General features: G+C 39.2%; 2 protein-coding genes and 1 pseudogene across 2 annotated transcripts; 1 reads left to right on the top strand and 2 right to left on the bottom strand.

The window, feature by feature from the left end:
* Positions 1 to 36,936: 36,936 nt before the first annotated feature.
* On the bottom strand, positions 36,937 to 156,470 carry Dpy19l2 (dpy-19 like 2). Its single transcript, XM_051197168.1, has 22 exons — positions 155,963 to 156,470; positions 151,479 to 151,503; positions 149,472 to 149,559; positions 147,903 to 148,040; positions 122,074 to 122,194; positions 119,837 to 119,930; positions 109,623 to 109,680; positions 100,858 to 100,949; positions 98,703 to 98,802; positions 87,407 to 87,484; positions 86,375 to 86,461; positions 85,298 to 85,357; positions 80,233 to 80,313; positions 72,930 to 73,031; positions 69,684 to 69,755; positions 66,538 to 66,584; positions 49,262 to 49,286; positions 47,125 to 47,244; positions 45,964 to 46,138; positions 44,054 to 44,153; positions 42,239 to 42,364; positions 36,937 to 37,129 (listed from the first exon to the last, which is right to left on the bottom strand). Exons 1-22 carry the CDS (start codon positions 156,342 to 156,344, stop codon positions 36,979 to 36,981), a joined length of 2,322 nt encoding a protein of 773 aa, XP_051053125.1. The 5' UTR covers positions 156,345 to 156,470; the 3' UTR covers positions 36,937 to 36,978.
* On the top strand, positions 156,370 to 158,269 carry LOC127231338 (40S ribosomal protein S2-like; annotated as a pseudogene).
* An 18,579-nt stretch (positions 158,270 to 176,848) lies between these two features.
* On the bottom strand, positions 176,849 to 225,020 carry Tbx20 (T-box transcription factor 20). Its single transcript, XM_051196803.1, has 8 exons — positions 224,544 to 225,020; positions 221,553 to 221,802; positions 220,561 to 220,725; positions 216,741 to 216,849; positions 210,958 to 211,116; positions 202,293 to 202,369; positions 180,106 to 180,215; positions 176,849 to 177,243 (listed from the first exon to the last, which is right to left on the bottom strand). The coding sequence occupies exons 1-8, from the start codon at positions 224,668 to 224,670 to the stop codon at positions 176,903 to 176,905; spliced, it is 1,338 nt and encodes a 445-aa protein (XP_051052760.1). The 5' UTR covers positions 224,671 to 225,020; the 3' UTR covers positions 176,849 to 176,902.
* Positions 225,021 to 288,358: the final 63,338 nt, after the last annotated feature.

The raw sequence follows: 288,358 nt of genomic DNA on the forward strand, positions 1-288,358 counted from the left end.
TTGCTTGATTTGGGGGCTGATGATTTTAACAGGCACTGTGGTATATACTTGCCATCCTAACACTTTGCGGTGAGGTGAAGCAAAAGAATCCCAAGTTTGAAGCCCACTTATGCTACACAGCAATACCTTGTCAAAAAAAAAAAAGGGGGGGGGCAAAGTGCTCATTCTAGAACCAGGTCAAAGTACCTGCTCTGCTGATTCCTAGCATTACTCTCCTATCCTTCACTTTTTGAATTTCAGTTTCCCCATCTTGTAATAAGGAGAACAAATATATCTACTGTCAAGTTTGGCCGGTTTGCAAAACTTAAAGAAAAAAGAAGAAAGGAAGGAAGAAGAAAGAAAGCATAATTTTTAACCATTACATCCACTGAAGTTGTTGCTCTGTGAGGGTTCAATTGTTCTGAGTATTCTGAGCACTGGGTAATGACAAGGAAGAGGATGTGTTGCCCTGCCAGAGGCTTGAGCTGACAGTCCAGGATACTCTAAGGCTGCCCTAGATTTCAGTGGCCCTCAACTCCTTGGGTGTTGGTCTTCTTAGGTCTGAGCCCATTAGGTCCCTCACTGAATGGTTCCATGCTTCTCACGGGAGCTTTGCAAGATGATGTCCATTTCATGAATTATTAAACCTAAACAATAACAAAGCAAAACAAAAAACCAGGCTACTCTGGTTGCCCTAGCCCCCAAAGGGAGAATGTTCCACATAGGGAAGGTGATAGAACTGATCATGAAGATATGCCAGATTTTATTTAATTTTATCAAATACAGAAGAGCCAGAAAACAGTTTGTTCATCTCAGTAGCCTTAAACCAGTGCCTTCCACAAAGTGGTGGATATAACCACTCTCCCAAAAAATGACAAACTGAAAGCTATTTTATTAATTAAAAAACAGTAAGTGCATGATCCCGTGAATCTATTCCAGGTTACAATGAATTCAGAATCAGTATTAGTGTTGTAGTTCTTTACTTCCTTTCTATGCTTTAATGATATACCAGGAAGATAATACTACTCTGAGACAAGCAGCCAGGAACCAGAAAGAATTACTACTCAAGAAAGGATCCGAGTCTGATGCCTGAGAGAAAACAATCCCTATCTCGCTATAAAAGTGGACTTTCCTCCATTAAAATAAAAGCTTTGTATTGAAAACACTGTGTAACTATAGGGGTAGTGATAGGATATACAAAGATGAAGTAAATATGGAAAGAAGATTAAAAGTATAAAACCCTAAAGCAAGTCAAGCCATGCAGAGAAGTAAAGCTCAGGAATATTTAAGTGTAGATATCAGGGACACATCAACTGGATAATGAGGGAAGGGGGATAGTGGGATCAAGGCAAGGCTGAGCTGGGAACTGGCCTCTGTTGTATCATTTAAAGTCTCCTGTTTGGATCTTCCAAATGCTCCCTTTGAGCTTCCCTTTGCTCTCCTCCTCATAGGCACCAGACAAATGTGGAATCTCTGGCATTTATTTTTTACTTTTTTGAGCCACATCATTTGGCCTCTATTTTACAGAAGTGCCCTAAAGTTAGTTCCAGATTCTAGTGGTTTCCTGGCTCAACAGCTACTTCCACCAAGACAGGAACCAGAATAATACTGGCACTTCTCTGAACCCTAACTGGGTGCAAAAAGGTTCATCTGTGTAGCATCTGGCTTTCAGCAAAGCTCCAGCATTAACCTGCCATTGTATTTGTTTTAATTTATTCTCTCAAAGTGGGGAGAAAAATGTTGCTAGTTTACTACATTTCATATATTTTATCTTGTACCTTTCTTATATCTGACCTTGTAATTTAAACTATTCATGTTCCCATGAGTGTTCCCTGGAGAGTTCATTATTATTAGGCTTAGTTACAGTGTGTAGTCAATCACTCTGTTGCAGAGGAACATGACTGTTAAGCTAAAGTGTAATTCCAATTATTGAGGGCTTACTGAACCCCAAGTGCCTTAGCACATATTATAAACATTAAAAATTCATATGCCCAATCTCTATCCCAGAAAAGCCTAAGGTTAAATTGGTGAGGCAAAATAAGATAGAACAAAATATACTCACACAACAAATTGTATTATTTAGAACATAAAGACTAAATTCAAAATTCAAAAGAAGACATGATGGCTGACATGATGTAGGAGATTTTGGAAGGAAGTGAAATTTAGCCTGGGCATATATATGTTTTGTGTCATTAGAAAGGAATGTGAAAAAATTGAAATAATCTGAGATATGCATATTTCTTTTTTAATTAATTTTTATTTAAATTAAAAACTGTCCATTTTACATACCAATCCCAATATCCTCTCCCTCCCACCCTCCTATTCCCCCTCCACTGACCATACCCCCCATTTACTCCCCAGGTAGGGTGAGGTCTTCCATAGGGAATCATCAAAATCTGTCACATCATTTAGGGGAGGGCCTAGGCCCTCCCCCTGTGTATCTAGGCTGAGAGAGTGTCCCTCCATAGGGGATGGGCTCCCAAAGTCCATTTGTGTACTAGGAATAAATACTGATTCTACTGCCAGAGTCCCCACCGACTGCCCAGGCCCCCAACTGACACCCACGTTCACGGGGCCTGGTTTGGTCCTATGCTGGTTCCCCGGCTGACAGACTGGGGTATCGTGGATTAATAAGGATTGGGGAAAAACAGATAGGCTAAGTAGATGTGTATTCAGGGAGAAATAACTTACAACAGAGACAGATGAACACCAGAAGATCCCTGGTCCCAAGGATGCCTCCAGATGCTCTCTACCCAGCAAGCAAGAGAGAGCGCTCCAGGCCCCTCCCCAGACCTAGTTCCCCCAGGTCACATCAGCCCCTGTCCCCACCACCAATGGGCATGGTCAGTGCAACAGGTGTGGATAGAGTGAATATCTCACTACACTGGGGACCTGACTTGCTCAGGTCAGCTGTTTGTGTGGGTTTCCCCAGCATGGGAGATATGCATATTGCTGAAGTCCTTCATCCATACTTAGCAGATGGCATGTTTTAATATGACCATTTGAAATCCTGTTTGGGATGAAGGAAGGGACTGAGTGAGTTATGTTATGAATGGGTATGAAATACTTAGAATGCACAGCCCATGGTATGGATTTCAGTGTTCCCAGACCTGCCTGGATCAGATAACATCCAGAGTCCTGTGACTCATCCATACTGATGGTGGTCTTGGGACTAATGAAAGACAAGAGTCCACCTCTATGTTCTTTGTACCAGGACTTGCAAGCATCTAGCATGCCTCTGTGAACTCCTTGCCAGAATCCCAAGCCTTCCTCTCACTTGATCACAGGAACATTAGGACAAATTCTCTAAAAATTTGTGGTCAGTCTCCTACCACCAGTGCCCAGGTCTGTATTGGACTGCATCCTTGTCTCCCCAAGGGTCACAAGTTAAAGGCCTGATTTCCCAACTTATGATGGGATAGACGTCTTAGGAAGTAGGGGCATGTCTGAAGAGGACATTGGCATACCTCCCCTGTCACCTCTGCTTCCTTGCTCTCATGAAGTGAGCTGCTTTGCTCCATCATGTGCTTTTTGATGTTCAGCCTCGCCATAGGCACAGAACAGTCCAACCAGTAACCATGCACTAACACCTCTGAAAGTGTGAACCAAAATAAAACCTTCCTGCTTTGTTTGTATCAGATAGTTATGCAACAACAGAAAGCTAAACAATACAAATGAAGTCCAGAAATGGGGCATTCATATGGCCTGCATTGAGCATAAAGTTCATAATGCTTTGAATCAGGTTTGTGGAAGGAGCTTGGGAAAGCTTGGAAAAGTGCTGTAAATATTAACATGTGATTCTGATGGGGGCCCAGAAGACCAGGAACCTGGTAGAGATGCAGATGAGAAAGCCTGTGATGATCAAGTTTCAGAGGGAGAGTGAGTATAGAGAATGGAGCTAACTGTCGAGTTTGTGATACTCTGGCAATGAGCTGCTTGTCTATATTCTGCCTGTGCCCTAAGACTTTGAAAAATGATTAGTGTAAAGTAATGGTGAAGGAAAATTTAAGGCACCACAGCATGCAGACACTGGCATGAATATTGCTGACTAAGTCTAGCCAGATTTACAGTAAAAATCATGAACAAAATATGTTTGAAAAACATAATTTGAAAAAGATGACTGCTTGTTAAGTTCTCATTACTGAAGATATTAACACCATTGAAAGGAAGCCAAGCATTTTACACTGAGAGAAGAGAAGTATGTTTGAGGGCATCTCAGAAATCAGCAAGTTCCACCTGCCCAGGATTAAAGTACACATGCATAAACCTTTTGCTTTGAGAAGGGCATTGGTCCCCAAGCACTTGCTTTTGTACATTCAGCCATCTGAGCATTTGGAAGCTGTGGCCCAGGTAAGCCAGTTGTACTGATTTTCGAGCTTACTGAATGTGTATTGTGGAGCCATAGAGACTCAGATACAGAGTTTTTAATAACCAGGGAAACCTAGAAGTGTGTAGCAGGGTCAGGGTAGGCAACCTGGGAGAAGGTAATCTATGAAACTGAGTGAATCCACAGCTGTGACACACAGTTCAGGGTAACAGAGGTGTATGGAACACAGGCCATGGAACTGGGAAATGGCTCGATGTGTGAAGCACCTGCTGCCAAAGAATGAGGACTGGAGTTTGATTCCTCAGCACTCATATAAAAAACAAACATGTATGCAAAAAAAAAGTGAACTTCAGATTCAATGAGAGATCATGACTCAAGTTAACCCAGAAGACACTAAGAATAATAAATTGATGTCATTATGAATCTACTAAACTTACACAGGAAATAATTTAGTTAAAGAAGCAATCCCTCTTTCTCTTATCTGGAAGAGTGTAATTCTGTCAGGCAGACAGGACAAGTACAAGGAACATCTGTCTGGCAAAGCATCCCTGGTCTGTCTGGTGATAACTATGACAACATTTTACATTATTAATCTCCCCATTATCCAAATAACAAAACCTTGGAAACTGTCTCTTTGAAACAAGTTTAATTACTGAAAATTATAACCTGGGGCTATGAAACTATATGAGCTAATGAGGATTTCTGTCCTGTTCTGGTTTGCTTTTGCATTAACCAGAACAAGTTGTGTATAATCGATACCAAATGGAATAAAGGGAAGATGCATAAAAGGGAACACTTGGCATCCTCCTCTAACCTCTTTATATACACAAGCACACCCCAACATACACAATCTCTTTGATATGGATACTAGACATGGCACTACAGACTATGATGTTTCCCTGTTGGGGGTTGGTTCTGTGTTATTCTATTCCTCCTCTCTGTGATAGGAGTCTCCCCAGTGACATTGTACATTGGAAATATGTAACTTATTTTTAAAAATTTACAGTTGTCCACAGCTAAGAATTTGTCTTACATCTCAAAGGAGACTTTGGGTTGGATGATGGGGGGATGTTCTTCTGTATGTATGTTTCTCTTATTGGTTGATAAATAAAACACTAATTGTCCAGTAGCCAGGCAGAAAGCATAGGCAGAGCTACCAGACCAGGAGAAGGAGAGGGAGACAGAGAGAGGACACCATGCTGCCAAAGGCGTAGCATGCCAGATTACACTTAATCCATAACCTGGTGGTAATACACAGATTAATAGAAATGGGTTAATAATTAAGACAGAGCTAGTCAATAAGAAGCCTGAGCCATCGGCCAAACATTTTATACTTAATATAAGTCTTTGTGTGTTTATTTGGGGCAAAGTGTCTGTGGGACCAGGTGGGACAGAAACCTCCATCTTCAGTTGGATTTTGAGCAATCCTGGAATTTCAAGACTTTGGTAACTCTTGGAGAAGGCTGCATGTATTTTGCACTGAGAGATGGACAGGAAGTTTAGAGGGTCAGGTATGTAATGTAATTTGAATCGGAAATTTCCCCATAAATCAACTGTGTTAAAGGCATAGTCCCTGCTAGGGACATTATTGGGAGGAAGTAAACTCTTTAGAAGGTTGGGCTGGTTATAGAAAATAGGTAATTAGGAGCAAAATAAGTCAAAGGTTGTCTCCAAATGACCATGAAAAGAGACAGTGGAACCCCTACCCCTTCCTTGGCCTGTTCCTTTTCTGCTTCTACCATGATGTTCTAATGCATCTTTAAGCAGCTGAGCCAAAAACCCATGGGCTGAAATTATGAGCTCAAATAAAGTTTCTTCTTCTTCTCCTCCTTCTCCTCCTCTTCCACCTTTGTCTCCTTCCTCTTCTTCTTCTCATTCTTTCTTCTTCTCCTCCTCCTTTTCTACATCCTCCTTTTTTTTGACATGGTTTCTTTGTGTAGCCCTGGATGTCCTAGAACTCACTATGTAGACCAAGCTGGCCGCAGACCCACAGGAATCCTCCTGCCTCCGCCTGCTGAGTGCTGACATTAAAGGCACAAGCCACCCCATCTGGTAAGTTCTCTTCTTTTAAGTTATCTCAGGTATCTTGTCACACCAATACAAAGTTGTACTAAGAAAAGTGCCTGGGAGCTTCACACAAGTATGTCCCTCTGTTTCCCTTACTCACCTTGCATCATTCTCCCCAAGATTCAATCTGACCCAACACACTCAACTCTTATCCATGATCTCCCCCTGAAATCTATGCTTGGCTCACACATTCCACCACTGTACTTTCCCAGAACTCCTTTCTTCATCCTGAAAAGCCTCTTTGAACCCCTTATCTGCAGTACTTGCCCTGTGTTCTCCACTCATCACTCACTGTAGCAAACCCTAACCCCATCCTCACAGATCCTGAAAAACAGTTCCTTCCATTTCCTTCTCCAGGGATCTGAAAACCTAACCCATCTCATCTGCCCAGTTTTATGCTCTCATCATGTACCTTTTAACCACCCCAATCTGCCTTTGTATCATACAATCCAAGTTATCCAATCCAGTGATTCCCATTATCTTTTACTCTGAATCAATGGCAGGCCCACCATTGCAACTCTGGCAGAATCCTACCTTTCTCCCCTGCTCACTCATATGGAAAGATTTCCCTGTTCAGCCCTGAGATTTGCACCCATGCTGCTAAGGAATGCTAGGGAAGTGCCATGACTTAGAAGGTAAGAACCCCCATGTTTTCTTAGTCGTCTGACCAACTAAACCCTAACAGCTATCTTTTACATTCTTCTGACCCCATTCTCCATTGCAGGTGAAGAGAATCCCACTAATATCTTATGCCTGCATATGTCACCAATCCTCTCATTCCTGGAAGATGACCTCTTGTCCTCCTCCATGCCACTAGACATTTTAGAAGGAACTGTCATATCTTTCCTCAGAATCACCCCTGGTTTCCTTCTTTTTGATAAATAGAGGAGCCCTCCTCTATCTATCTAACCACTCTTCTAGTTGGTGGCCTACAATATCCAACTATCTTGGAGTCTCGCTCCATCAACAAGATGCTTGGTTCACTCTTGATTCTTCTGAGGTCAAATGTCTCCTATCTTTAGTAGCACCTTCCTTCAAAACAGTACCCCAAGGTTACTCTCTTCTTCTCCCTGCATCCATAGATAATCTCAGCAGAGCTCCTTATACCTGCTGTCTCTGTGGCCTTATCTTCCTCCCAGGCTCACAGAACCCTGGCATTTGCATTTAGTGTTCTATAGCCCTTTTTCTGCCCAGGCTATAACAACCTCCACACTATCAGCTTCTTAGGATGACAAAGTCATCTTCTGCCCTGGAATCTGACCACACCCTTCCCATGGTCTTCTCCTCCATGGTGTCTGATCACTCCTTTCCCATAGTTCTCTTCTCCATGATGTCTGATCACTCACTTCTGTGGTCTCTCTGAACCACCATCTCAGGTTTTGTGATCTCTTTCTCTGATTTTTTCACTTATCCTTTGAAAGTACCTCTTGTTTACAAGTATTAACATTCTCCAGAATTTCAAAGCTGCCTTTTTTATTTTTACTCCATTTCTTCCAAGAAATATTCTGACTTTGTAGTAAATACATGTGCTGGCAGTGAAGAGTGCAGCAGAGGACAGCTGTTTGCATTATGGCAACCAGGTCATGGGAGAAAGAGGAACTAATTAGATCTCTATCCCATGGGATCATGCTAAAACCCACTCAGAATATGTGTTTCCCCATCAGTTAATCTTTCTTTAAATGCCTTCACTTAGAGGTATATCTCCATTTCCCACATGATCCTAAGTCTATTCAAGTCCACAATGAAGATGAACCATCACATTCTTCACTACACATATCCAAGCCTGTGTCCCAGTTTCCCTCCCTGACATTCAGACCCATATACACTCAGGTCCACTAAGTACTTCTACTGGAATTTGTCCTGATACTTCAAATACCCAAGTCTCAGTGTGTTTTCTCTACTCTCCTTATCTCAGCAAATAACCATTGATGGGAGATGTCATTCTGTAAATATGGAAAGAATGACGCCCAAATTCCCAAATATTGTGTATATATGTTTGTTTATAAATGTTTATTTCAAAACAGCTGGACAAAACAGCCCTACAGACTACAGCTAGGATATCTGACTCTTCTTCGAATCCCCCAAGACAGCACCCCTTACTAGCAGGAAGTAGTTTGGAAAGAACAACGCCCAAATTCCCAAATTGTGTATAAATGTTTGTTTTCATTTAATTGGACTCTGTTATATAAAATTAAATAAAAAAATTATAAATAAAAAAATAAATGTTTGTGTATAAATGTTGGTTATAAATGGTTAATGACCACAACCAATCTTTTTAAAGGTAAAAAGGGATTATGGTATAGATATGAATACTTTGCCTTGGAATGGATTTTCATATGATACAATTTAAGTTCAATTTTGTGATATGTATATTTCTCCTCTTGTTTAGGTATTGTGTTTATATAGCCCATTTAAAAATGTATAACTTAGTACAGATTATAGATCGTTACCTATAAAGTCAAAACTTATAGTTAAGTTACTTAGGATTTCTAGATATGCAGAGATGTATTTGAGACAAATAAGCATTCTTCAAACCTTTCAAAGCCATGACTCTGCCCTGCTGTCCTAGCTCCACCTTCCCTGTTGGGGCAGCTATCACGCCCTAGAGAAGGCTTGCAATGCTCCTGGTCCCAACACCCCCCTCAAGTCTCAGCCTCTTCCAGGAAGCCTTCCAGTGTGACTTGGGTACGTCGGGGCCAGGCCTCCCTGGCATCTGTGAGCCCTTTTCAGGAAGGTCCATTTCTTGGAAGGTCCATTTCTTCCCAGCCTGCCACTGACTCAAGGTGGAGATGGTACTGTCCCCAATCCACAGATGCCAACACAGGAGGCACCCTCTGCCCAGGGCCACCCAGCAACTAAAAAGAGGAGAGGGTAGCTCCATGGGCCAAGTGCTGTGACAAGTGGGCTCAGAACAGAAACTCTCTCTGCTTCTTTATTTGTCTGCTTGTCCTAAACCTGGGGTACCCAGGACCCAGATATGCATCCTTATCAAACAGCCTGGGCACTACTAGTGAGCTTTCCCAGCCCCGTGGGCACAGCTAACATGACTCAAGTTGGGTAGCCCCATAGCCCTGTGGTGGCAGCCAGGCACTGGGGACCCTAGCTGAGGCTGAAACCTCAGCATTTAAATGGTTTAGGGTTTTTCTTAACAGGTGCAACTGCTCCTGGCAATACCACCTGCATCAGAAAGGAAGATGGATCTTGAAGAAACTCGTTACGGAGTTTACTTTCAATATGGCAAGATTAGCCATTTAAACAAGATACTGCTCTTATCTGGACTGTTTGACTTTATGCTGTATAAACTGAACATGCAGGACCCACAGGACTGCTGATACAAGATAAACAGTGTTACAGGGTTCCTGCTTCATGGAAGAGTCTGCCAGACAGTCTGCAGGGCACAGAGAAAAGTGACTGACAAACTGTCAATAAGAAGACAGTTTAAACCTTCCTGCTTTGCTGAAGAGTCACACTATGGCCTATGGGCTGAAGATGGAACATTACAGAAGAATTTTGTGTGATTGGCCAGGCAAGTTGTCTCTGTCATTTCTAGAGTATGTATTATCCTTCTGTGGTCTTTGAGAGAGTTGAAGACAAATAGTTATCATTATAGTTTTCCTTAGTTAGGATTAAAGATAAGTTACATAGACTTTAGACACACAAAGATAGGATAGATGATGGAATATTTCTTCAAATCTTGCTAAATGTTAATGAACTAAATATTGTTAACTGTGATTCTTACTTGATAAGTGTTGTTTTATATATTTTGCTTTGTTAAGGTTAAAACCCTTCTTTTTATTTAGACAGAAAAGAGGAGATGATGGGAGATGTCATTCTGTAAATATGTTTCTCATACTGGTTAATGAATAAAGCACTGTTGGTCAATTGGAAAGCAAGATAGGCAGGACTAGGAGACAAGGAGGAGAGAGGAAGTAGTAGGGAGGAGTCAGCATGTAGAGACTGGAGAACAGAGGTCCGGGCCCACTCTCTGGTAAGATGAGACCACTTGGAAATACTTAGACTGATAGAAATGGGTTAATAATTAAGACAGAGCTGGCCGATAAGAAACAAGTAACTGGCCACAGCATTATGTCAAACACAGAGTCTCTGTGTGTTAATTGGGGCTGGTGCCGCGGTGAGTCCAGGCCAGCAAGGAAAACCTACTCTCAACAAACCACTCCCTCAATCAGGAAGTCATTCTTCCCTCTTCTCATTCCTCAAACCGGATCAATCCATAATTGGGACATTCTATGATTCATCAATGCCTTCAACAGCACCTAAATCAGTCCCTGAATCTTCTCTGACTGCCCATCAACTTTCCACAGCATGATTCCTAACAAGCAAGTTACTTCCTGGGCAGGGAGTATACAGTCATACTCCCTCGTGTCTTTTTGTTGTAATATGCTCACTTACCACAGGCTGATAGCAACACAGCTAGCCAATCGTGGACTGTAACCACTCGAACCTTAAGCCAAAATGAACCTTCTGTCTTATTAAGTTGGTTGTGTCCACATTTGCTGTAACAGAAACTTATCAGTGTGTATTTGTGGTGTGAGCAAATCAGGTCTTTCTTGGCAGCACTCTAACACAGATTTTGGGTGAGTACCCTACAGGCTGATGAAAACCCACCCACTCAAAGAGTGATCATTTACTTCAAAATGGTCGTTGTTTTTAAATAATCTTGCAGATGCATTTAAAAACTAAAAGTTAGTTGTCTTACTAAACAAGTATTCTTTTCACCTAGGGTTGTGCCGGACATCTTGTTTCTCTGTCAGGGACGGCAGGGGATGCCTCACTTCCACCTCCAGCTCCCAACGCAGCACACAGTGCTAAGTGGGGGGAACACTTTACCTGCCAAGAAGTTCCGTGTTGCCACTCTCTAGGCTTTTTAGCTTAGCCAGCAGGCAAGGGAAGAAGAGCAGGGAAGAGAACTTGTCTTTTCAGAAGAGAACTCACCAGCATCAGCTCTACCCACTGATTCCTGCATCTGGCCTGTGGCCATCATGCACTGAGGAATCAATATTACTTCAAAAGAGCCGAGTGCAAAGTTCAGTGGCATTATGTACTGCTGGCCTTGACCTTGCGTGTGGAGCAGTGAAAACCATAGGACGTTCCCAGCATCACTGTGAAGGAATACTCTGCCTGAGCTCTGAGCTCTGAGCAGACTTGACAGCCCATGGAGACTCTGTTGCCACTGCTGTGCCTTCATATGAGACTTCAAACACAGGATATGTACAGTACAATAAACAAAATAAGCAGTTTCCACTAAGCACATGTCCCCAGATTCTATCCTTGGTCCTATAACTGCACATGCTATGGACTTCCACCCAGGCTTCAAGATTGAGCGGGGATGATGGTGGGATGGCGAGGGATGGACACAGCAACTTGATGGCACTTACAGGGCAGTGCCCTTTCTGACTCTGAACATTACTTGTTTAAAGTGTGAACGTCAGAGAAAATCAAACTGAGCCTCTGAACTCCCTCGATTAGATAACATAAAGAGCCCATGTTGTGTCTTGCTTGATGCAACAGAGTTTACTCACAGCTGGATCTAAAACAGTTTTGTGGGCAAGCTGACACAGACTGATCTATGGTTCCTTTGACAGGTTATTGCAGCCATGAAAGTCACACAGACAGGTGTTTGTTGCCTTTCCTCTCTCCCACGATAAAATAAAAACAACTAGGGCTTTAAGAAGTTATCTGCAGGCACACACAATCCTTTAAGTAATAGCTTCAAAGTTTAATATACAGAATTATTTTCTTCATGGGAATTAGATGTGCATGGAGAGACTTACCTGAGTATCCAATATAACAGGAGACCAGCCCTCAAGAGCAGCCCAAATGTAGTTGGAATTTTCTTTGGGCCAGCTCCCAAATAAAGATACAGAGATTTATTATTAATTATGAATACTCAGCTTTAGCTTAGGCTTATCCCACTAGCTTCTTTAACTTAATCTGTTTCTCTTCACATATGTTTTTCTTGAGGCTTTTTACCTTTCCTTCATTCTGTATGTCCTACTTTTCTACTTCCTCTGTGTCTAGTTGGTTGGCCCCTGCCATCTCCCCTGGCATCCCTTTTTATTTTTCCCTCCAGCCTAAATGCCTCCTTCTATTTACCCTCCCTACCCAGAAGATTTACATAGTCAAACAAATATTATGCAACATAAATAAATGTAACACATCTTTATATAGTTAGACAAATATTATGCAGCATAAACAAATACAACACATCTTTGCATAGTTAAATATTCCACAACACTCAGACAATTAGAGCAGAGCCACACATTTTTGAGAAGTCCATCCCAGCTGTACAGTAAAGGCAGGGAAGTGATGATAGCAGCACTAAGCTACCCCACAGTTGAGAGGCAATGTCTGAAAAGTCAGTCAGCCTCATCATATTACCATAAGTGCCTGACTATTTCAGTGACTGTTTGCTAACTGCCTGTATTCGCTAAGTCCCTGACTGCATAGGATTGTTGAAAGATTACAATGAGATGTAAGCAGGGCAGCGCAGGTAGAGGAGACAATGTGAATGGGCAGAGGAGCAGGCCGTTTGGAACTACAGCAGAGGTGATGCTGCTCTTTGCAGTCTCTCAGAACTGGGTACAGGGCCTCAAAGAAGACGTCTGGAGTCTCATGGCACCCGCTGAGCCCAAGCTGCTTCCTCACAGGCTGCTCCTACTATAGGGCTCCACCTTTACCTAGCTTGGTCTTCCAAATTACAGTTTCATGCTAAAGACTAAAATAATAATAGTAGTAATATTAAGTTATTATGTTCATTCACAATAATATGAATTATTAATATCTTTATTAACAACAACGAGAAAAAGGTTTAGGAAGTTTGCTTTAGATGCAGATTATTTGTCCATGTCCCTAGGAGTCTGAGGTGGAACCTTGCTGTGTGTTTCTATCCAGGATGCTACATGTTGTGGTTTCTGATCACAGGTTGCAACTAAACACATCTTTCAATGTCTCATTTACAGAAAAAAAAAATCAGTTTTGAGTGTTGGAGGCCACACTTCCAAATAAGTATTTTCCCCTTTTGTTTTCTATTTTTTGAGTACAAATGTTTTTTTCTTCAACTAATATTTAGTAATTAAAATGCTTCTTGGGGATACACAAACACATAGTCTTTCTAGAAACTGTGGAAAAAGCAATAGAGAGAAAATTCCATGTAGTTTATCTTTCACCTTTCTTGAAGCCCTATTTCAAGGGAGTGGCCATGAATACCTATACAAGTTCTTTAGTCATTTAAGATGGACCTCAAAATCAGGTTTTGACAATATCACCAAGGAAATAAAGCAGGTAACAATAGAACAGCTGTTTTCATTTTCACATTTAGAAACCTATGTACTAGAATATTCCAAAGGTGGAAGAACACCGGAGGTTACCCAACTCTTCTTGAAACAGGGAGTGGGTAAAATGGGTACCCATAGCATCTCCATGGACATTTGTGGTTTGGATGTGAAATATCTCATGGGCTCACATTGGGACACTTGTTCCTCAGGTTGTTGTGTTCCTTGGGAAGGTGCCTTAAGGGGAGGAGCTTTCCTAGAGGAAGTGTGTCACTGGGGAAGGGCTTTGATGGTTTATACACCGCCCCACTTCCTGTTCACCCTATGCTTCCAGGGTGTGGTTACAATGTGATCATTCACCTTCCTGACACCATGTCTTTCCTCGCTGCTGTTATTTCATACCATCCATGATAAATTGTGTCCTGCTAGAAATATAAGTCAAAATAAACCCATTCTTCTTAAGGTTTTTAATCAAAGCAATAGAAAAGCAACTAAGACAGTGGCCATTTTCTATCTTCAAAGCTCTGGAACACGTAAGTTACCTGAGAAGCTTTAAAGGCAGCTGAGACTTAGCCCTCACTCCAGGACCTTGAGAACTTCCTCCAGTGACTCTACCAAATGAGCAGACTGAGACCTACAGCATTGGGGTCAGAACACACGGCTTCTTCTCAGATGGCATGTTGAAATATGGAAGAGGCTGGCATATATCTGAGAGGAACATGGGAACATGTCTCAGCACTGGTCCTCATTTGGGCCCCTCTTGTCTTTCACACATCTTGGGGCAGGGGTTATCATGGCAACTATCTCCTTTCCATTTGAACCTCTTATGGAATATTCCCAGCACGTGGGCCAGGTCATTCACCCACCAAGCCATGTGCTTATAGCACTTGTTAGAAAGTGCTCTGCTGGCCTTAGCTGGGCTGTAGCTTTAACAACCTGAGCTCATTGCAAGCCCCACCCATACAGCAACAGGCCAGAAACAGGAAGAGCTGAAAGTGATGGGAGTGGAGGCAGAAAAGAAGCAAGACATGCCAGTGGAGAGAAGCTTCAGGTATTTTGGATAAAAGCTCTTTGCAGGAGCCCAGAATGTTTTAGGAGGCAGCCCGCCAAGTGACATGGTGAGTTCTCAGTATCCCCAAAACAAAGCACCCCAGGCTTAAGAAGCCCACCTGTTCATATGCAGTGTGTCTCAAAGCAGTAAATATGTGTTTGTTCTCCACATCCAAAGAGAGACAGACTGATCACACAGCAGGACAAATGGAAGGTCACAGACATGCTGCCATCCCCAGTATTATAGAGAAGGAGCACAGAGACACTGAGTAACTCATTCGAAGTTACACAGCTAGTCATGAGTGGACTCAGGTCTCTGTAACCATGCCCTTGATACTACTATCCTTGCTCTTGAGGTGTAGTATTCATAAACACTAGGCACTGTGCTCCATGGTTTCCCCTAAAAAATTCAGAATTGCTTGTCTGAAACTGTGGCCATCACTACGATCAAAGGCTTTCACAGTATGTTCAGAGCAACAGAGTGTGGCATTTTACAGGGATTAACCTGACTCCCCTCTAATTTATATATTTATAAATAAACCCTTTGCAGACTGACAAACTATTGTTAGTAACAAATGGCTTTTTCCTTTGCTGACAGCCCATTGCAACACTCCAGTGTGTTGTGACACTACCATGCCTAGGAACCCACTGGCTTGAAAAATAAACCTGAGTGGGGAGATATTTATATAACCAAGTTGGAAAGTTGGAATGTGCACAGAACAAGACATCGGCAGTGCATGTCAGTTTCCTGACTTAGAGCCTTCCTGGAAATAGAAAAAAGAAAAGAAGGAGAAGGAGAAGGAGAAGGAGAAGGAGAAGGAGAAGGAGAAGGAGAAGGAGAAGGAGAAGGAGAAGGAGAAGAAGAAGAAGAAGAAGAAGAAGAAGAAGAAGAAGAAGAAGAAGAAGAAGAAGAAAAAGAAGAAGAAGAAGAAGAAGAAGGTTGTTGTTGGTGGTAAAGCGAAGGCCTGTGGTGCTGATATGGAGATTGGAACTGGGGATGGGGGTGGTGCTGGGATTGGGATGCCTGCAGAGATAAGCTTCTGGACATCAGTGGGTGTGAGGAGGGGAGCAGACATCAGGGCAGAAGGCCAAGGTTTATTGTTGCCAAGGATTTCAATGCTCCCTCACTGAGAATGTCCTCTGAAAGTTCACAGGATCCACCATGAGAGAAGAAATCTGGGCTTCTCCAAGGACCTGTGGGTGCTTCCTGAGGCATTTGGTCCTCGCTGGGCCAGGCTAGTTTGTGACTTTGGTGGAGTCACTCAATGCTACTCTGAGGGGAGGAAGCACACACTTCTTGCATTCCTATCCAGCTCGGAAAATTGGCAAAGCTTTGGTAAAAATGAAGCCACAATGGAGTTAGATTCCCTCTGGAAAGGGTGAAAACTGATGCTCCATTCTCATGGCTTCTTTTCTCTCGCCTTCAATTTTCCTCCAGAAATCCACCCCCAAATTACTTTCTTTTTCATTTCAAATGAATAGGATGTCAGTGGAGCCCCTGTGTGTCTCTGGTCTGCTGATACTTGGTGATACACTGCTTGTGTTCAACCCATGTAAGCATTATTTAGATGAAAACCAATTGATCTACATAATGGCTGTGTAGATATGAAGGCTTCAATATTCCCCATATTCCTATACATCCCCTTCCCCCCAGTACATTCCTACATAGAATGCATTTGAGGATATTTCACTGAAAAGAAAAAATTATATGGGAGTTTATTTGCAAACAGTAATATGGGTCCTTTGGTGAGATTTCAAATCATCACAATGGACTTAAGACAAACCTTGCCTCCTGGATTAATTTGCAAGGTCTTATTAGTTTGGAAATGAAATGCTAAAAAAAGAAACAAACAAAACAACAACAAAATCCCTTTGATTTGTAACTTTTGGGCTTACTAGGGACTGGTATGTGAACTTGATGTTGAGGATACAACAAAACCTGGTTCTGCCTTCAAGTCTAGCATAGCAACAAATTATGTAAGGCAGCTCCCACCTCAACTCCTAAGCCTGTGAAAATGGACACTACTATTGTACTGGGTGAACATTTAGTGGGGGCACACATAGAGATCCGATTTAGAAAAGGACCCTGGTGGGACAGGAGTGTCCCCTGAGGAGGGGGATGCAGCACAGCAGCACAGGGAGAAAGAGGAATGGGAGAGAAGAGGGAGGAGCAGGGGGAGGCTAGAGAGTATGTGAATCAGGAAATACCACTTGCCACTAGTCTTTGGGTCTAGGCCCTTCCCAAAGTCCAGCTACATCCCCAACTCCAATACTTGAGCACATTATAGTTTTCTAAGTGGCCTTATACTATGGCTGTCATTTTAGTGCTTCTAAACCAAAGTTAGTGAAATAAACTGCATGACAATTAAAATAATTTTAGAACAAAATTTGACCTGTCATATACAAATATAATTGTTTTTGATAATTAGGTCAAAGGGAAATTACTACTGCTCTTAACTACCTTCCTTCCTGATGACTCCATTTGTCGGCACTTGCTTTCCACTGAGACTTGACTTTAAGTTTAAGCAAAACTAGGTGGCAATATTTCTGTCTCATTCAAAATGAGTAATATTATTATGTTTTGGTTGATTATTCGATAGAACTCTGTGTATGAAAACTCCGTGGCTTTCAGGCTTAGAACAGTCAGGCAGAACGCCATCTGAGACTTAGTCTTCCGTGTCTTCGGTTTGGGCTGTATGCCAGTGTTCACCAAGTGAGTCCATCTGCCTCAACCATCCCCACCTTCCACGAAACTCTATCACAAGTTATTATTTGCATTGAACACAGGAAGAAACTGGCGCCCATTGAATTTACCAAGCAACCTATATACCCTTTAATTCTGAGGTTTGTAGTCCCTTTCCTGGACGCCAGGCAGCATTTCCCCCTGTCCCCAGGAATGTCTGATAAAGTGATATGGCGACCAGGAAGCAGGGCGCCAAGAGCAGCTAATCACAAAAGAAACTGACATCTGAAACAAGCACTTATGGACTCAAGTCGTCATATGCTAGAAGGTCCCCAGGGAGGAACCCCACTGCGGTACAGAGAGGTGCTAGGGACCCTCTGTACCAGCCAGAAGTGTAGGTCTTCCCAGCCTAGGCTCTGGCTATTGCAAATGGGAAGGTTCCCAAGAGAATCCTAGCTCTAGACAGCCATCGACAAAAGCACCAAACTCTCCTGGCTCAGTGTGGCCGACTTCCAAGGTGGTTAAGATAATAAACGCCTGCTTGCTGTTGTTTCAAGCCTCGAAACTCATTCTCTGTGCTGCAGGCTGTGAGAAAGTGACTTCCAGGATTACTTGAGAATCAATTCATCCATCCACTCACTGCAGAATTAACCAGATGACTTCTGAGCCTTGGGAAGTAGATGAGGTTAAGGTATTATACAAACTTTCTGCAAGACCATGTCTCCCCACCCCCCCAATGGCTTCTGGAAGCAGCTTCTTCCCACCAGAGCCATGCATAATGGTCTCTAGGAACAGGCTCCAGGACTGTGGCTTTTCCTGGAATCTTGCTGTGTGCAGGTGGCTCTGGCTTCTTTGAGAGGTGGCGCTGATCCCACTGTCTGTCTGCCTTGATTTCTTTGCCAGCTAGTCTCTCATAACTTGATAGTCTGTTCTGAATTGAGCACACCTGCCTACAGTGTTGATTCTGATAAATTACACCTCATCCCTGGACTCACATTTGACTTAATCTATGGGGAAATGTGTGTTCTAGGTACGTGTTGATGGTTTGGTCTAGCTTATTTCAAGATTCTAAATCGTCTCCTACTTCCTCAGCTTTTTCCAAGGCCACTTGCAAGGCTGTGCTCCAAGGGGACGCTCCACACAGAATCCGGTTGAATGGCTCCCCCTGGTGGGGACACTCTGCTCAATGTCTATTAGAAGCTCTGGTTCAGATACATGCAATATATTTTCATTTAGCATCCACAAATGAGGTAAATCAATAAGTATGTATTATTGAAGCTATAAAATGTAATTTTCATAGTTTTTCCCCAAGAATTCTATGACCAGTTAGGATGATCACTGCCAAATTTCTATTTGTTTTCTGGGTTTGTTTTATTCTAGATTTTCTTGTACAGTAGAGAAGTAGAAGAAGAATAGGGAGAAGAGAATGGGGAAGGGGAGGAGGAGAAAGGTGATAAAGGAGAGGGAGAGGGGAGGAGAAGGTAGAAGAGGAGGAAGAGGAAGCAGGGGAAGCTTCCCAGATGGTAAACCTAGGTTATTATTTTGCTTATGCTCTAAAACAAATTCAGTTGCAGGATACAGTGGTGAAGCTAGCAGAGATGTGTGCAGAGTATATTTGGCTGAATCATCTTTTACAGGACACCAATTTACTGAGATGCTTGTAAGTGTTTTACAAGGAAAGACTATCATTTCAGCATGCTTAAGGCTCTGCAAAGTCTGAGGGCAAAAGCAAATGCTTCAAAAACCTTGTTTGGCTTTGCTTAGCCCCTTGCCCTAATTTTATTTAAATATGAGTGTTTCAGCACTCCTGGAGTAGTGTGGGGAAATCCTCTGAGGGAGGAAGTGGTGAAGTGCTGGGTGAGTCTCCATGGGCTTCCTGGTTTGATAGGAATCTGTAGTGGAGTAATAGCATCTTTGCCCAACTGGAAAGCCATGGTCCTATTGAGTAGGAAAGCAGTCTTCGTTACCCTCCTGTGAGACTCACCAGTTTCTCTAAGAGTCCTAGCTACTCTGAGGATGTCAATGCTGGCCATCCCTGGAGTGTCACAATGGAGCATCAGCCCAGAATAAGTATTGGATCAACCACAGCCTAGTTCATGCCAAATACTACTGTAACCAAGTGAGGACCTTATCCTCAGCAGAACTCTCTGTTAGTCCCAACAGCAATATATTATGCTAGTTAGTTTTTGTCAAGTTAATAGAAACAGAAGCATCTGAGAAGAGGGAACCTGAATTAAGAAATTACTCCATCAGATTGGCCCATGGCCACCTCTGTGAGAACATTTATTATTATTATTATTATTATTATTATTAAAGATGGATGTGGGAGGGTCCAGCTCACTGTGGACAGTGCTGCCCTTGGACACTGGGCAATGCAACCCTTGGACAACTATAAGAAAGAAAGCCAAGTAAGCCATGGAGAGCAAGTCGGTAAACAGTTTTCTCTGTGCTCTCTGCTTTTCCTGCCTTGTGCTCCTGCCCTGAATTCCACAGATGATGGGCCTGGAAGTGTAAGCTAAAATAAACTCTGTCTTCTTCAAGTTGCTTCGGTTTTGGCATTTATCACAATGATAGAAGGCAAAATAGGACAAATATGAAGTAGTTCTGGGAAAATCTGACCCTCCTAGAATGTGTTTATTAATCCCACAGATGCTTCATTTGTAATTTGTGAAAGAAATGTACCTATTTCATAGGTTTGTAATGAATCAGACAGTCAGCTTAAAACCCCTACAAGTGAGAACTAAACTGCTTTAGTATGCATGTGCCCCCCCACCACCAGCTCTACTCTTTCATCTTTTTCTTGATAAAGGCTCTCACTCTGTAACCACATGCTCTCCTGTGACTTACTATGTAGCCCTCATTATGTAGGCCTCAAACTCAAAAGCCCCCAGCCTTAGCCCCCTAGCTGTAAGTACTTTCATCAACACATATGACATGAATTTAAAAAATTTAAATTTACATATAATGATCTTCACTTATTTCTAGGTACAAACAACTTTCACAAATCCACACGATTGTGTAGAGAACTTCCCAGTGTTCTTACTGCCCTGTTTACAATAGCTCTTGCTCTTTGAATGCCTGTCACCACTGACATGCTCTTCCCGTAATTTTGCCTTTCCCAAGATTCCTTGCTAATGGACTCACTGCAAACACCTATTGAGCCTTTGTAAATGAAGCATAATGAGTTTGGTGTGTGTTGCACATATGAACAATTTTTTTGTTCTCTGGCTGGATTTCTTATTCATTGTTCATTCACTAGTCAAAGTACATCTCAGTTGTTTGCAGTTTTAGCGAATTACAGGCAAGCTGCTGAATTCCCTTTGCATGGTGGTCTGTGCCATCAGAGGTTTTCATTTTGTTGGGATGAATACCTTAAAGTGAGATGACTGGGCCATATAGAAGGAGCATGTTGGACTCTACAGTATACTGATGAACTCCTTTCCCAAGTACTGAGGTGGCTGAGTTCTCATTGCCATTTTATAGTGTTATATTTTTATCTAAACCTTAGCGTTCATAATTTGGATTTTGAATAAGTTGGATTGGAACTGTATTGCCCTAATGACTAAAGTGGCTAACTATATGGGTAACTGTATTTTCATGAGCTTGTTTGCTATCTGCATATACATACCTGCATATATGTACCTTCAAAAATATGGTGGTTGAAGTAACTGTTTAAATTTATCACATGCCTTAGAATCTTATTGTTTCCATTTTGTTATATTTTAGAGTCCTTTATATATTCTGGCTGCAAGTCTTTTGGTATCTGCATATTCTAACAATGTTTTTGTAGTAATCTGGCTTGTCTATGCATTCTTTTGGCATTACTTTTGTTGGGAAAATTCTCAACTTCTGATTAATTCCAATTTAGGAATCTCACATGAGTGCATTGGGTTTGGGGTGATAAATAAGGATCGCTTTAGCCAATGATATGATGTAATAATTTTCCTTATATGTTTGCTTCTGAACCTTAGTAGCCTTAGACTTTAACCATATGATTGATTCATCTTGACTCAAGTTGTTGAAATCCTCCTGTCTCCACTAAATCTCATTGGTTGCAGAGACTAGTTACCTCTCACTAGTCTGTGAATGAAATATGTTTCTCTTTTTATTTAGGCTTTCTTTGAGATTTATTACTGTTGTTATTATTACTATTTCTATCATTGTTATGAGGCAGAGTTTTATGAAGTTTCAGCTGGCCTCAAACCTATGATACAATAGAGAATGCCCTTGAACTTTCCTAATTCTCCTGCTGCCACCTCCACCCCATCCTCTTATCAAGTCCTGGAACTACATGTATTACTATAGCCCAATTGAGTCTTTTAACAACAGGGCTTACAGTTTTAGCATCCAGGCCATTTGCTGGTACTATTATATATAGCACACCACAAGTTCCAATATTAAATTTTGTTTTGGTAATATATGGAAATAAAACTAATTTTATATATTGACATTCCAGTCAATTGTAATTTTTTAGCATTAGAACATTTTGTTAGATTTTGTGGAATTTTCTATGTAGTTATGTTGACTGAGAAACGAGATTGAGGGACCACAAGAAAGCCTCAGCACTTAAAAGCACTTGTTGGTTTTCCAGAGGACTTGAGTTTGATTGCCAGTGGCTCACATCTAACTATAACTCCAGTTCTAGGGAATCACATGTCCTCTTCCCACCTCTGCAGGCATGTGCACACACTTGACCCACAACATGCACAGATACATAGGCATATAGAACATTTTTTTAAAGAGGGTTGTTTCTTGTCTTCTGGTCTGTTTTTCTTTTCTTTTTCTTTCCTTATCACACTGGCCAGACGTTTCAATACAATGTTGTGTTAAGATGAGGGGAATAAATAACCTTGATCAGTTTTGCATTTTAAAAATGAAGTGTTTAGGGATAAACCGAGGACTGGGAAGTGAGTGCGATTGGGTTTCATGATGTGAAATCCCCAAATAACCAATAAAAATTATGTTGAAAAAACAATAAAGTGTTAGTTTTTTTATATTAAATATCAACTATTCACCACTTCTCTATAAGTTAATACAGTTCCCTTTATTAATGTTTTCTAGCTGGGCATTGGTGGCACACACCTTAATCCCAGCACTCAGGAGGAAAAGGCAGGCAGATCTCTGTGAGTTTGAGACCAGCCTGGTCTATAAGAGCTAGTTCCAGGACAGTCTCCAAAGCCACAGAAAAATCCTGTCTCCAAAATAAAAAAAAAATCCCTTTATTAACATTTTCTAAGAATTTTAAAAACATAAACAGATAAGAACATTTTCAAATATTACAAATAGAATCATTAGAATCATTTTTCTCCCATTTCATCACTAATATGATGAAGTACACTATCTGATTAATGTTGATTGAATTCTGAATTTCTTAAATGAACTATTAATTCATGGAGAATTAGACCCTTAAGTTTTTTTGCTTCTGTGCTTTTCCTCTATGTTCATGAAAATATTGGCATGATCTGCAGTTTGGGTTGTGAATATTCATCTTCCAAGGGCCTATTTGTTAAAGAGTTACTCCATAGCCTATGGTCCTATTAAGAGCAGAGGGAGACAGGGCCTAGTGAAAGAAAGTGAATTCATTACAGGTACCATCTTGAACAGGATTTAGAAGTCTGGCTCTCTTCTTCTGTCTCCCTTCTCTGATTTTGAGATCCATGAAGTACACAACCTTCTCATATCACATGTTCTGTCCTTGGTGTACTAAATGTACTGTCACAGGCACAAAACACCAGGGGTAAATGACCACCAACTGAAAACTCTGAAACTATTAGCCAGCATAAATCTTCCCCCTTTTACTCTATAAGAATACTTCATTACAGTAGCAGGATGCTAGCACAGTGTAGTTTAGTATCTGTGGAATTACGGGCTCATAAAGTGGATGAGTAGTATTTCCTTTTATAATTTCTAAGAAAAGCTTATAGAAGTATTATTTATTGGGACAAATGCCTGAGATAAGCTGAGTAAGGGGACACAGGAACATTATTTTTTGCTCACTCTCTAGTTTTATTTCTTGTGCCACAAAGTGAGTTTCTCTGAAGCATGCTCCCACAGTGTATGCCAGCATGTCACACCACAATGGGGTCAACACAGCCTGACTCTGGAAAGACAAACTAAACTCCCTTCTTTGTAAGTTATCATGAGTACCCCATGCTGCAGGGTTAAGCTAGACTCCTTTTTCTTAGAGGCATTTGAAAATAGTATCTGGCACATAGAAGGGCTGTGATAATACGTTTTATTAAATGTTTTCCTTGTTTACAAATTGGCTGGCAGATTCTTCGGCTTTAGAAACAACATTTTTCATGTTACATTAAATATATGTAATAAAATCATACCATTCATCTCCAAGAACTATCCCAAAGTCACAGACTTCCCCTACATGAGAGAGATCAATTAACCCTTTAGTAACATAATCATTATAGAGCTGGCAACAGTTCTCTGACTGAGTTTGTTCTTCACAGGCAAGTGAAAGGAGGTTTAGAGACATCTTTTTACTGAGGGTAAAGTCCTAAACCACCATGAAGATAAAATGGGAAATCAGGTCCTTCTGTGACAGTGTTGCTGTCAGTTTTCATAGTTGAACAGTAGCTAGCCCAAACCTCAACTTCCCCTTTGCATTAAGCCATCCCCCAAGAATGGGCTTGCTGACTCTCTGGGTCTCTGACTGCATTAATTATCAAATACATGACTGAGCTATGTCTCACAGATTTCACTCTCTATCTTGTGTCATTTTCATTCCATGGTAAGGTCATAGCCTTAAAAATGCTCTTTGGTTCCAAACACCAAGGCATTTTCAGTCAGGTGGTATGTGAACGAAGATAAAACCATTTCATCTTATTTTCTAAGGCTTAACCAGGGGAACACTGTAAAATATATCTAAAGGGGTTCAGACAACCCTCCCCAGAGACTGATGCTGCACTCACAGTATTTCCAAGAGCAGCAGATGGCCCCAAGGCCTCACATGAACCTCACATTAAGGCAAAAGTGCTTCAGACAGGATTGATCCTTCTTTCAGATGACATGTGACATCCACTAAGTGGGCACAAGTAACCACTTATACAGGACTTCTTTCAGAGGCATACATGGACTTCTGAGCATTAGCTGATCCTAGATCCAGGATTCCCAAAAGAGTGAAGGAAGCTTCACTCTCTCACCCTTCCCAGTGATTTGGTGTTTGTAAGCTCAAGGGATACTTCCTGTTATTATCCCCAATCAGTTTTGTTAACATTTTCTCTGGCTTCCTTTTCCTTCTCCACCCTGGGGAGCCCTGGCCATTGGCTTCCTAGTTTAGGCCTCTGGTCTACACCAAGCCTGGAAAGGCTGGATTAAGATGCGTGTGATCTGCTAGGGAAAAAACTTTTGAAACAATTCTTGAGCTGTGTTTTGGGGCCCCAAACTTAAACTACAAGCTTTCTGTCCTATGTTTCCTTCAAGGAGTACAAGGGCCTTCCCCTTAGTAGTCTGTCCTCCATGCCCCTACTCCCCCAACCTGGCTGCAAACATAAAATGACAAGTCATGGGTCCCCTACTTTCTAGATGTCCCTTAAGGTAAATGGCTTCTACTTAGAGTTTTGGTTACATTGGTATATCAGATGGAGTAAAAATGAATTTTAAACCTTTCCCCTAAGAAAGGCCATCAACACCTCTGAAACCTGATTTTCTCATTTGTAAAACACCTGTATTAAGATGGTATAAATAAATTACATAAGAAGCCTATCGATCAGTGGGTCTATAAAGGGTGACTCTATAATTATTTTAATAACATCTGCCTGATGCCCTTTGTGATTGTTCACTGGTTCCCAATGCTCTTCAGACATTTTCTGATCATGACTGAATCAGCCCTTGACCCAGTTCTCATCTAGACACTGTATACTTCCAGCTGGATGATGGACCATTTCAGTGACTTTCTCTGCCATCTTCATTCTTCTATTATCAGAAATCTTTAGTGTCAGAACAAAGTCAAAAGGATGGTGCATGTGAACAATCCTTGGGGAACTGTGGGAGGGGCTACTGGGAAAAAAGGCAGAGGGCCTTTTACCTCAAGTGCATTTTGTTCCCTTGATTATTCTTAGATGTGATTTCATGTCTCCTGTGTTAAACATGTATGTTTAATTTACAAGAAATGTTGATTCCTGCTGGATGTGAGAACATAGCTATAGAACCCAATGTGGTCAGTGTACCCTGAATCTGGACATGGCCCTTCTGCCTTGTTTTCATGCTTTCCCAGATATAATCTATAGTGTGTGCCAGGCAATTGTGTTTAAACTGGTCTGTTCTGAGAAAGTTCTGGGGAAAGGCTGTTCTGTTAATATTAATATGGGCTCACTTATTAGGAACATGTTTAGCTGCTGCAGAATAACACAACTGATTTTTAAAAAGAAGTTCAGTCATGTGTGTTACTATTTTTAGAACATATTAAACATGTGCCAAAAGCCTTATAGTTTGAGCCATATTCTCCTACCATACTCATATTTGAACCCTGACCCCCATCAGATCAATTGTTTTGAGCTAAGGCCTCTAAAGTGACAAAGTTAAATGAGCTCATTTCAGGTAGGGCAATTCAATGAGACTGATTGTCTTTACATGAAAAGCTGCTTAGGATCCAGACCAAGGAAAGCCCATGTGAAGATGTGGAGAGGACAGCTACTGGCTTCCTGTCTGTCACCTCCATCATTTAGAAGTCTCCATCGTAACTTTATTATGGTAGCCCCAATCGATGGAATATAATGGACTTTACACAATAGTGGCTTCTCTGCATCTGTCATCATCCCCTCTCTGGAATTGGTCTCTATGGGTCTAAAGTAAAGCAAAAGGACCTACTATGAGCCAGGCCTTTGCTGATTACTCCCAGTGATAAAAGAGCATCTACAACGTTACTGTGAAATGTATTACTGTGCCTAATGTGTGCAACATAGCTTTAGTATTACTGTGCCTAATGTGTGCAACATAGCTTTAGTTGATTGATATTTTTGCCTTTAATTTTGTTTTTAAACCTATTTCTGAAATTAGGAAAAAAAAATGCCAGTACCAACGGGTCACAAAGCAGTCATAGGCCTTTTAGAGCCATGGGCCTTTAGAGCTCTAGAGTTGCCATGGCAGGCAGAGCAGCTGCAGGGGAGATGCTCAGCAAGGAGGAGCTGGGTTCAATAGCCATCAATGCAGGAGTGCAAGGTGCACAATTAACACTTCCTTTGCATTTAAAGCCCCACTGATCTCTCTTTCTACTGCTTAGTTCTGGTTCTTCAGGGAAGCCTCACAGGGTATCTATTTTACATACAAATTCATTCTGTAAGTAAGTAACTGAGAAAATGAAAATCAAAACTGGGCTTAGGCTTCCAGATTGTTTTGTAAATGCACCCTGGCCCCTATGGAAGCCAGAGGGAGTGAAAGGCATGTTAAAACGCTGAAGATCCTGGAATGGGTCTTTTCTAGTGAGAAGAGAAAACAAGTCTTCTCTGGTAAGAAGCCAAAATTGTTGAGGCTTGTGGTGATTGTTGGAAAGCTGTAGGCAAACTTAGTCTAGTCAATATAAACATATTTTAAAAACTTAAAGCCTTGTGATGCCATTATACTATAGCAATGTGCTGGTCTGCAGTATCAGCTATCCACACACAAACTTATAAGGTATCCACTTCTTGGTTAGAGCATGACTTTTAAAAATTAAATACATAAGCTAACCCTTATTAAAAAAAGTGGCACAGTTGTAATGCTCCACCAGGTGGCATAAGATTATTGATTAAAAACTCCCCAGGGAATAAGAGTTCCAGGGTGAAGGATGGAACCCTGCTCATCAGCGGCTGCTTTACTGGACTCTTCACACACTCAGTTCCCAGACTCAGTAGCACCACCACCACCAAACACTTCTTTGGACCAATGACTGCAAACAGCTTGCTGGGCCCTTACCTTATCCTCTATGCCTTGCATATATTATCTAGATTTTTCTTCAAAACACCATTTTGAAGTAGATATCTTTAGCATTCCAATTTTACAGATGATGAAATTTTTAGTATTAAATAATTTGCCAAGTTAGAGCAGGAATTCAGATTCAGTCTCAACCCCAAAATAATACTGAGGCTTAGATAGCAGAGCCCCCAGCCCAGCACTGGAGTTCAGAATTGAGAAAGTTTCCTTGTTTTAAGGATAATTCAACTATACTATAGGAATAGAAAACAGTGAGGGGGGAAATCCCTAAAAGGTCATCAACCATGATGACCTTTGAAACATTCCTGCATTTTAATTCCTTATTTTACACATTATTTTTTCATGAAATACTGATTTCTTACACTGTGACATGACTTCCTGGATGGGAAAACAGAAACAAATGCCCAGAATTACATATTTAAATAGTTTGTAGTTCAATGAGAACTCAAAGGCAACCAGACAATATTTTCTTAATTGAGACAAGCCATACAAACTTCTGAAGAGATAGTTCTATAGTCAGGCTCACTTGCTCTGATCCCAGCACCCATATGGTAGTTCACATCCATCCATAATGCCAGTTCCTCAGCATTCAAAGCTCCTTCTCACCTCCACAGGTAGCACAAATGTGCATGGTACACAGACATACATGCATGCAAAACACATGTAAAATAAAATGAATAATTATATATTTTTTAAAGGTTAGCTTTGCTTTTTCAAAAAGCCATGCAAAGTAGTGTATTTTATTTTTTCATATATATTTTGTCCTTATTGATTTTCTTCCTCGTTTTGATTAGCTATCCCATCTCCCACTTGCTAATCCCTGCCCAATTATCTCCCTTCTACTGCAATCATGTTTCAGGTGTTCTACCCTCCCCTCACCTCCCTGCAGCAAATCTTTCTTCCTCTTATGGTCCTCTTCTAATTTCATGACCTGTCCTGTCCCTCGCATACACTATACACATGTACTATGTAGGATCTAGGTTCTGCTTAGAGAGAAGCAGTCTGCTTTTCTGAACCTGGCTCATCTCACCTCAACACAGTAATTTCCAGTTCCATCCATTTTCCTGCAAAGTCGGTGGTTCATCTTCCTGCACAGCTGAATAAGATTCTGTAGTTTTCCAGACTACATTTTCTCTGCTGATTTATTCTATGTGGGTTCAGTTTCTTAGCCACAGAAATAAAGCAGCAGTAGACATGGGTGGTCAAGCATCTCTAAGATAGGGCTTACAGTGCTTAGCATGAATACCAGGGAGTATGGCTGGACACACAATAGTTCTAGTTTCAGTTTGTTGATCTATAGTTACATTGTTTTCCTATGTGGCTATACCAGCTAAGGTTCTCACTAGCAGCAGGGGCGGGGGTAGGCTATGGGGGGTGGGGGTGGATGGGATCCAGTAAGGAAACTGTGGAAAGGACCTGGTTTGGGGTGGCGGGGGAGAAGAACCAGGGATGTTTCTAGCCACTACAATCACATGGACTGAGAAAGCATAGTTCAGGTTTTGAGTTCCTGTAGTTCTTTACAGTATTTTCCATGTAACTCCATGACAAATGTTGTACGACTCACAGCCATAAGATGGTGCTAATGAGACATAAGATAATTTTTTGTGTTACAAATTCCTTTGGAGAAGGGTATCTCCTACTTATTTTTAAGGGAATAAAACTAGTTTTTATAATGTAGTAAATAATTCAAATACAGAGAATAAGCTACAGCTATCATTTGGATTATAATTTTTTTCACAATATATAAAAAGAGTGCAGCCAATGTTTATTTAAATATATCTGGAGTTGGCTAATTTCAACACCAACATTTAACTTTCCATAGACATGCTTATTATGCTCTGTGCACCTCAAGAACTCAAAACATTGTCCAGGAAGGTATGGTGGGCATCTCATATGTGTAAGGGCTTCCCCCACCCCCAACAGGGGTACAGAGAAATAATTCTTCCAGACAATGTAGCAGCAAGGGTGTGAAATACATAAGTGTCTGATGGGCATCATGTCTGGGATGTCAGAGAAATTCATGGAAGACTGGGGTAGGTGATGGTAAGGTCAACCTGGGAAGGGATGACTGCTGTTAAAACAGAGCAGGAGGAAGTGTTGGATGGTGAGAAGCTTCAAGCTGTCAATAAACACATATATCATATTTTCCTTATCCATCCTTCTGTTGATGAACACCAAACTTGATCCATGACAGCTATTTTGAAGAGTGATGCAATAAATATTTGATGTGCAAATATCTCTGTGACATGCTGATTTAAACATCTTCATTAAATACCCAGGAGTCAAATGGTTGAGTCACATAACATATCTAGTTTTAGTTTTCTGAGGACCCTCCACAGCAGTGCTTACAGTGGCGCATACGATCACATCCCACCAGAAGTTCATGAGAGTTCCCTTTGGTCTACACCCTCCTCACTGGTTTCTGACTTGGTTGAGATGGAATCTCAGTGTAGTGTACATTTGCATTTCCCTAAGGGCTCATAAAAATGAACATATTTTTACATTTATTAGTCATTTTTCTTTTTTTCTTTACATTCCTTTTCTGTTTTCCAAGACAAGGTTTCTCTGCATAGCTTTAGAGCCTGTCCTGGAATTTATTCTGTAGACCAAGCTTGGCTCCTTCGTGCTAGGATTAAAGGTAAGCATCGACACTACTACCTGGATTTTATTGGCCATTTTTATTTCATCTTTTAAGAAAGATTGGGTTCATTGCTGTTGGGAATGAAAACTTGTGCAGAAACTTTGTGGCAGTTTCTTAGAAAATTGGGATTCAATCTACCTCAAGACCCTGAAATACCCAAAGGATGTACAATCATACCACAAGGACACTTGCTCAACTATGTTCATATCAGCATTATTTGTAATAGTCAGAACCTGTAAACAACCTAAATGCCCCTCAACCAAAAAATGGATAAAGAAAATCTGGTACATTTACACAATGGGGTATTACTCAGTGGGAAACAAACAAAAACCTAAAAAAGCAATGACAGCTTGAAATTTGCAGGCAAATGGATGGAACTAGGAAAAAAAATCCTGAATGAGGTAACCCAGAAAGACAAGTAAGGTATGTTCTTACTCATAAGTGGGGTATCAGACATAAAGCAGAGGATAACCAGATAATCCACAACTCCAGAGAAACTAGGTAAAAAGAAGGAACCTAACAGGGGCAAGCTCCAAGAAGGGAAACTAGGTAAGATATCCTGGGTAAACTGGGAGGGGAAGTAGAAGGGAAGGAATGGAGGGTAGGAATATTAAGGATTGAGAAAGTTGAGTTAGGGGAGGGACTGAAGGGAGAACAATGAAAGAGATATCTTGATAGAGGGAGCTATCGTGGGGATAGGAAGAAACCTGGTACTAGGAAAATTCTCAGAAATCCACAAGGATGACCCCAGCTAAGACTTCTAGCAATAGTGGAGAGGGTGCTTGAACTGGCCTTCCCCTATAATCAGATTAGTGACTACCCTAATTGCCATCATGGGACCAACATCTAGTAACTCATGGAAACAGATGTAGTGACCCACACTCAAGCACTGAGCTGAGTTCAGTTGAAGAGAGGGAGAAGGGATCATATGAACAAGGGGGGGGGGGTCAAGATCATGATGAGAAAACCCACAGAGACAGCTGGCCTGAGCTAGTGGGGACTCATGGACTGGACTGACAGCTGGAGTCTGCATGGGACCTAACTAGGCTCCCTGAATGTGGGTGACAGTAATGTGGCTGGATCTGTTGGGGGAGGGGAACCTGGCAGTGGGGTCAGAACTTATCCAGGGTGTATGAACTGGTTTTTTGGAGCCCATTTCCTACGGTAGGATGACTTGCTAAGCCTTGATGGGGGGGTGGGGGTGAGGTGGCTTGGTCCTGCCTCAACTTGGTGTGCCAGATTTTGTTGACTCCTCAAGGGAGGCTTTACCCCCCTCTGAAGAATGGATAGGGATAGGAAGGACAGAAGTGGGGGGGCAGTGTAGGAGGAAGGGAATGGAGGGGGAACTTGAGTTAATATGTAAAATGAAAAAATAAAAACACACACACAAAGAAAGATTGGATTCATTTTATTAGATCATTTCCTGAATTCTTGTTTAGTTGTTTTGTTTTGTCTTGTTTTTAATCTTATGCACTCTTATGCCCACTTGATTGCTTCCTTTACAGTATGGAGACTTTCCAATATCATGAAGTTTCATTTGTCAAATGTTAGCATGATTTCTTTAAAACTAGAATCTTTTTTAAAAATTCTTCTCTCATATGTTATATCCCAGTATAGTTTTTCCTCCCTCCCCTAGTCCTTTCCCACCATCTCCCCTCTCCCCCAGATCCACTCCTCCTTTATCTTTGGAAAAAGGCAGGCCTCCAGAGATACCAACCAAAATGGCATATCAAGTTGCAATAAGTCTAGGAACCTGTGCACATTTTAAGGCTGGAGGAGGCAACCCAGTAGGCGTGGAACCTATACAAAGAACTACAGGCAATTGAGAAAAGCTGGGAATAGGAGAGGTGGTCTTTCCCAGGGAAGAGCACACCAACTGGTTGTCCAGTACCAATAGGTCAGCCCTGAAAACATACAAGGCTAACATTATACAGACAGAGCAGGTTATATTTAGGAATATATATGCATATACATTTATTACTGCAATACAATTGATGAAAAATAGGCCATTAATTTGAAGGAGAACAAGGGAGGGGTGTGTGATAGTATTTGGAGGGAGGAAAGGGAAGAGAGAAATGTTACAATTATAATCTAAATTCTTTTTAAATGCATTAGAGAAAGACAGCCTCATTGACAAACAGTGCTGGGAAACTGGATATTTACATGTAGAAGGACGAAACTAGATCTGTATCTTACACCTTCCACAGAAGTCCACTCTAGATAGATCAAAAACATTAAAGTAATACTGGAAACTCTGAAACTGATGAAGGAAATAGGGAAACCACTTCAAAATATAAGCATAATAATGGTTTTGAATAATATTCTGGTTTTTGAGCTTAGCATAATCATCATCAGAGATGCTTCATCCAGCAATGGATAGGAGCAGATGCAGAGACGCATAGTCATTAGGAAGAGCTCAGGGAAATTCTGAGGAAGAGGGGGAGGAAGGATTATAAGGAGCCAGAGGGGTGGGGACATTAAGAGAATGTGGTCCACAGAATCAAGTAAGCAGGACTCATAGGGGCTTACAGAAACTGAAGCAGCAATTAAGGAGTTCACATAGATCTGGCCTAGGTCTTCCGCATACAAGTTATGGTTGTGTTCTTGTGGATCTCCAAAGAATGGGAATGAGCTGTGTCTATGACTCTTTTACCATCTCTTGAGATACCTTTTCTCCTATGGGGCTGCCTCATCCAGCATTGATATGAGGGTTCATGCCTAGTTTTATTGCATCTCCTTATGCCATACTTGATTGATATCACTGTGCAGCCTGCTTTTTTCTAAAGGAAAACAATAGGAATGGATCTGTGGCAAAGTATAGGCACTGTGAATAGTGGCAGAAAAGGAGCCTGTGGTTCGGATGCATTGTATGAGATATTAAAAGAATAAGCTCTTATTCTCATTTATTTTTGTTTTGTTTTGTTTGTCACTGTTTCATTAATTTCTACTCTTGCTGTTGACTTGATTTGGATTTGAGTTGTTCTTGGTTTTCCAAATTTTGAATGGCATCGTTGTCATTTATCTGTGCTTTTATTCTATTTTTAAAAATATTTTTTCTTATTTTACATATTGATCCAAGTTCCCTCTCCCTCTCATCCTCCCATGCCCCCTACAAACACCCCTATCCCACCCCCATCCATTCTCCAGAGAGGAGAGGACTTCCATGAGAGAACATCAAAGTCTGTCAAATCATTTGGGGTAGCTCTAGGCCCTCCCCCATGTCTCTAGGCTAAGGGAGTATCCCTCTATGGGGAATAGGCTCTGGAAATCCATTCCTGTACTAGGGATACATCCTGGTTCCATTGTAGAAGGTACCATAGACTCCCCAGGACCCCTAACTGAGACCCACATTCAGGGGGTCTGGGTCAGTCTTATGCTGGCTTCCCAGCTATCAATCTGGGATCCATGAGCTCCCCCTTGTTCAGATCAGTTATTTCTGTGGGTTTCTCCAACCTAGTCTTGACCCCTTTGCTAATTGCTTCTCCTTCTCTGTAACTGGATTCCAGGAGATTGGCTCAGTGTTTAGCTGTGGGTGCTGCTTCTGCTTCCATCCTCTACTAGACAAAGGCTCTAAGGATGGCATATGAGGCAGTCATCAGTCCTATTATTAGCGAAGGGCATTTAAGCCATCCTCTCCACTATTGCTTGGATTGTTAATTGGGGGTTCATCCTTGTAAGTCTCAGAACATTTCCCTACTGTGAAATTTCTCTTTAAACATATAATGGACCCCTCTTTTATGGTATTTCTTTTCCTGTTCTTTTTCTATTCTTCCCAGTTTTCCTCAGTTTTTCTGCTCCTTCATGTTCTCCTCTCCCCTCCTCTTCTCCTCTTCTCTTTCTCTTAACTCTTTCTTTTAACTCCCCCTCCACCTGCTCCCAATTTGCTCAGGAGATCTTGTCCCTTTCCTCGCCTGTGAGGGCCCATGTATGTCCTTCTTGTTTCCTAGCTTTTCCGGTGGTGTGGGTTGTAGGCTGGTAATCCTTTGCTCTGTGTCTAAAATCCATATATGAGTGAGTATATGCCACGTTCCTCTAGATTACCTCACTCGGGATGGCTTCTTCTAGTTCCATCCATTTGCCTGAGAATTTCAAGATTCCACCCCCTCCTCCCCGCACTGAGTAGTACTCCATTGTGTAGATGTACCACATTTTCTTTATCCATTCTTCAATTGAGAGTCATCTAGATTGCTTCCAGGTTCTGGCTATTACAAATAATACTGCTATGGATATAGTTGAGCAGATGTCCTTGTTGAATAAACGTGCATCTTTGGGTATATGCCTATGAGTGGAATTGCTGGATCTTGTAGTGGACTGATTCCCATTTTCCTGAGTAACTGTAATACTGATTTCCAAAGTGGCTGTACAAGTTTGTACTCCCACCAGCAGTGGAGGAGTGTTCCCCTTTCTCCACATCCTCTCCAGCATAAGTTGCCATTGGTGTTTTTTATTTTAGCCATTCTGACAGGAGTAAGATGGTATCTCAAAGTTGTTTTGATTTGCATTTCCCTGGTGATTAAGGATGTTGAGAACTTTCTTAAGTTTCTTTTAGCCATTTTAGATTCCTCTATCAAGAATTCTCTATTCAGTTCTGTACCCCACTTTTTAATTGGATTATTTGTGTTTTGGTGACTAGCTTCTTGAGTTCTCTGTATATTATGGAAATCATCCTTCTTTCAGATATGTTGTTGGTGAAGATCTTTTCCCATTGTGTGGGCTACCATTTTGTCTTGTCAATGGTGTCCTTTGCCTTACAGAAACTTGTCAGTTCCAGGAGGCCTCATTTATTGTTGATCTTAGTGTCTGTGCTACTAGTGTTATGTTCAGGAAGCAGTCTCTTGAACCAATTCATTCAGGATACCTCTGAGTTTCTCTTCTAAGAGGTTCGGTGTGGTTTGATTTATGTTGAAGTCTTTGATCCATTTTGACTTAAGTTATGTGCATGGTGACAGATATAGATCTATCTGCAGTCTTTTAAACACCAGCATCCATTTGTGCCAGCACCATTTTTGGAGATGTTTTCTTTTTTCCATTGTATAACTTTAGCTTCTTTGTCAAAACTCAGGTGTTCAAAGGTGTGTGGATTAATATCAGGGTTTTCAATTCAATTCCATTGGTCTACCTGTCTATTTTTATGTCAATACCAAGCTGTTTTCAGGATTATAGCTCTATAATAGAGCTTGAAGTCAGGAATGGTGATGCCTCCTCAAGTTTCTTTATTGCACAGGGTTGTTTAGGCTATCCTGGGTCTTTTGTTTTTCCATATGAAGTTGAGTATTGCCCTTTCAAGAATTGAATGAATGGTTGGTGATAGAGCAAGTATGAAAAAACCAGAAGTCAAACTCAGTTCTATGCTATTTCAGACCCCACACTTTCTTTACATTGCCTCCCAGTGAAACCAGGAAAAATGATTGTAATGGCTAAAGAAGACTACTGCCAGTATAAACACAGCTAATATACCCAGCAACCTATAATTTCAGGACTCTTTTAAATTTCAAATGTATGTTTCAGAAAGAATGAAAAAAAAAAGAAAACAGAGTCTTTGAGGACCTTAAAAATGATTTAATAAGCATTGCACAGGAAAATAACAAAATTCATAGGAAAATATGCATATGGAACAATTTATTGTTTAACATAGCTTGTATCATTTTTGTTGAATTTTGTAATTACTTTAAAATATCCCCATGGTGACATTATCCTTAACATATTACTTTAATGAATGTTATATCTTTTATCTTCTTTGCTCCACACAGCAGAAGAAATTACTTGAAAAATGTTAAAATCAACACAATACAGCATTCTTTCTCAGCTATTTTGTGTCCAACATTAAAATATTTTCCAACTTTTATGGTAATTTTATATATAATTGTTTACCTATTACAAGTAAACTAATCTGTGAAATTGACTCATCTCTTCTTGTTGCCCAAAAATATAAGGAAAATATAAGTATAAAAACTCCAAGATGCTTAATTTGTAGCAGATACATATTCAAACACCTAGCATGTTTAAAACTTATCATGAAAAGAAAGAGGGTTGCTCTTTGCATGTACCCACTCTACTTCCAAGATAATTGTCATTTTAAAATCATTTATGACAGATAGCGTTCACTGGGAGATTAAAATTTATAAAACAATGCCATCTTCATCATAAACTAAAACCAAATGAGGACTGAGATGTATGTATTACGAAAGATGGTGGCTTGAAACACAGACTATACTCAGCATGTCAGGGACCACAGAAATGGGAAGGCCATTGCTTTATTCCCAATCTAGGACCTGAAAACCTCATTTGATAAATTTAGCTGGATTTTCTATACTGATGCCTAGTCCAAAATTTGATTTGGTTCCATAGTAATTTTTGTTTTGCCTGCTATTAAAAGAAAACAACAGGATTCTAATGACAGATTAAGAACTATTGGGCTTGGTTTGGTAATTTATCAGCGGCCAAAATTTATCTGGTTGAGTTAATAATCTTCATGACATTCAAATCATTACAAACCAAAGAGCTTAGAAACACTTGGACTGGAAATGATTTTTAAAGGTTCTTAAAAACTATCAAATCTCTCTCTTCAGGACTAGCCAGTAATCTCAAGGCTTGTGAGAAGAAGCCACTCCCACCATCAGGTTCCTCAGAGTCTTCTACATGGCTCAGAGGGTCTGGACTGACCCATAAGTACTAGGGAACCTGAAGCAACACACCTAGCTAGGTCAAAAAGGAATTACTTATCCTTGGTTTCTTAAATTATATTGTTATTTTGCATACATGTTCCCTCAAAACTCTAAAATGAATGTTTATTGATGAGGTCTGAGATGATTAAATAACTTATGATGTAAGCCTTACAGGCTGACTGTCGATGTAAACAAAGAAGTCATTTATCGTTAATACCAGACAACCTTAGGTAATCGTATCTTCTTGTAAGTGTCTCTTAGTAAAGCTTGTGATATTTTTGCTGTTGTTGGAAGACCGGAGTGTCCTTTTCTGACATTCATCTTTACACCACAGATGATGGGCAGCCTTGTTCTCAGTTAATCTTCAGGACTCTATACATACTATTCTGAAATACTGTAGTGAAATAAGGCTTGGCATTCTTGAGCAGGACACTACAGAGGGGAGGATTAGCTGCATTGGAAGGGTCTTCCACATCCCAGATTTCAAGCATACTGCAACCAGGTCTGAAAGATAAGTGGCATAGATAAATAGACATAATAAATAAATTAGCATTTCAAATTAAGAAGTAGCTTCTAAATTTCCAGAGGCTAATTGATTTAACTACTTAAAATCTTAAAACCATAATTTCACAAACCATTAAGTAAAAGAAAATGAAGCATGACACATTTTCAACCCCAGTCAACATGTGCTGACAATAAATGCAAAATATGGAGTAAGAAATTTATTTCTTAAATAGTTTACCTACAAAATGAAATATAATTATATTTGTGGACCACTATTCTAGTCCAGTCATAAAACTTGTTGTTGAGAAATTAAAGGAGAGCTAATTACATTCCTTATTCCTTAGGAGATTCATATTGTTATTTTTAACATAAAGTGCCCTGAGTTAGTAGACAGACATAACCAGGCAGAGAAAGAGCTAGGTTGCTTTCTTTAACCTTTTTTTTAGGAGGGTGGTATATTTAGTGGGACTGTAGGGTGGAGTGATATGTGTAATTTGTGACTTGATAAGCAACTTCAATATTATCTTCTAAAGTGACTGTACTGTTTTCCATGTCTACAAACAATGTATATGATTTCAAATTGCTCTATATTTGCATAAACATATGGGATGACCAAGCTTTATAATTTCAGTCATTTTAGTATTGTTATGGGTCATTCAAAATACCTTCTTTGGTACAATGTCTTAACTAAATTTGCCAAAATTTGTGTTGTTCCTTATTGTTGAAGTATGAGAAGTTTTTATTTCCTATCAGATGCTCTAGACTAAATATACAATTATCAATAATTACTCAATATACATCACATAGACGCTACAATCTGACAGCTTTTAATACACTTATGTACCCAGGGAGCATAGCTTTCTCTCCACAGCTTATGCATGCTCTTTGTAGTTCCATTCTTCTGTTCCACTGATGCCTTTCAAAACATAACTGTACATCACTTTTTGTCACTGGGGATTTGTATTTTCTGGAATTTTTGCCTTCTTTGTATTTTTGTCTGTCTTGTTTTCTTAAATGTAATTATTATCCATATTGTATGTGTCGAGAGTTCACTTTCCTCTATTGATGAGTGTTATTATATTGTCTAAGTAATCCAGTAGTATTTAGTAATTAATTCACCTGTTAATAGATATTTGAATTATTTCTAGGTTGTACCTACTAAAAACGCTGATATGAATAATTGCATGCAATTATAAGAATAGATGGGTGCTTTTCCTAAGTCCACTTTATTCATGTGTGTGTGTGTGTGTTTCAGTCCTTGTGGAGACCTGAGGAGGGCATCATACCCCTGCACCTGGAGTTACAATTGATTATAAGCTTTCTGACAAGGGTGCTGGGAACTGAACTCTGCTCAACTTCAAGAACAGAATGTCCTCTTAACTACTGAGCCCTGCACCTGGAGTTACAATTGATTATAAGCTTTCTGACAAGGGTGCTGGGAACTGAACTCTGCTCAACTTCAAGAACAGAATGTCCTCTTAACTACTGAGCCATCTCTTCAACTCCAATAAATTCGTTCACAGAGCAGGTGTTGGGTTTCTCACAAGACTAGAAGATTCTGTCATGAAGTGGTTGTACCATATTGTCTTCATGCAACTGATATATGAGAGTAATAGGTATGCCTCCGTGTCAGCAACACTTAGATATTCAGTTTCTCTTTCAACTCTAAGCATTGTATTAGGTGGTTTGGTTTAAGGGTATCTCCTTGTGGGCTTAATGTACACTTTGTTACGTGGATAGCAACATCAAGCATCTTTCCACATAATTCTTGGCCATTCATACATTTCCTTGTTGACATATCCAAGTATTTTGCTCATTTGTATTGTTTTCTTATTACATTTTAAGAGTTCTTTCTATATCTGGATAAAGCACTTTATTAGTCACATGATTCAAAAATGTTTCCCAACTGTGACTTATCCTTTGTTGGTATTATTTATATTATATTACTTCTATTATTTATCTTCTATTATTATCCTGCTTATAAAAAGTTTATACTTTTAAGGATATTACATTTACTAGTGCAGTCTTGTGTCATGCTTATCATATTTGATTTAAGGAATCCACCTTGAGGTCCCGATTATTTTCTTTCATTTTTTATTTTTTCCAGAAGTTTTATATTTTTGGATTTACAGTTAAGTTTATGATCTGTTTGAATTGCAAACATATATACCATCGTAGTGCTTCCAAAGAGTTTTACTGTAAGTGGGTACTTCATTTTACTAAATTCCTTTTCTGTGTTTATTGAGATGATCATGGAGATTTGCCTTTTAATTTACTTACATTATGAATTTAAGTCATTGCATTCGTGAGATAAACCCACTTGTCCCTTGAAAATATAGTCGAGATCAACTCACTGTTAATTACTTGAGATGATAAGCTCATGCATACTGTCATGATGACTTCTATGCCTCCTTATATAAAGTCATATACTTCTTTCCAAACAGACTCTGACATGCTGTACTAATTTTCAATTAATTCAAACATTTTAAAATTTCTCTTGTGATTTTATAGTTGACTTTCAATTGTACTGTCCAAATTATAATTATTTAGACATTTTCCAGATATATTTCTTGTTACTAATTTCTAATTTTATTCCATGTTATCAAGGAATGTAATTCCAACTGTTTTAAATACATACATTTTATATATTAATGTCTTTATTTCCATTTATTCTTTTTGTACTATTATTTCCATGAATACTACTCAAAATATGTTCATGTCTTTTTCTATTTCACATAATTTTAAAATATTCTCATATACAAACAATACAGTGATTAACAAGTGCAAATTCTCAGTACATGGTTGTGTTTCCTGCATCTAAGCCTGTAGTGAGATATTCACTTTGTATGCACATGTGGCACAGACCACGCCCATTGGGGGTGGAGACTGGGGCTGACGTTACCTGGGGGAACTAATCTGAGGAAGGGGCACCAGGAGCTCTGTTGCTTGCAGCACGGGGACAGGAGACACATCCGGAGACATCCTTGGGACCAGGAACCTGCTGGTGCTCATCTGTCTATGTTGTAAGTTATTTCTCCCTGAATAAACATCTATTTGGCCTATCTCTTTCTCCTGATCTTTAATAAACCTCAATATAAGCCACCACTGGGGATCATTTCTCCACAATGTAGAGAACTCCAGGCCTTTTTGAAGTGGAGGTTTGCTTGCAAGATGCCACTTAAACTCCATTGATCTGAGCACTGTCAGTTGGCCCTCATGTACAGACAGAATTTCACTGAATAATAGAATTCTTTACTTCTTTATTCACTCGTTTGCTCATTCCAGCATGAAATAAGGAGGCTCTTCCTGATGAGAATTCAAATGTTCATCATGGTGTGCTTCTCTCCTCAAGACAGTCCCCCAGACCTTCCCTGTTTGGTTTCAGTGTTCCTTGCTCTGATATTCTTTTGGTTTGCCCTATATGCTGAACTTTGTAATGAATCTCTTTATCAGTCAATGGCTTTCCCAGACCTCAGAAACTTTGACATTACTTCAGCTTCAGATGTTAATTTTTATCACTTGCTTCTCATTCTCCCTGGACCTGAGCTCTGTCCCAGCTGCTCCCCTCGTGTTCAGTTACTTGGTTATGTTGTTCAGGTCTCAGCAATAGCTTCTTAAATCTTTTTAGATAAATTCTGTTCATCTTAGTTGCTTTTTGTTGATATACTTCAAATTCCAAGCTTTTTTTCTTATATCAAATAAAATTAGCTGTTTAGCACTTTTACCTCTAGAGTTCCCAACAGATGTATTTTTAAGATTTGTTGAAACATTTGTATCTTTCCACTAACTGACAGCATATTCTACTGTAATTCATGCCCTCTTGTTTGTTTGTTTGTTTTTGAGACAGAATTTCTCTGTGTAGTCTTGGCTATCTTGGAACTTACTTCTCACACCAGGTTGGCCCAAGCAGGACTTTGCTTATGGCAGGCAAGTGCTGAACCCTGGAATGGTATTCCCAGACCCAATTTTATTAATCCTTTGATTAGGAAAGATGGTCTCTCTAGATGCTGAATCAGATACTTTGAATGAGTTTCTGATAACTTCCTATTTTCATAGAATTTTGGCCCATTTTCTCTGTGAGTGTTTGACGATGATAAGTTTGGATTGAAAAGTGGACAATATAGATAATATGTTCTAATGATACCAGAAAATATTTTGATCTTTTGATGAATGGGATTGTTATTACAAGCAATGTACTACCTGGGATATGTTGATATCTCTTGTCAGAAATCTAAATAATAACCTCAAGAACACATTGCTTTCTCAATTTTCAAGATACAAATAAAAAATATATAATGCTTTTATTTATGATGTCATCTTCACTTACAAGAAAATTTTAAGCTTTATACATCCAATATAATTGAGTAACAGTAGCAGATAAATATACTTCACTTACAATTTAGTTATCAAATAAAATAATTGCAAAAATTTGAAAAATTCTAGAATATATATTTACAATATATATTTTAACTTGACTAAAGAATTACATGATGAATACCTGTGCTAAAACATCTTACTTCCTTTAAAAGGTCACATGAAAATTGAGGTATTAAAATGTAGTTTTAATACATATTATGAGAAGATAGTATAATTTAACTTCTCTAGATGAACTAATTTTTACCCTATGCAATGCTTATTGTAATTTTTAAAAATTGGCTCAAGAGAGAAAGACGCCATGTGACAGTTCAAGTGGAGAGTTTTTTATTAAGGGAAAAGAATCATAAAACAGGGATGGTCTCTGGGAAAGGGGTAATGGGAGAGAGGAAAGAGAGGCAGAGAGAGACAGGGAGGAACAGACAGAGAGAGAGGGAGAGAAGGAATGAGAGTGGGTGGGAGGTGGGCAGGGTCCTTTTAAAAGGGAACATAAAGATAAGCACAGGTGGTGCTCTTAGTGGCAGCAGCTGAGAGTGTAGCTTGTCAGAATTCTAAAGGCAGGCCAGTATAAATGCCTAAATACTAACAATGGTAATATTTTAATGGGATATATCTAAAATACGAAGCATTAAAGAATCAAGACTTCTCTACGTAGAAGCATTTTATCACTACATAATAACATGGAGTGATATTTGCTTCACAAAATACCATATTATGTGTAATATTTATACTCACTTTGTTCTCACAACACACCATGCTTCTTCTAGAACATAATAATTCACATGTAATTCTAACAATTTATCTCTCACTTCTGCTGCAGATTTTCGACTATATGCAGAATAAACTATTTTTGTTCGAGCCCTTTAAATTTAAAAACAACAATTACATATTTTTAAACAAACGATAATAGATTAAAGAAATCTTGCTCGCAAATTGAAATCATAACACTCAGTGATGGATATGTATGATAACAAACTAAGCAATTACTTTGAGATACTGGTTTTCACACAAATATTTATATTTTAATGTGCTGCATCTTAAAGCAGTTAGAAGTTTGTTATATCTAAGCTAATTTAAAGTTGCACTGGGTGGCAGGTTGATAGCTTAGGTTGTAAACTTCACTTCATATAACCCACGAAAGAGCCTGTTAATGGAATATAGTCACCAAGAAACTGAGGCTTGTGGCAATATGGATTTCAGTAGATAATTTCCCCTCTAGAAAATAAGCAAAAGATGGAATACTGCCAAGAGAGTATTTGGCAGTTGGCATCCAGGACACTACCACAGATAGGAAAAGCACTGTCTAAAATTTTGAAATGTGTAGATGTTCATTCAAATATGGCACAATAGGAGTTTTGGCCATAAGTTAAAGTTTTTACAAAGTCCTGAGGAAAGTCAGTGCCATTTGGGATGTTGTTTCTTCTAGCAGTATGCCAAAAATTAAAACTATTTCTTTAACAAATAACAGACTAATCAAAATAAGTTTTAAATCCATACCTGCTACACTGGGATTAAAACCTGAATTCAGGTGCCCTACACTCAAAGCCAGGAACACCATCTCATTTCACAGGGAGATTCCAGAAACTCACTGGCCAGCCTAGCTGAACTCTTTGCTCACTAGACCTTGTCTCAAGAGTAAGATGGAAAGTGATCAGGAAAGACATCCAATGCTGACCTCTGTTCCCAAGAACACTCTGTGTGTGTGTGTGTGTGTGTGTGCTTGCTGTCTGTCTTTGTATGTATGTGTCTGTTTTGTTTGTCTGTCTGTTTCTGTCTCTCTGATGTGTATATCCTTGTCTTTTTTTGTCTGTCTCTATCACACATATAAACTCCATACATGATGAGAACCACTTTTTAGTGCATGCGTGTGTGTGTGTGTGTGTGTGTGTGTGTGTGTGTGTGTGTGTGTGCATGCCTGGAGACCAGAGGTCAATGTTAGATTATTTTTTTTTGTTATTCTTTGAGACAGGGTCTTTCACTGAGGTAGGGTTCAATTAGGCTGGCCAGGAAGTTTCTGAGGTCTGCCTATGCTTGGGTCATAGATAGGAACTGATGTTGGCTCTGGGTGCAGAGTACATGACTTCAGGACTCCATCCCAGTGCAGCAGGCATTTTGCTAACTAAGGCATCTCCCTAGCCTTGCAACATTTTTTGCTCATGCTTGATTCAGATTTGAGGTCCTATTATTGAACCTACTTCAGAAGAAAGATATATAGAAATTGCTAAAAAAAAAATTTTATTTGTTTCAGACAAGTTTCCACTCTTAATTCAGGTTGGCCTGAGATTCACTATGTAGGCAAGGTCCGCCTTGAACTCACATCGATTCTAATGTTCAGTTTCCCAAGTACTGGGATTACAGGTGTGCCTTCCACACCCAGCTTCATTCTACATCCTTACAAGTCCAGAGATGAATATAAAAATGCTTATGTGAATATGTGCATGTGAGTATGTGCATATGAACATTTGTATGTAAACAAACACATTTTCCCTTTTCTAAGGGCCAGTAGCAATTAATGGCAATTCTATCTATTGGATGCAGGCAACTACACACCTCAAGTCTGCATCCTCATAATGTGGGTGGTTCACAATTGGATGCAGTGTAGATAGCTTGATGCTCGCCATCGTAGGCATAGCACCTGCAAAGACAGCATCTGGGAAACAAGATGACATTTCTTAGTAAAACTTTTCAAAGAAAATAGAGAGTTCAATGTGCCCCTAAAATTGTAATTCAAATTAGGAAAGATGAAAGATCCTTTTACAATGGCTAATGTTGTAGATGTTTTACTTATTTAATATATATTCTTTGTCTTCTGTAATATTGAACCTACACTTTACTGGTGCTAAAAGCCATACACAATACCTTTACATTTTATTTGATGTTTGTTTATTTATGTGGTTGCTTATGTGCATATGTGCATGTATGCACACCTGAGGGGACAGAAGACAACAGTTGGGAATGAGTTTTCTCCTATCAAATGAAGTCTGGGAATCTAACCCAGATCCTAGAGTTGGTAGCAAGTACCTTTACCCCCTGAGCCTTCCCATGGACCCATGCATGATATTTGTATAAAAACTCAGTGGCTTGTTTTATAGGACAACTCAATTCTGTGTTTTTCTTATTGTGTAAATAAAGCAAATCTAAGTGATTTCCAAGGACTGTACAGTTGAAACATTTCTAAGCACACCCTTAACTGCCTCACCGAAGCTTCCTGCTATGTTTTAAGGACCAGTACTTCAAGCAGAAAACTAGACAGAAGGAAAACTGTCCTGTAGTATCAAGAACTATGTAAAAGGCCAATGTCATAGAACATTTTTTAAATGATTTTATTGTTGTTGTGAATTATAGTTGTGTGGATTTGTTAGAAGAAAATACTGTACTTCAGTATTTCAATATTAATAATATGGAGACTGCAGAGACAGCTCAGTGGTTAAGAACACTAAGTTAACTTCTCTTGCAGATAACCCAGGTTTAGTTCTCAGCACCCACATAGAGAGAGACTCACAACATCTGTAACTCTAGTTCCAAGGCACTGGATTCCTATTCTGACATCTGCAGGCATCTGTATGAATGTGGTGCACATAATACAGGCATAAATGCATATACATAAAGTAAAACAATGTTTTTAATATTAATTGTTAAGTTCACTAGTTAATATCTTATTGTTTCTCCAACTCTTCAAATCATTCATTACTTACTGGTATGAGTTTTTGAAAGTAGAACTTGGACATAATATTACATCAAAGTCAATTATTCAGCTTTCCCTCTTAAGACTAAAAACTTGTTTCTTGACATTTTAATACAGTAAATGTTTATATATCTGTTAAGATCATTTTATTTATAAAAATTGGTCAGAAGTACATGGTATTTTATTTAGGTCTACTGAAATAACCAGTTTTCCCAAATATAACTAAGTGCTCTAAATACAACTTCAAGAAAATGTGTCAATAAATACTGAGGGCCTAGGACAGTGAGGAGTGTCAATTTTATCTTTTGGTGATGGAGTGGCATACTGGAACTTACAGCATCATAAGAAAGTATTATGGCTAGATCTAGGGAAATATTACAATCCAAACTGATGCATAATATCTGTTGAATGTGCGTTTCTTTGAGACCATTGTAAAGTGAGGCAACTAGATGGGCAGTGGAAGCCCATGCCTTTAATCCCCATGCTCAGGGAGGCAAAGGCAGGTAGCTCCATGTGAGTTTGAGGTAAGGCTGGTATATAGAGTAAGTTCCAGGACAGCCAGAGCTACACCGAGAAACCCTGTCTAAAAAAAAGTTAATTTAACTACCGCAATCCAGGATTGTGCACACATGTGCACACACTTCTCTCTCCTCTCCTCTCTCTCTCTCTCTCTCTCATACACAAATGCATATATGTATATATACATAGACAGAATGCTTAACTATATGTGACAAACACATGTGTGTGCTTTGTATGTATATGTATAACAGCTCACCTGGCCTGGTGTTGTATCTGATCCAGTGTATGAGCTCTTCCTGAGGCAGGTTAGTAAACTCTCCCATGATGCTCCATTGGTTATGGAGGTTTGCGCAACCTTGTATTGACATCATTGTCAGAATACCGAAGACAACATTCTCAAAATGAACTCTGCAAAAAAGCCAGCCAAAGAGCTGAAATAAAAAAACCATTTATTTATATTTCTTATACGAAGAGTACTATTGGATCACAAGTACATTCTCACCTCCCTATTGGAAGAAAAGTGGATTACTCTTTATCTCAGCACATAGACACATATGCTCATCTGTTGCTTACAAACAGCCAACACGCTGGAGTAACCAGAACAGGTCATAAATACTTTCACTAGGATTAGGCAACTATACCTTGAAACATGCTAGACTGAAATCTTTTAAAATTTGGCTGATTTTTATGAGGACTTGAATAACCAAAGGGAACCCCACTATCATTGACATATTTCTTTCAGGAAGAAGGCTGCTAAACTGTCAGAACTGAGTAAGGTGCTTTCAGAAGTACTGGGTATCTGTCTAATTCCTGCAGCTGTCTGTCTAGCTAGTTCATTTATCTGTAGCTATAGAAGAGAGATCTTGAGGAATTTTCTCATCCAAGCAGGGCCACTCTGGATCTCCTCAGCAATGGAAATGTGTTGAAAAGGGCGTTAATGGGCCCGAAGCACCTGCAAAGGCTTAAATGCTCAAAGACTCTGTTAGGCTAACAGAGGGAGATGAAATACCCAGTTGCTCACCACTGAAACATTATTCACAGTCTTTCAATATTTTTCAAAAAAAATGTTGCTGACAATGGATGTCAACTGACATTTACAGTCATTGAACATTGTTAACTCAAAGTACTCAATGCTTTCATATTTTGGATTACTCAGCAAAGTCATGACAGATCCATGGCAATTACTTTAGTTGTTATAATAGCAGTCACTCAAGAATGGGTGGATCAGCTGGGTGATTGTTGTGAACACCTTTAATACCAGCACTCAGTAGGCAGAGGCAGGCAAATCTCTTGAGTTCTAGGCCAGCCTTGTCTACAGAGCGAGTTCCAGGACAGCCTCCAATGCTACAGAGAAACCCTGTCTCAAAAAACCAAACCAAATCAAACCAACCAAGCCAAAAGAGAATGGGTTGCTTACCCGTCGGGAGCAGATCAAGGAAGCCATAATACACATGTGGGGTGTCAAAAACAGCTTCAACCGCATGATTAAAATGGCAAGAGCTGCGAATGCCAGCAACTGCAAGGTGTGAAAAATCAACTGCAAAACACAAAGTAGTGACCTTTTCACTTTATGCATTTTTATAATAACAGAGAAAAATAAAGTGTCTTACATTTTTTTATACAGGAGAGCAGAGATTTCCCAGTATGGCAGTAAGCCTATTAATATACACATTCATCCATTCAACTAAGATTTACTAATACAATAACCTGTGCCAGGAACTGTTCTGAGTGCTTCAAATGGAACACATTGCAAATCTGCCCTCATGAAGCTCACACCTTAATGCATTTTCTTAGAAAGGGGCACTAGTACATAAATAAGTTGCAATCAATTAGATAGTGACAAGAACAATGGACAAGAACATGGAGGAGAAGAAAGAACCAAGCAGCAAAGAATGTGTGAAAGGCTACAGTGAAGACACTTCACCCTAAGGAGTATCAACACAGTGGGCCTCAAATCTGAGGGTTCCTCATGGGAAAGGTTTCAAATAAAACTTTTCTAATTGAGACATTCATACAATATAACCATTATTAAAAATGTGCAGTGGATGTGGTAATAATCAAAGTAAATAGCAGTTAAAAATTTACATCCCAATTCACCAGTACTCAACTCAATTACACATATGTGGTGTAATGAGTATTATTCTGTCCCACCAGCTAGCTCCCAAGTAACAACACAAAGACCTCTTATTAACTATGAAAGCTTGGCCTTTAGCTTAGGTTTGTCTCAACTAGTGCTTGTAACTTAATTAACCAATTTATATTAATCTACATTCTGCCATGTGACATTCCCTCTCTTCCACCTTGTACCTCCTGTTTCCTCTCCATGTCTCCTGTCTTCTCTTGTTCACCTAGCTTCCTCCTCTTCTGCCTTTCTCTCCCCAGAAATTCTGCCTATACCTCCTGTTTAGCCATTGGGTGTTCAGCTTTTTATTACATTAATCACAGCAATACATTTCAACACAGTGTACTAATATCCCACAACAATGTGGTAATTTCATTTATCAAAAGGCAAATAGTCAACTTGTACATTAGAATGAAATGAAACAAATAATGAAATAGTAAAATAACCAATTTCTATAATTCCAAGATCCTAAAGAATGGCCAATTACTTTGACTTACACAATCCTTTTAGAACTTTACTGAGTGAATGATCAAACACATTGGAGGAAATTTTAACAGCTCCAATAGGAAAAAAAACTTTGCGACAAATATAGAAGAATAAATAACAGACATGTGGCCATGAAAAGATTATTTAATGAAATGTAGAAGGCTTTCAGATGATACATGAAGGACTCCCTAACAGGTCTGAGCATCTGAACATGACAAACAAGGTGCAGACAGGTTTTGTCTTTTACCCTTCTCCCCTTACTAGACTGAGATTACATCCTAAAGTTAGCCACCATGAAATATTCTTAAGATAAAACACTAAGCACCAACCATCAAAATTCACTGGCTATCATATTCAATCAGGACTTTATCCACTCACCATAGCATAGACTCCTCCCCTTTTCTCCTTAAAAACTACTCCAGCAAAAAACACCTACTGCTGCTGCTGCTTGCTGTCTGCCTCTGCCAGACCCAGGGGCAGCCCTTACGCTTGCTTGGCCTTCCGGGATAATAAATCTTTGTGCTGAGAATTTGGTACTTAAGTGTGTCCTGTACTGACTCCAGGGGGCCACTCTCTTTTATAATACAAACTTGTATATGCACAGAATAATATTCTGTAAAATAAATGATAAATAAAATGAAAACCCATGAATCTATACTACAGAGTGTAAAGAGGATGATATAGAAACACACACACACAAATACACACACACACAATTAATAGATTACTTCTGGTAATATTCTGAATCTTCTGAGTTGACTTTCAAATCCTTATTACTATTCAATTGTGAGATCAGACTGAAAAAGAAGTCCCACAGTAAATGATTACCCCTGCCCCAAATTCAAGGGGCACTGATATGCATCGACAGGAAGGCTACAGCTATGTTGACTGTCCTGTCTTCAAATAGGATTTAATATGTAAGTCTACCAAGAATGAGAGCTTTTACCTCACCATTTTCAAGGAGTTGTTTCCTGGAAGAAAAGAAAAAAAATATCTATTTACTAAATATCATTACAACATCATCACATAAGTATAAAATCATTTATTTTGTCTTTGGATCTTAGTTCTTCCTACACTATGCAAAGTACAAAATTTAAAACACTATCTATGCTAATAAAATTACAGAGTTTTAAAGGTGTGATTTATGAACATCTTTTCCCAGTCTGTGGGCCGCCGTTTGGTCTTGTCCACTGTGTCCTTTGCCTTACAGAAGCTTCTAAGTTTGGTCTCAGTGTCTGTACCCCTGGAGTTATGTTCAGGAAGCGGTCTCCTATAACAATTTGTTCAAGGGTACCCCTACTTCCTCTTCTAAGAGGTTCAATGTGGCTGAATTGATGTTGAGGTCTTTGATCCATTTGGACATGAGTTTTGTGCATGGTGACAGACATGGGTCTATCTGCAGTCTTCTACACACCCTCATCCAATTGTGCCAGCACAATTTATTGAAGATGCTGTCTTTGCCCCATTGTATAATTTTAGCTGTTTTGTCGAAAATCAGGTGTTCATAGGTATGTGGGTTAATATCAGGATTTTCAATTTGATTCCATTGGTTTACCTGTCTATTTTTATGCCAATACCAGACTGTTTTCAGATATCTCTCTAGTAGAGCTTAAAGTCAGGAATGGTGATGCCTCCTGAAGTTCTTTTATTGTATAGGGTTGTTTTGGCTTTCCTGGGTCTTTTTTTCCATATAAAATTGATTATTATCCCTTCAAGGTCAGTGAAGAATTGTGGTGGGATTTTAATAGGGATTGCATTGAATCTGTAAATTGCTTTTGGCAAGATTGCCATTTTTACTATGTTTCTCCTACCTATCCAAGAACGTGGAAGATCTTTCCATTTTCTGGTATCTTCTTTAATTTCTTTCTTTAGAGCCAATCCTATATCCGACAAAGGGCTGATCTCCAGAATATACAAAGAACTCAAGAAACTAGTCAACAAAACACCAAATAACCCTATTAAAAAATGGGGTACAGAACTGAAGAAAGAATTCTCAATACAAGAAATAAAAAAGGCTGAAAAACACTTAAGAAAGTGCTCCACATCCTTAGCTATCAGGGAAATGCAAAGCAAAGCAACTGAGATTCCATCTTACTCCTGCCAGAATGGCTAAAATTAGGAACACCAATGATGACTCATGCTGGAGAGGATGTGGAGAAAGGTGAACACTCCTCCATTGCTGGTGGGAGTGCAAACTTGTACAGCCATTTTGGAGATCAGTATGGCGGTTCCTCAGGAAAATGGGAATTAGTTTACCACAGGACCCGGCAATCCCCCTTAGACATATACCCAAATGATCCACATCCATGCAACAAAGACATCTGTTCAACTATGTTCATAGCAGCACTATTAGTAATAGCAAGAAACTGGAAGCAACCTAGATGCCCCTCAATTGAAGAATGGATAATGAAGAGGTGGCACATCTACACAATGGAATACTACACTACAGAAAAAAATAATGGTATCTTAAAATTCGCAGGCAAGTGGATGGCACTTGAAGAAACCATCCTGAATGAGGTAACCCAGTCACAAAAAGAGGAACATAGTATGTACTCACTCATATATGGATTTTAGACCTAGATCAAAGGATCACCAGCTTATAATTCACACCACCAGAGGAACTAGGATACAAGGGTATTCTGGGAGATTCATGTAAGGTCCCTCACAGAACCAGGAAGGGACAAGTCCTCCAGAGCACAGTGGAAGTGGGGGGGGCAGCAAATGGAGAGAGAAGTAGGAGAAAGTAAGGGAGAGGAAAGGAAAACACGTGCAACCAGGAAGATTGAGCCAGGTTAGGAATAGAAGACAGGAAAGAGAGAGAGAGAGAGAGAGAGAGAGAGAGAGAGAGAGAGAGAGAGAGAGAGCATAAAAGAGGGAACCAATATTGGTTTGAAGATAAAATTGAACACAAAGAAAGGTCTAGAGAACTACAAGACTGCGGCCAACTAACAATTTGAGCTTCCGTGGAAAGGCTACCATAAATGTCCTTCCAGGAGAGTGAGATCAACAACTAACTTATCCATGGAGCCCTCATCTAATGCCTGTTGGAAACAGGAGCAAACACCCATGTATAAACACTGAGTCGAACTAGAACCCAGATGCAGATGGAGAGGACAAGACCAGGTGGCAGAAACACATAGAGACAGCTTACCTGAGCAAGGAGGAGCTAACGTGCCCCCAGACTGATAGCTGGGAAGCCAGCATGGGACTGACTCAGGCCCCCCTGAATATGCTGAATATGAGTCTCAGCCAGAAGGACTGAGCAGTCTAAGGGACCTCAGACAGTGGAGCCAGGATGTACCCCTGGTGCACAAAAGGACTTTGCGAACACATCCCCCCATGGAGGGATAACTGCCTTAATCTAGAGACAGGAGAGAAGCCATAGTCCCTAATTCACATGACCTGTCAGATCTACATGACCCCAACTGGATGGCATTCCCCTACATATGGAATTGGGGTGGAGGGATGGGAGGGGAGGGTGGTTAGGGTGCATGGGAGAGGGTAGAGAGGATAAAAGGGAGGGAGGGAAAGGGAACTGGGATCGACATGTAAAATAATAAATTAAATTAAAAAAATGCCCTGACTCAAAAATTTAAGTTCAAGGACAAATTACTGGGGAAAAGGATTTCTATTTTTGTTTCTACAGAAAACAAAAAGCTGTGGATTCCTTCCAGACTAATGTGGTTTGATCAAGCCAGACTGCCTGAAACAGAGTACCAGGTGATCTTACATTCAAAACAGCTGGACAAAGCAGCCTTACAGACTATGGCTAGGATTTCTGCATCTTCTTAGAATCCCCCATGACAGCGCCCCTTACCAGCAGGAAGTAGTTCGTTTTCATTTAAATGGATAGCCAGGATTTCTGCATCTTCTTAGAATCCCCCATGACAGCGCCCCTTACCACCAGGAAGTAGTTTGGAAAGAATGATGCTCAAATTCCCAAATACTGTCTATAAATGTTCGTTTTCATTTAAATGGACTTGATTATAAAAAATAAAAAGGTGTGATTTATGATAATTCTACAAATGGTGTATAAAAAGGCTTATCTTTGATTAAGTTAGAATATCTTTAACTGATCCCTGGAGACTGTACATCTGGAACAAGATACTTCTGTTTAAATATTTAAGCTATAAATTATACATACAGTGCTTTCAATTATTATTGTTGAGTTGTTTCAGTTTTTTACAATTATAAATGACATAAATATTTTATGTGTAACTTGGTAAATATCTCTAAGGCATATAAATACTTTACTTCTTGAAAAGCATTTTCAATTTACTGAATATCAACAGGAACATATAGTGTTCTAAATACTGCACAGTGAATATACTTTTACTAGTAAAGAAGTAATTTGATGTTGGTAGAATTTATAGTAATCTGATTCAAATATGAAAATGTCCATCTTATTCCTTATTTGTAAAGACTGCTTTACAAATGACCTTACAGGACGAGACATTCTCAGAGAAAGATCTTAGAATGTAATTTGAGGGCATTTGCAAGTTTTAATGTGGCTACAGAAGGTCTGTTAGAAAATAGAAAAGGAATCAAATTACTTTGATCCCTTGTAGCTCTTTCCCACCTATGTTGCCAGGGAATGGAGGCATCCTAGGATCCAAACTCTTCTAATCACAACAGAATCCTGCAGTTAGCAAAGAACCTTCCTCTGTCTCCTGAGTCCTGGGATTAAAATTGTGTGCCACAATTGCCCAGCTTCTATGGCTATAGCTGGCTTTGCATTATGGTCCTCAGGCAAGCTTTATTAAATCATAAACAATATATGACCATGATTCCCTTTTTGTCTAATACAAAAGGGAAGGCTACAACTAACAAAAGAAAAACTATGTGGAGTAAGTATATACAATATATACAGGCAATAAGTACATCAACAATGTCTAGTCCATTTGCTTTTGACAAATTCAGAGAATATATTCTATTATCTATCCTATCTTGGTGAGTCCAAAATCTTGTTCCTAATTTAACTTTTTATTCTAGTTTTCATTATCAAATTTTGTTTTAATGTCTCTCAATCTTTTATACTTTGCACCTCTTTAGTTTCTTTTCTGAGTCTTATAAACATGGAAAACTATACTATCTAGTCTTCACCTCACTCACAGACCTAAGAAGGAAATATTAGCTGAGTATGCAGAAAGTGGAAGCAAGTAACTTTCAAAAGCTGTGAGAAATGACAAAACTGGCTGGCTGCCTTGACAATCACTCAAGTTTCCTCTGAAACATGGGGCCATCTGTCTTCAACCTATAGGCCTAGCATAACTGACAGATTTTTCTGTGAAGCAGGATTTTTGAGGGACTGTCCCACATTGTCTTGGCAAGGTTAGGCAGTCACTTTCTTTTGGGACCTGCTTGTCCAATTTGGACAGCACACCATCAGTAATCAAGGCAAGGGCTGTTTCTTGGCCAGTGGCTAACTTTTCTAACTTTTGCCACAAAGAAAGTAAACTCCATGTGCAGTTTCTTCAATGCCCATCATCTTCTCTGAAGTAGATTGGTGCTGCCAGGAGCAGACATGTCTCACCTATCTTATTAAAGAACCTATCTTATTAAAACATCTTAAATGCCATATTCTGTAGATCCCTGAAGTGTTTCTGTTTGACCTTTAAACATACCCAATATGACTGCAAGTTTGATTGTAATAGGTGATTAATTACTAACCTGCATTTTCTTTTTAACCTATATAGTTGGTAATAATAACTTTCAAGGAGTAGAAATTTGCATTACATTATTAAATGGGCTATATATGTGCCATGCCTTGAAAAAGATTAGAAATATATATACAGCATGTTTTAACAAATTAATCTCAAATTTGTGTCAATATACAAAATTTGTATATGATATATAAAAATCCAAACCAATGTAAAGTATTAAAACTAGTAGTTGCTTTTTAATAGTAGATTCAATAATCTACCTTTTATCTTACCATTATCTACATCCTTCCTTTTTTGTTTTCACAGTAGATTCAATAATCTACCCTTTTATCCTATCACATCTATAACTCCTCTTTTTTGATTATTATCAATAGAAACTTGTAACTAATCCCCTTAAACAATGACAAAAAATATATAACCAAATGAAAGATCAAAACCACCCACCCCATCTCTTGGGAATGGAGGCATCATATTCTTAAAGTCACTTCCTGATATCTGGGGGTTATGGCATTTTTAGGGGATCCTGAGAACTTTGGCTTAATTGTCAAATTCTGGGAGAGATAGCTGTATCATTTTTGTTCAGTCTCTGCATAATGGGAAAGTGCAGGACTTGTCCCAAGTCCTGGAAAAAGTAGTCTGTGAGGCTATATCATCTCTGCTAGCAGTATTTGTGAGGCTGAATCATCTCAGCAAGTCATCTTTAAATTGTTTTAAACAGTTTGTAGTCCATAACTGATCTTTTAGTTGGTATATTTTTCAGTTTAATGGTGTTATCACAATTCTGGTGGAATTGTTGTTGTGGGGACTCATCCTCCTTTTGAAGAAACTTTGAAGGTCACTGTTTAGCATGATCATGATTGAATGCAGAAAACTTGTAGAAACTCAAACCCAAAATCATGTACAGGAAGGTAGAGTAAATCTTATAAATGCTGAGATGATCTACCTCAAGAAAAGCTTCAAACAAAACCAAAAGATTATGAGATTAGTAACAATACAATAGTCTTTAAATATTTCTTTTTCTTCTGCTCTATTTCACCTGGCTCTTCTGACATGAGACAGAGATTTTGGATTTTACTTTAACAAGAATTCTTGGGTTTAGAGAAGGAGAGAGCCACAATCCAAATCCAGCTTTAATCTTTAACTGGACTACAAAAAGACCATTTCTCTCTCTCTCTCTCTCTCTCTCTCTCTCTATATATATATATATATATATATATATATATATATATATATACACACATACATACATGTGGGAATATTTATCAAATTTTATACCATTGTAAATGCAATATGCCAACAGGCCAATTTATTCCTTTTCTTTTGTTTTGTATCTTTTTTGTTTGTTTTTTGAGACAGGGTTTCTCTGTGGCTTTGGAGGCTGTCCTGGAATAAGCTCTTGTAGACTAGGCTGTTCTTGAACTCATAGAGATCTACCTGCCTCTGCCTCCTGAGTGCTTAGATTAAAGGTGTGTGCCACTACCACCTGGAAAATATCAACTTGTCAGAAGTGGGATCTTGGGAATTTTTTTTTCTGGATTATTTCATTCATCCAGTGGTCTTCAGATTCCTTAGCTGGATGCATTTATTCTCCTGAAAAGAAAAAAAAATTAAGACCTCCCCAACCCTAATTTTGGGGAAGTTCCCTTTTGGCAAGTTATATCTGATAAAATGAAAAGCATTTATTTAGTTTTACAGGTTAGTTTAGATTAAATGGCCATACTGCTTGATGAACTGTAATCTCTTCTAATTTAGAGGTGTCACTTGCTCAAATCAGATCTCTACCAATTTTGATGGTCTCTATAGATTTTCTTCTTCCATGGAAACAAAAGCAAAATCTCTTACCACATTGTAACATGTGTCCTGGTTTCCATTCTGTGGTCAACACATCTTTGAAGTATACTGGCTGATTTAATTCCATAGGTTTTTTTTTTCTTTCTATTATCCAGTATTTCTCTGCATATTTTGTTCCTTTCTCATCAGCATTTTAAAAATTCAACGTTAATAAAGCAGTATGCAATCTATTTCTGGGGGTCGTTATCATCCCTTTCTGTTTATTTAGCAACTCCTTTAGAGTTCAATGTGATGTTTCTGTAATTGCCTGCCCTGTATGATTGTGTGCTATACCTGTAATATGCTTTATATTACAATAAGAAAAAAAACTGTGTCATTTTCTTTGCTGGAGCACTGTCTGTCTTTATTTATACAGGTACACCCATGATGGCCCTAACTTCCAGCAAATGTGTGATTACTGAATCAACCTTTTTCAAACTCAAAGCATTTGCCCACTGAAAACCTGAATAGTTAACAATGGTGTGGTGTATATATTTTAATTTTCCAAATGCTACAAGATGGAACACATCCATCTTCCAGATTTTACCTTTTGAGTACCCTTTGGGTTAATTCTGGCAGATAATGGAGTTTGATTGTATAAAGAACAAGTAGAGTATTTCCTTATAATTTCCTTGGCTTGTTGCCATGTAATGAAATGTCTTTTTTTTTTTAAATGTTTCCTATCTGCATGGTGTTTTTTTGTTGTTGTTTTTGTTTTTTGTTGTTGTTGTTGGTGGTGGTGGTGGTTGTGTGTGTGTGTATGTGTGTGTATGTGTGTGTGTGTGTGTGTGTGTGTGTGTGTGTGTATGTGTGAAATTCTGAAGCCTTTAGGACATTTTCTATGAATAGTTGATCAATTTCATCATTACCTAGTGCTAGAGGGCCTGGCAGATCAGTTCAGGAGTACACATGTGCTTTATATATATGGGGTGATTCCTATTTCTGATTATGTCTTGTAACTAAGTAAATAAAAAGGTCAATTTTGTAGCATCTGATATATATTTAGTGGTTTTAATATGGAAACAACTCTGTATATTATGGATCAGTAACTATACTGAGAGGTTCTGTATAATCTATTAACACCATGAAAATAGTATATAATTATGACTTTTAGACAGACTTATAAGGACTTAGATCCACTTTACTTAAAATTTCTGATTTGTAACATGCCTTTCCTGATTTATTTGCAACAGTATAGAATTTAGGGGCTCTAGTTATTGGTGTTTCCTATCCAATGTGAGAAAGAATCCAGTTAGTTCTCTTCGTAAGTTGAATTTTCTTGTTTGGGGGATAATTGTTGTTAATCTCTCCACCAAAATTACTATGAATCTTTTTTTGCTAGGTTTCACTTTCTACCCATAATTTGTCAATTAAATTATTAGTAAAAGGTACTGTAATTTCTGCTGGATTTATTCTCACTAGTTAACAAAGTCTCAATTTCCCTTTTAGAAACAATGCAGAGATCTTTTCCAAATAAATTTTTAATTTTTTAATGTAGCTTATGTGGTAAAAGCAGATGCATATCTTCCCCTTGCATTAAAGTTCCTATAGGGGAGTTCCTAGATGATCATATGACTAGAAAGCAGCTTTAGGTCCACATTATCCATACGTGCAATCTGTAATTTCTCTTTCAACAAAGCCAACTTTCTCTCAGATTCATCTGTTAATTCACTGGGACTAAAGTTCTTATTTTGTTTAAATTAATTAGATGATCATGTTTTATCCCAATAATGTGGCATAGATGGGAAATGTTGGTTAGCAATCGTTGAGTCTGCAATCCATCTCTTCTAATTTGTACCTTTTAGGGTTTAATTATTTTTAAGCCTTTTTATAGCTTAAGTAACTAAATGAATCTCCTTTTTGTATTCCTTTCATGAGCAATTTGTAATTCCCCCAAAAGGCAAAATATTCTTTACTTCTTCAAACATTCTTTCTAAAGTATCTACATTTGAATCAGATAATAAATGTCATCTATGTAATGGTAAACTATAGTGAAGAAATGGCTTATGTATAATTTCCAATGGCTGCCATACAAAATATTAGCACAGGGTGGGGCTATTTAACATTCCCTGTGGGAGAATCTTCCATTGATATCTCTTAACAGGCTGAGAATTATTGTAAATAGGCACTGGGAAGGCAAAGTTTTCTGTCTTTTTCTTGTAAAGGTATACTGAAGAAACAATTTTTTAAATCAATTACTATGAGAGGCCATCCTTTAAGCAATGAAGAAGGCAAAGAAATTCCAGACTGCAGAGAGCCCATTGGCTAAATCACCTTATTAACATTATATTTGTTATCATTCTCCATTTTCCAGATTTCTTTTTAGCAACAAATACAGGAGAATTCCAAGGGTTGGTTGATTCCTCAATATGCTGAGCATTTAGTTGTTTATGTACCAGTTCTTCTAAAGCCTATAGCTGTAGAAGACAAACCATACAGGTTTGTCTGTCAACCATTGTATAAAGTATGTTAGTCTTTTGAAGATCAGCAGCATTGTGCCCTGTTCTTGTACAACCTAATGTTCAGTGATTGCTCTTCATAATACCTTCTTATTTTTTTTCCAGAATCATATGTTAATTTATGGTTTGTTCCTAAGATCAGATGAATATTTATCTTAGTATTCCATTGCTGTAACAAACTTTGTCCCCACAAATTCACTACAATGTTAGCAACATGGCTTTAATTTTCTCTGTCTTTCTGACTCTATATATTTGACCCATCTTGCACTCTGCTTTACCAACTGATAAAATACCAATTATAGAAGTTGAGCATTTACCTCCTGAAGAGGCCAGTTTGGGTACCAAGATTCCAGCAAAAGAATTTTTACTTCCACACCTGTGTTTAACATACCTTCAATGACAGTAATTTTTACTTTCAATTTTGGTCTCTGCTCATTTACAGAAGTTTTCCAATATACTCGCTTTATGGTTTTTCCTAAAAAAATTGTTCTCTCTTTTATAGCTCTTCTATCATCCAGAGCAGTATGGTTTCTTAAAACAGGTACTAGGTTCCTTAATTGCTCTAGGAAGGAGTTTCCATAGTGACAGGAAAGGACTGAGCCAAATTTGGCATGTTAGAGGCCCCTCAATGAGTTTCCCAATGACGAAATATTGCCTTGAATGTGTCTTTTATTTACATTCATTAGTCAAATGTCTGCCATTTCCACACACCTCATGCATAATCTGGAAGAGAGGGGTGTTCTGTTTGGAAGTATTATTTCTAGCCGGGTGTTGGTGAACATGCCTTTAATCTCAGCACTCGGTAGGCAGAGTTAGACAAATCTCTATGAGTTCGAGGCCAGCCTGGTCTACAAAGCTAGTTCCAGGACAGCTCCAAAACAATACAAAGAAACTCTTTCTGAAAAACAAAACAAAACAAACAAACAAACAAACAAAAAACAAAAAGAAAGAAAGAAAGAAAGAAAGAAAAGTACTGTTTCTAGGAATGCCCTTTTATAATCTCTTTTAAGGTGATCTAGTCTAACACAATTAAAATGATTGATACATAGATTGAAATCACATCTCCCAACCATACATTATCATGGTCATGAGATTCAATATTAATTGTGTCTCAAATCCATTCCTTCAAAAGTGCTGACCTTGTCTTTAAGGGCCTAATTATTCTTTTTTATTGAGAATTTGCATTTTCAAAAGCCATATATTCAATTGTTACTTTTCTAGCTTCTGAATCTTGATTTCATTCTACTTATTGATGTCAGTCTTTGTAAGAAATCTGTGAAGGCTTCCTTTGGGCCCTGTATAACTTGTAAATGATTCAATTTTCTTTCCTACTTCTCCAATTCTGATGCAAGCATTCAAAGCTGCTGTATGACATGAAGCCAAGGGTGTGGTTATCATGTAGAGATTGTTTCTCCAAAGTAGCATATTACTTCCTTCTCCAAGAATTTGATTGTAGTGGGATATTCACTTTATCTCCTTCTGTGGCACTGACCACGCCCATTGGTGGGTGGAGACAGGGGCGGAAGTGACCTGTGGAAGGAGGTCTGAGGAGGAGCCAGAGGATGCTCTCTTGCTAGCTGGATGCGGAGAGGAGAGCAACCAGTGGAACTTGCTGGTGTTCATCTATCTAGGCTGTAAGTTATTTCTCCCCAAATAAACATCTATTCAGCTTATTTGTTTATCCTGATCCTTATTTAACTGCAATATCTGGTGTCAGAAGTGGGATCAGGATTTTCATGGGACCTGGGTTTCACCTAGGTGGCAGACGCCATTCCCCAACGGGCAGGGTCCCTTGCCACACCAGGTGGACTCACCACAGCTTTGGGACATCTGCCTCTGCCCTACAACTCCTTTGCCTCCACAGCAGGCCTGAGAAGGCACTCACTGCTTCTCATTTTATGCCCATTTCCCCACTTTGCATTCCCGCAGAGCCCTTTAGCGCCCGCCCTGCTTGTGCATTTCCCGAGGTTAGCGCTGCAGTTCCACCAATTCCACAAGACTCCTTTTACTCATTTGTCTAATAAAATTTAGCTTGCCATAGTTTGTTAAGAGCTATTCTACTGGGACCGGGATCACAAGGATCGTCTGCTGCCAGACACTATTTGACGATACACATCCAGGCATAACTACCACAAGCTAAGATCTAAAATTAAAAGCATCAAAGTTCCAGGACAACAGAATTGTCCTGTCCTAAGGTAATTGTAACATCCTTTGCAATTTAAGCTGACATAATATCTGAGATCAATTGTTCCATACCTATGACAGATAATTTTACAATGCAGGACTTTAGGAATTATTTTACTTCATATATAGAAGGAATTTTAGCAGAAGAAAATTATGACTGGGCCAATATGTACATTTATTTGGTAATAGCATTGGGTTTCATCATTAACATACTATTCTTAAAGAAATAGTTTGAGATTACAAACCATAGGAGACTTAGTAACAAGGATTCGAATCACTGAAAATGATAGAATTCAAAACATTGAATGTTTAGGGAAAAAGGTTCAGAATATTGAAGATGGCATTGGAGAGCTGACAGATAGAATACAAAACATGGAACATAAAAATGACCAAGTAGAAAACAGAATTTGTTCCATGTCTGATGCCTCAATAACCAGAACAGAAACAATGCAATGCATTAACATGTTAGCAGAAACAGCTCGTTCCTGGTCGGAGGAAGCTACTAATAAGTTTAAAAAAAACTGGAACATCAGATAGAAAGACTAGATGATAGAATCTCTTCCATGTCTGAGGATAATGGCAAGCTCACAGATAGAACATTGTTTCTGGAAGGCAGTTTACATGCCATTCAGATAATATCTAAGGATGAGAATATTAAAAACATGGAATCATTCTTAGTTGAAGAAAGTAAGAAACTGACTGATGCAATGAAGTCTCTACAAAGTTATATGATTCAAGAAGTTCAGACACTCAAAGAAACAATGGTGAATAGATTTCAGGCTTTAGAAGACCTTCAGTCTGATACATCAGAAGAAGAACTACAGGTAACAGGGCATGAAAAAGACTTAAATATTTCCACAACATTTAGGGTCAGCGGAGCTTTCCCTGTATCTATTAATGAAAAACCAGCAACGAAAAAACACCCAAAAGGTATCATTGCATATCAGCGGGAACCAGTATGTATGAAAGATTTAAAAAGTATAAAGGAAGTAGTAGTCTCTTATGGCATGCACTCACCATATGTGAAACAATTAGTAGAATCATGGGCAAGAAATAACAAGGTAACCCCTAAGGATTGGGATCAATTAATATCAGCTGTCCTTGAAAACACCTCTTAATTAGAATGGAGGGCTTTATGGAGAAAGGAAGCAAAAGCTCTTGAACTTCAGGGCTGAAGAAAGGTTATAAAGCTCCCCAAGATAAAAATCTTGGTGAGGGTCTTCATGCTGACCCAGAAACCCAAGCTGCCTTGATGATGAACATATCTTGTCTCTATGCAGTACAGCAGCTCTGAATGCTTGGGATAAGGTTCATGAATTATGGGAGAGGATAGAATCCTACCAAGATAAGGCAAGGGCCTAGAGAACACTTTAGTGTGTTTCTAGAAAGATTATCTAGGGTAGTACAATTAGAGGTAGCAGACATAGATTCCAGGCGAATACTCATAGAATCTTTAGCTTACGAGAATGTGAATCCTCAATGCAAACAGGTGCTTTGGCCTTTAAAAATGCGATCAGCACCCTTGGATGAATGGATCCTATATACAGGCGACATTGAGTATAATGACAATAAGACTAAAGCAAGGGGAGAAGAAGCCATATCTAAAGGTCTGAGAAGACATCAAGGTAACAGAGGTCTTAACTATGGTGACATAGAAGCTTGGGGAGGAGAAGCCATCTCCACAGGTTTGAAGAGATATCAACATGTCAGATGTTATAACTGTGGTAAGATAGAACATCTAAAAAGAAATTGTAGGCAAAGCTTCCCTAGAAATAACACTCCCAGGAATGAATCGAACAGAAGGCCTCAGCCTCCTGGGTTATGTAGAAGGTGTGGCAAAGGCAGACACTGGACAAATGAGTGTAGATCGACCAGAGGCTAGCAAGGAAACCCTTTACCATCGGGAAACTCCTTGGGGGGCCTCTCAAAGGCCCCCACGTCACAGGTGATCCGAACATTCCCAGTCATAGTGGAAGACAAACTCCCACAGGACAATTAGAAAATTATGTGCCTATTATAAAAACACATACCGCTCTGTATGACAAACTAGTGATGGAAGTTGAATCAAACATGACAGAAGGAAATAAAAAAACGTATATTTTGGCAAACCTCTATAAATAGTCAAAGGCCTAGATTGATAGTTAAGATGAATAACAGACTGTTTGACGGGATACTTGACACAGGGGCAGATGTAACTATCATAACTAATAAATCTTGGCCTCGAAGATGGCCCCTGCATGAGGTAAATGTTCAATTCTTAGGGATTGGAACCCTGTCTCAGGTAAAACAGAGCACGAGATGGATTGAATGTATAAGGCCAGAAGGTCAGAGAGGAATGTTGAGACCATATGTGGCTGATGTAGTGATAAATTTATGGGGTCATGATCTATTACAGCAATGGAATACACAGATTAACATTCCTCCAATATTAGATAAGAACCATAAACGACCTCATGATTGTGTAAAAAAAATATTATAAAGTACTATACAAGACAAATACCAAATATCCAGGCTGTACAAAAACAGAATACAAGTGCTGAACAAACAGAGGAACCAAAAGCCCTACCTTTAAAATGGCTAACAGAGGAACCTGTCTGGGTAGGACAATGGCCTATGACCTCTGAGAAGTTAGAAGCTTTAGAAAGCCTGGTTCAGGAACAGCTAAATGCTGGACATATCGAGGAATCAACCAGCCCTTGGAATTCTCCTGTATTTGTTATCAAAAAGAAATCTGGTAAATGGAGAATGCTTACAGACCTGAGAGCCATCAATAAAGTTATCCAGCCAATGGGCTCTCTACAGCCTGGAATGCCCTTGCCTTCTTTGATACCTAAAGAATGGCCTATTATAGTTATTGATTTAAAGGATTGCTTCTTCACTATACCTTTACAAGAACAAGATAAAGAGAAATTTGCCTTCACGGTACCTAATTACAATAATTCTCAACCGGTGAAGAGATATCAATGGAAGGTTTTGCCACAGGGAATGCTAAATAGCCCCACTCTATGCCAATATTTTGTGCAAAAACCTCTAGAAATAATTCGTAAACAGTTTCCACAATCCATAATCTATCATTACATGGATGTTATATTGTTAGCTGACTCTAAAGGAGAAATATTAGAAAAAAATGTTTGAGAAAGTAAAGGAAGTTTTACCTCGCTGGGGATTACAAATTGCACCTGAAAAAATACAAAAAGGAGAGTCTATCAACTACTTAGGATATAAAATAGGTCTACAGAAAATTAGACCACAAAAAGTACAGATCAGGAGAGATCGCTACCAGACTCTTAATGTTCTTCAAAAATTACTTGGAGAGATTTCTCAATTGCAAACCATTATTACAGTAGAAGGGCATGATTTGAAAAACTTGAAAATGGCCCTAAAAGGAGACAAGGACTTGAATAGTCCACAAATAGTATCAGTTGAAGCTGAAAAGGAATTAGAATGGGTAGAAAGAGGATACTAGAAGCACATGTGGACCATGTGGATCCAAACCTAGACTGTATTCTGGTTATATTACCATCTAGAGAATATCCTTCAGGGATTTTGATGCAGAGAGAAGATATCATATTAAAATGGATATTCCTAACACAAACAGAATAAAAAACTGAAAACATATATAGAAAAGATCTCTGACTTGATTATAAAAGATAAATTATGACTTCAGAGTTAGGTTTAGGGTTAGGTAACCATGTGTGAAAATCCTCTGATGCTGTAAGACAGTGATTTCACACTTTTCGGGTGAGATGAGACTGAATGTGAATGCCATGAAAAAAATTCACTTCTCTCCAATGGAGTTACACTGGGGATCCAAACCAATCTTAAGTCCCATGCTTATCAGTAGATAGACAACACAAAACAAACTCAGTAGCATCTTTGGAGGTTCTTTATCTCATAATGTTTTGTCAAGATACTTTTTCTTAACCTTACAGTGCTTTGTGTATATATTATGGCTCCCAGTGTATATGAATGTGTGTGACTCTTCATCCATATGTATTTGTTGTGCTCTTTATTTAGTTATTTTTTCTGTTTGTTTATTTTGTCCTATTATGGTTTGTTTGTGTCTTTTCATTTTATCTTACATTAACATTACAATTATTTAAATACATGTTTGTTTTCTAAGTAGAGTTATGGATTTCTAAGTAATAGTAGGGATTTGGATGGGAGAGTATGGAAAGGATCTCATAGGAATTGGGGGAGTGGGAACTAATCAGAATATATGAAAACAATCTATTTTCAAGAAGCAAAAAACGAGGGTAAGAAGTATTGATTGCCTTGAGTCTCAGATAAGACTTGGACTTCAGAATTTTATATCATGTTCAAATTATTAAAGACAATGAGCACCTGAAGATTGACAAATGTACTTTGTATAATGTGATGGTCATGAGCCAAGGGGAACAAGAGACAGAAGGTTATGTCTTAAAACAGCTTTGTTTGAGGGGGTGAAGTTGATAAATAATGGAATTCTGATGATTAATTCAGATAGAAATCTTGACACTATTTAAAGTCACAATGGAAACAAACAAATCTTTGGAATGTCTATGAAAGATGATCTAGATTGGGTTAATTAAAGTTGGAAAACACCTCCTAAATGTGGGGAGCACCAAAACATGGCTGAAGCCTGAAGTAATTAAAAGGAGAAAACAGGAAGAGAACACGCATCACTGCTCTGCTTTCTGAGTGTGCAGTGTTCCACTGCCTGCTCCTATGGCCATCATGGACACTGTTCCCTGGGAAATTAGGATAAAATAAACTCTCCCTTCCTTATGTTATTTTTGTTGTAGTATTTTGTCACAACAATGAGACGAGTGACTAATACAGTGATCTCTGTGTACAACAGGAAAATATCTGAGAAAGTTTAAACAGTTTTCATTTTGAAATATATAATACTTTTAACCACCAAACGAACACAGACTACTGGAAAGTTTTATATAGTTATGACTATAAAGACATTTCAAAATTCACTTATAAATTATTATGAACCCATGCCCTGCTTCAAATTATATGGCATGAATACTATATGTAAAATTATCTGAGAAGAAATAAATCACTAAGAAGAAATATAATAAACAGACCTTGAAAAAGATATAAAACTTCACTTTCAGCTATGTAGTTGATAAAGACCCCCTTATTCTGAATTACTGCCTTCTACCCATTTGCCCCCACAAGTCTTCCCTTTTTCACATTTCATCTCTTTGAAAATGTCTCAGGACACTTGTCACATCCCTATCAGCTATGATTCATACAGTGAAATGTTTCCCATCCCTTCAGGCATTTATTATGGAAGGAATTATCAAGGATATTTATTTAGAATATTATGACACAGTTCTCCATCTTTCATCTGGTCTGCACAAAACAGACTGTGCTTTTTAGCACCCTGTTTTGGAAATGATTGCAGCAAATTCACTCAGGATCTTATATTAGCTTCTCTGGCAACCATATAAATCTGACAATAAGGCTAGACAAGACACTCAGAACTGTTGGCACCACTTTTCTGTCAATAAACTACTCCTAAAATAAAAAACATTAAATAAAATTTAGTGATATAACTACTAAAACAAAACATAGTTTGACGTAACATTTCTTCAGGAGGTATTTTTCTCAACTATGTGTGATAAGAGTTATATTACATTACATAGACCCCAGTCTATTCCTTGATTCAAGAAATTTTACTGGAACCACTAAAAAATATGATACAATAAATATTTTAAAAATACATTTGGTAAATCATTTTGTACTTAATAAATATCTATAAATATAACAATTATTTCTTTTCTGAAAATTAAAAATTATGATGGCTCAAATAAATCAGACTATTTCTGTTTATGAACTTTAAACTCTAATGATATATATGAAAATTAAGTGTTTAAAATGAGCTATTTCAAAATATAAATATCTCTAAAGCAATTTTGAATATATAGTCTAACTCCATAAGAATAACATTTTTTAAAAGAAAAACTAAATTTACTTATTTCCTTTTTTATTCATAATGTTGAAGAAAACAATAGTTTAAAATTATTAATATTTTAGTAAGTTAATTAATAATGATTATGGTATAATTTCTAAAACAACTATGAAAGAATTACCTTAGATAAGTGTTTGTACACAAGACACATAAGATATCACGAACAACCTGTAAATAGAATCAATCAATGAGACTTCTCTATGATGTACTGAAACTCTGGCTCATTGTTATAAATCACCCACACCACAAAGAAGCTTCTTTTCCTTTTGCCTTTTTAGATATAAATGTCTCCCTGGCCTACCTTGGCCTGGAGCTTGTGATAGGCTTGTGCCTTGGGCTCCTGAGATTACATGTATTATCATGAAAATAATCTTTTGTAATAGTTTACTCCCAGCTTTAAATTGTATTTTTAAGATAACAACTTTCTGGTGTATTCAGTAGGAGTGGTAGAGTAAATCTTATGTCTATTTCAGCTCACTAAGGTGCTTAGCTTTTCCAATGTAAAGAGCTACTTACTGGTACTGAAACTATATTTTAGCTGAACAGGGGAAGGAGGCAAATTATCTAAAAGGAGGGAGCCTCTACCATGCACTTTACAAAATTTTAGCCTCCACATCCATTTTCCTCTTGTTCTTCTTCTTCCCCACTCATCTGTATTCCTGTTTCACTCAGGCTCAAGGTAATTATGAAGTAAGTTATTGATTCATCTTCTTTCTTAACTGTTCTTCAATACAAGGTAGCTGCTGTAAGAGGATTATTAGTTCTCACAAGAAGGTACCAGATGATGGAGAGGGAAGCAGGTAAAGGAAAGGTGAAAGGGAATGCATAAGCTAAGCTGGATCACAAAGGGTCTACTACACAAACCAAAACAATCCATGGATGCTTATGAGTTTGTAATTCATAGAATTGTAGCTTATAATCCAAGTGAACATGTAAATATATGTAGTTGAATAGTTAATTGAGCTTTAAATGAAATAAAACTTTAGTATAAAAATGTTAATTTCATATATATATATATATATGTGCGTGTGTGTGTGTGTGTGTGTGTGTGTGTAAAACTGCTTTTGAAAGATTTCATTGTAATCAAAGGTGGAGCTTCATGTTCTCTTATATATTTTTTGATTGCAAGTAGGTGGTGGGGATTATAGCGTAGGTCCAACACCAGCATCATCTCAAGTTACCTTTGGTTCAATTTACACTTTCAAGTTAAAGCTAACTTGAAAAGGAGTTTGTTTTTCTTCTCAAATTCTCTTGCTTATATTTGTGCAAATTTAGAAGACAGCATCCTGGTATCTGTCTGAGAAACTCTTAAATTCTGTATGATTTTAGACTTCTTTCATTTAAGTAAGTAAGTGATATGCACATACATTTAAAATTCTCAATCTAATTTTTTTTTCTGTGAGCTTGATTTAATCGTTTTAAATGTGCACCACTTAAGGAATGACACAAGGAAGTTTGATTTACAAATCAATTGGGGTATGCTAATGAAATCAAACAGCAAATGGAACCAATTTGGTTTGCTACTTTGCAATGCCACTGACTATTGTTACTGGTTGAAACTGCTAGACTGTATAATGCCTTTTGGAAAAATCCAGGCTTAATTGTTTAATATTGATTATGTTTCTTGGAATTTAATTAATTTATTTCTTCTTACCCTCTATGCATTTCAGAGTTTACCTCATCAAAACCAGTAACCAAGTTTTCTAACCATCTGTTTTATAGAGAATTACTTTTAAATGCTTCTCAGATCTATGAAAAATGATGTCTGCTTTATATGGTAGAGAATGTGGCAAAGATTACATGTTGTTAATTATATAACTCTGGAGTACTCTATGAATCTTTTCAATTATAAATACATTAAAAAGTTAAAGGAATATTAAAATTAATATAAGTAAGAGCCAATTAAGAAATTTTCTTTAAAGAATAAACTCTATATTGACAAGTAAAAATAATGTGAAAATCTAAATGAACTTCTGCTATACCCATACAGTGAAAAATAAGCCATACAGGGCAAAGAAAGAATGAAATGTTGACAAGGATACAAAAATAGTGGAGCTTTAGTGGCTACAGGTGTGTGTGTGTGTGTGTGTGTTCATGTACACATCAGTTTAAGCTGTACAGTGTTTGGATGATAATAAAATATTTGAGAGTACCTGTGTTTGATTTAAAAACAAACAAACAAAAAACAGTACATCTAATTATCCTTTGCTATACTGGATAGCTCTTTACTCAACAGTTATTTCATGCCTTAGCCCCTAAGCTTAAGTTGAGCCTGATGAGAATGCCATGGTCTTCTTTGATGGAATACAAACAGGCACTGTAAAATATCTCCGCTTTGAGCTTGGGTGGGCTTGATGCCATCTAGCCCATTCCTCTTCTTCATCCTGACTGCCCCAAGTGGAAAGGAGCCAAGTCATGTAAAAACACAGAGGTGTAGACTTGGAGAGTAGTGACTTTTCTTATTCAAATGACTACTCATGTTCTGTGCTGAAATAAGGGGACAAGAAATGGAGCACAGGAACTACATGGAGAAGACATGCAATTTTTAGCTTTAAGTATAAAAAACTCAACTGGATCACAGCTGGGATTAAGTGAGGAATCCTATTAGGTTCTGCTGAATAGGACAAAATAACCACAGGTTGAATTAAGACACTACTAAGAATATAAAAAAAGATAGCTACAAATTTCTAAAAAGTAACCATAATAATTTTTGTAATTAAATACTTAAACTGTGAAAATACGCTAGCAAAATTTTAAAGATAGTTTTTGTTTATTTTTTTAACATGGTAGAGTCTTCTGATATAAAAAATATTTTTACTTTTGTTTGTTGTTTTAGTGACTGTGCAAATTTCTCCTATGCACAACTACTCAAAAAAGGTGAAATCTTCTTTATGTTTTACATTCATCACTCTACTTTTCACTCATGGCACATGACATTTTTATTCTTTAGCTACTTGTGCATGTTTCACACCCCATGCCTGGGATTTTATGGGAGTGTCCATGGTTTTCTTGTCCATCATATCTTCAAGTATACACAATTCTTTATATATAGTCAGTGATTGGTAATATCACCTTCGAAATGATAATGAAGTATCTTTAATAATGTGATTTTAAAGTATACTACCGAAACAGACAAGAATGAAAATATTTAGACTTATAAAAAAAATTCAGCCTTAAAGTAAGAAGGAAGGATTTTGATGAGCAATTAGCATTAATCTATTATAGTCCTTATCTTGAAACCACAAAAAATAATAAATCTTCACATACCTTTTTAAAGATAAAATAAGTAATAAATACAACAAGTGGAAGCAATAATGTCTTTGTGTATCTCAATGGAGTCTGAAATAAACCAAATGATTCAAAATGTTAATTATAAAATTTTACTTTGAAGCAGTAAATATGTCAAATTGAGTGTCATAATGATATTTACTAAGGATTAAATTTCCTTGTCTTTAACAAAATAAGTTTATCAATTTCTACAGTCTTATGTAAGACTAAAATTATTAAAGTGGTTATAAAAAAGCATCCAATGATGACAACAGCCTAGAAGTTGCTCTATGACTAGGATAAGGGGTCAGCTTTAGAAAAAATAGGCTCTACTCCAAAGACAGAGAGGAACTTCAGAAATTCACAAAGGTAGTGAAAGATCGGCTGAAAAGTGCTGAGAAGATTGTTATTGTATGTGATGAATAAGAATTGTCCCCGTAGATTCATTTGAATGATTCATCATCAGGAGGTGACATTATTTAAAAGGATTAGTAGATGTTTGTTAGAGAAAGTGTGTCACTAGGGGGTGGGCTTTGAGAATTCAAAAGCCCAAGCCAGGTCCCAGGGTATCTCTCTCTTCCTGCTGTCTGTGGATCTAGAGGTAGAAGGCTCAGCTAGCTCTCCAGCATCATGTCTGTCTGCCTGCCACCATGCTCCCTACCATACTTACCATCTTGACAATATGGACTAAACCTCTGTAACTGTAAGCAAGCCCCAATTAAATGCTTTCTTATATAAGAATTTGAGGTGGTGGTCTTGGTGTCTTTTCATAGCAATAGAACACTGACTAACACAATGTACCAAAAATTAACTTCAACTTTGTGGCTACCTGGTAGGAAAAGGGGAAGAAAAATCCCCATCCAAAAGGAAAGCCAGCTGGCCTGTCTTTAGGAAAATGACTGGAAGTCCTACCCCCCTAGAAAAGCCTCCAGCCCTCACAAGATTCAAATATTAGACTTGAAGCTTTGAAATTACTAGGAGGAAACATAGATAGACATTTTAATTCATCAGCATAGGCAAGAGCTTTCTGAAAAGGATTCCAGTAGCAAAGGAAATAATCCCAAGAATTAACAGATGGGCATACAAAATTTAAAAGCTTCTCCATAACAGAGGTAACAATTGCCAGAGCAGGCAGTAGTTTAGTATCAAATTATATCAAGAACTTCAAAAAAAATCCAGCCAATAAATGAACGGATAAGATGAATATTTCTCCAAAAGAAGAAGTGGAAATGACAATGAATATTTGAAAAGGGGGCTTATAGTTACATTCTTGGCCATCTTACACCAATCAGAATGCTTATCATCAAGGAAAGATGCTGACAAAGGTACAGACAAAGAGAAACCTGGTGGTGGGATGTAAATCGTAGCAACCACTTTAGACACTAACATAGATATTTCTCAAATACCTAAAAGTAGAACTACCAAATGACCAGTACATCACATCTGTGGCACACCCAAAGAACCCTGAATCATACTTTCATAGAGATATAAGCACATCCATGCCTATTGTTCTGCTGTTTACAAGAAAGGTAATAACACTAGGTTTCTATCAACAGATGAATGGATAAAAGTAATGTTACATACATACAAAGTGGAATTTTATTCAGTACTAAAGAAAAATATCATGCATTTGCATGCAAATGAATGATGTGGGAAATAATTTCTCTAGTGAAGTATTGGTGTGTGTGTGTTTTGTGTTAGTCATTAAAGAAGAAAAAGGGGGCTATGGTAGGGAAGAAATGTATTTTGTTGGAGAAGGGGAAGATTTAATGGAATATATGTGTCATGAAAGTAGAGAAACTTAGAACTTTCCAGAGGAAGGGGCCAGTAACATTGGTCTAGGGACCATGGTGTAGAGCAGTGGGTGAGGAAATGAATAAAAAATAATGAATAAGAAAATGTATTAGGAACTGTGTGTGTGTGTGTGTGTGTGTGTGTGTGTGTGTGTGTGTGTGTGTAGAGAGAGAGAGAGAGAGAGACAGAGAGAGATTATATATAATTTTAAAGTCTATGATTAAACCCATTATTTTCTCTTAATTTGAAGATTAACTAAAAAAAATAATAGGCAAAAAATACTCATAAAAACTACAAACCTAAATTGGGTTATGTCTACATTGTCCTTTCTGATGATATTTTTCTATATATGAATAACACTAGGTTTCACATGTCCCTTAATAAGTCTAGGTCCCACAGTCTCATTTTCTATACTTGAAAAGTTCTATTATTTTTCATTACTGTTTCTTGAGCTAAGAAAAAAGTTCACCAGAGTAACAACAGAAAGTATAGAGAGTACACAAGTGTCACCTGGCAGACAGTTCTCCAGAGCACTGATATGAACTCACTTGCCATGTTACTAGTTATATCTACTTGTAATATATGCAAGAAAAAGTCTTTGTTTCCTCTCTTAAGTCTTACTGTGATCTGCCTAATTGGTTGCCAAAAATAGTTTCTGAATTCATAGGTAAGAAATAATTAGATTGCATTATTATATTAACTAAGAATTCAAAGGTATTAGGCAAGGACAGAATCAAAGACAACATTTTTATAGTTTAACAAGAAAAATTAAGCCTCAAATTGAGGAATTACACAGGATTGGGGGTTCAAGCACCCACTGGAGCCAATGTGCTTAGTGTTCTCCCATTGTAAATGAAAGAATTATGTTATATGGTTACTGTCCCTCCTAGTCTATAATCTCACAGCAACACACTTTAACGCATATACACTTAAGCCTTTCAAAAGGTGAATGGCATAACATTCTATAATTTACATTGCATTTGTTCATTAAGATTCACTTGTAGTTTGCCTATCTAGGCAATAACCTGTTACAAGTTTTTATAATATTTAGGGCAATAATGCAGTAAGACTGACTTTCTTAGAAAAAACAAAAACAAAAACAACAACAACAACAACAAAAATAATTTCATTTTCCTAACTGGTCTCTTAGTTGCCCCAAGTAATCAAAGGAATTTTTTTTTGTAATAACAGTGGTTACTTTGATTAAACATTTTACCTTAGTTATCTGATTTAACTATCACCTAGCCATCATATACAGTTCTTTCAGATCCATGCTATTAGCAATTGATTTTACAGGTGAAATTGGTGATATAAAGCATATGGCTATGAAACACTACAGGAAAATAGAATAAGCTGGGCATTTCCAAGTACAAAGTTTGTTTGTTTTTGTTTTTTTTTTTCAAATTAAATGGAAAACTATCAAAGAACAAAATCATAGAGAAACATCCATACCGCTTGTTCCATGAAGTCAAATTCAGGAGCACAGGTATATATTAAGGTATCAAAATCTGTATACCTTAAGATTCTGGCTGCTATAAGGTCACTCAGGCGAATCTGGAAAAAATAAAGCAAAGTGAAGGAAAATTACAAAACTGTAGCCAGTAAAGAATAAATGACATTGCCAAATTATAACAGAATAGATGAATCCAGGAATGCAGAGGTGTGCCTTAGAATCAAAAGGCAAGTGTAGAGAACTGAGTATATTCAGTGATGAGTTATCAAGATTACTTAAAATAAGTAAGAATAATTAGTGTGCTGGTTAATTCTTGTCAACTTGGCACAAACTGGAGTCTTTGAGAGAGAAAGAAGCACAATTGAGGAATAGGTCCTATCCGATTGTCCTGTGGGCATGTCTAGGGCACAAAATCAATGACAGGTATAGCAGGGTCCAGCCTACCAAGGATAGTGTGAACCCTGGGACTTTGTATTGGAGAAGAAAGTAAGATGAGGAAGCTATGCATCACAAACCAGTGTGAAGTGTCCCTCCTTGGTCTCTGCCTCAATTACTCCCTCCAGGTTTCTTACTGAGCTTCTGCCCTGAATTTCCTCAGTTATGGAATGTGACATGGAAACTAGATTAACTTTTTACTCCCCAAGTTGTTTTGGTTAATGTTTTCTAAAAGCAACAGAAACAGTGGCATGAACATCAATGGCATAAACAATCACTTTCTAATTGGAATTAAGTTCTATTCCATAAGATACAACTGGCACAATTATCAGTTCAACAACATATGGCTAGATAATTCATAGACCATATAGGTGACCCTATTATTATTACACTGCCAAGTGAGCATAGTATTAAACTTACTCCTTGTGGCTTAAGGTTATACATACAGATCAAGACATTTTCAACCCTCAACTGAGATATTTCTATTTGCAGTAAATAATAATTGACACAGATACCCACACTATACAAGAGGCAGAGAATACATTGCAGAATACTCAAAGATTCCCAAAGGATTAGGGATCAAAGTGTAATAGCCAGAAGAAGTTGATGACTATAGACAGCTGCACATATGGACCCACAGCAGATGTGACATAATATACAAACCTTGTGCAAGCCAATGTCTGACTAAATCCCAGCACAGACAAGAAAATTAATTACATAATCCCATTCCTGGCCAAGGTGTGATTTGAAACTCTTAGCTTCAGGGAGGCAGAGATACAAATTTTCTTTTTTCCTTTATTATGTTTTGAGGGGACAAGGTTGAGACAGGGTTCTCTGTGTAGCTTTGGCTGTCTGGAATTCTGTAGACTTGGCTGGGCTTGAACTCATTGAAGTCATCTGCCCCTTCTGCCTGAGAGCTGGGATTAAAGACATTTACCACCATAACCCAGGTTTGTTAGTTTTCTTTAGAACTGTACTGGTGTCCAAATATTGAGCAAGAATTTCCACATAAAATCTGAGAAACTTCTTTTTTTTTTTTACTTTTCCTTTTTTTCCTTTTTTATTATTTTTTTTGTTTTGCATGTCGATCCCAGTTCCCTCTCCCTCTCTCACTCTCTCCCTCTCTCCCTCCCTCAGCCCCTCCCTCTTACCCTCTCTACCCCACCACATGCACCCTGACCACCCTCCCCTTCCATCCCCCACCCCAATTCCACATGTAGGACAATGCCATCCAGGTGGGGTCATGTAAATCTCAAGTCATCTGAAGTAGGGACTAGGACTTCTCAACTGTCTCTAGGTTAAGGCAGTATCCCTCCATGGGGAATGTGTCCCCAAGGTCCTTTTGTGCACCAGGAATATATCCTGGTTCCACTCTCTGAGGTCCCTTAGACTGCTCAGTCCTTCTGGCTGAGATCCATATTCAGGGGGGCCTGAGTCAGTCCCACGCTGGCTTCCCAGCTATCAGTCTGGGGGGCTGTTAACTCGTCCTTGTTCATATCTGTCTCTATGAGTTTCTTCAACCTGGTCGTATCCTCTCTCTCTGCATCTGGATTCCAGTTTGACTCAGTGTTTAGGTATGGGTGTTGGCTTCTCTTTCCAACAGGTACTAGATGAGGGCTCCATGATGGTGGATAAGTTAGTTGTTGATCTCACTACCCGGGAAGAGCATTTATGGTAGCCTTTCCACGGTTGCTCAAATTGTTAATTGGCAGAAGTCTTGTAGGTCTCTATACCTTTCTTTAGGTTCAGCTTTCTCTTCAAGCCAATAATGGCTCCCTCTTTTATGTTAATTCTCTCTCTCTCTCTTTCTCTCTCTCTCTCACTCTTTCCCCCCCCTCTCATGACTTCTATTCCTACCCTGACTCAATCTTCCTAGTTGCACGTGCCTTCCTCTACTCTCCTTCTCTTTCTCCTACTTCTCTCTCCATTCACTGCCCCCCCACTACCCATGTGCTCTGGGGGACTTGTCCCTTCCCCTTCTGTGAGGGAACTTATATGAATCTCTTAGAATATACTTTGTATCCTAGTTCCTCTGGTGGTGTGAATTATAGGCTGGTGATCCTTTGTCCTATGTCTAAAATCCATATATAAGTGAGTACATACCATGTTCCTCTTTTTGTGACTGGGTTACCTCATTCAGGATGGTTTCTTCAAGTGCCATAAACCTGCCTGCGAATTTTGTGGCATGGATGTGGATCATTTGGGTGTATGCCTAAGAGGAGGATTGCCTGGGCCTGTGGTAAACTCATTCCCATTTTCCTGAGGAACCGCCATACTGATCTCCAAAATGGCTGTACAAGTTTGCACTCCCACCAGCAGCGGAGGATTGTTCCCCTTTCTTCACATCCTCTCCAGCATGAGTTGTCATTGGTGTTTCTAAATTTAGCCATTCTGGCAGGAGTAAGATGGTTTCTCAATGTTGTTTTGATTTGCATTTCCCTGATAGCTAAGGATGTGGAGCACTTTCTTAAGTGTCTTTCAGCCTTTTTTATTTCCTCTATTGAGAATTCTTTCTTTAGTTCTCTACTCCATTTTTTAATAGGGTTATTTGGTGTTTTGTGAACTAGTTTCTTGAGATCTTTGTATATTTTGGAGATCAGCCCTAAGACAAACTAAGAAAGAAAACTACAGACCAATATCCCTAATGAACATCGATGCAAAAATACTCAATAAAATGCTGGCAAACCGAATCCAAGAATACATCAGAGAAATCATCCACCATAACCAAGTAGGCTTCATCCCTGGTTTGCAGGGATGGTTTAACATACGAAAATCTATCAACTTGATCCACCATATAAATAAACTGAAAAAGAAAAACCATATGATCATTTCCCTAGATGCTGAAAAAGCCTTCGACAACATTCAACACCCTTTCATGATAAAGGTCTTGGAGAGATAAAGGATAACAGCAACATACCTAAACATAATAAGAGCAATAAACAGTAAACCAACAGCCAACATCAAACTGAATGGAGAGAAGCTTAAGGCGATTCCTCTAAAATCAGGAACAAGACAAGGCTGCCCTCTCTCTCCATATCTCTTCAATATTGTAATTGAAGTTCTAGCTAAAGCTATAAGATAGCAAAAGGAGATCAAGGGGATTGAAATTGGAAAGGAAGAAGTCAAATTATCTCTATTTGCAGATGATATGAAAGTTTACATATGTATTTTCAGTAAAAGGAAACCAGACATCAATAGAAACATATGGCACAGTTGATCTAGCATCCAGAACAGCTTCAAGGCTGCTGACTGAGATGATCCAGCCTCACAAATTACTCCAACCAATACTTAACCATTTTTCTGAATTTTCTCTGAGTCCCCCCAAGATGCCAATGACCCTCAAACAACAGGAAGTATTCTAGAGAATGACACCCACATTTCCAAAAGGTAAATTGTGGATGTTTGTTATAATTTCAGGTGGTTACCAGTCGATATTGGTCCTGGTCAGGAAAAAAATGTACAAAAGAAACTAGGTTGAAGGATCTTGTTCTTAAAAGAAAAGGGGGTAAATATAGAAATTATAGGATAAAAGGGTAGGATATTGAATCTAATCTTAAACTAAAAATAAACAACTACTAATCTTAAATATTTTACATTGGTAGGTGTTTTGGTTTATTGATACAAATTTAAAGTATTTTTGCTATATTATATGTACATTTCTACTCTTGTTTAGGGTATTGTGCTTATGTATCTCACTAAAATGTAATGTATAATTAAGAAATTCAAGTCTTGTCTGAGGAAAACCAGTGAGTTTAGCCTTTTGTAAAGTGTTACATCATGACCATCTACAGACATACACCACTTAGTCTCTCTCCTGGAAAAAGGTCAGCTCAATAGAAGTTTAATAGGAGTTAAAGAACCACATGCATGCATGGCTTCAAAAGATTGTCTATAATTTTTAAAATTCTTTTAGCCCACATGTCCAGAAATAGGAATGATTAAAACTATATTCAGTCAAAAAAAGAAAGAAATACAGATTAATAGTCATCTATAAGTAAGACTTATAGTCATGTTAGGTATATTTTCAAGGTTATACACAGGTATATTTATATAGATATAAGGTCTTCAAACACTTCAAAGACCTACTGAATGTGGCATTTAAAGTGTTTTAATAATATAAGGCTTTTCTTGATAGTGAGACATGGTCTGTTCCTGGCGGCATCATTTACTTTAAAAGAAGACAATGGGCATCAAAGAACCATCACATGGAGTTTTCTGTATTTAAGGAAAAAGATAGCCATTTGGGAAAAGACATTGCCCTTGCCTCAATTATTGACAGCATACTATCCAAACTGGACCAGCAGGATGCAAATTATTGTGACTGCCAAACTTTGCCAAAACAAAAGTAGGACAGTCCTTAAAAATTCCCTGATTCCCAGAAAATTCTGTCAGATATACTTGTTGGGCTGTATGCCAAAGACAGATGCTCTCAAGTTACAGAAGAACCTAGGGTGACTATCCAGGCAGCCAGATGTCCTTGTCATTATGTGACACTTCAGTCTTCTGGGATATTCCTTGGAGTTAAAGACTAAATAACTAAACTTAAAGTTTCCTTTAGTTGTGATAAAAAGGTAAATTAGATATGAAACTTTAGACTCATGAAAATAAGATATATTAACTAATATAGCCTCTAATTTTGCCAAATATTAGCTATTGTAACTATAGTTCTTAATAACTGTTTTTGTTATATGCAATTTATATGTTAAAATTAAAACCTTCATTTTTAATTAGACAAAAAGGGGGAAATGCTATGGCATAATCCTTTTGTACCCTGTAAAGATTTGTCACTTTGATTGGTTTAATAAAACTCTGACTGGCCAGTAGATAGACAAGAAGTACAGGCAGGACAGCCAGACACAGAGGACTCTGGGAAAAAGTCAGGGGAGAGGCCAGCAGACACAGAGGAAGCAGGATGTGTATGAAATGAGAAAAAAGCAATGAGTCATGTGGTAGAACTTAGGTAAGAAATATGGGTTAATTTAAGTTGTAAAAGATGGTTAGTACAAGCCTGAGCTTGTTATAGGCTGAGGATTTGTAATTATTATAAGCCTTGGTGTGTTTATTTGGAAGCTACTGGCTGGGCAGAAACTTTTGCCTACACTGTATCTTTTAGAAATTTGCTCAAGCTCCAGTGGAAGACCATATATCTAAGACTAATTAGACAGCATAAACTAATATTGAAGGGTGTAAAAATAAAGGACACAAAACTGTGTGGGTAGGGATGGGGAGTGGATCTGGGAAGAGTGGAGGTGGGCAGGTGAAACTTGAAATTCTCAAAGAAGTAATACAAAAATACAAGGATGATAAGAAGTGGGAGGAAGTCTGGAAACAAATTAGTACCAAAACCAATGTTTGCCTAGAATAAACTAGTTCACATTTATAATCCTGTATTTTGTGAGAAAAAACACTTTCAGTTCACTTTTCATTATATACTACAAATCATAAATATTTCTAGCTCTCACAGTTTTCATAAAGCATCACGTACTGGCTGTGTTTGCTACTTAATATTTTCAGACAACCATTAAACATGAGAACCCTTCTCAGGAATCACAACTATACGTAATATTTTGACTGAGTTACCATCAACCAAACCCAGTTTGTAACCTTTGCTTTCTACCACTCAAGACAATTATTTTTCCACTGTGAGATATATGACATGTAAAACATTAATTCAAATTATCTGAGAGGCACAGAAACAATTTTAACAACTCTGATGATTGTCACTGTTTACACTAACTCAAAGAGTCCTCTTATTGACCAATACTGATAATTTTTTTAGTTACCATTTTTTTTTAAAATTGTTCTGGCAACTAATAGTAGTTTGATAAAAATACTAAAATTTCACATTAGTCATTTGGGACTATCGCAACACCATTAATTATGAATTATAATCAGGTAATTTATTATTGGGATGTTTCTTTTTATATCTACTGTGGTTGGGTGAGAATTTGAGTAAGAGTACGAAATAAAATTGCCAACCAACCAAGTGGATAACTAATGTAGAAAATCTAAATAAAGTTAAATAAAAAAATATACCTTACTAAATAAAAATGTTAAAGAAAACTGGTATCACACATTGCAAGATAGAAACAACAAATATACCTGAGAATCCATGTTTACCATATCAGTAAAAGTGCAAAATAGGGTTTACATGTAAAAATTCTTTTATGTGAATGTAAACCATTTTCTTGGAGATTCCTACCACCTGACCTTTTATAGGAGCAGCACTATAATAAGTTGCCAAAGGTATTGTGATTCTGTACTTGATGGTTCCCTACTGGACAATATTATATAAAGAAAATATCTTGTTTATATATGCTTATTTCTTAATAGAAAGTGCTAAAAATCAAATGTGTATCCATGCATTAGTTTCCTTTCCTTAAACTAGTTAGCAACTTGGGAGTTAGGCCTTGGAAAGGAACTTTCATTAATATATTTGCTTTAAGCAAATAAATACCAAATTAGAGATAAGAAATCCACATATATTTTCTAGAAGATAAAAAGACAAATAGCTATTAACATGTTTTTACACAAAAAGAATAGTCTTAAATACTAAAAATTAATTTTAGCCTCTAAAATTAAATTAGTAAAACTCTTTTGGAAAAAATTCAAGTTCTTTATTTCAAAGATAAATTGACACTGATCATATATTAGCATCATTAACAAGGGAAAATTATTAAGCAAATATGTGTCTTCAGCTGAAATATTACAAATGACTACTGAGCAAATTCTTAGTTTTGTCTCTAGGAAACTGAGCCAGCATCTACTGACACATTTATGACTACCCTTCAGATAACAGGCTATTTCAAACTCTCACCCATTGGTGTATCTTTTGAGATTTTAATGTTTTAAGGAGAAAGTACTTACATGGTCTGAAACCCCACAGATTTTAGATGTCAAGAATTTCAAAATAATTGTTCCACTCCACCAAGCACAACCTTGGATTAGCTAGAAAATAAATAGAATTTGACTTTTAAAAATAACATATAATTCAGTTAAAATATTCAGTGATACCCACCAGGAGCAGAACAAAACTAAATCATGTGAGATGAACTACTATGCTATGCAGAGTGAACAGAAAGAAAAGGAAAGCTGATTTACAGTTCTTTGTATTGGCAAGGAATTAAATTTGATGATACTGCCATGCTGTTATAAAGTGCCTAAAAGTACCAGGGCATTACATATTCTAAATATAAATGCAATTATAAAGAACAAAAAATAAAAATAACTTCCTTTTAATCTCTTGGAAGACAGAGACAGTTTGTCCTAAACATTACTCTCAGCTAAAGCCAAGGTTGAAGGAGTGGGTTGAGAAATATGGTAAGATCCCAAGTTTGGACAGGAGGGTAGCTACAGTGTGTCTCTTGGACATGACAGGGATAGAACTACTTCATTCAAGAATTCACACAGCTGGGGCTGCCTGCTAGTGACCTGAACAAATCAAGGTAGTCTACATGTTAATATGATTGGGAAATCAATTCACAAACCCCAGTCCTAGTCGAGGAACGAGGAAGATAGTTGATGGTTTCCATTGAAAGGTGAGTCAATTTTCATTAAGAGTATAGCCCCTAGGATATCAATAAAACTTCATTGGAGGGCCACACATGCTGGAGTGTGTGAGCAGTAGATATTGGGTTCTACAGGTAATCAAAAAGATAAAAAAGTGAACCTTGAGTTGAAGGGTAGGGAGATGCAGGTGAATATGGAAGGGGTTAGTGGGAGAAGTGTAGTTAGTATGATCAAAATGTATAAAATTCTCAAAAATTAATAAAAATATTTTATTAAATATTTCCCACTACTATTGTGTGAATATGAGTCTTCCTTTAGGAAAGGAAAATTTTCTTACATCTAAACTATGAGAGCTAGGAGCCACAAACGGGAAAGAACAGGTGTATTTGTCTTTCTCAGTCTGTGGTGCCTCACTCAGTACATGTTCTGGTTCCATCCATTTATCTAAAAATGTCATTTCCTTCTCATTTACAGCTAAATGGTATTCTGTAGTATAGAGGTATCACATTTTCATTCCTACGTGTTAGTTGAAATATATTTAGGCTTGTTCCATTTCCTAGCTATTGTGATTAAAATAGCAATGAACATGGATGAGCAAGCATCTGTAGAGTAGGAAGTCAAGTTTTTTGGACATATGCCAAAGAGTGAAGAGCTGCATAATATGGAAGATGCATTTCTAGCATTTGGAGAAGTCTCCTCCTTGATTTTTGCTAGTGGCTGGGCTGGTTTACTATCGCACAGTGAATTAGGGTTTCCCTTTCCTCACATCCTCATTAACCTTTGTTGGTACAATTTTCTAGATCTCAGCCATTCTCCCTGGGGTAAGTTGAAATCTCTGAGTAATTTGAATTAATATTCCCATGATTTAAGGATGATGAACACATTGGAGGATTTTTTTAGCCTTTTATTTCTTCATTTTGGGAACCTTTTGTTTAGATCCATAGACCGCATTCTTCTAGTTGGGTCCTTTATTTATATAGACTCTTCATTATTTGAGTGGAATCAAGCTGGAACCAGCCTGGAAGCCTCCTCAGTGAGGACTAGTTTTACAATACTAGACATAGTTTAATCAATCAAAGAATGTTAAATCTAAAACATTTCTGACACAAAACATGCAGAAAAACAGTGACACTATGAAAAGAGAAAACTTAGGAATAATGGGAATAGGAGAAGAATCCTAGCTCAAAAACCCAGAGAACATATTTAACAAAATGATAGAAGAAAATTTTCTCAACCTAAAGAAGGATATGTCTATAAGGTTACAAGAATATTATAGAAAACCAAATCGATTGGATCAGAAAAGAAAGTTCCTCCAATATATAATAATCAAAACACTAAACATATAGAACAAAGAAAGAATATTAAAAGTAGCATGGGAAAAAATACCAACTAAAATATAAAGGGAGATCTAATAGAATCACACCTGACTTCTCAATGGCCCTAAAATCCATAAAGGTCTAAACTGATAGTAAGTTGGACCCAGAAAGACAAATGTTACATCTTTTCTCTTTATTGTGGATGGTATCTTTGAATCTTCAGATATTTGTGTTTCACTTGGAATACCCATTGAGGTTTGGAAATTAGTGAGGAACCAAATTTGGGGATGGTACTTTGAAGAGAGGAGAGATAGGATGAGGTGGTATAAAGTGCTAATAGGGGGATTCAACATATAGGACTGAGAGAGCAGAATTCCAGACCCTCTCTCCAGTAAGATAAGACCATGTGGAAATACTTAGATTGATAGAAATGGGTTAATATTTAAGACAGAGCTAGCCAATAAGAAATGCTAGTAACAGGCCAACAACTTTATATCTAATGCATCATCTCTGTGCGTTATTTTGGGACTGGCGTGGCTGTGGGATCAGGCTGGTGGGAAAGTGCTCGTAACATTTCCCTTCTAGGCAACATGCTATTTCTTTCTACCTAATATAAAGATTTCTTTCTTTACTTTTCATTTTCTAAAATTTTGTTATAATGTATCTTGGCTTGAGTTTCATTGGATTTATCTTCATCAGGATTTACATTTTGACAGACGGATTGAGGTTTCAGTCATTGCTTTTCAAGTATTTGTTAGCCTGCCTGTTTTTGGTCTATTTAAAAAATTTTATATATATATATATATATATATATATATATATATATATATATATACATACATACAGATCTCTGAGGTACTGTCATGTTTCCAGTATGTTCTTAATTTAGATCAAGCTGTTTCTCTTGCTCCATTTTCAGTGATGCTTTTACTTACTATCATTCATCCACCAGATTTTAAATTTACAATTACTGTGTCTTTCGATAATATAATTCTGAAGTTCTTTTTCCTAAAAGTTTCTATTTCCTGAGATGTTATAATTTATTTGTTTCTAACAAATATGTTTACTGAAGCATTTTTATGATGGCTATTTTAAAATCTTCATCAAATAATCCTAGTGCCCATTGTTCAAACTCCCTCTCCACTCTCCCTCCATTTTTATAGTGTGCTGTAATTACTACAATACATTTCAGTTAATGTTTGTGAAACAAATGCCAGTGGGAAAGAGTACACTGTATTTTTTCTGTGTCTGACTTCTTTCATTATGTATAATGCCCTCCAGCTTTGTGCATTTTCTATATATCATAAGGTATCATTCTTATTTACGGCTGACAAATTGCATAGTGCATAAGCACACCACATTTCCTTTGTCTATTCATCCACCAATAAGCACCCAATTGATCCCATGTCTTAGTTATTGAGATACTGAACCATAAACATAGACTGTCCCTCTGATATACTGACATCATTTTCTTTGGCTGTAAACCCAGAGTGGCATTCTAGCCAGAGTAAATTCGAGTGGTACACAACACCAAGGCGTGACTATAGTTTATGATTACAGGTATGCAAAGGCTGTAAACACAAAGTAATGATGGAGAGGTGGGAGTCAACCTAATGGTCCTAGCAATGGTATACAGGAACTTAAATACCACATTTTATACCACAAATACGTGAAATTATTACAAGTTAATACATTTTATTAACAGTTAATGAGTTGGAAAAGTTAACTACTCTAATCTACACTGTAAACATGTTTCAAATGATCACATTGTATCATATAAATCTGCACAATTAAAATAAAGAGAAATACAAACTCCAATAGATACCACCACCCTATTCATTTCAATGCTGACATTTGCTGATCACCTTTTCTAATTCAAGCCATTACTTTTCTCTTTCTTGCTATGATTGGTGGTAGCTATTGCACCAGGCACATTGGGAATCATGTAATAGAGATTGTGAAACCTATAATAATACTCCATTTCAACCTATATAGTCCCTGACCTTTTCATATGCTCTTGTTACAATAGCAATTCAGTTTTCAGAATATCTGCAGAGCTATTGTTGTCAGTTTAGTCCACTTGGTGCCTCTTGTGGTTTCATCTCAGTCCCCAGTCATGCTGTCCATTGGGAGAGAATGCCCCCACCAGTCCTCTTGCCATTAAGTGGGGGATGGCAGATACCAGGTCTAGGGAGCAGAGAACTCATTCTTTACAGGTAGGTGCTTTTGTTTGGATCTTAAATGTTCCCCAAAGCTCATGTGCTGAAGGCAGAGAGTTCTTAGTGCAGCAGGGTTCAGAAATAAAGCTTCTGGGAGGTGACTGGATCATAAGAGCTCTGACCTAACCAATATTAATCCATTTGTCAATATCTAGATTAACAGTTTGAGAGTGGGACTTTGTCATGAAAGATCCCAACTTTCTGGCTGCCATAAGGTGAGCAACTTTGACTATCTACAAGCTCACAGCCACAGTGCTCTATATCACTGCTGCCCAGAAACGACAGACCAAATGGCCACAGAGTGGCCCCTTTGACACATGGGGCAAATACACCTTTTCTCCTTAAAGGTGATTTTCTTGAGTATTTTTTGCCACAATTGTGGAATATGGCTAATATAGCTGTCTTCATATAACCTTTCTTGATGGCCTCCATGGCTGCCCATTGAGGCTAAAAAGGAATAGTTGATGCCAGATCCTCAGAGTGGAGCATGTCCCTGGCTTAACTTTTGGGGTTTCTCTCCAAACCTCTGTCTCCTAGTTATTGAGAAGATTCCTGTTCAATATCTGCCCGTGGAAAAATCTAAAAGAATAAATTTTATGGGCAATTTAGCAGAATCTTCTTAGTGCCCACAGACATGGTTCTACTTACTGTTCACAAGTCAAAATGATACTTTTCTGAAACTAAGACTATTGCATATTTAAAGTGTCATGCTATCAACTACTTGGTGGACAAATCATTCTCCATTTTCACTATGTGGTACAGGAATGCCTCTAAAAGAACCTAGACACTCATTATATTTGTTTTTCTTTATTTAATGAAATCTACTTCCTCACTCAGTTTAAGAAATAAGATTGATTAGAAAAAACTGTTAAAAACATTAACTCTTACCCAAAACTGTAGTTCAGTGGATCCCAATCTTTGAATTTTATTCTTCTTTTGCATTATTACCTAGAAGACATGTCATCAAAAAGTGAGAGAAATACAATTAACATTTATATTATGCAATCACTTCCTCCCATATCAACTATATCTGCAATCTCTACCTTCATTATGGACTTTTCAAATTGTGGACAAGAGAAACTTCCTTGAATTTAAAAGCAGTTGCCTTGTGTACTGAGATGTTGCCTCTTGAATCACATTTCTACCTCAGTGAATTATGTGGTTTATTCTCTGCAAGATAACTCCTGTGGAATGAAGGTGGGGTGTGGAGAATACTGAGAAAGTCTGGCACCATGTTGAGAAAGTCAACTGCACACTGCACTCAGCCAGTTTTTATAATATTGAACATATAACCTTGTCTCTGTTTCTGCATTATCAAGTAATCAAGGGACAACCTTACACACCATGTAGGCCTTGTATTTCCCTCTATTTCTTATGCTTATGTTTTTCTCATAAAAAATGTAGCCAAATCCTGTTTATTTTAATGCTTTTTATGAATGGACTCTTTCAGGAAAGATTGACTATTACTAATTTTCCACGCTGGTTTGAGTGGGTGGGGTGACACACTAGCTGACTTGTGGGCAGGATAGCCATACTAGGAGATATCATCAGGGGTCTGGTGTTATAATTTTTGAAGATCAACCTATGCTGGCTTGAAGCCCTCTTGAAAACAACATATATATATATATATATATATATATATATATATATATATGTATATATATATTCATATATATACATAATCTTATATTTACAATTATGGTTCAATAAATCCATTTAATTAATTTTAATCATATTTCTGATATGCATAAGCTAGAATTAAGTATGAAATTAAGTAGAAGTAAGAAATGAAATACTAAAAATAATAAAGCAAAAATGGTCTTTCCCAGGTTCAGTGCACTAAATGGTTCTTTGGGGATAGCCCTTGAGTTTAATGTCTTTGCTTCCTACATCCATCCTGTTTCACATCCCCCCCTTTCCCTCAAAACCTATGCAACTTTTTGCATAAAACCTTCTGCAACTTACCCATGTTACTATCAAACATGAGGAATAATAAGAACTTAAGTACATTGGATTCCCAAACATCAAAATGAAACATAGGATAACAGAACCCTGAGAAATGGAAACAAAAGTGATTCACAGTCATTACATGTAGTCATATTTGCAGGCAGGTTAGATAATTATATCCTTAGCATTTTTGTTAGTGTATATTCACTATAAATGATATATTTATTATGACATTTTCACATAAGTAGACAATATAATTTGATCATACCACAAAAGTCATTAATTTTAGTATTGATGGGTTTATCTAAAAGACTGAATTTCAAGCTACTGTTATGACCTAAATATTAAAATTCAAGATCATAAATTACGTATAGCAGAATTTAAATTCTTTTCCATGTGCTACTGTGGTTTCTATAGTTTGAATAATAGACAGAATAAGACAATGATAAATATGTTTCCATTAATGTTTCATTGCATCATTTTGTAATTTTTATTATCATTTTAGATTAAAGGAACTGAGATAAAAATGTACAGAGGCATAAAATTTCAGATGCAAAATTTCACATTTGCATAGTGTTAAAAATCTCAGGTGTAAAAGGGTTTTTAAAATTTATAACAATATTAATATTTAAAAATAAAGACTAAAGAGGACTCATGTTCAGTTCCCAGTTACCACATGACAGCTCACAACCGTCTGTAAGACAATTCCAGGGGATCTGATGCCCTCTTCTTTGCTTTGCTCTGTGGGCACTGAATACATGCAATGCATATAATGCATGAACAAACATTCATACATGTAAAACAAGAACAAACACATCTTTAAAAAACATAAAATCTTTAGAGAGGACAGTCCATCTTTTGTAGGGTTGCCAGTAAAAGCACAGCACAACACAGAGCCTAGTATGCACATTCCCACTGAAAGGAAACCTCCAGATATCTTCAAAATCATGCACCTGAAATACTAACAGAAGTACCCCATAAAACATAAATGGCTATGCTTTATAAACTGAGATATGCTAATACTAGACTTAGAAATATTGAAAATGTTACCATGTTGATATAAATGATCTTCTGAAATTTGCTTGGCTCAATGTATCCCACAACATACATAGGAAATAATGATGCTATCTGAAAATATAAAAAACAAAAAGTGAAAAAAAATTGTAGAAAACAAACAGTTCATTATTCATAGAAAAAGCAAATACTCTCTGCTAAAGAGGCCTCAGTTGGAGAGTGCCATGCCCCAGCTAGATCTGCCTATAGGAGCAGAAGCATCCTGAGTCCCAAGCCTAGTTTTTGACCCCCATCATCTTTGATCCCCATTGCAAGGCCTCTGCTAGAGGTGAGTCTGGGACCAATTCAGGTGGAATCCCACCCACACCCTTCCCTGGGAACTCCCTGGATTGGCCCAGGATCTCCCCCTGTGTCCTGTACCCATCAAGAGCATTCCCAGTGCACTGACACACCTACCCACCCTGAACAAGAGCCTGTCCTCCCCCTACCCTGTGTCCTATGCTGCCCACTGCCCCATCTGTCTGGTTGAGCACTGGGACAGAGGGTGTAGCCAACAATCCTGCCACCTTCGGGGAACTTCCTGGAGCTGTTCTGAGAACACTAGACCTGCCTACCCATATGGGGCCACCAGGAATCCCTACCTGCCTGGTCTCTGACACCCACCACTGGTCCTCTACTGGAGTTCCTCACCCCTCCTAGATATCCGACTATCCCCTCGTGGCCATCCTGAGCCCCTGTGGGCTGGATACTTGACCCCATCACTGGGCCTCTGCTAAAGAGGCCTCAGCTGGAGAGTGCCCGGCCCAGACTAGATCTGCCTATAGGCCTACACAGAACATCCTGAGTCCCAACCTTCAGGATCTTTGACCCCCATCACCAGTCTTCTGCTGGAGACTGATCTTTGACCCCTATTGCCAGGCCACTGCCTGAGGAGAGACCTCCTAGAGAACTTGGACCACTGAGCTACAGACATCAAAACTCTGAGCCACCTAAGCCCACCTGGCGGGTACCAGATATATATATATATATATATATATATATATATATATATATATATAGATATAGATATATAGATAGATAGAGAGAGAGAGAGAGAGAGCTCAGTACACCTAATGGAAAAAGCAAAGGGAAGACGGCAATACAAGAAAACACCTAACGATAGAAAGACAAAAATGACACCACCAGAATCTAGGGACTTTACACCAGCTAGAACTGAAGACCCTAAAGCAGATGAAGCAGAAGAGAATGACTTAAAAATTATCATCACAAAAATGATAGAGGCCCTCATAAATGATGTGAGAAAAATCCCATAAAAAATGGAAGAAAAGACAAACAAAAAAAATGGAAGAAACAATTAAACAGGGGAAGGAAATGTTTCAAGACTTGAAAACTGAAATAGAGAAAATAAAGGAAACACAAACTGAAGGAATGCAGGACATAGAAAAACTAACTGGACAAATGATCAGGAATTACAGACGCAAGCATAACCAACAGAATATAAGAGATGGAAGAGACAATCTCAGGCATTGAAGATAAACTAGAGGAAGTACATTCATCAACCAAAGAAAATCGTAACCCAACAAATCCATTACACAAAACATCCAGGAAATGTGGGACACCGTGAAAAGGCCAAACCTAAGAATAATAGGCACAGAGAAAGCGAAAGAAGCCCAGCTCAAAGGTGCAGAAAACATATTCAACAAAATCATTGAGGAAAATTTTCCCATCTGAAGAAGGACATGCCCTTGAAAGTAAAAGAAGCATACCGAACACCAAATAGGCTGGACCAAAGGAAAAATACCCCTCGACATATAATAATCAAAACACCTAACATACAGAATAAAGAAAGAATATTAAGAGCAGCAAAGGAGAAAGGACAGGTAACATATGAAGGCAGACCTATTAAAATTACACCTGTCTTCTCCATGGAAACTCTCAAGGCCAGAAGGTCCTGGATAGATGTTCTACAAGTACTAAGAGTCCACGGATGCCAGCCCAGGCTATTATACTCAGCAAAACTCTCAATCACTATAGACAGAGAAAACGAGATACTTAACGACAAAACCAGATTTTCACAATATGTATCTACAAACCCAGTCCTACAGAAAGTTCTGGAAGGAAATCTCCAACCCAAGGAAGTTAACTAAACTCACAAAGACATAGGCAACAGATAATCTCACTTCACCAGAACCCAAGGGTAAAGCAGGAAAAATATACTCATATACTGCCAAGAACAAATCTAAAACAAAGAAGTATTAACAATCAATGGTTCTTACTCAACCTCACATTAACGGTCTTAACTCACCTATAAAAAGACATAGGGTTATCCTATGTGGCTATCCTAATATCTAACAAGTTAGACTTCAAACCAAAATTAATCAAAAGAGACGAAGATGGTCATTTCATATTCATTGCAGGAGAAATCCATCAACACAAAGTCTCAATTCTGAAAAATCTATGCCCCAAATACAAAGGCACCCACATTCGTAAAAGAAATGCTACTAAATCTCAAAGCTCACATAAATGTCACACACTTATAGTGGGAGACTTCAACACACCACTCTCACCACTACACAGGACCATCAGTCAGAAACTTAACAAAGAAATAAAAGAACTAATAAAAGTTATGTCTCAATTGGGTTTAATAGACATCTATGGAATATTCCATCCAAACACAAAAGAATATAACTTCTCTGCTCCACATGGAACCTTATCTAAAATCGACCACATACTAGGCGACATAACAAACCTCAACAGATACAAGAGAATTGGAATAGTCCCCTGTATCTTATCAGACCACTATGCTTTAAAATTGGAATTCAACAACACAATTTGCAGACAACCCTACAACTTCATGGAAACTGAACAATGCGCAATTGCACCATACCTGGGTCAAGGAAAAAAGAAAGAAAGAAATTAAACTTCCTAAAATTCAACGAGAATGAGGACAAAACATACTTGAACTTATGGGACACCTTGAAATCAGTGCTATGAGGGAAGTTCATTGCACTAAGTGTCCATATGAAGAAACAGAGCATAATAACATTAGAGAAATAACAGCACAACTGAAAGCCTTAGAACAAAAATAATCAAACTCATCCCAGAGGGGTAGACGCCAGGAAATAATCAATTAGAAGGCTGAAATCAACAAATAGAAACCAGTAAAACAATACAAAAAAAATCAAGACACAAAGAGTTGTTTTTTCGAGAAAATCAAAGAGTTGGTTTTTCAAGAAAATCATCAAGATAGACAAATCTTTATCCAAACTAACCAAAAAGTAGAGAGAGAACATGCAAATTAACAAAATCAGAAACAGAAAGGGGAAGATAACAACAGACACAGAGGAAATCCAGACAATTTTCAGGTCATAATGTGAAAACATGTACCTCACAAAATTTGAAAATTCAAAGGAAACGAACAAATTTCTGGATAACTGTCACTTACCAAAACTAAAACAAGAAAAGACAAACAACTTAAATAGATCTATAACCCCTAACAAAATACAAACAGTCATGAAAAGCATTCAAAAATAAATAAATAAAAAGCCCAGGTCCAAATGGTTTCAATGCACATTTCTACCAGAAATTTAAGGAAAAGCTAATGCCAATATTCCAAATTGTTCCACACAATGGAAACAGAAGGTTCATTAACAAACTCTTTTTACAAAGCCAAATCACCTTGGTACACAAGACACACAAGACACAACTAAGAAAGAAAACTACAGATCAATATCCTTTATGAACATTGATGCAAAAATATTAAAAAAAAATACTGGCAAAGCGAATCCAAGAATACATCAGAGAAATCATCCACCATAACCAAGTAGGCTTCATCCCTTGGTTGCAGGTATGGCCTAACAAGCAAAAATCTATCCACGTAATCCACCAAATAAATAAACTGAAAAAGACAAACCACATGATCATCTCCCTAGATGCTGAAAAAGCCTTCAACAAAATTCAACACCATTTCATGAGAAAGGTCTTGGAGAGATCAGGGATAACAGAAATATACCTAAACACAATAAGAGCAATATACAGCAAACCAACAGCCAACATCAAACTGAATGGAGAGAAGCTTAAGTCAATTCCTCTAAAATCAGGAACAAGACAAATCTACAAAGAACTCAACAAACTAGTCAACAAAACACCAAATAACCCTATTTAAAAAATGGGGTACAGAACTGAAGAGAGAATTCTCAATAGAGCAAATTAAAAAGGCTGAAAGACACTTAAGAAAGTGCTCAACATCCTTAGCTATCAGGGAAATGCAAATCAAAACAACTTTGAAATACCAACTTACTCCAGCCAGAATGGCTAAAATTAGAAACAGGACTCATCCTGGAGAGGATGTGGAGAAAGGGGAACACTCCTCCGCTGCTGATGGGAGTGCAAACATGTACAGCCATTTTGGAGATCAGTATGGCGGTTCCTCAGGAAAATGGGAATTAGTTTGCCACAGGATCTGGCAATCACCCTCTTCGGAATATACCCAAATGATCCACATCCATGCAACAAAGACATGTGCTCATCCATGCTCATAGCAGCATTATTTGTAATAGCAAGAACCTGGAAGCCCCCGGATGCCCCTTAACTGAAAAATGGATACAGAAGATGGGGCACATTTATACAATGGAATACTACTCTGCGGAAAAAAAAAAAAACAATGGAATCTTGAAAGTCACAGTCAAGTGGATAGACCTTGAAGAAACCATCCTGAATTAGGTAACCCAGTCACAAAAAATAGGAACATGGTTTGTAATCACTCACTCATTTATGGATGTTAGAACTAGAGCAAAGGATCAGCCTCTAATTCACACCACCAGAGGAACTAGGATACAAGGTGGATTCAATGAGAATCATATATGGTCCCTCACAGAAGGGTGATGGGACAATTTCTCCAGAGCACATGGGGAGGGGAGGCAGTGAGTGGAGAGGGAACCAGGAGAATGAGAAGGGAGGAGAGCAAAGCATGTGGGAATAGGAAGATTGAGTCAGGGGATGAATAGAAGACAGGAGGGGGGTGGGAATATAAAAGAGGGAGCCATTATAGGATTGAAGGTAAAAATGAATCTAAAGAAATGTCTAGAGACCTATAAGACTGACTCCAACTAACAATTTGAGCAACTATGGAAAGGCTACCATAAATGCCCTTCCCAGATAGTGAGATCAACAACTAACTTATCCTCCATCATGGAGCCCTCATCTAGTACCTGTTGGAAACAGAAGCAAACACCCACAACTAAACACTGAGTCGAACTAGAATCCAGGTGCTGAGAGAGAGGACAAGACCAGGCTGCAGAAACACATAGAGACAGCTGACCTGAACAAGGAGGAGCTAATGGGCCCCCAGACTGATAGCTGGGAATCCAGCATGGGACTGACTCAGACCCCCTGAACATGGGTCTCAGCTAGAAGGCCTGAGCAATAAAAAGGACTTCAGACAGTGGAACCAGGATGTATTCCTGGTGCACAAAAGGACTTTGTGGACACATCCCCCATGGAGGGATACTCCCTTAACTAGAGACAGGAGAGAAGTCCTAGTCGTTACTTCAAATGACTTGACAGTTTTAGATGACCCCTCCTGGATGGCATTGCCCTACATGTGAAGTGTGGGCAATGGGAGGGGAGGGTGGTTGGGATGCATGTGAGGGGGAAGAGAGGGAAAGAAGGAGAGAGGGTGGGAAGTATGAAGGGAACTGGGATCCATATGTAAAATAAAAATAAAAAGTAAAAGAAAAAGAAAAGAAAAATAAAAAGCAAATACAAGGGAAAAGTTGTATTTCTGATGGTAGGAGCAAAATGATTTGATTCAACTTTCCAGCCTAGAATCATTAGTAGCAGGGGAAACATACAAAAGTACAGGCATATATGAGTGCATGGTATTTGTGGACTTTAATTATTATTATTACTATTCTTATTAGCAATTCAATTAATAACTAAGAGGATAAATTCCTTGAAATAATGGGAATCTCTCCCTCTCACCATGATATTTGAGTTATTTTAGTAATTGCAGTTCCAATAATGGCTGAAGCAACTGCTTGTGTGACAGGTAAAGAAAATAACAGGCTAAGCAGGCAGACTGTGAGAGGGGCACACCAAGACATAGATAAATCCTACTTTCCCAGGCTTTGGTATGAGGCCTAAAATGTCCAACTCTAGGAATGAGCCAGAAAGAAAGAAGCTGTCAGAGAGAACAAAACCCATTTTTGGATCATCTAATTCAGTGAGAGTAACTCAACATTGTTTGTACTTTTGCCTGTTGGAAACAAACTCATTTTTCTCTGAAAATCATCATCAACTTAGCCTTATGCTAATCCTAAATCACACATCAAAACCAATCAGGCATGGGAATTGAAAAGTCATTATAACAAAGACTCCTGAAATATATCTATTAAAAAATCTCCTATACCACAGATCAGAAAACGTTATATGAAAGTCCAGATGTGCTCAGTGTGTCACAATTTCCCCATTGTACCTTTTCCTACCTATTTTACAAATAGTTGTACATATTATGTATAAATATGCAGATGTAAATCTGTATCTATCTTTCATTGTATATAAATACAGATAGACAGATAGGCAGATAGATACACAGACAGACAGACAGACAGATAGATAGAATGTTCTTATCTTTCAGGACTATCAAAAACATACCTGTCATCATCAAACATAAATTATGTTCGATACTCTCTCAGACATGATAGGTAGGGCTAAAAATTTGAAGTAACAACTAAAAGTCATAAGAAAGGAACCAAACTTAAACTTTACAAGTAAATATTATAGTAATTAGTATTAGGAATCTAATAGAGGGTCTGGAAAGATACATCAGTGGTTAAGAGAACTTGATATTTTTTTCCAGAAGTTTGAAGTTCAGTTCCCAGCACCCATATCTGATGGCTCACAACTTTCTGTAACTGTTTTCAAGGGTTCAAGTGAAATAAGTAAATCCTTTAAAGAATACCCTAATTGCTAAGTTTTAAAGCAGGATAAGTAAGGAAGAGGTGTGCTGGAAGATGGGTTAGACTAAAACATCCTGAGGAAAGCAAAAAATTACAAACCCTGGAAAATATATGGAGAAAAGTACAGCAGAGTTAGAGCACCTGGTACATAACCCATTGTATGACACTGGCATTTCAGGAGGAGGGGAAGAAGAAGGGTGGAGGCTATTTTGAAGAGAAGTGCTACTAAGAACTTCTCAAAATTTAGAGGTAAAAACAAACAGTGGTTCATGAACACTACAAACCAGTAAAGTGAATAAAAAGGGGACCGTTTTCAGGGTAGTTGGTTGTGGAAACAGTAGAGAGGGATAGAACAGCTGGTATATGGCCTCTCAAAGAGGTTAGAAAACACAAATTGTTCAGGTAAGAAAACCTCAATTGTGCATTTTCCCATCACCAAAACTCAGAGGCCTGCCTCAGGAGATACCTAGTTCTGCAGTGGGTGTATGGTCGATGCTGAGCCTCTTTTACTACTCGGCAGCTATCTGACACAGCAAGCATGCTATGAGGCAGAATGTTACTCACACAGGCAAGCACTCTGTTCAGTTCTATCTGTGCAAGGAATACCCAACACCTTTGCTCTGATGACATTGTTTTGTCTTCAAGGAGGCATATCTGAGTTCTTTATGTCCACCAAGGGTCTTTTTGAGTTTCCTCAGAAGCACTGGGACAGGAAACACAATTTTCCAGATGGAAACTTCAGATGTTTCTCTTCTGTGGAAACTCGTATAGAGGTCAAGAAAGCACCTTCATGACAAAGTAACAGCCCAGGAGCTAATGAGATGTACAATTGTGTAGATGAAGAGTCCACCATGGTTCAGAATTGTCAAATGCAAAAGCATCCATGAGGCAAATTGCAATTATAAGTGTTTCATTACTTCCAAGAAGATGGCAGAGTAGAGAATACCTTTCTGAGATGGTGAAAGATAAGAAACATACACAAAACAGACTGCCCCAAATTGAGGATGAGCTTCAGAAATTCATGCACGTGCGCGCAAACACACACACACACACTCACACACACACACACACACACACACACACACACACACACACACACACACACTCACACACACACACACACACACACACACACAGAGGGGGGGAAGGAATGGGGAGGCAGAATTAATGAGCTAGGAAGTACTGTGTGACAGCAGCCCCACCAAACCAGGCAAGTTCCAGTCCTGGGGCGGAGTCCTTCCAAGGAGGAAGAAGAGTGAGTGGCATAGGGCTCTGAGCCAGCCACCTCATGCAAACTCCCAAAGCACTCAAACACCACACAGTTTCAGGGACCCAGCCTGTATTTCTGGGAACCCAAATTAGAGTCTAAACTGTTTTCAGGAGGTGTAAAACTGGGAGATTTGCAATACCCATAAGGCCTCTTCCCCACCATGGTGCAGAGAGCAGGTGACCTGTCAAGGTGCTCCCAGAGAAGATAGAGCTGGGCAGAAGCTGAACTCAACCAAGGGAATTCAGAAGCAAAGAAGGATGGAGCCACTGCTCCAGAGAAAGGACTAGAGAACTGGCCCTACCTGGTGTCATACATCCAGTAAACACACCTTTGCTAGTGCCCCATGGAGCAGGAGAGTCTTTGAAAGCATGGGGTGTACTCGGCAGGGTGAGGACCCTGTTGCTGAATCTGGGCAAGGGAAGCAGAGCTCAAACCACACAGACTGTGGAGACACAGAGGCTCCCTACCCTAGCCACAACAGAAAAGATCATGGTATCCTCACCAATAGAACTAAGATAAGCTCCCCTAAAGCATCATCTAAGATCACTAATTTCAGTTTATTTCTATTTGTGTGTGTATTTTATTTTCTGTTATATACATATAATACCTTGTTCAAATTATTTATTTCGGTTTTTTGAGACAGGGTTTCTCTGTGGTTTTGGAGGCTATCCTGGAACTTGCTCTTGCAGACCAGGCTGGTCTCGAACTCACAGAGATTTGCCTGCCTCTGCTTCCTGAGTGCTGGGATTAAGGCATGTGCTACCACGGCCCAGCACTTGTTCAAATTTTTAAAACATTTTAATTAAACATATTTTCTCTTAGTATGTACAGTTACATATTTTGAGTGTTCAATTGGCATGTTCTCACTTGTATATTATTTGAAGACGCGCTTAGTCCTGTCTTTTGCTCTAAACCTAATCCACAAAATTCTATATTGATTTTCACAAGTTTACCACATACTTCCCCCTTCATTCCTACTCTCTTTCCCTTTGCCCCATGCCCTGATTCACTTCTATTCACTGATTACTTATACTACATTTTCCACAAACAGGATCATAAGTAAACACTTAAAATTTTATCAAGGAAAGAGAGATGCTGAAAATATAATAATAATAATAATAATAATAATAATAATAATAACAACAACCATTCAACAATATTAGCAATAAAGAAGACTAAGCAGAAAGATATTTAAGGACAGATGACAAGGTCAAGATGATGAAATAAACATGAGCAAAACCACCAAGAAGTCTAGGGTACACTCAAGAGACACAAATAAGAAATCAGCGGGTAGAAGGAACTGAGATAAAACCAAAAATCATGAACACCCTATTCAATGAAATTATAATTGAGAATGTCCAAAAGTCATCGAAACTTGGGAAGTGTTTGGAACCTCAAATAATATTACTGAGAAGAACATCTCCACAACAGCAAATTGAAAAGAAACAATTGTTAGGGAAGAGTTTCATAGACAAAACACCCATACATATAAAAATAAATTAAAAAATGAAAATACATGAATAAACCTTAGAGCTAGTTACAATGTAAGTCAAATAGAATTAATAGATATTTCTATAACATTCTACCCATCAGATAGGAAATAGACACTCTTTTTAGATTCTGTCTAAAACTGACCACATTTTAAGCCACAAAACAAGTCTTAATAAATAAAATAGTTCTCTGCTTCCTCTCAGACCCTAATGGTATAAAACTATTAGTTAATAGAAAGAATTACCTCAAAAGTACACAAATAATTGGAAATGTAACAATACATTTTTTAAAAATGAATGCCCATTGAAGAAACCAGGGAAGAAACCTAGATTCCCAGAATCAAATGAGTGTACCACCTACCAGAACCTCTGGGACAGTTGTGACAACTAGAGAAGTTTGAAGTTAAAAATGCTCACAATAAAACAAAATTCAGAGGTGGGATGTGAAATAGCTCAGCTGATAAAAATATCTGTGGTGCCTCAGCATAAAAGCCATGTTTATCAGCATGCTGAAAGGGGCAGATAGGCAGACCACTTAAGCACATTGACCATAGTAAGCTCCAGGATGAGAAAACATATCATCTCAAAATATACAGGGGAGGGACACTCAGTGTTGAGCACTAGATACACATGTAACATACACTGTCACACATATGCACAGAGACAAATAAGCGGAATCATACAATATGTAATTATATACTTCAATGCTTTAACAGAGAGTCACCAAACTCAAATGCCACACATACAAGTCATTTATATTATACTATTTGACCTGGATACACAATGACTGTAGAATGATCTGTGTTACACATAAGTCTAATAAGAACTAATAACCCTTTAACAATTCTTTAAACACGCTCTTCTTATTGAACTGAAGTCATAATTCATGTCCCATTTCTGGGACAGAGCATCACTGCTGGTGGTAAGAACTTAAGTGGGTCTTCTTATTGTAATAGATCTTCATCACATTGTCTTTTTACTCTGCTTCACAGGTTTAATTTTTTTATGTTAATTAAGTATTTCAGGAAAAAGAATATGGCTTCAACTGACATAAGCAAGATCTTGATAAAAGCTTGGGAAATGGCCAGGTGATGGTGGCACACATCTTTAATCCCTGCACTTGGGAGGCAGAGGCAGATGGCTCTCTATGAGTTTGAGACCAGCCTGGTCTACAGAGTGAGTTCCATCCAGGACAGCCAGGGCTACACAGAGAAAACTGTCTCAGAGAACTAAAAGAGAGAGGCGGTGAGGGGAGAAAGGAAAGGGAAGAGAAGAAAAGGAAGGAAAAGAAAATCTTGAGCTACAGTTCCTGGTAAAGTTTTGCTCCTCAAACAAAAGAGACAAAATACAAACATTTATAAAGTCTTTATGATCATCCCTTAATTTGATAGTCCTTGAAAGCATACATGAAATCAGTTAGGTGTGGTGGTTGCCTCTAATACCCCTGCACTTGAGAAGTGAAGGTAGGAATATCACAAGTTCATGGCCTACTTGGTTGGCAGAGTGAATTTGAGGCTGACCTCAAAAACAAAATGAAGCAATCATTTTGCAAGCCTCTAGTGGAACAATCATGCACATATATATTCAGCTTGAATTGGTTTAAACCAGCTTACCTGTGTAAAAAGTATAAACTGAGCAAACTGCCAAGGAAGCATAAAAGCGACATTGGAGAAACAAAGCGCCATGTAGTGTTTTTTGTCAACGGTGGAGGTCCTTGATGGAGAGAAGAAACACCAGTAAGTTCTGAGGTAAAGATGGCCAGTAACTCAGAAACAAAGGAGTCCTTGTTAAACATAAAAACCTAACTGATCTCCTTACCTTTTATATAATACAACAAAATATAATTTTGAAAATCAACTTATTAAAATTACTTAAAATGCTTGAACAATAAAATGCGTAAATAAAACAAAAACACATTTATAAAGAGTATTGTACCAATTTTTTCAGTAAATTAAATTATTTAAATGCAGCTTTAGTTCCTTATAAAAACATGTCTGTCATTCAATTTTAATCCACCAGACAAAGCTCAGGACCTGACACTGATCCTGAGCTCGTCAGGGTGTCCCTCAGTACACAGAGAAGTCCTTCCCACACCTGCTCACTCACGTGATTCAGAAAACAGTGAGGAGGACACACACTGCCAATGAGTGAACCAACACTTTAAAACAGCAAAGCCAAGAACAGCCCAACTGGGGTAGTTGGAGTTCGGATTGTGTATTATGCAACAGTATGACTTTGGAAACCAATACTTTTCACCAAACAAAGTGTAGCGTCTCTTAAAGTATGAAAAAGTTAATGTAGACATCTATTCAAAGGACAAACCAGCTCTGTGGTTGCAGCTTCACGTTTTGCACAACCTGGGGTGTGAGGGATCCTTATTTTCAAGCCCCATGTCCCAAGCAAAGCACAGAGACCACCTAAGCATTTGATATTCTTGTATTTATTCAGACAAAATTGACTTGAGTTAAATAAGAGTCCATGCTTTCAAGGTCCTTTACCTTAAAATGTCCTGACTAGCACATTTCACTGTGTGACTCTCCCTACCCACCAATTAGTTAGCTAATATTATTTCAAATGAACAAACATCATCTCTATAATATTTCTAAGTATACAATTTAATGAATAATCATTGAAACATGTACTGGGAACAGATTCCCAAAGTCATTTTGAACCCACAGTTGCTGACACACCAGGAGACAGCCTGTTCTCAAGATCTGCAGGCAGCTCAGGTGCACATGTCACCTTTATTTAGTTGCCAGCAAATGTGTGCCTTAATTGTTTTCTTAGGTGTGTGCTAAGTATTCCATGGTCAAATATTTGAATATTGCATAATTTTTACTTCTCTGGGTGCTTTTAAATACATGGTGTACAATTTTAGAAAGAAAACGGGAGAGAAGGGAGAAGGGAGTAAGGATTTCCATAAAAGTTAGAACCTGCCAGAGCCAAGTAAACTATGGTTAGTCCCTGTGAGTTTAGAAGACATAAATCTGATCTCATTCAGTGACAAATGAATTCTGTGAAATGTATGCATATAACAAAGTTATTTATAGTATTCTACTCTTTTTATTTCTTGGACTTCCTACATTTCTAAAAAGCTCAAAACTTAATTCACACAAGAGTATGTCCAAGACAATTAATTTGAAATTAGCTTAACTATTAGAAACATCATTCAGAAATTGGGAATACAAAATTTACAACTTCTCAAATCCATTTACAAATGGAGCCCCTTTCATGGCACTATGTTAATCTTTCAAAGTCTCAGTTTGGGAAAAAAGGAGCTGGAGTATGTTAGCTTTGAAAAAGTACCTGCTTATTTCACCAAAAAAAAAAAAAAAAAAAAAAAAAAAAAAAAACCTTTTGAATAGGACTGGACACATACACATGGCATTTATAGAGGACCAAGAGTCAATTCTCAGCACTCACATGGTGACTCACAGCCATCTGCAGCTCTATTTCCAGAGGATCTGACACACTTTTGGCCTCCGTAGGCATTGGGAATATACAAAGTGAATGTACACATGTGTGGGAAAAATTCTTATTCACACAAAAGAAACCTAAATAAATCTTTCTTTTAAACCTAGAACCTGCAGGCTAACATTTTCAATGTTAAAAATATTGTAAGTTTATGTTGTGATTATCTTATTAATTAATTCATTTTTTAAAATGTTGTAAAACATAGCTTAAATTTGATAATTATGACTTAGATTAAAGCAAAATTTAAAAAACGTAATTTATTTAGCTTTTTTTTTTTTTTATCAATGAAATTACCTGAGGATAGTAGTTAAAACATACATCTGAAGTACAAGGAATGGATAGGAAAAACTTTCCCGGAGAGGTGGTGTCCACATCACACGGGTGGCCTGAAACAAAAAAACACAGTTTGCATTATTTTACATTAAAATGTTACTCACTTAAACTCAGGGATTGCCTTACTTAAGGAGTTTTAATACTAGGCTCATTAGATCCTATTTCTCACTATCTGGGATAGCTTCTAGTTCTCTGACATTCTCATGGTCATTAAAGAATGCACTATTCTGAACACAGGAGACCTGCCTATCCACGTGGGACCACCCGTAATTTCCACCTGCTTGGTCTCTGAACCCCACCTCCTGTCCTCTACTAGAGTCCTGGGCCCCTCCCAGAGATCCACCTATCTCTGCAGGACCACTCTGAGTTGCTGCCTGCAGGATCCTTGACCCTCATCCAGAGCTTCTGCTAAAGAGACCTCAGCTGGAGAGTACTAGACCCAGTCTATTTGCCTATAGGCACAAGGAACATCTTTGACCCCCATCGCCAGTCTTTTGCTGGAGCCTGATCACTGATCCCCATCCCGGGCCCCTGCCTTTGGAGAGACCTCCTAGAGAACTTGGACCACCCAGAGCTACAGACATCAAACTTTGGATCCACATAAGCCCACCGGGGAAGTACCATAGACAGAGGGGGAGACCCCACCAACACCTACTGGAAGAAGCTATGGAAAAATGGCAATAAAAGACAACACCTAACAACATAAAGACAAGCATGACACACCCAGAATCTAGGGAATCTACACCAACTGCCCCGGAACACAACAGCAAAGCAGAGGAAGCAGAAGGGAATGACTTAAAAATTACCCTCATAAAAATGATAGAGGCTATCAAAGAAGATGTGAAAAAAAAATCCCTTAAAGAAATGGTAGAAAAAAAACAAACAAAAAAGTAGAAGAAATGAACAAATTTCTTAAGGAAAGTAAAGAAAGTACAGAAAGCCAAGAAAAAACAAATAAGCAGGTGAAGGAAAAGGTTCAAGACTTGAAAACTGAAATAGAGAAAATAAAGGCAACACAAACCAAAGGAATGCTAGAAATAGAAAAACTGGGGAAAAGATCAGGAACTACAGACACAAGTATAACCAAAAGAATTCAAGAGATGGAAGAGAGAATCTCAGGTGCAGAAGATGAACTAGAGGAAATAGATTCATAGAACAATGAAAATCATAAATCCAACAAATCCTTAACACAAAACATCTGGAAAATGAGGGACACCATGAAAAGGCCAAACCTAAGAATAATAGGCACAGAGGAAGATGAGGAAGCCAAGCTCAAAGGTGCAGAAAACATATTCAACAAAGTCATTGAGGAAAACTTCCCCGATCTGAAGGAGGACATGCCCATGAAAGTACAAGAAGCATACCGAACTCCAAATAGGCTGGACCAAAGAAAAAAGGTACCTCAACATATAATAATAAAAACACCTAGCATACAGAATAAAGAAAGAATATTAAGAGCAGCGAAGGAAAAAGGGCAGGTAAACATATAAAGGCAGACCTATCAAAATTACACCTGACTTCTCCATGGAAACCCTCAAGGCCAGAAGTTCCTGGATAGATGTTCTACAAGAACTAAGACACCACAGATACCAGCCCAGGCTACTATACCCAGCAAAACACTCAATCATTATAGATGGACAAAACAAGTTATGTAATGACAAAACCAGATTTTCCCAATACGTATCTACAAATCCAGCCCTACAGAAAGTATTGGGAGGAAAACTCCAACCCAAGGAAGGTAACTATGCCCACAAAAATGTAGACAATGGATAATCTAACTACACCAGAAACCAAGGGTAAAGCAGGGCAAATAAGTTCACAATACCACTGCCAACAACAAATCTAAAACAAACAAACATCAACAATCAATGGTCTTTACATACCCTCAACATTATTGGTCTTAACTCACCTATGAAAAGACATAGGCTAACAGAATGGATATGAAGACAGAATCCATCATTCTGCTGCATACAAGAAAAACATCTGAGTTTCAAAGATAGACATTACCTCAGGGTAAAGGGTTGGGAAAAGATCTTCCAATCAAATGAACCCAAGAAACAAGCAGGTGTGGCTATCCTAATTCCTAACAAGTTAGACTTCAAACGAAAATTAATCAAAAGAGATGAAGACGGTCATTTTGTATTCATCACAGGAGAAATCCATCAGCACGAAATCTCAGTTCTGAACATCTATGCCCAAAATACAAAGGCACCCACATTCGTAAAAGAAACGCTACTAAAGCTCAAAGTTCACATAAAACCTCACACACTTATAGTGGGAGACTTCAATACACCACTCTCAACACTAGACAGGACCACAAATCAGAAACTTAACAAAGAAACAAAAGAACTCACAGAAGTTATGTCTCAATTGAGGTTAACAGACATCTATAGAGCATTCCATCCAAACACAAAAGAATATAACTTCTTCTCTGCCCCACATGGAACCTTATCTAAAATCGACCACATACTAGGTAACATAACAAACCTCAACAGATACAAGAGAATTGGAATAGTCCCCTGTATCTTATCAGACCACCATGCTTTAAAATTGGAATTTAACAACAACACAGATCGCAGAACCTACAAACTCATGGAAAATGAACAATGTGCAATTGCACCACACCTGGGTCAAAAAAGAAATAAAGGAAGAAATTAAGGACTTCCTAAAATTCAACGAGAATGAGAACACAACATACCCTAACTTATGTGACACATTGAAAGCAGTGTTATAAGGGAAGTTCATTACACTATGTGCCCATATGAAGAAAACAGAGGATAGTCACATAAGAGAATTAACAGCACAATTGAAAACCTTAGAACAAAATGAAGCAAACTCACCCCAGAGGTGTAGACGCCAGGAAATAATCAACTTGAGGGCTGAAATCAACAAAAAAGAAACCAGGAAAACAATACAAAAAAATCAATGCAACGAAGAGTTAGTTTTTTGAGAAAATCAACAAAGACAAACCTTTATACAACCTAACAAAAAAGCAGAGAGAGAACATGCAAATTAAATCAGAAACAAAAGGGAACATAACAACAGACACAGAGGAAATCCAGACAATTTTCAGGTCATACTTCGAAAATCCATATTCCACAAAAATTGAAAACAGAAATGGACAAATTTCTGGATAACTATCACTTACCAAAATTAAATCAAGAACAGACAAATAACTTAAATAGACCTATAACCCACAATGAAATAGAAGCAGTCATCGAAAGCCTTCCAACCAAAAAAAGCCCAGAGCCACATGGCTTCAGTTCAGAATTCTACCAGACATTCAAGGAAGAACTAGTACCAATATTCCTGAAATTGTTCCAAACAATAGAAACAGAAGGTTCATTGCGACACTCTTTTTACAAGGCCACAATCACCTTGGTACACAAGCCTCAAAGACACAATAAAGAAAGAACCTACAGTACAATATCCCTCATGAACATCAATACTCAAATGCTCAACAAAATACTGTCAAAACAAATTCAAGAATACATCAGAGAAATCATCCACCATGACCAAGTAGGTTTTATCCCTGTATTGCAGGGATGGTTGAACATATAAAAATCTATCAATGTGATCCACCAAATAAACAAACTGAAAAAGAAAAACCACATGATCATCTCCCTAGAAGCTGAAAAAGCCTTCGACAAAATTCAGCACCATTTCATGATAAAGGTCTTGGAGAGATAAGGGATAACAGGAACATACCTAAACATAATAAGAGCAATATACAGCAAACCAACAGCCAACATCAAACTGAATGGAGAGAAGCTTAAGGCAATTCCTCTAAACTCAGGAACATGGCAAGGCTGCCTTCTCTCTCTCCATATCTCTTCAATATTGTACTTGAAGTTCTAGCTAAACTTATAAGAAAACAAAAGGAGATCAAGGGGATCGAAATTGGAAAGGAAGAAGTCAAAGTGTCTTTATTTGCAGATGATATGATAGTTTACATAAGTGACCCAATAAACTCTACCAGGGAACTCCTACAACTAATGAACACCTTCAGCAAACTAGCAGGATACAAGATAAACTCAAAAAAATCAGTAGCCCTACTTTATTCAGACGACAAAAAGGCGAGAAACAAATCACAGAAGCATCACTCTTTACAATAGCCACAAACAACATAAAGTATCTTGCTGTAACACTTAAAGCAAGGGAAAGACCCTTATTATAAGAACTTTGTGGCTCTAAAGAAAGAAATTAAAGAAGATACCAGAAAATGGGAAGATCTCCCATACTCTTGGATAGATAGTATAAACATAGTAAAAATGGCAATTTGCCAAAAGCAATCTACAGATTCAATGCAATCCCCATTAAAATACCACCGCCACAACACTTCACTGACCTTGAAAAAATAATAATCAACTTTATAGGGAAAGCAAAAGATCCAGGATAGCCAAAACAACACAATAAAAGAACTTCAGGAGGCATCACCATCTCCAACTTTAACCTCTACTACAGAGCTATAGTTCTGAAAACAGCCTGGTATTGGTACAAAAATAGACAGATACACCAATGGAATCGAATTGTAAATCCTGATATTAACCCACACACCTATGAACACTGGATTTTCGACAAAACAGCTAAAAGAATACAATGGGGCGAGAACAGCATCTTCAACAAATGGTGCTGGCACAACTGGATGATAATGTGTAGAAGACTGCAGACAGAACCTTTTCTATTGCCATGCACAAAATTTAAGTCTAAATGGATCAAAGCCCTCAACATCAATCCAGCCACAATGAACCTCTTAGTAGGAGGTACCCTTGAACAAATTTGTATAGGAGACCGCTTCCTGAACATAACTCCAGGAGCACAGACACTGAAGTCAACAATTAATAAATGGGACCTCTTCAAACTTAGAAGCTTCTGTAAGGCAAAGGACACAGTGGACAAGACCAAATGGCAGTCCACAGACTGGGAAAAGATTTTCACCAATCCTATATCCGACAAAGGGCTGATCTCCAAAATATACAAAGAACTTAAGAAACTAGTCAACAAAACACCAAATAACCCTATGGAAAAAATGGGCTACAGAACTGAAGAAAGAATTCTCAATAGAGGAAATCAAAAAGGCTGAAAAACATTTAAGAAAGTGCTCAACATTCTTAGCTATCAGGGAAATGCAAATCAACTTTGAGATACCATCTTACTTCTTCAAGAATGGCTAAAATTAGAAACACCAATGAGGACTCATGCTGGAGAGGATGTGGAGAAAGGGGAACACTCCTCCACTGCTGGTGGGAGTGCAAACTTGTACAGCCATTTTGGAGATCAGTATGGCGGTTCCTCAGGAAAATGGGAATTAGTTTACCACAGCACCCAGCAATCCCCCTCTTAGGCATATACCCAAATTATCCACATCCATGCAACAAAGACACATGTTCAACTATGTTCATAGCAGCACAATTTGTAATATCAAGAACCTGGAAGCAACCAAGATGCCCCTGAATTGAAGAATGGATAAAGAAGATGTGGCACATCTACACAATGAAATACTACTCAGCTGAAAAAAATAATGGTATCTTGAAATTCGCAGGCAAGTTGATGGCACTTGAAGAAGCCATCCTGAACAAGGTAACCCAGTCACAAAAAGAGGAACGTGGTATGTACTCGCTCATATATGGATTTTAGACCTAGAGCAAAGGATCACCACCCTATAATTCACACCACCAGAGAAACTAGGATACAAGGTGTATTCTGAGAGATTCATATAAGTTCCCTCACAGAAGGGGGAAGGGACAAGTCCCCCGGAGCACATGGGAAGTGGGGGCAATGAATGGAGAGAGAAGTAGGAGAAAGAGAAGGGGAGGAGAGGAAAGCATGTGCGACTAGGAATATTGAGTCAGGGTAGGAATAGAAGACAGAAGAGAGAGAGAGAGAGAGAGAGAGAGAGAGAGAGAGAGAGAGAGAGAGAGAGAGAGAGAGAGAGAGAAACATAAAAGAGGGATCCACCATTGGTTTGAAGAGAAAACTGAACCTAAAGAAAGGTCTAGAAACCTACAAGACTGCCGCCAACTAACAATTTGAGCAACTGTGGAAAGGCTACCACAAATGCCCTTCCTAGATAGTGAGATCAACAACTGACTTACACATGGAGCCCTCATCTAATACCTATTGGAAATAGAAGCAAAAACCCATACCTAAACACTGAGTCGAACTAGAATCCAGATGCAGAAGGAGAGGACAAGACAAGTTCGTAGAAATACATAGAGACAGCTGACCTGAACAAGGAGGAGCAAAGGGCCCCCAGATTGATAGCTGGAAAACTAGCATGGGACTGACTCAGGCCCCCCTGAATATGTGTCTCAGCAAGAAGGACTGAGCAGTCTAAGGGACCTCAGACAGTGGAAACTGGATGTATCCCTGGTGCACAAATAGACTTTGCGGACATATCCCCATGGAGAGATACTGCCTTAACCTAGACACAGGAGAGAAGTCCTAGTCCTCATTTCAAATGACCTGAAAGATCTACATGACCCCACCTGGATGACGTTGCCCTAAATGTGTAATTGATGTGGGGGGGATGGGAGAGGAGGGTGGTCAGGGTGCATGTGAGGAGGCAGAGAGGTTAACAGGGAGGGAGAGAGGTGGAACTGGGATCAACATGCAAAATAATAAATTAAATAAAAAAATTAATTAAAGAAAGAATGCACTATTAACTGTCAAACTCAGACACAAGTAAAAGTATATCAAATCACACATTATTTAGCCAAAGAATAAAAAAAATACAGAGGAATGAGTGTTATGAGGACTACTAGCCCAGAGTTCATCACAGCTCTGCAGACTTGAGCCTGGAATTTGGAGCTTTCAGTTACATGATCTGGACAGAAAACCATCCTAGCCAACAACATGGAGCATTTGCAAGTATCAAGAGTCTATACACAGTAAGTTCCAACTGATATAGACATACATAAAAAGCTGTCGCGTCTGACTTTGAGTTAATGAATACATTCTACATGAGTTAATTTTTCAAAACAATTGAAAGTACTGAGAATTGCTAATAATGAACATAGTGAAAATATTAAACTGATATATACATATTTAGACATTCACTGTATAAATTTTTCTATCAGAAACCCAAAACTTACAGAACTTAGATTTTTAATCACCTGGTAAGAGTTTCATTACTTTAGCCTCAGAAAGTTATAACTTGCATAAGAAAACAAACTTGTAAACCTTGAAAAGATTGATGGTTTGTATTCCAAATTCATGCTCAGTTCAGCCAAAGCCTGGCACAACCAAATAAAATGCTTTTCTTTGTGCCAACAGATAGTTGATTGACAAGCATTTGCTTTCATTGAATGCCATATATTTAAAGTTTTTTATGTGTGACTATTTATTCCTTTATCTAACTGATTTTTAAATTGGTACACTATAACAAGAGATAAAGACATCTCTTGCATATAACCTGGGCCACTACATAAGCACATTTTGCCTCCAAACATTAATAGTCAGACTCTCTCTTCTTACCATGCATTCAACATCTAATACCTAATCAAGAACATGGTTCATACTCACAATGAACCCATCATATCATACACCATTTGCCTTTTAACCTGACTCTGTTTGGGATGACTTACTAAGTGAATTCTGTTTTGAATTCATTATTTTGTTACAGAAAAGGAAGAATAATTTAATAGGAGCAGCAAAGGAGTGGGCACAGTTCCTAATTGAACTGTGTGCTTGTTTTCAGGACAGCACCATATTAATCACTGGAAAGAGTAACAACGTTGAATTCAATTATGTGAGATGGACAAGTTCTGGAGATATGCCCTACAAAATTTAATTTGGGGACTGGACAGAGGGATCTGAAGGCAGGAGGATTGGTGTTCAGTTCCTAGTACCCACATAGTGGCTCACAACTGCCTGAAATTCTAGCTCCATCAGATTCTTCTGGACTCCATGAGCATAATCACAATACATACATACATACAAGAATTATTTTAAAATACTGTCTTGTAGAATCAAAAATTTATTAAGATGGTAGATGTCATGCTAAGTGTTCTTTCCATTCAAAAAATAGAACTTCCAAAGCCAGACAAGCTGTGCAAGCAATATAATTCTAGCACTTAGAAGGCTGAGGCAGGAGACTCAGAAGTTTTGAAGCCAGCCTAGAAGACATAGTGAGACCCTGTCTGAAAAAGCCAAAGGAAGAAAAGAGTAGGTTTATAATTCAGAAAGAGAGGAAAGTGAGGTTTTAGAGCCAGACCAACAGAAAACAGATGCCCATCTTCACCATGCAATGTTGGTGTTTACATTTCAGTTTTATAACCTGTATGATGAAGATAACACATGCTCACCAGAGGTTTAATAACTGTGAATGACAAGCACAATGTGCCTGATTCAGGGAGTACTGAGCTGTCACTTACTACAAAATATATGCATGTAAAGAAGCACTAAAATGTTGATGGATCATGCATTTTAAATTTTACTGATTTACAATGTTATATTAATATTACATTAATATAATTAGCATATCAACTTACTACATAAAGTACTTTTTAAGATATTAAGGCCAGGGGAGTGGAAAGACAGCAGGAAAGGGGAACTGTGGGTGGTATGTAAAATGAATAAAAAAATGTAAATAAAAAATGAAAACAAAAAAATAAATAAAATAAAGGATGAAAAGCCAAATAAAATCTCATGGTCACAACACAATGTAACCATAGTAGTTCATACAAGCCACCCTATGTTTTAAAAAGATTGAATAAAAAACAAACCTCTCCATGATTGAAAAAGTAGCACACAACTGTAATCAGACCTCCTAGCTGACTCCCACTGTAAAAAGAACAAAGCACACAGTCATAGCACGCAACATACAGATTCCTTCCACAAAAATCACAAAACTAAAAGACACAATTTTCTATGCTTAAAACATGAATAACTAAGCCATAAGATCACAAATGTTTCCCAAATGCCTGTGCAGTTGGTGTTTAAATCCTGACTGTATAAAAACACAAGGTGTACATATAATACAATCTCAACTTTACACTTATAACAAAATATTTTCTAAATAAAGCATGGGCATAAAATAATTTTACATACTCAGCCCAGCAATTTGGTCTTAATGCCATTCTGTCAATGATGTAAATGGAACCGAGTTTTATCATTTGATATTAGCCTTAAGTGACTGAGAGATTAAAGCCAAAAGACTAAGAGTTTCGCTTGGCAATAACTGGTTGATTGACTACAAAATCTGACAGGAGCCACACTGTAGACTCTACACATCAGACCTATGGTGCCTAATAATCCTCACAGATGTTCAGACCCATGTTGTGTAGCAATTCCTATCTTGTTACATGTTCATCTGTGGCCCACATCCCAGGCCTCTATGTTATAAAACACCAAGCCAGCAGTGTCTAACACATTACTGTTTGTTCAGCTTAGAATATAATAAATGTTGGTGGAATGAAAGGAGAAAGGAATAAAATGAAAAATAAATAAACAAAAACAGCAAGCTACGGTAATAGCCCTGACCCCTGTGTAGAAGTAGTAAGATAAGAATAGAAGAAAGAGGTGTGCGAAGTGTGAAAGGATGTCATAAGGCATGTGAGTTTCCTTACATTCATCAGAAGGGAAAGCATGACAATTCGTTTTGGTTTTCTTTTAGAAATTTTTTAGTTAGCATACAACATAATGGTTTCAGTATGACATTTTATATATATATATATATATATATATATATGTGTGTGTGTGTGTGTGTGTGTGTATGTAGACATACATATATACATATGAACATATGATTTTATTTTGCACATATTCAGCCCATTATATTCTTTTGTTCCTTTTCCACTTCACATTCTTTTTTGTCTGCCTTTTGCTTTCATCTCTCTCTCTCTCTTACACACACACACACACACACACACACACACACCACACACACACACACACATGCACGCACATGCATGCACATATATGTGTAATATATAAAACATATGTAGTTAATTTCTAACCTTTATTATATATTAACTATTATATCCCAAAACTTCTAGATTCAGAGAATCATTTATGCATGTTTTTCTTTTCCCCATTACATTTATTTATTTTTACTTTATGTGTATGAGTGTTTTCCTGAATGTATGTATATATGTGCTCCATAAACCAACATGCCTGGTGCCCAAGGAGGTCAGAAGAGGATGCCATACCCTCTGGAACTGGGATTACAGATGGTTGTGACCTGATTGTGGATGCTGGAATCTGAACACTGGTCATCTGCAAGGACACCAAATGTTCTTAAACAATGAAGCACCCAGGCCATTACTCACACTTGTTCCCTACTTTCATAACCATTAGCCCTCTGTCTCCCAGTAATAATATTCCTTCTAATTTCATGACTCGGACTATATTTTTAAATCTGGATTAACTCTACATAGAAAAGAAAACATAGTATTTGTCTTTATTGGTTTACTTTACATAATCATGATACTCTCCACATATTTTCTTTCAGTTGAAATAATTTCATTTTATTTACAGCCGAACAAAGCCCACTGTATATATGTACCACACCTCCTTTGCTACTTTTAGATTTTATTTAAGTTAGCTTTCAAACAAAAGGGGTTTTGTCTTGGTGTATTCCTACAAATGTGCTACTAAGCTATGTTCTCCCCAACTCCTCCTAAACACTTCTAAACCCTTCCATAGGTCCTCATTTACTTTCCTAGTCAGTTCCCACTTCTGCTTGTCTGTATGTGTATTATATGTGTGCCGGTGCCTGTAGAGATAAGAAGATGGGTAAGAGTCCCTAGAAATCATTGACTGTGGTGGCTGTAGACTGCCCAGTGTGGTCTTAATTTCTGGTACATCTCCAGCCTCCTGCTTTCTTTCTTTTTTTATATAATATTAATTTATTTTTTTATTTTTATTTTACATATCGATCCCAGTTCCCTCTACCTCCCTCCCTCCCTCTTTACTTCTCTCCCACCCTCTCATGTCCCCCAACAACACTCCCCTCCCACGCCCCCCAAAACCACATGTAGGGTAATGCCCTCCAGGAGGGGTCATCTAAATCTGTCAAGTCATTTGGGGTAGGGACTAGACCCTCCATCCTGCCTCTATGTTAAGGAAGTATCCTTCAATGGGGGATATACCCCCAAAGTCCTTTTGTGCACCAGGAATACATCCTAGTTCCACTGTCCGAGTCTCTTGAACTGCTCATGCCTTCTAGCTGAGACCCATTTTCAGGGAAGTCTGAGTCAGTCCAATGCTGCATTCCCAGTCTGGGGGACCATAAGCTCCTCCTAGTTCAGGTCAGCTGTCTCTATGTGTTTCTGCAGCCTGATCTTGTCCTCTTTCTGTGTATCTGGATTCCAGTTCAGCTCAGTTTTTAGTTGTATTTGTTTGCTTCTGTTTCCATCAGCTATTAGATGAGGGCTCCAGGACGTTGGATAAGTTATTCGTTGGTCTCAATATCATGGAAGGGCATTTATGGTAGCCTTTCCACTAATTGCTAAATAGTTGCTAAATAGTTACTTGGGTCAGACTTGTAAGAATTTGGACATTTCTCTAGGTTCTGTTTTCTCTTCAAACCTTCAAACCTATAATGTCTCCCTCTTTATGCTCTCCTCTCTCTCTCTTTCTCTCTCTCTCTCTCTCTCTCTCTCTCTCTCTCTCTCTCTCTCTCTCTCTCTCTCTCTCTCTCTCACATACACACACACACACACACTTCTGTCCTCTATTCTTCCCCTGACTCAATCTTCCTAGTCCCACATGCTTTCCTCTCCCCCTCTTCTCCTTCTCCTGGTTCCCTCTCCACTCACTGCCCCCCCCATTACCCATTTGCTCTGGAGAAATTTTCCCATCCCCCTTCTGTGAGGGACCATATATGATTCTCTTAGAATCCAACTTGTATCCTAGTTCCTCTGGCACTATGAATTATAGGCTGGTGATTCTTTGCTCTATGTTTAAAATACATGTATGGGCAAGTCCATACCATGTTCCTCTTTTTGTGACTGTATTCAGGATGGTTTCTTCAAGGTCCATCCACTTGCCTGCGAATTTCAAGATTACATTTAAAAAAAAATAGAGTAGTATTACATTGTGAAAATGTGTCACATCTTCAATTGAGGGGCATCCAGATTGCTTCTAGGTTCTTGCTATTACAAATAATGCTGCTGTGAGCATAGTGGAGCATATGTCTTTGTGGCATGGATGTGGGTCATTTGGGTATATGCCTAAGAGGAAGATTGTCGGGTCCTGTGCTAGACTGATTCCCATTTTCCTGAGGAACCTTCATACTGACCTCCAAAATGGCTGTACAAGTTTGCACTCCCACCAGCAGTGGAGGAGTGTTCGCCTTGGAGTAAGATGGTATCTCAAGAGTTGTTTTGATTTGCATTTCCCTGATAGCTAAGGATGGTGAGCACTTTCTTAAGTGTCTTTCAGGCTTCTTTATTTCCTCTATTGATAATTCTCTCTTCAGTTCTGTACCCCATTTTTTAATAGGGCTATTTGGTGCTTTGGTGACTAGTTTCTTGAATTCTTTGTATATTTTGGAGATCAGCCCTCTGTAAGATGTAAGACTGATGAATATCTTTTCCCAGTCTGGGCTGCCATTTGGTCTTGTCCACTGTGTCCTTTGCCTTGCAAAAGCTTCTAAGTTTGAGGAGGTCCCATTTATTAATTGTTGATCTCAGTGTCTGTGCTACTGGTGTTATGTTCATGAAGAAGTCTCCTGTAACAATTTGTTCAAGGGCACTTGCCACTTTCTCTTATAAGAGGTTCAGTGTGGCTAGATTTATGTTGAGGTCTTTGATCCATTTGAACTTGAGTTTTGTGCATGGCGATAGACATACCATCATCCAGTTGTGCCAGCACCATTTGTTGAAAATGATTTCTTCCTCCCATTGTATAGTATTGTAGAAAATCAGGTGTTTATAAGTGTGTGGGTTAATATCAGGATTTTTTATTTGATTCCATTGGTCTACCTGTCTATTTTTGTGCCAATACCAGGCTGTTTTCAGGACTATAGCTCTGTAGGAGAGCTTAAAGTCAGGGATGGTGATGCCTCCTGAAATTCTTTTATTGTACAGGGTTGTTTTGGCTATCCTGGGTCTTTTGTTTTTCCGTATAAAGATGATTATTATCCTTTCAAGGTCAGTGAAGAATAATGCTGGGATTTTAATGGGGATTGCATTGAATCTGTAGATTGCTTTTGGCAAGACTGCCATTTTTACTATGTTTATCCTACCATCCAAGAGCATTTCCATTTTCTGGTATCTCCTTTAATTTCTTTCTTTAAAGACACAAAATTCTTATTATAAACATTTTTCACTTATATGGTGTTACCCCAAGACACTTTATGTTGTTTGTGGCTATTGTAAAGGGTGATGTTTCTCTGATTTCTTTCTCAGCCTCTTTGTCATCTGAATAAAGTAGGGCTACTGACTTTTTTAATTTTATCTTGTATCCTGCTAGTTTGCTGAAGGTGATTATCAGCTGTAGGAGTTTTTTGGGTCGCCTATGTAAACTATCATATCATCTGCAAATAGAGAAATTTGACTTCTTCCTCTCCATTTTGTATCCCCTTGATCTGCTTTTTTTTGTCTTACTGCTTTAGCTAGAACTTCAAGTACAATATTGAAGAGAAATGGAGAGAGAGGGCATCCTTGTCTTGTTCCTGATTTTAGAGGAATTGCCTTAAGCTTCTTTTCATTCAGTTTGATGTTGGCTGTTGGTTTTCTGTATATTGCTCTTATTATGTTTAGGTATGTTCCTGTTATCACTTATCTCTCCAAGACCTTTGTCATGAAAGGGTGTTTAATTTTGTCTAAAGCTATGTCAGCATGTAAGGAGATGATAAATGGTTTTTCTTTTTTAGTTTGTTTAATTTGTGGACCACGTTGATAGATTTTTGTATGTTAATCCATCCATGCAACCCAGGAACAGAGCTTACTTGGTCATGGTGGATGATTTCTCTGATGTATTAAATTTACCAGTATTTTATTGAGCATTTTTGCATCAATGTTCATCAGGGATATTGGTCTGTAGTTTTCTTTCTTAGTTGTATCTTTGTGTGGCATGGGTACCATGGTGATTGTAGCCTCATAAAAAGAGTTTGGCAATGAACCTTCTGTTTCTATTGGGTGGAACAATTTGGTATTAACTCTTCCTTGAATTTCTGGTAAAATTCTGCAGTGAAGCCATCTGGCCCTGCACTTTTTTTGGTTTGAAGGCTTAGGATGACTGCTTCTATTTCATTAGAGGCTATAGGTCTATTTAAGTTGTTTGTCTGTTCTTGATTAAATTTTGGTAATTGATAGTTATCCAGAAATTTGTCCATTTTTTTGAGTATTCAAATTTTGTGAGGTACAGTTTTTCAAAGTATGACCTGAAAATTGTCGGGATTTTCTCTGTGTCCATTGTTATGTCCCCATTTTCTTTTCTGATTTTGTTAATTTGCATGTTCTATCTCTGATTTTTGGTTAGTTTGGATAAAGGTTTGTCTATCTTGTTGATATTCTCAAAAAACCATCTCTTTGTTGCATTGATTTTTTTTTTTTGTATTGTTTTCCTGGTTTCTACTTTATTGATTTCAGCCTTCAAATTGAGTATTTCCCAGTATCTACTCCTCCAGGGTGAGGTTGCTTCTTTTTGTTCTAAGGCTTTCACTTGTGCTGTTAATTGTCTAAAGGGATTATGCTCCGTTTTCTTCATATGGACACTTAGTGCAATGAACTTTTCTTGTAGCACTGCTTTCAATGTGTTTCGGATATGTTGTGTCCTCATTCTCATTGAATTTTAGGAAGTCCTTAATTTCTTTCTTTATTTCTTCTTTGACCAAGGTATGGGGCAATTGCGCATTGTTCAGTTTCCATGAGTTTGTAGGGTTTCTGTTGTTTGTGTTTTTGTTGATTTCCAATTTTAAAGCATAGTGGTCTGATAAGATACAGGGGAATATTCCTTTTTTTTTTTTTTTTTTTTTTTTTTTTTTGGTATCTGTTGAGGTTTGTTATGTCTCCTAGTATGTGGTCGATTTTAGATAAGGTTCCATGTGGAGCAGAGAAGAAGGTATATTCTTTTGTGTTTGGATGGAATATTCCATAGATGTCTGTTTAACCCAATTGAGACATAACTTCTATTAGTTCTTTTGTTTCTTTGTTAAGTTTCTGACTGGTGGTCCTGTGTAGTGGTAAGTATGGCATGTTGAAGTCTTCCACTATAAATGTGTGGGGTGGGTTTTATGTGAGCTTTGAGCTTTAGTAGCGTTTCTTTTACAAATGTGGGTGCCTTTGTATTTGTGGCATAGATTTTTCAGAATTGAGACTTTGTGCTGATGGATTTCTTCTGTGATGAATATAAAATGACCATCTCCATCTCCTTTGATTGATTTTGGTTTGAAGTCTAATTTGTTAAATATTAGAATAACCACACTTGGTTGCTTCTTGGGTCTATTTGATTGGAAGATCTTTTCCCAGCCCTTTACTCTGAGGTAATGTTTGTCTTTGAAGCTTGGTGTATGTCTTGTATGAAGGAGAAGGATGGATTGTGTCTTCGTATCCATTCTGTTAGTCTGTCTTTTTATAGGTGAGTTAAGACCATTAATGTTGAGAGAAATAAGGATCATTGATTGTTAATGCTTGTTTCTTTTAGATTTGTTGTTGGCAGTGGTATTGTGAATATATTTGTCTTGCTTTTCCCTTGGGTTCTGGTGAAGTGGGATTATTTATTGCCTTTGTGAGTGTAGTTAACTTCCTTGGGTTGGAGTTTTCCTTCCCAAACTTTCTGTAGTGCTGGATTTTTAGATACATATTGTGAAAATATGGCTTTACCATTAAATATCTCATTTTCTCTGTCTATAGTGATTGAGAGTTTTGCTGGGTATAGTAGCCTGATCTGGCATCCGTGGACTCTTAGTACTTGTAGAACATCCATCCAGGAACTTCTGGCCTCGAGAGTTTCCATGGAAAAGTCATGTGAAATTTTAATAGGTCTGTCTTCATATGTTACCTGGCTTTTTTCCTTCGCTGCTCCTAATATTCTTTCTTTATTCTGTATGTTAGGTGTATTGATTATTGTATGTCGAGGGATCTTTTTTCTTTGGTCCAGTCTATTTGGTGTTCGGAATGCTTCTTGTAATTTCATGGGCATGTCCTTCTTCAAATTGGGATAGTTTTCCTCAATGACTTTGTTGAATATGTTTTCTGCACCTTTAACTTGGCTTCCTCACCTTCCTCTATGCCTATTATTCTTAGGTTTGGCCTTTTCACAGTGTTCCACATTTCCTGGATATTTTGTGTAATGGATTTGTTGGGTTTATGATTTTCTTTGGTTGATGAATATATTTCCTCTAGTTTATCTTCTGTGCCTGAGATTCTCTCTTCTATCTTTTGTATTCTGTTGGTTTTGCTTGTGTCTGTAGTTCTAATCATTTGCCCAGTTTTTATATTTCCAGCATTCCTTCAGTTTGTGTTTTCTTTATTGTCTCTATTTCAGTTTTCAAGTCTTGAATTGTTTTTTCTTTCACCTGTTTAATTGTTTTTTCTTGGCTTTCTTTAAGAGATTTGTTCATTTCTCCAATTTTTCATTTGTTTTTTTCTTCCATTTCTTTAAAGGATTTGCTCACATCATTTTTTAATTCATTCTCTTCTGCTTTATCTGCTTTGAGGTGTTTAGGCCTAGTTGGTGTAGAGCTCCTAGATTCTGGTGGTGTCATGCTTGTCTTTCTATTGTTAGGTGTTTTCTTGTATTGCTATCTTCCCATTGCTTTTTCCATTAGGTGCAGGTGGGGTCTCTTTCTCTCTCTATGGTAATCTCCTGGTGGGCTTATGTGGGTCAGAGTTCGATGTCTGTAGCTCTGGGTGGTCCAAGCTTTCTAGGAGGTCTCTCCTCAGGCAGGGGTTCAGCAATGGGGGTCAAAGATCCAGCAGGTTGACTCAGTATGTTCCTGAGGGGATAGGTGGATCTCTGTGAGGGGCCCAGAACTCCAGCAGAGGATAGGCAGTGGGGGTCAGAGATCAGGCAGGCTGGGATTCAGGGTGATCCCATGTGGATAGGCAGGTCTAGTATGCTCAGAGCAGCTGCAGGAAGTTCTCCTTCTGCTTTCTTGTCACACATGTTCTATACTCTTTCTACTCATCACCACTCTTAAGAACCTTCTTCACCTCTCAAGATTCCCTTTCTATTTTCATGACTTGTGAGCAAACATGCACACCTGAATATGTGTGTGTGTGTGCACGCGCACGTGCACGCGTGTGCGCACGCACACGCACACACACACACACACACACACTTTTATTGAAATCTAGGTTTCTCATATGAATCATGCTTTTTTTTTTTCTGAGTCTGGCTTGTTTCACCTCAACTAATGATTTTCATTTGCATCATTATGCTGCAAATGTCATGATTTCTTCCTTCTTTAGAGCTCAAAATGTTCTATTGGTTATATACGCCCCATTTTCTTTATCAGTTTATTTGTTGACAGATAGTTAGGCTGTTTCCTATTTCTGCATGGTGTGATTAGTACAGAAATAAAGATGTATTTGTGGGTAGCCCTGTGATGTTTTAACTTTGAGTCTTTCTGAATTCTCCTATTGTGTGATCTGAGTCTTAATTCTGCAAATTTTTGTCTTTTCTATGTAAAAGCTTTTCAACTTCATACAATCTAATTTGTTGATTCTTGCAAATATTTTCTCCCATTCATGTATTTACCAAGCATAGCCATGCTTAATTTCCAAGATCAGACTAGATCAGTTGCAGTATGGTAGTGGCAGGACATACTAGCAATTATTTCCAGAGTTATTTGAATCTCATTAAGAAAGTTCTTCCTTATGTCTGTATCTTTTAGTGTTTTCCTGTACCAGAAATTGCAAGGATTTATATTAAGGTTTTTCTTTGACCATTTAATGTTGATTTTTGTTTAGGGAACTATCACGAGATAGTTCCACATCCAGTCATCCCAAAGGCATCACTTGAGGACATGAATTTTGATCCCCAGTATCTACATAAAAAGCTGATAATCTAAGCACTGAAAGGTAGAGACAGGATATCAAGAACATTCATTGGCTAGAATATCTACCCAGTCAGTGATCACCAGGTTTAGGGAGAGATCCTGTCTAAATATAAAACAAAACACGATAGAGAACACTTGTGATATTTTCTCTAGACCCTAAGTCCAATCTTGATTTACTTCTAATTTTATACTCAAAAATAACACTGTAAAGAAAGCTAATGGCTTGGGAATATATTTCACTAAAATTAACCAAAATAACTGACAAAGTAGTTAAGCAAAGTGGATATATTTTATAACACTCAAGAAAAATGAAAAACAAGGTATCAGTTGGCACTGCTTAGCTGGGTAGAGCCAGGTTCAGTTGCTGTCTCTATGGTCTTCCCTTCCTGAACAACCCAAGTTACAAGATGACTCCAGACAGCACATCCAAGCACAAGCAAGAAGTAGAGAAAGGGCAGCCGAGCCTGTAGTTTGTGACAAAGTGTTCCTAGAGAGAACCAAGGCTGAATTTGCCTTTCAGTGACAAAAGCTAATTCATTTTGCTCTCCTGAAGAGCAATGGAGAGTGGGTAGTAATATATGATAGTAACTTCATGATCTGAGACACGTTTGTACTCCAACAAAACCATGATACTATTATCAAGAAAGACTAACAAATGTGTCTTCCAAAAATGATATTAAAATTTTTGATAGCTTTTAAAAATCTCATTTCTGCTATGTAATGTTGTAATAATTTACACATGAACTCTACCTCCAGTAACATTTTTGTTAATAAATCTTAGTTTTCAAAAATCCTCAAAAGGGTAAAATGGAGGCCTGTAAGGTGTTCTTCAGTGGAATCTCATTATATATTTGCATGACATTGGTTATGGAAAATCAGTTCTATAAAATTACCTATAAGCAGTCAATTGGTTTCATCAAGCTTCTTTTTCATTTAGTCAATAGGTGTCAAAAGTCTTTACAGGTTCACTTTGATTATCAGTCTTACCTCAGGTATGTACCGTATATGAAGAACAATCCCATCATTAGTCCATTTAAAATAAAAATTACACCAACATAAAAACAAGCCGGGTCTCCCAATCCTTTAAAAAAAAAAAGACAGATTATTCAGTATTTAATGAGCAAAATTATTTCAGTGCTTTACAATCAAGAACTCATAAACTTGCCAAAAAGCATTTGTTTTCATGATCAGTCTTTAATGTTACAATCACCTTTACCTCCCCAGAGGACTATTTTATTTGCTATCCTAGGGACCAAAGCCATGGCCTCTCACCCGCCCCAATGCATATTTGGTTACATTAATACATTCTCCTAATGACATGTTTCTATAAGGTAATAGTATGTTGGAGTTCACATTAATTAGGTAATGCTACTGTTCAGTGTCTGGGACTTTTGCAGAACCACTTGAAGTCCCTGGAGTCACTGCATATTTTGTCCTTTCTAGGCTCTCAGATGAGTGACATACTTTGGGGAAAAGCCTTAGTCTCTGTGATCCAGCACTTCATCTATTATGATGTAGACAAAATGTTAACATATCTCATATATATAGTTGTGTTCATATGTACATCACATCCTATGTGTTTTACAGTAATCATTTTACACAATTCTCAGGCAAAAGTTTGAGATTAACTGGTATGAAGGATTTTTATGTTTGAGAAAACATTATTAAAATCCTAGGTAATTTGAAAAGTTATGCAGCCCTGCCAGCTGGAAGACAGATCCTATGATCCTGCTTGCTCAGCTTCATTGGCCCTTTCAACCCAACACCACATGGCCTCTATCACATGCTCTCTCTACTTCCAATTACCATCAATGCACAGTTGGTGTCAAGTCTATATCCAGACTAAAACTTTTTTCATGTTTCTAAGTTTCTACAGCCATGTACCCACTTGATTATTTCCAGCTTGGGGTCTTCCAGTTACCTTGAGATAATCATACATGCAGTGAAACAATATTCACATGAACTACTTTTCATTGCCCTATCCATCCAAAGACTCAAACTAAAAGCCAATTACATGATCCTTCACTCTCCTTCTTCTCACCCAAACGTTCTACTTCCAAAATCCAGACATTTGCATTGATCTTTCTTGCAAACTGACATCTGCCAGATCACATGGAACCCACCTCTCCTTACAAATGTGCTTTTCATGCAGATGGCAGTGATGCTACTGTATGTACCCCTCTCATGGCTCTCAGTAGATAAGTGGCAAATCCCCAGGCTGCACATGGTCCAGTGGTGTCTACCCTTAATTACATTCCCAATGTCTGGACATTGGTAATATGCACTATGGTTATAACTGCTAAGAGCCTGCTGATTGTATAAGCACTCCACATTGTAAGACCCATATCTCCCAGCTCTGCTGTGCACTCCAAGTACCAAACACCAGCCTGTTGCTAATTGGAAACTTAATATATACCACACATGTTGAAGGTGATACCTTTTATACACAGAAAAGCTGATGATTGACTCGTGCCAAAGCCTGATGAGAGACACACTGAAAAGTCTAATGTTTGATGAAACATAGTCTCCATTTCTGCATGTTGCAAAAATCACAGTGTTTCATTCCTTAAACACCCTACACCAGTATCATTTTAGGTTTTTATATTTTTTCATATTCTAAGAGTTAAATAAGTATGGTAAGTAACAATATTGTGAAAAATATTTATGCATGAAGACATTAAAAACACTTGTGTTAGATACATGTTTCTACGTGGGGCATCTGGGAAACTGTTACATAATTCCAATGGAGTTTTGTTTTTCGTTTGTTTGTTTGTTTGCTTGTGGCAAAGATATCAATATAGAAGATATTCAGGGAGAGTTTCATTCAATATCCTCCTTAGTGTGAACAAAGGTAAAGCAGTATTTATAATAGCTGATTATTAGCATTATTAATCAATAACTATTGCAAGTATATATTTGATCCTTTATCTCCCAAATGTATGTACTAATGTTACCCCAAATATTCTTTGTACTATCTCTTTCTGAAATGGGCTTTTACTCAAAAGTATCTTATGTTGGGATATATTGGTACTCAAGTTAAATACCAGTTTGTAGTCAAGTCAAGAAAATTAATTTTAAGGTGTAAAATACTTACTGAGATGAGTCTTTTCTATACTGCCTTAAATAACATTGATCACAGTTTGATAAATGTTAAAATATATCACAACACCAGGTGTCTATGAAGACACCAGCGAGCACACAACAGAATTGATAAGGAAACATGCCTTCACAGCTCTGAACTTCATTAAGAGGCTCCACTCTGGTGACATTCCAGCAGGTCTTAGTTTCCATCCCAAATAAATCCATTATTCCCACGATCGTGCGATACCAGTAGGCTATGACTACCTATAAAAGAGAAAATGGAAGAAAAAAATTGGTTATATAATAGTTTTTCTAAAATACCATTCTACGATGGTTTCTTTAGCATTATAAACCTAAGCAAATTTATTTGAGAAATAGTTTGAAACTATATACATGGTTATATTTACATGGATTAGTCAATTTAATTATAGTGATATAAACATACAACCAAATATGAGTATAGCTAAATTTCTTTATTATTAATATACATCATTTTAAAAACTGCAACACAATGGAGTAACAGCTCCAAAGTACGTTATAAACTTGACCAGTGCTGCACATTGGTGGCACCCACCTTTAGTCCCAACACTTGGGAGGCTGAGGCAGGTAGATCTCTGAGAGTTCGAGGCCAACCTGGTCTAGAGAGCAAGTTCCAGGACAGGTTCCAAAGCTACAAAGAAACCCTGTCTCAAAAAACATAAATAAATGAGTAAACAAACAAACAAACTTGACCAGTGATAAGACTGAAGTGCCTGGTTCTTTTCAACCTGAAACCTACTTTTGAACGTTCAGAAACAAGAGGGAGAAATGAAAACAGAAAAAAAATTTTAAAAAAATTCACATCTGGGATCTTTTTTAACTTGGTGGATTTGGAATAAAAGGCATGAGAATTCTTGATAGGAACTTAAAGAATACAAGAAAGAAGAACACAGAACTGACTGAGTTAATATTTGGAGTCACCCTTCTCTCTGCCATTAACAGCATGTAGCTGCACTTACTCAATGGCATACATCACTGAACTACTTCATAATGGTCCTTCTCAGCCCAAAATGTAGATTTATAATTTTATCTTTTGAAAGTAAGATGCTATTAAATTTCAACATTTGTATTCTTGTAATTTTTCCATGCCTGTAATGTGTGTGTGTGTGTGTGTGTGTGTGTGTGTATTATACATATATGCTAAATCTAGAATTATATTTCTTTTGGTATGAACTTTGACATAATAAGAAAAGCATAGCTTTGGAGTTAAAATTGAACTCAAATTCTGTCTCTGAGAATGGAGAGATAGTTGAGAAAATGCAGAGCTGCCCGAACTCCCTGGGTTGGCCCCTGATTCTGCTGCTCCTGTCTCCGGTCCCCATCGAGAACACCCTTGGAGCTCTGGATACACCCCCACCCATCCCCACTGCCAGCCTACCCCCCCCCACCCTGTGCCCTACCCCACTCACAGTCCTGCCACTCTGGTTGAGCCCTGGGACAGAGGGTGGAGACAACAGTCCACCCTACTTCAGAGACTTCTCGGAGCAACTCTGAACAAAGGATACCTAACTATCCTCGCGGGACCAGCTTGGTCTCTGACCTGGCCTCCAGTCCTCTGCTGGAGTCCCAGGCCCCTCCCAGAGATCCGCCTATCTCTGCGGGCCCACTTGGAGTTCCTGCAGGCAAGATCCTTGACCCCCAAATCCTGGCCTTTCCCAAAGAACCAGGTCTCAGCTGGAGAGTGCCAGTTTCCACTGAGATCCCACTATCCTGCAAAACCTCCTCAAGTCCCAGCTCAGCCCCTGCCCTCTTCCGCCAGCTATTGGCCAGAGCTATTGGCCAGAGATATTGGCCAGAGGACGACTGTGAGTACCTGCTTACATCTTCTGGATCCTCATCCTTGACCCCATCCCTGGATGTCTGTCTGTGGAGAAACCTCCTAGAGAGCTTGGACCACACAGAGCTACAGATATTGAATCTCAGACCCACATAAGCACATCGGGGAAGTACCATAGAGAGAGGGGGGATACACCACCAACACCTACTGGAAGAAGCTATGGGAAGAAGGCAATACAAGAGAACACCTAACAACAGAAAGACAAACATGACACCACCAGAATCTAGGGAATCTACAACAACTAGAATGGAACACAACAACAAAGCAGAGGAAGCAGAAGGGTACAACTTAAAAATTACCATCATAAAAATGATAGAGGCCCTCAAAGAAGATGTGAGAAAATCCCTTAAAGAAATGGAGGAAAAAACAAACAAAAAAGTGGAAGAAATGAACAAATTCCTTAAGGAAAGTAAAGAAAGCCAAGAAAAAACAATTAAACAGGTGAAGGAAACGGTTCAAGACTTGAAAACTGAAATTGAGAAAATAAAGGCAACACAAACCAAAGGAATGCTGGAAATTGAAAAGCTGGGCAAAAAATCGGCAACTACGGACACAAGCATAACCAATAGAATTCAAGAGATGGAAGAGAGAATCTCAGGCACAGAAGATAAACTAGAAGAAATAGATTCATCGACCAAAGATAATCATAAATCCAACAAATCCTTAACACAAAACATCCAGGAAATGTGGGACACCATGAAAAGGCCAAACCTAAGAATAATAGGCATAGGCGAAGGTGAGGAAGCCCTGCTCAAAGATGCCGAAAACATATTCAACAAAATCATCGAAGAAAACTTCCCAAATCTGAAGAAGGACATGCCCATGAAAGTACAAGAAGCATACCGAACCCCAAATAGGCTGGACCAAAGAAAAAAGACCCCTCGACATAATAATCAAAAAAACTAGCATACAGAATAAAGAAAGAGTGTTAAGAGCAGCGATGGAAAAAGGACAGGTAACATATAAAGGCAGACCTATCAAAATTACACCTGACTTCTCCATGGAAACCCTCAAGGCCAGAAGATCCTGGATAGATGTTCTAAAAGTATTAAGAGAACATTGATGCCAGCCTAGGCTACTATATCTAGCAAAACTCTCAATCAATATAGATGGAGAGAACAAGATATTTAATGACAAAACCAGATTTTCCCAATATGTATCTACAAATCCAGCCTTACAGAAAGGAAGGAAAACTCCAACCCAAGGAAGGTAACTACACCCACAAAAATGTAGGCAACAGATAATCCAACTACACCAGAAACCAAGGGTGAAGCAGAACAAATATATTCACAATACCACTGCCAACAACAAACCTAAATCAAACAAGCATCAACAATCAATGGTCCTTACTCACCCTCAATATTAATGGTCTTAACTCACCTATAAAAAGACACAGGCTAACAGAATGAATAAGAAGACAGAATCCATCCTTCTGCTGCATACAGGAAACACATCTAAGCTTCAAAAATAGACATTACCTCAGGGTAAAGGGTTGGGAAAAGATTTTCCAATCAAATGTAAATAAGAAGCAAGCAGGTGTAGCTATCCTAATATCCAACAAGTTAGACTTCAAACCAAAATTAGTCAAAAGAGATGAAATTGTCATTTCATATTCATCTCAGGAGAAATCCATCAACACAAAGTCTCAGTTCTGAACATCTATGCCCCTAATACAAAGGCACCCACATTCGTAAAAGAAACACTACTAAAACTGAAAGCTCATATAAAACCTCACACACTTATAGTGGGAGACTTCAATACACCACTCTCAACACTAGACAGGACCACAAATCAGAAACTCAACAAAGAAACAAAAGAATTAACAGAAGTTATGTCTCAACTGGGGTTAACAGACATCTATAGAACATTCCATCCAAAGACAAAAGAATATACCTTCTTCTTTGCTCCACATGGAACCTTCTCTAAAATCGACCACATACTGGGTGACATAACAAACCTCAACAGATACAAGACAATAGGAATAATCCCCTGTATCTTATCGGACTACCATGCTTTAAAATTGGAATTCAACAACAACACAAATAGCAGAAAACCTGCAAACTCATGGAAACTGAACAATGAGCAATTGCACCACTCCTAGGTCAAAGAAGAAATAAAGAAAGAAATTAAAGACTTTCTAATATTCAACAAGAATGAGGATACAACATACCCAAACTTATGGGACACCTTGAAAGCAGTGCCTTCCAACCAAAAAAAGTCCAGGGCCAGATGGATTCAGCACAGAATTCTACCAGACATTCAAGGAAGAACTAACACCACTACTCCTCAAACTGTTCCACAAGATAGAAACAGAAGGTTCATTGCCAAACTCTTTTTATGAGGCCACAATAACTTTGGTACCCAAACCTCACAAAGACACAACTAAGAAAGAAAACTACAGACCAATATCCCTGATGAACATTGATGCAAAAATACTCAATAAAATACTGGCAAACCGAATTCAAGAATACATCAGAGAAATCATCCACCATGACAAAGTAGGCTTCATACCTGGAATGCAGGGATGGTTTAACATACGAAAATCTATCAACGTGATCCACCATATAAACAAACAGAAAAAGAAAAATCATATGATTATCTCCCTAGATGCACAAAAAGCCTTCGACAAAATTCAACACCCTTTCATGATAAAGGTATTGGAGAGGTCAGGGATAACAGGAACATACCTAAACATAATAAGAGCAATATACAGCAAACCAACTGCCAACATCAAATTGAAAGGAGAGAAACTTAAGCCAATTCCTCTAAAATCAGGAACAAGACAAGGCTGTCCTCTTTCTCCATATCTCTTCAATATCGTACTAGAAGTTCTAGCTAATGCTATAAGACAACAAAAGGAGATCAAGGGGATCCAAATTAGAAAGGAAGAAGTCAAACTGTCTCTATTTGCAGATGATATGATAGTTTACATCAGTGACCCAATAAACTCTACCAGGGAACTCCTACAGCTGGTAAACACCTTCAGCAAACTAGCAGGATACAAGATAAACTCAAAAAAATCAGTAGCCCTACTTTTTTCAGACGACAAAGAGGCAGAGAAAGAAATCAGAGAAACATCACCCTTTACAATAGCCACAAGCAACATAAATTATCTTGGTGTAACACTTACCAAACAAGTAAAAGACCTATATAATAAGAACTTTGTGACTCTAAAGAAAGAAATTAAAGAAGATACCAGAAAATGGAAAGATCTCCCATGCTCTTGGTTAGGTAGGATTAACACAGTAAAAATGGCAATCTTATCAAAAGCAATCTACAGATTCAATGCAATTCCCATTAAAATCCCACCACAATTCTTCACCGACCTTGAAAGGATTATAATCAACTTTATATGGAAAAACAAAAGACCCAGGATAGCCAAAACAACCCTATACAATAAAAGAACTTCAGGAGGCATCACCATTCCGGACTTTAAGCTCTGCTACAGAGTTATAGTTCTGAAAACACCCTGGTATTGGCATAAAAATAGACAGGTAGACCAATGGAATCGAATTGAAAATCCTGATATTAATCCATGCACGTATGAACACCTGATTTTCAACAAAACAGCTAAAATTATACAATGGGGCAAGAGCAGCATCTTCAACAAATGGTGCTGGCACAATTGGATGAGGGTGTGTAGAAGACTGCAGATAGACCCATGTCTGTCGCCATGCACAAAACTCAAGTCCAAATGGATCAAATACCTTAACATCACTCCAGCCACATTGAACCTCTTAGAAGAGAATGTAGGAGGTACCCTTGAACAAATTGGTATAGGAGACCGCTTCTTGAACATAACTCCAGGGGCACAGACACTGAAAGAAACAATTAATAAATGGGACCTTTTCAAACTTAGAAGCTTCTGTAAGGCAAAGGACACAGTTGACAAGACCAAACGGCAGCCCACAGACTGGGAAAAGATTTTCACCAACCCTATATCCGACAAAGGGCTGATCTCCAAAATACACAAAGAACTCAAGAAACTAGTCAACAAAACCCCAAATAACCCTATTTAAAAAATGGGGTACAGAACTGAAGAAAGAATTCTCAATGGAGGAAATCAAAAAGGCTGAAAGACACTTAAGAAAATGCTCCACATCCTTAGCTATCAGGGAAATGCAAATCAAAACAATTTTGAGATACCATCTTACCCCTGCCAGAATGGCTAAAATTAGAAACACCAGTGATGACTTATATTGGAGAGGATGTGGAGAAAGTGGAACACTCCTCCACTGCTGGTGGGAGTGCAAACTCATACAGCCACTTTGGAGATCAGTATGGCTGTTACTCAGGAAAATGGGAATTAGTTTACCACAGGACCCGGCAATCCCCCTCTTAGGCATATACCCAAATGATTTCATCCATGCAACAAAGACATCTGTTCAACTATGTTCATAGCAGCACTATTTGTAATAGCAAGAACCTGGAAGCAACCTAGATGCCCCTCAATTGAAGAATGGTTAATGATGATGTGGCACATCTACACAATGGAATACTACTCTGCAGAAAAAAATAATGGTATCTTGACATTCGCAGGCAAGTGGATGGCACTTGAAGAAACCATCCTGAATGAGGTAACCCAGTCACAAAAAGAGGAACACAGTATGTACTCACTCATATATGGATTTTAGACCTAGATCAAATGATCCCCAGCCTATAATTCACATCACCAGATGAACTAGGATACAAGGTGTATTCTAAGAGATCCATATAAAGTCCCTCACAGAACTGGGAAGGGACAAGTCCCCCAGAGCTCAGGTGAAGTCGGGGAAGACAGCAAATGTAGAGAGAAGTAGGAGAAAATGAGGGGGAGGAAAGGAAAACCTGTGCGACCAGGAAGATTGAGCCTGGTGAGGAATAGAAGATAGGAAAGAGAGAGAGAGACAGAGACAGAGACACAGAGAGAGAACATAAAAGAGGGAGCCAATATTGGTTTGAAGATAAAATTGAACACAAAGAAAGGTCGAGAGAACTACAAGACTGCTCCTAACTAACAATCTCAGCTTCCGTGGAAAGGCTATCATAAATGCCCTTCCCGGAGAGTGAGATCAACAACTAACTTCTCCATGGAGCCCTCAACTAATTCCTGTTGAAAATAGGAACAAACACCCATACATAAACACTGAGTCGAACTAGAACCCAGAAGCAGATGGAGAGGACAAGACCACGCGGCAGAAGTACATAGAGACAGCTTACCTGAACAAGGAGGAGCTAATGGTCTGCCAGACTGATAGCTGGGAAGCCAGCATGGGACTGACTCAGGCCCCCCTGAATATGTGTCTCAGCCAGAAGGACTGAGCAGTCTAAGGGACCTCAGACAGTAGAGCCAGGATGTATCCCTGGTGCACAAAAGGACTTTGCGAACATATCCCCCATGGAGGGATAACTGCCTTAATCTAGAGACAGGAGAGAAGCCCTAGTCCCTACTTCACAGGACCTGTCAGATCTACATGACCCCAACTGGATGGCATTCCCCTACATATGGAATTGGGGTGGGGGGATGGAAGGGAGGGTGTTTAGAGCGCATGTGAGAGGGCAGAGAGGATAAAAGGGAGGGAAGGAGGGAGGGAGGGTTGAGGGGAGGGACGGAGGGAGGGAGGGAGAGAGGGAGGGAGAGGGAACTGGGATCGACATGTAAAACAATAAATTAAATTAAAAAAAAATGCTTTGACTCCAAAATTTAAGTTGAAGGACAAGTTACTGGGGAAAAGGATTTCTATTTTTATTTCCACAGAAAATGAAAAGATGTGGATTCCTTCCAGACCAATGAGGTTTGATCACACCAGACTGCCTGAAACAGAGTACAAGTAAATCCTACATTCAAACAGCTGGAAAAAACAGCCCTACAGACTACAGCCAGGATATCTGAATCTTCTTCGAATCCCCCCAAGACAGCGCCCCTTACCAGCAGGAAGTAGCTTGGAAAGAACGATGCCAAAATTCCCAAATATTGTATATAAATGTTTGTTTTCATTTAATTGGACTTTGTTTTATAAAATTAAATAAAAGAAAAAAAAAGAAAGAAAATGCAGAGCTTTTACAGAGGACTACAGTTCCATTCCTAGCAACCAATGGTGGGTAACCTGTAATTCCCGCTACAGGGTATCCAATGCCCCCTTCTGAACTCTATGGGCAGTTGCACTCACATGTGTATAAACCCACACACAGACATTCACTTACACTTAACTAAAAATAACACAAATCTGATTTAAAAAAAAAACATTCTCACTCTGCATATTGTAATTTTTATATTCTCAAGTGTCCTTTCAGCCTCAGAACATAAGCTCAGTTTTCAAGTGAACTTAATAATAACCACTTTTTATGAAAGGACTGAGAGAACTTCTACATAAAAGGCTGGCATAGGATGTGTGTGAAATACATTTAACCTTCTCAAAATCTAGTTCTAAATTTACATTTTTAACCCACAGATTACATATTTACAATGTAAACATAATATGCATGACCATATAAAACTGTGATATTATGTAGTCATCAGTTAACTGAGGCCTTCCCTATTTTTCATAGGGATGTAAATATAGCTCAGAACAAACCCCCAGCTTCATGTCTTGGTAATGCCATCATGTTTTAGCAAACAATTTATCATATTTTCATAATGACTTTTCAAGAATCAAGGAGGAGACTAAAAATGCAGTCAACATTCAATAAGGATATGAGGATCTTTGCAGCAATCCTGTGTGTGTGTTTCACAGATAGGAACACCCTATTCCATACAACCCTGAGCTGTTAACTAAGACATACATACATCTCACAGGTAACATCTCCCCTCCTGCAACCCAAAGTCCCTGCTGTTATAGATATGTAGATTAAGCCATATCCATGTTCCACAATTAGCACTGCTATATCCTCTGTGATAAGCTCAGAATCCCTGAATCCCTGCTGCACTTCAAGGGGCCTCTCCTTTTCCCCTACCCATTAGGACTCTAAAATTGTCATCCACAGACCTCTGTGAAATGTCTCATGCATGATGCTGCTAATTCTCACTTTTGTCTCTCTCTGGCACTCTAGCCTCAATCACTGAGGAACTTCAGGGCAAATTTTGTAGCTCCATAGAAAGTCCCTTCATGTTTTCAGAGTTGTGTCTTGCCTCCACTGAGCAAGGATGACTTCTGATACCCTAATATCACATAACGTCTCAGTGGCCCCAAGACTGAATCATAAGCAAAAACCCAAAAGATTTAAATCCTCCAAGTTGGGCAGCAATAAATGAGGATTCAAATGCCTACTCAACATAGATATACATTCCAAAAGATCCGGGCAATGGTCTAGCCCTAGATGTCTAAGACCCCTGTGAAAACACAACACAAACAGCCAATACAGTATTTTTGTAGTAATTTTCTCCAAGTAAAACAATTTATAAACCCCACAGCACAATAAATACAAAATATCTGTCATAAATCACTTGGTGACACCAATTCTGAATAACTCTAATCCATCGCATAAATGAACTTATGAACAGAAGTCACATAGCACCTCAATGGATACAAAAGAAACCATTGACAGCATTCAAAAACCTTTAAGAACACTACTTCGGGGACTTCTCCAAGCAACTCTGAAAAAATGGAGACCTGCCTATCCACGTGGGACCACCTGTAATTTCACCTGCTTGGTCTCTGAACCCCATCTCCAGTCCTCTGCTGGAGTTCCAGGCCCCTCCTAGATATATGCCTATCTCTTCAGGTCCACTCTGGGCCAGCAAGATCCTTGACCCCCAAAGCAGGGCCTCTGCTAAAGAAAAGGCCTCAGAAGGAGAGTGCCAGTTCCCAGTGAGATCCAACTATCAGTGCAGAAACATCCCAAGAACAGCCCAGCCTTTGTCCTCTTCTGCCAGCCATTGGCTTGAGCCATTGGCTAGGCTCCACACTACTTCGGGGGATTTCTCGGAGTGAATCTGAACACAGGAGACCTGCCTATCCACACAGGACCACCCGTAATTCCCACCTGCTTGGTCTCTGGCCCCCACCTCCAGTCCTCTGCTAGAGTCCCGGGCCACTCGCAGAGACCCGCCTATTTCTGTGGGACCACTCTAGAGTTTCTGTAGGCATCTTCTACTGGATCCTCATCCCTGACCCCATCCCCGTGTCCCTGTCTGCGGAGAGATCTTCTATAGAGCTTGGACCACCGACAGAAACAGATATTGAACCTCTGACCCACATAAGCCCACCAGGGAAGTACCATAGAGAGAGGGTGAGACCCCACCAACACCTACTGGAAGAAGCTCTGGGAAGACGGCAATACAAGAATGCACCTAACAACAGAAAGACAAGCATGACACCACCAGAATCTAGGGAATCTACATCAACTAGAATGGAACACAACAACAAAGCAGAGGAAGCAGAAGGGAATGACTTAAAAATTACCATCATAAAAATGATAGAGGCCCTCAAAGAATATGTGAGAAAATCCCTTAAAGAAATGGAAGAAAATAACAAACAAAAAAGTGGAAGAAATGAAGAAATAAACAAATTCCTTAAGAAAAGTAAAAAAAAAAAAAAAAATACAGAAAGCCAAGAAAAAACAATTAAGAAGGTGAAGGAAACGGTTCAAGACTTGAAAACTGAAATAGAGAAAATAAAGAGAACACAAACCAAAGGAATGCTGGAAATTGAAAAGCTGGGCAAAATATCGGGAACTACAGACACAAGCATAACCAACAGAATTCAAGAGATGGAAGAGAGAATCTCAGGTGCGGAAGATAAACTAGAGGAAATAGATTCATCGATCAAAGAAAATCATAAATCCAACAAATCCTTAACACAAAACATCCAGGAAATGTGGGACATCGTGAAAAGGCCAAACCTAAGAATAATAGGCACAGAGGAAGATGAGGAAGCCAAGCTCAAAGGTGCAAAAAACATATTCAACAAAGTAGGGTCCACAGAGTGGTGTGCAGCAGCAGCTTAGGGCTTATATATACACATACTCTTCCCCCAAACAAGCTGCCCAGCCTCAAGATGCTACTAGCTCTGGGATACAATAGAAGCACAAGATGAGGAAGATTCATTTCTGGACTGGGCCTCCTCATATGACCACTGTAGCCCATTGATGCCACCAAAGGACATGTTGGTGCCTGTGGTCCATGCTGCTACCCTAGGCTGTGATGGAAGCCTGGGATCCATTTGGACATATGTGACCTATGTCACTGATTGAGGCCTTGGTGATTACTTCAGGCTTTGCTGTCTCAGTGGGACATCTGGATATGAGTGGCTTATATAGCCCACCTAAGGCCATGTTGCGGCCCATAATCCATGCAACTACTCCAGGCCATAAGTGGGCCATTGTTCCTGATATGGCCAGGGACTATGTGATATCTGTGGTCTGGGCTGCTGTCTGAAGCCATGTTGATATCAGAGAGCCTGGCTGGCTTGACCCAGATCCTGGCTGGCATGGTGTGGGCACCCAGGAGAGCTGGCTTCACCACTCATCTGCTGCACCACGGCTCTCCACAGTTAATGGCTTCTGGCAGGGGTGGATGCATGTGGAGAAAGATTCTCCTTCCCTTGGTTGTGGGGGGCTGGCAACTAGGAGTTTGATCTTGCTCCATTGAGTATATAAAAACACAAAATGGACTCGTTTTGGAGGGATATGGGGGTAAGTGGAAAGCAGATAAGAGAGGATTGGTGAGGACAATCAGAATGCATGATGTGAAAGACAAACACAGTATGTACTCACTCATATATGGACTTTAGACATAGAGCAAATGATCACCAGCCTACAATCCACATCACCAGAAAAGCTAGGAAACAAGGAGGACCCTAAGAGAGACATACATGGTCCCCCAAATAAGTGGAAAGGAAAAAGATCTCCTGAGTAAATTGGGAGCACAGGGGGAGTGGGGAGGGAGGGAGTAGAAAGAGGAAGGGAAAAGGGTGGAGGAGAATATAAGGAATCAGGAAGATCAAGCAGAGGGAAGAATAGAGAAGGAGAGCAAGAAAATAGAAACCTTAATAGAGGGAGCCATTATAGGTTTAAAGAGAAATCTGGCACTAGGGAAATGTTCAAGGATCCACAAGGACGACCCAAACTAAGAATCTAAGCAGTAGTGGAGAAGCTACCTTAAATGCCCTTCCTGTGTAAGATTCCCACATAACCAATTTTTTAAAAAGCAAAATAAGAAATCTTGGAGAGACAGCAGATACAGGAAAAATATCCCAAAAGCCTACAGACAACATCACTCTAAATGAAGAAAAATTCAAACTATTTCCAATAAATGAAGAACAAGATAAGGATGTAAATGATCTCTGCTCCTGTCTTAGCTAAAGCAATAAGACAGGAAAAGGTTAAAGGGGGATACAAATATGAGATAAAGATATCAAAATATCCCTATCTGCAAATTTTATGAGTCTATATATAAAAGACACTAAAGAAACAAGCTGAAAATTCCTATAGCTGATAAACACATTCAGCAAAGCAACAGGATACAAAGTTAACACACAAACATCAGTAGTCTTCCTATATGCCAATGGCAATCATCCTAAGAAAGAAATCAGGAGAAACAACTCCATTCACATCATCTTCAAAAGATAAAATATTTTGGAGTAAATCTAATCAAGGAAGCGAAAGACCTGCACAATAAAATCTTTAAAACATTGAGACACTTAAGAAGATACTAGAATATGGAAAGACCTACTATAATCATAGGTTGATAGGATTAATATTGTGAAATGGCTATCATAATAAAAGCAATCTGCAGTCATTGTGACCCCATGAAAATTCCTGTGCAGTTTTTTACTAGCATTGCTACAATTGCCTTAAATTCCATATGGAAGCACAAAGCACCCATGATAATCAGAAAAATCCTGAACAATAAAAATATTACTGGCGACATCACCAGTAATATTCAACAGTAATTTCAAGTTCAAACACAGAGCTGTAGAAATGTAAGCAGTGTGGTACTAGCATAAAAACAGATACACCAAATAACTATTAGAATTCATGCTACAGGAACTAAGCTGGAAGACTCCTTCCCAAGGCCTAGTTCTCATAGTATGGAATGGACTTTGTAAGTTGACAAGCAAGAAAAGCAATTAATAGGCCTTACCCAGCTGCAAAATCTTATGGACTACAATAATAAACAGCTCATCAAGCTATCTCCAGTGGTGTAATACTGACATTTTTTATCTTGGGGTTAGCTAACAGGTGTTGGATTTAAGTTCTGCTCAGTAGGATAAAATTAATGTCTGTCAGGTTAAACTTAGACAACTACCCATTAATGTCTGTTGAGATAAACTTAGATAACTACCCATGGATGGAAAGATAGATCATAGACCCTAGAGCAAAATGCACAACTGCTGATTTCTCAAAGCAATACAATGTCTTACCATAGTCTAAATGCTTTTCATTATACCCACAAGGAAGCCTCTTCTGTAACAGTGTCATAGTTAGAATTTTTTTTACAACCTTGATACAAGCTAGAGTTATCTGAGAAGAGGAAACCTCTATTTGAAAAAGCCTCCACCAGATTGACCCTCAGTTGGAAGAATGCTGGCAAAGATTCTCTCCCACTCTGTGAACTTCTCTTTATGTGACTGTTTCCTTTGCTGTACTGAAGTGTTTGAAGTCCCATTTGTCAACTGATGACCTTAGTTCCTGAGTCAATGGAGTCCTATTCACAAACTACTTTTTTCACTTGCATGGCATAGGCTACTGCCTGTTTTTAGCCGTTTCAGCATCGAAGTTTTCACATTGGAACTTGGATACCTTTGGAGTCGGTAAGTCTATTTTCTTGATTAATGATTGATATGGAAGTGCCCAGCTCACTGTGGCTGGTGTCACCCCTAGAAAGGAAGTCCTGTGTTGTACATGAAAGCAGGCTGAGAAGACCATGTCAGCAGGAGTCTCTGCTTCAGCTCCTACCTCCAGGTTCTTGCCTTGCTTGAGTTGCTGCTATAGCTTTCTTTCACAGTAGACTTTATGCTGTACAGGAAAATGACTCTTTTCTTCACTCAAGTGTCTTATCACAGCAATAGAAAGCGCACTAATATAGAAATTGGTACTAGGATTGTGAGATATTGCTGTAACAGACATGACCATGCTGTTTTGTTGGGGATTGGGCTTATAACACCCTCGAGTGCTCATTGCTTAATGAGCTGCTGTGGGGCCTTGGGAGACAAGAATGATGAGAGTAACGTTGACAACACAGACCTGGCTTGTCATATTTCAGAGGAAAGTTAAAAATTATCATGGGTGTTTGTTTACTGAAGTAAAACATTTGCATTACTGGAACAATTAATGCTAGAAATCACCTTTGAGATATCAACATCTTTGATGTGAAACCTTCTGGAAATTTTTCCTTGGGATCAGTGCACAGGACACAGGTCTGCATCTGTGCTGTCAGATGAGCCTAGTAATGTGCCAAAGTCTCCCATGTGTTACTGGCTTCGGTGGTACAAGAGCTTCACGACTGAGGGGATCATGGAGAGCAGTTGAGGCTTGGCATGAGAGAGGCCAGGAGAGGCACTGGTGAAGGTGCAACCTCAGCAGCAATGAAGATCCTAAGATTGAAAAGGTTAGGGAGAAAAGCTGAGGCTTGTAGAGATTGAACTTTTAAAGTGTTTGGGTTTTACAGACTGTGAGACTGTTGTGCTGTTTTATATTGTGGTATAATGAGATTTGGGGGATGAACCAGAAAGAAGAGGTTATGGTTTAATAATGATGTATTTGTGTGTCACGTCAACAAATTATACTAATTAATTTATTGTCAAAATAGCGAGGGTTATCTGGGAAAAGAGAACCTCAATTTAAAAAAAATACCTCCATCATACTGGCCTGTAGTCAAGTCTGTGGAACATTTTCTCGATTAATTATTGATGATAAAGTGCCCAGTGCACCATGGGTTTTGCCACCCATGGGAAGGTGGTCCTGTATTGTATAAGAAGCAGGTTGTGCAAGCCATGAAAAGAAAGTCAATAAGCAGAATTCCTCAAGATCTTTTTCAGTTCCTGCCTCCAGGGTGCTGCCCTGATTCCAGTATCTGCCATGGCTTCTCTTCATAATGAAATATAAGCTGTAAGGTGACGTAAATACCTTACTTCTCCAGGTTGCTTCTGGTCATGATGTCTTTGTTATAGCAATAGAAAGTAAAATAATACAGATGGAGACTATTACAAAAACCAGCAATCCAAAACTGGTTAAAATTCAGAGAATTGGAGACTTTTCGGTGACCAGTTGATAAATCTCCAATGCAACCTTTAAAGAAGAGGCCCAAGTGAAAAATCACAAAACAGAGACTGGGAGATTGTAAGAATTAGAAGATAAGGATCCTGTTGCTAGATAGTTTCTTCTAGCCATGACAAGAAAACTATACCTTAACAATATGGTTGTTTAAAAACATCTGCTAATTATGCCACTAGGTGACAATTAAATGTGGACAGGAGAATTTTCACAAGACCCACTCCTGGGGGGGGGATTCTATTTATGTTGTCATTGTGAAGGTCTGCTTTAGGCCATCATTTTAAAAATGTAGTGGAGACAATTTCGTCTGCCTCTTTTTTTGTGGGGTGGGCTAAGTGGATTTTATTGATGGTAAAGAGTGGGGCTCTCTAGGCTCCTCTCCTTCTTCTGGGGTTCTGGGATAAAAACTATGATGTGAGATGCTCAGTGTCAAGGGCTATGTTGGAGCAGGAACTCCACAGGAGCTGAGGGCCTCTCTCTTGCCCTCATGTCCTTGCTAGGGTGGGTGGTCCAAGGCTTCTTACTCCTTGGAGGCCATGTAAACTATGAAGTTATCCACCCTGTTGCTATAACTATTTTTATTGTCATACCAAGAAATGAGCTTAAAAGTTGTCATTGAGAGCAATGCCAGTCCTAGTATCAAAGGAAGAAGAGTGAGCATCACTACTAAACTCAGAAAACAATCTCATCACCAGCATAGCTCAGGATGCCCTGTACTGGGCCGCTGATGCCTACTCCACCACTTTCTTGATGTCATCATGCTTGGCAGCTTTCTCCAGGTGGCATGTCAGATCCACAAGGGACACATTGAGGGTAGGAACACAGAAGTCCGTGTCATTGAGCTTCTTGTTTATCCCAGTAGGTATGACCTTGATCACAGGCATGGCAGCACTAGTGGATGCAGGGATGATGTTCTGGAAAACCCCAAAGTCATCACATCACAGCTTCCCAGAGGGCCCATGCACTCTTGTGGGTGGCAGTGAAGGCATGTACTATGGCCATGAGTCCTTCCACAATACCAAAGTTTTCATGGATGACCTTGGCCAGGAGGGCTAAACATAAACAGTTAGTGGTACATGAAGCATTGTGGACATTCTTGAGTAAACTGGCATACTTGTTATGCTTCACACCCATCATAAACTTGGGAATATCAGCAGAAGGGGCAGAGATGATGACCACTTTGGCCTTATACTTCAAGTGGGCCCTAGCCTTCTCCATGGAAGTGAAGACACCAGCAGACCCCACAACATACTCCACATCATTTGATGGTGGTAGGATCTTGCTCCTGAAAGATGGTAATGGCCTTCTCATTGTTGACAAGTTTCCTATTCTCAACATTGAGCATGATGTAGAACTTTCTTTGGGTAGAGTTATACTGGAACATGTAGATCATGTAGTTGAAATCAATGAAGACATCATTTATGGCAACAATATCCACTTTGCCAGAATTGAAGAAAATTCTGGTAACCAGGCTCCTAATATGGCCAAATCCATTCAATTTGACCATCACATCATATCTCAGGAGCAAGGCTAGCACTACACAAGAAAATGAGGCTGTCTCTGGAATGGGGAGGAACAGAGAGCCACAATTCTAGCTTACTACACAAAAGACACTATCTCCTAGTAGACATGGTGGTCCTCTGAGTTTTCTGTCTTTAGGTGAATGGGTTGTGCTGCAGATATTTTAAATATGAAATTTTCAAATAGTACAGCCCTGTATCCAACTTCTCCACCAAGACAAACTACCCACCTTCCTTCTCTAGGATCTATCTTTGTAAGTTTCCTCCCCATTGGCAACCCAATAAATCTAGCCAGGGTCCCACATTTAGTGCCCTACTTTGTCAGGCTATCACTGCCTAAGCTCTAAACTAACCTTTAGGCTTCTGGCAGAACATATCTTACCTGTTATCACCCACAAAACTCTTCTTGAAAACATCCAATCACTACACCTAGCCAGATATCTCACATCCATCAAGGTCTAGCCCCATAAGTTTCTCTTCCATTACCTATTCAGGCCTTCTCCCCAACTAGATATAGATCAACCCAGGCTAGATATAGCTTGGGTCCCACATCCAAAGCACCAGCCAAGTCTGGCCATCCCTTTTCTCCACAACATCCTACCTCTAGGTATCCTCTAGGAGCCACAAACTTGCCACCACCTACAGGTTCCGTCTGAAATACATCTAACCTCTCCATTTACATAAATTTTCCACATCTTTCTCTAAGGTTTGCCCTGTCAGTCTTGTTGACTTTCCCTTACACACCCTCCTCCACCCACCGGATCTAGCCCAAGTCCAACATCCAATACCCTGGCCTACTCTGCCCTTCTTGCTGTGACGCAGCTCATCTCTAGGCTTCTTCAAAGATGCTCCCTACATATGACCAAAACTATACCACAGGCTCTTACTGTGGCATTCCACCCTCTCCACCCAGTCAGATCTTCCTGCACACTCCAGGTTTGGATCATAAGATATATCCTGTACACCAGTACTTCCCCCTGTCCACTTGACTTCATTCCACCTGAGACATTCCCAACCCAAGACACCTACACATCTTGTCTTCATCCTCAGACTGCTCTGTTTATATGAGATACAGAACAGAACTCCACATGCTAAGATCTCATCACAAATATAGAAATGAAAGACCAGGCAAGTGTATCTCCTCTTCAAAACCTGCCAGTCTTGGGCACTCCCTGAGAGCCCAATGGCCACCCTAGCCAGGGAAGCAGGCAGGAGTTCTTCAACCCTTCACTCTTCCTCCTCTTCTCCAAATCCAATCCCCCCCAGTGTTATCCCCAGATCTGCTGGAGCTTCACCTCCCTGTCTGCCCCTATTTCTAGGGGACTAAGCAGATCCTGATGGCACAACCTGCTTTCCTCTCTCCTGTGGTACCACTCCATCCTATCTCAACCCTTACTATCAGTTCCCAATATCAAGAAACATATTGTATCCAGGATTCCCAGTGACCGCACAAGGCAGGATCTCAGAAAATTGTCCCAGCAGACTAGCCCATCCAGAGTCTGACAGTGCCCTAGTCCTACCTCCACTTGCTGGGAGGAAAGCCATCAGAGTATTGTAAATGCTTGCGCCCACCAGAAAAGAACCTTGGTCCCATACCCACCAGGAGAGGTAGAGACCCCCATCTGTATGCACTGGAAGAAAGGATAGGTAGACAACAGTATAAATACAACAGACAACAACAGAAAGATCAATATGATGCCCCCAGAGTACAGGGACTCCACACCAGCAAGACCTGAACATCCCAACACAGATGAAGCAGAAGAGAACAACTGAAAAACAACTTCTAGAAGATGATAGAGACCCTAGAGGAGGAACGAATTAAAGAAATGGAAGAAAAGACAATGCAAGGTTTGAAAGCTCACACACACACACACACACACACACACACACACACACACACACACACACAAAGCCACAGTCTGAGGGATGCTGGAAGTAGAAAAGCTTGGTAAATGATCAGGAACTACAAATGCAAGTATAACCAACAGACTACAATAGATGGAAGAGAGAATCTCAGACATTGAAGATACACTAGGAGAAACAGATTCATCGACCAAATAAAATCTTAAGTCCAACAAATCCCTAACACAAAATAGCCAAGAAATACGGGAAACTGTGAAAAGGCCAAACCTAAGAATAGTAAGTATAGAAGAAGGTGAAGAAACCCAACTCAAAGGTGCAGAAAATATATTCAACAAAATCATAGAAGAAAACTTTCCTGACATGACAATGAAAAGTACAAGAACCTTACAGAACACCAAATAGAGTTGACCACAAAAAAACCTCCCCCCCTTTCCCCTCACCACATTATAATCAAGACACCAAACATACAGAATAAAGAAAGAATATTAGGAGCAGCAAAGGAAAAGACCAAGAAACATATAAAGGCAAACCTAACAGAAGGACTCTGAAGGACAGAAGGTATTCTACCAACACTAAGAGACCACAGATGCCAGCACAGACTACTATACTCAGCAAAGCATTCAATTGATATAGATGGAGAAACCAAGATTTTCCATGACAAAGCCAGATTAAACAATACTTACCAATTAATCCGGCTCTACAGAAAGTTCAGGAAGGAAAACTCCAATCCAAGAAAGTCAATTACACCCAGAAAAGCATAAGGAACAGATAACCCCACCTTACCAACAGCCAAAAGAAAAATGGGGGGAAATCCACACATAATATCACCACCAACAACAAATCAAAAACAAACAAGAATTAACAATCAATGGTCATTAATATCCCTCAATATCAATGGTCTTAACTTGCCTATAAAAAGACACAGGCTAACAGAATGGATACAAAGACAGAATCCGTTCTTCTGCTGCACACAAAAAACACACCTCAACTTCAAAGACAGACATTAAAAACACACCTAAACTTCAAAGACAGACATTACCTTGGAGTTAAGTATTAGCAAAAGATTTTTCCAGCCAAATGGATCCAAGAAACAAGCAGGTGTAGCAATCCTAATATCTAAGAGATTAGATTTCTAATAAAAATCATTCATAAGAGATGAAGGTCATTTCTTATTCATCACAGGTAAATCCATCAAGATGAAGTCTCTATTCTAAACATCTATGCCCCAAATACAAAGGCACCCACATTTGTAAAAACATTACTAAAACTCATATCTTACATAAAACCTCATACACTTATATGGGATATTTCAACACCCTGCTCTCTCAACACTAAACAGGTCTACCAGAAAGAAACTTCATAAAGAAACAAAGGAACTAACAAAAGTTTTGACCCAATTGGTTTTCCAATTGGTTTTAACAGACATTTATAGAACATTCCATCCAAACACAAAAGAATATATCTTCTCTAAAATCGACCACATTCTTGGCAAAATAACAAACCTCAATCAGTACAAAAAAAAAAAATGGAATAGTTCCCTGTATCTTATCAGACCACCATGCTTTAAAGTTATAATTCAAAAACAACACAAATTGCAGAATCACAACAAACTCATGGAAATTGAACAATGTGCAATTGCACCATTCCTGGGTCAAGGAAGAAATAAAGAAATTAAATCCAATGAAAATGGAGACACGACATACGCAAACTTATGGGACACTTTAAAAAAGTGCTAAGAGGAAAGTTTATAGCACTAAGTTCCCACATGAAGACACTGGAGAATAGTCACACTAGGGAATTAATAGCACACCTGAAAGTTCTAGAACAAAAAGAAGCAAAGTCACCCAGGAGGACTAGATACCAGGAAATTATCAATAAATCAATAAATAGAAATCAATAAAGTAGAAACAAAGAAAACAAGACAAAGAGTCAAGGAAACAAAGAGTTAGTTCTTTAAGAAAATCAACAAGATAGACAAACCTTTTTCCAAGCTAACCAAAAGGCAGAGAGAGAACATGCAAATTAACAAAATCAGAAATAAAAAGGGAGACATAACAATGGACACTGAGGAAATCCAGATAATTATCAAGTTATACTTTGAAAACTTGTATTCCACAGAATTCAAAAATCTAAAGAAAATGGACAATTTTCTGGATACATATCACTTACCAAAATTAAGTCAAGAACAGACAAGCAATTTAAATATACCTATAACCCATAATGAAATAGAAGCAGTCATCAAACGTGTATCAACCTAAAAAAGTTCAGGGCCAGATGGTTTCAGTGCAGAATTCTAACAAAAATTCAAGGAACAGCAAATACCAATACTCCTCAAAGTGTTCCACACAACAGAAGCAGAAGGGTCATTGTCAAACTCTTTTTCCAAGGCTACAATTACCTTGGTACCTAAACCATACAAAGACACAACTAAGAAAGAGAACTATATAGACCAGTCTCCCTCATGAACATTGATGCAAAAATACTCAATAAATTGAATCCAAGAACAAATCAGAGAAATCATCCACCATGATCATGTAGGCCTCAACCCAGGGATGCAGGGATGGTTCAACATATGAAAATCCATCAATGAAATCCACCATGGATACAAACTGAAAAAGAAAAACCATGTGATCATTTTACTAGATGCTGAAAAAGCCTTTGACAAAATCTAACACCCCTTAATGATAAAGACCTTAGAGAGATCAGAGATAACAGGAACATACCTAAAAATGATAAAGGTAGTATTGAGTAAACCAACAGCCAACATCAAACTGAATGGAGAGAAACTCAATGTGATTACTCTAAAATCAGGAACAAGGCAAAGTTGTCCACTCTTTCCATTTTTCATATCTCTTCAACACTATACTTGAAGTTCTAACTAGAGCAATAAGACAACAAAAGGAGATCACAGGGATACAAATTGGAAAAGAGTAAGGTAAAATTTCACTATTTGGAGACAATATGATAGTTTACATAAGTGACCCAAAAAATTCTACTAGGGTACTCCTGTAGCTGATAAATACTTTAGCAAAGTGGTAGGATACAAGAATAACTTGAAAAATCAGTAGCCCTGCTATATATAGACAATAAATGGACTGAGAAAGAAATCAGAGAAACATCACCCTTTACAATAGCCACAAACAATATTGTGGGATAACTCTAACCAAACATGTGAAAAACCTGTATGACAAGAACTTTGAGTCTTCAAAGAAAGAAATCAAAGAAAATACCAGAAAATGGAAAGAACTTCCATGCTCTTGGAAGGTAGGATGAACATAGTAAAAGTGACAATCTTACCAAAAGCAATCTATAGATTCAATGCAATCAAAATCCCAGCACAATTCTTCACAGACCTTGAAAGAACAATACTCAACTTTATATGGAAAAACAACTCAGGATATCCAAAAAAAACCCTATACAATAAACAAACTTTTGGAGGCATCACTATGCCTGACTTCAAGCACTACTATAGAGCTACAGTAATGAAAACAGCTTGGTACTGGCACAAAAACAGACAGGCAGACCAATAGAATCAAATTGAAAACCCTAATAATAATCCACACACCCATGAACACCTGATTTTTGACAAAGAAGATAAACTTATACAGTGGGAAAAAGAAAGCCTCTTCAACAAATGATTCTGGCATAACTGGATGTTGACATGTAGAAGATTGCAGATAAATCCTTATCTATCGCCATGCCCAAAACATATTCTAAATGGTTCAAAGACCTCAACATAAATCCAACCACACTGAATCTCTTAGAAGAGAAAGTGGGATGTGCCCTTGAATGAATTGGTACAGGCGATCACTTCATAAACATAACTGCAGTAGCACAGACACTGAGATCAGTAATTAATAAATGGGATCTCCTGAAACAGAGAAGCTTCTGTAAAGCAAAATATACATTCAACAAGACAAAACGGCAACCGACAGAATGGGAAAAGATCTTCATCAACCCCACATCTGACAGAGGGCTAATTTCCAAAATATTACAAAAACTCAAGAAGCTAGGCACCAAAACACCCAATAATCCAATTAAAAAGTAAGGTACAAAACTAAACAGAATTTTCAATAGATGAATCTAAAATGGCTAAAAGACACTTAAGAACATCCTTCACCATCAGAGAAATGTAAATCAAAGCAACTCTGAGATACCATCTTGCACCTCTAAAAATGGCTAAAATCAACAACACCAATGACAGTTTATGCTGGAGAGGATGTAGAGAAAGGAGAACACTCCTTTATTGCTGGTGGGAGTGCAAAGGTGTACAGTCACTTTGGAAATCAGTATGGTGGTTTCTCAGGAAAATGAGAATCAGTCTACCTCAAGATCCAGCAATTATACTCTTGGGCATATACACAAAGGATGAACAATAATACAACAAGGACGTGTGTTCAACTATGTTCATAGCAGAGTTGTTTTGTAATAGCCAGAACTTGAAAGCAACATAGATGCCCTTCAACCAATGGATGGAGAAAATGTGGTACATTTACACAATGGAGTATACTCAGCAGGAAAAAAAATAAACAATGAATTCTTAAAGTTTATATGCAAATGGATGGAACTGGAAGAAACCATCCTGAGTGAGGTAACCCAGTCACAGAAAGACAAGCATGGTATGTGGTATGTATTCACTCATATATGGATATTAGACATAGAGCCAATGATTACAATCCACACCTCCAAAGAAGCTACAAAACAAGGAAGACCCCAAGGGACAAGATCTTCTGAGCAAATTGGGAGCATGGGGGAGGGAGGGCGGAAAAAGATAAGGGGAGAAGAGGAGAAGGATGAGAACATGAGGGATCAGGAAGATTGAGTTGGGGGAAGAATAAAGGAGAGCAAGAAAAGAGATACCTTAATAGAGGGAGCCATTATAAATTTAAAGAGAAATCTGGTACTAGGGAAATGTTCAGGGATATAAAAGGATCACCCAAACTAAGAATCTAAGCAATAATGGAGCGGCTACCTTAAATGCCATCCTAGAGCCTTCACTCAGTAACTGATGGAAGCAGAAGCAGAGATCCACAGCTATGCACTGAGCCTAACTCCTAGAATCCAGTTGTAGGAAGGGAGGAGTGATGAGCAATGGGGTCAAGACTGTGCTGGGGAAACCCATAGAAACAGCTGACCTGACCATGTAAGAGCCCACAGACACCAATCTGACTGCTGAGGAACCAGCATAGGACCAACCAGGCCCCCTGAACATGGGTATTGGTTGGAAGAGCTTGAACAGTCTATGGGACCTCTGACAGTTGAACCAGTATTTATCCCTAGTGTACAAATGGATACTCTCTCAACCCAGATACATAGAGGAGGGCCTAGGCCCTCCACGAATGTTGACAGATTTTAATGACCCACTCACAGAAGACCTCACCCTCCCTGGAGAGTGGATGGAGGGAAAGGGGGTCGGTGAGAGGCATGGGAGGATAAGAAGGAGAGGGAACTGGGATTGATATGTAGAATAAGATTGATTCTAAATTAAATAAAAATTAAAATAAAAAAGAACTTCATTGAGAAGATAGAAAAGATTGGCCTAATAAACAAAATGAAGGATAGGACCCAATTAACAGTCTGAAACAAATAGGAAACACTACAAGACAACAAAAATTCAGAATATTACAAGAAAACATTTTTCAAAACTTGTACTTTATTAGCCTGGAAAACCCTAGATTCAGCCAAAATACCAAAATAAAACCAAATAGAAGTCAACAACAAAAACAGACCATAGAAAATGTGATAGAAATGGTAATAAAGAGATTTTCAGCTTTAAATAAAAGTCCAGAGACAGCAGAATTTACAGCAAAATTCTACCAGATTTTTAAGGAAGATCCACAGGTAATCTGTCTTAAGTTATTTTTACAAAAAGAGAGAAAACACAGATGAGCACTCCCAAACTCGTTTTGTGAAGCCAGTCAATTCTAACACCCAAATCAGACCCTTCCTATTCAAGTGGAACCATTCTAGGCTATGGAGAAAAGTAAACTTTTAGTCAATACTTGCTTACTTACACACTCATGCACATATGCCCAAAAGCACACAAACAAAAAGATAAGGAAGGAAGGAAGGTCAGTACTCATGATGAGCATAGTCTCAAAATATTCAATAGAATACATGCAAGCAGACATACATCAAAAAATTATACACCATAGCCAAGTCTTCTTTATTCCTGAAATTCAGGGACAGTTAACGAAAGTCAACATAACAAAAATACTGTAAGTCAATATAACACTCATGTAGTAAACCATACAGATGGACTTAAGCACACAATCATATGAATCAATTCAGAAAAAGCCTGTGATAAAATTCAGTATATCTTTATGAAAAAAGTTCAAAAGTATGTGGAGCTAGAGGGAACATACCTCAACATAATAACCCACAATCAACATTGCCCTAAAAGGAGAAGAACTTGAAGTAATCCCATGGAAGTTAAGAATGAAAAAATGATGTCTCTTATCCCCATTCCCTTTCAATATTTTTCTCAAAATACTAGCTGGAGAATTAAGGCAAGAAAAAGAAATTAAAGGGATACACATGGGGGTGGGAAGCAAACTACCCCATTTGCAGATGACATGATAACATATACTAAAGATCTCCAATTTCCTTCCAGAAAACATGTAGGAATGATAAATTAGCTGTCTCTAGATGTCATCCACTCACAAAGGAAAAAATAGTTTTCTTCAAGAAAGTCTCACTAGGGATATTAACCACAGTTAAGGGTAAGGTCCATGCCCAGAAGTAGATGGCCAACACAAAACTCAGTAGTATTTTTTGTATATTTTTTGTCACATATTGTTTTGTTTGCCTTTTTGTCTTTTGCTTGTACATTATGATTTCCAATTTTGTATTTCTATAGGTTTTATTTATGTCTGTCTCTTGTACTTTCTTTGATTTTTTTCCTCTTTGCTTGTTTTTTTGTTTGTTTGAGTTTTGCAAAGAGAGAGGTAAAGGTGGTGAAGAGTTGGGCAGGAGGGGAGGGGAAACAGTGAACAGAATGTATATTTCATCAAAATTTAATTTCAACTAAAAAAGAATTCACAAATTAAGCTTCCCAATGTTTTTTGTTGTTTTTTTTTTTCAAATTTCTGGACTCCATTAAAAACCATACTTTGTACGGCTAAACATTAAAAATCACTCATGGGTTTCTAGACATATGACCAAATAAACTTTACTTTCAATCTGCAACTCCAAAGTCACTGATTTGCTGTCACTCTCATTGTTCCTTCCTATGGCCTCCTTGCATATCCTTGGGGCCTCAAAGCCAGAAGACTGCTCTAAGCATAGCCCTAGGCCCAGATGTCCTATCTACTGCCTCCGTTACTAAGTCCATACTAAGGTATACCCCGAGATCATGTGAGGAGATTCAATAGATTGAATTTTAAGAGAGGAACACTTTGTGGTGTGATCAAATCTTAAAAACATCTACAGTTAACAAACTTTCCTCTGATGTCCTTACATTTACCGATTTTACTTGGTAATAGCCTGCTACCATTACTTTTTTCTAAAGATTCCTCACCTCTGGATAAAGATGGAAGCGTTTCACTGTATTGATTACCAGGGGATATTCAGTTAGCCTGTCATTCATGATCATCCACAGGCCCTCCAAAAATGAAGGTGCATCGATAATGGTCTTGAAGTAGGAATAATAAAGTCCCTTTTAAGAAAAGCACACACTGTCAATGTCAATAAAACCTCAAATTATTCATAGAACAGTTTAAAAACAACATCTTTAACATCATCTTTCTTTTGTTTCAAAAAACAATGCCATGAAGAGAACTTCCCAATGACTCCTTGCTGTTAACATTCTCAGACTAAAAAGCATGTATCTTCAGGCACCCACTCTACAATTCTTTTAAAATTTCCCAAGGTCTGAGATTATTTGGATTATATGGATGGTTGTATACAGCACTAAAAGTGCTTTAAGTCATGCATCCAGTCAGTGTATTTTAACTTGATTAAATCCATTTTTACCATGTGCTTTTAATAAACTCTATCAAAAACCGGGGTGTCTTCATGTCGAAGTGCAAGCCTGCATTTGGAAAGGGATGCTGCTCTGTTAACCGGTAACATGAACTCATCAGCATCGGGTGACTGGTCCAGCTTACTTCAGAGCCATAGCTGGTGCCTGAGCTGACTTTCATTGCTCACAAATGCTGTGGATGAAGAGATAACCTTGTCCTGGTAATTCCAGCACAGGAAATGTGGCCTCATTAGACCAGTAAGGAGATTTCAACTTAAAAGTCAAGGGTTCTAGAGACTATACACTGTTTTGTTGTTTTAATCATTGAGTTTGCTGTTTTCCAAAATAGATAAATAGTAGCACAATATTTAAATAGTAGAGCAAGTACCCCATTCTTCAAAAAAAAAAAAATTCAAAATAATCGAAACTCCACAGCCATTCCTGCATCACATGACCAAGTTAGTGTTGAAATGTTAACTAGCAGCAAGGGCTTCTAAATTCAAGCTGGTTCACAGTTTAGATTTTCCTTTTAGCTTATAAAGATAATACAGCAGTACAACTTTTAAATATCTAGTATGCCAGTGTCTACATTTAGGCAAAGAATGGAAAAATGATATTTTGTTACTAATAAGCTATTGTTTTCTGCCAGACACTCTGATGTGTACTTCCATTCATTCATCTACTTCATTTCAGCACAGCCTCATAAGCCTGAGATGATTTCTGTCTAACAGGTAGATGACCGAGGATCAGATACAACTTTCCAGTCCTCGCAGAAATAAGCACAGGGCTGCTGTCTGCATCCAGTGTCTGTCCCCAAAGGCCTGCCTCATCTGTGTTTTTATTAAATCGTGATTTATATGCCAGCCTTGGGAATGACAACTTTGAGGGATTCAAGGGCCACACAGACATTAATGATATATTCAATCTAGGAACCTAGGTACTCCAAAAGGATTATTGGAGGAAAATGAACATCAGTGGCAACATCTGTAGTGTACTGGCCAACTCACACAGGAAGGGCACAAATATAGCATGATTCACCCCAAATCCATTTCATTTCCTGTTCAGTTTCTACCTTATTGTCCCACTATCCTTACAGCATAGATTAATTAAAAGAAAGAACCGAACCATTTCCGTGCGAAAAGTCATCTCCCGTTCCAAAGATGAGAGGTGAGAAAAATGACGGTCATTTTCAAAAAGTGTTATTAAGTGTATCCTGGGGGGAAAGAAACATATTATGATGAGAATGGGCTTCAAAACTAGTATTAAAACAGTTTCAGGACTCAGAAAACCATAAAATGAAAACAAGTTTTCTAATAAATGTTGAGATAATTTCACAATTTACTGATGAGCTTGTATATTCTTGAGCATTTATTGTTCATCATCACATGCACTCTAAGTTGTTTAACTATTCTTCTTGTACTTGCAAATCTAAAATTCCTATGGCACCCTTCATTCTTCTATGCCAAGCTTCTTAAGAACACAGGAAAAGCCTGGCGGTGGTGGCACATGTCTTTAATGCCAGCGCTTGGGAGGCAGAGGCAGATGGATCTCTGTGAGTTCAAGGCCAGCCTGGTCTTCAGAGCTAGTTCTAAGACAACCAGGGCTACACAAAGAAACCCCCTGTCATAAACAAACAAACAAACAAACGGAAACTCCAGGAAGGGCTGTGTTTTTTCCTGTTGTAGGAGTAATTCAAAGGCATTGGGAAAACTTTTGTAACCACTGAAAAGCACTTTGACCCTGATTCTCCTTTTCTTTACATCTAATATCTAATTATGAGTGAATACATACTGTGGTTGTCTTTCTAAGTCTGGGTTACTGGTAGTTGAGGAACTTGCATAGGACCGAACTGGACCCTCTGAATGTGGGTGACGGTTCTATGGCTTGGGCAGTCTGTGGGGCCACTGGCAGTGGGACTCAGATTTATCCCTAGTGCATGAACTGACTTTTTGGAGCCCATTCACTATGGAGAGATACCTTGCTCAGCCTTGATGCAGAAGGGAGGCTTGGTCCTGCCTCAACTTGATATTCCAGACTCTTCTTTGACTCCCTATGGGAGGCCTGACCTCTACTAAAGAGTGGATGGAGGGTTGGGTGGAGGTAAGGTGGGGGAGGGTTATGACAAGGGGAGGGAAGGGGGACTGCAGTTGGTACGGAAAATGAAAAAAAAAAACTTAAATAAAAAAAAATAAAAAAGAAAAGCACTTTGAATACAATTTAAATAAAATCACCCTTAAATGAAGCCATTTTAAAAGAAGTATAAGTCCATACCAAAATATGATCTGTTAAGTCCCTCAGAGGACTGACTGTACTTGAAGGTATACATACACAGTTGTTGCTAGTGACAAATGAGCATGTGTGGCAAGGTTTTTCATAGTCAAGGACTGCATTACCCAGTTTAGAAAACATTTCCCAACAAAAACAAAATCAAAAGTCCATATAGCAACATAGTTTCTCCCCTGGATTTACATGCAGGTCACATGCCAGAAAGCCAACAGTGCAGAGGAATGGCTCTTCCTGGTTCAACCTCAGTGCTCACATCAAAATTGCTTCACAGATAGGATGGCAGAGAAACACTGGCCAAGAAACCTTCCTATGTCTACAAAACTGCAACTCAGGTAGAAGTGAAAATATCCCTGACGAAATTGTTGGGGCGTTTTACATGTGATTTTAAAACACAAACAAAACTTTTTATAAAAGAGAACACGGGTGAATTCACACGAGCAGACTCAAAGCCTTCCTGACCTACCACAGCACAAAGACTTGATTGTCTAGAAGCAGGGTCTCACTATGTAGCCCAGGCTGGCCTCACACTCATAATCCTTCCACATCGGCCTCTAAGTGCTGGGATTACAAATGTGCACCACCATTAGCAGTTCAGATAAAAAGGCAAACTTTATCTTCTGAGTTTTAGTTTGCAGGCATTCCTAAGACCTAAGCTCTAAACTTATTTCAACAGTAAAGCACAGGTACTACATGTTAATGAAGAATGTAGGTGATATAAACTAAAAAGCTTTGTGGGGATGGGAGATAATTAAAGAAATAGATGTTTTGGTTTGCTATTTACGAATAGTAGTGACAAAATTCAACCCATACATTCCTATGTATTTCAAGCTGAGACAAAAATCTTACCAGTGCAAAATCCCCACAAAGGCAGCTGAAAAAGAAATAGAGAAATAATTTAAAAACACTTTGTTATTAAATGTCTTTAAAATAAACATTTAGCAATTCAAATGCACATTATACACTAAGCCAGCTGGTCAGCTGCTTCTGTCTACTTGAGCCAGGAAAACAACTCCTTCTACAGGTGGGAAGGACCTGGAAGCATATGTGTCCCTCTCTTTAAGAGTGATGAGGTGGATGGCTTGATCTTTGTGATTTTTCATTATGAGTCTCCGTTGTTTCTTATTCTCACTTTCCTTCATATAAAATGTTTTTAAAGCTTACACATGCCCAGGAAAGATCCTCCCAGAAAACACTGTGGTGATGGGAGATGCCATTCTGTAAATATGTTTCTCTTATTGGTTAATGAATAAAGCCCTGTTGGCCACTAGGAGAGCAAGATAGGTGGACTAAGAGACAAGGAAGATTTGGAGATAGATAGAGGAGGAGATTCAACATTTAGGACCAAGAGAGTAGAACTCCAGATCCTCTCTCCAGTAAGATAAGACCATGTGGAAATACTCATATTGGTAGAAATGGGTTAATACTTAAGACAGAGCTAGCCAATAAGAAATGTTATTAACAGGCCAACAGCTTTATATCTAGTATAGCGTCTCTATGTGTTATTTGGGGCTGGCATGGCTCTGGAACCAGGCCTTGTAACACTGTGGCCTGAAGGAAACTATCCTAGATCACTGTTCTTTGCACTCATCAGTGAGAATTAAATACAGAAAATCTCTTATTGTATCCATGAATTAGCAAGCTAAGTTGTACGGTCCAGGCCCTGATAAACTATCAGCTCCTGATGAGCACTTGAATCTAGGCACCCTCAAGCACCAAGCTGAGCCCCATGCATGAGGCTAGCAGGGAATGAGGAACAGGTCCAGTTCCATGCTGCACTAGGTTTTCATCTTTCCACAGAGCTACAAACACAGTGAGTGACAAGGAGATTGCCTGAATTCAAGTACATCATGGAGCTGGGAAGGGGTTGGGGGCAGAACAAGTTAAATGCCCTGAAGGCCCCACCAGCTCTTCATAAATGAATATCCTTTCATCACAATAAGCTTTCACTCATTTCCAAAGTTTTGAAAGCTGATTTTGATAATTCCTTAGGTCCTTGATGACATGGACTCAACTAGTTCAAGTCCCACAGAGATTTCCCATGGCTGCCCCAATACAATTGGCAAGACATCTCCTAAGCCACCAATATTGACCTTCTAAGTCAATTTTAGAAACTATCCATCTTTGCTAACAGAATAAATGCAAAGCAATTCAGTGAAGAAACAAAATCGCCATGTTGAACTTACCAATCCTGCTCTTTATTGCTTATGTAACTACCATGCTGGGCTCATCTAAAGTTCTCAGATTTGCTTGTGTTTTATCGGGATGGACAAGCTATAGCCCATTTTTGTACTATGCTCAAGCTAAAAATGTTATTTTGTTTTCAATGGGTTATTAAAGCAATGGTTCAATAGATGCTATACAGTTCCTCACTGAAAACAAATTTGTCCTCTGCACCACTCTGAAATGAAAATTTACAAGCTGTACCTTCAACTGGAAGAAAATATCCTCAGATAAAGTTTACTTAACAATGACAGGCATTGTCCTATTAGGCTACAGTTGTTTCTTCTTTTCTGGTCTCTTGCTGGGGATATATATTGGAAAATAATAAAAATTACATTTTCAAAATGAAAAGATGGAAAAGATGGCTTCAGAGAGTAAGAGAGCTTGCTTTGCAAGCATGAGGACCTAAGTCCAAATTTCCAGGACCCAGGTGTGGCTACATGTTATATAACTCAAGATTAAGGGGTGATCAGCAGATACTGAGAGCTCACTGGCCAACCAGCCTAGACTCAAGGTGAACTGATGTTTTAATGGGAGGACCTGTCTCAAGCAAATAAGGTAGAGAGTGACAGAAAAAGACAGCCCCCAAGTCCTGCTCTGGCTTTGTAAGTGTGTGCAGTAGAGCACACACCCCATACTCACATGAACGCCCCACGCCCCACATACACATAGTCATACAAAAGGCCAAATGTATGATCAATCCATGTATCTTTCCAAAGATCCTCAAAACTTGATCCTGTCTCTCATCCTCTCCTGCCAGAACTTCCCAAAAGATAGGTACTTACGCACATCTCAGTTTAATCTCAGTTTTCCTTTCCCACTTGTCTCTTAAAATTAACTTTAAAAGTTTTTCACAAATATTTCTACTCTGCCCCTTTTCTTTCTGTACATCGGTGTTTGCCTTGAAAATCTCCGTGCCACCTAATGCAGCAATTTTCACTCAGATGTGGGTAATGCCTGAAGCAATTGTCTGCATTCCCTTCCTGCCTCTTCTGCTTCCACTCCAATCTCACCCATTACTTTCTCTGTCTCTTCTCTCCATTCTTCCTGTGCTGCTGCTATTTTGACCATTGTAGCCTGATTCTAGGAAAGATTTCCCAAGGATTCTTTCTGCTTTCATTCCCTCTCCAGTCCACACTATACATTTCAACCTACATAATCTCAAAGGCACACTATGACCAAGCAACTTTCCAGGGGCAGGGGGTGATTCACATAGCTACCAAATGCCAATTGAATGTGAGCAATTCATGCTTTAAATAGATATAACATTATTTGTATATAAAATGAACACTTTGTTATTCATAAAGAATTTTTAAAGAAATAGTCTTCCCAAGGAACACCATACCAACTTGTTATCCCATACTAAAAGATCAGCTCTGAAAACACATACACACACGTAACATTATATAGACTGAACATGTTATATTTACGTACTTAGGAGTGTGTGTGTGTGTGTGTGTAAAACAACATTCAAAGAAAAGGAGACCAAAAAATTTTAGGAGAGCAAGGGGATGCACACAAGAATTTGAGGAGAGGAAACAGAAGGAATAATGATATAATTTTATTACCATCATAAAAACAAATAATTTTTAAAAAACAAAGAATCCATATCTTTACACAGAGTTCAAATGCCTCAGCGGCATCATTGAGTTGGACTCTATGAAGCTGCTCCCAATAGCACCCTCCTACTCTTCATACCTTTGTTTTCACACCATGCTGTCTTACTGTTAAGACTCAGATCCTTGTAAAATAATTAAAAAAAAAAAAAAAAAAAACGCTTTGACTCCAAAATTTAAGTTGAAGAACAAGTTACTGGGGAAAAGTATTTCTACTTTTGTTTCCACAGAAAATGAAAAGATGTGGATTCCTTACAGACTAATGTGGTTTGATCACACCAGACCGCCTGAAACAGAGTACAAGCTGATCCTACATTCCAAACAGCTGGACAAAACAGCCCTACAGACTACAGCTAGGATATCTGAATCTTCTTCGAATCCCCCAAGACAGCGCCCCTTACCAACAGGAAGTAGTTTGGAAAGAACGACGCCCAAATTCCCAAATATTGTGTATAAATGTTTGTTTTCATTTGATTGGACTTTGTTATATAAAATTAAATAAATAAATAAAAAACACTGAAAAAAAAAAAAAGACTCAAATCCTGCCATTCTGTCAGCAACACACACACACACACACACACACACACACATTGTTCCCAGATACACACAACCACATTAGTCCTTTGCTAGAACTCAAACTCTACTGTTTTCTAAAAGTCCTCTCTGAGCTACATTCTACTTCCATTCTGAAGTATTCACTGTCTCTCAGTTAATAAAGTCAGCCATTGTTTCATTAGCCACTTATGGGTAACTGCCATTGGAGCTTGGATTTTGAGAGAACTGTCCTTTGTTGATTGTGGTGTGGGTCTGTGGGCACAGACAGCAGATGGAAATCTAAATATGAATTTCAGTTATTCCTCAATTATTGTTAACACTTGAATGGGACCACTCATTTTTCCCTCAGCAGCAAAATAAGTAGCATGTGATGGGAAGAGGTGACAATAACCTGTATTGAGATGTTTATGTCTCCATTTGTATCAGCAGCTAGTCTGCCAAAGCTCTCACTCAAATACCAGACAGCAGCAACAGTTAAGTTCCTCAGAAGCTACCGAAAATTAGAGGTATAGACTGAGGAAATGCGCCCATGAAAAAACTCCTGGACTGCTGCCCTTAAAGCTCAGGGGGTGGAAGTGGCTATCAGCAGCGTACACTGCCTATGCTCCTCCTTCCTCCAAAGTGATCTCAACTAAGAAACTTTTATTTAAAATACAAAGGAACATAACTCTGTCCAGAAGGTAGCCAACCACTTCTACATACTCGTGTCAACTGGCTGCTCTGATTGGGTAATTTTTTGTTGGCATCAGATGACCACTAAATCGGGAAATCCCACAAAATAATCCCACAAATAGATTCGCAGATCCCACAAACACTCTTCCAACACGCCAAACGCTGGTGAGCGAAATCTCCAAGACCCAAGTCGACCCTTAAAGCGTCTAGGCTGGGAAGCAATCCTGCCTGGCTGGGACTGGAGCACTCTGAGCAGGCTCTGCTCACCTACGCCAAAGAGGGTCCTGTGGGAGAAGCGGTTCATCTGCAGTGCCTGCACCTTTTCGCGGAGCTGGTCCAGAAGACTGTGGAGGAACTGGAAGCGGCCGAGAAGAAGGAGCTTGGTGACCTCTTCCAGCTGAAAGTAATTTTGCGCGTTCAGATTTCGGATCCTCCGCTGTGCATAGTTGCGTGCTCCCCCGGGCAGGTTCCTGCCGCCCAGAAGGAAAGGCTGCAACAGGGACCTCTTTGGCCTTTCCTGTGGCGCGCTGAGCTCCAGCGGGGGCTCCACTGCCCCTGCGCCCCGCCTCCGCCTGGTTTGTCCGGAGCCGGAGGACTGAGGCGCATCGGGGCACGATTCCCTGAGCTTACTCCTCGTCGGCCCCACCATCTTCTCATAGTCTGTGTTCAGGTGGATGGAGCTGGGTCACCGCAGGGCGAGGTCCGGGGGGCAGGCTCACCTGGCAGCCTCAACGACCAGCCCCCGCCGCCGTTGCGGGCAGCCTCGTCGTCATGGCGACCGTGAAACAAGGATGGCGAGCGTGAGGTCCAGGCAGCCTTGCGCTCTCCACGAGCAGCCCGCGCGCACGCCAGAGGGACTTTCGAGTGGCATGGCCTGCCCCAGGGCCTGAGTCTTGGAGTTCTCCTGCAGGACAGCGCTCATTAGCTCTGCAATGGTCTATTTCAACGAAGTTGCTCAGATTGTGGCCCTTAGACAGGGCGGGCTCAGGTGTTCATCACCTCCCTAAACCAGAAGCAAGGCAGCATTGGTTTAATGTCAGTCTGTGTGGCTGGAGGCCACACCACTTCACGCATCGTTTTAGGACATCATTGGGCTTCCAACAGCCACAATCACTATGGTATTGACCAAGTTCATCTTCGTGGAAGAACATTGCTTGGGAATGCTCATGACTCACCCATATCCCTCAGATCTTAAACTTAAAAATATTACCTTCAGTAATAATTCCCAGTCTACATTTTCAGCTTTAATTTCCACTTCCCTGGACACAGATCTTCCGGTGGATGTAAGTGAGGTATACACACACACACACACACACACACACACACACACACACACACACACACCATGCCATCCCATGGTGGTCCCTGTGGCCTTTTCTCCTGCCCATTTGACTGTCTTTTGACCCCGACCCCTCTCTCTAGTCCACATTAATTATGCCACACTTAGCATCTAGAGTACTCACTGGCAGTTCTATTCATCTGCTCACTAGTTTAAATCCAATACACATGAAACAATAAACAAGTGCTATTGCTGCTAGTTTGTTGTTTTATAAGATTTCACTCGAGGCATTTCTGCATTCCTGGAACTGTTTGTTGCTCAAGATGTTTTATTACTCAGGAAATAGGAAATAGAGGATCAGGAATATGTTACTTTATTCATATTTTAACAGACTGTAAATTTTGTCTGTCCAATTTTCAGTTTAATACACAAGATATTGCTTCTTCTACTTCGGGAAAACACCAAATGGTGGATGATGCAGTGGGAGGGCCTGGAGGACCCGGGGGGCAGAGGCTTAGGTAGTGGTCTCGGGGGCTGCGGTCGTGGTCAAGGCCGTGGGGCTCGAGGAGGTAAAGCCGAAGACAAGGAGTGGGTCCGTGTCACCAAGCTGGGCCCCCTGGTTAAGAACATGAAGATCAAATCCCTGGAGGAGATCTACCTTTTCTCTCTGCCCATTAAGGAATCCGAGATTATTGACTTTTTCTTGGGGGCATCTCTTAAGGATGAGGTTCTAAAGATCATGCCAGTACAGAAACAGACAAGGGCTGGCCAGCGGACCAGGTTCAAGGCTTTTCTCGCTATTGGGGACTACAATGGTCATATTGGTCTTGGTGTTAAGTGCTCCAAGGAGGTAGCCACAGCTATCCGAGGGGTCATCATCTTGGCCAAGCTTTCCATTGTCCCTGTGAGGAGAGGCTACTGGGGGAACAAGATTGGCACGCCCCACACTGTTCCGTGCAAAGTGACAGGCCGCTGTGGCTCTGTGTTGGTGCATCTCATCCCTGCCCCCGGAGGCATTGGCATCGTCTCTGCTCCTGTGCCCAAGAAGCTACTGATGATGGCCAGTATTGATGACTGCTACACATCAGCCAGGGGCTGCACTGCCACCCTGGGCAACTTTGCCAAGGCCATCTTTGATGCCATCTCTAAGACCTACAGCTACCTGACCCCTGACCTCTGGAAAGAGACTATGTTCACCAAGTCTCCTTATTGAGGAATTTACTAACCATCTTGTGAAAGCCCATATCAGAGTCTCTATTCAGAGGACCCAGGATCCAGCTGTTGCCACCACATAAGGAGTTTTATACAAGAAAAATAAAGTGAATTAAGTCTGTTTAAAAAAACACACACACAAGATATTATTAATTATTGTTTGGCAAACATACACATACCTTGTACGGCTAGCCTTGAATCCCTTCCTTTCTCAGCCTCCCTAATCCTGATATTACAAGTCTTCAGTTGGCAAAAATCTATTCTTAAATGAATACACAAAATCAAAATGAAACACCTTCTTTATTTGTTTGTTTTTGTTTTGGTTTGATTTGGTTTAGTTTTTCAAGACAGGGTTTCCTGTATTGCTTTGGAGCCTGTCCTGGAACTCTCTCTTAGACCAGTCTTGCCTCAAACTCACAGAGATCCACCTGCCTCTTCCAAGTGCTGAGATTAAAGGTACGCACCACCAACAAGTGGGAAGCACATTATTTTAAAATTAGAAACAAGCTTGTTTTACATGTCAATCCCAGCTCCCTCACCCTCCCCTCCTGCCCTGGCCTTCACCAACCCCCTATCCCTCACCAACCCCCTATCCCATTCCCTTTCTGCTCCCCAAGGAGGGTGAGGCCTTCCATGGAGGAGGCACCTTATTTTTAGTGTGTGCTTTTTAACTCTGCACTTTGCAACAATAAAGGGAATATAAAGATTACCTCTTCCTTTCTTGTTAATATCCCCTGTAGTTCCTTTCCAACTACCTATAGAGTCATGTTCTTATTTATGGTCCATCTCTTACAAATACAATCTAGTCCTATTCACCCTTAAAATAATCTTTTATATGGATATTTATTGGTCTATTAAAATTAGACATGGCTTCAACATCAAATGCCATGCAGTATCAGAGCCATTAATTCTTTCTGAGTGAAACTAGTGATAATAGAAAAATACACCTGAGGACTGGTTTCCAAAATACACAAAGAACTCAAGAAACTGGGAAACTGGACATCAAAACACCAAATAATCCAATTAAAAATGGGGTACAGATCTAAACAGAGAATTCTCAACAGAGGAATTCTGTTTCCAATGATGGAAAGACACTTAAGGAATTTTTCAATATCCTTAGCCATCAGAGAATTGCAAATCAAAACAATTCTGAGATATCATCTTACACCTGTCAGAATGGCTGCAATAAATAAAGGCCAATAACAGCCTATACTGGAGAGGATGTGGAGAAAGGGGAACACTCCTCCACTGCTGGTAGGAGTGCAAACTCGTACAGCCACTTTGGAAATCTGTATGGGGATTTCTCAGAAAATTGGGAATCAATCTACCTCAAGATCCTGCAATACCACTTTGGGGCATACTCAATAACATAAAGACTTTTGCACAATTATGTCCATAGAAGCATTATTCATAACAGCCAGAACCTGGAATCAACCTAGATGCCCATCATCTGAAGAATGGATTAGGAAAATGTGGTACATTTACACAGCAGAGTACTACTCAGAAAAAAAAAAAAAGAAGAAGAAGAAAGAAAGAACAAAAAAGATACCTTAAAATTTACAGGCAAATGGACAGAAGTAGGAAAAACAAACAAACAAACAAACAAACAAAAACCAAACAAGCAAACCAAAAAAAAAAAAAAAATCGTGAGTGAGGTAACTCAGACCCAGAAAGACAAATATAATATGTATTCACTCATAAGTGGATATTAGAGATAAAGCAAAGGACAACCAGCAGACAGCAGAGAACCTAGGCAACAAGGAAGACCGTAAGAGAGACATATGTGGATCCACCTAGGAATGAGGAATAAAAAAGCAAGATCTCCTGAGTAAATTGGGAGCATTGGGGTCATGAGGGAGACTGAAAGGGAAAGGGGAGGAGGAAATGAGGTGGGGGGAAATGTATAGCTCAGTAAAAAAAAAATAAACACAATGTGTTTTCTGAATCCGATCCGATGCATAGTATTATGTTAGGTTTTAAATATTAACCTGTCGCCTGAGTAAGATGCTTTACCCAGTTATATATCTAGAATCTGCCTGTGTCCCCCCTCCTACCTCCCTTTTTTTTGGTTAGATCAATTTTTAAATATTTTGTGAAATTATAATATAATTATATTTTCTTCTTCTCTTTCCTCCCCCACAATTTCATAGGGAGTGGCACTATTAGGAAGTATGGCCTTATTAGAGAAGGCGTGGCCTTGTTGGGGAAAGTGTGAGCTTTGAGGTACCACCCAGTGTTTCGGTTGATTTCCTGTTGCCTGCAAGAAGCAACACTCTCAGCTCCAGTTCCCCCTCAATGAAATATTTTCCTTTATAAGAGTTGCCAGTGGTAATGGTGTCCTTTCACAGCAGTAAAAACCCTAATTAAGAATCTCTCCTTGCAAGGCTACCTTAAATGCCCTTCCTGGATAATGTGATTGATGACTACTTTATATGCCATCCTAGAGCCTTCACCCAGTAGCTGATGGAAGCAGAAGCAGACACCCACAGCTAAACACTGAGCCTAACTCCTGGAATCCAGTTGCAGAGAGGGAGGAGAGATGAGAAAGGGATCAAGACCAGGCTGGAGATCCCACAGAAACAGCTGACCTGAACAAGGAGGAGCTCATGGACCCCAGTCTGATAGCTGGGAAACCAGCATAGGACTGACCCAGACCCCCTAAACATGGGTGTTAGTTAGGAGGACTAGGCAGTCTATAGGTCCTCTGGTAGTTGGATCAGTATTTATCCCTAGTATATGAATATACTTTGGGAGCCCATTCCACATAGAGGGATACTCCCTCAGCCTAGACACATGGGGAGAGCCTAAGCCCTGCTCCAAATGATATGACAGACTTTGAAGATCCTCCATGGAAGGCCTCACCCTCCCTGGGGAGCTGAAAGGGGATGGGATAGAAGGTTGCAGGGACAGGGGAGAAGGGAAGGGTGAGGGAACTGGAATTGACATGTAAAACAATCTTGTTTCAAATTTAAATAAAAACATTATCACTAAAATAAAAGGTACTCATCTTGCTCCATTTGAAATACACAGCCTCAAGCAGGCAACTGGAGAATGGGAGCAGGAGAGATGGCTCAGAGGTTTAAGGGCACTTGATGTTCTTTAGGGGACCTGGTTCCAGTTCCCAGTTACCACATGATGGTTCACACCCATCTGCAACTCAATTTCTAGGGCACATGACACCAAAATAAATACATTTTTAAAAAAGAAAAAGAAATTCATGGCCTCTTTTAAAATTAATTTTAGTGCATATATATATATATATATATTTGTATATGTATTTACATTTATACTCCTAAATATGCAGGTCCAACCTGCTCAGTCTATGTAATGTTACATGTATACATGATTTCAGGGCTGACAGTTTGGTGTTAGATAACCAGGAGACGATTTCTGCCACTGTCTATCTGCCACTATCTCTGCTCCTTAGCTGACTACAGTTCCTTGTGTGGGGTTGAGGCCTCTGGGGCTTCCCAGGCTCACTTTGCCATGTCTATTGTTGTTCTTGTTCTGCTCATGTTTAGGCAGTTATATTGGTGAGACATTGTAAGTGTAGCTTCTCACAGAAAACTCCCTGATCCTCCAGCTCTGACTATCTTTCTGCCCTCTCTTCTACCATAATCTCTAGTCCTTATGTCAGGGAGTTGTTTTGCAGATATACCAATTAGGACTGAGCTCCACAACTCTATGATGGGTTGTGGTTTTCTGTAATGGTCCCCATCTGTTGCAAAGAGAAGTTTCCTTAATGAGTGGTGAGGACTACACTCTTCTGTGGTTATAAGGACACTTATTCAGAATGTAGTTAGGGATTGTGCTGGCTTAGTAAAGTGATGGCTGTAGGTTCTCCTCCAAAATCCATAACTTCACTAGCTCTGGGTAATTAGCTAAGTTTCCAGTACCAGTGAGTCTTAGGTCCGATTAGACACAAGCCGGTTACCATTAAGGTATGTATGCCACTACTGTACCCTTCAGGTTATCGTGCCATGCTGGTCATTGTGATTCATAGGCATCATAGCCGCATAGGACTCTTGGTTGTTTTCCTCCTTTGGAAGCTTGCATGTCACTTTATGTTACTATGAAAGCTAGTCCCCAGGTCATTTCGGACTCTAAAGTGCATGGTGTCTTCAGCCATAGGGGTTTAACTTCCTCCTCTAGAGGGCAGCCAAGGGCAATAGTAGTAGCCTATAATCTTTTGGTAGTCTCTTGGACAGCCCTGACCAACTCAAAAGAGGGCTTCTCATACTTGGTGTTGGGGTTTGTTTTTTTGTTAGATGATGTTTGACCTTTGGAGAGAGCATTGTCAACCCAGATGGAAAATTTTTATTTAAACTATATTATGATGTATATTTATACATCAATTTATACATTATATAGGCATTTTAGGGAGATAGTTATAGTATGATTCCTTATGACTTCTTAGGATAACCATACTGTTCGCTTTTATCCTCCTCTCTCCTCTATTTACCTTCCACCTCTATTTAATGCCTCCCTCCCATGTCCCAGTTCTCCCCATCACATCATTAGCAGCCTGCTAATTCCTTTCTATTGTTCCCCAAACCAACTGTCCCTTTTTTTTTTTTTTTTTTTTTTTTTTTTTGTGGGGGTTATGTAGTCATTCCAGGATATATATTCACATCGGGAAGTTTGGAGCTATAAGCCTCAAATCTTTTCTCGTTCCATCTGTTTATCTGACATTTTCAAGACTTAACCTTTTTTTTTTTTAAACCGATGAATGGTATTCCATAGTGTATATGTACCACATTTTCATTGTCAGTTCTTCAGTTGAAGGACATTTAGATTTGTTTCCATTTCCTGGGTATTGTGAACAGAGTAAGAGAGTTGTTTTTTGTGAAAAATGTAACTAAGCTATATAGCCAGCAGATGGCAATAATGACCTATAAACCAGTATTTTAAAGTGTTTTTCTTCTTTTTCTTCTTTCTTTCTTTCTTTTCTTAGTGAAGCCAGGGTTCCGATAGCCCTTGTCTTAACAACTACTTCCAGATCAGCTTAGACCTGTTGGTGACACTCCTGTCTCTGCCTCTCAAGTCCTGGGGTTAGAAACATATGCTGCCCTGCCTGGAAAAATGCACTTGAACATGAAAAAAAAAAAAATGACATGCAGTAGATCTGTGCACTAAATATGAAATTTAGAGAAACTCCGAATATAACACCAAATGAAGACAATTACACTACATATTTCACAGACCTAACTAATTTTTGTGACAGTGTTTAGTTTTCCAAATATGAATGACTTCATTTTGTTTCACTGAGAGCCCCTCTCCCCCTTTTTCTATTAAGTTCAGTGTATGGATTCTAGCTTTGAACAAATACATAAGCACAAATTTAAATAGTTAAGTTACATCTACATCTAGCCTGGTTATACAAAGCAAAGTATGTGTACAGTTCAATTATTACTATTCTGAAACTTCTACAAATTTTCACTTATGACTGCACCATTCAAAGCAAGTGATTTTACTTTAATTTATATTCTTATGCAAAAACAGGTGTTATTTAGGGGCTGGAGAGATTGCTTAGTGTTTAGGAGCTCCAGATGTTTTCCAGGTACTCAGCACCCACATGGTAGCTCACAACTGTCTGTAACTCCAGTTTCAGGGGACCCGACACCCTCATACAGACATACACACAGGTAAAACACCAATAAACATAATTTTTTTAAAAAATTGAAAGGTAGAATTTTTCCATGCTGTTTCACAGTTTCTTATATATTAAGATACTTTTTCTGCTTTAGTTCCATTTTTAAATTTATTTTTAATTTTTCATACAATATATTTGATCATATTATTTTTCTTCCCGTCTTCCCAAATTCTTTCCACCTCCATACTCATGCAACTTCATTTTCCTTCTCTCTCAAAAAAAAATAATAATTAGTAAATAATTAAATTTTAAAGACCTAAAAATCCTAAAAGGAAACAGAACAAAACAAAAAGAAAATCCATAAAAATTCCATTTTGCATTAACCAACCACTCCTGTCCCTGAGGCCCTGGAGTATGGTTGACATGTCTAGTGGCAGACACTCTGTTCCCCTCAGTCATCAATTGTATATAGTTTCTTGGTATTCAACCAAATTGAAAACCTAATAGAAATGGATGAATTTCTTGGTAAATATGACCTAAAAAGTTAAATCAATGTTAAATAAACAATTTAAACTAACTCATAACCCCTAGTAAAATAGAATCAGTAACTAAACCCTCCCCCCTTCCCCCCCAGCTGGGAACTGGAGAGGTCCCTCCCTCAGTAGTTTAGTATTGTACGAATAAATAAAAGATGCAGAGACTGATATTGGGATTCATGCTTCAAGTTGAAGATCAGAAAAGAAAAGCAGCTGGCCACTAGCTCTTTCCTCTAGCTCAGGCTGAAAGACAATCCTGGCTTCAACAGACCTCAGACTGAAACTCTCCTCAACATGGCTGGAGAATCCTGAGACTCAATGTCTCCCTATCCTCAAAGTGGCTGGAGAATGAATGCCAGCTCTGAGACATGGTTCCTGTCTCATATATCTCTCATGAGTTCTGGTAATAAAGGTATGTGATTCCAGGTACTGGAATCAAAGACATGAGCTCTGTTACTCTTCACTCTTGTGTAGGCCATGGTGGCCTTGAACTAACAGGGATCCATCTACCTCTTAATCCTGAGTCCTGGGATTAAAGGTGTGCCACCACTGCCTGATTTATATGGCTTGAGGCTAACTCTTCTTTTTGAATCCTCAGGCAAGCTTCAATAAATCACAAATAATATATCACCACAGTTTAGGACACTGGTTGCTCTACCAGAGGATCAAGTTTTGATTTCCAGCACCCAGATATCAGCTCACAACTGTCTGTAACTCCAGTTCAATGAGATCTGATGTTCTCTTCTGGCCTCTGTGGGCACCAAGTATATACATGCTGTACAGACATAAATGCAATCAAACACCTATATGCATAAATTTTAATTTAGGGGAAAAAAACCTCCCAACTAAAAAAGGAGCCCAAGATCAGATGGATTCAGGACAGAATTTTATCAGACCTTAAACAAAGAACTGATGCCAATACACCTCATATTGTTCTGTAAAGTAGAAATTAAAATAACATTTCCTAATTTTCCTTATGAAGCCACAATTATCCTAAAACCAAATCCACATAAAAACTCAAGGGAAAAATAGGAAAGTACAGACCAATATCCTTTGTGAGCATAGATGTAGAAATTTTCAATAAAATACTTGTAAACTTAGTTAAAAAACACATCGAAATATTTTTTACTATGGGACTGGAGAGATAGCTCAGAGGTTAAAACACTGACTGCTCTTCCTTAGGACCTGGGTTAGGTTCCCAGAACCCATATGGTGGCTTACAACTGCCTGTATCTCTAGTTCTTGAGGATCAAACACTACTTCTTCATTCCTTGGGCACTGCATGCATGTGGTGCACAGACATATACACAGGTAAACACTCATATACATTACATGAATAAATAAAAATCTTTTAAAGTTATCCACCATTATCATGTTGGTTTCTCAGAGATGCAGGGATAGTTCAACATATGTAAATCAATAAACATAACACACCACATAAACAGACTGGGAGACAAAACTGCATTATCTTCTTCTCTTTGGACAGAAAAGGTCTTTGACAAATTAATTACATGCAAAGATGGAGGCAAACTTCTTAGTACCTCAAAATTAGGGGAACTTTTCTTGAATCTCATTCCAAAATTCTAGGGCAGTATCATTTAGTCATCTTGTTCAATGATCCTTCTGTAAGACATTGCTTACAAGGTCAAAGGTAAAAATCAATCTCCTTGTTTGGCGATATGTTACAACTTTTATATCAAAAAGATCTGGAAGCTGAGCTTGTGTCTACCCTGAGATCCTCCTGCCTCGGCTATATACTTTGCTGTTGGCATGTGTGTATTTCTGGAAAGCTATTATTTCTACATGACTCAAATTAGAGGAAGGAAGATATCCTTCCACACATTGTCTCTATTAAAAACTGTCTTTGCACTCATGTATGTGATAGATCACCCATGTGTGGCCTCTGATGGGTTACTAAGAAGTTTTCAGAACATGTCTGTGAACTCAAGGAAGCTTTAGCTCTCTATCTGAGGGGATGTTGTGCAGTGAAGACCTGATGACAAGTGTCTCTGTGGCTCCCTGAGCAAGTAGTGGGCATTTGTTCACATCAGAACCAATAAACAGAGAAAAGGGTGTGGCCCAGGTGGACCCCAACTCAAGCTGGTGCCTGCCTTCCTCCTTTGATTAGGCCTTTCTGCAAATGCACTTACAGACACATCCAGAAGTATGCTTGGACAATGCTCTTAATATGGTCAAGTTGACAATCCAAATTAACCACTACAGATCAAGACCACTAGATCCTTGTTCGGGACACCAGAGTCCATCTCCCATTAAGATACTGGCTCACCCATCCCCAAGAAAACTACATAACTTTAAAGGGTTTAAACCACTGAGTCATCCTTTCAACCCCAGATTTTATATTCTTAATGAAGCATGTGTACCTGGTTCAGAAACACCAAGGAAAATATGACTTATTGAGTCCCTTTTGCTCATGGCTACTTCTGTCTCCACTTTTCTGCCATGTTGTGAAAGCCCAGTGGAACTTACCCAGATGCTAACTTCATGGTGTTTGTATATCACAGTCACCAAAATTGTGCCAAACCCTCTTTGCATAATATCTCAGGCTCTGGTACTTTATTATAACAAGAGAAAATGAACAAAGAGTGTAGACAAAGGAATGTTTGTTTAAAGGAATATTGGGTATCTAAGTATTGAATATAGATGGAACTGGCATCTCCATATCAGAGTAATTAATTTAAGATGCATGATTCATCTACCTCACAGAGTTACTGCAGTAGTTAAGACATTGCACACAAAGTCCTACAGACTGTAGCAATAATTACTACTTTTCCAAGGCTTGAAGTGATTTTATTCCTGAGAGCTCAAGAACCAGCTATGGCTTTTCTCTGGGGAGGTAAGAGGAGATGAAAATGAAATAATATAAATTGATAAGCTTGGTCTCAAAGCTATGAGACATCAGAAATATCTTCTATTTGAAGAAAAATGAGGTGGTAAGAATATTCTAGAGAGCACCCCTTAACTCCAAGTATGTAAGATCTGTCTGACACTCAGAAGTTTTGAAAGTGGATAAATTAAGCCTACAGAATTCAAGTAGAGGTAACCTGCTTGGGTATGTGTGTGCGCGCGCATAATAATGATTTTTGTGACAAATAATTCCAGTATAACATTCTTGCTTCAAGTCTGTAATCCATCATGTTGGTATACTCACAGTTGTATGATAAGCACCATTCTCTCAGTCCACATTTTACTATGATTGGCATGAATCCCACACTCACCATCAATTCTTTCCATTTCTCTCTCCTCTCTGCTTTCTTTCCCTTCAGACACTCCTGTACTGGATATTTCATATACATGGGGTCATGCATTGTGTAGACACTTCTGCCTGGCTTGTTTCACTTGGCATCATGTTTTCAAAGTCCTTCCATGCTGCAATGCTTTCCTTATTCCATTGTATGGGTGCATGACTTTTTATTTATGTACTCATCCTTGATGGACATTTACATTTCCCCATTTTGAATGTTAAGTTTATGTTCCTGAGACTGGGACTGTGGGGTCACCTGACAACTTCATGGTTAACCTTTGCATGAACATCTAGATGGTTTCTAAAGTGGCCATGCCATTTAAATGCCTATAATCTATATATGAGGGGGTGGTGTTGTTTTCCCGCATCCTTGCTAAAGTCTGTTATATCCATCCTTGTGAGCACAGTTATCCTAGTAGCAAGTAGTGACATTGTGCTATTGTCTTGCTCACAGGTTTTATTTATGTTTTTTAGAAGACTTTCAAGTCCACAGGAAATTTTTGAAGAAAAAGTTCCTCTCTCTCTCTCTCTCTCTCTCTCTCTCTCTCTCTCTCTCTCTCTCTCTCTCTCTCTCTCTCTCTCTCTCATCAATCTTTCACATAGATTTCCCTGTTGTCAACATCTTGGATTAGTGTAGTCTGTGTGTTATAACTGATGAGCCAATATAGATGTGCTCTTAGTAACTAGTCTCTAGTTTGCATTGCAGTTCATTCTTAAAGTTGTCCAATCCCAGGCATTTTGACAAATGCGTATTTTTTTCAGACCCACCATTAAATTATCACAACAGAATTGTTTGGATCTCCAAAACTCCTCTGGACTCCATCTGTTCAACTCACCCAACTCACTCAACAAGAAACAAACAAAAAACTTGTAAGACACTGATAGGCCTACAGTGCTAGTTATTTTGATTTTTCTGAATATCTTGGGGTCCATGGTTAGAACCCAGTATGTAGCTCTTTCTCAATATGTTTCTCTCAGTAATAAGCGTTTCCAATTCCTTTGCATTTTCTCACAGCTTGACAGCGCTTCTTCCACTCTAATTCTTCTTGTCCTTGTTCTCTTACTTTTTGTTCTCTTAGTTCCTCTTTTCTTGCCACATTGCTGAGGATCTACCCAGGGCCTTGTGCCCAATGGGCCATTACCCCCAACTAAGTGACACCTCAGCCTGACATATTTCATCACCAAGTAATAGTCTGCTGTGTGGATGATGGACATGCCAACATCTGTTCATCTATTCACCTTTTGATTACATCTTGGTTGTTTCCAAGTCTTGAGAATTATGAAAGAAGCTGCTATAAATTCACTTGAAAATTTTTGTTTGAAAGAACCAGATCGTTTGGGTTTTAGCTAAATAGAATAATAGTCATATGATAACAGAATGTTAGCTTTGTGCAAAAACAGAAAACTATTATGATGTCTGGACCATTTTTTCCCCAAGCAGTGAACGGGAGTCCTTTTGCTCTGCACTCACACTGTGCCAGCACAACCAGCACTTGGTATTGAAACCAATGTCCAGTGATACTTGTTTTTTAACGTATGATTCACTAATCACATGCACTGTTGCATACCTTTCCATATGTTTATCTTCCATTCCCACATCTTCTTACAAAACATATGATTATGTATTCAGATGTTTGCCCATATTTTATCACGTTGCTTGTCTATTTCTGTCATATTTTAAATTGTCACATTTGTATTTTGAAAATATTTAGTCCTGGTCTTTTCCCACTGTTTTCATTATTTTAATATTGTCTATTATCAAAAAAATGGTTTCCATTTTTCCTGTGTGTCTGATATGCATTTGTGTGTTTATATGTGTAAGAGCACATATATGAATATAGGTACATGTGTCAGGTGCATGTGTATGTCTGTACACATGCTTTTGGGGCCAGAAGATAATGTAATGTGTCTACTTCCTTTATTCTCCACCTCATATATTGAGGTAGGTTCTCTTACTTGAACTCAGAGCTCTCTGGTTGGGCTAATCTACCTGCCAGCTAGACTGGATTTTGCTCTGCATCCTGATGGTTGGATTACAGGTGACCTCATTCCTACTTGGTATTTTCATGGGTGCAGAAGATGCACACTCCAGTCCTCACACTATGCAGTCAATGCTTTACCCACTGAGCACCTCTTGAGTCCAAGGAATTTTCATTTTAACATAGTCCAAGATTGACTTATTGGGTTAAAGAATCACACATTAAACAGACATTAAAGGGAAACATTAAAGGGAAAACTACAAGTGGGCAGGTGTGGCAGAAAAAATAAAAGTCCCAGAGACAGATATCGGGGTTCAAGCTTCAAGCTGAAGATCAGAAAATCAAAGTAGCCAAGTCAGCAGGTCTTACCTCTACCCAGCTGAAATGACAATCCTGTCTACATGAATCCTCAGAGGCAAAATCTCTTAGTTCCTGTCTCTTCCTCCTTTTATTCCTTTCTCCACCTAGACATGTCACTCCTGTCTTTACCTCCTGAGTGCTGGGATTAAAGGCATGTGATACCAAGTGCTGAGATCACCTTTGTGTGAGTTGTTTCTTTTATGACTGGGTCAATTTTGTGTAGTTAGTGAGGCCTTGAACTACCAGACATTCTTCTACCTTTTAATCCTGAGTCCTGAAATTAAAGGTGTGTACCACTACCGCCTAGCTCTGTGTATGCTGGGATTAAAGGGCATATCACCAACTTTATTGCCCAATCTCTATAGCTAGTGGATGATTTTGCTTTCTGAATCCTCAGGCAAGCTTTAAAAATCATAAGAAATATATCACCATACTCAGGTTAATTTCTTGCCGATGTGAAATCATTTGAAAAGAGAGAATCTCAATTGAGAAAATAACCCCACCAGTCTATCCTATGGGCAAGCTTGTGGTATGTTTTCTTGGTTAGTGATTGATGAGGGAGGACCCAGCTCATTGCTGAGTATTGCCATCCCTGGGCTGATGGTTCCAGGTTCTATAAGAAAGCAAACTGAGCAAGCCATGGGGAGCAAGCCACTAAAACAGCCTTCCTCTATGACTTCATCTTTAGCTCTTGTCTCCAGGTTCCTGCCCTGAGTTCCCGAGATGATGAACTACACTCTGTAAGATGAAATAAACCCTCTCCTCATCAAGCAACTTTTAGTCATGCCATTTTACCATCACAAAAGAAGCTTAAATAAAACACCCAGATTTTTCTCTTATGGTATCTTGTAAAAGTTTTATAATGTTCACTTAAGGATTTTGATTTAATTTTTGTAGCTGTCATATCTCTCTAAACTCATAGTTTTGCATATGGATATTATACTACTACAGTACTAATGCTAAAAGATTAATCTCTACTGAATTGTTTATGTTCCTTGATTAATTATGCAGATGAGTTATTTATGTTGTACGGATGTTCTGTGAGGGCCTCTATCCTTCTGCTTTGAGTTAGTCATATTTAACTACAATAAAATACCTAATGTCAGATTGTCTATTTCACTGTAGCTTTGTAGTAAGTTTTGAAGTACAACATGGCTAGTCCTCTGACTCACTTCATCAATATTGACTTTTATGTATCTTTTACCTGTTCTGTATAAACTTTAGAATAAATTTATTTACAGAAGAAAAGCACTTGCTTGGGTTTTTTAGTAGAATTGTGCTGAATCTGTTGCTCAAAGTTGTGAATCTAAATCTTGGCAATACGGATCTTTTCTTCATAAGCATGCCACATGAGCATATCTGCCACCCAAATTTGGTTTCTAATACCCTCCCTACTAAAAGGAGTCTGGGCTCCTTCTAGAAAAGTCTGGCAAGGAAGGCATAGTTCATTGTGACAGAAATTGAAGAACAGCTAGAAATAAGTAAATAAGTACATAACAAGAAGAGAAAAATCTTAATGATCAAATCTGAAACAAATGTAGCTTCTAAGTAATTAAAGATAGACATGTTATAAAGCACTGACAAATTGGATACTTTTGTCCTGAAACACCAGGACAAGCTGAGGATCTGTATAAATTCAACATGGCATCCTGAAGTAGATCTATACTGAAAGAAAAATATGCTCAGTCAACTGACAAAATTATAATATAGACAATAGATCATTGTTAGATTTTCTAGAGTTGCCAAAACTACTATGTCTGCTTGTTGTTTTAAAAATGTGCTTTGAATTACTTCAGGATATGGGCCATGGGTTTAACCTATGCCCCATCAGTTCAGAAGGCAGCTTCTGTACTGTGCACATCAGTTCCCATGTGCCACTCTGTGTGCACTCAATGCAAAATGACAAAGCAGATGGAGCTTAAAGCTAAGAACTGGTAAATCTGAAGAAAAGACCCATAGGATTGCTTATATCATACTTGTAATATTTCTTTTAAGTGTGAAATCCTTCCAATAAGATTAATGAAAGCTTGAGTTCAGCATAGACAAAAATTAGGAGACATTTATAAGCAGAAGGTATCATAACACTGTGTATTCTGAGCTATTGTGTGGAGATGACTAAGACTAAATTTGGCTAATCCTACTTTGGTCAGCCCATTTGCTATCATTATAGCATAGATCAGTTCTATGGATTGGATAAAGCAGTAGTTTTTAAGCTATATAGAATCATTTTCAGGGTCAATTGGTAGAAGAAACATAATGAGAGTTCATTGGGTGGTATAAGTGAATGAAGGGAATCTAGTAGTACTAGAAAGAGAGAAGGATAGTGCTATGAGGGCAGTCTTCCTTAAACAACAATGTTACAACAAGTCATCATAAGTCAGAGATCCTATCGGGAATGCCTAGTTGGGCCCCAGTATCATCCAATCCTCCTCATTTTATCAGGTGAGAATACAAGCACCAAAAGTCATTGTGCATAAATAATAAAAAGTGTAAGTGTGTTCATATATATAAATACCACTCCATTCTTAACAAAAGAAACTAGTATCCACACATTCGTGCTTCTGTACAATTTGGGATAATATATAATTTTAGCTGTTTACAAATAACATGTTATGCTTCAAATATTATATAAGGTTGATAATACATTTCTGGCAGAAATAAATATATTGCACTTAAACAGAACTTCATTAGATGTTACTTCATAGTATTAGGCTTATAATTTCCCCCATAAAACATTTCCCACTCCCTTTTCCCACCCTACACTACATTACAGTGACTTTTCCACGCAATTCATTAAGCAAATGAAGACACAGCAAACAAGGAGACCTTGACAGAGTCTGCCGAACAAGTGATACAGAATGTCATACTTTAGCAAATAAAAGAAACTTTTCAGATTTCTGAAAATTAAAAAGAAAACCACTTAATACAATATGTCTTTGTGTCAAAAGTAAAATACAATAAATTGTATCTTTTGTCCAGATGTACTATTACACACACACACACACACACACACACACACACACACACAATTTATTTTCTTTACAGTATGCTTTCTATAAACAGGGAAGAGATTAAAATTATATGAGAAAGAGAGAGTCAGATAAGGAAAGCTAGAAAATACTTATGGATTATTACCCCATCAAATACTTACAAATGAGCCTTCCTATATTTTGTTTGCAGGGTAAAGGTAAACGTTTTGGCGTTTTATAACTAGTGTAGAATAGTAAGCTGTGATGAAAGGGTTTTATAATTTCTTAATGTTTTAAAAGTTCATAACCTTTTTATTTTTTTACAGCAATGTCTTTCATTCTATGACAATACAAAAAAAAAGTATATAAAACCCATACTTCCCGAAGTAACTCTCTAGAGGAACAAGCTAAAAACTTTTTCTTTTATCTATTGCTTTGTTAGAGTAAGTATTGTTTTGCTTATAATAATTATCAATTCCCTGCCCATTTAATAATGGAAGTACTTTTTCTTTCTCAATAGAATACTGAGTAAAAACATGAGTTTTAATGCAGTACGTTAGCCTGCTTGTTAATGACTAAGTCACCACTGTGCTATGCTTGCTTGTCTATCTAACAGAGTGTGAAGTCTTCCCATCCATTTTATTTATAGGCAATTTTTCTCAACATAATTGTCCTTAAGCAATGTAGCTTGAAAAGTTAATCTGAAATAGAGAAATAGGGTAAATATCCTAACATCTTTCTGAAACACTCATAGGCAATGTGAGATATAGGGTTTTATCTCTAATATTTCTTGAGTGTGTAAAGGGTTCCCTTTCTTTTTATTACTGTGTTTAGGGAGGAGAGTGTTGTATCTGGAGAAGGAAAATGGCAGACATTTGGCCAGTCATTGGGGAGGTAAGATCTTGGAATTGCCCAGAAGCCAGTACAGCTCTTACACAAAGCCCTACACAATGTTTCTGCTGTGTGAGGATTCTCTATCAAGTTTTAGATCTCTGTACTCACTCACTACAAATTCTAGCAACCCTTCCAGACAATTTACCCTTGTTACATGCTGCAAAGGCCAGCACTAGAGCAGAAAGCCACTGAGCTAGACAATGTGACCTAAAAAAATGTTGATATGCTAGACACAACTGGATGTATTTCCACAAGCACTACTAAGAATAGGAAGTGCTGGGATGACTCACTCAATAAAGAATGGGCACAACTCAACTTAGAATTATTGAGATATATTTTAAAACCAGAGCATAAGTCAGAATCCAATGAGCTATGTATAAGTCCATTAGAGCTCCATAAAGCCTAACCAAGCATCTTCATCAGCACTGTGCTTGGGCATGCAAAGGGGAGGAAGCCATGGTTTTATTCCAAATATATTTTAGATCTTACTCATTATTAGTCAACTAGATTTGCCTGTCAACTGGATTCACCTGTTAATATCTAATTGTTGTCATCAGTTTTGATGGAACGAGCATTGGGATTTTGAATAGCAAAATCCTCAGGAATTGGTAAGAATTGACAACCAGAATAAATCCAAAAGTCACAGGTGGCTCCTAGGCTGAAGTGCCAGGCACTCACATGACCCGACTTCCTTGGGTGGCTTCTTTCTGGTTTATGTAATATCAACCTGGGAAACAAACATGCAATTAGGAATTATAGGGAGAAAAATTTTCAAGAGCCTGTTTTGCTGGCTATCATGCATCCCACTCAGTTTCATTCTCATGTTGCAAATTACAGGCAAAATTCCAAGAAATACTGGCAAAAGATCATATTTAGCAAAAAGTGTTTAAAAACCCACAAACCTTAGTGAGGCACACAGATGGGGAAAACTACAGAAACAATATCAAAACAATCCTTTCATTCTTGTGGAAAAGAAAATGCCGACACACCCTCACTTTACCATCTTGGCACTGTCAGGGGCTGAGGAGCACCCTGTACAGTAGTGTCTTGGCTTTTTCCTGCAGCACTTTATTCCAAGGTACTTTTGCCAAAAGCCAATCATTAAATAGCAATCCCCTACCCCAGCTCTATGGGCATTTATTTTAAACATCACTCACTCCTGGTTTTTAAAAGAAACGCATGTCTGTACTTGTCTGGAAACCAACTGTTTGTAGACAAGACTGAATGACAATGACACACAAGAAGCCAGATTCACTGGCAGTGTCTGATGTGGGAGTTTAATATTGTTTTGTTGACAGTTCATGCTTCTTTGTAAGTCAGTTATGGACTTTGGTAGAGAATATCAAGTGCAAAATCTAAAGCCAGCCTGTCACACTCAGGATGTGTGTGGTTCCGTGTTTCATAGGTTGGACTTGGCCTGGAAAGTATTCCATACAGGAAAGCCTAACAAAATTACCCAACAAAATTGCCAAATGATGTAGTAAGTATATTGCATTTATGCCTAAATACACTTCTACTGTCCAGAGTGCCATTTCCTGTATCTTCTAGCACATTCAATACATTTGACACAGGAACAGAGTAGAATGAAAACTACATATGAAATTTAAACTAAAATAAAGTTCAGGGGAACTTTGTGAGGCAAACCAGTCATATCCTAAAGGTGGAACACATTGTCTTCAAAGCTGAAGGTCTAGTGACTTTAATAAATCTATATTATTAGGGAAATGTATTATTGCAAAATACCAGATTTGTTGTCCTGCCTATAAATGCTAATATACATGTTGTCCAAAAATAACATATTGGTTATATAGGAGTAAAACATAATCTCTAGTGTGTTTATAAAGGGAAAGCGTAGGAAGGAAGCAAGAGATGGATTAAGATCTACTTTGCTGGTCAGAACTGTTAGTGTTTCTGTCAGGGAGTCACTGAATTAACATGCAATTTCATGTCAGCGACTGAAGAAAATGGAAGGGAGTCTGTAAATGTATCACAGACAGACAAGAGAAGTAAGATGCAGGATACACTCATAGACATACATGAAATCATGGTGACCCACAGTGGGAGAATTGTCTTTGGCAAATCCTGATGATTATGGCAACAGCAATAAAGCAGATTTATAAAAAAAAAAAGATAATAATAAAATTTGTCCCAGTGTGTTTTAATATGCAAAAGACCGTCCAATACTGAAGTGAAAATGAAGGGGACTTTGGCTCCCATGGCAGAGAAATCCTCCTCGAAGAGAACCACCATGTTTTGATTGTAGGCTGTAAAGGAGAAACTCACCCATCACCATGCATTGGCTCTGGAGGGGTCCTCAGTGACCTCACCAGCAGCCTATTGTGAATACAGTGCCCAAAAGCCAACCTCTGATAATAACAGAGCTTCTTACTTTAAAACAGCATACTGAGGGTTTCCCTTACATAACCACAAAGTTTTCGCAAGAAAAAGAATTATTAGGAAAAAGAAAGAGGACTGAAGACCGAGCTTATGGTGTCACGGCCTGTGGATATGGTGGGAACTGGTAAAGATATTACCATATATTCATTTACACCACAGGATGCATTAGCATTGATTCTGCTCCTTCCCCAGAAAACTGACATAAAGGAAACTAAACATGCTTAAGTTACAGCACTACAAACATTTTGCTATTGCCTCCCATTTCCTACTGGGAGAAAAGGACTTGAGCATTTTAATATGCTATATAGTATTGCCTTCTGAACGATGCTTTGAACCTGTTGAAAGCAGAAAGAAAAACTATACACAAGGATTTTATACAATACTGCACCAACAGGACTTTTAACCACTATGAATAGCACACTTTGAGATTCCTTCACCTTAGATCGCTAAGTTTTACAACTAAACTGATATCCTGTTAGTTGTAGGAGTAGGTTAGCTAAACTTTGCACTGATTCTCTCCTGGATCCAACCACAAATGGATCCTGGCCCATGGTGCACTCCTGTACAAGTAGGTTTTAATGTGAGTCCAGCTCTCCTCTTTAGTAAATCCTGTATTTCCTGGAGAGCTCCTGCTCCAAATACCCCATATCCCACCCACCCATCCCTTTCCTATATTTCATACCCATTTGGACATCCTGGATCTAGCTCCCCCAACTCTCAGAAGAGTCATACAAATGGTGTCATCACCGCAGAGGAGTGGCGTAGTCCTTGAATGGCTGCATAGGGCCCCTGCTGAAAGTAGTGATGGTATCGAGGCATGTGGAATGAAGGGAACGTGGGACCACTTCCCTGCATGGAGCTGGCAATGGCAGATGGGGTCAACGGCATTCCCAGGCGGCTATATGGTGGCAGAGAACCCTGTATAGGGTGAGGAATGGGTGTCGCTATGGATGCTGTGCTGGTGCCAAGAGCAGTCAGGGTCTGTGGATGTTGAAATCCAGGAAAACTGGAAGATGATGATACCCAGGAACTGAGAGACAAATTGTCAGATGTTGTAAAGGCTGATCCTGAAAGAAAAGCACTCATTAGGCTCAGGCTGCTGTGTAAATATAATGACAAAGAACTAAATAAAATGATGAAGAGCTAAAAGTCAGTTTATTTTCTTCTGTTCTGGTTTTGAGGTAGGGTCTTACTATGTAGCCCTGGCCATCCCAGAACTCAATTTATAGACCAGCTTGACCTCAAACTCACTGAAATCTTGTCTGCCTTTGCCTCCCAAGTACTGGAATTAAAGGCATGTGCCACTATGCCCAGCTTAAGATCAGTTTATTTAAAAAAAAAAAAAAATGCTAATGTTCCACACCAAGAGTAGTTGAGCAACACAGGGACTCACTTTTTTAAAGAAGGGGTAGGAGATTTGACTCAGCAGTTGAGAACACTGGCTACTCATCCAGGAGACAGGTTCAATCCCAGTACCCACGTAACAGTTTACAACCATCTGTAACTCCAATCCCACAGGAATCTGACGCCTTCTTCTGGCCTCTGTAGACACCAGTCATGTACATGATACACATACATACATACAGGCAAAGCACTCATATACCACACACACACACACACACACATTTTCAGATGTGTGTGTGTGTGCATATTCATATGCATATACATATATATATATATACACAATACAAAAAAAAAGAAGAGAATTGGAGGTAGGGTGTGGATCTGGGAAGAGTTTGCAGAGAGGTGTTAAATATTATCAAAATACACTATATGAAATTCTCAAAGAATTAATAAAATTGTCAACATTTTAAAAACAGTAAAAAAAAAATGCTACATTGGTGATTCACAAAAACAAACTGACATGAGGTGTATTAGAGGGCAGATCCAACTCTCCAAATAAGAGGGCACCATTGACATCCTACATGGAAGGAAGAATAAACTAAACAGAAAAACACTCAGCTGACAGCATGGCCTGTATATTCCAGAGTGGCAGAGCAGCAGTGCTTTGCTGGAGAATATGACCTCATTTCCTTAAAGAGCTCCAAATATCAGTAGCACCTCTCTACAGGAAGTTGGATACTGTTCAACAAAGCCACCTTTTCCAAAGCCATCATTAGAACCCGAGGAATAAATTCTTCTATACTAGTGTTCAGAAGTTGAAACATGAGGGAATGCTGAATTTTCCAACTGAGTGATGGTTCATGGCTTCCATTCCCTGAGTTATAAGAAATGCCCTGCAGGAGGGAGGACCTAGGCCCTACCTCAAATGACTTGACAGATTTTGATGATCCCTCCTGGAAAGTCTCACCCTTCCTGGGGAATGGGTGGAGAATGGGATGGAGGGGGTGGGGGCAGGGGAAAATGGGAGGGAGAAGGAACTGGGATTCATATGTAAAATAAGAAGAAAAACAATAATAATTAAGAAAATAAATGCCCCATGGAACCATTATAGGTTTAAAGAGAAATCTCACACTAGGGGAATATCCAGAGATCTACAAGGTTGACCCCAACTAACAATCTAATCAATAGTGGAGAGGCTAGCTTAAATGTCCTTCCCCAATAATGAGATTGATGACTACCTTATATGCCATCCTAGAGCCCTCATCCAGTAGCTGATGGAAGCAGAGGCAGAAACCCACAGCTAAACACTGAGCCTGAATTCCTGGAATCCAGTTGCAGAGAGGGAGAAGTGATGAACAAATGGGTCAAGACCTGGCTTGAGAAACCCACAGAAACAGCTGACCTGAACAAGAGGAGCTAATGGATCCCAGACTGATAGCTGGGAAACCAGCATAAGACTGACTCAGAACCCCTGAACATGGGTCTCAGGTAGGAGGCCTAGGAAATCTATGGGACTTCTGACAATGGAACCAGGATACATCCCTAGTGCAGGAACAGACTTTGGGAGCCCATTCCCCATGGAGGGATACTCCCTTAGCTTAGAAACAAGGGGGAGGGCCTAGGCCCTACCCCAAATGACTTAACAGACTTTGATGATCACTCTCTGGGGAGTGGTTGGGGAATGGGATGGGGGGGATCTGTGGAGGGGATGGGAGGATGGAAGGGAATGGGAAATGGGATTGATGTGTGAAATAAAAAAAAAGAATATTAAATAAAAAAAATAAAAGAAAAAGAAATGCCCTGTGTCTTCACTGATTGTGTTGCTTGGTATTTTAGAAACACACACACACACACACACACACACACACACACACAAAGATAGAAATTCTCTCCCCATGTGACTGTCTTAGGCCCAAGGTGGGGCACCACTGACCTCTCTTTTCTGTCCTCCCCTTCTCTGGGGTTTTCTGTGTGCTATATTTTCTCTGAGCTTTCTGGTCAAGGGAACTTTATTCAGTTCTTTTGTGTCCCATGTGCAGTATGTATTAGACAACCTCAGGTGCCTTTTTTTTTTTTTTTTTTGAGAGGTGATCTCTCAGTATCTCAGTATTCTGGAGCTCACTTAGCAGGCCCCTTTGTTTAATTCTTATTTCAACTATTAGGGGCAGTGATGGCTCTTTGTCCTGATAATCCTCTTTTTAAAATATTCTTCATTTTGAACTTTGACCATTATAAGGTATTCCTAATTTTCAAATAAAGCTGAGATTCAAAAATAGTAAGAAACTGTCCAGAAATGTAACTGGTGACTCTGGCAGTAAGTTACAGACAAGCCCACATCTATCCTGATTCAAAGTCTGTGTTCTGTTACTAGCAAAATACACCACAGGCAGAGTAGCCACTCAAGCAAAATAATGAGGCATGTATGGATCAACATTGGAGACTGCCTCTTCTGAAAAGTCCGGAAGCCACTTATTGGCATGTGTTGCCAGAGGACCAGACATTCCATCAGCGGCAGCCTGCCTTTATTCCCTATCAATGGCTCTGGCCTCCTGAAGTCACACATATCCAGATGTAAATGGCCTTACCTCGATTTGGAGTTGTCTGGCTCTCTTCCCCCAGTACATCCTCTTCTCCATAGGTGCGGATGGGTGAACGGGCATAGGAATGCTTCTGGATCAGGCTCTCAACGCTCTCCCTGTGGAGCAGAGGAGCACACCACAGTTCACTTCAGAGAGGGCTTTAAGGGTAGTTTACTACTTTCTCAGCCAAAGGGGAAGACAACAGTCAAAACTTGTATGTTCACCCACTAGACAGAGACTTCTGGAACAAGAGTTCAGATGCCTAAGTGCAAATAAATACAACTAGACAGAACTAGAAGACACAGAGCAATGAAATATGGTCATAGGAAGATGGAATTTAATAAAGCAGAAAATTAATGAATGAATTTACTATAGGATGGCAATGAATCTTCTAATTAACTTCAGCAGATAATGATTCAAAAGAGAGATGAATTGATTCAATGTTTCTGGCTTAGGATATGATAACATATTTGGAAAAGTTCATAAGATTGGTCATAAAGTGAATTCGTGTTCACTAACAGTGCAAATGCACAGAGCGAATGGCAACATGAACAGTTTGGATAATGGGTGTAGTAGATCTTCGTTGTGTTAAAACTGAAAATTACAGAAAAGCTGTGAAGGGAAACTGAGCAGCCATTAAGAAATCGAGACCCTCAGAAATACTGCAGGGTCTTCCAAGAGTGCAAATAACTCTTTCGGCAAAAAAAAAAAAAAATAGCATGTGACCTAAAGTCAACACTAAATTGATCACCAAAAGGCCAAAAATGAATATTTTTTTTCAATTGTGCTTAATAAGAACGGAGAAGCTTAACACCCAACTACATACTGAAGGAGAAAGCCAATCAAATGTTACAATAGCTACTTTAATATAACACTTGACATTTCACATAGCTTTGTTCATACTTGTGAAAAATACTATCTAATTAACAGTGTGTTTGGGGTCCTAAACATTTACATAATCATGAAAGTGTGAGGAGTCTTATTCCTAACAGATGATTGGGAGTGACCACTTCTACACTTTCTAATGCTTTCTTGATCTCTTTTTGTGTATTGTCACACCAAAGTCACAATGCCCTAATTGCTGTTGCTGAAGTAGTCTTAATGTGAGTTTTCACCAGTACTGCCAACTTTTTCTATTCAAAATTGAATTGTTTTTTTTCTAGTTCCTTTATTTCTGTATAAATTTAGTATTCAGTGATTTATTTTTAAGCTTACTGAAATTTTAACGAGGATTGTGTCTGAGATGTATATCCATTTATAGAAAATTGACATTTACAATATTGAGTCTTTTTCAACCCATGAACAGCATGTCTTTCCATTTACTTATCACTAAAGCTAAATAAATTTAAATATACGGGCCTGACACATCTGACCACATTTATCTCAAAACTTTTCATGTTCTACTAAATTCTTTTTAATTTTTCAATTTCTAATTTTTCAGTTCTAGTAGGTATAAATGCAATTTTCTGCTGATCTTGTAACTGGCAGCTTTGCTAATACCTATATTTGTTCCAGTAGCTCTTTTAAAGATTTACATTTTGCATGCAATCATGATATCTATAGTCAGAAGTGATTTCAATTCTTTGCTTCTGTTCATAATGAATTCTATTTTAATATTCCACAGTTTCATAATTACCTGATTAGAGGTGGTCAGACCCACCCAGTGATCTCTCACACCCTGTACATAGCATGAGCCCCTGAACTTAGTGGATGCCTTTCATTGTACTTGGTTTAATGAAATTCAAAGATCCCTTCTCATCCCATGTTGCTGAGGAATTTTCTAAAATAAGGAATAGTAGATATTGTGTTTTGATTTTGGTTATTTTTTTCTTTTCTGTGTCTACTAAGATAATCAAATGAATTTTCTTTTTTAGTGTGTTAATCTAGTCAGTTATGTTGGGTGAACTTCTAGTGTTAAACTAACTATATTTCTGAAGAAAACGCTAACTGGTCATATTAATATCCTTTTGCTGAACTCAGTCTCCTAGAATTATTTTAAGAATTTTCCCATGTATATTCAAGTAGGAATATTATACTCTAACTATTATAATATCTTTCTTCAGGCTTAGTCTTAAGGTAACAATGTTCTCATAGCTTCATTTTTAAGTTATCCTTGGTTTCTTTTCCTGTTGCTGTGATAAAACAGTCTACCAAAGCAACCTAAGGGGAAAGGGTTTGTTTCTGTTCATAGTTCACGGTCCACCATGGCAGGGAAAGAAAACCAGGATGAACCTGAGGTGGCAGATCATATTGTAGTCAGTCGTAAAAGAAAGAGATCCATCCACGCTGTTCCACTTACACAATCCCGGATCCCATCGTGGGAGTGCTGTCACCTCACCCACAGTAGACGGGTTTGCAGTTTGCGCTAATACAATCAAGATAATCATTTTTGCTCTGAGGCCTGTCTCCTAAGTGAGTATAGGCCCCATTAAACTGACAGTTAAAACTAACCCTCACATAGTCCTTCCCTTCAGTTTTCTAGAAGAGCCTAGGAGTTTGAGCTATTGTACATTCTTTAAATATTTTGTATAAGCCACCAGGGGGCACCTTAGCCTTTATGGAAATGTCAGCTACAAATTCACAGCTATCAAATACGTTTCTTTTTGAATGACATTTCATGGGTTTTGTCTTCAAAAAATGTATTTAAGTTGTTGAATTATAAGTGTGCTGTTTATTTACTATATGATAATATTTCTTTATTACTCCTTGTCTTTGCTTCTTGTCTTTTTGGTGTAATAAAATACTCTGACAACAGCAACTTACAAGAGAAGGGTCTTCCCATCTCAATTAAGGTAATCAAGACAATCCCCCACAGGTAAACCATAGACCAGAGGTTTAAAACTTTCTAATGCTTTAATAGAGTTCCTCGTGTTCTGGTGAACACCACCTCCATAAAATTAATTTATAGCTGTAATTTTCTACTGTTAATGAATCATAATGTAAATATCTGTTTTATGATGCTTTTAGGTGACCCTGGTGAAAAGTTGCTCTACCCCCAAAGGATCAAAACCCAAAAGTTGGAGCCGCTACTGTAGACCAACCTGTTCTGGACAGTCCTTCAAGAAGGTTTTATAGATTAGAGATTAGGCAGATGCAACCGCAGTATTACTCCCCACTTGCTTAGTAATGGGGATTGTGTTTCCTTCCTGAACAGTTTTACTGGAGGAATATCAAGTTTATTAATTTCTGCATTAGTGTCTCACTATTTTCTCCCCTTATTTTCTACCATGTTTTCTTTTACTTTGAACCTGAAGTTTTCTTTTCCTAGTTTCTTCAAAGTTGAAGATGTAGGTTGTTGGCCTTAGACAGTCCATCATTTCTAAAGGAAAACTATACTACTCAACATCCCACATGTTTTCCTTTCCATTCAGTCCAAAGTATTTCCTAACTCTCCTGATATTTTCCTCATTTGTACCTGCTATATAGTTTGCAATATTTAGGGATTTGTCAAGGTATCTTCATATTAGGGATTTCTCATACTGTTCCTTTATTGTCAGAGATAGATTTCATCAGACTCGCATATCTTTTACTTTACTGAGCCTCACCATGGTAATTGTTCTGTCATACAGAAAGCATATTCCACTACTGTTGAGGGGGTGCTTTCTAAATGTAAACTGGGTCGGACTGGTGAAGTTATTCAAATATTCTGACTCTTTTCTAATTTTTTGCCTACTTATTCTGTCAACTGTTGAGAAAGGGGCTTTCCAACTCTAGTTGGTTGGTTGGTTGGTTGGTTGGTTGGTTGGTGGGTGGGTGGGTGGGTGGGTTGGTTGTTTCCCTTGTTGTCCTGCCAGGCCCAGAGTTCGGATATCAGATATATAAACAGGTATGAGAGAGTACACTCCTGAGAATGAGATGATGTTTTAGCCTAGTCAAACCTATTTTGATATTAATGCAGCTAATCTAGTTTTCTTCTTTTCCTTCATTTTCTTTTCTTGAGACAGGATTTCATGTAACCCAGGATGTCTTAGAACTACCAAACCACCTTCCTCTACTTCCTACATGCTGGAACTTGAGATTTGTGCCATTGTGCCCAGCTAGTTTGGTTTTCTTTTAGTGTTGATTATTACATTTATTTTCTATTACTTTGCTTTCAATTCATCTCTTTATGATTTAGTGTGTTCTTTATGGGCATCAAAACAAAGCAAAATTCTCTGTCTTTTGAACAGGGCATAGCCTATGAGCAGGTGATGCTCCTGCTGGCTGCTGGTGGCTTTATTTTCTGTTGCTTTGTTGTTTTTATTTGTTTTCTTCTATCTTTTGCTCCTGAATTTTCCCAGATGCTCTTTATCCTTTTCCTCTTTCCCTTAAGGTTACAGCTTCACACTCCCTCTTTATCTCCCTTTCTTGTTTAGCATTTTAGTATTTATAGCTTCCTTCTTTCCCTCTGTTATTTTATCTATTGTCTTTACAGTTATAGTAAATATTTAATTTGTTATAATCTACCTTGAAGTGATACTGCACCTTTCAAGGATAGCAGAAGAATCTTTCAGTTCCCCGCACTTGCAGTTATATATTTAACTTACTCCTTCTAGCTTTGTGCCCATTATTATTATTATTATTATTATTATTATTATTATTATTATTAATTGTTTTCAATCAGTGTTTCCTGTATAGCTTAGCTTTGGAGCCTGTCCTGGAACTAGTTCTTGTAAACCACACTGGTCTCTAACTCACAGAGATCCGCCTGCCTCTGCCTCCCAAGTGCTGGGATTAAAGGCATGTACCACCACTGCCCAGCTCTGTGCCCATCTTTTAAAACACGGTATGTTTTACAGATTCTGTTCCACACTGTTACAACTTTTAACGAGATAAATGATATGTAAACATTTGGTCTATCCATGTCCTTTGTATTTTAACCAGTCTTTGTTTCCTCCTGGAGATCCAGAATGGGTCGTAATACAACCACTTCTGCCTGAAGTGTTTCCTTTAACCTAGTAGACCAACTTGATAGTGATGAAGTCATCAGCTTTCTTTGTCTGGAAAACAACCTTTTCTTGCCTTTTGCTTTTAAGAAGTCCTTTTGGTAGCTTTTATAACTCTAGCTGACCGACTCTTCTCCTCAGTTCTTCTAAGATTGTGCCTTACAAGAACTCGCCGTCCTCCTTAGCTTTGTTCCTCTGATGTAATGTCTTTAATCCCCTCAGGGCTTACAGTATCTCTTTTTGTCATTAATTTCCAGCCATTTTATTATGATGTAACTTTCACTTTCTTCATGCTTCTTGAGCTCAGCCTTGTGGAACCTTTTGGATTGTGTGTTTAATTGTTGTTAAATTTGGAAAAATTGCATTTCTTTTTTTCATCCTCCAGTGACCTTCCAGAGTCTCTAAGTTACATACATAGGACACCTCCTGAAATTCTTTTTGTTTTCTAACTTATCTGTTTGCTGTTTTTCAATTTGGATAATGTCTAGTGCTCTGTCCTCAATTTCACAAATCTTGTCATCATCAGTGTCTAATCTACCCTTAGTCCATATTTGACTTTGTAAATAGTAGCTTTTGCTTTCAGAATTTGATAAGGATCTTTTCTTCATCTACCACATATCTAACGTTCTGCATGTATGAAATCTGATTATCTGTTTATTATAGTATTTCCATGACTTTGTCATTAATTTCAGCCAATTTACCCTCATGGTCTGGCACATTCTTTAATCTATTTACACACCTGGTCCCTTTCTTTCTGTGCTGGTATTTAGACTGGTCCTAGACACCAGGCATCATGAACGATCTTTCCAGGTATTGCATGTCCTCATACTCCTGTACATATTCTGAAATTTTGCTGTGAGATTTGGTTACATTAGTTGGATATATGTCGCAATTTCTCTTCCAAGGATGTTTTAGGTAGGATTGTACCCAACCAATAACTATTTTCCCCTTCACTAATGAAACAAATCCTTCAGAAACTTTTTCAGTATCCTTTTCAGTAGTAGTCATTCCCCCACCCCTCCGAGAATACTGTTGCTGCTGATCCCTCTTGCTTTCATCCCCTCTGGAACTCTCTTCACATATTTGTGTTTAGTAATCTTCAGAACACCCGAGAAAGACTCTTCAGATCTCTGGATTTCTTTTCCTTAAACCCTCTCCTCTCCCTCTCCCTCTCCCTTGGGTGTCCTTTGAAGTGTCCTATCATGGGACTCCTCCACTCTGATTTCTCAAGGAATCCTCCAAGCTCACCTCCCTCTCTCCCTTCCCATGTCATGATCTGAACACTCAGGAGCAACACACATACCAGGCATCACTTCTCTCTCTCCATTTGCTTTATCCTTAATGACTATACTGCCTTCTGTTGCTTCAGGCCCAGTGTCATTTAAAACAAAACAAAACAAAACAAAACAAAAACGTTTTCTGTGTTTTGTCGTTTCTGGTCTGTGTTGCAACAGCTTTTCTGGGAGCACTGTTCCTCATGATGCCCTGGTAAAAATCTCAAAGCCTGGCAGGTCTCCTAGATCAACTCAGTCACAGCTCCCAGGGGTGTAACTAGCAAAACTTCCTGGGTAATTCCAACAGGAAGGCAGGAATAGGGATGAAGGGGAAATATGTGGAAGAAACTTTTCACCAAGCACTCTTCTTTAAATTTTGAACTTTCGATGTATGTATTATTTATTCAAAAATAATTACAAAGCATTTAAAACAACATGTGACTCTCACAGCTTACCAGTGGCAGGACAGAAAAGAACTGATGTCCAACACTAGCATTTTTGGGTCTTATTAAAAACGAATTAATAAAAATAATAGTCCATCAGCTTTCATATCAACATAAAATCATAGGAGGCTGCATGTTACATTGGAAATATCTTAAGCTTGAATGCTATTCATTGACTGGATGAATGAATCCACAAGGTAGTAGTGAACTACCTACAACACTTTCAATCCTTGCTATATTACTTCCCTAACCTCCCTTTGTTTGTAAATGGGAAAACAAAATATTTGCCTTACAAGTTCAGTTATATGTTCAAGTAATTAAATGTATATGTGCGCACATATATATATATATATATATATATATATATATATATATATATATATGTGCTTACAAGCATGGTTGTGGAATCATAACCATGAAGAATATATTACAGAAGTTGTGGAACTATTAGTAAATAAAATATAAAAAAAACTGCCTTTGAAGGAGGGTAATGAAAAGAGAAAGAGGAGGCAAAGAGAAGAAAGGAAGTGAGAGAGAAATATGATGTATATACTCATGATAGTATAGTATGCAGTCATGAGGGGAAACAATCCCTTCCAGCAAAGCAATAGAACCATAGGACATGATGTTAAGTGGAATCTCAGCTATGGAAACAGTGCTGTGAGCTCTTTCATGTGTAGCAGTAAACAGAAAAAAAGGTTTCTGACAGAAGTTGGTGACAATAAGAGGGACACTGTTGGCAAGTAGGAACATAGGATAGGAAATAACAGAGAACTGAATTTAATCTGTATGTGTGGCATGCCTATATTGAAATACAACACCGAAGCCAGCTGGCTGAATAACCCGTCACAAAATGACAATCAAAAAATACAGCAAAGTTGGTGTCTTTTAAGTCCCTGCCATGAGTCATGATATTAATATTTAAAATAAAATTTTAAAGAATTGTATCATTATCTGTACATAAGAAAAAGTATTTGCTTAAGTAGCATAGAAAAACACCTCCTTTTTGAATAATCATAAAGCAATGTGGCAGTATATTTCTAAAATATATTTCTTTTACCACGACTTTTATGTGTAAGCATTTATATTCCAAAGAGGTGTGCAGTGTTCGCCTCTCCAAAAGTGCCCTTATAGAACATCATTTAACCATCTTTACATTCAACAAAAGAAAACTAATTTTCCAAATGACATGATGAATCACTGCCTTGGGAAACATTTTGCTTTTCTATAAAAAGTACATTACATTCATTTTGTCCTTGCTAGATCACTGGTATCATTACTTATGCTATTCCCTGGGAGTGGGGGAAAAAGAGGATTTTATCGAAGTGATTTACTTGTGTCAGGCTTGGAAGTGAACTGAAAGCAATAGCAGTTCTTATATAAAGGATGGCCTAATTGCATTACTGCCTTTTAAGTGATTGAACACAGTGGTGCATATCAGAACCATCTCCTCAGAGATACTGCAAAGAGTAGACAGGCCATGCTGTTTACTTTACCATGAATCCCTGTTTGCCCCAGAAAGAAAAGAGCAAAGACTCTGCTTAGCCTGAAAAGCCATCAGAAGAGTTTCCAAGAGATTCTCCCTTGAAGAATGTGGGTTCATCTAGTGGGACGAATGATTCACATATTACACACTTTGTGATGCTCAGTCCTGTATTATAGTACAAGAGATGGAAGTTTCTGTTAGACCTGACTTGGAGCTACCTAAGTGCCATGGTGGATGAATACTGTTTCTAGCATCCAATGATAAACTGGTCCAAGCAAAGGATGGCACCATTACTTTGGGTGGTCTTCAGTGGATGGCTTCTGACTGCTCTGTAACTGTCAGTTCTAGGAATAATTGTTAGAGACGCAGCAGACGGGAGATGACAGAACAGAGAGGATGGAAGTAATGATTTTGTTCTCCCTGCTACAGTGTTCATAAGCTCTGAAACCATTCCAATAATTTCTTCAGAGTCTCGGCAAACAAAACCTGCACACTCGGCTGAAAGTGGGAATGGTTTCTTTCCTTCATCGTTGGAACTAAAATGTTCATTTCTCAACTCTCAAAACTCTAACCCTTCCCCTTCCCCTCACATGACTGCCCTTCCTAACACACCCTTTTTGTCAGCACCTGGCAGGTTAAGGAATGTACATTTGCATGACCCTCTCCCCAGCTAACTCCCTGGAAAACATGACAGGGGACAATGCCTCCTTCTGGAGGCTTCAGTGCAATGCCTCTAAGTCCCTTGGAGCTTCAGCTGCCTCAGGTATGGTCTGGGCATGTGGGTCAGGTTCATAGCTGGATGTCAATAGCTGGAGACCCCACATGGGGAACCAGTCTGGGGAAGCCTTTAGGTGTGTGCTTGCCCCACTGCTTAACCTGAAGCCCAACTTGGCAGCTTGTTCCTGTAGGATTGTGGACACATTATTTCACTATTCTACATCTCCTTCTTAACACCTCTACAATGAAGACTTTAATGTGATCTCATTCTTAATGCTATTATTAGATTATGCAAATTAGTAAGTCTTCATTGGAACTTCACACAGCATGCTCAATACATATGTATAGATTTAAAAAAAAGTTTGATTGTATTCTAATAAGCAAATGTATTTTAGATGAAACTGACATTTCTGGTTCCAACAACTTTCCATGCCTTGCTTTTCCTATAATTTATAAGTTAGAAAGAAAATTAACTAAAAGGCAAATGTCCTTTCAATTTAATTCTAACTTTCTCTTTTAAAGATAGGCCTGCCTCCCCTCTAAAAACAAACAACAAAAAAAGGAAAAAAAAAAAACTTGTGTTCAGAAAAATGTAAAGCAGATTAAAACCAATCTAGTTTATAAGAAACAAAACATTTAAATTTTTATTTTTCATGAATTTGTTTTATATCTCATGTCTCATTAAATCTTTAACATCCTGTCATGATATTTTACTGAAGATTTATGCAGATATGTTATAAATTATAATCTATCAATATCTGTATGTTCCATAAAGTATTTAATAAATTAAAACTTTGGTATAACATAATTTGAGATATATTATAAGCCATTAATTTTAATTTAAGAGCTGAAATATATTATGTAATCTGTTTTAGAAAAACAAATGACTCTAAATTCATGTTTTAAAAAGCTTTAGACTTGATTTTTATTTATTTGACTAAATTCTATTGGGTTTTATTTTCTTTAGTAATATGTATTTCTAGTTTTGTATTATCACTATCAACTTAAATAAGTAAAGTAACCACTGAAAAATACTTAAGATATGTTGTTTTCATTTACTAAAATTTCTGGCTATGACTAGAAAAAAATCTCTTAGACAAAGATCAAAGAACTCAATCTATAAATAAATCCTGGTAAACTGTGAGGTATACTTTATTGCAGACATGGCAGGCATTTCACCATATGTTTTGCAAAATATAGTTGTAAATACAAATAAAATGCAAATGAAAGAAACCACAAAAATGTTATTTGCCAAGCTAATGATCTCCCAGACATGATGGGTTTCCTCCTTAAAACATGAAGTGAACAATATTGCCTTGTCCCAAATCTAGCCCACTGGCTTTCTTTCCAGAGCTAAGGAAGATACGAGAAGTAATTCTGTTTTCCTACTCAGCTAACAACAGTTAGGTTGAATTAGTCAGCTCCCCCATTCATGGCCTCTTCAGGAGCCCTGAGTGGCAATGTCCTCTCTTTCTCAACTGGGGAGAAAGCACACAAGTGCAACAGAGAAGGATGAAGGCAGAGATGGACCAAGAGCACACAGCTGAACTGCCAGAAGTCTCAGCTGCATGGAAAACGACTACATGTCTAAATGAAATGACTATAATATCTAAAGTAGCCAGGCAGAAGGGGATTGTTTTTAAGGAAATGCTTCTAGTGCAGGACAGCCAGAGAGACTCCTGAGTATAGCACCCATTCAGTTCTCACTCTAAGCTTCCTTGAAATGGCTCACATGCCAGAGCACTGGATAAGGTGCAGGAAGAGAAGGAATCTTCATACCCCTCACATTGCATTTCCCCCCATAACTGTCCTCCCACCTCTAAACTTAACAGCCACATTTTCAACAATGCAAAGAAGTGAACTGGGAAATGCACTAGAACTTAGTATGGGGAGAGTCTTGGACTGTCTTCAAGGAACAACTCATCCTAAGGAACCTTGGTGTATGAAGGGATGAGCAAGAGAAGTTTTAGAATTGATGCCACCTACCCATGTTGTGTCACATCTCTGGATAAAAGATTCAGAGATGCAACAGGTACAGAGAGTCCTTGTCTGAAAATTCTGCACACAGATCAGAGAGAAATGGTAGCAAAGGAAAAGGAGGGGAAGATTTTCTAATTACTTAATGATGTAGAAACATTTTTAGCATCTGTTTTCATGCTTTTATGCCAATTCTTCAAAGGCCCTTCACATTCCCAGTACTCTGAAAGGGAGGGGGCCACACATGTCCTCCTCCATGCTGCTCTGCTGTACCAGAATACTTGAGGCTAGATTCTTCCTAAAGACAAGATGTTCCTCTGTCTCAGGATTTTAGAAGTTAAACATCCAAGAAAGCTCATGCTCACTGTTCTAGGGCCAAGATCAGATCCATCTGGTGAGAGGCTCATTAACTTTGCAGATGTCATAACTTTGCAGATGACATCAAGTGACAGCACCAAGTGCTGGAGGCAAGGGTAAAAGAAAGACACTATGAGATGGTAAAGAAAGCAAGAGAATGCACCAAGGAGGACAGGTTTAGTTTATACTGCTCACCCTTGAGGTAGGTGAACTAATCTTTCAAGAACAAGAATTTAAGTCCTGGGCTGGGAGAGGGGTGTGGCATTCATCCCTCTTGATGACTTAGTACTCAGTGACCTCTCAAAGACACCATTTCCCAGCACAGCCACATTGGAGATAAAGTCACACAGCAAACCATATATAGCCACAGCAAGACTATTTTCCAATTATAAATAATAAGTGAGGCACAAGATTAGAAAATAGGCAAAATAACACAGTTCTTCAATATGTTTAAGAGGTGCTGCAGGTCTCATCTCCATATTGTTACTTTCTCATCCCACCCTTGTCATCTTCATCCCACCCTTATCATTTTCATCACACCCTTGTCATCTTCATCCCACACTTATCTTCATCCCACCCTTGTCATCATCATCCCACCATTGTCATCTTCATCCCACCCTTGTCATCATCATCCCACCATTGTCATCTTCATCCCACCCTTGTCATCTTCATCCCACCCTTGTCATCTTCATCCCACCCTTGTCATCTTCATCCCACCCTTGTCATCTTCATCCCACCCTTGTCATCTTCATCCCACCCTTGTCATCATCCCACCCTTGTTATCTTCATCCCACACTTGTCATTATCCCACACTTGTCATCTTCTTCCCATTCTTGTCATCTTCTGGTCAGAGCCACAAGTGATGAAACAACCCTCATACTTCTTCACTGCCAATGTGAAAACAAAATAGAGAAGCTGACAGATATCTGCAATCATCACTACCTGGACTTTAGAATAAAGCAAGTCCTTTGATTTAACTCGGAAGAAGGGGAAGTCAAGCCTGGAGATGGCACGGGTCTGTATTATCAGCATCCAAAAGGCTGGGGTGGGAAGATGGGGTTCAAGGCTATGATACTGTGATTCTGTCTCAAAAAGCAGAGGTAGGTGAAAAGAAAAGAAAAATGTCTGATTTCTTAGTGAGCAGTCGCCTTGTTGTCAACATTCTCCAGCCCCTTAAACCCATACCACATAGCTAATATGATTCTCTGTGGGCTCCCTAGTATCCATCATTTGTACTCAACTCCATGGTTGTAGCAGAGAAGAAGCCATACTCAATGTGTAAACTAAAAACATGACTGTGTTTCAACAAAACTTACTGCATCTCACTGGGTTTGTGTCCAAAACTCACATTCAAAAGCTTTATTCAATGTACAAGAGATTTTTAATCATTTTCTGAGGTTCTCATTATGGCTTCTAAAGCAACATGGTAATATAAGCTTATGTATTTAACTTCATGCCCCACTTACATGACTAGAGAAACTCAGAAAATGAAGGTAGAGCCAACTATACATTTGTATGTTTCAGTCACAGATAAGAAAAGAGATGAGGAGGCATACTCATGTGCATTCACAAGCGTATAAAGCAGCATGCTACCTGAGAACAACAACAGCGTATAAAGCAGCATGCTACCTGAGAACAACAGCTTGAACTAGTGTTGGTGGGAAGCAGGTTCCATACTCCTGAAAGAGAGTAAGGGAGGCCAGCAAGGAACTCTCAAGTCACCCTCGAGGGTACCACACATGACCCAGACCTAGACTATCTCTAGGGAAGGGTGCATGCTCACTTACTGGGAGTGACTAGAACTTAGCCTACATGAGCTCTGCTACAATGGTAGACAGGGGAACTACATGAATGTAAAGGTTGCTCCCACCTATGGTATCCAACTAGCTACACCATCCAGAATTAAAGTTTGCACATTGCTGGAATGACAATGAATCAATTACTCTTCCTCAGTCTATTTAAAGAGCTAACCAACCATCATGTGATTTTACTCAGAATCCATCTTTATTTCTAATATTAAGCAAACATTTTATCCTATAGAGTTTGAAACGGGGACATTGTAAGACATTCAACAATCAAAAGAAGAAAAGTTACTAATAAAATATAACATGACTTCTTTTGAAACAGGTTTGCTGCAAACAACAGGAAGACAGTTTAAAACCTCTATCCTGTACTTTGGAATTTTGATATTTAAAAAAATTAGATGAGTAAAAGAGGAGTTAAGATCCATAAAATGGCAACATTTTGAACTTATTAAAATATTTACAAATAATAAAACAGCAGTTGTCACATTTTACAGACACTCAGTAGAAGCTGTCAACAGAATATTAGATGAACCAGAAAGCATAATCAACAAACTAGAAGGCTAATAAATTCACTTCAAGAGTCAGAATAAAGAGTTGAGAAGACAGGAATAGGGCAAAGACTCAGGGATGCTGTGTATGCATACCAGGAGTATAAGAAGGTCTGACAAGAGCCATCACTGGGGGAGGATGAAAAGCAGCAACGGAGAGGAGAAATGGAAGAGCCAGAATAAATATTTCCTGAGCTTAATTAAGACATCAACACAAAACATTAATTGTATCTACATACTAACAAAAAGTCTACAGAGGACAAATATCTGGTAGTCTTTGAATTTTAAAATTAAAGAAACACTTCACAAACATTTTATAGAATAAAACTGGTAAGTTCCCTATAACTAAAAACATAAGTTTAGCATTAGCTTTTATCCCATTATCTACAAAAGATAGATGACACAGTATTGTGTAGCAATTTCCTCTGAGATAAAGTATTTTATCCTGGAGGGAAGTTCATTAAGACACAAGATATGCTAATCATCTTCCCTACAGGAAGCAGAAAACTCAAAAGCTTCAGGAAGTCCCTGAAACTGATCAGATGCACTAGGATCCTCCTTTCCCAATCTGATATAAACTGTAAGAACTGTTGAGAGATGCTCTCAGATAAACCAAGCTGCTTAAAGGAGGCAGAGACCAGCCCAGCTGGAAAGAGAGTGAAGAAATAAGTATGAGAAGAGGTAAGACTAAAAAGATTGTATTTAATGTATTATAAAAACAAGAAAGACAAAAAAGGGCATAGGGATGAAATTCTGACTCAAGTTATTTAAATAAAAATTGTTGGTTGATGAAGGTTACTACAAAAACAGACTGTTTCACCCATCTTCTAGGATAGGAAAAATAAATAGTTTCACTCTCATTCAAAACAGAAATATCAATTTCACAATTATTTCATTCTAGAATTTAAAGGTGTTGATTTTTAATTTAAAGGTAATAGTTAAAAGCAATATAATGACGATTAGAGAAGAAGGTTTTACAGAAAGAAGGCTGCACATCATGCTATAGACAACAGCAGTTTCAGGGTGCACCTTCCCTGAGGGACTACATTTTATACACACAACTTGGTCCATTCTGAGCCCAAGTGCTAAGGCTGATGTCTTTGTACCACTATCATCACCTCCATTCTAGCACAAGCAGGTGGCATAGGCTGAATAAATGGCCACCCAAGCAAAAATTGCCACTCAGGATCTTACTGGATTAACTCAGGGACACATAGCACATCAGACCATATCAAAGAAACCAAGTCTGTGAGAGTGCCATGCACATGAGTCCAATAACTGATGAACTTCACCTAAAACATATTTAAAATGGAACATGGAACAGTGGCAAGGCATCACCAGTCAGTCATCAGATTACCTAGTATATGTATCATGAGACAGCAGCATAAACTTCTAAGTACAGGGCAAGAAAGAGGGCTCAGCAGTTGGAAGCATGCACTATTCTTGCACAGAATCCACTTTCAGTTCCCAGCATTCACATCAGGAGGCTCACAACCACCACTTTCATGGAATCTGACACCCTCTTCTGATTTTGCAGGCACCTGTGCCCACGTGGTGCATATGCATACACTTGGGCACCCACACACACACACACACACACACACACACACACACACACACACACACACACACACACACCCCTTACCATAAATAAGTGTTAAGACATAACCTCTGGGTGTATACCCAGGCTTCAGCACAGTGCTATCTTGATGCTGTCCACTAGAAACTTCCTGCACTCTAAAATGACTGTCCTGATGGTCCCTCACCTGGCAATCCCTCACCTGACAGCCCCTCACCTGGCAGCCCCCCGCCTGCCATCTCACCTGACAGCCCCTCTCCTGATATCTCACCTGATAGATCTGCCCCTGAGTAGCCTGTGGCTGGGTTCAATAATTATCTGACCACCATCTTTGTCACTCTTACAGCTCTGCCTAAGAAATAATGGGGCTTGTGTCTTTACTGGTGGTAAACCCAGACTATGGAAGGACAAACAGTCCATCTACATTTCTGGAATAGCTTGCTTAGGCAACTTTGGTGTCTGACAAACTAAATTGGCTTTGACTCTCAGTTGTCACAAGTCATGTGAATATGACAGAGCATCATTATCACTCAGATTTCTTTTTACATCAATAAAGCAGAGATAAACTTCCTAGTAAGTGATTGTTTTGAGGAGTAATGGAAATTCAATTTGTCAGTATATAACTCACTGCTTAGCACATATGGAGTGACCTGTTACAGTACTAAGAGTGAGGTAAACAGCTGTCCTACACAGGACACAGACTCAGTAACTGCTTTCCTACACAAGACACAAAATCTATAACAGCTGTCCTGCACAGGACAGAATCTGTAACAGCTATTTTACACAGGACAGGTTTTAACAGCTGTCCTACACAGGACACAGGCTTTAACAGCTGTCCTACACAGGACACAAGCTTTAACAGCTGTCCTATAAAGGATGAAGGCTCAGCTCACCCTACAAATCAACTGTGTCAGACTTGCAGAGGTTTAGTTTCTGTATGAAAAATAAAACAATGATCTTCACACATTTCCCAGATATACAGAATGATATTTTGTGAAGACACATCATCAACAATGACTTACCAGCAAAAGAGGAGTCACATTGACCTCCAAATTGTTTGGCCAGCGCATGGGAAAGATTCAGTCATGGCTGAATGAGTAGCAATGAGGATAGAGCAATGTGAAGGGTGGTGGAAGCATGTTCAGTTTTAGGTATGTAAAATCTGAGGTGCTTTTAGTATGGAAGGAAAAGTAAAAGTAATAGCCAGTTAAATGTTTGGATCTAGAGGGAATCAAACAAGCCTGAAGAGTTGGCTTCAATTCGGGACAGACCTCCCAGAAAGTGTGTGCAGGCTCAGAAAGAAATACATAAGATATAAGGTCTGTATCACATTATAGCTACAGAGGAGACACCGAAGATGGAGCAGCAGGAAGGTAGAGAAAGAAGAGGCCACCGGTCTAATTAGAAACCAGAAGAGGGAGACATTGAAGCCAATGAAGGAAATGGACAGATGGCTAGATTCATTGATAGGCCAAACAGGCTGAGGTCTAGAAGCTGGCCTGGCAGTCGATGAATCACAGGCAACGAGGCAAAAGTGGATTGTGGGGCAGCAGGTGTGAACCTCTACAAAATAGGGCTGAAAAAAGGAAGGAAGGAATTGAAGAAAGTATGTACAATTCTAAGAAGCCATAAAAGGGAACAGAAAATTAGGCAGTGCAATCAGAAGATGGTTATTTTTGTCTTAAAGAAATGTCAGGGTGTTTGTATGTTAAAGAAGGAGAGGAAAGTGCATTGCTGCCATGACTTCTTCTAAAAATCAAAGGACAATCAAAAGAAAAGAGTAAAAGAAGGGGCATGCATGGCTAGACAAAGCTGAAGTCAAGGCAAATGCCATAAATGAGACAAAGTTCACCTACAGCTACCTGTAACTTGTGGGAAAAACTAAGAATTTTGCCTGCCTGGTAAACTCATCAGGTAAATGGTTACTTCTTCTCTATTTAAACTAAATCCAAAAGTTAAAAAAAGGGGGGGGGGTATAGTATATTTCCATTGAGAAAACTGAATTTGATAGTAATAATGAAGGAAATCTTAAAGGGCCAAAGAAAGAAAGACAAAGTCCTATCTCTTAACTATTTCCAAAGCAACATAAAATCCAGATGGGGATTATTCCAGAATTTAGATGATGGTTCACCAGACAATACGAGAATAATAAATCATATCATTATGTAAAATTAGAAAAATAATTTCAAATTAACTCAACAGATTCTAAAAGAGCATTGAATATAAGCTCAATCAGCATTGGCTTAATAGGAACTTCTCATCCAGGCATCAGTGCTCACTGGGTTTGTGTAATAAAGAACACCCATCTGAAACAAGCCAGCAGAATCTACACACAGTAAGACAAAAGAAGCCCTATGATGGAAGGAAGAAAGAAAAGCATGCCAGAGACTTTATTTGTTAATAATGTACTTTAGTCATTGCCATAAAGAAAGAGACTGTTGAAAATATATAACTATCAAAGAGAAATTATTGTCTCTTGCAGAGAAAATCGACAAATGTTAGAATTTACGAAACTTTTCGTGTTCACTACAATGGCAAAATGCAAAAGATATGGGGGATTTGATCATTGTTTATAGACAAGACCAGTCAGCTTTCTAATTTAAAATTTGACTTACCACAGCAAGCACTATATATCATAAAAATTCTTTAGTATAGTATTTTCTAGTGGAATGAAATGCTAGCCACATATGTAATTCTAGTGGCTGCATAAATAAGCAATAAAACATATTTATTTAATCCAACAACCCAAAATAGTTTAATATCTAATGAATATGTTAAACTATTAATAAGATCTTTTCATTTTGTTTACTAAGGTTTTAAAAGTTCAGATGGATTGGGGGGGGGTCCTTTTACTTTTGTTTGTAAATTCAGGATTGGGATAGTCTCCCTTCAAATTTTCCCTAGCTACCTTGACCCAGTAGAGGCTGCCCTGAATGTTGCAGCTTCATAGAGCCAGGTTTGTGTCTAAAAAGCATAAATGTGGGATTTAAAAACCTGGAAATATTGAAATGTCTTTCAGTTTAAGAGAGCACTTTGTTAAAGATAAACATAAGTAGTCCTGAAAGCTAATTTTTATATTATAATCACATTAATTTTTCTCCTGAAAACTTGTATATAAATTCATCGAAAACAAAGTCAAAATCCCTATGATATTTTGGAGGAAGATTTGCCAAATGATTCTGAGACTGTGTGCCGATGCATCAAAGTACATCAAGAAAGTCTTAAAACAGCAAGAAATGGAGATTTGACATCTCACGCACTCAAGTATTTACATATGTTATCAATCTATCAAAGAATAAGAGCAGCAGCTGGAAAGACTGAAAGACCTAGAGTAGATAAGAACAAGGTAAACAACAAGGGAGACTCATAAGTAAGTAAAAAATTGATATACAAGTAATTTATGGCATGGGAAAATATAAAGTGATATGTCTATTTTACATCATATCAAAACAAATATTTGAATGAGTCAAAATGTAATAGTAAACTAGAAGGAAATGTGATGATTCATGTTAACAGTAACCTGGTGAATAAAGAATCTCCAGGGCGTTGAAGGAGTTGGCTGTATTAACTGATGTGGGAAGATCCACATCCTGTGGCTGTCACTGTTCCACAGCTGAGACCCTGGACTGCATCAATAGAGAAGGGAACTGAGCAGAAGCAACCATCTATCCCTCTCTGCTTCCTGGTACTAGACTTGATGTGACAACACCTCAGGTTCCTGCTGTCCTGATTCCTGCCATAATAGACTGGACCTTGAACAGCAAGCTAAAACAACCCCATTCTTCCTTAAAGGCTTTGTCAGGGTGTTCATGGCACATAAATGGTTTTTCATAGGTTGGTAAGATACAGACAATGCAAAAAAAGGAGCTAAAAAATTAGTATTTATCCTATCATATTAGCAAAAATGAAATGATAACCACCGTTTTGGACAGAGCAGTCAATCTCTCTTCCTTTTTTTTAAATGCCAAGTTGATCTTTCTTAGAAAATCCTGGCTGTGTGTTAAACATATTTGAGAACATGTACCTATCCACTTACAAAAGATATTTAATTAGGCAGTTCACACAAACAAATGGTAAAATGGAGATTATCAAGGGCATGGTCTGGAAAGCGAAAAAAGGGAATGGGGGCCAAGCATAGCCATCTCTTTGTGATGCTGAGAACATTCTGGAAAAGAATAGAGTTGATGCTTGCATGACATCATGAATTTACTTAATGTCACAGAATATAATACTCAAAAATGATTACAATGGTATTTTGAATTTTATATATTAGAATATTGTTTTCTAAATCATGTAATTGTAAAGTTTATTAAGTCATTTCCTATTGCTGAACACTTAAGTCACCCCCAAAAAAATTAACATAAAAATAGCACTATAGCAGAAAAATAAGTAAAAGTACATGCTTGCACTCAGGATTTTTATCTGTGATTATTTATCCTATAAACATAATCAAGAATGCATGTAAAAAAATACATTTTCTCCCTGGCATTATTCATAATGAGAAAACAATAAAGACCCTAACTAACTAAAATTGTGGTAGAAAGTTAAAAAATTAAGACAACCATTAAAACATTATAAGGTAAATACATCTACAGGGGGAATGGTTAACAGTAGCACTTGGTGACTGATGTCCTCACCGGAAAACCCGGGAGAATGCACAGGGACTGAAGCCCGCTGGCGCCTTTGTGCTCTTTCCTTGTCGACGGTTACTTTTTCTATTTCTACAGTTGAGCAGTAACGATTGGTCAAAGTAGGGGACTAACAAAATCACTTCATTTAGAAGAAAATATCCTAAATCCTTTCCAGTTATCTTCCCTTCCTCAGAAGTGGCACTGAGCTTTTGTGTTTTTATGAAGCCACGCCAAAAGAGAGGGAAGGGCAAATACCCACAGGCTGTCCTAAACTACTTACTACATTGAACCAGTAACAACCCTTGCCCTGGTTTAAATGGCTAGAAATTCATTTGTATGAAGTCACCCTTTTGGATTTTTTTAGGGTGCTTCTAGCTGGCCCGTGTGCTTCTACTCCTGGTAAAGAAATGAGTTTTCTTTTGCACGTCAGTACTCTGACCTTGCACAATGAGGCTGCACACAAAGGGCAGATAGAACACATACAACTAGGTAGAGCCTGTTACAAACAGACCCAGGACAACCATGATGCTTCATGAAGCACACGGTGCTGACAGTTATGAAAGGGCCACATTGAGGTCTCAGCACACAGGTCCCATCCTGAAGGTATTTTGGTTTGGTTGTCCCACACAGTAAGTTATAAATCTAGAACAGGAAACTTGAAATCATTAAAGTCACGTTTATTACATCATATTCAGTTAGGTTAGAAAAATGCAATATCTGTCATCATGTCATAAAAAAATGTGTTTTCCTCTCAGATCTCTTATGAAGCAAAGCTCCAAGGATTGTTACAGATAGGGCTGTTTTCAATCAGTTACAAGGAACAATTCAATTACTACATGGTTTAGTGCAGTAACTGACTCCAGACTAATTTAATTTCTTTAGGTCTCTAAAGATCAATTGATCTGATTTGTCTCATCCCCAAAGGCTATTTAGGAAAAATTCAGACTTAAATACCTGGAAATGAAATCCAAAACCTTGGCCAGTTTCACACCACTTAGGTCATCTTGCAAACTTTCAGCTAGTCACATCAGAGTGCTCTCTTGGCCTCAGGACCATCGCAAGCCACTTAGCTTCACATACAAGTGAGTGCTCCCACATCAGAAGGATTATTCAATAAGTGGAAAATGTGGCCACATGCATTATCAAATCTGCTGTTCTAAAGGGCAACCAGGCTGGGCTCCTATCTCATAAGGGCTATTTTTACTCTACCATCAGTTCACAGAGATCATTCAAAGTTACTCAGATAGGGTCTAAAGCGTTACATGCAAGGCTCGTCTAGGATGACTCAGTAAATTTCTGCTCTTTAAGTTTATAGTATACTTTTGTAAATGTCACCATCCACAATTCTCTAACCAACCTACTCTCTGAGACTTGGGCAATAGATGTCCATCCAGAGCCCAAAGTTCAGGTTCATCCCTGACTGCACAGACTCTCCAGCAATTAGTCTTTCTTTTTCACTCAAACTCTCTGGCTTCCTACACAGCCTCTACAATCATTCCCTCCAATTATATCATCACTCAATGATCTGCCACTTTGACAGGTTTAAGAAGAATCAGACAGAAGAATTAGAAGTTGATAAAACATAATTAACCTTTCATTTGAGTTGCTAAGACAGGCAGGACCGAAATGCCGAGGTCAGATGTGCCCAAGTCATAGGGAATAAACAGAAAAGCAGAGAGGTGTGGCAGTTGACAGGAGAGTTGCACAGGATATTAAGGTACAGTGCATGTGGGGCTGGTAGCTTTGTGGTGTTCCACCCAACAGCAAACATATCAGACCTAGTATAAAGATGAAGGACAGAAATCTACTGTGTATAGTCAGAATCTTCTTGAAAAATGCATTTCATCATTCACAATGGGCTAATAGGTATGGCTATCAATCACTCAAAGGTCTCAGGTGACAATGAACAACTGTCATTGTGAAGGGGGTTAGTTTCACATGCATGACTGTTTCTTGTCTTCTTACAGGTCCTCAAACTTGATATTTATTACTCCTATTAAAAACAGCAGTCTAGTTTACAGATAAAATTGTGTATTTTTTTTAATTAAATGACACCTTGTTTCAAAATTTCAAATCACCCCTCTATTCTTTGTGTTATCAAATGCATTCCCTTCTGAACACAAACCATTATAAAGTGTCCTCCCTGCCGTGTTCAGTTGTAACTAGGACCCACTTTCTGGTCACAAAACCCAATGTTTTATAGCAGAATGTGTGTTCATATCAAATAAACCTCTTTGCTGGGGAATCAAGCATTTGAGAGATCCAGCAGCAGCTAACTTCAAGATGTAAAAGCTGTACAACAACAAGTTTTATTGTTGGAAGAGAAGATATAGAGACAACGGAAACTACGTACTGTGAGACCATGCTTCATTGGCGCTAAAAGGTACATGTTCTTACAACCCACTCTTTTATCTTATCTGGACAGAAGAGCAAGCAGAAAATTCTCATTACCTCTCAATGTCAGTGAGCCTGGAGGAGTCCCGGAACCCTTTGGCAAACGGATTGCTGTCTATTTTCAGCTTGGTTATCTGGGAAAGAAAGAATGGGTACAAAACAATCTCATTTCCAAGGTCAAAGAAGCAGAAGCAGAAATATGTTTTGTTTTTTGTTTTTGTTGTTTTGTTTATTTGTTTTTTTCATTTCCCACAGACCTCAGTAATGCAGTGATGTCTGTAAGCATCATGAGAAGTGGTCTGACTAAGGGACAACTTCACAGGTGTACTGGGCCACGTCTGAGGTAGCAAAGGTTTGGTGGCCTTTCTGGCAAAGGTGGACATGAAACTAAATTGTGAAGTATTTAAAATGCTAAGAAAAGGCCAGGGCACAACTGGGGAAGGAGGAACTACCTAGATGTAAGGGAGAAGTGTGTAGAACGTGTGTTGTAGGAAAGGGAAGAATGAAAGCAAAGACACTGTCTCGTCCTGACTTGGAAGCATCTCTTAACTCTTTGAGCAGATGAATATATGTTGTAACAGATAAGATTCAATGGCCAATAAAGCCCATGTTAAATACTGTACTGATACTGACATCTTTTACATAAATACAGGATATGAAGCCGTCAGAATATACATTTACTACCATTATCCTTCTTGTTTGACTAAGTTAGTCAGTCTTATTTTAATGTCATTTGTGTAACTATGTAGAAACAATTACTTTCTAGTAAGAATCACTCTCCTACATTTAGTGTCTACATTGTGGTACTTATAAACCTTATAGTATTGCTATTTACACAGCTTGTGTGCCATGCCTCTGAGGAAACTATACCAGGCTGTTAAAGAAGCACTGATAAGAAGAAACTCAGAATAGAGACCCCTGTGAACACTGAAAGGGGCTTCACAGAAAAGCAAGCCTGCGCCGTCATCTGATAAGCAGTCACACTGAGGCACATGGAGTGCATGGGCCCGAGGACAGCCTGTTCCTAACTGAACTGCCAACAAGAAAGTCTTTCAAGAGAGTCTTAACTTGTAAGACCAAACGTGGAAAACAAGTTTATCTTTGGAGGGAGACACACAAAATATTCTGGGCAGGGAAAAGGGAGTTATTGGGTGTGGGGAGACCCTCCTGTTTCACACTAAAGAGAAAACAATTAAAACAGAGTTTTATATGATAATTATAAAATGTATAAAAATAACTATATTGCTTGTTTATAAAACAGAGTTTATAACAAATACTATTTTGAAGCAAATAATAATAATAATAATCAGGCTGTACCCAAAGTTCAATGCCTTGAGTTTCTCTTTTCACCATGAAGAAATATTCTCAACGTGAACTACTTTTACAAGGCTGCAAAGAAGCTTTTACCTCCCTTAACATGCCCTCCATCAACCAGGTGGCATTCTTCTCTATCTCCAGCACTGGCAGGCCATGGAAGGAGCCTGACTATTACGAGCCTTGAGGGAAACTGCTCAGAACATCCCCATGAGAGCAGCAAACTGGTAATGAAGTTCCTTTTCAGCAAAATTATGGAAATGTGCTAGACAATAAGACCCGTTCACAATGAAAAGCAACAACTGAAATGTTCAGAGAGCCAAGTGGCCTCTACAGTATGCACATCCAACGCTTCAGCAAAATCTCTTCAAATGCATGGCTGCCCCTTCTGAAGACCTGTTGTTCAACCAGTCATTCAGACTTGAACTTGAATCTATCTGAACATCAGCTTTCAAGAAGAATACTGTTTATTCTACATAAATTATGAAAAAATCTTTTAAAGACTAGACAACCAGTATGATTTAAGATTCTAAGTCCCAGCAAGATTTCAAAGTCTTCAAGGAGAATGATGCCCTTGTTTCTGCTCAGCAATTGTAGTTTAAAATAATCTATGATGCTGGCATGTCTTAAGGCTCCTGAAATGTTGGGGCAAGCAATCTCTAGCCAGAACCTGTGCAATAGCTTTGGTACAGGGTAACACTGGATACAGAACACTCTGTCAGCCTTGACAGACCCTGAAGCTCTATGGAGCAAGTACAGAGATGCACTGTGGAGAGACCTTTGCCATGGTGACATGGGTCCACTGCAAGGTAGCAACATTAAAGGCAACCCAACTCCAAGCAAAAGTGTTTAACTGTGTGACCAAACAACAAAGGCAAATCTTGCTCTAAGTAACACACTCTAAAATTGAAAGGTGACTGGGTTTACTAATATTTAAAATTGTCTGGAGATAATGGCAGATGGTATGTCTAACATGGAGGGTAACATCAGAAGTTCCTAAAGCCTTTTCTCTTTGATGTCAACCACAGCAAGCTTTATACGGTTGCAGATAAACTATGCAACTGGAAGAAGTGTCTATGTTAAGATGGTTGCTTTGTCCTGGGAATGATTTTGAAAAATTTGCACTTAGTTTTCATATTTCCAAAGGTTAAAGTTCAATGGCTTTAAATGAGGCAAGTGCCCTGATAAAAGCAGAGAAATGGATGTCAGTTAATGTGTCCATGATCTAAAATTATTGCCATAACTGTATGCCTGGAAATGAATTAAGTACAGCATGAGTTTCCTTATTTCTTTGAATTATGTTTCATTATTATAATTATCTACCACTAATATTTCAAATGTTACTTTTTTATAACCTTCGATAGTGTCAATGATAGCTTTTTTTTTCCACATCTGGATATAATTTCAAGCTTCAGAAACACTGTAATAGGGCATGGTTCTCTGTATATTTAGATCTACTGATAAAGTGCAGTGATGATTTAATTTAGAACATTCATTAGAAAAAGAATGCAAGACAATTGCCTGGTGTTTTCTTTCTCTATGGATGAGTTTGACTAAATCACTGGTTTTGAGCATTAGAGGAGAAAAGAACTGGGTGGGTCTGGGATTGTGGTTGCATTATCTCCAGTGAAGACCGCAACAAAGATTGTAGTTACACTTGAGGGTCCATCTTATGTGACTCAGCTCAACTCCCAACCCAGCACACAACCACAGCAGGAGCTCCAAACAAGTCTGTTGAGCTTTATGTTAAGAATAAGCCACCAAATTATGAGTTAATGATGTTACAGACTAGGTTTAACTGTGTGTTGCTTTAAAACATTCTATTTTGTTTTCACTATATAGACCAGGCTGGCTTCAAACTCACAAAGATCAACCTGCCTCTGCCTTCTGAGTGGTATAACTAAAGGTTTATACCACTATACCTGGCTATAGAAAAAATTTTAAATAATAAAATTTTTATACTCTAAGTAACAACAAATCATAAATAGGTCAGGAATTAGTATTTGAATTCAAAGTGGAAAGCTGTTTCTGAAGATGTAGTTTGATAACCCTCTGTAAAATTTGAGGTAATGGTAAGAATGGATGAGAGGGAGTGGCTAAGTGTGATGACTGCACCTGAACCTGTTCAATCAAATTCTGGCACAGGAAGGCTGCACCCTGCAAAACTGCTGCCCTGTGTTATCCTTCCAAAACCAGAGGCACAGATTTTTTTTATCATTAAAAACCAGTTTTTTAAAGATTTATTTGTATTTTATGTGTATTGTGAGTTGATGTTTACCACGTGTGTGTAAGTGCTGGCAGGAACTGGAAAAGGAAGTCTGATCCTCTGGAACTAGAATTAGAGGTGATTGAAAATTTCCAGATGTAGCTGTGTAGTGGTGGTGCATGCCTTTAATCCCAGAACCTGGGAGGCAGAAGCAGGCAGATCTCTGTGAGTTCCAGGCCAGCCTGGTCTACAGAACTAGTTCCAAGACAGCCAGAGATGTTACACAGAGAAACCCTGTCTCAAAAGACCAAACAAGAAGAAAAAATTCCAAATGTGAATTCTTGGAACTAAACTCCAGTTCTCTGCAAGAGAAGTACATGCTCTTGATCAAGAAGCCATCTCTCCACTCCTACAAATCAGTTTTTAAAAGCAGCAATGTTCTTCACTTAGTGAAAAGAAAGTATTGACAAATAAAAACAGTACTATACACCAAAGAAATCCTGTCCTTTGTATATCTTATACATGCAAAGACTTATGTTTTTACTGTAATTACAGAGAGTACTGTACATGCTAACCAGAAACATCATTCTTTGTGCCATTCTTATTATCTATAAGTAACTGTATGCACAATTAGAGGGCATATTTTTGATGCCACCAGCTGTGCCAGAGAAGGACAACTTTATAATGGTTGTTATTCTTATCCACTGTCAAAACACTAGACTCTGGATCCAGCTGGGGCCCCAGCCATAAGGTAACATTGGCCCTTGGAGACCATTTCTCCAATTATCAGAAAAAGATCTGACCGAAGGCATTTAGAAATGAAACCTGACCTACACTTCAACTCCACAGCCATGATCTGCCGGCTCAAAAACAATGCGTGACCTTTACATCTTAAATTATAAAATAGTTTGTTGAAAGTATAATGTATTTAGCATTTATCTAATAATGTAAAGAAATGCAATCATCCCCTTACAAAAAGCAGAAGAAGAAATGGGTAAAAAGGTCCCATTTTCATTAATTCTAAATAAAACTACCTGTCTCAATAAGTAAGAAGGTTCAAACACACACACACACACACACACACACACACACACACACACACACACTTTGAGGAACTTTGATTTGAAAATATCAGACATGAAAATAACAGTCATATCAGAAGTTTAGGACAGAGGGAAATGGGTCCAAATGGGAACTTTTAATCTTCCCCCTTGTTCCTTTCCTTGTTCTTCATGCATGGAAAATTTTTGTTGATGCTATATGTAGTATGTATTTTCTTTGCATCATTTATCTTATTATGTTTACTGTAAATTAATACATGCAGAGTGGAGGTGATAAAGCAGTTGACTCCAGGAAGCCTGAAGGTTAGGGTAATAAGAAGACATCATGCAACCTACTGAAAATGATAATTCCTGAACTCATCTCTAAAGAGACCTGTATTCACTGAAGCAAATCTATCAGCCATTAGAGCAACTGCCCTGCTATACTAAACCACACTTATGGATGGTTTTATGCTAATTATGGCATTAAAGGTGGATTACAGAAATAAACTCATGGATCCAGTGAGGAAGATGCTTTTATTGTGGGTTCTTCAGTGGTGAAATGGTCTATTCGTCCTATTAACCTATAGTTTATGATGTGATCAAAGCTTGATGGGCTCTTGTGACTGAATTTTGAACCCACCTGTACTATCAATTGGAAAAATGAACATTAGTAAGAGGAGTAATTAGGGTTAGAATCCATCTTAGCATTTTAACTTCTTTTAATATAGTAACTTTTCCAAATTCAGCTTTCAAACTATTGACCTTGGAAGTCATTACTTTATTGGCCTTGCAATCCAACAAAAAAGGAGGAGTTAGGACCCAGAAGGTCAAACCTTCTTGATGGGTTTGTCACTTATCAAATATGTGGCCTTGGATGACTGTCCTAACCACTTGGAGCTTCAGTTTCATTATCAACAAAATGACAGTCACGGGACTTCCACTGGGAATTAATGTCAGAATGAAATAAGATTATTGAGAAAAACGTGGAAGGATTTTTCTAAATTAAAATAACCAGCCTAGGCCATGAATTTTAGTTGGAGTTTAGTACAGATGGGAGGAAATGAAATCGCAATGGGCATTAGTGGTTAATACTAAAATTTAAATGAGCTGGCTACTGTATAGTGTGAAGGGATCTTTCTAACTGAGCTTCACAGACAATATGGGCACAACAATAATATCGTCACAGTGGCAACATGCTTGCTGCAGTCAGCCTCAGTTGATGAGACCAGCATCTCAGTTTGGAATGGCAGAAGAGTACAGGGAAAAGAGGGGTGCACAGAGTAAAGCAAACTTGGTAAAAGTTCATCGTGAAATATGAGCGGAGGCTAAGGGGGTTCATTTGACTGTTTGTTAGTAAGACTTTCTTTTGGACATTGAAGTTTTTCAGAGTAAATAGATTAGTGAAAAAAATGATTCCATGAGACAATCACATTAATGCACATGGTATCTATTGACTTAAGTGAGCCCTGTTGACACTCGGCCCTCCTGTTGAGGATAGTAACCCTCACATTACACTCACCAATATATTGTGTGAACACAGCACCACACAGCAGACAAAAGATGAGTACTTTGTGTCAGGGGAGTAACTTAAAACCCACTGGCAAAGATGTCTGGGTGTCCATCAGGGCCAGAAGATGAGAGGAAAAGCATTCTGCCCCCTGAGAAGGATGCTCAACTTGGAGGTCTAACACTCTAACTGCCTTGCTTCAAATCCATGATGGGCACAGCAAGCCAACATCAGTGGCTCATTTAACTCATGCCTCTATTTCCCCAGCTGTATACTGCACAATAAAAATACTTTCTCTGATTTAATAATATTCCTGCAAAGATTAGATAAGAAAAAATCCTTTAAGTGGTACTTGCTGCAACAGCAAGCACCCGAATTCTATCCATCCTTATGCAATCTATGCATTATGACAGAAGGCCTGCTGATATATGTTAAAGATGGTTCCTTCATCTATTAAAACAAATCTAAGGTATTGCACATGAACTCATCCCTCCACATTTGTTCTAACTTATTGAACTTCAGTTTTTGAAAACAAACTTGCAATTGACTTTTTCTAGCTTTGCTCTTTTTAAAAGGGAATTCTGTAAACAGCATTGAAGTTTTCATAGGACAAGTTTCAATTTCATCCCAAACATCAGCAAAGTTTCTTAAAGTGTTATAATCTAACATTGTATCATCAAATTACACATTCACTCAGGATAAATGAGCTGAATAGTTCTCTGAACGTGTGAGACCCAAATCCATGTGCTTTCAAATACAAGTGAGCCTGGGCCTTCAAAGGTCCGGGTCTTCAGGGCTTTAGGGTGTTGTGGACTTTAGTCTATTCTCTGTTCATGTTGTTCATTCTTTGTTTATTCTGGAGAACAAATAGGATGATACTTTGTTTATATAATAAGGTAACTTACATAACAAATATGCATTGATTTATCTTAGCAAACACGCCAACGAAATTTTAATTTCAGGTATTTATTTAAAGGTATATGGGGCTGGAGAGATGGCTCAGCCATTAAAGGCTAGGCTCAAAATATAAACTAAATGTGTGTGTGTGTGTGTGTGTGTGTGTGTGTGTGTGTGTGTGTGTGTGTGTGTTTCTAGGGATCTGACTCAGGTCATCAGGTCACAAGTGTCTCGACCTGTTGAGCCATCTCCATGGTACAATCATTGACATTTTAAAGTCCAAGTGTGGATAAGTATTCTTGGCATTCCTGAACAGTCCAGCATCAGTTTTCAAGGCATGTTTACATGTTTGTACACAATATCACATCTTAGTTTCACTGCAATCTCCAACAGCAGTCTGGTTGGTTCTTAGCACTAGTAAGGGAAATTGCAGTGATACTTATAAAATTAACCTTAAAGTCATACAGGGATTACAGATACATGAGCCTTCTTCATCCACTCTTGCCATTCTTAAGTATGTCTTCTGTTTCCACTTGCTTTTTTAAGACTTTATTTATTTATTTATTTATTTGTTTATTTATTTATTTATGTGAGTGTTCTACCTGTTATATAAACCTTGATTCCAGAAAAGGGTATCAGATCCCACTATAGATGGTTATGAGTCACCATGTGGTTATTGGGAAAGGACTCAGGACCTCTGGAATAACCACTGAGCCATCTCTCTGGCCCTGTTTCCACTTTCTTATTTGCACAGGACTACCTGTGCTTCCAGCTCTCTCCTGCCTCTCTAGAGTCTCTGATCCTCCTCTGCCTCACCCACCCTTGCTGGATCCTCACCCAGTGGGCAGCACCTGATTGTTATCTATTCCAAACCCACTACACACCAACAGCATGGCAAGAAGAAGGCAAGCATCCTAACTACTTACAAAAGCAAGAAGAGTTCGTTGTTACATAAACTGCAGGTGTGAACACTTTTTACTAAGTACACTCAAAAGAATTCTACTTCCTGCTTGTTTTCTCTTTTTTTTGTTTTGTTTTGTTTTTTGTCTTTTTTTTTTTTTTTTTTTTTTTTTTTTTTTTTGACTACAGGAAATCCCCCCCCCTTTCTTCCTCTCAGCTTCCTTACCAGTCAGCATCACTGTTGCTACAAACCTTCAGCATTCTACTGACCAAGAAAGAATAAAACGTTAGAGCAAGTGCCTAACAGCGCTTGGCCTTAGTGGGACATGGGAAAGTATTTACTAAGACTAAATCTTATACATGCAAATGAGGCTCAATTTGGAAGTATGTTGTATGACAGAGAGTAGTAGAAGATACAACCTGATGTTGTGAACAGGGTATGTTGATATGAAATACCAGACTGAAGCTTATTATTTAAAGAGATGTTCACTACCATTTTCCTTATACTAAGTTGTGGCTAAGCTAGCCTCACAAAGTATCTTAAGAGTTAGTAATTTGGGCAGCTGTGTGAAGGTTTGCATTTGAAAAAATAAATCACCCATGCTTCTACAAGGGGAGGAAAAAGTAGGAGCAGGAGTTCCCTGCAGAAGACATACTGGGGTGGATTCAGGTTAGGGATCTCACCAGACATTCTGCACTACAGCAAAGTCCTGGAAGATAAGCTGATGCAATACATGACCCCTGGGGACATGATGCTATGATGCTGACATTCAGTCACTTTCTCTGAAGGAACTTCTATTTTGAGTACCAGGAAAACACCTTGCGCAGGAACCGAAATGCAAAAGGGCCACTCACCAGCTGGTTCTGGTAGGCTGTAACTGCTGTGAACACTGTCTCTGGAAAGATAAATGTTCTGAATTCTTCAGACTTCAGATTGAGCAGAGAGGCCGTGTGGTCTTTCTTCTTTATGATATGCACCCGTGGCTGGTACTTATGCATTGAATTCAAAATTATCTACAGTGAAGAGATGAGAAGTCCTGAGTTGAATCTACAACTTGAAGTTCAATTCTAAGACTAAAACCAACCCTTTCCCTCCCTCTGTCAAGTCATTTTCATACAATAACAGAGTAGTGGAGGGGAATGACATTTTACTAAAATAACTGCAAATCACAGGCATCATCTTCAAATGATGGAGTCAGGAGAGAAGTCATTTGCAGGGAATTGGTTTATGCATCAGATTGTGTGTGTGTGAATGTATTTGTGCATGTGTGTGTAGATTGTGTGTGTGTGCAGTGTGTGTGTAGTGTGTGTAGTGTATATGTGTAGTGTGTGTATGTGTGTGCAGTGTATGCAAGCACACATGTTTCTTCAGATGTTATTCATGTGGGCACATGAGCTTATGCATGTGGAGGTCAGAGGTGAACATTGGGTGTTTCCCTCAGTCTCTTTCTGTCTCTCACTGAACCTGGAGCTCGCCAGTGAGCTCCAGGTTCCAACTCTCTCCACCCTACAACACCCCCTGTTGAAACTTGGCTCTTATGTTGGTGCAGGGGATCCAAAATAAGGTCCTCAAGCTGTGTGTCAGGCATGTTACCAACTGAGCCACCTCCTCAGACCAAGTTTTATTCACTTTTCAAAATCAACCTTTGGGCCAGTGAGATGTCTCAGTTGGCAAAGACGCCTGCCTTCAAATCTGATGAATTGGGTTTGATTCCTTGGAGCTTTGTGATGGAAGGAGAAAACAGACTTCTGTAAGTTTTCTTCTGAGCACTATACATGCTCTGTGACATGTACACACACACACACACACACGCATAAATAAATAAATGTATATGAAGATCTGGAGACATGGCTCAGTGGTTAAAAGCTCTTGTTGCTCTTGCAGTGAACCCAAGTTCTAGTCCCAACACCCATGTGGTGGCTTACAGACACCCACAACCCAAGCTCCGCGGGATCTAACACCATCTTCCATTTCTGACTTCCAGATAGCCACCAGGTATGTACATGCTGCATGTATATGCAGGCAAAACACTCAAACACATAAAATATTTTCTTGGTTTTTGGTCTATTTAGATTATAAAATACATGTTTACGTTTTCAAAATTAAAAGTAACATTTTGTAGGAGATCGAACAGTTATTTACAGAAAAGAAAAGTAAAACAATTTAGAAATACATTATTATGTTAGACAGACACAAGTTAAAATCCCAGAACTTCCACTTCATAGCCCTTTATCTTGGCCAAGTGAGTGAACCTCTCCAACCTAGGCAACCTTAAATGCAAACATGATGTCAGCTTCACAAGGCCATAATGAGGATAGAGGATGTGACTTTTAATTTTACTTTTTATTATTTGTGTGCACACACATTTGTTCAGGTACCCATGGAGGCCAGAAGAGGGCACTAAATCCCTTTGAGTTGGAACTACAGGCGTTTGAGAAGTGCCTGATGTGGGCTAAGGTCTGAGCTCAGATTCTTGAGGCACAGAAAGGAATGTTCTTTAACCACTGAAACATTTCGACAGTCCCTAAAGACTGTAACCCTTGTAAAGCACACAGGAAATAGGAAGTGTTCAAAAATAGGAACTGTTTTTTGGGGGGGAAAGAAAACTTACAATTTCTTTGACCACTAACTTCCAGTTTTAAAACTAAAAGTTAATAAATGCATGGCCATCTTTCATTCTATAGCTACCAAAAGTTGCAAATTATTGGCAATTATAAATATATCTTGGTTAAACAGGCAGCTAGAGATAGCATTCTCATTTATCCTATAACTAAAATATAAATATTTTGTCACTGTACAAAATGAGCAACAAAACATTTTTGTCCTTGTTTGCTCACTTATGTGTTTTTTTCCAGGCAGGATTTCACTTCATACCCCAGGCTGGTCCATAAACCTTGGAAATTTTCCTTTCTCTGCCTCTTGAGTGCTAGGATTACAAGCATGAGCTACCACATTTGACTGAGCCAAACTCATTTTTAAATATAAAATGTTTCCCATGTGTCAGTACTGGCAGACAGCTACTTAAATGTAAAAAACCAGTCAGCCTTTTCTGGAATTGGGGGATCAGCTGTATCCTCTCTTCAAACACCTTTAAAATGCCCTGGCCTCAGGAAGCACCCCATAAACCTTGTAATGTGCCCACTAGGTGATGTTTGCTATGCTGACATGGCGACTGAAGGGCCCCTGCTTTCTTGACTAATGTGAATGTATATGGTCAGGAGGGAGAGTTTCTGCTGAGTGTGTTTACAAACTCTCCACTAGATACTGAGGGTAATAGATACATAGTAGACATCTGCATCTTTGGATGGCCCATCTGCAGATTTAAACAACCTTAAATAGGGCCAGGCATGGTGGTGCATGCCTTCAATCCCAATACTTAGGAGGCAAAGGCAGAGGCAGGTGGATCTCTGTGAGTTTGAGTTCAAGACCACCCTGATCTACATAGTGAGTTACAGAACAACCAGGTCTACATAGAGAAACCATTTTCTTTATTTAAAAAAAAAGGGAAGAAAGAAAGAAAAAAGAAAATTAACAAACTTAGATCAAAAATATTGTGCCTATACTGAACATATATACTTTTTTCCCTACATATATACATTTTCCCTAAATGATTCTTGCTATTACCAGTAGCCTACATACTATTCACAATAGAGAGGAACTATATGCCAATGGTGTTCCATTTTATATAAGTGACTTGAGCCATGGCTTCCCTATTTACAGTACACTTTAGAACCAATCTCCATACAAATGAGAGAACAACTAACCACATAGTCAGTGTCTCTCTGTCACTCTTTCAGTTCTCAGACCAGAGGGAAAGCAACAAAGCAGAAAGAAATCTCCAAATAAGTTTTGAAAAAGAACATCATTCCTCTGTATAATGTACTTCCTCCAAGGAGTCCAAGACAAAGAGACTTGATCATAGACCTCGAGCCAACTTGAAGTAACAAAAATAAATATTTGTCTCCTAATATAAAATGTTTTTCAGCATTCCTTATATGTTCAACTAAGAAGATATAAGAACATTGAGATAGCATTCCCTCCCACTCCCAGCCCTCCCAGTCTGTTTCCTTTGGTAAAGGGTACAGAACAACCTCAGACTCCAAGACCTGCTGACTGCTGCAGCCCTCACAAAGCTAGGAACTACCAACAGAAACGCAAACTCTGTTTTCCTGAGGAAATACCTTCCTGGGAATAGTGGATGTTCCTGTCAGAGACTAAAAAGTACATCTGTGAAGAGAGAGAGAGAGAGAGAGAGAGAGAGAGAGAGAGAGAGAGAGAGAGAGAGAGAGAAAGCACAAAGCACACTCTTCTGGTCTTACAGAAGAGTGTTCAGTCCCAGCATCCACATGACAGCTCACAACTGTCTGCAACTTCAGTTCCAGGGTATCCAACACCCTTTCACAGACAAAACACCAGCACACATAAAATAAAAATAAAATTGAGAGAGAGGGAGATGAGAGAGAGAGAGCTTCCAAGAAGCTGGTTAAATAATGAAGTACCTAAGAACCCTCCTTTCTCAGTTTCAGAGAACACTAATTCTGCTGGCAAAGGGTAACACTAAATCATATAGGTTTAAAGGCTAAAGTAAATATAAGCAGCCACCAACAACTGAACAATTTGACAAGATCTATTGCCACACAATTGGGCTAGATCTCACAATTCTTGAAGTCCAACTACCCTTGAAGCTGATGCTAAAATAAACCATTTAAATTCTGGCTAAATATTTTACCATTTAAAGTCTATAGTCTTTCTGGTGACTGTCATATAATTCTCAAACTTTCACATGTAGAAAAAGGCAAGAGAAATTTTTATAACTGTACTTTATTTCTGCAAAGATTTCAGTTGAAACCTAAAATATTTTAATATGCATCACATTAAATAGGAATGATGACTGACCTACAAAGAATATCCCAGATAGTTCATAAATCTTAACCTGACATAATATCCACTGAGTGGAAACATCTATTTTTCTTAAATGTCAAATTAGGCCAACACTGAAAATGTCTATTGTCTTTCCACCAGATGAACCCACAGAAGGTACTTAGCCTACGCTCAGTGTCTCTTCAACACTACAATCTGGTCACCCTTATGTGGCTGTAGTAAGCAAGGAAAGTCTCCTGGGGGCCAAGGATAGGGACATAGGCTCAAATCATTTATTTAGTTCTAGATTCAATCCAACTATTTGAAACCATCTCTATAACTTTTTTATTTATTGTCTATTTAGAGTCATTTTCCTCTATATTTCAGATCCAATAAAAACTAAGCCCTAAAGTCACAAGAACCTTATTTAGTAAAAATATAAGAGAAAATATATAATTATTATACAACTATAATAATAATCCAAGGATTTCTAATCCAAGTAAGAAACTATGAAAAAAGTCCTGTTCTTTCCAACAATAAAGGCAAAAACACAGAAATAATCTCTCCAAAAGAATCATGAAAATCTGCCTTGAGTTTCTCACATTAAAGTCTAAAAGAGAATTTGTAGATATATTTCTACTTAAGAGCATTGAATCACAGGGCTTGGGAGGTGACCCAGTGAGTAAGAGTGCTTATCCTGACAGCAGAAGGTCCTAAATTCAAATCCCCGGAGTCTATATAAAAGCTTGGCACGGCTGTGTATACCTGCAACCCCAGCACAGACAGAGAGAGGAGAATCCAAGGAGCTCATGGGCTGATTGAGACAGCAAGCTCTGGTTGGGGCAGAGATCCTGTCTTAATATAGTAAGGTGAAGAGAGGTAAAGGAAGACACCAGATGCCCACGTCTGTCCTTGGTATGTATGGCATGGGCACACACACCTACAGTCATATGTGGATACACACACATGCACATGTGCTCGCACATACATGTGAGCGTGTGAGTGCACGCAGGCACACACACACACACACACACACACACACACACACACACACAGGAACACACAGGAACATTCAATCACATCACAGACAATGCCCTAACAAGGAACTTAGCAAATGACAAGGCCTTTTTGTCAATGGCCATTTACTCTATCAACTACTGATAGACACTCCAAACTGTATTTTCTCTTTTTTCCCCAACCAACTATTTTTCCCATATTACAATGAACTCTTTACTGACACAAAATGAAATGTGAGTCAACAGCTTTGGAGGCTTATTTGAAAATGAGGCCTTCTCACTCTGCTGCACCTCAATCACATGATGCGCTCTGAAGAATGCACTTATGAGGCTTCCACAGGAAGTGTTAGTCCTTTTTTATGAGATATTATTAATATACTAACATACATAAGAGGCTTCACCCAAAAATATGTTTGCTGGCCTCTCTCCAAATGCACGTTTCCTTTGTTGTAAAATGTGGCAAAGTGTTTGCAAACATGTTAGGGGATCCTTGGCACAGAAGACCCCAGGCCACCTTGTACACAGTGCCAAGGGACATCCTCATGAATGACTAACAAAAGCAGTCAAGTCGCCGCCCCTCCCCCCCCCCTTTGTCCCCGGAGAACATATGAGTGTTCTCATACAATGACTCAGAGACAGATAGCAAGAAGTTCAGAAGAAGCCGGCAGGGTGGGGGGAAGACAGGGAAAGGAGAAAAGGTATTTCATACAATGTGTCCAATGAATCTAGGGGATCCTGTGGATCCAAGGCTCTATACTTACATGGCCATGTTGATCAAGTTCATTGTTGGTAAGTTTCACCTTTTCAAAAGACACCATCTGCTTGAGGAGCTGTTCACCAGTAAAAGGAGAGTCTGGATGCACATAGAGCCTAAAAAGAGTATCAGAGAGCTTTACTGAGGTGTGTTTTAAGACTCTGTCTTGAAGTAAGAATATTGGCACACCCATTTATCATCTCAGCACTCAGAAGCCTGAGGTAGGGAGATTTAAGACTTTGAAACCAGCCTGAGCTACATCGTGGGATCCTGGATCAAAGCACAACAAAATTTGCTCTTTATTCTAAATGTTTTGATTCTAAAGACACAAGTAAACATCATATAAGGCACACATTTCATTTGTCCCATGTACCTTGAATTTACTAAAACAGCAGTGCTGAGATAACTCCAAAGCATCTAACATACTTCTGCATGTCCAAAAGATCTTAGGAGTAATGGGTACATTTCCTATTATGTGCTGAGCAAGCTATTTTTCATGGATAAGTTGTTTCTCTCTTTCTTTTTCTTTCTTCTTTGCAGTCTAGTGATCTACATTTATCAAATACATGATCTTACTAATGGAGGCATTTTTTTTAAAAAAAACTGTTACAGTTTCTAATATAGGCATTACTGTAAAGTGATGAAAAGAAACAATTAAATGAGGAAATAATTTTAGAGAGTCAACTCATTTAAACTTTAAAGTGACTCCATTTAATTTGCTAATACAAGACTGGCTCATTTTCAATACAGGAAGCAGTGAGTGTTTTCTAGTCTACAGATCAGAAATGAGAGCTTACTGTCCTGCTCACTCCAACACACAGGCCATTGCCATCTGTTTATGTACTGCTAAAGGAGAGTTTTAGCAATCTAAATGAACTCCTGGCTATTAAATTGGCTCATTTATAAAAAGCTTAAGAAAAAAAAGCTTTGGCAAGAAAAATCTATTGTTTATTGATTAGTTGCTATGGAGTACACACTCACTGTAAAAGAAAGGCCAGCACCCTCATCCACCCCTGTTGTCGCACTAAGTAAATCTTATATTTTTGGTTGTGAGCCTAGCCTATACCGCTGGGCCATCTCTCCAGCCTGCACTTTGTAAACCTTAACCCTGCTGTCTTCCTCAGAAAATCCTTCAAAATGGAAGTGAGATGACTGAATGAATGAGAAGATGCAATCTTTTTCTTGAGACAGATTACTTTTTCCGATTCTTCTTTGGTTTTTCTTTTCTTCTTTTTCTTGTCTTCTTTTGTTTTTGATTCTGTGCTGGTAATTGACTTTTGGGCTTGATGCATGCTAAACTCACCTTGTATCAAGGAATTATATCAACAGCCCTGACAAATTCCTTTACCCACATGTCAACTTATTTATGTATACATTTTACATACCACCCTTATAGCTAGAATTTACAAATAGTTTTGCTGGGGAAAAAAAGCAAGAAATAAAAGGCTGTAGAACAAACATTACTGGCACTGTTTGGGTAAAGAATGAGAAGTCTGTGCCACGATCTAGCATACCGAAAGACCTAGAAGGGACGAATCTATACCCTTGTATGAAACAGGTCAGGAGTGGAGCACAGCAAGACTGATAGTACCAGAGCCCCACCCCACCCACGGAGGAACTCCGCAGGCCTCAAGAGCATGTTTCCTTCATTGTTTTCCTGAAGGTGCTCTTAAGTGCCTTGTAAATAAGAGTATCCTTTGATAGTTGAATGCAACAGCATATCGTTATCTCTCCAAAGGTATTACTTTATAAATGCTAGTATTTCATTGATCAGTATCACATCTCCCTTCTCTCCTAGAATCCTAATTTACTAAAAGATATAGAAATTGATGACATGTTTTTCCTTTATCATATTCACTATATGTAATCACATTAGCATAGATATGAACTTATTTAAGCATAAATTACAGTAGTGGTATTGGAGTGTAGCATTACTTTTGGTCATGAATAATGTTGTGCCTGTTACAACTACCAAATAATATTATCAAGTATTGTGTTTCCTGATGAGACATCAATGATCAGTCTGAGAGAGAGAGAGAGAGAGAGAGAGAGAGAGAGAGAGAGAGAGAGGCTTCTTAGATTTAGAAGTTTCTTAGAAACTGACTTTCTACCATCAGCTCAAGCTTCCTAATATCCCAAGTTCCTTTCTCTCTATGGAGGGGGAAAATCTAGGAAACTATTTTCCATAATAATAACAACCAGAAATTTTCACAAATTATCTGAAATATCTCGATTTCATGGTTTTATCTAATATTAGTTTAAATAAGTCAAAGCAGGATACATGAAATGACATACAGAAACCCTCTCCTCCCTCACCCCCTTCCTCCCGACCTAAAATTCCTGCTGTAGCTTACACATGCTTCAGTTAAGATAGCACATTGGTAGGCACTTTTCTTTCTCTAACCAGAACAGATTAGAAACACAAACAAGTATGTCATATTTATGAAGTCTGGTCCTGCTGGTCTGAAGCATTTGGCCATACCTTCAGAGAGGAAGAAAATGGGGGATAAATAAAAGACTAGAGAAAGCGAAAATGAATGTGTGCTTAGAAAAATGGTTAGGAATCTGCTCAGATTCATGCCTGCTCCCCTTCTCTTTTCTCCTTGAAATCCTTGTTTAAAAAAAAGTAGAAAGTGCGCAGTTTGAGCCCAGTCATAATGCAAGCAGTCTGCCTGCTGCTGTAGCAGGAGGGCCAGGAATTTGAGGACAGACTAAACTAATATATATCCTGTCTCAAAAAAAAAAAATGACTTTTCAGAAGTAAATAATAGAAAACACCAATTCTATTAGTTTTAATATTTGTTATAAAGTATTGTTTTTTTCGCTTAGAAGAACAAATTGCCATTTACAAGTATTTGTTTAATATGCTGACTTGGAACAAGCTTCAAAACCCAACAATGTGCTAGTGAAGCAGATGCTCTTTCAGAAATGTGTCCACCGCCTCACTATCTGCTGAATCTGTGGGGTCTGTGCCTGCACACTAGATGCTTACCAAGAACCAGTCACACCTTCAAGGATCTTAAATCTGCACATTAAAATGAATGTTAATCTGTGATCTAACTTCAATCAATTACCAAAAATTAGTCATGAAACATGCATTTTCTTATTCAAAACGAAGGAGTCAGCACATCCCATTGGCTTTATATCAACATCTGCAGACAGACTCCTGTAACTTCAGCTAGTTCACTATTCCTCCTGAATGTTCACAGGAAAGGTTCATGGAGATGACTTAAAAACTTTATTAGCAAAGGCAACCAAGGAAACAGGCTGCATTGTCTTCAATTTATTATCTATATTTAATGCAAAATAGTATTAACTAATTATGTTTATCCATCAAAATCCTGGAGGGATAGGAAGAAATAATTGTTGTCCTTACCTAAAACGTATGAGTCTTCTGTGCGTCCAAACCAACTAGTTTTATCCAAATAACACTAACTATATGCGGATATAATCACTTAACAAATAACTAAAAATGTCATATATATACTGCACATAGGGCAACTAGCAGCACATTTATTTATACTTAAACACCATGTCAGAAATACACATATATCTCCAAAAGGTCACATTTCTAACAAATATTCAAACTGAAACTTCACAAATATCTGGGATTAATTTTGAGAAGTAAAATTAAAGGCAATTTTTCTCTGTGCACTAACTTCACCCTTCTTGAAGACTAACATGTTTTGTATTCAGTCCTGCCTGCAGTATCTGGCTTTGAAATCTCTCATGCCAGAGCCCGGTGCTAAAAAACACCTTGCTTAAAATTCACATAAATAGGAAGAGTTAATACTACTTCAATCTGAAAGAAGTCCAAAGGCACGAACCTGGCTGGGAGGGGAGGGTCAGCCTTTCCAGCCACCAGCCATGAGGAGCGGTGGTAGGCGTAGCGATACCTCTTGTTGTCCACCGGGACGATGTCCATCAGGACTATGTACTTGGCCTCAGGATCCACCCCAGAAAATGACACGCGAATGGTCGGGAACATCCTCCTGGCGGGGGGCGGGGGGGAAGAGATAGGGGGGGATTCACTCTTTGTAAAGAGATTACCGGAATTAGGGAAAAAGGAAGAAAGCTTAAACCGCCCGCTATGTAGTTCCCAGTTTCCCCTTTGCTTGTTGCTGTGTTTTGCTTATGAAACCTCGGAGATGTGCCTACAGAGACAGGACTTTCCCCGCAAAAATGATTCTCAGTTTTACGGGGGGGTTGGGGGTGGGGAGGGGGAGCTACTGGTAGGTAAAAGTTTTTAGCTTGTTTTGTTTTCTCCCAAATAACTAGAGATGATTCAGTTGCACAGCCCATCAGAAATCCCGGACATTCCTGAGGGAAGGGATTTGTGGAGTTGGCTTCTGAGACCCGACAGGAATTGCCCAGGAACTGACTCTCCGAAGCTGTCGGGCTCCGGCACCCAGGGCCACCGCGGGAGCCTCCTCCCGACGGAAGAACTCCCGGTTTTCGGCTGAGTTTTTATAGGAGACAGGAGGCTTCCGCAGACCGAATACAACAGGCAGCCTCTCCTCCCTCCCGCTCCTGTAGTCCCAAACCTAGCTCCTACCAACCTGGCCTTGCTCCTAACCTAAGACGCCTGGGTGGGAGCAAAGACCGCTCTGTGAGGCAAGGTCCCCATCTCCAGGTGTGACGTCTTGCAGCCAGACCCTGCGATTGCAAAACTTCCAGTTCCAGGACTGTTTCTAGGGTGGGAAGCGTAGGTCTCTGAGTTCAGACACCGCTCTGACCCCCGCCCGGCAGCTCCCACTCCAGGCACCCAGGAGCACAGTAAAAACCCTCTGCTCATTCCGCTTCCGCCCACACCAACTACCTTCCAGATTTGGTGATGATCATCTCGGTGCCCAGTTCATGGAATTTGTCCCAGAGCTCCTTCGTTTCCAGGCTGCAGGCGATTTTAGCCATCTCCTCGCTGGGAATGATGGGGGTGGTGGGGATCAATGGCTCTGTGCATAGAGAGGATGAGGAAGGGCTGCCGCCCCCGCTGCTGAACTCCGTGTGAGCATCCAGGCTGGTGAGCTCCCCCAGGGGCTGGGCACAGGACGACTTCTCCACGAATTGTTCTGGAGGCAGTGAGAAGGAAAAGTGACTGCTGACACTAGTTAACACTGTAGGAAGGAACTGGGCAATGTACCCAAAACAAGGTTCTTGGATTTGATGCCGCTAAACTCCAAAACTCCAGCAGAAAAGAATGATCCATCACAATGCAAATGTACCTGGGACATCCCTGGGTCTGGACACTAACCGCATCAAATGAGCAAAGTCCATATAGAAACAAGACCTATTGCGGATGTGGTTGAAGCTACCTTAGAAATAAAATAGAATAAAGAACGGAAAAAGTTGTGATCTTGGGAGATAAAATGTAAATATTACTACAAACATCCCAAGTTCTAGGCTTTGCAGCTATACAGGTGGCACTAGAAAAGATTACAGCATTGCCTGTTAAATAACAGGGGCGGGTTCTAACAGACTTGTTTGTTTGTTTGCTTGAGGACAGGGACAGATTACTGGAGAGATAATGTATGCAACTGTTTTTCCTCCAAATAGCTCCAGAAGTGAGGGAAACAATTTCAATCCCAGTCTAGCAGGAAATTAATAAGAGAGAAGAATCCAGTGGGTTGGAATATCGATGTCTATGAACCAGATTTTCTTCTGTATAGCTGAACCTCCTCAGTAACTTTGGTGGAATCCAGGGGAGGTTTTCAAAACTCGGCCAATTATCTTTCATTTCTTGAAAAAGAAATTACCTGCATCTGCAGTGTGGGGCTAACCCCACAACCAGGCCAGTATGTTCTAACTGCTCTCAACCAATTCAAGCTGTGTGCATGAACATGCACACATGTGTGCCATGTGCTTGAGTTTGTTGAGATACTTCTTAAAGTGAAGCTAATAGAAAACAGGGTTTTGCCCTTTCTTCCCATACAGTCATAATCCCGCTCACAAAGGTGTTTTAAATGAAGGACAATTAGTTGTCATGTAGGTTGTTCCCAAATCAAAGGAACCAGACAGTGCCAACATCTTATTTTCCTGAAACCCCTTTGGAAGGAAATTCACATCACATATTTACAGAGAATCTAAAAGCAACCCAAGCTTCTCCTGCTTTCCAGCAGCTGACAGGTAAGCTCTCTCAGTGTTATCTGGCCTGAGCCTCACAGAAGTGAAGAAGAAAGACAGGAAAACAAGTGGTTATTTTGAGTAGAATTGATATACTTGAGTGGTGGAGCATGGGAAACATTGGAACCTACCCATTACAGTTTTGTTTTTTCAGCGAAAACATCCCACTGTCCCTTAACAGAACCTTTAGGTGTTTTGTTGCCAAGTCTTCAATTTAGTTATTTACTGTGCTCTGTTGGAGTGGCGAATGGCTAAGAAAGCAATGGATAAGAGCTATTCTCCAAACAGTAGAACAATCTCCATTGGGAACCTGAAGTAGCTGGGGGAGGTTGATAGCTGGGATTGGCTTAGCATTTAGAATTTGTAATTTTGGTTGAAGGGGGATTTTCTTAGAAAAATTAAAGAAAAGAATAATGTCTACATGCTAGAGGCAGAGTTGGCAAGTTTCCCAGCTCATTGCTCAAGTCTGTCAAGAATTTTGATCTGAGATCTTCTTTTCCTACTGGGTATCAAAATGAGATGGAGGTGTTCAAAAAGAATCCCCCAAAGTAGGAAGGGTACTGAACTGATACCACATCTCAGCAGTCCAGTTTTCAAATTAGTACCCAATACTATGTGTAAAACTAGCGGCTAGCTCACTTGCTTTTGCAGATTTTGCCTGAGATGGAAGTGGGGAGAACCAGGTGGAAGGCAGCTCAGACTGCAAAGTCCATGCTTTGACACTGTTCCCGGGAACCAGCACTCTCTCCTTGGTTTCAAGTTGTTTTGCACTTTAGTTTTCTACTGCTCCAGTGTGTACATTAGAGTTGGGAAAACAGAAAGAAAGGAAAATTAGTAAATTTTTAAAAATTTACCTTAAGTTGCCAATTTGATTTATGTCAGTATTTTAAGAATAGGGTGTGCAGTAATTATTCCCAAAGACCTTAGAGTGAATGACAACTCCTTTTGTAAGGGTTGTAAGGTGGTCACTTCAGAACTTGTCAAGGGCATTCGTTTTTATATTTCATAAAACTCAAGTGTGCTCAAAGAAACCTCATCTCTTCTCTCTTTAATATGATCCTAGTATCCTCTATAAAGAAAATAGTTTTTGCAAAAGCAGTGTGACTAAACCTGGAGGGATTTGGGGAGCCTTTTTGTTAACCTCGACAGAAAATGGCAAGTGTGCATGATGGTTACTGATAAGCCTGGAGCTTCTTTGGAGAAAGCGGCTGATGAATGGAAGACTGGCTTGTTTTACAGCCCTTTGTAGAGATGTTAAGGCTGTTTGTTGTGGTGGAAAAATTAAACTGCTTTCTCGTATAGTCGCTCAGTGTCTTCGATTCCAAATGCATGCTCAGGTGTTATATGCACCGTGGATCCTGCGTCTTAAACTTATTTGTCCTTGAATTTGTTTTCATTCAAATTTACACACTATCTACTTGACCTCGGGATTCCAGAAAACTGGGGAGAGCGAATACAAACACAAGCTGGATTCCCACGACCTTTAATTGACAGTGAAGCCCCCCCCCTCAAAAAAAAAAAAAAACGAAATACCTCCCTCCCCAGATCTATATCTGGTCCATAGTTTGAGACTTAGAAGCAGATCTGGCTGGGAGAAAAGGCCACCCTAGCTCCCCACGGAGCAAACTGCCAGTAGCCAAGGGACTTAGAGAAGCACAGCCCTTGTGGACAGCTTAGCATCCCGACTTACCCAGGGGTTTGATGGTATTTTCTGCTGCCTCCTTCTCCTTGGGGCCACCGCTGGACATGAGCGCGGCAATGGAGAAGGCATTGGCTCGAGAGGAGAGCTGGGGCTTAGGCGATGCTGTAAACTCCATGGTCCCCAGCGTGCGGTCCTCGTCTGGGACCGGGCCTGCCAAACCACAGTCCAGCTTCTCCCAAGGGAGACAACGACCCGAAACGCAGCTCAGAGTTTCCGAGTTCAGTAAGAGCGGAACTGAGGGCTCCTGAAGAGTCCGTTCCTACGTCCCCAAGGCTCCACGCTGGCCTCTCCAGTCCCTTGGAGCAAAGCCGGGAAGCCACAGAGACTTCGAACCAGCGGGAAAGCAGGATGGGGACCAGCAGCGAACTCAAAACTGTGTGCAAGCCACGGTGCACTCCAAACATTAAATGTACAAAACGCGGGGTGTCCAGCACCCACGCCGAGTCTCCCCCTTCCACCCCTGCTAGGGATCGAGGAGTGTCCCAAGCCACCGGGATGTGATGACCGGCTGTGGTACTCTCGAGGTTGCGGAAACCAGGGAGCCTGATCGCCACTGAGCAGAGCGCAGCAAGGCGCGATCTACACTGCGCCTGGGCGCCCACTGCCCCGCTCCTTAATTTGCTGGCGGTGGCTGTCCCTGCCCACTTCAGCCAGTCAGCGTGGTCTCACGTCACCGTTTCCTGGCTGTGCGGCGTGGGGCGGAGCCAAGCGGCGCCTGGAGGGAGCGCCTGGGGGCGCGTTGCCCTCTTGCCTAGGCGCTCGGGAGGAGAGCTGGGCACTCCTCACAGCAAATACTACCACCAACAGGGCGACTCAGCAGCCTCTGCCACCTTAGCCGGGTCTCTCAGATCCCGCGGGAAGGCGGCACGCGATGCCTGGAGAGGCACTTTCACTGTCGCCCAGAACCAGGGATGGTCGCTTGGTGCAGTATCCGATGGTGCAGTATTCGACGCCACCAAAGGAAGCCCCACCAAGTTCTGCTTATTCTACTCTTTGCTACTGGCGTACACACGTTCTCGAATAGCTGAGAAGAGTAGGGCAAATACCGCATCGCTGAGTGGCATTAACCTAGTAACGACACCGCACAGTCCCCAATGTTAGGGACTCTACTTGAAGGCCCCCAAGTTATATCTACATTCACAGAGAGCTGGAAAGGCATATCCCTGGGAAAGAAAAGTTGAGCTGTAGGGATTGTGTAGGAAGGATGCTTTTTGCGAACTTGGGCTTCTGCTGTGCACTGGTTGCTTCTAGGCTGGGTTTTCTATTCTGAAGAGGGACTATGAAAAGTAGGCCAGTGGCCTGAAGCAAAGACCATGGCAGGGCAGGGAGCCCTGTAGGGACCATGGGCTAAGCTCAGTGGGAGAGCCTGACCTTTCCAGCATTCTGGCTTTCATGGAACCATCTGCCTTGCAGACCTGGCTAGGGCCAGGACTTGCCATGGCCTTGTGGAAGGAGTTCTGTTGGCCCTGATCAGTCTAAATAACCCAAATTCTCCGAATTCGTAGGGTAATCCGCTTCACTAGCAGCCATGTAAACTCTAGAGAACACACACACTGTCAAGCTATACTTGTAAATATTTGCTCTCCCTTCCAGCCAGTTGGTCTGGCGATTAGGAACCTCTTGGTGGATCTTAAGGTGGGGGAAAAGAAAGAACGAAAACAAAACAATCCCACAAATACCCCAGTCTCTGGCACCATCCTCTTCCCAGCTCCTGGAGCAAAGTTACAGAAGAACAAGAAAGCCCAAATAACTATTAAGAGCATCCCATGTAAACAAAATGCTGGCATCTGAGGAAGTTCTAATTTAGGCTGGCCTGGCCACCCTGTCAAGGTTCCTCCTTTCCACGTCTCTGTCCAAATGTAAAGTGTTAATGTTGGGGAAATTCAAAATTAGTAAAATGGCAGAATTTTCATGCTAGCTGTTTGTTTATTCCTTGTCTGGCCATCTCTCACTTTTAAAAGACTGACAGAGCAGAATCTGGGCTAGAAAGAGCCCCAAGATCCAAGAGCCTGAGGCTCCAGCCTCACACTCCGAGTAGTCAGGGTTAAAGTCAGACCCAGGCTCTGTAGTTGTGGCTACGGAGGAGTTCCTAAGAGGGCTAAGACCAGATGGCAGTACCTTAGAAGGTACATGCAGGGAGAGATATGTGTCCCTGTATAAAATGTATATTTGATTTTTTTATTATTTACTAACTTGTTTGTGCTGTATGTGGGTGCGTACCACATGCGTGCATGCAAGTGGTAGCCAGAAGAAAATATCAGAACCCCTGGAGCTGGAATTACAGGCTATTGTAAATCCTCCATGTGGGTGCTGGACTTGAACTCTTCCAGGAGAGCTTTTAGCTGCTGAGCCATCTCTCCTGGCCTTTTGTACAATATCCCAATCAAGGTAACATTTCCTTCTTATTGCAAGGTTCATACTGTCTTGCTTCATGTCTGAATTTTTAAGGGTTGTCAAGGAAGATGGATTTCTCTCAAGCTGGGTTTTTATTTGAGAGGGAGAGAGAGTGTGTGTGTTAATTGACTTTGTTATAATTCAACTAATGTTGCAGGTTTTGTTAGCTGTATCTCTTTTTCAATGACTTGCTGTGTCATTTATACCTCAATTGATAAAATGTCCTATTTCATCTTATATAAGGGAAGGGAAAGTACTGCCTTTATTACTTTAATGACTTTTAGTTACATTTGGAACTGCACCCTGAGAGATACTTTTCAAGGAAACTGGTAAGAGTCCAGGAAAGCCGGATTGCTGAATTCACTGTCCACGTTCTCACAAGTGCTTCCTTAGCCGATGCTATGGCTTTTGTGGACAGGAAATCGCTCAAAAGCAGGGGAGGCTGAACAAGTGGGAGGAGAAGGCAAACTAGAGGAATTGAAATGAACACTTAAACAAAAGCAGGGGCCAGAGGTGAGTCACTTGGGTGTCCCTAAGCTATGCATCTTGTTGGTGCTGAAACCATCACTACAGGGAATGAAACATTGCCGCAGGGTTATTGTCCTGGTAAACTGTTCCTCCTCTTAATTCTCTGTCTTTGCAAATCAATGCGTTGTTATAAGATAGGGAGTTAGTGCCGGCAGAAAGGTGCTACCAAAGAGTAATTCAAACCTTCCACCTCAAGGAGCTGAGAGTAACTAATTCTGAGGTCCCTGCAAAACCCTCTGGGAGCAAGAGTTAACACATAAAACCACCCATGGAGCTAGAACAAAGCAATCCCATTAACACTTCCCTCGACCCTGCCCAGGCTGATGACAGGCTGTGTGTTCAGGCTGCTTTCAGATACTGGAAAAGGCATTGGACTTGAAGAAAGCTTTGAGTCATGACTTTTAACATGGGATAGCGGTGGCGTTTTGTAGGCTTCCCAAACCTATCAAAGCTTCAGTTTCATCATCTACTTTAAAATGGGACTAATACTTACTGATAGCGGTAGACAGCTTTGAGTGTTAATAAAAATCCGCAGTGTGTGTAAAACAGCCAATGATAAATAACATCGATTACTCTACATAAGCAAAACAAGGCAGCGTTTTAATTATTCGATTTTAAGCTGCATACTCTTAATCGCGAAGACAACAGATAGTTCTGGAATATACGCAGAAATTGGGACCACATAAAAGTGCTGAGACCGCCACAGACAGTTGAGCTTCAGAGCTGAGAGAGACATTTAAGATTCTGATATTGTCTAGAAGGACCGGACAATGCCCCCTAAAGTAAGACACGGATTTTAGAAAATTCTCTTTTGCAGCCTCCAGAACTCAAGAGTTTAGTCAATCCCCGAAACTGTCCAGGGAGTAATGGGCGACCCGCATTCTGCCAAAATCCCTGATTTAACGAATGATATCTGAATGCTCTGCCGGGAGCTGCTGGGACAGATTCTGCTTAGGTCTAGCTGACAGTCCGCAGGAACTGAGCCTGGGCGTTGGGCCAGGTATGAAGCAGAGGGTGCCACTTAGCAGCTGGGGTTGGAAGGCAGAAACCAAGGGCAATAGGGACATCCGCAAACAGGCAACTACTTCCGAAAATGGCCCGAAGTCTTGTCTGAATCCTCCTTCCAGTTCTTCCGGATCGACTCTGTAAAAACACAGTAAAAGACCACCGCGACACAAACAGTGCAGGGAGCTAAGTGACTGACTACAGCCCTAAATGGGCTTTTGAGGCAAGTTCGTTTGCTGGAGCATTGCGCTGCCTGGTGCTGGGTAGAGAGCACGCACCGCAGCTGCGGCAGAGAGGTCCCAGCCTGTGCTTCCAGGGCCTGGGTTGGTGCCCAAGCACACTGTCAGCGAACTCATGTGGTTCATAAGAAGCAAGAACGTCTGTCCCAGCCAAAACCACAGGACAGGGCCCTGAACATTCAGAACTGCAGGGGACCCTAGTTGCCCTGTGGCTCCAGCTCTAGGCAACTTCGCCCAATTCCCTTTCTAAGACCAGCCTGTGCTGGGGGGGAGGGGGGCGCTGAGTGAGAGCACTCGGTTCACCTGGGATTTGACTTTCCTGCTCATCATAGACTGGAAGGCGATGGCTGTGGCGTGGACTTTAGGCAATTGGCGTCCATCTCCGGGGTCCACGTGATCTGGAGATAAGAGACCGGAGGCTGCAGTGCAGCAACGTTTATTTAACCTCAACTACAGGCTGGAGGAGATCGGCAGCTGAGGAGGGCGCAGCTTACTTAGCCAGGCCATGTGCTCTTCTTGCCCTGAGTATCTATCAGCCTGGCCCTATCCCTCAAAGAAGCCGGCAAATCAAAGTGACTCCACTGCCTGACACTCCCTGAATCTTGAGGTCTCACCCCTCTCCCCCACCCCCAACAGTCCCCCGAAGTGCAATCCCTCCTGCCCCAAGCCATTGGGCTGCTACTTAAAGTGCAAGGTTCTCAAAACATTTTGCTGTTTATTTAAAAATCACTTACTTGATTGCTGAGGTTTAGGACACTTCTAAATTTGGGGATCTTACCTGTTCCCACGCTTGTCCCAGGTAGGTTAAGAATTTCATTTCATCGAACTGATGTTGATAATAACTTGCTCACCCGGGACTCGATGCAAATGTGCAGTTTCGAAGAGTCATACCTGCAATTAAGGCATTTACTGTTAGAGCCCATCCTCTGTGTCTGGTGGGGAAGAGACACAAACTGCATCTGCAAGGCTTTCAGCGAAGATCCTCTCATGCTGCTAGAGGATAAAAAAAAAAAAAAATATGCCATGGGGCCCATGTGAATGGCTGTCTGGCAATTGGCCAAAGGGTCTTTCCAGAGCTGCGGTTTCTTTGGCGTTTTAAACTAACCATGTTCCAAGTACATATAGAAACGTTGGCTTATTATGCCCTTTCTGTGCCAAGTAGGGCCAGTTTGGGCGGTGTGACCCTGTAAACTCAAAGCAGTCTTGCCTGATTCAGATGGTTGGTTCCTTTTGCTGCCACAACTGTACACTGCCGCTTCTGGTAACTGCAGAAGCAGCCTCCACGTTTACCACTGCACTGGGCAGGAACTTCAACCTGCTGTTTGACTACAATAGGTCTACATCTTTATCAGGAGGTTGGGGATGTTAAGGTGAAGACCTGGTAGAAATTAGCCTCCAAGGTCTCTTCCACTAACTTCAGCAAATTATGGAAGAAGCCACTGTTTTAAGTATTCCCCTTACCGCCACCCCCGCCCCTGTCGCCCCCCCCCCATCAACCCCTAGCAGTTGACAAAATTCACCCATTAAAAGGTTTGGGTACCAACTCACAAATGTCAACTGGCTTTAGACAGTCTGAAGCAAAAACGAAAGAGCAAATGCCTATGCATCTATTTAAAAACAAAACAAAACAAACAAAAAAACTGCATGCCATTTGTTCATTCGACAATATTACCCAGTGCTAACGTTGTTCTGGTTACTGTGCCAAGCTTAGCAATACAAATACTCACTGTCTTGCTTCAGAGCAACTCAGTATAAGACATAGATAATAAGTACATGGACACAACATACAGAAATTGGAGGGAAAACTTAAATTAAGAGGGAATTTAGAGAATTCATCCTGTTAGTGGCCACTCATTTATTCCAGGCCTGACAATGGCTTGTGTGGCCATTTGCATACGCTCTCTGTGCTTAAACTTGTAGATTTTTTTTTAAAAGCATCCACATGGAAAATAGGTAAGGCACTTGCATCAAAGTTTTGCTAAGAGAACTCCAGGGATATAGGGTTGCAAACTGCTTAACTTTGAATACACAATAGGACAAGTAAGCAACTTTCAAGCCCTTACACAGAAAGGGGTTGAGGTCACTGGGCTTTGTTTCCACATCTGTAACTATGGAGACTGACAAGATATCCAAATCACCTATTAAATGAAGCCATGCCTATCTGTGTGAAAGGGGGGGGGTCTTCATAAGCATTCCTGCTGGCCAATATGCCTTTTTTAAATTTAGAAATTATATAATTATATCATCAAAAACTGTTCAAGAGCTAAGGAGCTTGAGAAACATCCTGCTCTCTGGCATCTGTGTCCTAACTCCCTGGAACTTTGTAAGGGAGAGGAAGGCATGAGTATCAAGTGGGGGAGGGCAGCTTCCTGCCGAAGCCTAGAAGATGTTACTGTGACCACCTTGCTTGAATGCTCAAGACCCATGGCCTCAGCTGGATTGTCACCCATTAACTCACACTTTGTACCTTTCAGTTTTCCATGAACCCAGAAAAACATCTACTCATTGCTCGCTTAGTATTGCCAGTTAGGTAAATTATTTGGCCAAGGCACAGGAGAAGTTTCAAGGTGTAATAGGATGCACCCCTGGTTCATGTAACCAATCTGTTAGCTCCCAGATGGGATGGTAACCTCCAGCCTACATCAATTTCAACTACTAGCTGTCCAGGTTCCTGAAACAAAGGATTCCTGAGGAACTAAATAGTCTTAGAGCCCAGAAGCCACGTGTGTCTGTTTGTTAAGAAACTTGGTCTAACTCATGGAGCAGCGGCCTCCAAGTTTTTGTAATTCTTTCTTTTCTGAAAGTTGCTACCTAGCAATCTTCAGGTATCACCCAAGCAGCAGAGGCTAGTTTGTCTTCATGCAGGGGGTCCTCACAAGCAAGTGCCCTGCCTGGACTTGGCAACCTTTCTTCAGCTTACCAGAGTCTCCTTACACCCCTAAACACAAATTTAGGGGAGTAATTGTCAGCTTGATTCTGATACTGGGCCACTGTATTTCTCTAGGCCTTCTTTTCCCTGGTTTTGAAAAGAGGAGGCAGGTGTTCTGTAACCAGGCCCTTATGGAAAGGCAGCAAGGGTCCAGTGATCAGGCATAGTAAGGGACTTGACAGCACTGGGCTGTGTCTAAGCTGAGCAGGAAAGCTGACTAGTTGGTGCAGTGATTAGTAGGTCGCGCACACCTGCTTTTTCTCCACAGGATGTGGATACCTAGAGCCACCTCTCTTGGTCCCCTCTTCTCCTTCCCCAGCATCTGCTCATGGTTCCAAACCCAGACCTCAAAGTGGCCCAGTGCTTAGGGGTTGGTGACGCGATGACAGAGCTCTCCAAGACACTCTCAGGTCAGTGTTTCCTTTCGGGGGTCCCTACAACCCTCTCTTGGGATCTATGCCAGGGTCACCTCTGCCCGTCCTTTCTTCCTGGCCCAGAGGCCGGGAACTATACCTTAGGCTGCAGCTGCGGTGGCCCTGGGGCTAGGAGGCAGACGCCAAGGCGGAGCCTCGCCACCACTGGTCCCTGCTCGGCCGGCGCGGGGACCGGGCGCTGGCGGCGGCGGGGCCTTCCCTGGGCTGCTCCGCCATTTAATCAGGGCTATTATCAGACTGGGCTTGCAGGATGGCGCCGGCCAGCTTTACCCCCATTATCACAGGGCGCGGTGGGGGTTGGGCCCCGGCCGCAGCTGCTGCGCTTCTGGGGTATTGTGAGAAAGGGCCACACAATGGTCTGGAGCGGTGAGCCGGTGCTACCCAGCCTTTTACAGGTCCGTGTGTTCTTAGAATTTGATTTCCTAGCTCTTCGTCTGACTTCCTAGATCTATACCGTGAAGGCCGTTCAGGAACTATTCTGAATCTCAGTTTCCTCATCGGAAAAATGGGTCTCGAGATATGTTTCACTCCAGCTTGTAAAGATGAAGTAAGATGACACACCCGAAATGTTTAAGTGTTCCGTGGGAGATCTAGTACGTATACCAGGCGGTATCGCTACTGTTAGGTTACAATCTGGTGCCTTGAAAAAAATCTCCCGCCCCCAAGACAGTCCTGGCCAGTGTGCAACTCAAGGGGATCCTTGTGCCTTAGGCTCCCAAATGCTGGGCAAGTTTAAACCAGTGTGTGTGTGTGTGTGTGTGTGTGTGTGTGTGTGTGTGTGTGTATAAGAGAGAGAGAGAGAGAGAGAGAGAGAGAGAGAGAGAGAGAGAGAGAGAGCTCATACACACATTTTAAAAGGAGGGCAAGGAATAGAGGTTGAGCACTTGAAGAATTCCTGTTTTTTTTCTCTACTGACTGGGTTCAGATTACACCAGCCAGCCTCACTGGGACCTGGTGACCTTGGGCAGATCCCTTCATCTCTCAGTGCCTCCTTGGTTTTAACTGCAAAGTGGATGGAGGTCTAGCCCGTATGTCACATGATCATGATTAGACAGTGGGCACATAGATGAGTCAAAACCCTGGAAAGTTGAACAGAAAATACATGTATGCATTTACTGATTGCTATTAGCAAAATGGTGTTACAAGCCACAGATTTCAGATTTTAGAAAGACCTTCCTATACCGACACCAACTAGTTTCCCCTTGATCCCAAAGGGTATCTATGAGGAAAGGATTCCTGTACTGGTTTAGAGAAAAGGGCTGTGAGTCACCCAACACTCTGATCTTCAGTTTTTCCACGTTTCTTGTGTGATACCTTATTGAGGGTCCTAAAATACAGCCTAGCATAGAGATCAGTCACCATTAGCACCAGACTATTGCTTGAATCCCTCCCCACTCCACCCCCAGGGCTCACTGCAAGTCTGGAATTATCAGCATTGTTTCTAATCAGCAAAGTGTAATTAGCAAAGCAGGGCTAATTAGTAAAGTGGCCTTCTAAGTAGTGAATGTTTGTGAATCGTTCTTAAGTGGGATGTGCTGGGCGCTCAGCCCAGTCACACAGCCTGCATGGGATTCCTTCCTCCGGAGTGGAGAGCTTCAGTCTGGAGTAGCTCTAGCTCTCCAGTTTCCTCCAATGCCTAATTCTGGCTCTGGTTTTAAGCTGACTCTCCCTTTGCCACGTAAAACAGCCATCTATAATAATGGGTTTCAAGTGCTTAAATGTACCAAGAAGCAGCATAAGCACCTTGCCTTTGTTATCTAATTTGATTCCCCCAGTTAGCTGATGACAGAAGGAAGGCTGGGATGTGAAACTCCTGCATTTCACTCAGAGACTTGTGGTGATGCATTGCCTTGAATTCAGGTCTGCCTCAGCTCAAGCTCTTAGCCTCCAGCACTGTTAATCCACTTCTTCTGGACTCCATAGAGGCTTTGAAGCAGGTAATAATGAAGAGAGGGAGGGAACAACATGGAGGTGCTGGATCTCTGCTGCTTCTTCCATGGAAGTCACAATGGCTCAGTCAGTTCTGAAGGCTTGTATTTTTTTATCTTTTATTTTCTCATTTTACATATCGATCCCAGTTCCCTCTCCCGCCTTCCCTCTCTCCCTCCCTGCCTCCTTCCCTTTCTCCCTTCCTCCCATGCCCCTCAACCCCTCTCTCATCCCATTTCCCCTCCACTCCACACATAGGGTGATTCCTTCCTGGAGGGGTCATCTAAATCTGTCAATCTGTCGAGTCATTTGGAGTAGGGACTAGGCCCTCCCTCCTGCCTCTAGGTTAAGGGAGTATCTTTTTGTGCATCAGGGATACATACTGGTTCCACTGTTTGAGGTCCCTTAGACTGCCCAGGCCTTCTAATTGAGACCCATGTTCAGGGAGTCTGAGTCAGTCCCATGCTGGTTTCCCAGCTATCAGTCTGGGGGCCTATTAGCTACTCCTTGTTCAGGTCTGCTGTCTCTGTGAGTTTCTGTAGCCTGGTCTTATCCTCCCTTTCTACAACTGGATTCCAGTTTGGTTCAGTGTTTAGCTGTGGGTGTCTGCTTCTGTTTCCATCAGCTACTAGATGAGGACTCTATGATGGTGGATAAGTTAGTTATCAATCCCATTATCAGGGAAGGGTATTTATGGTAGCCTTTCCACTGTGCTCAAATTGTTAGATAGGGTCAGTCTTGTATATCTCTGGACATTTCTCTAGAGTCACTTTTCTCTTGAAACCTATAATGGCTCCCTCTTTTATGGTCTCTCTCCCTCTCTTTCTCTCTCTCTCTCTCTCTCTCTCTCTCTCTCTCTCTCTCTCTCTCTCTGCCTCTCTCTCTTCTCTCTTCTATTCTTCCCTTGACTCAGTTTGACTCAATCTTCCTAGTCCCACATGCTTTCCTCTCCTCCCCTTCTCTTTCTCCTAGCCCTCTCTCCACTCATTTCCCCCCCTTCCAATATGCTCAGGAGATCTTGTTCCTTTCCCCTTCACTAAGGGACCTTGTATGAATCTCTTAGAATACACCTTGTATCCTAGTTTCTCTGGTGGTATGATTTGTAGGCTGGTGATCCTTTGCTCTATGTCTAAAACACATATATTAATTAGTACATACCGTGTTCCTCTTTTTGTGACTGGGTTACCACACCCAGGATGGTTTCAAGTTCCAACAACTTGCCTGTGAATTTCAAGATTCCATTGTTTTGTTCCTCAGAGCAGTATTTCATTGTGTAAGTGTGCCACATCTTCTTTATCCATTCTTCAGTTGAGGGGATCTTACTATTACAAATAATGCTGCTGTGAACATAGCTGAACAGATGTCTTTGTTGCATAGATGTGGATCATTTAGGTATATGCCTAAGAGGGGGATTTCTGGGTCCTATGGTAGACTGATTCCCATTTTTCTGAGGAACCACCATACTGATCTCCAAAATGGCTGTACAAGTTTGCACTCCCACCAGCAGTGGAGGAGTGTTTCCCTTTCTCCACATCCTCTCCAGCATAAGTTGTCATTGGTGTTTCTAATTTTAGCCATTCTGGCAGGAGTAAGATGGTATCCCAAAGTTGTTTTGATTTGCATTTCCCTGACAGCTAAGAATGTTGAGCACTTTCTTAAGTATGTTTCAGCCTTTTTGATTTCCTCTATTGAGAATTCTCTCTTCAGTTCTGTACTCCACTTTAATAGGGTTATTTGGTGTTTTGAGTTCTTTGTAGATTATGGAGATCAGCCCTCTGTAAGATGTGGGGTTGGTATCTTTTCCCAGTCTGTGGGCTGCCTCTTGGTCTTGTCAATGGTGCCCTTTGCCTTACAGAAGCTTCTCAGTTTGAGGAGGTTCTATTTATTTATTGTCCATCTCAGTGTCTGTGCTATTGCAGTTATGGTCAGGAACAGGCTCCTGTACCAATTTGTTCAAGGGTACCTCCCACTTTCTCTTCTAAGAAGTTCAGTGTGGCTGGATTGATGTTAAGGTCTTTGATCCATTTGGACTTGAGTTTTGTGCATGGTGATAGACATGGGTCTATCTGCAGTCTTCTACACACCATCATCCAGTTGTGCCAGCACCATTTGTTGAAGATGCTTTCCTCCTCCCATTGTATACTTTTAGCTATTTTGTCAAAAATCAGGTGTTTGTAGGTGTGTTGGTTAATGTCAGGATTTCTGATTCAATTCCATTGCTCTACCTGTCTATTTTTGTGCCAATATCAGGCTGTCTTCAGGACTATAGCTCTGTAGTAGAGCTTGAAGTTGGGGATGATGATGCCTCCCGAAGTTCCTTTATTGTACAGGGTTATTTTGGCTATCCTGGGTCTTTTGTTTTTTCCATATGAAGTTGAGTATTATCCTTTCAAGTTCAGTGAAGAATTATGCTGGGATTTTGATGGGGATTGCATTGAATCTGTAGATTGCTTTCAGAAAGATTGCCATTTTTACTATGTTTATCCTACCTATCCCAGAGCATGGGAGATCTTTCCATTTTCTGGTGTCTTCTTTAATATCTTTCTTTAAAGACACTAAGTTCTTGCTATATAGATCTTTCACTTGTTTGTTAAGTATTACCCCAAGATACTTTAGGTTGTTGGTGGCTATTGTAAAGGGTGATGTTTCTCTGTTTAGGGCTTTGGTTTTTAACAAGCCAGATATTCAGAAGTTTTAAAAAGGAGTTTGATAGATTGGTTTTTATTATTTATTTTAGGCATTCTGATCTCCATATGCAATTTAAGGTCTTCAAGGACGTGAAGACTTCAGATTTTTTGTGTATTTCTTGGATCCATCCAGAGCTGATAGACTCAGGACTCCTAGGATACTATTTTTCCCATCTTACTCCAAAAGGTTGGCTTTGAGACATGGCATACCTGTTGTTTGATTTGGAGGAGGGGGTTACTGAAACTGTATAAATGTCTTTATGCAACTTGAGTAAAAGAAAAGTTATGTTATCCCTACACACACACACACACACACACACACACACACACACACACTATTACCCAGAAGACCATTAGGTCACTGAAGAAAAATGATTATAAAAGTTCAGACGATTGGAAAAGCCAAACTCTACTTTCCATTCCCTCCTAGGGTGTCTCATCTACATGAGTAGTCTAGGGACAGTGTCAGATGCATTGTGATCCAGGGGTTAAAGGAGATCCTCTCCTTGCTGGCTTCTTGATTTTCATGCTATTCATAGGCAAACTTTCCTCCAGGGTCACATGATGCCTCCATTAGGTCTCAGGACCACATTTTTTTTTTAATATCCACTGAGAAAGTCTTTCTTCTTCATTAGATAGACCTGCAGGAAAAGGAGTTCAGAGAATTTCTCCTTAAAGCTCATTGACTCTGATTTGGGATCAAGTCAAAGCAGTATTCCGTCTCTGGAATATAAGAAGAGTAAGGCGTAAAAATCCATGTGATGGAAACCAGGGAAGAGGTGAATTCAATAAGAAGAAATGAGATTACTACTGATAAGGTATGAGACAATAGTCATGGGGAGGCCGTCACTAATAGTCCACTAGAATAAGTCATTCACTTAGAAAATATGCAGTTGTTTTCTAGCCTTTGAAAAGACTGGAATTATAACTTATACACATGTCAACCTATTCAGAAATGCCCACAATGATTCTACATGTTAGTCAATGAAGTCTGGCTACCAGTGGATCCTGTCTCCAAAGCTTACTTCCTGGGAACTCCTTAATAGGTCCTATATCTGGGGAGCCAGGTCATGGAGGCTAATTGCAGGTAAGTCAGGGAGGTAGCAAGAATATAAAACATCAGCCAGAAGCAGAGGCAGGAGGATCTCTGTGAATTTGAAGCCACCCTGGTCTACAGAGTGAATTCCAGGACATCCAGGGCTGCACAGAGAAACTTTGTCTCAAAAAATTAAACCAACCAAACAAAAGAATATGAAACATCTGTGCTCAAAAGGGGTCTTAAGCCTGGCTTGGAGGTGCATGCTTATAACCCAATGCTGAAGAAGCCGAGGCAGTAGGATTGCAAACCTGAGGACCACCTGGGTTATAAAGCAAGAATGTCTAAAAAAGAGTCAGGTGAAATTCCACATTTTAGAGGAGATGAGACTTTGAAAGATAACACCTATAAACTATACTTGTGTTTGGGAAATAAGGCAGAATACAGGCTGCTTCCAATGTTGTCTGGTTTTGTACATACAAGGAACTAAAAATGGTTTAACAGACACCTGTGATCTGCTCTGTTCTCTACATGCCAGTGACTCAAAGATGGCTCACCCATTCTACCTTTGCTTCCAGTCATACGAGCCAGGACTGTGGGGACTTTTTATTGCTTTTTGTTATATTTGTTGTTATTATTTTAAAAGATAATAATAATAATAATAATAATAATAATAATAATAATAATAAGGCTTTTCGAGAAAGAGTATCTCAGCGTTACAGCTCTGGTTATCCTGGAATTAGCTTTGGAGATCATGCTAGCCTCAAATTCACTGAGATCCACCTGCCTCAGCCTCCCCAGTGCTGGGATTAAAGGTGTGAGTGGTTCTATTATTCTTAACCCTATAGAGATGGCCCCACATAAGGGACTACTAATTTCTTATCAATTGAAGTTCATATTGTTTCAGATTAGATTCTGATAGTCATTTTATTTTCATTTAAATTAGTAGACTTCCTTAGAGAAAGAAAATCAAGTTGTTGACACTTAACTGTGATCTCATGGTTTTTTGTTGTTTATTTGTTTTTTTGTTTTTTTAAGAAAACTGTTGCATGAATTCTCTTTGGTCTTAATAATAAAAACTCGGAGTCAGCTACCAGGGGTTGAAAGCTGAAAGATCAGAGAAGCAGAGCTGCCAGACACTAGAGTTCTTACCTCTACCAATGCTCAGACCAAAGGGGTGATCATGTCTTCAGCAGATTGACTCCTCAGACTGCATACTCAGACTGCATCCATCTCTCTGAAACCTCAGACTTCCCCATCTCCAGGAATCGTCAGACTGCCGACTTCCTGTCTCCTCCCACCTTATATTTCTCTCTCTACCCAGCCATATTACTCCTGTCTCCACCTTCCTAGTGCTGGGATTAAAGGCATGTTATAGCAAGTCCTGGGATCACCTTTGTATGAGCTCTGTTTCTCTTTCAGACAGATTCAATCTCATGTAGCCCAGGGTGGCCTTGAACTCACAGAGATTTGTTTGCCTCTGTCTCCCAAGTGCTGGAACTAAAGATGTGTGCCACCACTGCCTGACCTCTATGCATTTTGATCTTCAAGATCAAACAAGCATAAACAAAATATCACCACAGGAAACTATATTGAATGTTCTTAAATTATTAAACTGTTATTTAACTAAGTTATAGTGATATAGAAAAAGCAACATTCTACTACACGCACACGCATGTGCGTGAACACACACACAGACATACTGAGGTGTGCTTTGGGAGTACAGATAGTTTTCCCTTCTAGACTTATGCTTACAGTAATGCAGAGTGATTAGCCTCTTGGCTTAAAAGGCTATAGAGTAAAAGAAATTCAGAAATGAAACCCTGCTAGAGCTCTTAGAATAAATCATGTGGCTGGCCTAAGGGGCTGGTCCTCTTAAAAGGGAGATCACACATTTTAGCTGTGGCCTTGCATGCAGCCAATTACTTGTTCTATTTTACACCAGTGCAAAGAATCACCTTAGATCTTCCAAAGAGTGTTGTTATGAAACAAAAGCCAGATGAATTTGGGATCTGTTTACCTTTCAAAGACAATAAGCAAAGTCACAAGGAAACTGTGCCACTAGGGATCTGAAACTCACCATACACGACACCACTGAGCTCACTCCCAGCCCGGTCCTTGCCATCCATAAGAGGAAAAGAAAAACATCTGCCCAGCTTCTTTGAGATGTCCTTAAAAATATCTCATGGTACAGTTAACAGTAGTTTTGTGAGGTCCAAATAAAATCACAAATGTAAAATCTCCTTTAAAAATGAAAAATTCTCCCAAAAGGTCTGCAGAAGACTCAAAGAATTCAAATAGGTTTCCAGAAACATTAATTAACAACACTGTCAGGAATATGTTAGCAGTAGATCATTTTCCTTTTTCTTTCCCTCTCCTAGACCCAGATTTCTTGACATAATTGTGTTATTGTGTGTGTGTGCATTGTGTGCAATGTATATATGTGGTATGTGTGTGTTATGTATGTGTGTGATATGTATGTTATATGTACATTTTGTACTATGTATATGTGTGGTGTGTATATTGTGTGTGTGGTGTGTGTGGTATTGTGTGTTTGTATGTGTGTTTATATTGTGTGTGTATGGTGTGTGAGTGTGAGTGTATGGTGTGTTTACTGAGTGTGTTGTGTGTATTGTGTGTATTATATATGTGTGGTGTGTGTATTGTGTGTGCTGTGTGTGTGGTACTGTGTGTGTGGTGTGTGTGGTATTGTTGTGTGTATGTGTGTTTATGTTATGTGTGTTATGGTGTGTGTGAGTGTATGTGTTATTACTAAGTGTGTTGTATTATATATGTGTGTGGTGTGTGTGTATTTTGTGTATATGATGTGTGCTGTATTGTGTTATATAATAATGTAAGAAAGATTTGGAGTTTGGCCTTTCCTTGTAATGACTAATCAGTATTTGAGTTCACCAGCCTCCCTGGTCCCTGTTGAACACACTTCAGGATATGGCATCCTTGTGTAGCTACCTGCCTTCTTAAGAACCTTAAGGCTTCTGTCTAGATAGTTGAGTTGCCTGGTGGCTGACGTGCTTTGAATTGAGATGAAAATTCTGCTCTTGGAAGCTGGAGAGATGGCTCAATCAATATAGACCTCCTGTAAAATTTGGATGCAGCAGCTTTTAGCTAGTGATTAACTCCACAATAATTACAAGTTGTTTTTGTTTGGTTTGTTTTTTCTGTTTGTTGTGTTTACTTGTTTGTGTGTTTGTTTGTTTTGAGACAGAATTTTTCTGTGTAGCTCTGATCACTCTGGAACTCTCTCTGTAAATCAGGCTAGCCTCACAGAGATCTGCCTGTCTCCACCTCCTGAGTGCTGGGATTAAAGGTGTGCACCACCACCACCTGGCAGTTACAGGTTTATTTGCTTGTTTGTTTTTAAATTAAAGTCATCTTTCTGCTATTAAATGCTGTATACCCTCAGGATTCCATTTCCTGCTATGAATGAGTTTTATACTATTGTTAGCATCTGTTTTCTTTCATGCATAACATAAACCTCAGAAGACAGTATTATTGCAAATGCCATAAAATATGCATTTTTCAAATATGCCTTTTTAGTGCTCTTATCTCTGCCCTGAAGTTATTTAGTCTCTCATCTCATGTGAAGAGCCTCATATAGCATATTTTGTGGTTAAGACCTGATGAAAAATGATTTTCTCAGCTTTGCTTGAAAGTTTCCCTTTTGTTTTGAAATAGAATTTGTTTTTCGATTTATAGAAAAGTTGCTAACATGAGTTCTTAAATACACCATTCTGTGGGCTAGAGAAGTGGCTTCGTGGTTATGAATCCTATGCTGGTTAGTTTCCTGACAACTTCAAATGAGCTGGAATTCTCTAGGAAGATGAAGCATCAATTGAGAAGATGCTTCCATTGGATTGGCTTTGTCTTGATTAATGATTGGTATGGAAGAGGCTGGCCCATTGTGGGTAGAGCTGCCTCTGGGTCTTAAGAAACAAAAACAAACAACAAGAAAGCCTGAGTGAACCATGGAGAACAAGCCAATCAGCAACGTGCCTCTAGGTTCCTGTCTTGAGCTCCTTCTCTGACTTCCCCTCATGATGAAAGTTGTATGCTGAAACAAATCCTTAAAAGTTACTTTTGGTCATGATGTTTCATCACAGCTATAGTGTTGTGGTTCTAAATGATATTGGCCCCCATAGGCTCATATATTTATATGTTAATCCCCATTGATGATCTGTTAGTGACGGACCAGGTGTGGCCTTGTTAGAAAAGATATGTCACTCTCTTGCTCTCTCCCCTTCTCCCTGCTTATGGATCAAGATGTAGCTCTCAGCTACTTCTCCAGCAACGTGCCTGCCATGCTCCCTGCCATGATGATAGTAGATTAATGTAGTGGTATTTTGTTTGTGATTTGACAAATAAAGCCTGCCTGAAGATCAGAGTTCGAAGCTAGACACACTAGTTAGCCATAGAGGCCAGGCAGTGATGGCACACCTTTAATCCCAGCACTAATGAGGTGGAAGTGATGTGGCTAGGGGTAAAGCAGAATATACGGTGGGAAGAGACAGAAGCTCAGGGCAGTCTGAGGCAGTAGTCTGAGAAGCAGTACAATCTGAGGCAATCAGTCTGAGGATGAGCATTGGTAGGGGTGACCACTTTACTTCTCTGATCTTCAGCTTTCACCCACTGTTGCTGACTCAGAGTTTTTACTATTAATACAGACTAGAATTTGTGCTACAGACTAACCCTCTGAAACTGTAGCCAAACCTCAATTAAATGCTTTCTTTTTGCTTGGTCATGGTATCTCTTCACAGCAATAGGATAGTGACTAAGATAACCAGAAAAGTGAAATAGGAATTGGTACCAGGTTTATAGGGCATTGCTGTGACAGATCTGACCATGTTGTTGGGGGTGGGGGTTATGGAAGTATTAGGGACTGTGGACTGGAAAAGCTGTCTAATGCTCAGAGATTAATATACTATTGGACATACATTGGACAGACACCTATTAAACATTCATATTAAATAGGAAAAAGAAAAGAAAAGGAAAAGATTCTACTGTCTCCTCCCAACACTTGGAGAAGCTCTATTCCTACCTTATATACTTGGACAAGCATCTTGTTTACAAGACTCTATTTGAGGTGGGTGTATTGATGTTGGGATATCAGAAATACCTCTGATCATATTAATCAACAGCTTTGCTCTTTTACAAGTGTGTAGGTAGATTCGGGGTGAGTGAAAAAGTAAGCTAATGGCCAGCTAATCAATAGAAGAGTTCATGTGGCTGGAGAAGTGGCTCAGAGGTTAAGAGTACTGGCTGCTCTTTCAGAGGTCCTGAGTTCAATTCTCAGCAACCATGTGGTGGCTCACAAACATCTATAGAGGGATCCAATGTCCTCTTATGGATTAAAGTCATATATGCAGATAGAGCACTCATATACATAATCTAAAAAAAGAGAAGAGTTCATTATACCTCAATTCCTGCCAGGCAGTATTAGCCATAAAATCTCTTGAGCTATCCATATTTTGTATGCCACTCCTTCTCCATATAACAGTCCTGGCTATCCTAGAACTCACTCAGTAGATCAGGCTGACCTAGAACTCACAGAGATCCACTTACCTCTGCCTCCCAAGTGCTGGGATTAAAGGTGTGCACCGCCACTGTTCATCTTAAGAATGATTTTAACAGCAAATATGCAAAATAACACTCATTCAATACAGGTTTAAATGACAATATAGAAGTATTTGTCGCATATGTACATTCCATCCCTCATACTCTGGGTGTGAATTCCTAATGAGTTCTTCAAGAGCTAACATACCCCACATACAAGGATGTTTTCAAGTGTATCACCCCACAGAAAGACAATCCCTGAGGGACAAAAGCTGGCAACCACAGGAGTTGAGCCTTCTAAAGAAGAGGGACAATAGAGAAAGAACAACTTTATAGGAAGAGGGTATTTCAGACTTATAAAGGGTGCCCAACAGTAGGGAGCTAATTTTCCAGAGAACATTTGATTAGAGTCTTGGGGCTGACACCAGACTTCGGGAGAGCACATACGATCCAGTGCCTGGCAATCAAATGGGAGTGGAACGTGTGAAATTTATCCTTGAGAAGTTCCATCCCCAGCACGAGCACGGGTCGCCCTCCCAGGCCAGAAGAAGGGGATCAGGGCTGAAATGCCGAGAGCCATTCAGATACCTTAGAGCTTCCATCAAGTGCTCCTTTGAGAGCCCCTGCTGGCACACAATTGGAAGACAGCCTGTCATCACCTTTAATAACAAACTCTCTGGTCACACAGCCACCTTTCACTAAATAATGAGCAGTGTCATGAACAAGACTTTGTGGGAGCCCACAGGTGAGGTGAGCATGAGAGGAAATGATCCCACCAAGATGTCACTTATTAGAGGACTGAGAGAGAGCACTTCCTATAGTTCTCAAAAACAAGCAAACACACAAGCAAACAAAAACAGTTATATACTTTCAGCACAGTTAACTAACCTGGGGCAAATGATGAAGTGGGTTCACCAGAAGGCTTTATCCAGCTGGTAAGTGAAGGGAGGCCAGAGGAAGCAGGGCTTGTGTTCTGACTTTCATTTGCCAAGCCACAAGATGATGTATATATCTTGCTTAATCATTAAATGAGAAAAAAAGTGTGCTGTGGTTTCAGTAAAAATAGGCATTTTATACAAGGTTGGCTCAAACTCCAAATTGAAAAATAAGAGACTAGAATTACAATAATGGTCATGTAGTCACAGTGTCCTTGGGTGGAGAATCACCTGCAGAGAGAAACATAACTTGTCTAAAAGCCAAATTTGAAAATACACTTACATGCAGCAGAAAGTGGGGCCATCCTGCTATGAGATTCAGGCAAAATACAAACTGGTCCAAGGCCTCTCTCCTCTAGACCTGGTTCTCAGTGAACCCTCAGACATGGTGGGCTGGGGTGGGGTTGGGGTAATAGATTCTTTAGTACCCAGAGCTACCTGTTATGGAATATTACTTCAACTAGGCAAAGATGTGTTACATATGTTTATACTGTAAAGATGTGTTACTGTTTTACCTTGCCTGTGTAAGGCACCTGATTGGTCTAACAAGAAGCCGAATGGCCAAAAACTAGGCAGAGGAAGGATAGGCAGGGCTGGCAAGCAGACAGAAAGAGTAGGAGGAGGAATCTAGGCTCAAGAGGAGTACAGAGAAAAGAGAATGAGGGAGAAGCATGGGGCCCAGACAGACAGACACAGAGGAAGCAGTGAAAGTTGGACACGCAGAATGAAAGAAAGGTAAAAAGGCCTGAAGCAAAAACATAGATGAAGGGAAACAGGTTAAAATAAGTTATAAGAGCTAGAAGGACAAACATAAGATAAGACCGAGCATTTATAACTGATAGTAAGTCTCCATGCCATGATTTGGGAGTTGGCGGTCCAAGAAAGCTTTCTGTGGCTGCCTCATCAAGATGTTGTGCCAGTGTCCTTTCTAATCTTTTCTGATGACAGGCCTGGTGACCTTTGGTGGCACTTGGACTTTCTAAGGTGACAGAAAGAATCATGAAGCACAGAAACCAAATAGTCCAGTCCCCAGGATTAGCAACCCATGCCTAACCTTCACAATGAATTCTTCATCTTGCTCAGTGTCTCATTAACATGAGACAAAGTATAAAAACCCAAGAGTCAGAGTGCAGGGTTTCTTCTTGGACCATTTCTGTAACATAATTAAAATGCTCACTTCCCAGCTCAAGCAGCCAAAAAGGAATCCAAGTGTAATTTGGAGGAATATTTCAAGAGTCAGCGAGGGACACTCATGGTATTAACATGGACCTACCTGTTCCCAATTCCCCTTCAATAATGCATCAGGGAGCAAAGGTTCCCTATGAGATCTGACAAGCATGGGCTGTTGAGGAAGTGGAGGGGAAGCTCTCTGTTCATATGACTAATTAGACTGGCTTCATGCTGGCTTGCTCTTTTTTGATGCTGGTCCTAGTCCTAATTGTCAGTTTGCTCCTAAAAAAGTATGGTTGAGTTCAAATGCTTATGTAGCCTGATTTTTCCTAGCATCCTGAGCTGAAACTGATGCAAGTTGACAGTGAACAGACGGAAAAGAGACTCATTGCACTCAATAAAGCATTTCAAGTTCCCTAAGCAAGCTTAGTACTAGAAGCAGCTACAGAGGGTGGGATTTACCACTTGCTGTGCCTCACATGGGCCAGGAGCTGCATCCAGAAGATGGCAGACCTCTGTAATGGGCAGCCAAGAAGCTAGGCATGCTGATTGGAGGCAAAGGTAGATGTGAGAACTGCACATGGTTTATGTATTGGGGAGAATGCTTAGGAACAGGCTGTGAGATTGATTGAAGAATGGTTGGACTTTCTTACCTGACCTTTTCCCTATGCCTTTTGCAATGTGGCCTTGCAGCTATTCCCAGTAAGGAGTTGATATGTGTCCTCAACCAAGTTTAGGTTGGTCTTTTGACTGAAGGCTGAGAGTTATAGGTCTCCAAACTGGAGAGTTCATTCTTGGTGATTCTGTGGGAAACTTAGTCACCATCTAACTGTGATCCATGGGTAATCCGGATGGATGCTAACTTAGCCTTTCTCAGATCAGAGGCTGACCTGGAAGTTTGTCTCAGTCATGGACACTGATGAACAAAAGGAAATGGCTTATTGTTTTTACTGGTTGAAATTCAGGGTGTGTTAATTCAGGTCTTCTGAGCAGAATACAAAACATGGAGTTAGGTAAGCCAGAGACTTATTGCGTGAAATCCAGTAACTGAGGGAATAGAGATAGGGACAACCTTCAGACTGAGATATAGGTTGAAATTTCATAAAACAAGGAAGGGGGTTGGACAAAAATCTTCAGGCTTTATCATGGTTTTATGAAAATTCTGGTAAGTCTGATAAGTACATTTTAAACCAATGTCACTGGAAAGGCGTCCTGCTCCTCACAGAAGTGAGTCTGTATTAGCAACCTCTATTTACTCAGTAACCAGCTGAAAGCAGCCTAGAGGAAGTGTGTGGGAGCTTTTGTGACTCCATCTTTGCCTGATTGGTCAAAAGTGCATACTTGTTTGGCTCAGCTTTGCTGAAATAGGACAAACAATGTTTTGTCATGAAAAATAGCACACATGTTACTTCCTTAAGAACAGGTAACTAGTTTGATTGTTCCTTGAACCCAAGGTACCCTCAGATAAAGAAGTCTGCAACAATGTTGTGTTCTTTGCTGATGCTCCTTTGTATATAAGAACCGAGGAGAATAAACTCAAGGTGGCAGTATTCACTGACAGTGTTTCTGTGTGCATGGCTTGTCTGTTTGCTTTTCCGTTAATCCTCACACGCCATTTCAGGTACTGTTTGATGCATTGGCAGGTTCCAACAGAAGTGGAGCCACACTGTAAACTTGGAGATGGATCTAGAAAGGCATCAACAGGAGCCATTAGTCACTGAACAAAGGATCTGAGCTGCATATGTTGTTTTGTCATTCAGCTGCATTAGGCAGGTAGACCAGATAGCTCTGTTATATGGACAGATAGGGTTCTAGCATACAGACATTTTCACTGTGACTTGGGCTTGGTATCTTTCACCCTATGGGTTGACTCTGATCAAAACTAGAGAAGATTTTCCTGGAATAACGTCAAAGTTTCTCACTGTTGTTTGCTAACTGCAGCATCAAAGTCAGGGATAGCCTGAGAAAATGCAACAGATTCAGAATCCCACAGGGGTGTGCATGTTGCTCATCACTTCACCTAAAAGAAGTCACATGGTGCTCTGCACAGCAGGCCAAAAAGAATTTGAGTCCTTGGCCTAGAGCTGAAATTGGCTTCAATCCGTGGGATAAAACTTACAGAATATCGTTGGTGGCAAACCCTTCTTACACCTATGCAGATTGGGCTAGGGCACCTCATTTCTATTATTTTTAAAGCAATTTATTTATAAGCATTTGTCATTAGTATTGTTAATTAGTTTTTATGGACAGCTAGAGAGAAGATATTCAATTTACATTTATGGAGCTCTGTTTATGTGCTAGGCAACTTGCCAAAGATGTATTTTATTAAATTTTCACCAAAACCATGGGAGGTACTTATTATCTCTATTTAAAAGATCACACTTCTAACATAGAATACAAAGGTCTCCTGACATCATAAGCCATATACTCAACACACTTTTATTAAGTATATAGCAAATTCTATGAGCTGAACTATTTAATAGTCATATAAACATAGTTCATGCTCTCTTAAATTCCTCATAGATTGGGAGGTAGAAAGATATCATGATCAAATACTTTATGAGATGTGTGCTGCATGTGGGAACTTCAAGGCTACTGTGGGCATTGGAAAATAGCTATGGGCTGGTTGTCCCATAAACTCAGTAACTCAGATTATAACTTTACATGATGGTAGGCCTTTCAGAGGCATGATTAAGGTAAAAGGACATAATGTGGTTGGTTTCTGATTTAAAATGGCTGGTGTCCTATTGAACAGGAGAGCAGGACACGGACATGAGCATGTGCAAAGGAGTAGCCATTTGGGGACACAAAAGAAAGCCAAGGGACAGGCCTCAAGAGGCATTGGGGGTTTCTGGCCTTATAAACTTTGAGAAGACAATGACAGGAACATTTCTGAGTGAGACAGGTACTGTAGCAGAGGAAGAACTATGTAAGCAGAGTCAGACTGTGAGTTGCCTGTCCATGGGCTCACCCAAGAGTCTTCAGATCACTTATCTTCGAAGTGAGGTACTAACCCAATCATGTTTCCCAATGTATGTTTCATAGACCAATGACCCCCCTCCATAAACATGTCTAGAAAGGGAGTGGGGGAGAGTCTCTATAGCCTGATGTGTTTGGGAACACTGTACACCAAACACTCCTGAACATTCTAACTTGGAGCATTATGTCAAGGGTTATGAGGAGCCTTTCAGCAGAAAAACATTGTTTTATATAGACTCCATCAACTTAGCCATTTAACCAGTTTCCATGGTGCACTTAAAACTCAAATTACAAAGGACTTGTATTGGGAAACTCAGACCCAAGTGCTGCTGTTCTTATCCACCAAGCAATAAAATTTACTTCTTGAGTCTGAGATCTGAGACTGAGTGTGAATCATATGATTTAATCCTAGCATGGGCAGATGGAAAAGATGTGGCATTAGTTTGGCCTATGTTCTCTGGTTTAATAATTTATATTTTATATTAGCACTTAAAACTTGTTCTTTCCTTTACCTATTTCTTTGGCAAAAGTGTTGATTTGAGTTTATTTTTGCCTTAAATATACCAATGTGTTTCACCATCATTTTGATGGTAGTTAGTCCCTGAGAAGCTGTCTTCTATTGAGTTAAATGAAAATTTCATTTCTTATTTTTAAAGAGTTTTAACAAAGATGATTGTTGGTTTTTAACAAAACCCTTTTTCTGTCCTCTGTGGGGTGATGTGACTTTTAGCCTTTGAATTTAGTGTAATAAATTAATTGATGATTCTGATTTTACTCAGATAACAGCACTTGGGTATGAGTTATTAGTGTGAATATATTAACACATTTCAGAATTCCAATATAATTACTGGCTTTCAACTAACTGTAACCAGAAGTATATATTTTTAAAATACTTGAACAAAACAGATCTGTGCTAATGCGAGTTTTGCCCATGTACCTTAGTTCTTATTAGGTAAGCAAGCTAGGCCTAGTTCAATGTGAAATCAGTCAACTGTTAATCTGTTTTAATATCCAAGACTGAATGCACAGAATTTAACAAAAATTGGTCTATCTCCACAGAGACGGCTAAAGAAAATTCTGTTGTACATAACTCAGTTTGTGAACATTAGCTGCAGCAACAACAAAGATTGTTGGAAGAACTATCATTTTAGGTTAAATTAAAAATTAGACAACAGAATTTATTTTTAAAGTTATGGCAGAGGCTGGAGAGATGATTCAGTGCTTAAATGCCCTTGTTGCTCTTGCAGAGGACATGATTGGATTCTCAGTACCCACAATCCTATGTAACTAAAGTTCCAGAAGAACTGACGCCCTCTTCAGACATCTGCTGACACCAGACACACATGTGGTACACAAACATACATGCAGGCATAACATACAGTACACACATATTTTTCAAGTTTAATTTTAAAAAGTATGTCAGCAATTGTCTGTAAGTTCCTGCTTCTGATCCCACAAATAGTGATGCATACACAGTTATAGTTTTGGATGTTAAAATCACCATATCTAATATCCACTAACAAATGTACCTATGATTTCTTTTTTGCCATGCGATTTTTTTATTTTGGAGAATTTGTTGTGGCTACTATATTTACATCATTCCTACCCCTCCTTTTCTCTCTTCAGCTCGCCCTATGTTCCTCTCAGTTTCATGACCTGAACTCTGTAATTATTCTACACACACACACACACACACACACAGTACTGAGTCAGTTCAGTGTTGCTCATGTGTACATGTGTTTAGGCTAACCACTTGAGATTAGATAACCGATCAGGGAGTTTGTCTCTGAAAAAAGAAAACAATTCTCCTTTTTTTTTTTTTTTTGCAGCCATCAATTACCTATATTTGTTTGAGACTGCTACATAGACCTGGTTCAAACTTCACAGAATCAGTGACTGTGTTGGTACATCTATAGTGCCTGCCAATTTCTTGTCACATGGTCCTTGCTAAGAAAATATACCTTATCTCTACCTTTTCTCAGACTAACTAGAATATTTAAACAATAGAGCTGGACTAATTATGATGATAAAATGGAAAGATTGCCAAGACTGATATTTCATATTTATTTTCCTATTAATGTAAAACAAAGAAAGAACATAAGACAGCAGGGAAATTGCATTGGGCTGACTGATTTGGCTTTTAACCAGTTTATTTTGCATTTATTATTGATTTAAATGCTTATTCAAATCTTTATAGGCATACTTAGATACATATCAGGGTAAGATTATTAATTTATACTCATCTCAGTAATGTTTCTCAGCTATAGAGACAATCAGGGTTTTGGGATCTTCAGAAAAGCACACACTAAACAGTAACATCATTAACTCCTTAATTTTCTTACAACCAAAGCAATAACCACCGTCCTCAGCCCTTGTAATTGCTTCTGCTGTGTTTCTAGGTCTTAGGAAACACTAGTGTGGGGTTTCCAATCCCCAAATTCCTGGATCACTTCTCCGCTAAATGAGGAGCATGACTCAGTGGATCACAGAAGACCCAGTCTAGGAAGGAAGCCAGCTTCTCGGGTTTCATCATTAATACGTCTGGTCTTTGATGATGAACTTCCATTCCTACGTGGTGATTTTTTTTTTTAATATTAGTGAAATCAGTGAAGATAGAAGCCATATCAAGAAGCTAAGGAAAGGTATTGAATAATGGGAAGTAACACCCTCTCTTTTAATTTTTTTCAACTCAGGTTAATCTCCTTGACTCATGATGTGTCGTCTTCAGGTTAATCTAATGTAGGTTGAGAATGCCTTCATTGCATCTATCTTTTGTGACAGCCTAGTTTAGCAACACGGTGATCTGTAGAGTTGTCTTATATCACTTTTATACCACCTGAAAGTTGAAGAATGGTAAGTCCGCTTTAAGTATAGAACAATCTATGCTCCTTAGTAATCACAGAATGTCAGAACAGACTGTGAAATGATTCGTTCCAACAAGTTGTTTTTATACTGCTACATTTCTCTGGCCGGTGAAGACTAGATTTCCAAAATGTGATGAGATCAGTGTTAGGTGGCTACCACTGGGAAACAGGCAAGGCATTGTGGGCCATCCTGTGCCTGGCCATCCTCTTCTGCTATTCATGAGTAGGAAGCAAGGAATCTGTGGCAGTCATGGCTCAGGGAATCCTAAAAGATGACAGTGCACTGACATGGAGATGGGGCACATGGCTGTGGAGCATGCCTTTGTAATATTAGCCCTATAACTGGATGTCATGTGCCATAGCAGTTAGCGGACTTACTGTAACACTTAGGGTCATGTAGCAATGGAGCCAAAACCAAGATTCCCAACATCTTGTCCCTGTGTCAATTTCAGATCACCCTCTAGGCAGAAATATTCATTGCCACAGACCTCCAGGAATATTTTTTTTTCTCAAGGGAAGGTTCTATCTGTTATAACGTTGAAATAACAAGTATTACTGGACTTCTCACTGCAGTGTGCATGTTTATTCTCTCAGATACAGCTGATGGGTCACTGGGCAATTGAGTACTGTGAAATAAACCACCATTTGGAAGACAGGGAGGAACTCAACATTGTTTAGGGACTTCTAGAAATTCCCCAGGAATAAAGGAAAATGATTTAGTCTGCAGGGGAAGATAGTTTCACAGAATTTTAATGAGTCCTTTACTTTATCATTAGCCTGAAAAATGATTAAAAAGCTAAAAGTGGGGAATATTCCATTTAATGCCAACCCTGCCTTTCAAATGCATGCTGAGCTCATAGCAAGACCTGAATGGCCCATCTTCAGGAGTTTATGACTGAACCCAATAACCACCTCATGCTCATGGGAGAAATCAAAGCAATGCTTGTTCTTTCTAGCCATTATGGTTAGACACACTGTTATACTTCATTGTACTGTAATATTAAATTCTGTTTCCTAATTGTAAGTACAGAGGCTTTTGGTTGATTTTCTGTGGGATATTTTTTTCTTTAGTTGTTTCTAATAAGTATTTTGGATTTACAGTTTTTCAGTGTGGATCAAAATATGATATGCTTTGAGTCTTTTGATAATCATTTGCTTTCATAATCATTTGCTTTCTTGAGAAAATAAAGATTTTTGGAAAAAATAAAATTCTTGATATTTTTTTAGTTGAATGATAGGCACACTGCTGTGTCTGTAGGGTGGTGAGTTGGGATGGACTTTCCCAGATACTTTATTGGGGCCATGAGGAAGTAGTCTTGTCCAAAGCAAGTCTACATCACAAGTTAGAAAAGGAAACAAAAAATGCATCCTGATAAAATAAAAAGAAAGATATAGTGAAGATGAGAATATAGATTAATACATTAGTTAGAAAAGGAAAACCAAAATGCATGCCAATAAAGTAAAAAGAGAGATAAAATGAAGGTGAGAATATAGACTAATACATTTAAGAAGACACATAGAAGACTGGAGACTGGAGAGGTGGCTCAACAGGTAAAAGCATGCCCTGCTCTTGCAGAGGACCCATGTTCAGTTTCCAGCACTCACATCAGGCAACTCACAACTGTCTGTAGCTCCAGCTCCCAGGGACACTATGCCCTCTTCTGGCCTCCTTGAAAACTTATATTCTCATGCCCACACACATGTACATACAATTAAAAATAAAAACAATCTTTTAAAAAAAGACATACAGTCCAGGGAGTGGTGGTACATTCCTTTAATCTTAGAACTCAGGAGGCAGAGGCAGTTGGATTTTTGTGAGTTTGAGGACAGCCTGGTCTACAAAATGAATTCCAGGACAGACAGGGCTATTACACAGAGAAATCCTGTCTCTAAAAACCAAACCAACCAAACAACCAACCAAACAACCAAACAAACAAACACACCTACAGTAAGCAGATTAACCAAAATCAAACACTTGTTCTTTGAAAGGACTGCTATAATTGATAAATACCAATATTTGCTATATCTTCAAATGCCTATAACATAAAAATATATATAAGTAAAATGACCTAAAAGATAGGATTTACTTTTAAACGTTTGAACAAACTGCAAATTATTAAATGATCCAAGTGTAATGTGACAGTCTTTGGATGGGGAACCTCTGAGGTAGATGTGTTTGGAATATAAACATCTAATATCAATTGACAAACTGATCAAGAGAAACAAGGACTACCTCTCTTGTTTACTAAAATATTACTTTAATGCTATAATTTCCTCACTTAAAACTTATTTGGCTGTATTCCACGTGTACTAGAAGTAGTTTGTATTTTGTTAGCATCGTATTCATGCTTAATTTCTTTTTAAAAATGTAAAATTGATTTTCATTGTGTTTGTACACACATAATGTATGTGTGTGGACTCATGTGCCACGGTGCTCAGTTGGAAGAGCTGGTTCTATTTCCACCTGCGTGCGGATTCTGGGGCTGCAACTCAGGTTACCACCCTTGCAGGACAAGTGCCTTCTCCAGTGAACCATCTCGCCACTAAAACTAGTCCTCATACTCAAATCCCTAAGTATATTATGAGTTTAGGTCGGATCCACAGATTATTGAATATATTCCAAGTATATGGGTATCTACCAGTTTCCCAGGTGATTTCAAATTAAAATATGATGAGACTTTGTGACCTGGTTCGTGTTACTCTTTCTACTGTAAATATATCATATATGCATAAAGGATATGGATTTGGTGATACTCTGTGAACTCCATGCTCAGTCTCTGTCCCTTGTTCTTCTTGATGTGTGTCAGAAAGAAGGCAGACTTCAACATGATCACAAATAGCTATCAGTTTCTGAGGAATGACAGAATTTTCTAGGTCTCTGTCTGTGTATGTGTGTGTGTGTGCGTGCGTGTGTGTGTGTGTGTGTGTGTGTGTGTGTGTGTTTGTGTGTGTGTGTGTGTGTCTCCGTGTGTCTTAATGTTCAGAACACATCTAGGAGTGGCATTTTGGTCTTGTGCTCCTCAGAGACAGACAGAAACTGGCAGGTGCAGATGTTGGGATTACCTGTTTTCTGAGATAGGATCTCTCATTGACCTTGGGATTGGCTAATTTGGCTAGAAGAGGCAGCTGGCAAATGCCATGGATACTTTTGTCTCTGCCTCCCCAGCTCTAGGGTTGTGTATATCTCTGTATAACTTTAAAGTAGTTGCTGGTATTCATGGTCAGGTCTTCATTTCTTGTAATGCAATCACTTTACTGACCTTTCCTCCAGACCCCTGATTTTTCTCAAGATTTCTGTCAATATTCTGAGGTAGTTTGTGGTGTATGCACATTGACTTAGTAAACTCAATATTATTATACAGTGTACTTTTAATCCCTAAAAACATTTTGACCCTAAAGTCTAATGTTTATAAGTAACTAAGTTGCATTCTTTTGGATACTGGTTTCATAGAAGTGTTGAATAATTACATATAGTATTGATATTGTACATAATAATGTTTTGGTTTTTGTATTTCTTATGTTTTATGAATGTATCTTATCAACTTTTCTATCAATCATCTTTTTCTATAAGTGAAAACATTTGAACTGTGAAGATTATTTTAATAGAACAATATAGTTGAGTTTGTTCTTAAAAGTTTTAGTCTCTTGGGGGCAGCGGTTCAGACCTTTAATCCCAGCACTCGGGAGGCAGAAGCAGGCTCATCTCTGTGACTTCAAAGCCAGCCTGGTTTACAGAGCTAGTTCTAGGACAGCTATGGCTGTTACACAGAAAAATACTCTTCAAACAGCAAGTAATCAAAAACTTTTAGTCTTACTTTAGCAGATTGACTTGCAGTTGGGGGAAGGAAGATTTAAGCCTCTGGCTGGGAGAGCCTCCTGTGTTACTGGGTGATAATCCCCAAACAAGTCAGTTTTTTTTTTTTTGAGAAAGAGAGACCTATATTATCTGATGGAGTGCATGCCTGTTCAGCAGATCAGTTCCATCCATTCTACCTCTCTACACACGATGAATGCCAAGGCCAGGTTGCCTCAACGTCCAGAGTACCCTGAGGGTTGTTCCATTCTTTCTGTGATCCTTAGTGATGGGCAGCAAAGTGGCCATGTGCAGAATTTCAGCTTCTATGTTTAGCTGGGGCTGTGATGTGGGAGAAAGGAGTGTCTACTTTTGGTGTTTTTTTCAGGGAGGATTTCCTTCTGAGGTATAATAACACTCTCCTCTTCTACACTTCAGGTTGAAAGCACAGTGATGTAATTCCAGTACCTGTGGCCTGATGGTGCTTGGGTGGAAAATCCCACGTGTGTTTCTCACCACACTACTTCCATCAAATTGTCCCATTGTCTATTTCTTCCAGTTCTACCCCCCCCCCCCAGTTCACCTTTGATCTCTTCTGCTTGCTGGCATGTGGTGGGCACGGGACTAAATGGTAGCAATGTGGAAACAGTAACCCTCATGGGTTACTGATTCACTGAAGAGCACTGAAAAGGTTAAAGAAACTCAGTACCATGAGAGTAATGATTCTTCCATACCTACTGGCAAGGCTTTCAGGAGTTATTTCTGTAAGAGGTAAGATAGGCTTAATTATTATGTGCATCTTCAAGTTTAAAGTGACATCTTCCTTTTGTTCCCAGTTTGTAATGAATGCTCTTATTTTTCTTGATGTTCTCCACAGCAGCTCTGAGAAGAGTTGAGGAAACTGCCCCCAAGCATGACAGTTGCTGTCCAGCATGGCTATTGTCAAGCTGACTGACTTGAACTGATTGATTAGACTCTAACCCTTTCTGAGACAGCCAAGTTCCATTAGAAGGAATGTTACCAAGAACTCTTCTTCTGTGCTAGCTAAGATATAAGTTCCTTTAAGGCAAGGTCACCACATCTAAGTAACACTTAGACCTGTCTTAACAGTTGCCCTACATTCCTTTGAACAAGAGGCTCTATATCTTCTCCCAACTGTAGACATACATTACCAAGTGGGACTTACGGCCTTTCATTCTTTCTGTTGCTATCATAAAACATTCTAACCAAAAGCAACTTAAGGAGGAAAGGCTTTGCTTCACTGAATTTCTAGGTAACATTTCATCACAGGAAATTCAAGGCAAGAACTCAAAATAGGAACTCGGAAGCAGAGGCTGTAGAGGACTGGTGCTTACTGACACCATCACAGGCTCATGATCAGCTGTAGCTTCCTTTCCTTTCTTTCCCTTTCCTTTCCTTCCCTTCCCTTTTCTTCCCTTCCCTTCCCTTTCTTTTCTTTCATTCTTTTTTTTTTAAGACAAGGTTTCTCTGTAGCTTTGGAGCTTGTCCAGGAACTTGCTCTGTAGACCAGGCTGGCCTGGAACTCACAGAGATCCACTTGCCTCTGCCTCCTAAGTGCTGGGATTAAAGGTGCGTGTCACCACTGCCTGGCAGCTTTAACTTTCTTATATAATCCAGGCCTAACTTCCTAGGGATGGTGCCACCCACAGTGGATTGGACCCTCCCACATCAATCATCAATCAAATAATCTCTTACAGACATGGTCATTGGGCAATCTGACTTGGGCAATTCCTCAACTTAATTTTCCTCTTCTCAGGTGACTCTAAATTATGTTGAGTTAACAAGAAAAGCTAATTAGCACCTTCTTCAACCAAAGCCACTGCCACATTTTCAAGGACCTGTCCCTGATGAAGACAGCTGTGTGGTAAAGGAAGAAGAGCTAGTAGGATCCAAAGGGCAAGAAGAAACATATCTAATAACCTTTGAGGGCAGTGTGATGTTTTTGATATTCATTTAGAATGTGGTCTGGGATTCAGGTGTAGAAAATGACTCATTTGGGCCTAGATAAATGGCTTAGTGGTTAAAAGCACTGGCTGCTTTCCCAGAGGTCCTGAGTTCTATTCCCAGCAACCACATGGTGGCTTACAATGATCTATAGTGGAATCTGATGCCCTTCTCTTGCATAAAGTGGATAGAGCACTCATATACATAAAATAAATACATACATAGATGAATCTTTAAAAAGAAAGGAAGGAAAGAAGAAAGAAAGGAAGGAAAGAAGAGAGAGAAAGTAAGGGGGGAGAAAGGGAGGAAGGAAGGAAAGAAGAAAAAAGGAAGGGAAGAAGAATGAAAGAAAGAAGAGAGAGAAGGGAAGGGAGAGATGGAGGAAGGAAGGAAAGAAGGAAGGAAATGACTCATTCTAGTTAATGGGGTGTTTTTAGATGAAGAAGACCGAGACCTAGTGCAATGTATGCTGTCACAGTAGAAACAAAAATAAATCTGTCATATTCTTAGATATTCTAAGACAAGACACAAAAGACAAGACAAAAATACCATGTTTATTTAAAGTTTGGGCATGGTCCCAAGGTTTGCCATGGCTCTGAAGATGTTTGAGACACACATACTATTCCAAAGATAGTCCTTGTATGGAACTTCAAGGAAGGGAATTTACCCATGAATTGGAGAAATAGAAGCAGGGGGTTGATTTTGGGTATGAGATAGAAGAGAGTTCACAAAGATGAAATCAATAACTTTAGTGTTCAAGAAAGCAACAAGGAAAAATGGTCATAAATCATCATGGTGGAGTGGAGGAGGGTTGCACATGTTTGTCTGTGGGAATAGCATCAGCATCATTGGGAAGATACCTCTCCCCGAGACATTTAGATTTCCTAGGAAGTAGGACAGTGGCATCTCACAGACATTGTACAAGAAACAGAGAAGTTCCCATACTCTTCTAAGATCTCATTTAGTTGGGTGACAGCATCCTCTGTGCAGGCCAATGTGACATGCTCAAGACTCCTGACTCTAAGTTGTTCTTTGACAGTCTCTTAATGTGAGTCTCTAGACAATCAATTGTAGGTATGTAGACTTTTGTTTCCTCATCTAGAAAATTAAAAGCATTGGAAGTTCTATATGAATTTTTTTACTCTTATTATCCATGCATCTGTAATGTCTATATTAGTAATTCTTCTATTACTGTGACAAAATACCAGAAACAATTAACTTATGAGGAAGGAGGATTTATTTTGATGTAAGATTTTCAGAAGTTTCTGACTACAATCCCTTTGCTCTGGCTCTAGAACTCTGACACAGTACATCATTGCAGAAAAAGCTAGTAAAGACACTAAACTTACAGGGATGGAGAGACAGGCACATGGCTTCTGCATAACTGATGGCACCCTTCTTCCTTTCAATCACCTCAGAAAGGAGTAGCTTATTTTGAACTAGGATAGGAACAAAAATCCAATAAAAGGAGAGAGTGAGAAAGTTCCATGGTTTTCCGTGGGTTTGCTGCCTATTTGCCTCCATTTTCCTTCTCTTCTCCCCCACCTTAGCCCTCCCTCCAAGAATCAGGCTTTTATCACTGAGAGCATTTGTTAAAAGTCCCATCTTGCTGTGTAAGATTGCAAAAAGGAACTATGTACCCAGGAACATTCTCACCATTTCAAAGTATCAATTTTTGTCTCACTGGCTTGGTAGAAACATTTTCCCTTGGGGTGTTCTTGCTCACTTGAGTGCTTTAAGTCTGCATTAATACACTTATTTCAACTAGGCCTTTAATCAATATTTCATGGAATGTATTGAGGAGACCCTTTTAATCTCTTCTCATCCCTGCAGGTGTAGGAGTGACACAGCACTGGCCCAGGAAGGCAGGCATCATTTACACACAGATGAAGATGTTACTATTGAGCAAAAGCTTGTTGGGACGATCACACTTGCAATGAATCATTTATACAAAGTGGACAAGGCATTTTATGTTTTACAGAATGGAAAATTTTGATCCATAAATACATATCTGGGACCCATTACTGACAGAGTCAAGGACAACCACAGACTAACCTTCTAGCAAGGAAAAATAGCAACAAAAATTAAAAGACTAAAATAGTTAGGCCACTTGGGAATCACAAATGATTGCAATACTTGTGATATGATAGATTTTAAAGAGATCTTGGATTTCTGTTGTCCATAGACACAATGAATAAGAATGCAAGAGCAGTCTTTGGAATATTTGGTACATGGTAGCAAATGACCTGAGACTTAGTAGGGTTTCTATGGCTATGATGAACACCATGACTGAAAGCAACTTGAGGAGGAAAGGGTTTATTTCACCTTGCAGATTACACTCCATCATGTGAAGTAGTCAGAGAAGGAACTCAAGTCAGGAACTTGGAGGCAGGAACTGAAGCAGAGCAATGAAGGAAAGATGCTCGCTGGCTTGCTCTCCATGCCTTGATCCTTTTCCTGTCTTATATCAACCAGGACCATCTGCCCAGGGGCGTCACTTCTCACAGTGGACTGAGCCTCCCCAATCCACATCAATCATTAATCAAGAAAACGCTGTACTGACTTTTCCACAGACAATCTGATGCAGGCATTTCCACAACCCAGGTTCCTCTTCTCAGATAAATGCAGCTTGTGTCAAGTTGATGAATGAAACCTGACCAGAACAGACTGTGTTTTGTACTGGGGAGGGGTGTGGTAGCTAACATTCTGACTCTAACCCTGACCGTCTGTATGTCTGTGAACACTCTACTTTACATCCCTCCCAAGTCAGGACATAAACTGTGACATCTTGGCTTAATAGGGAGCACATGCTAAGCACTTGTGTGCAAGATGCTCCCCTAAGTTGTTAAGAGACGTTACTTTTATGATCCTAAAATTACCCTTCAGAGGAAACACATTGATTGCTGGGAACTACGCAGTCAGCCTAGACAGGGGGTTTCCTCTCACTTTTTTTCCTTCGATTTTCAAAATCCTGTTAGCAACTTTAGTTCCTTAGGTACTTTTAAAATACAGATTTTAGAATACGTTTGTTTAATTGTTTTGCTAGGCTTTTCAAGGAAATTTGTTCACTGGAACAGTGTAGGGAAAACAAGTTTAATTAATCTGTTTCCTCAGATCTCTGCTTTCTTTCGTGAACTCCCTGAACGTTCCCAGCATACAGATCTTGTAAATGCTGTGCTACATTTGAGTGTGACTATTGCAGCTTTGGAGTGACCATAATTGGAGCTATGTTTTTTAAATTGCAACCAGACAGCTTCTACCTGTTTATTTCTATATAAATGTGGTTGATTTTTGTTTGTTGTTCTCAAATTCTACAACTTTGTTAAATTCATTACTTTGGGAATTTTTTTTTTCTGCAGAGAACACATGGGGTTTTCTATGCAGACAATCACTTTATTAGCAAACGGGTTACTTAGCTTATGACACATTACATTCGGAACTGAAGCCCACACTTAAACATACCATGGCCAAAGCCAAGGAAGCATCGTTAAGGTCCCTTCACTGATGTCATGTCAATATTTCTGGGAGATATGGACCAGCTGCAAAGCTCTTCATTGGAGGAGCTGTGAAAGACTGGGTAAGACCTGAGGAGACGCAGAGAGCTCTGGGAACACTTGCCAGCTGTGTGGGAATGAGAGACCCAAGCTCCCAGCACTCAAGGACCTTTATGTCTGCTGTTTACTCTGCATATGTTGGATGGAAGAGTTGTGGAATCAAAGATACCTGTGTCAGGAGAAAGACTCCAGAGACCCCTGCCTTTCTGTTCAAGTCCATGTGATAAACACTCTAAGCTTCTGGGGTGCTCCAGCTTCTCCAGTAGAACCCAGGCCACAGGATCCAGGTTTCTGTCAGCCCATGTGTCTATCGTTTCTTCATTCACTATCATTTCTTCATTTTCTCACAGTCCACAGTCAGGGCCAGGTCTCTAGAGGTCATGGATAATCATGGCAGCTAAGAGCTAAGCAAAATCATCGAACATGAGGCCTATTTTATAATAAAGCATTGACCATCTTATGTATCCTGATCCAGTTCACTGTGAGATCTGGGACTTGTGTATGAATGCCTGACAGGCCAGGGCAATATGGCTTGCTATCACCAATGCCTGAAAAGCATACCACATCCTGGAACTGTAAATAGATTCCAATTAGAAACTTAAAGTACAACTCCTATAAGATGTACACTGCTTCCACACCATTTTTTTTTTTAATGTAAATCTAACCACCACACACTTAGAACTACCTGTATATATATATTTTTCCCATTATGGTTTGCATGCCTTTCATCTCATTTTATTGCTTGTGCTGACTGAAACAGTGTTGTACTGAATGAGATTTAGGAAGAAAAATAGAAAAGACATCTTACTCCAAAAATATGTCCCTCATCTCATAAATATTCACAAAACTTCTTTAAATCTTTACAAAAAGGACCCACTGGGCAGTTTCCACCTTGGGCCACCCACTCCAACACCTCTTTGAAAGTGGAGTATTAATGAATTCACTAGACCCAAAATAAGTGATAAATGGGTGTTTTATTGGGGAACAACTTACACAGATAATAGTAAATAACTGCTGTAGTGTTCCTGCTCCAGGAGTGACAGAGAGAGAGAGAGAGAGAGAGAGAGAGAGAGAGAGAGAGAGAGAGAGAGAGACAGAGAATGTGCTTCTGTACCTTCCAGTCATGTTGGCACCTGAAGCCACCCCCAAAGGGATGTGGCCACTAACACAAATTCACTTGCAAAGTGAGATACTATCACAATTCTCCTTTTAGTCTAAAGAAGAAAGTTTTGAGCCGGATGCAAAAGCTATATACATTGATAACCAATGTCAAGTATATTCCAGAAAAAGGAAAGGTAAAAACAGACACAAATTAAAACCTATAACCAGCAAGAGCAACATTAAACAAGACACTTACTACATGTTCAGTTTCAGGGTAATGGCATGACAGAGATAACTCCAACAGCAGTACTAATCTGGAAAGCCTAAGTCTTTTACCTAGTGTTTTCTAAGATAAGAAAGGATATAGCTATGACTGTCTAGTCTTCAACCTCATCGAAGACCTGAGAAGGAAAATAGCATTAGTAGGGTATGCAAGAAGTGCAAGCATGTGACTTCCTGAAGGTGCAAGTGAAGACAGAAACTGCCAAGTAGGTGCTAGGAAGTGAATCCAGGTTCTTTGGAAGAGTTGCCAGTGCTCTTAAACTCCGAGCCATCTCTGTAGGCTCTATATTGCCCTTATTACTCCTTCCCTTAAAGCCTCTTTCTCTTACCACTTAACTAAATTATTTCCTTCAAAAAAAAAAAAAAAAAAAAAAAAAAAAAAAAAAGAACAGAAGGGACAGAAGGGTCCTTGTAACATTTGTGTATATTGTTTAGCAAGTTAAGAAATGCCTTCCTTCTATTTCAGACCTACAGAGAACTTTTAAAAATTGGTAAGTGTGTGCTGAGTTTTGTGTGGTACTGTTTTTGCATCATTGGTATGATCATACGGATGTTTTTTTAAGTCTACAAAGATAGTTAACCACATTATTTGGCTTTTAAATTTGAGCTCCCTTGAATTTCCTCCAGGATTCTATTTGCTTCTCCCTGACTCTGGGTGTGTTTATTCTTCTCTTCAGACTGGTATTCCTCTCACTAGTGGAACACTCTGTAGTGCTGGTCTATTGGCATACATTTCTTTAATCTGTTTGTATCATGGCAGTTTTCTGGGCGGTACAGTCTAGGTTGACAGATGTGATTGTTCAGAACTTGGAATCCACCTTTCCAGGCACTTTAATAGCTTCTGTCAAATAATCAGGTGTCACTCTGATGAGCCTACCTTCATAAACAGTGTGGCCTGTCTCTCTTGAAGCTTTCAGTGTCTTCCTTCTGTGTTTTCACTGCTTTAGCTATTTAATAGCTTGATGAGTTTCTTCTCTGGTCTGGCCCATCCGATGTCCTGTAGGTCTCTTTTGGCTGGACTGGCACCTCCTTCCCTAGATGTGGAAGTTTTTCTTCTATGATTTGACTGAAAGTATATTCCACACCTTTGATATGGAATGTCATTTTCAGTGCCCACAATCCAAAGGTGAGGTATTTTCATGGTGTTCCAAAGATCTGCCATCTTTCCTTCATGAATTTTTAATGAATTTTTCATTAACCTTGACTTAGTGAGACAATTCCTCTACATTGCCTTCCAGATATTCTGGTTTCTGTGTTGTCCATTTTGTTGGTGAAATTTTACACTGAGGTTTTTATTTGGATTATTGAGTAATTTCCAAGATCATTTTAGTTTGGCTTTTATTCAGTATTTCTATCTCTTTAGTAAACTCAGTTTAATATCTGTCTAATTTGAGGCTTCATCTATAGGAGAGAATTTCATATCTACTACTGTAATCCTGGTCCAAAGCTCATGGCTGGGGCAGCCATAAGTCCTAGGATAGAACCTGTTATTGTTATTTTGCTAAGTAGTCATGTTGTCTATTTGCCTTCTAAGTATTTGTTTTTAACGTGTAGCCCCAGGCTTCTCTCAACTTTGACCAGAGAAACTTCTTTTTATAGCAGACAACAGTGAATGGAGAGATTCATAACTGGTCAAAGTACTAAAATTAAGAGACTTAATGGGACATTTATAGAAATGTATAGAAACTCCCCTTCCACCAAAACTCAGGGACATCACAGAAGAGGAAGTACAGCCAAGATAAAGAGCAAGGGAATGGGGTGAGAGATGTGAAATGCCATCTTCTAGACATGGATTGGCTATTAGAACAATGTATTCACAACAGTTGTGGTTACCTGAGCAAGAGTTACACAAGAGCACACCAGTCAAAAAAAAGAGGCATAGATGAAGTAGATTATTTCCAGGCCCCACCTTTTACTGAGTGCGATTGACAGTGAATGGTCATGGGGGTGGGGGAATCACTTTCTATTAATGATGTGGCCACTGAAAAGGTTTCCATGCTGCAGTGGACAGCCTCACATGCAGGTACAAGTGGGAAGCACTAGCTGGACATAGTGAGTTGTCAGGACCTTCTAGGGTCCCATTCTTGAAAATTTTGTCTTTCTTCTCTGCCCTTCAGTTCTCATTTCTGTCCTTTAAAATTCAAAACCCCTCTCTCCACTCCTCCCTGCACAGGGATTTGCTACCAGGGAAATGTTTTCAGGTCTTTCCTGGAAGTTAGCGCAGTGGACCAGCCTGTATTTGGAAATATGCAGAGGTCACAGACCCTGCTGCCAGCTGGTTGAGCACATTTCATTGGTTTTTGCTGAGAGTTGTCAGTCTAGGGTCTGCCCAGATTCCTGTGTTTGTACTCCAGTTATAGAAGTTCTAGAATTCCTGGAACCAACAAAGTACTGTTCTCTACATCCCAACCCAGGGCCACTGGTCTGTGAAGTACATTCCCTCCACTCTAGTGTCTTTATACTATCTGGCTTCCTGAAACTCTCTGAAATATACCCTTTCCTTTTCCTAGATTGTTACAATTTTATTCTTAAGTTATGTATGAAGTGCCACTGTGAATAGATTGTGGAGAAAGGCTACACTAACTGGGAGATTCACCTATTTTTGATCCACAGTTGTATAGGGCAATCAACTAGAAGCTATAACCAAAACATGAATTATTGTTTGAATTACTTTTACTTTCTAGATGAAACCTCTATGTCAGCAGTTCTTATCCTAGGGTGTACTAGGTGTAAAGATGCTAGCAATTCAGTAATCCTATTCTTTTAAGTAGGTTTCCAATGCATGCTTTAAAGGACTTTTAGGAAAATCACACTAGAATAAATCCTTATAATTTTTTTTCACAAACCTCTCAAAATGGCAGTAGACATCTGAGCTCGGGACACAACTCAGTGATTAAGGGCGCCTGCTGCAGCTGCAGAGGATTTGGGTCCCCTTGCCAGCACTTATGATAGGAAGCTCACAGTCATCTATTGTAGTGGCATCTTGCCTTGCCAGTGAACTTGTAGTGGTGGCCACACCCTTTGGGCGTGGTTTCAGGTGCAGTCATGACCCATTATCAGGCATGGGTTGTGGAGAACATCAGAAAGGCAGAGAAAGCATCTTCTGGAGCAGGAAGACCACAGCGGTTGTTTATTCTTATCTGTGTAAGTGCTTCCCTAATAAATACCTATTTATCATTTATCTTGAGTCTGGTGAACTCATTTAAACCCCACCTTCAAATTCCAGTTTTAGGAGATCTGATGGTCTATTCTAGCCTCCATGGACACCAGGCATGCACACAGTGCACATACAGACAGGCAAATGAAGTAAAAAAACAACAGCAGTACCCCGTGGTGGTGGTACACACCTTCAATCCCAGCACTAGGGAGGCAGAGGCAGGTTGATCTCTGTGAATTCAAGGTCAGCCTGATCTACAGAATGAGTTCCAGGACAGCCAAAACTGTTGCACAGAAAAACCTTGTCTTGAAAAAACAAAACTAAACCAACCAAACAAATAAACAAAAACCAGCAGTAGACAATTGACAGACTGCAATTTAAAACTGAAAAATTCTATAATGGGGTTTTTCCAGTAGTGTTTTGGGAAAAAAGTAAAGAATTACACAGAGATTACCTATTGATTTATTTAAGTTTTACAATATACCTCAAGTGTTTGCTTTATCTCTTTTTTCATCCATTTCTCTGTCTAATTCTTTTCTTTTTTGGTGTATTTCTAGGGAACAAGCTCTGAACACTCTCAAAGGCATTTTTACAATCCAGTTTCTCTTACATCCCTCCCCTGTCTTCCTTACCTTCTTTTGTCATCACATTCTCATAGGGAAAAAGGTGAACTTCCCTTTGAACCTCACACCTCTGCTTACCTGACTGGGGAGAAGGAGTGAGGTGAGGAGATTGAGGGCTTTAAGGGGCAGCTGAAAGGTTACTCTTTTGCAAAGCCTGCTCTGACTAAACACACTGATAATCTGTGATATCAGGGCACTTGGACAGACCCCTGTTTAGCTGTTTATCAGATGGGCAATGTGATTCTTCCTTTATACAAATGTCTTTCACAGGGTTTTCTCATTCCTATGTCTAATGACTAAACCTTGAATATCATGGGACACACAAGGCCCATAAATCAGTAGGTGAACAATGCTTCCTTGCTACAGGAGGACAAAAAAGTTTGGATCTGTTTTAGCTAATCATGGCTTTTTTTTCCCTTTGTTAGGTCAAACTAGAATGGTTGCTTTGCTTAAGGATATTTATAATCTACACGGTTTTAGTGGAATGCATAAAGAAGGCAAGGTAATGGCCCTATTAAACTACAAACCACAGTTCCAGGTTTGTATCTCAAAATCAAGAATGGCTATTGCTGTGCAAAAATGGAATGACGGTATCAAGCCCCAATCTCTGACTCACGGAGCATGCCATGCCATCTGTGTTATTCTTTGGTAGTGTGGCCAGGGCCCTTTCAGGTTCTCCTTTGGACTAATAGATTCCACACTACTCTGAAGACATTATTTCTGCTTTTCATTTTTCTCATCTTAAAAAAATTTCCCAGTACTAAAATTAGCAATGGCTCCAACAATACCCACATCACAGCTGCAGAGAAACCTTAGGTCTTGATGGAGCTGCTGTCTCTATGACATGCCTTTCTTTGAATGCCAGTGATGCAGAGGCCTGATGTGTAAGGGAGCTCAAAGCAGGTAGCAAGCAGGCCCCAAGGTCAAGGGGAAGTGTTTGATGAGCTTTATTGATGTGCTAGGCCATTTCCATGAGTGGCTTCCATCTTAAATGGTCTCCTCATGAGGGGAGACTGGACTAGCTGATTAATATCACTGAGATGTGTCGTTCACGGGGCTCATAGTCACTGTTTGCTTGCTGACTCAAAGGGAAGGAAACACGTTTCTTTCTCTGTGTCTTCACTGTTTAAAAGTGATGGTCAAGATTACTACCAGAGAGCAGAGCCACCTCAAGAAGGCTACTGGGTCAAGTCAGCTCATTAAAGTGTTTGCTGTTGAATAAGAAAGCAATTTAGCACATTGGTGCATAACTCTTAGGTCCAGCTGTGGCTTTGTGCTCAACCACAGATCCCTGAACACACAGCTCCTCCCTGCTCTCTTCTCACTTGCCATAAGCAGCCTGCAGCCCTGTTGCTTCCATTTGGTAGCCTGACAGTTTACTGGAACAAACATAACAAATGTGACACAGAAGGGAGCAGTGGAAACCAAGTGTGTTTCATACTTAGAGAAATGCCCCAGCTAGGGCCTTCCTGGGCCCAGTTCACCTGGTTGAAGAGCCCCAGGAACCTGCCCCCTGTCTGTGGTTCCAACATGATTTCCATTGCTGTCTTCCCTGCTTTGCAGCTTTGGGGCAATCTCTGTTTGTGGGAGCAGATAAGAAGTGAGCGTAGAGGGGCCCTTTATCAGCTGCTGTGTTCACAGAGGCCAGATGATCTTGAAGACGCTCTTGGGCATTTAAAGCACCGATGTGACAGGGGTGCTTTGATTCCCGTGCCCCAGCCATTCCTTGAAGCCAGTGTTTACACAAACTTGAAAAAGCCTGCCACTACTGCTCATCGCCCTCCTTTTTCAATCTTAATGGTAATTGCATTCCAAGGACTGGGAAAGATTTAACCTTCCCTTCAAGTGCTGGATTGAAAACTCCCATTAACATGGCCTAGAAGTCTTAGAGCCTGGTCCTAGAGGACACTGCAGTCTGCTGCTGGAGTCAGAGAGACTGTACCCAGGAGTGTTGGAAAACTTTGTCTTGCTTTTATATTATGATTGAGCATGCAATGTTCTCTCTCTCTCTCTCTCTCTCTCTCTCTCTCTGTCTCTTTGTCTCTCTCTCTCTCTCTCTCTCTCTCTCTCACACACACACACTGAATAAAACAGAATTCAAGAGTTAGAAGGAAAAGCTTTCTTTGCATTTAGTGGGAAATGCAACCCCACTCCAAGCCAGCAGCACCCTCCTTCTCTTGGAGCTTTTCACTCTCAAAATTAAATCCCATTTTCTCTCTGGTCCTTTGTAATGACAGAATTACAAATATGAAAGGGATAGACATGTGACATCAGTTCAGAAGCCTAAATCAAGACAGTTTGTCCTTTGACCACTTTGCAGTACTCCTCGCCCGCTCTCCACACAAAACTGCCTTAGATATCTTTCCCATCTTACCTTTTACTTCCATAATCTGGATTTATCCTTATTTTCAAAGAGCTACATTCACACTAAGTATTCCAGCATTGCAGAGTTTTAGAAAACTGAACCTTCAGGAAATGAATCCCTACAACTCAATCTCATCAGCACACTGAATGTGGTCCAAGAGCATTAAAGACAAACTTTCTTACCAAAATTAGACAGATCATAGAATTATGTGTATGGATGAAATTACATTTCACTTCTTCAGTGCCCTTTCCTGGTTCAGCTCTGCAGGTCCTGGGTCTTGAACATCCTCCATTCTCCAGGGATGTTCCACTCATCTTCTTGGCAACCTGAGTGCCACCAAGCCCTGGCCAGACATAGAGCATTGATGGGCCTTGATGTCAGGCTGACCACTGGAATGATGCCAAAAGCTCTGGGCACAGCCACCCAAATGAAAGAATCTTGGGTTCTGTCCCTGAAATCAAGAACAAGCATGCTGATAGAGCCTTTTCTTCCTCCTGATGGCTTAGCCTCTGGCAGGCTTTTGTTCTCCTTGTCCAGAAAGCCAGCTTTCAACAGCTGAGGTCTTAAGAAGCATCATCACATTCTCCTTCAAGAGCTGCCCTATGGCAGAGCTCTTGGTCTTTGTTTTCTTTTCAAACCACCCTAGCTTGCCTAGGAATATGAATTCCATAGACTTGGTATACAGACCTGACATTTTCAGACTTTCTTATCTTCGGGAAAAAAAGGTCATAGGAAGATGCAAGATTGTTTTTCTTATTTGCATTACACCGTGTTACATGTGTGTGTGTTTATGTGCTTTCCATGACACGTGTATAGAGGTTACTGGGTAACTTGTGAAACTCAATTCTCTCCTTCCACCATGTAGGCCTTAGGGATGCAGCAGATCAGGTCACAGACGTGACAGAAGTGTTTTCACCCTCTGAGACTCTGGAAGATGCAGGTTTTGTATGGCACGAAGTCTTAGGAAATGTAGAGGTAGACTTTAAGAAAATTATGAAAGTAAAGTAAGCACTGTATGAGTTTGTTTTATCTTCACTATAGCAAAACAACTGGCAGAGTTACAGACAGATGTGAGCTGCCATGTGGGTGCTGGGAATTGAACCCAGGTCCTCTGGAAGAGCAGTCAGTGCTCTTTATCTTCCAGCCATATCTCTAGCCACATCTTAGGGAGTTTTATTCCTCTGGCATTGATGACTTTTTCTCTTTTAAATGCAAAATCTTGCTATGTAGCTCAGAATGACCTCAACCACAGAGCCCACAGGGGCTGGAATTGTAAGTGTACCACTAGTCAAGTATCTCAATGATTGAAAAAACCAAAATGCCTATAATAATCTTAGGAAAGTGAGTATGTGCATGTTATATGAAAATAGTTGCACAGCAGGGAGAAAAAATATTCTGTTAGCAGAGTGCTTGCCCGGTGTGCATAAAGCCCTGGTCTCCAGAACAACAGAAAACTGGTGTGATAATTTTCACACTACAGAGGTTTGAGGATCAGCAAGTTCAAGGCCAGCCTGAGCTACTTGAGACCTGGTTTCCAAAATACAAAAGGTAATAAAACAACAACAAATCCCACTGATAGGGAAATAAGAAAAAGAGATACAGAAAGCAAAACCAAGTCTAGATGAGCTAAGTCTTGCCAGGGAAGACTCCTCCAGGTCTCCAGGCATCAAGTAAGCCAAGATCGTTCCAGGGGCGCACAGTGTGCCCAGAGGGAGCAAGTGGAGCTCAGTGTGGGAGTCTGGAATGGAGAGATCTGCAACTCTCCTTTTCTACACCACCTACCATTGTTTGGCTTGGCCTCCTGTAGAAGAACTTGGCACAGCACCCTAATGGCAGGAACAGAACCAAGAAACACCGACTGTGGAGAGAGCCACAGAGGACAGTAACTGTGGACCTGAACCATTCCGTACTCAATCCTGTAATTCCACCTCTGCTATCGCAGAAAGGAGCTAGAGGCAATCACAGGAAATTCGTGGCAGAAACTTTTGTTATCCCAAGGGATTGAGAAAATGTAAGCATTGTTGGGTGATCACTCCACATGACCACAGAAGCTGGTGCAATGTGCAGACTGACCCCAAAGCACCAGGACTGGGCTGTCGTTGGCAATCACCGGAAATCAGATAGAGGGGCGTGAGGAAAGCAGCCCCCAGCCTTAAAACCCAGTTCTCAGAAGTACACACTTCTAATGTTTGAACCTCAGAGACTAGCAGCCCCTCCCCCACCTGTGGCTCCTGATTGAAAACACAAGCCATGCTTTTCCAGACATGGAGAAATCCTAAGATGAAAAAATACTACTTTCTATTTATTTTTTATTAATTTTTTATTTTAATTAAAAAGTTTTTACTTTCTACCTATACTTCTGTGGATTTTTTGTTTGTTTGCCTTTGTTTGTTGTGTCCTGTTTTTATGAGACAGTTTTTTTTCTACGTAGTCCTGGCTGTCTGGAAAAATCACTGTGCAGACCAGGCTGGCCTCCTGAGTGCTGGGATTAAAAGCATTTGTCACCACCACCCAACTACTTCTGTATTTTAATTGTTGGGTTATTGTGTTTTAATTTGTATCTTACTACACAAAGCTTTTGTAATATTTACAATTTTTCCTCAATGCTTGATATGCAATAATTTCCCTACAACTTTCATACCTCTAACTACTATTCCTTCCTTCTAATATTTTGTTGTTGTTTTTGTTGTTTGTTTGTTTGTTTGATACAGGATTTCCCTGTGAAATAGTTCTTAACTATCCTGGTACTCACTCTGTAGACCTGGCTGGCCTTAAACTAACAGAAGCCTGCCTCTGCTTCTGTCTCCCAAGTGTTTGGATTAAAGGTGTACACCACCACAGCCCGGCTCCTTATAATTCTTATCCCATTCCTCCTAATCCCTTTCTCTTCTCACATCATTGATCATTTTAGTTTTAAAAAACAAACAAACAAAATTTATAAAGTGTATTTTCTCCACCCTGTACTCTAGCTCTTCCATCTCTGAACACTGAGGACAGAGTGAAGTACACACATCTTCTCCTGGACCTTCTGCACTTATCACAAGACTGCTGTCAAACCATTATTGATGTTTAATAAGGATCAGGAGAAACAAATAGGCCAAATAGATGTTTATTCAGAGAGAACATCAGCAGGTTTCTGGTCCCAAGGATGCCTCGGAAGTGCTCCTGTCCCTGTGCTGCAAGCAAGAGAGCTCTCAGAGCCCCCTCCTCAGCCTTAGTTCCCCCAGGTCACATCTGCCCCTGGCTCCACCCCCATGGGCGTGGTCTATGCCACAGGTGCAGACAAGGTGAATATCTCACTACAATTCTCCTTTTAATCTAAAGAAAAGATTTGGGCTAGAAACACAAACTATATACAAAATAGTGAATAACAAGTGTGCTCTAAGAAAAGGAAAATCGAGAACATACAAACTTAAGACCTAACTATCTAGTCCTGGGTGAAGTAGAAACGGGGGTTTACAATAGACTTGTCCTAAGCTGGAAAGCTTAAGTCTAGTACCTAATATATCTAACTAGGAAGAGAGAGTAATAGTTGTGATAATTTAATCTTCAACCTCATCAAAGACCTAAGAAGGAAAATAATAATACTAGGGTAGGCGGGAAGTACAGATGGGCAACTTCCAAAAGGTACAGCAAGGACAGAAACAGCAAGCTACCTGGACAGTCACCCAAGGTCTCACAGCAACCTTGGTACACCCAGTTCTGGCTAAGGCCTAGAGTACCTGACAGACCACAACAAAGCAGGGAGGTAAAAAGGCTGTCTTACCCTGACTTGGCAGGGTTCAGCAGTCTTCTATGTTTGTCTCCTGCAAGCATATAGGACCGCATGTCCAAATCAGTGGTCAAAGAGGGGACAGTTCTTTGCCCAAGAGGCTGTTAGCCAAAGAGAGGATGAACTCCAGCAGGAGCAACAACAGTGTCCACCATATTTTCAGGAAATTACACGGTGCTGTCAGGAGCAATAGTGTCTCATGTCAATGGAGTACTAATATTAAAACATTTAAATGCCATGTTCTGCATGTCTATGAAGTGATTGAAGATTAAGCATCTAATTCTGACTAATCTCATAGGTAAAGGAAACATGGGTGAAGATAATCTATAATACTCAGGAACTTAGCTAAAAAACTGATTAAAACTTCCTCGAATAAAGCAGGGATAAATACCTAGACAATATAACTATGTACATATATATATATATATATATATATATATATATATATATATATATAAATCCCTAAAATAGAGGTAGAGTAGAAATGTCTAGACAAGAGGTAGAACTATAAAGGGCAGCAATATAAATATCCCAAATTGTATCAATATACAAAATGTCTTGAATACAAGAAAAAGTATATATACATAGAATGTGGTAGGACTAATGTGCATAAAACATCATAAGTAGAAAGATTTCACACAATATGACAAAATGTAATATACAATTCTTCTGGGAAGGGAATATAGACTTAATTTTACATAGCTTACCACAAATAAGAATATATAACAATGTAAGCTGTATAATACTATTATCTCACTCTTACTAAATAATTCACGAGAGGATAGGCTAATCTACCTATATCCCATCTAAACCATACCTTTCCTTATTCCTGTCTAAAAGATAAACCTGAGTCTAAGCACCACCTTCCATACCCAACCCTAAGTAACTAAAACCAAACCAAAGAAGATGATTATCCCCAAATTCCAAGAGTAGGGAAAGGGGACATTGTTATCTTAAGATTACTTCTTGTTGAAATGGGATGATGATTGCTCCACGGGATCCTGTAGGAAGAAAATTTTTAGCAACTAAATTTCTCAACAAATCTGGCTGTGACATATGTAGCTAGTCACTGTGTGGCAGAAAATGCTTGACTGTAGTTCTATTTGAAACTCTGGCCAGAGTGTAATAAGAAGGTGCACCATTACAGCTAGCTAGTCAGGAGTTGTCTCAAGCAAAACAGTCTCAAACCAGTTTTAGGGTGATGTTTGTAGTCCAGATGCATCAGGTTGTCAAGTGGAAATAACAACATGGGACCCCATCTTCTTTCCGGAGAGTTAAAACTTAAACATCAATATTAAAGTAAATTTTTCAAGTTTTAAGGTATGCATTAGGGAAAGGCAACAATAAGCATTAAAATGTATATGAGAAAATTGGGATTTCAGAGAGAAAGTTGCATATAAGCGAATGAGTCCCCAGATTTTGTTTTCTTCTTCCTTACACCAATTGGCTTCTTGATATAAGGCAGAAACTGTGAATTTAATCTTAACAACATGCTTGAATTTAGAAAAGGAAAGCCAAATCCAACTCCAAAGCTGGCATGGGTTTACATGAATTGAGACTACAGGAATACTAGATAGTAATAAGAAATAGATTTCTGTATAGAAATCGTTTACCAGCATTAAATATTTTTACCATAAATCAGATTCCTCTTTATTAAGTGATTCTTTCTGGAGAGCTGTCTTCTCTTCCGTAGGTACCTATTGTTCAGTGTCTTTTGGCTGTTTGAAGATAGGTGTTCTCTATTTTCCTGTAAGAACAAGAACAGAACACTTCCCCTATCTTTGAGAGGTCTCTGCACATCCCATGACACCTAATTTGTTGGATGATTTGTCATTTCTCTTCATTAAGGTGTTTCTCTTGTTCAACTCGGATCTTGAATAACTTAGATGGTATCCTTAGTTTTTCTTCTCCTGTAGATACAAATGGGAACCCCCTACCCCAACATAAAACATATCCTGGTTTCCACTCTGAGGTCAATACATCCTTGAAATACACTGGCTGATTTAGTTCAGAAGTTTTTTCTATTGTCCAGTGTCTTTCTGCAGCTCTTTTTCCTTTTTCATTGGCATTAAGAAAGTTTAATGTTAATAAAGCATTATGTAATCTGTGTTTGGGTGTCTTGGTTCCTCCTGCCTGTTTATGGAGCATTTCTTTTAAAGTACGATTGGATCTCTCAACTACTGCTTGTCCTGTAGGACTGTGTGGTATACCAGTTATGTGCTTTATGTTATAACACTCAAAAAAACTGTTTCAATTTGCTGGAGACATATGCTGGAGCATTGTCCATGGACATGGTCTATGCCACAGGTGCGGACAAGGTGAATATCTCAGTACAAACCATCATATTTTTTCCATAGTTGGTGTTTTTCACCTCAAAAATAACCCATGTTAAGACTATAATGAATCTTTCCTTGCCTCACCAACCAGCTCCCAAATAATGATACAGAGACTTATTATTAATTATGAAATCTTCCTCTATACCTGAGGCTTGTTCCTTCCTTGCTCTTATAACTTAAATTACTCATTTGTATTATTAACCCATTTCTACTAATCTCCTTTTTGTCCGTGGCTTTTTACCTTTTTTCCCATTCTGTGTATCCCAACTTATTTTGCTTCTCTTAGCACTTGACACACAACTAGATTCACTTACTTCATCTCTCTCTCTGATCAGAAGTTCCCCTACACCTCCTGCCTATCTATTGGTTGTTCATGTTCAGCTCTTTATTAAACCAATATAACTTCACACAGTACACAAATATCTCACAGCATAAGACAATTTACTAGGAAGATTGACATAAAACAATGCAAGCAAAACAAACAGAAAGTTGGAGAAAAAATAAAATCAGAGGACATATTAGTTTCAATATATGTGCAAATACAACAAATGGATAAGAACACCATGACACAGAAATGTACTGTCACTTCTCCACAAGCTTGTAACTTCTTAGTGGAGGAAAATAACAATAAGGAGTTTGTTGAATCTACACAAAAAGAATGAGCATCCTACCTTTGTTTTGTTTCACAGATGGCATCTAATTAATCCCAGTCCTGTCTTGACATCAGGTGCTAAGGAAACACAGAATGAGTCAGGACATGTAGAAATGGATTAATTAATATAAATGAGTTGATTTAAGTTATAAGGGTTAGTTCACTACTCCATGGGTAGTGAAAAACAATGTACTTCAGATCTTTCTGCCTCTGCCTCCCAAGTGCTGGGACTGTAGGCATTTATTGTCATGTTCAGTTTATTTGGTACTGGAAATGAAATCCAAAACTTCAAGGCTTCATGCATGCTAGACATGCATTGCATTATACCAACAGAAGTGACTCTAGCCAGCTCCAGTGTGGCAAGCATGTCTCCAGAAGGCCTTGCCCTTCTCCCACATTCCCTCTGCCTTGCTGAAAACCATTAGATCATATTTTAAAAGCTAGCCACCAAGGTCTATTCCCTTATTTGGCCACTTCCTCCTTCTGAGGCTGATTACTAATGTCCAGCTATCAAAGTATTAAAAGTCCAGCAATCAAAAGCCCCCTTTGGTTTACCTAATCAACATGTCTAGTCAAAACACATCAACACATCCTAGTCCATTCTAACACAGATCTCCATTTTTTCTTCTTAAAAATGACACCTGCAAGGTCATTTGCTGCTGTTTTTTGCCTGAGTCATAAAGAAGACATTTTAACTTTTCTTCCCCATTTAATAAAGAATCTCTCTGTGAAAACAAGTGTTTGGGTGTAGTTTGTGCCTTGTCTGGGAATCTGAGAATGAACCCCAACTGTTCAGGGGGTCTCCTTCACCAACTGTGCTAAATTTTCAGCCAAAATCTGACTTTTAAAATGGATCCATGTTGACATAGATAACTCAAATAAGCAGATAAATATACTAAGGAAGTCTGTTCAGGACCTAGATAGGAGGAAAGACTTTGCAAGGAAACAGATACAAGCCAGTAACTAAACATGAACTTTGGAAATGAAAGAATCAGTAGATCAAAGAAAAACAAAAACACACCAACAGAGAAGACTAGGTAGAAAATGAATTTCAGTGATTTGGGACAAGGTTCAGACAGTAATATTTACTGATATATGGAGAGAGAAAAAAATAATGACCATGACCCAAGTCTAAGATCTCTGGGTTTTATTTAACAATCCCAAACTAAGAATGTATTCAGTAGAAGGAACTAATAAAATTAATGTCTAAAGACTTGGGTCATTTATTCAATGAAACTGTAGTTGAGAATTTCTCATATCTAGAGGTAAACAAAAAGACATCAAAACACAAGAGGCCAGAAAAGATGTGACTAAAGAATGACCTCTCCATGTCACATCATAGCCAAGATGTCAAAAGTGCAAAGCAAACAAACAATGATGAAAGGTGAATGGAAAAAAAAATAATGCCAGCATCCCTACAAAAGCAGAAACAGAATGTCAGCTCTTCTCTCAGCAACCCAGGAAAACAGGAAACTGTGGAGCAATCCATTCAAAAACCTGAAAACAAGTCACTGTCAACTAAGATTGTGACACTCAACAGGCTATTTTTTGAAATAACATATATTCATTTATTTATTTATTATGTCTGCATATGTGTGTGCTTGCATGCGATGTATGCACGAATGCCATAACACATGTGTAGATGTCAAAGGATGACATGTAGGAGCAGTTATGTCTTTCCACCATGTGGTCCTTGGGGGTTGAACTTAGGTTATGTGACTTGGCAGCAAGGCTCTTTCTCCACTGAACTAGCCTTCTGATACAGCAAGGTCATCTCTAAAGATTGATGGGTAAACAAGAACATTTCAAGACAAGAATGTCTAGGGCAGTTCATTACAGTCAAGCCATACCACATAAAGTTCTAAAGAATTGTATGTAATAAATATATAGAATAAAAAAGGACATTGGTCTGTAGTTTTCTTTCTTAGTTGTGTCTTTGTGAGGCTTGGGTACCAAGGTTATTCTGGCCTCATAAAAAGAGTTTGGCAATGAACCTTCTGTTTCTATCTTGTGGGACAGTTTGAGGAGTAGTGGTATTATTTCTTCCTTGAATGTCTGGTAGAATTCTGCATTGAATCCATCTGGCCCTGGACTTTTTTTGGTTGGAAGGCTTTCGATGACTGCTTCTATTTCATTGCGGGTAATAGGTCTATTTTAGTTGTTTGTCTGTTCTTGATTTAATTTTGGTAAGCGATAGTTATCCAGAAATTTGTTCATTTATTACATACAATTCTTTAGAACCAAAGCTAAGAGTCAATGTCTGGGAACCAACCTACCAAGGAAACTGAAGCTGTCAACAGCTGGTGTAGCAAATGTCACATCTGATAAAGCAGACTTCAAACTAAATCTGATCAGAATAAATAAAGAGGGCCGTTACATATTAATAATGGAAGCAATTCATCAAGAAGACATAGCAATATTTATTCCCCAAATCTTGGGAATCTGAGTTCCATAAAACAAACACTGAAAGGCATAAGAGATCATGTGGGTCCTGACACAGTGACAGTTGGAGATTTCAACACCTCCTTCTCACATCTGGACAGGTCTTTCTAACTAAAACCCAGCAGGGAATGCAAATCTACACTGTATGTCATCTGCATTTAATAAAGACCTGCTGAATGTTCCACTCAAGAGACAAGGAAGGCATGCTCTTTCCAACAGCACACAGAATAGAATCTTCTCTAAGACTGATCATTTCTCAGGGCACACAGTAAGCCTTAACAAAGAAAAATAATAATAATAATTGAAAGAATTACTTATATTACTTATATTTTATAAATTTGAACAAGAGAACTCTTGGAAGCTACATAATTACTGGAAGGTTGAATAACAATAACACACTGTAGAGTGAACAGTAGGTCATTGAAGAAACCAGGGAGGAAATGTAAAAGTTCCTAGGAGCAAAAGAAAATGAGGATACAATGTAGTGGTCCTTAGAGTATAAACGCTATAAAGCTACATGTGTGTAAATGAAAAAAAAAATCAGAGAGATCGCAAATAAGTAACCAATGATGCATGTCAAAATTCAAATAAACCAAAAATCCAAGCCCAAACATGGTACACAGAAATTAATAAGAAATATTAATTAAGGGCATATTTAAGATTAATATGCACATATACATATACTAATACATACATATTAAGTCAAACAAAGAGTTTGTTCTTTGAAAAGATTAGCCAAACAGGAAGAAAGATACAAGAATCAAAATTTAAAATTAGAGCTGGAAAGGGAATTGTTACAACAGGTATCAATGGAATTCATAAGATCATTAGGAAATTTTTTGAAAATGTATGTTTCAATTAACTAAAAAATAACTAGAAGAAATGAATGTTCCTAAACTTATCTGGTTTACTAAAATAAAGTTCTGAAAACAGAAATAATTTAAGCATATCTAAGCAAGCAATGAAATTGAAGCCATAAAAAGTATCTCCACAAAGAAAAGCACTGGCCCAGATGGATTCACCACTGAGTTCCAGCAGATGTCAAAAGAATATCTAATAACAGCACTCTCAATCTGTCTTTCAAGACAGAAAGGGAGCAAACCCTGCAACATATTCTTTAAATGAAGCCAGTATTACTTGATAGAAAAACCAGATAAAGACACAACAATGAGAGAGGGGGAGAAGGAGGGAGGGAGGGAGGCAGGGGAGAAGAGAGTGAGCTGTAGGTCAACCTCTCTGGTGACTATAGATGGGGAAAAATTCTCAACAAAATACTTAGAAACATTATTCTAGAACCCATTCTGATCATACATCAGTCTGAATGGATAGAAGTTATATCCAACATTTGCAAACAAATAAATGTAATATAACCTGTAAATAGACTTGAGGACAGAAATCACACAGCTGTCTTAATAGATGTAGAAAAAGTATTTGACAAAAGTCATCATGCTTTCATGGTAGAAGGAATTAGGATGTAATATAATTCAACACAATAAAGGCTTTATGTCCAAACCTAGAACCAATAATATACTAAATGAGGGGGTGAAGTTGATATCATGTCATTTGAAGTTGTGAATGTAAGAAGGTTCCCATTCCTTTCACACTTATTCAATATAGTGCTTAAAGGTTTAGCTAGAGACACAAGGTAAGGGAAAGATATAAAAGGATACAAATAAGAAAGAAGCCAAATTAACCCTATTTGTAGATTATATCTTAATGCATATTCTCTACTTAAAAGACACTATACATTCCACAATGAAACTTATAGATATGATAAGTGCATTCAAGAAACTAGTAGGATTCAAATTAACACGCAAAACTTAGTATCTTTTCAAATATATAAACTTGTAAAAGAAATCAGGAAAACAGTACATTAACAATCACATTCATAATAGCTTCAAAATCCAGAAAGAAGTCTAACCAAACAAAGAAAAGGACCACTCTAATAAAAACCAAGATGCTGAAAAGGAAATTGAAGATGACCCTGGGTGTTGGAAATAATCTTTTATGCTCCTTGACTAGCAGAATTAATTATTGTGAAAATAGCTGTATTACCAAAAGTAAATTACAAATTCAGTGGAATCTTCATCCAAGTTCTGATGATATTTTACACACAACTCGAAAAGCAATCCCAAAGGTCATTTGGGAACAGATACAGTTGTGCATAGCTAAGGAGCAGTTAGCTTAAGCAGAAGGAACACTGCTGAAGGTATCACAATACCTGACCTATGCTTATACTACAAAGTCATAGTCACAAAACAGCATGGTTCTGGCACAAAACCAGACATGTATATCAGTGGAAAATAATAAAGGATCTCAAAATAAACCAACACAGCAATGACCTCCCAGGCTTTCATGAAAGTATGAGAAACATACACTGAACAAAAAGTAATTCAAAATGCATCAAAGACTTTAAATGCTGAAATTGCTTGGAAATCATTTTAAGACATAGACAACAACTTAATTCATTAATTACTTCTATGCATATGCATGTGTGCCTACATGAACTTACAGGCATCATGTGGATGCAGGAGCCTGCAGAGACCAGAAGAACTAGAGTTATAGGCAATGGTGTCCTGCCTCATGGGGCTCAGAACTGAATGGCACACTCTTGCAACTGCAGTAAGAGCTCTTAACATTTGAGCAACTCTCCAGTGTCACATAAAAACTTTTAAAATAAGATTCCAATAGCAAAGACAATAACCCCAAGAACTGGGAAGTGGGATTATGTGAAATTAAAAGGCTTCTACATTGGCAAAGAAACTATCAGAATAGAGAAAAATCTTTGCCAGTTGTACTGCAAGCGTAGAGTTAATCCCTAGAATGTATAAGATCTGCAAAAATTAAACATGTAGACAAAATAGATCTGCCAGCCAGCAAGTGAGTTGATACACTGAATAAGTAGATCTTCAAAGCTGAAACACAGATGGCCAGTAAATATTCTTTAAAGTGCTGAATATAGTTAGCCACCATGGAAATGAAAACCAAAACTGTTTTGAGATTCCATCTCATCCCCTTGAGAGTGGCTGCCACTGAGAAGACAAACAACAAATACTGGTCAGAGTGTAAGTTGGTACAGCCATGATATAAGTTAGTACGATTGCTCAGATGATAGCTAAAAATAGAACAAGCATTTTCTTCAACTATACCACTTCTCAGAGTCTGTACAGGATATATACTCCTAGATAATTACATGTCCTATTGCCACAACAACAAGGAAAGGGAATCAGCCTAGATGTTTATCAATGGATAGAATAATGAAAGTGGGGCACAAATTTACTTAGCCACAAAGAAAAATAAAAAGTTCAAGAAAATGGGTATATCTATAAATTATTATATTTAAAGAGGAAACCTAGATTCAGAAGGATGAACAGGACACACTGTCTCACACGGAGAGCCTGGTTTTAATTTCTAAGTATATATGTATACATGGCTGTGAGTATGGCGATAGAGCACAAAACAAGAAAAGGGACTATGATAAAAAAAAAAAAGAGGTTTTAGGAAATGGGAGAGGGTAACAGGGTGCATGAAAGAGGACTTCCAGGTAGAGGGCTGCAAATAGGATGAAGGGGATGAGTGTGAAAGCAAAATCATCCACAATGATGTGTGACAATGCCACAATAAAGCTTGGTGTCCTTATTTAAAATAAGCAAATAATGAAAACAATAATGCATAGAAATGATATCGCAGTGGGCTTAAATAGGGGACTAACTGCTGCAGCTGTGCTGCTTGCTGCTTGGGAGTGTGTTTGCCATTCACAGTCTCCTTGGGAGGCAGTACTGAACTTCTAGGACCCTTGAAAATTCCAAAATTGAGAATGAGCACTCACTCCACTAGAGGAACGTTTTCTTTTAAAATAATGTCACATTTTGTTTTTTAAAGATAATTCTTCATTATGATCTGAGCCAGTGGTGTCCCAAAGGAGGCTTCAACAAGAGGCTTCTTTGGGGATTAGATGGCACAGGAGGACCTAGTAATGCAAGGGCTTTCTTTAATGAGATGACTTAATTCAAAGATAAATGAATGAATATTGTGAAGGACCCATATGGGGGCATATTCTTAACATGGAGCTATGGTTATACATCTAGACAGCAAACCCTGAGATAATATCTTGTGATGGTTAAACCATCAGTTTTATAGAATCTGGAGTTGCCCAGGAGTTGAGCCAACAAGGGATTATCTAGGCAGGGTAGTTGATGTGGGAAGACCTATCTTAAATGTGAGCAGGACCATTCCCTGGGCTGTATATGATGGAAAGAAAAGGCAAAGAATTAGCATTTGTTGTTCTTCTTTTTCTGATTGTAGATGTCATATGACTAGCTGCTTCAAGCTCCTATTGCTCCATTCTCCTACCAAGACGGACTGTAGCCTTGAAGTGTGATCCAAACAAACCCTGTCTCCTTAAAGTTGCTGTTCTGTTGTTGAGACATTTTTTTCACAGTAACAGAAAAAAAAAGTAAGACATATCTTTAGTGCAGTGATCTTATTTATGTTCATAATTATCTTATGGCAGTCTAAATAAGCAGATAATAACTAATAAAGGTAAGAAGATTCAGGTATGTGCCTCAAGCTGATCCCAGGTACTCTAACCCTTATCCCAGAGTTTTATACCACAGAGAAATGTATTATTATTTCAACATTCCAATCAGTTAATGGAACAAAGGAAGAAAGCCATATGATTACTTCAACTATAGAAGAAACATTTCATAAGTTCACTGTAGTCTCATGATCAATAACAGCAATGAGCCTTCCAGAATCTTTTCCCCAACCTACGAAACAAAAGGAAGTTTCCCTAATCTAATAATAATTGGCATAGATGAAAATATTTAGAAAATGATACTTAATAGTGATTAGGAATTGACGTTTTCTTCTTGGGGCTGGAAAATAGACACAAATACTCCTCACCTATATTTAAATTTTTGTAGGGTAATAAAAAACAGGAGAAGCTAAATGTTTTAAGATAGCTGCTGCCTATTGCTCCTGTCTTCTCATGAGGAAAAACAACAGACTCAGCATATAAACTCTTTGGATTCTACACTCTTGTATGGAGGCAAACACCACATCCATAATGTAAAATCATCAGAACACAATCTTAGAAAATAAAAAAAAAAACTTTTAAATGTTATTCAACAAGAGTATGAAAGAACCCAAACTGCCAGGGTCATATCCAATTCAGAGTCCTCATCTGTAAAATCCTCAGATATAGTTGGCAGAACTTCAAGAAGGCTCCCATAGGAGAAACATATCATGCACATGGATTTCACACTGAAATATGACTAACATGTGAGTTCTTCACCCAACTGTCTTAGAGAATGAATGCACTCCCAAGCACAATTCCACAAGCCTTTTCTTTCTTTGTGGAAATTAATTAATTTCAAAATGTATAAAGATTTGCAAAAGATCTAAAGACAAAACAGTCTTAAAGAAGACAGAGCTAGAGGAATCACTCTGCTCAATACCCAAACAGACAATGAATGTGGGGTTATTTGTCATCTCTGATTATATTAAAGTGGAACTGAGTCAGATGATCATTAGTAGACCCATAAACAATTCACACTTATGCAATGAAAAAAATCTGTGTAGTAACTATAGTGAAGGAGACATTGCTGCACACAAAACAGTACAGAAGCATGATACTGAGCGAAGCAATGCAGATGTGATCATTCTATATGTTGTGGTTCCATTTATGTTAAGTTAAAGTTGGGTGATATTAACCTACGACGTTCACAGTCAGGTTAGAAGAGGGAGCAGTGATGAGCATGAGAACTGACAGAGCTTCTGGGTTGTAGGCTATTCTCATTTCATGACCTATGAGGACAGTTCCAAAGGACTGTATGCTTGCAACATTCACAAATGACTGTATGCGAAGAGCACACATTGGGTAATAACCGTTGAGCACATCTACTTAGGATGCCATGGGTGGCTTCTTTAACATACCAGTGGAATTATTTGTCAGATTTCCATGTGACTAACCTGCATTTAAACTCCGTTTCTTTTTAAAATAAAGACTAGTTTTAATTATGTGTATGTGTGTGTGGTGAAGAGTTCATGAACAGTTGTGCAAATGCCTATGGAGACTAGTCAAGGTCCCCTAGAGCTGGAGTTATAGAAATTTGTGGGCTACCCATTGTGGGAACTGGGAACCATATGTGGTTCCCCTGTAAGCATAATAGATCTTCTTAACTACTAAGACATCTCTCCTGCCCCTAACTTATGTTTCTTTCTCCATCAGCTTTGGTTAGGGTTTTTATTAAGAGCATGTGTTATATTTTATATTTTTGTTTGAAAGTACACATGTCTATAAGGGAGTGAATATTTCAAAAGTTACAGAGTCCTATCTACATGAAGGTGGATGACTGCTTCAGACAATATGTCTGGATGCATGTCTGTGCTCACCCTTCCCCCATGGACATTTGTAGACCTTTCACTCCTGTCTTTAGCTGCCTCAATGCTGTCTCTGGCTGTCCCTTTGATGGTCGTCTCCCCTGCACTTGGTTGGCATCTGTGTTCTGCTCCTCCTCTGATGGTGCAGCGTCTCCCAGTTACATACTTCTTGTGTTTTGCTCTTATTTGGTTTTCCTTCAATATTCTGGGGGAATGTTCTAGACTCTGACTCCTTACCCTAATTTGACTGTTGAACTCTATTTCAACAGTCACCTCTTCAATTCTTAAAACTACCTTATATTCTGACTATTTCTTGGCATAGTTTTTGTTTCTTAACATTCGAGTTAAATCTCTGCAAATCTGAAAGGACCATATTCTCAGATGTCTTTTTCAGTCACTGACCTTGAATCTTGTCATGCCTTTCAAACCACTGTTGCTTGTGAAATCTCTAGGGAGTGTTTGGTGACAAGGATGTAGAGCAATCAAGCCAGTCAGGAGTCCCTGTGGCTGATCACTAGTTTCATTAACTCGAAGTAATTCTTAATGTAGCAAGAGAGGGGCTGACTGCCATGCCAAGGCCTCCAGACACTAGTGTGAGGACTAATGTACTGAGGTACTTACTCATGGGCATAAACACCAGCAGGAATGTCTTTAGTTCACATCAAGTATGTAGGATTGTCCTTTTTCTAACTGAGGGATTGAGTTTAGTTACTCACCTGTTAGGCGAGCACTTTGCCATGAACTACATACATCTTTTTTTTCTTCCTTCCCTCCTTCCTTCCTTCCTTCCTTCCTTCCTTCCTTCCTTCCTGTCTTTCTTTCTTCAAAATTTTCTATTAGAACTTTTTGGATTAAAAACAGGTACTTTCAGGATAACATGTTATGTAAATATCCATTGTGTGTATATGGGGGAGGAAGCTTTCATTACATTGTCCAAATAACTCTTGATGTTAACTTTCAATTTTTAAGTTTTTAGACACAGCCTCAGGAAGTTGCCCAGGCAGACCTTGAACTTACTATCTATCCCAGGCAGGCCTTGAACCTGTTGTCCTCCAACTCTTCTTCCTTCTCTGTCCTTCTAGTTCTTGCTCTCCTCTCCTCTTCTCCAGTGCTTTCTCCATTTCCATCCTCACCAATGATGATTCTGTATCTGTTTTCTGTCTTGGAAATATAGTAAAACATTTGTCAATTGGTGGGAGTCTTCCTAGTCTCTTGGCTGTTGTGTTTATGTCTTCATTGCTTTATTTTAGTTATCCTCAGATAGAAACCCATGAAACAGGGTTTCTACTGTGGGCACTAAGTCTATCATCATTAAGTGCATTCATGTATTTGAGAAGAATCCCTTGTTTCCATAGATGTTCCACTTAAGATATGTTTGGAAAGAAAAAAGTGGAACTTGGATAGACACAGAGGACTGTAGAACACAATGCAGACAGAGGGCACAATATGTGCTAGGTATGACCATGCAAGACTGAGGGTGTAAGAAAAACCAGGTCAGCAGGAGCCCAGAGTCCTAGGGGGAGAGTCACTAGTTACAAAGCAGGAAGAGCAATTTAGATCAGGACTTTTAGTTCCCACTGTAAATTTTTGGCTATAGGATTTGAACAGATTGAAAGAGCAATGAAATCGATATTTTAGAAAGATTCAGTTGGCAGGACAAGAAAAATGTTTTGAAAAGTACATAGAATTGAGGCAGAGGGCCAGTTAGGAAACAGCCATTTGTGAGATGGGGGATGATGACAGCAAGAGTACAAGAGCAGGCAGTGATGTGTGCAAATTACAATAAGCTGTCTTAGTACCCTAGGGACTGACTGGATTGGAAGGACTGGTACTGATAGAGTTGAGATACTCATAGGCACTCATCTTACCTCCATCTCTCCTCTCTTTGCCAACAATAGAATCTTTTATTTTTCCAACTGTATTTTTGTAGGTAGTGGAGCCAGGAAAGGTGGTGGCATTGGCCATGGTGACAATGTACTGACAGAAGGGATGAAAGGAGTGGTGGAAACAGTAAGGTGACAATTACGGAAGGTGGGCTGGGGTTGATGGTACTGATACTGATGTTTGCAGTGGTAGCTAAGCTAATGGTAACTGTCAGGTCTCAGACAGTCCATATATCTAGAAATGAGCTTAAGCTGGACTATAGAAGGATTTCTGGGAGTTAAATAAAAGCCAGAATTCTTCAGGAACATGTTGAACAGGTTCCCAGCTGCCAAAAGTAGTCATTAACCTTACCAGGGACAGAAAAGACTTATGGTTACCTGTGGTGCCTACCAGCATATCAAAGCTCATGCTGTCCCTGTCTCCTGTGCTTGTTCATATCACAAGTACTTGTCATACATTTCAAACTCCTCTCTAGCATCCAGCCCTTCCTTCCCCACAGCTACCTGCAGGAAATTTCAACTCTTGTCACAAGATATTTGTCCATCAGATCCGTTTTTCGTAGAGTCCAAATGACTGCAAGAGAGGCTGTTTCCGAAGGACAAATCAGAATGACAGCACGGATGACAAGCTTTTCATCCCCCTCTTAGTTACCTACTGGGCATGTGTAGTTTTAGGAAAAGTGGGTTTTAGCAAAAGCCACTGGTGAGCCTTTGTTGTAGAAGGATGTAGAAGAACAATACCAACTTGTTACACACTCTGGCCATTTCCTTAAATATCCTTTCTTTTCTCTGTTGGTAAATCTTGGTTCGTTTAGCTTAGAAATAGATCCCTGTAGGTGGAGTTTTTCTTTGCTGGCAACCACTGTCAAATAGCCATTCAGAGTCTTATTATTATTAATCATAAATGCTTGGGCAATAGCTTATTATTAGCTAACTCTTATGCTTTTGGTTAACCCATACTTTTTATCTGTGCTTTGCCACTAGGCTTGATACCTTTTCTCAGTAAAGCATGCCTATCTTGTTTCTCTCTGTGTCTGCTTGATACTCCTGACTCTGCCCTTCTTCCTCCCAGCATTCTCAGTTTGGTTCTCCCACCTACCCTTATCCTATTCAGCTATCGGCCAGTCAGTTTGTTTATTAAACTAAAAATAGCGACATATAGTCACACAGTATAAAGGAGTATTCCACAGATCTCTCTAAAAGGCTCAGTATTACAGGCCTCCTGGATAGAGGTGTGGCTAAATAACAGCTGGTGAGCTGAGAGGGGAGGGGTGGTGTAGGCTGGTCCTCTGGTGAGGTAGCTTGAATTTAAAACTGAAAAGGAAGTGCTCTTCTCCTTGGCCCCTCCTTTCTACTCACAGCTTTCTTCTTTCTACTCAAGTACCTGACTCTGAGGAAAGCCTGAAGACAGAGTCCATCTTCTAGAACAGCAGAGAATGGGCATTGACACATGAGTTGTGAGACACCTATGCCTGTACTCATTCTGTGGAAAGGAGACAGACACCTATTTTCAATGACTTTGATCTATAAAAAGGGCTTGGCACTTCTCACACATAACACATTGCATTAGTGCATTATCGGGTCGCTCCTATGTCAGATGAGGACCCTAAGTTTCAGAAAGCTCGTGGAATTAATTAAAGATTCTGAACCAGAGTGTTCCAACTTTATCACTCTGATTGAGTAAAACTCCAATTTCTAACCATATGTAAAATGTCCACGAGTCTATTGCCTACTTTGGAGTCATAGATTTTTGTTTTATGTTATTCCTGCTTTCTAGAATCTCCTGCCTTGCTTATCCTGGGAAACTCCTGCTCATCCTTCATGTCTTTTCTTCAAAAGACCATCTTCCTGGATGGTGACTCTTTCTCCCCTGTGCTCCATGCTGAGCTTTATGAGGATATCCATGACGTGGTGAGTCTTTACAGGCTAGTCTCAGATGCTCAAGTCCATCCTCTTTAGGAACAAAATCTTCCCATCTCTGCTTTTAGCTTTAGTTGACTGCTCAGCCAGAAAAGAGGGAGCGGAGTAATAAAAATGAAATAGATGTATTGAATGATTGCCTGAATGAATAAAATTTGGAGATTCAGTTGCATAATTATGGTACTCCACAGGGGAACCACAGAGGATCAGGGCTCATTGCCTTGTCTGTCTGATAAGCCACTTGAAGCACACAAGGGACAATGCCACTGGAGGTCTACTTTAGAGAGACCTTTAAGGACTTAGGTCTCCATAGAGACCCCTGTTTACTCTGTGATTCCACAGCCTCCGCATCTGAAACCAATGATGGCAGATTTCCAATTCAAAATCTTGTTTTGCTATGGAATGTGACTGAAAAGAGAATAGAGATGTGATTTTTGCCTTAATTCTTTCAAGAAACTGAATTAATTTTGGTGCTACGTTGCTTTTTCCAGATTTTGAAAACTTCGAATCCCTCTTAAGCAAGACTCTGACTGACAAACCTAAGGGAACATTAGTGAGCAGTTAAATACTAATTAGCCAAGCCCTTGCTAATCTCCAGCTGTCAAAGCAGAGATAGAGACAAAAGCTTCAATTAAACCTAAGTTGGTCCCAGAGGAGGAAGAGGTCAAAGGGGAATGTTCAGTCAACTGTGAGATTATGTGAACCAAGTCCCAGGGAATTATCATGAAGAAATAAAAAACTCACATGTCCCTTTACTCATTTAAAAGGACATCATATTAAGCTGGAAAATCTCCTTTTGTCACTTTCCTTCACACAAACTTTCCATCATTTAAATGTTTCCCACCGTGTTTGCAACCAAGTTCAAAGCCTTTCC

Source organism: Phodopus roborovskii, unplaced genomic scaffold (assembly GCF_943737965.1).
Source record: "Phodopus roborovskii unplaced genomic scaffold, PHOROB, whole genome shotgun sequence".
NCBI lineage: Eukaryota > Metazoa > Chordata > Mammalia > Rodentia > Cricetidae > Phodopus > Phodopus roborovskii.

Excerpts from the sequence above, each read along its gene's own strand:
- Dpy19l2 (XM_051197168.1), bottom strand. The coding sequence starts at position 156,344 with ATGGTGGGGCCGACGAGGAGTAAGCTCAGGGAATCGTGCCCCGATGCG. Across the intron at positions 149,560-151,478 it reads TTTGTGGGGATTTTGCACTG|GATACACTTAATAACACTTT; the intron begins GTAAGATTTTTG and ends CTTTCCCCCCAG. Across the intron at positions 109,681-119,836 it reads ATATACGGTACATACCTGAG|TGGGAGTCAGCTAGGAGGTC; the intron begins GTAAGACTGATA and ends TTCTTTTTACAG.
- Tbx20 (XM_051196803.1), bottom strand. The coding sequence starts at position 224,670 with ATGGAGTTTACAGCATCGCCTAAGCCCCAGCTCTCCTCTCGAGCCAAT. Across the intron at positions 180,216-202,292 it reads AGGCTCACTGACATTGAGAG|GGAGAGCGTTGAGAGCCTGA; the intron begins GTAATGAGAATT and ends TCTGCTCCACAG. Across the intron at positions 177,244-180,105 it reads CCAGACAACTCCAAATCGAG|GATCAGCCTTTACAACATCT; the intron begins GTAAGGCCATTT and ends CTTTTCTTTCAG.